The sequence below is a fragment of the Chiloscyllium plagiosum genome, unplaced genomic scaffold, assembly GCF_037043375.1.
Source record: "Chiloscyllium plagiosum isolate Xiang-an unplaced genomic scaffold, Cpla_swu_hap1 HiC_scaffold_5, whole genome shotgun sequence".
In the NCBI taxonomy this organism is placed as follows: Eukaryota; Metazoa; Chordata; class Chondrichthyes; order Orectolobiformes; family Hemiscylliidae; genus Chiloscyllium; species Chiloscyllium plagiosum.
Window position 1 is genome coordinate 57,832,461 of NW_028270143.1, and position 243,793 is coordinate 58,076,253.

The window sequence follows — 243,793 nt, forward strand, 5'->3', positions numbered from 1 at the left end:
ACAATGGCAAGGGACCTCAGACCCATAGCATGTGCCTCTTGCTTGATGTGGGAGCTCAGGAACGTGGCTGACGTCCCTGACTCTTACAATTGCAAGGGGTGTGTCCATCTGCCGCTCTTGTTTGACCGCATGACGGCTCTGGAGCTACACTTGGACTCACTGTGGAGCACGCGCAATGCTTAGGAGGTCATGGATAGTACGTTTAGTGAATTGGTCACACAGCAGATTAGAATTGCTGAGGGAGACAGTGAATGGGTGACCAAAAGGCAGAGAGAGAGTAGGTAGGCAGTGCAGGTGTCCTCTGCGCTCATCTCCCTCCAAAACAGGTATACCATTCTGTAGATGGCTCACCAGGGGAGGGCAGCAGTTGCCACGAGCTTGGCATCATGGCAGACTCTGCTGTTCAGAAGGGCAGGAAAAATACTCTTAGGGCCATAGCCATAGGGGATTCTATTGTAAGGGAGTAGACAGGCCGAAAACGAAAATCCCGGATGGTATGCTGCCTCCCAGGTGTTCAGGTCAGGGATGTCACCAATTGGCTGCAGAGCATTCTGAAAGGGAAGGGTGAACAGCCAGTTGTTGTGGTGCATATAGGCACCAATGATACAAGTAAAAAACAAGATGCGGTCCTGAAAGGAGAATTCAGGGAGTTAGGAGAGAGGTTAAAGAGGAGGACCTCAAAGATAGTGATCTCGGGATTGCTACCAGTGTCACTTGCTAGCCAGGGCAGAAATTAAAGAATAGGCAAGGTGAACACGTGGCTTGAGGGATGGTGTAGGAGGGAGGGGTTCAGATTTGTGCGACATTGAGACCTGCTCTGGGGAAGGTGGGACTATTACAAATTTGATGGTCCACACCTGAACCAGACTGGAACTAATGTCCTTGGGGGAGTCTTTGCTACTGCTGTTGGGGACGGTTTAAACTAATGTGGCAGGGGACTGGGAACCAGAAGAGAAGACAAGTATACAGTGAGGTGGAAGCTAGAGACTGTAAGGAACAGGATCATGAAGTTAGCATTATCAGTTTAGGCAGAGTGCAGATGAATGCAAAAGAACTGGTGGCCTGAAGTGCATCTACTTTAATGCAAGGAGTCTAGTGGGTAAGGCAGATGAACTGAGGGCTTGGATTGGTGCCTGTGAGTATGATGTTATTGCGACCACACAGATTTAGTTGAAGGAAGGACATGATTGGCAACTAAATGTTCCAGGATATAGGCGCTTCAGACAGGACAGGGAGGGAATAAAAGAGGGGGAGGAGTTGTATTGCTGGTCAGGGATGATATCACAGCTGTGCTAAAGGAGGAGACTATGGAGGGCTTGAGCAGTAAAGCATTATGGGTAGAGCTGAGAAATAAGAAAGGTACAATTACATTGTTGGGACTATACTATAGGCGTCCCAACATTGAGCATGAGGAAGATGAACAAATAGGCAAACAGATTATAGAAAGATGTAGAGGCAACAGGATGATGGTGATGGGAGATTTTAGTTTTCCCAACATTGACTGGGGTACACTTGGTGTCAGAGGTCTGGATGGAGCTTCCAGGAAAGTTTTCTAGAGCAGTATGTCAATAGTCCAATGAGGGAAGGGGCCATATTGGACCTAGTGTTGGGAATGAGCCAGGCTGAGGGTAGAAGTTGCAATGGGGGATTTCTTTGGGAGTAATAACCACAATTCTGTAAGTTTTAGAATACGTGTAGACAAAGATGAGAGTGGTCCAAAGGGAAGAGTACTAAACTGGGCCAAGGCCAATTATATCAAAATTCGGCAGGAGCTGGGAATTGTGGATTGGGAGCAGATTTGGAAGGAAGTCCACATCTGATATGTGGGAGGTTTTCAAAGATAGGTTGAAGATAGTGCAGGATAGCCATGACCCTTTGAAAACAAGGGATAGGAAAGGCAAGATTCATGAACTGTGGATGACAGGAGAAATTGTGCAACTAGTCAAGAGGGAAAGGGAAGCATACATAAGGTCCAGGTAGCTAAGAAAAGAACAGGCCTTGGAGGAATATCGGGAGAGAGGAATCAAGCGGGCTAAAAGGGGTCATGAAATAACTTTAGCAAGCAGAATTAAGGAGAATCCCAAGGCCGTCTATTCATACATAAAAAGCAAGAGGGTAACTAGAGAAAGGGTTGGTCAATAAAGGATAAGAAAGGAAGGTTGTGTGTCGAACTTGAGAAAATGGATGAGATTCTCAATGATTACTTTGCATCAGTGTTCACTAAGGAGAGGGACATAATGAATGTTGAGATTAGAGATAGAAGTTTATTTACTCTGGATCACATTGACATAAGGAGGGAAGATGTGTTGGGTAGGCTAAAGGATATTAAGCTGGACAAATCCCCAGGACCGAATGGGATCAATCCTAGGTTGCTAAGGATGGTGAGAGAGGAAATAGCTGGGGTCCTGACAGATATCTTTATAACATCCTTAACACAGGTGAAGTGCCGGAGGACTGGAGGGTTGCTAATGTTGTTCCCCCTGTACAAGAAGGGTAGTAAGGATATTCCAGGTAACTACAGACCAATGAGCCTGACGTCAGTGATGGGAAAGTTGATGGAGAAGGAACTGAGGGATAAAACCTATTTATGTTTGGAAAAGAATGGGCTTATCAGTGATAGGCAACATGATTTTGTGTGGGGGAAATTGTACCGTACCAACTTAATAGAGTTCTTTGAGTAAGTGACCAAGTTGATAGATGAAAGAAGGGCTGTAGATGTCATTTACGTGGACTTTAGTAAGGCTGTGATAAGGTTCATATGATATGGAGAAAGTGAAGTCACATGTGTGCAGGGTGTTCTAGCTAGGTGGATAAAGAACTGCTTGAGCAACAGGAGACAGAGAGTAGTAGCTTAAGGGAGTTTCACGAAATGGAGAAAGGTGACCAGTGGTGTTCCACAGGGGTCAGTGCTGGGGCCACTGTTGTTTGTGATATACATAAATGATCTGGAAGATGGCACTGTTGGTATGATCAGTAAGTTTGCAGATGACACAAAGATTGGCAGAGTAGCAGAAAGCATAGGGGACTGTCAAAGAATACAGGGGAATATAGATAGACTGGAGAGTTGGGTGGAGAAGTGGCAGATGGAGTTCAATCCGAGCAAATGTGAGGTGATGCATTTTAGGAAGTCTAATTCTAGAGCGAACAATTCTGAAGCACCTTGGGAAAAGTTGATGAGCAGAGTGATCTGGTACACTATACCCTGAAGATAGCTGCACTGGTGGATAGAGTGGTCAAGAACGAATATGGTATGCTTGCCTTCATCAGATGGGGTAGTGAGTATAAGAGCTGGCAGGTCATGTTAAAATTGTACAAGACTTTGGGTCGGCCGCATTTAGAATACTGTGTAGAGTTCTGGTCACCACATTAGCAAAAGGGTGTGGACGCTATGGAGAGGGTGCAGAAAAGGTTTACGAGGATGTTGTCTAGTTTGGAAAGCGCTAGCTTTGAAGAGAGGTTGAGTAGGTTAGGTTTGTTTTCATTAGAAAAAAGGAGATTGAGGGGGGACCTGATTGAGGTCTACAAAATCATGAAGGGCATAGACAGGATGGATACAGCTAAGCTTTTTCCCAGGGTGAGGGATTCAATAATGAGAGGTCATGCATTTAAGGTGAGAGGAGAAAAGTTTAAGGGGGATACACATGAAAGTACTGTGGGTGGTAGGTGCCAGGAATGCGTTGCAGTCAGAGGTAGTAGAATCAGGCATGGTAGATTAATTTAAGGTGCTCCAAAGGGCCTGTTCCTGGGCTGTAAATTTTCTTTGTTCTTGTTCTTCTTTGTCTTGCCAGAAGCAAGCAAGTAGAGTGACCAGAAAGGTTTCCAAATGCTGCATATTTCTTTAAGGGCACCATATACCAATCCAGACAAGGCTTCTACTTGCCTCAATGTGCAGCTGATATGCGACCCTTGCGGGTCAATTCAACAATCACAATGTCTACACCTGAGTCATCACGACAAACTGGACACAGATCACATGGTTGATGACTCCTGTTCACGACCTATGCATAGCGAGTGCTCAATCAAAGCCAAGCTGCCACAAGAAATGTGATAGATCAGACCACTAGCATGCTGAAACAAGACTTCCACTACTTACAGCACTCTGGATGAGCCCTGAGGTACTCAGTTATATGGGTTTCAAGATTCCTAGTCGTGTATCGAATGCTCTCTATCCACACCATCATAATGGGATGGTCCTTGTTATTACATGTGAAGAGGTGTAGCATCCTGAAGAGGAGGAGGAGCTGGAAGTGGAGGAAAAAGAAAGAGGCTGCAACCTCGACAAAATAACCATCTAAACCAAATTTATAAGCTAAATTATTTCAAATTACAAGCAAACTTAAACTGATCAGCTTTCTGCATTCTCATAGTGCCATCTTCATGTATTGTTGGCTGTGCCAGTGCTCCTATGCAGTGCTAATTCAGTGGTTGCAGCCTGGAATTTCAGTGGAGAATACAATATATGATCTTGGTGAGTAGCTTTGAGCCTGGCTGAGCTTCAGGCTTTACCATCACCAAGCAGATGGCAGCAGTTAGCTGACAGAAAGAGCTTAGGCAGAAGTTAGGAGTGAGTGTGTAAATGCCTGCAAACCTGACAAAGAAAAACACATTTACGCTTCATGGAGCCACTGCCACTCTGCTGGGATAGCACCTCAGCAATCCTAATAATTTGTTAGAGGATGTGCTGATGCTGAGTTTCATCAGCTCGCTAAGGTTGCCAGTTAAATCCTGCTGCATCTCATGTTAACCATGCTTCAACCAATCAATACCCTCTTCTTATGTTGCATAAAATAATGTTCCCTTTCAAATTTTGGTTTCTTGCATGTGATTCCTGATGAATGCTAGCAATGTTTAAAGTAAATAAAATTATAAACTACATGCTTGTAGCAACTGTCCTTGGACAGAACTCATCTGTGGGCTGTACTCCAAGTAGATGTCAATAACTGTGCTGGTGCTCAATTGTGAAATTAATCATTTCAATGTGAAATGAATCATTCTTTTGGTTTTCTGCTTTCACTGCCTAGTCAGATCAAACTTGTCTTTCTGATATAGAAGAGGCACAAGGGTGCTCTTGTGGTGAAAGGTGGTGGGAAAGCAGGAAGTTCATGGTTACCATTTGCAGCTTGCAAGTCAGAGAAAAATGGGGGAGGAGAGCTAAGTGGAATGTGAGAAGTAAGATCAGGTTTGTTAGGAGGATAAAATCATCTTTAATGGGTTTATCTGAGTCATTAGCCACAAAGTCAGCAATGGCCCTTCCAGGAATGACTAGCACTATCTCCTTTATGGGCATTACAGCATGTAATCCCAATATCAGTCCAGGGGCTTGGGCTTCTTAATTAGGTGAATATGGGACGAGAAATAGCATAAGAACACCCACTTGGCTTTACAGAGAGAAATCTTCTATTACATGCAACAAAGTCAATTCCAACTTCTGAAAGGTTTAATCCCATAGTATTAACGATACTTGTTTGTTAATGACATCAGGACTCACATGCAAGAAACCAAAATTTGAAAGGGTACACTACTTTATGCAACATAAGAAGAGGGTATTGATTGGTTGAAGCATGGTTAGCATCAGATGCAATAGGATTTGTTAACTGTCAACCTTAGCTAGCTGATAAAATTCAGCACATCCTCCAACAAGTTATTAGAATTGCTATCCAACTCAGATACCTAGATCAAGAAATTTATTAACAAATAAAATACGTACAACCAGTCCTTTAAGTACAAAAGGTTCCAGAAACATATTCCTGCACTGGGATCAGAGCAGGGTGGAATCTGATTTTTATTCCTAGTATGAGTTATACCTTAGTTTATCCAGTTCCTTACATAAGAAACTAGTGCTCCTCCTAATTAAAAAGCTGAAACAATTATTCATTTAAAATTAAAGGTTGAGCTTTTACAGATCGCCCATGATCTCATTGAAAAATGGAGCAGACTCAATGGGCCGAATAGGCTACCTTATTTCCTTTGTTTTTAGATTAGATTCCCTACAGTGTGGAAACAGGCCCTTCAGCCCAACAACTCCACACCGACCCTCCAAAGAGTAACCCACCCAGTCCCATTTCCCTCTGACTTATGTACCTAACACTATGGACAATTTAGCATGGCCAATTCACCTAACCTGCACATTTTTGGACTGTGGGAGGAAACCGGAGCACCCAGAGGAAACCCATGCAGACACAGGAAGAATGTGCAAACTCTACACAGACAGTTGCCCAAGGCTGGAATCCAACCTGGGACCCTAGTGCTGTGAGGCAGCAGTGCCAACCATTGTGCCGCCCATTCTTATGGTCAAAGCCAAAATAACCCTGGTATCTTCAAAGGTTTAAGCCAAATGTACTCCAACAGAACATTTTAATCAAGGAATTTAATGCAACCTCATTTGTTCATTTTTTTTTCCGTTTAAACCTGTTTATTCACTTGATCAATGGACGACTAGGTATTGGTGAGTGAAGTGAATCTGGGTGAGCATCAATTCAATGCAGAGTCATCCACCTTTCAAGAGAAAATCAGATGTGTTTCAGATAAAGGATTCACAGTATTTCTGATCCATATTTGTTTTGTCTCTACAATATAGCTTTGAGTTCATCCAATCTTTGAACTTTATCTCATGTACCTGAATGTGAATATTTTGTACGATTAGCTCTTTTTTACAAACAGAGCAATTATTCTAGTGGCTGTAGTTTAAAACAATTAGTCATCTTTAGTAATAGACTAATTACAAAGGGGGAGTTTTCACTATTTTTTAAGGTGGTAATTAACATGTCACTTCCACTGGTGAGATAACTCATCCAATTGCCAGTCAATCAACTTGTTAAAAACTGACAGTGAGTGAAGACAAGTAATCTTGCCCTGTTACAGTCTTTGACACTGGTATCCCAATCAGAAGGCAGCAGTTTCAAAGTCTAAATCCTACTAGGAGTGAGTCCTTTCATTTTTCTGGTTCCTTGCATGAACAGCGAGTGTTGGTCCTAAATAAAATGCTGAATCTGTTTTTCACTTATATGTAGAATTGTGGCTGCTTAGGTTCACAGGTCTAATTATAGGAGGAGTTATTATTAAAATTGTCTAATTTTATATTTCCAGAAAGGGAAAACATTGAAAGAGGAAATTGTATTATAACAACAATACTACAAATATATATTTTTAAATATCTACTTTAAAGTGCTTTAAAAAGTACTTTTATTACTAAAACATACCCAATTCTGTTTCTCTACACAAAATACATCCAGAAAATTCATGCTTAATAAGTTTGGAGCTTGTTCTAGGTGCATCTTTAAAACACAGGCTGCTCCTTTTTAAAATTACTGTCAAATATATTCATTATAAGTCAGTGAACTTGTCAGAACTAGAGAAAGGTTGTTAAAAGCAAGATAAAGCCCAGTCAACCATAACTTTTAATCCTTTCGATCATTTATGCATATAGTTTTACCAGAAAATTAAATATAAAATTAATACCAGAAAAGTAATGACATAGCAATGTAACTAACACTGAGGTAATTTTGAACCAGCATTGCCTGCCATAAAACAGGGCTGTTGGCTTTCTGTCTCCCATGACTGTACTACAGCTCAGGGAGGAACCAAATGGGAGAAACTGGAATGGTTTATTCTTCTACCAATCATCACATAACATTTTTCAAGATCAGGCTAATTAGGGGAGATAATGGTATTACTATCAGCTTATTAATTCAGGAAACCCAGGTAATGCTCTGGGGGAGCAGAGGTGGGGGAGTGGTGGGTGGGAGGGAGCAGGTTCAAATCCCACCATTCAGTTGAATTCATTAACACATCTGGAATCAACAATTTAATGATGATTGTGAAACCGTTGTTAATTTTAGGGGGAAAACCCAATTTGGTCCACTATTGGGAAAGCAAACTGCTGACTTTCCCTGGTCTGGCCTCACATTTGACCCCAGACCCACAGTCAACATGGTTGACTCCGAGCTGCCTTCTGGTCAAATAGGGGTGGGCAATATTATTGGCCTAGCCATTGATGCTCACATCATGTGAATTACTAAAAAAAAATTGCAACTGTACACATGAACATGAGAATTAGGAGCAGCACAAGATCATTCAGGCTAATAACACTCTTGATATCTAGCATTCAAAATGGTCATGACCGATCTGATTACTTCTACTATTCCTGATAACCGTTCAACCAATTGTGTATCAAGAATCTACCTACCACTGGCTTAAAAATGTACAGAGGCTTTGCTTCCACTATCTTTTGAGGAAGACTGGTCCAATGATTTGTTACCCTGCTAACTTCTGTCTTAAAAGGCAAGCCTTAATTTTTAAAAGTGACCCCCAACTGTAGATCCTCCTACAAGAGTAAATATCCTTTTCAAGTCCATCTTGCTCAGAGCCTTCAGGATCATATATGCTTCAATCAAATCAAATCAATGCATACAAACCTAGCCTGGGCAACCTTTCCTCATAAAGTAACTTGTCTTCTCCCAGTATTAGTGTAGTAAACTGAACTGCATCCAATTCATTTACATCCTTCCTTAAATAAAGACACAAGTACTGCACACAAATCAAAGTGAGCTATTCCAAATGGTCCGGAGGGAGAACCATTTCTGAAGGCTTTGGATTTGCTGTACGTAGTGGTTGTCCTAGTCATTAATTTATTTTTTTTTTAGAACAAACTGGTGAATAAGCTTGTATTGTCTAATCCTTGTAATGGAGGAGCATGGTGTTTAGTATTGAACAAATACAACCATTATTTTTAAATTAAATAGTGAGTTGGGTGAAATTTAATTATTTTACTTCCATTTCACATTTCAGTTCAAAAGCATAATCGGAAGATTGATGATCTAAACTAAATCGAGTTACCCATATCCTTGAAAGAGTTACACTGAATTACATTTTTCAGCTTTTTTTTATTTTTACTTCCTCCCAGCTGGGTACCTCTGACTTTAATTTAACCCTCGTCAAGCAACCGCTTGGTGTCTTACAAACCATGTCCATTCAGGTTCTAACTTGTGTTTAGTGCTGATTGATTTTGTAGTGTAGACTATGCCCAGTACAGTGACTCGGAGAAAGTGAAGACTGCAGATGCTGGAGATCAGAGTCAAAAGGTGTGGTGCTGGAAAATCACAGTAGGTCAGGCAGCATCCGAGGAGCAGGAGAGTCAATGTTTCAACCATGAGCTCTTTATCTGGAATTAGCAGGAGGGGGGGTCTCAAGGGGGCTGAGAGATAAATGGAAGGGGTGTGGGGCTGGAGGGAAGGTAACCAGGAATGTGATAGGTAGATGAAGGTGGGGGTGATGGTGATAGAGAGGAGGTGGAGCAGATAGGTGGGAAGGAAGATGGACAGGTGGGACAGTTCAAGAGGGTGGTGCTGAGTTGGAAGGTTGGAATCTGGGATAAGGTTAGGGGAAGTAAGATGAGGAGACTGGTGAAATCCACATTGATGCCATTTATTGGAGGATCCCAAGACGGAAGATGAGGTATTGATTCTCCAGGTGTTGGGTGGCTGGAGTTTGGCAGTGGAGGAGGCACAAGACTTGCATGTCCTTGGCAGAATGTGAGGGGAAGTTAAAGTGTTCGGCCACAAGGCAGTGGGGTTGTTTAGTGCATGTGTCCCAGAGATGATCTCTAAACAATTCCTCAAGTTGGCGTCCGGTCACCAATGTATAGGAGACCACATTGAGAGCAACGGACACAGTAGATGACATGTGTGGAAGTACAGGTAAATCTCTGTCAGATGTGGAAGGATTCTTTGGGCCTTGGACGGAGGGTGAGGAGGAAGGCATGGGTGCAGGTTTTGCACATCCTGCGGTGGCAGGGTGTGGACCGAACAAGGGAGTCGCAGAGGGAATGGTCTCAGCGGAGGGAGAACCATTTCTGGAGGCTTTGGATTTGCTGTACGTAGTGGTTGTCTTAGTCATGTCTAAATTGTGTTGGTCTGAATGTAGTCCGGAGACCATGCCGGATCAGTCGGTTCTGTACGCAGGTGGTGAGGAAGGAAGCAGAGAGACCATTCCCTCCACGATTCCCTTGTTAGGTCCACGCCCTCCACCAATCAACCCTCCACTCCTGGCACCTTGCCCTGCCACCGCAAGAAATACAAAACCTACGCCTTCACTCCTCCCTCACCTCCATCCAAATACTCCAAAGGATCCTTCCACATCCGACAGAGATTAACCTGTTTTTCCATGCATGTCATCTACTGTGTACGTTGCTCTCAATATGCTGTCCTCCACACTGGAAAGACAGAACGCCAACCTGTGGAACATTTCAGAGAACATCTCTGGAACACACACACTAAACAACCCCACTGCCCTGTGGCCAAATACCTTAACTTCCTGCCCCACTCCGTCAAGGACATGCAAGTACTGGGCCTCCTCCACTGCCAAACTCTAGCCACCTGCTGCTTCGAGGAAAAACATCTTCTGCCTTGGGAACCTCCAAACACATGGAATCAATGTCGATTTCACCATTTTCCTCATTTCCCCTTCCCCAACTTTTTCCTAGATCCAAGTCGGCACCGCCCTCTTGATCTGTCCAACCTGTCCATCTTCCATCCCAACTATCCCCTCCATCCTACTCTCCGAACTATCACCATCACTCACCACCCCCCCCCCCCCACACCTTCAGCTACCTATCACATTCCAAGCTACCTCGCCCCCAGCCCCAGCCCCCCTCCCTCCATTTATCTCTCAGCCCCCTTGGGCCACCAACCCATTCCTGATGAAGAGCTCATGCTCGAAACGAATGCTGCCTGACTGGCTGTGCTTTTCCAGCACCACACTTTTCGACCCCAGTACAGTGATTACCAGGATGGGCAATAATTCTTCAGCTTACTGCTGAATTTTAGAGACATAGAGATGCACAGCACAGCACAACTCATCCATGCAGAACAGATATCCTGAATAATTCTAGTCCCATTTGCCAGCATTTGGCCCATATCACTCTAAGCCATTCCTATTCATAGACCCATCCAGATGCCTTTTAAATATTGCAATTATACCAGTCTCCACCATTTCCTCTGGCAGCTCATTCCATAAACACACCAGCCTCTGTCTGAAAATATTGCCCCTTAGGTCCCTTTTAAATCTTTCTCCTCTCACCTTAAACCTATGCCCTCTAGTTTTGGACTCCCCCACCCTGGGGAAAAACCTTATCTATTCACCCCATCCATGCCACTAATGATTTTATAAACCTCTATAAGGTCACCCCTGAGCCTCCAATACTCCAGGGAAAATAGCCCCAACCTATACAGCCTCTCCCTAATGCTCAAACCCTCCAATCCTTATAAGCCTTTCCTGAACCCTTTCAAGTTTCACAACATGCTTCTGATAGGAAGGAGACCAGAATTGCACATAATATTCCAAAGGTGGCCTAACCATTGTCCTGCACAACTGCAACATGACCTCCCAACTCCTATACTCAATACATTGACCATTAAAAGGCAAGCATACCGAATGCCTTCTTCACCGTCCTGTCTACCTGCAACTCCACTTTCAATAGAGATCATAATCATAAGCTATGATTTTTCTAATAAATGACCTTCACCCTGAAAATAACTTATGACTCTGCACAAGGCAGATTTGATCCTCAGTTTTAACTAAAGATAGGGCAGCCAAGACCTGGATATTCATGGGCAAAGCAAAGATAAATTATTGAAAAAATTCGTATGAAATCTCAACATTCATCTGGTTATAGAAAGTGCCATCATTTCAGCGCCGCCTGTATCTTTCTTTCTCTTGTTGCAGGTTTTCCCAGATACTTCCACCTTGTTCTCTGGTAAACTCTAGATTTAAATTGATTTGTACCAGTTATTTACTGGTCTATAGCTTTGCCCTACTGGGACACGATTTATCCCATTATGTTTGTTCTTGTTCTCTGCTCATAAAAGCCATTGAGCTCATGTTTCTTATAACCATTTGGACAGAATTCTATGTACAAACCCATATGTTAGGAGCGGGAGGAGGCCAATAGCACTCATATCTGTTCCTGTATTTAACAGAAATATGGAAATTTAGCAAATAGGGGCAGGAGGAGACCTTTTTACCCTTTGAGCCCATACCACCATTAAATATGACTATGGCTAATTATCCAACTTAGTTTTTATTCCTGCTTTCTTCCTTAGTCCTAAGAATAATACTTAACTCCTTCTTGAAACCATTCAATGTTTTAGCTTCAACAGTTTTCTGTGGGAGAGACTTTTACAGACTCACCATTCTCTGAAACTTCTCCTCATATCCTAAATGACCTACTCTGTATCCTGAGACTATGATCTCTGGTTCTGTATTTCCTGGTCATCAGGAACACCCTTCCTGTATTGATCCTGTCTAGTCCTGTTAGAAGTTTATAGGTTCTATGAGATTCTCCCACCATTTTTTGAAACTCCAGCAGATATAGTTCAAACCGATCCAGTGTCTCTTCATATGTCAGTCCTCTCATCTGAGGAATCAGCCTGATAAACCATTATCATACCCCCTCCATAGCAAGAACAAGTTTCCTCAAATAAAGAGACCAAAACTGCACACAATACTCCAGATGTGTTCTCATTATGGCCCTGTACAACTGCAATAAAACATCCCTGCTCCTGCACTGTACTTCAATCCTCTGGCTATGAAGGCCAATAAACCATTTGCCTTGTTCACTCCCTCTGCACCCACATGCTTACTTTAAGCAACTGGTATGCAAGGACACCCAGGTCTCAATGCACCTTGCACTTTCCCAATCTATCACCAATGATCTTCTTTTCTGTTTTTGCAGCCAAAATGGATAACCTCACATTTATCCGCATTAAGCTTTATCTGCCATGCATGTGCCCACTCACTCAACTTGTCCAAATCACATTGAAGCATCTATGCATTCTCCTCACAGTTCATGCTCCCACCATGCTGGGGTCCAAGCACTAATCCTGTGATACTTCATAAGGCACTGTTTACCACATGGTAAAAGGCCCATTTAGTTCAATTCCTTGTTTCCATCTTAGTAGACTACCCCCAATCCCATGCGTTTTAATTTTACATGCTAATCTCTTATTAAAGGCCTTTTGAAAGTCCAAATAAACCACATCTACCAGCTCTCCCCATCAACTCTACTAATGACATCCTCAAAAAGTTTCAGTAGATTTGTCAAACATGGCTTTCCTTTATAAATCCATGACTACTCTGTCCAATCCTGTCACTGTTCTCTGAGTGCCCTGTTATTTCTTCTTTTGCAATGGGCTCTAGCATTTTTCCTACTATTGATGTCAGGCTAACCAGTCTATAATTCCTTGTTTTCTCTCTACTTCATTTTTTTCAATAATGATATTACATTAACTACCCTCCAATCCATAGGAACTGTCCCAGAGTCTATAAAATCTTGAAATATGACCCCCAATACATCTACTATTTCTAGGTGCATTTGCTTAAAAATTGTGGGAAGTTGATTATCAGGCTCTGTGGACTTATCAGCCTTTAATCCCAACAATTTCCCCAACACCATTTCCCTACTAATACTGATTTCCTTATTACTCCATCTCATTAGTTCCTGAATTCACCAGCATTTTTGGGATATTATTTGTATCCGAGTTTATGAAGACATAATTGTCTGCCAGCTCTTTGCTTCCCATTGTAATTTCCCCTGTTTCTCACTGTAAAGGACCTACATTTGCCTTTACTAACCTTTTTCACTTCAAATACTTCTAGAAGCTTTTATAATCAATCTGTTCCTGTCAGCTTATTCTTGTACTCTAAGATATGATCAGAGCTAATCGGATTCTATGTTCTCACCTCCTCTCAATTCTTTTGACTCCATTGTTGGTCAAGAATCTATCTACTCTGCCTTAAGTGTATTCAAAGACCTAGCCTCCACCACTTTGTAGAAGACTTATAAGTACTCACAACTGTCGGAAAGTAAAAAGTAATCCTCATTTCTATCATAAATGGGAGATCTCTCATTTATAAACTGTGTTGGCTAGATCTAGTTGCTCGCACAAGGGGAAGCATCCTTTTAACACATCTGCCATGTTCCCGCAGATTTTTATATCAGAATAATTGTATCTCTGTTTCTTTTCATGATAGCCAATGAATATAGCTCCATCCTGTCCAACCACTCCTTCTGAAATAATCCCACATACCACAAATCAGTCAAATGAACCATCTCTCAACAAATATTGTATTGCTTTCCATCTATATTTGGAGACTTTCCTTGTTCCCAGTGAAAGTGTGCTCATTTTCAATAAAACTGTTCAATTTTTACAGGCAGAATCAACTACTTCTCTGTGTGAACAACAAGAAACTTAATTTTAAGACTCTACTGGCTTAGTAGACCTTGCTGGAATTGATCGGTTTGTTTTTATATATTCTGATATTTTGGTTTGTAAATTCTGCAATACTAGATAGAAAATTCTGCCAAACACGCAAATGAAAGATAAAACCTTAAAATAGCTAGCCTATTGCTGTTAGGTTTATGTGAAGTGCACTGGAAGAAGAAATTTTTGGTAACGTTCAGCAGCCACACAGCATCTGTGGAGATGTGGGATGTCACTGGCTAAGACAGCATTTGTTGTCCACCCATACACTGTGGAGATAGAAAGAAAAACAGTGTCGGTGACCTGTCATCAAAAAATAAGCTATCTGTCTAAAAATCAGTTTGGTAACCCTGATCACAAAGGTTTTTTAAGACCTAAAAAAATTAATTTTCATCATTTGGAATAGCCCACTTTTAACTGAAGAAGTTTTAGATTTTGGATCATAAATCAACACATGGCAAATAAATACAGTTCATGTTCCAATTCCAGTCAGGTGGTAGAGTTAAAATACTGCTCTCAACAAAACATGGGACAAACCGTTCAACATATAATTTTGTCTGACTTTACAGCTAAACCACGTGTGAATTATTTACAGATATAGTTCATCTGATTCCTGTATAAAATGAATTTAATAATTTGTTCTCATGCTGGTTAGAGTCAAGAAACTTGTTTGATTTTTTTGTGGTTTTTATGCATTTTACATAAATCAAATCCAGAGACAGATTTGTATTGTAGGACACTGTGAAAAAACATGGAATATTTCCCAGCTTTATCTACCAATACCACACACGACAACTATGATTCAGTTCTACAATGCTGCTGTCACAAACTGGAAGTTACACATAGCAGCACCTTCCTGTCTGTTTGGGTTGCTTTGAAGGTTCTGGTTTGTGAGCAATGGAGTAAATGAATATTGGTTACAGCAGGCACTGGAACCCACGGTGGCAGCCTGAGGAAGTTGATCTGTACTAAATAGGCCAGTCGGGATGAGGCCAAGCAGATGGTCAGACTTTTCACTTGAGAAAACGGGAAGCAGATGCAGCATGGCTTCTCTCAGTGCATAACTGGAAACAACCCAGTCACTAAAAACATTTGCATAAAGTGGACAATCTAGTACCTAATTTGTCCCTTTCATGTTCTGCATGGATCCAAGCAAAATTAGTTCCTTTCACTTCTTGTTTGTTAAACATTTCTGTCCATGTTTCACTTATTAGAATTATTTTATTCATGTATGTGCAAATTAAGAATGCCTTACCACTGGAATAAACTTTTTAAACAATCATTTACAGTTTCTGGTAATGGTTTCACTTTGAATTCTTTTCTCGTGTTAGGCGGGCAACATGAGCTGAAGGCAAACTGAGGAAATACTGAAATTACAAACTGAGGGCAGGGTGTAATTTCCAGAAATGGGGAAGGACATGTTACACCCGCTTCTTGTCCTTTTGCTGGATCTCTTTTTTTTCTCTCTCTCTCAGGGGAAAAAAAGAAGAAAGGAGAAGAATGTTTTCCTTTTGCTTCTTCTTTTTGTTCCCAAAACTGCTTGCCTCATTTCCTCTGTGTTTCAAACTGTAGGCTTTAAATTTAAAATCTAGCTCATTTGCTTCCATTTCCAATTGCTCAAAATCTCGAATAATTGTTTTAGTCTGGTATATGTTGTACCAGTGCCTAAAATATTACTGGATAATAATATTTCAGCAATTCCAAAGAACTGTTCAGAAAAATTATGCAAATGTGGATAATTATTGACAAATTCTAATAACCCACATGGTTCCCTATATGCATTCTGGAGTGCGCAAGATCATGAGTAAGCTAATCATTAAATAAAGAAATTGTATGGCACTATGTATGCTGAAACAGTGCAGAGGTTGTTTTGTTCTCATGCACAAACAAAATCCTGTGGTTGTTAGAAACCTGAAATAAGGGCAGAAATTGCTCAGAAAGTCAGACGGCATCTGTAGAGGGGGAGAAAGAGAGTTACCATTTCAGGTCTATGACACTTCAACTGGGCCTTGCTTTTCCAACAGTTATTAGTTGTATTATTGTGGTATGTCTCACTATATCAGGGTACCTCAAGAGACACATTCATGATACCATCACTGTATCACTGCATGTGACCTGAGGGACTAAAGATCTGTAACTCCAATTTACCCTGGAATCGCTTCAAGCATGATACATCATTTGGACCATACTGTTCTGATGTAACCTACTAAATCAATATTACTTCATAGGAACTGAAATAAGCCATTCAGTCACTCGAGGCTATTCCACCATTCAATGGGATCATGGCTGATCCATAGCCTAACTCCGTATCCATGCCTTTGATCCATACTCCTTTGCCAAACAAAAAAAATTATCTATCTCAACTTTAAAATTGACAAATGTTCCTGCTTCCACTGCCATTGGTGGAAGAGTGTTCTAAACAGCTAGCAACGTTTGTGTAAAGAATGGTTCCTAACATCTCTCCTGAACAGTCTGACCCTAAGTATCAGACTATGCCCCTGGTTCTGGAATCCCTAACCAGTGGAAATAGTATATTTTTATCTACTCCGTCCTTTCCTGTTAATATCTTGAAGGTTTTGATCAGGTCACCCCTTAACCTTCTAAATTTTTGAGAAAACAGGCTTAATTTGTATAATCTGTCCTCATAACCTAACCCCTGAAGTCCAGGTATAATTCTGTTGAGCCTACATTGTATCCCTCCAAGGCCAATCTATTCTTCCTAAAGTGTTTTTTTTTTAGATTCCCTACAATGTGGAAACAGGCCCTTCAGCCCAACAAGTCCACACTGACCCTCCGAAGAGTAATCCACCCAAGTGTGGCCGAGATCTGCTCACAGCACTCCAAATGGTGCCTAACCAAGGTTTCATATAACTACAACATAACTTCTGAAACCTTGTACTCCAATTCCACAAATATAAAGGCCAGCATTCCATTTGCTTTCTTGATTATTTTCTGCACCTGTTTGTGACATTTTAAAGATCTATGCAACTGTACCCCGAGTCTCTTTGGACATCTATTATATTTAGCTCCATACCATTTTGTTGATCTATACTTTTTTGTTGAAAAATTGATAACCTCATTCTTGCTTACACTGAACTCCATCTACCACAGTTTCATTCAATAACTTAGTGTATCAATATCGCTTTGCAATTTTATACTTTCATCTACATTATCTATAATGCCATCTAATTTTGTATCATCAGCAAATTAGAATATATGACTTTCAACGCCACCATCTAAGTTGTTAATAAATAATGTGAATAATTGAGGGCCCGACACAGATCCTTGTGGGACTCCACTGGTCACATCCTGCCAGTTTGAATACCAATTCATTATCCCTAGTTTCTGTCACTCACCACTCAACCAGTTTCCCTACCATGTCACTAATTTAGTGGGTTTCTACTTTAATTAAGAATTTCTTTATCAAATGCCTTCTGCAAGTCCATATAAATGACAGTCCAGAGACACCCCCTGTCCATTATCTTTGTTGCCTCTTCAAAAACTTCACTGAGGCTTGTCAGTCTTCACCTACCTATCACGAATTCATGCTGGCTCTCCCTGATTAATTCAAAGTTTTCAAGGTGTTCAGTTACCTTATCCTCGATTATAATCTCCTATAATTTCCCCACCACAGATGGTTGGGTGAGTGGACTGTAATTCCCTGATTTTCCTCTTTTGCCCTGTTAAAAAGTGAAGGGACAATTTTCAAATCCAGAGGATGGCTCCTGTATCAATGGATCTCTGAAAAATGATAGTTAGGGCATCTGCAATGTATTCCCCAATTTCCTCTAACACCCTCAGGTGGAAACTGCTAGGTCCGAAGGATTTGTCACTCTATATCCATTAATTTCCTTATTGTCAATGTTGTACTTAGGTTAATTTTATTCACTCCTTGTTCCTGATCTGCTATTAATTGGCACTGCAGACACTTAAGTGCCGGTGAATATAATATTCATACATAATAGATAACTGTAATATATGTCTGTTGGATTCTTCAACACAACATATCCACACTCGGTTTCTTATATCCTAAGAGATAATATAAGCACTGCTGCATCAGATAAAGTGCCCTGCTGGAGGAAAAATGCACATCATGGTTAGCAGCAGTGATTATCTATTTTTTAAAAAACTACAGTATCAAGTATCTTTGTGGTAGGTATTTGAAGACAAATTGTACAATGGATCTGGACATAAAGAATTCAATCAATAGGTATCAATTTCTTAGATGTACAGAACTGCAGGTGGGGCATTAACCATCAAGAAAACAGGAATGATTTACTTTTGATGAGAATGCAAATTCCTTTGAGATACAAAAAAATATTGATATGTTCCTTTACTTAAAATAGAAATCTGAAATTACAATGCAAGGTAAACTGAAGGCTACAGCACACTGACCAATCTATCTCTCTGTCCCTATACCACTTCCTCCTCATGTACTTTTTAAAAAAAGGAAAGGCCCACTTAACTGATTTTTGTTTTAAAAACAGCAGTTAACAGGCATAAAAGCACTTCTCCAAAGCTCCACTAAAAGAAAATACATCTTAAAGATACTTTATTTAAAAAGTAGTTTTATGAATAAAAGCCTTACTTGGGTCCAGAGATCAGTGCCACCATTTTATTTTGCCAAATTGGCACAAAAATTAAAAAAAAGCCTGTATGATGGAGTACCAGAAGTGTTAGTCACAAACAACAGACCATGGTTTATTAGCAGAGATTTTGAGTATTTCCTAATGTCGAATGGCATTCAGCATATAAAGATTAATCCAAAGCATCCATCGTCCAATGATCTAGCTTAAAGAGCAGTCCAAACTTAAAGGAGGCTTAAAGAAAGAACCTACAGCTTCATCTGATACCAAACTGTCCTGTTCCTTTTTTGATTATCGGACCACTACAGGGATAATGACAGCAGAGTTGCTAATGGGGAGAAGACTCTGCACTTGGTTAAATCTGATCTTCCTAGACCTGGGGGGGGGATGGCAAAACACCATCAGGAATGCCAATGCCAGACTCAAGACTCTGAGCAAAAGAGATAGTTTACTTCAAGGGATGAAATTTGGTACTAAAACTATGGACATGGGCCTACTTAAGTAAGAGGCATGGTTGATGCAAGGTCAAGTCCTGTTACAAAGAAAGTTTGGATAAGTGAGGCATTCCTGAACAAGCATATGGACCACATGAAAGCTACAAATTCATATATGGGGCACAAGTAAAACATACCTGGGTGCTCAGAATAGCCAGAAAGGCTGTCAAAACCTGTGGGTTCTCCCCCTCCATCTACATCTAAGAAATCTTGAATACGGCGGATATCACAGCCTCAACGCCTTTACACCGAAGAAGAGGATAAATTTCATCTGAGCCACTCCAGTTGCAAGATGCAGTCTCCGGTCCAGTCCAGGCTGCCTGTATTGAAAGCCAAGTTGGGAGGAACTGGGCCCAGTGCAAAACACCCCAGGAAATGCTACAAGAGAAAGCCTCAGAGAGGGATGGATGTAATGATTGTAACGAGGTCAGCCGAGTGGTCTTTTTGAATGTGAGTTCCCTGATTGGGGCTGTTAACCTGGTCCAATCGGGGAGTCCTGGGTGACAGATATAAATAGGAATATCAGATGTTGTGTTCACTCTGAGAGCTGGTGTTGAGGAAGCCAGATCAGTGTCAAGTATTATACATGTGTAAATAAAGAGCGACTTGTTGACAAGATATCAGCCTCTGTGGAGTTATTTTAGATATGGGTCCAATGCAAGCAGGTGGACCTGGCTTAATTTGGGAAAATGTTTAGTGTGGATTAGTTAGACCAAAAGGTCTGGTTTCATATTAAATGACTGCATTACTCTATGATGTCATACTCATCATTTGGTATGAACTCCGCCTATAAGGCAGAAACCCACTACTACAAGCCTGCAATCTTAAAGCAAGTTTTAAATGGACCAAAGCAGCAGTCTTAAGGAACCAAGGACATAATTATTTGAAATAATTATTTTAGTTATTGGTACAGTCAGTGATACACAGGTTAAAGTTAGTGGTACAAAATTCTTAAGGCTGAATCATAGATAGCAGAAACCTCATTATGGATTGGACAGTACCTAGTAAACACTTTAACTGCATTACAATGTTTCAAACAACAGTTCTATTTTACAGATCAAGCATAGACAATCCCAAGAAAAGAGCTATAAAGGTCTAGATTTCCATCAGCAAAGAGGTGTTTCATTGAATTAACTCATCCATTTGTCTGTAGAATCCAGCAAAGATTTGGAAAGTTCTTGAAGACCAGTTAAAATAAGAATTAACTTCAGGCTTAACAGACCACAACTCATCATAGAGGGAGCAGAAAACATGGGTTTTGGATTGGGGTAATGCATTTTTTTTTTAAAAATAAGGCAGGATGTGGTCAAAATAGACTAGGAACAGTTGTTTGAGGGTAAATCAACAGCATAACAATGGGAGACATTCAAAAATGTACTGATGTGAGTACAGGCCCAACATGTTCTCTTTGAGGTGAAATATGGGAGCAACAAACCCAAAAAACTATGAGTATCTAGGAATATTCAAGAATGGATAAAAAGGAAAAGGCAGATGTATAACAGTAACCAAGGGAACAAAACAACAGAGCCCCTGCAGCAGTGCAGGAAGTGCAGGGGAGGGGGAATCTCAAGAGAACGATCAGGAGATCAAAAAGGGGGCATGAGTAAATGTTGGCAGGCAAGATTAGGGAGAATCCCAAGATATTTTACAGGTATGCAAGAGAATAACAAGAGGAAGAGTTAGGCATATTAGGAACCAAAGAGGCAATCTGTATGTGAAGCTGGAGGACACTGGGGGAAGAAGCATGCAAGTATAAAATTTGAGAAGGTGGACAATGAAGTTCTTGAGCAGATTGATCTAAGAAGTGATGAAGTATTGGAGGTTTTGGCAAACTTAAATGTGAACAACTTCCCAGGTCCAAATAAGATTTAATCCAGGCTGTTGTGGGAGGCAAGGGAGGAAATTACAGGAACGCTGACCCAAATTTTTAACTTGCCTCTGGCCACATGGGAGGTGACAGAGAACTGGAGGATGGCTAATATAGTTTCACTTTCCAAGAGGGGAAATCTAGACCAGTGAGTCTCACATCATGGTAGGGAAACTATGGAGAAAATATTGAAGGGGAAAATTAATCTCAATTAAGTGAGGCCAGGTTTGATCCGGGATAGTCAGCATGGTTTTATTGCAGGAAAGTAATGCTTAACAAGTCTGGTGGAATTTTTTGAGGAGGTGACCAAGTGTTTGGATGAGGTTAGGGAGTTTGATGCAGTTTAATGGATTTCAGCAAGGGCTTTTATAAGGTCTCACATAGGAAACTGACAAAAAAAAATGCATGGGATCCAAGGTAATGTGGCAAAAAGGATTCAAAATTGGTTTTAGTGATAGGAGACAGAGGGTGGTGATGGAAGGCTGGAGTCTGGTGTGCAGTAGCATTATACACGGATCAGTGCTAGGTCCTGTACTATTTGCGATATTGATAAATGATGTCGATGAGAATGTAGGGGGGATGTTAAGTAAGTTTGTGGAACACTTGCTGGGTTGCTTAACAGTAAAGAGAGAGGTGTTAGGTTACAGGAAGATATAAACAGATTGATCAGGTGGGCAGAACAATGGCAGATGGAATTTAACTCTGACAAATATGAGATATTGTACCTTGGAAGAAAAAACATGACAAGGGAGTACTCAATGAATGGCAAGACATCAGAAAGTTCAGAGGAACAGAGAGATCGTGGGGTGCTTGTCCACGGATCCCTGAAGATGGCAGGGCAGGTTAATAGGGCCCATGTCTTTATCAGTTGTCACATGGATTACAGTATAAGAGCGGAGAGGTTATATTGGAGCTGTACAGAACTTCGGTTACACCACAGCTGGGGTACTTGAGCGGTTCTCATCTCCATATTATATGAAGGATGTGATTGCAATACAGGGGATTTAAAGGCAGTTCACCAGGATCTTGTCTGTGATGGAGCATTTTAGTTAAGAAGAGAGATTGAAAAAGCTCAGGTTGTTTCCTTTGGACGAGCAAAGGCTAAGGGGACACTTGATAGAAATGTATAAGATTATGAGGGGCCTGGGCAGAGTGAATAGTTGATCCCTTTAGTTGAAGGTTCAGTAACAGGAGGGATAATTTTAAAGTGAAAGGCAGTAGGATTAGACAGGATTTGAGGAAAAACGTTTTGCAACCAGAGGGGTTGGGGGTCAGAAATGTAGTGCCTGGGAGGTTACTGAGCTGGGAAGCTGATGTAGGTAGTTGGTGGATCAGTGACAGCAGAACCATTACCTGGCATTTGTGTTGTTCAAATGTTACTTGCCACTTTCTCAGCCCAAGCTGGGATGTTGTCCAGATCTTGTTACATTCAAATGCTTCAGTATCTGAGCAGTTGCAAATGGTGTGGTCCTACTAGCCCATGACCTCCAGGATTGTTACGGAAATGGATGTAATGGTGTTACAGTTAAATAAAGGTAACTATGAGGGCATGAGAGAGGAACTGACGAAAATAGACTGGAAGCAGAGCCTAGCAGGGAAGACAGTAGAGCAAAAATGGCGGGAGTTTGTGGGTAAAATTGAGGACACTGTACAGAGGTTCATCCCCAAGAAGAGAAAGATTATCCGGGGAGGGCTTAGACAGCCATGGCTAACAAAGGAAGTCAGGAAATCTATCAAAGAAAAAGAGAGAGCCAATAAAGTGGCCAAGAGCACTGGGAAATCAGAAGATTGGGAAGGCTACAAAAACAAACAGAGGATAACAAAGAGAGAAATACGGAAGGAGAGGATCAAATATGAAGGTAGGCTAGCCAGTAATATTAGAAATGATAGTAAAAGTTTGTTTCAAAACATAAGAAACAAACGACAGGCAAAAGTAGACATTGGGCCACTTCAAACTGATGCTGGAAGCCTAGTGATGGGTGATAAGGAAATAGCAGGAGAACTTAATAAGTACTTTGCGTCAGTCTTCACAGTGGAAGACATAAGTAATACCCCAACAATTAAAGGGAGTCAGGGGGCTAAGTTGAGTATGGTTGCCATTACAAAAGAGAAAGTGCTAGAAAAGCTAAAAGGTCTTAAAATTGATAAATCTCCTGGCCCTGATGGGTTACATCCTAGAGTTCTGAGGGAGGTGGCTGAGGAAATAGCGGAGGCGTTGTTGAGATCTTTCAAAAGTCACTGGAGTCCGGGAAAGTCCCAGATGATTGGAAGATCGCAGTTGTAACCCCCTTGTTCAAGAAAGGATCAAGGCAAAAGATGGAAAATTATAGGCCAATTAGCCTAACCTCGGTTGTTGGTAAAATTCTAGAATCCATCATTAAGGATGAGGTTTCTAAATTCTTGGAAGAGCAGGGTCGGATTAGAACAAGTGAACATGGATTTAGGAAGGGGAGGTTGTGCCTGACAAACCTGTTGGAGTTCTTTGAAGAGGTGACAAGTAGGTTAGACCGGGGAAACCCAGTGGATGTGGTCTACCTAGACTTCCAAAAGGCCTTTGATAAGGTGCCACATGGGAGGCTGCTGAGCAAGTGAGGGCCCATGGTATTTGAGGTGAGCTACTGGTATGGATAGAGGATTGGCTGTCTGACAGGATAAAAGGTTCTTTTTCGGAATGGCAGCCGGTGACAAGCGGTGTCCCGCAGGGTTCAGTGTTGGGGCCGCAGCTGTTCACATTACATATTAATGATCTGGATGAAGGGACTGGGGGCATTCTAGCGAAGTTTGCCGACGATACAAAGTTAGGTGGACAGGCAGGTAGTACTGAGGAAGTGGGGAGGCTGCAGAAGGATCTAGACAGTTTGGAGGAGTGGTCCAGGAAATGGCTGATGGAATTCAATGTGAGCAAATGCGAGGTCTTGCACTTTGGGAAAAAGAATAGAAGCATGGATTACTTTCTAAACAGTGAGAAAATTAGTAAAGCCAAAGTACAGAAGGATCTGGGAGTGCTAGTTGAGGATTCTCTAAAGGTAAACATGGAGGTTGAGTCCGTGATTAAGAAAGCGAATGCAATGTTGTCAATTATCTCAAGAGGTTTGGAATATAAAAGCACTGTTGTGCTACTGAGACTTTATAAAGCTCTGGTTAGGCCCCATTTGGAGTACTGTGTCCAGTTTTGGTCCCCACACCTCAGGAAGGACATACTGGCACTGGAGCGTGTCCAGCGGAGATTCACACGGATGATCCCTGGAATGGTAGGTCTAACATACGAGGAACAGCTGAGGATCCTGGGATTGTATTCATTGGAGTTTAGAAGATTAAGGGGAGATCTAATAGAAACTTACAAGATAATACATGGCTTGGAAAGGGTGGACGCTAGGAAATTGTTTCCATTAGGCGAGGAGACTAGGACCCGTGGACACAGCCTTAGAATTAGAGGGGGTAAATTCAGAACAGAAATGCGGAGACATTTCTTCAGCCAGAGAGTGGTGGGCCTGTGGAATTCATTGCCACAGAGTGCAGTGGAGGCTGGGACGCTAAATGTCTTCAAGGCAGAAATTGATAAATTCTTGATGTCACAAGGTATTAAGGGCTACGGGGAGAATGCGGGTAAGTGGAGTTGAAATGCCTATCAGCCATGATTGAATGGCGGAGTGGACTCGATGGGCCGAATGGCCTTACTTATGGTCTTACGGTCTTATTTTTTTCATGAGCATGGTTAAAGACTCAAAATGCAGAAGTCAAAATTAAACCTCTCCAGACTCCGCAATTTGCAAGCTTCAGGGGTGGGATGGTACTCATGCGGCCAGGCCTTGGGCAATCAACATCCAGTCGTATCCAGAGAGGCTTGGAGCTGCCTGGCGAGGTGCTAACAGCCACACTGTTGCAGAATAAGCTGTCATTTACACCTCCAGTGAAGCTGCTTTGTTAGAAGAACGTTAGACAGATTTGGTGGCACCTCGCTCAGTAGGAGGCCAGAGGCATAGTATGACAAGGACAGCATTTGATATTTGAAGACTGAAAACCATGTTCTGCAATCTCCAAACATAGAAAGTAATCATCTCATTGGATCTTCCTGCTCCCGCCCAATGCTAGTTTTAGACGCAAGCCTCAGAATCTTCAAGAAGGGCATGAAAAAGGGGGATCAAAAAGGTAACTTGGAGCCCCAGCTCACTTCTACTGCAGGAACTCCTGCAGAGATGTCCTGGAGCTGAAATGACTGATCTCCAACAGCTACAGCCATCTTCCTGTGTATTATTGAAGGAATCACTTTCAGTCAACTTCTCTTCTTCTGGCCAAGCACAAGCAGTTCAATCAACTTCATCCTTATTTTTGTAACATATTATCAGTATTAGGTTTGAAGTTTTACACTTCGGAATTGTCAGTGTTCAAATGCATGAATGCTTTTGCCATTTGAAATAAAGGGGTAGATGTTTTCCAAAAATATGTAATTTTACCCAGCTTGATATTTCTTTTAATAAAAACCGAAAGAACTGCAGATGCTGTAAATCATAAACAAAAGCAGAAGATGTTGGAAAAGCCCCTCATCGGTAAAGAAAAAGTTAATGTTTTGGGCTCGGTGACCCTTCCTCAGAAGGGTCCCTCTGAGGAAGGGTCACTGGATCTGAAATGTTAACTTTGATTCCTCTTCACAGATGATACTAGATCTGCTGAGCTTTTCCAGCAACTCCTACTTTTGATATTTCTTTCATTTGTTTAATTTTGTCACCAAAACTGAGATGGTCTGATCAGCTGCCTATACATTTCCCTTGCTTTCCCAGCACGTTAGATCAAATTTCCTCTACTTATCCCCCCTCCTACTAGCCCTGGACTCTTATCTTTCTCTAGTTTCTCTATCTTCCCTCATGTCCTCTCTAAGCTCATCTTGTTCATGAAAGCCAGCCCTGCTATAAATTTGCTATAAATTCTGTGTCTTACAATTGTGTACTCCACAACCGCCTGATGAAGGAGCAGTGCTCCGAAAGCTAGTGCTTCCAATTAAACCTGTTGGACTATAAGATGGTGTTGTGTGATTTTTAACTTTGTACATCCCAGTCTAACACTGGCATCTCCAAATCAGTCTTAATAAAGTTGTTGTGGAAAGAGTGCATCCTCTTGTTGCCAGTCCAGAGCTAGGGGCTACTGTTTTAATACTAGGGCCATCCATCTAGGACAGAGACAGGCAGTTTATTTCTCTCTAAGAAGGTTGTGCAACTTCTGTACTCTGTGCCTCAGAAGGCAGTGGAGACAGGTTCATTGATTCCTTTTAAGACAGGCTTAATTGGATTTTTGTAAGGCATGGAAATCATAGATTATCAGGAGTGTGTGTGAATATGGAATTCACAACACAAACAGATCAGCTATGATTCTATTGATCGACGAAGTGGGCTTGAGAGGTTCTCTGGCTTACTTCTGCTCCTATTGCATACATTCATACAGAATAGAATATCCTTTATTGTCATGTGTACTCCAGTGCAGAAGTACAAGAGTACAATAAAAGATTTTTACAATGGCTGTCTCTAATGGTGCCATCTGAGGAACAAGTACCTAGTTACAAATTTTGGAAATGAAGAGGAATAAAAGTGAAAGTAGTAGCACTACGTACAGTGTCTAAAAATAAGCTAGAAATAAAATAGTTATAACATATTTAGAGGATTGACATTACAGTCTGGTAAAGAGTTTCAAATAGATATTACATTGCTGCTGCCCAGCAAGCATGGTCTGACTGGCCACATCTGACCCTATACACCACAGAGCTCCTTATTGAGGGATGATACTGACCTCCTTACAAAGCCTCCATGGCACACTGTGTCACATCACAACAATGACACTTCATTGCAATCGATGTGCGGTCTCAGCAGTACCATTTGTAAGGAGGACTTTGTAACAATCCTCTTGGATTATCTGCTAACTCGCCTGACATGGCACCATGGTGGCTAGAGTCCCTGCGATATTGCTTCAAATACGAAGACAACATCAAAGTAGACAGCAATTGCCAAGGTGCCAGCAAACCTAGCCAAAACCGTAACTTCCACCAGCTGCTGTACTGCCACCAAAGGCAGAAGCAGCAGGTGAAGATCCCGCGAGAGAGCAGAGGAGAATGGTTTAACCCTGCATTTTCTGGCCTTGTTGTAATTTTATACCTCTATCAAAAACACAGTGCAGGCACAGACACAGATCTCGAAGACCTTCATTAAGGTTTGTCATTTTCTGAAGCAGGACCTGTGCTCTAAAGGATTGGGTAGCCATCACAATCTAGTGGTCACCAAGGTTTCATTGGCCCTGAATTTTTATGCCAGTGGCTTGTTTCAAGAAGGATTTAGGAACATGTAGGGCATCTCCCAATTCTGCATGCATAAATGTCTCCAGGAAGTCATTGATGTCACTGCTTCCAGTAGTTCAAATCCTTTCCCCATGATGAGGACTATCAAGCAGCCCGGGCACTGGGACCTCCACCATAGCTAGGAACCCCTTGGTGCACTGTGCTATAGACAGCACCCACATTGCTTTGAGAGTGCCCTATCACAAATCTGCAGAGTTTGTCCACTAAAAAGCCTCACAATCCATCAATGTTAAAACTATATTGATGTTCACCATTGATGCCATATTTTGGAGGTCCTCACTAAAAACCTTGAGAGTTGTCATGATGTGTACCTACTAAAGATTCACCGACTTCTGTCTCCCTCAAGATCCTCAGACATACAGAGCTTGCTGCTAGGAGACAACAGTTACCTTCTTCAAACATTGTTCATAACTCCTTTACAGATCCTTCAAACTATGCAGAATGAAGATACAATACTGCCAACTGCAATATGCTTCATAGAATCCATAGAATCCCTACAGTGTGGAAACAGGACATTTGGCCCAACAAGTCCACAACAATCCTCCAAAGGGTAACCGATCCAAACCCATTTCCCTACCCTATTACTCTATATTTACACCTGGCTAATGCACTTAACCTATATATCCCTGAACATTATGGGCAATTTAGCATGGCCAATTCACCTAACCCGCACATCTTTGGAACGTGGGAGGAAACCGGACCACCCAGGGGAAAACCACGCAGAAACAAGGAGAATTTGAAAACTCTCCACAGATAGTTGCCTGAGACTGGAATCAAACCCGGGTCCCTGGAACTGTGAGGGAGCCGTGCTAACCACTGGGCCACCATGCCATCCCTTTTTTTCACGAACCAAGTTTTTTTACTCCAATGGGCTATAGTGGATCAGTCTATTGGCCTCCTTAAGATGCGATCTTGATACCTGAACTTTTCGAGAAGTGCCTTACAATTCAACCCGGAAAGCATGTGCCACATCGTTGTGGCATGCTGTCTCCTCCACAACCAGAACAAAGTGAAGATATCCTGGATTCAGAGGAAATGGGGAGGACATCAACAGCAATCTTTTGAGGATGAAGGTCACAATATTGATCAAGAAGGACAATCAAGACAGTGTGTTGGAGCAATGTGTCACTGAGCCCAAGAAGCTAGGCAGAATCTAATTAAAATCTGTTTCTAATTTGAATAACTGTGCTGAGCTTGTATTTCTTTTCATTGTTTAACATTGCATTGGTTATGTGGCAAGTATTTATTGTAGTATATTGCTTAGTACAAACAAAATGTGGACCTGGTCTCTTTTTTGTAGAACATGCCTTTTATTATTGCTCAGTAAATGTTTTGTTAACCATCTGATTGCATGCCTGATATCTTTGGGTAATTCCGTTTTAAGTATTTATACATTTCCTACTGGCCATGAGGGGAAAAGGCAGCAGTCAGTGACATAGTGAACTAACATTGCAAGATAATGCTAAGGCCAGGCAGCTATTAAACCTTCAGTCAAGATATGATATTTGAAGGTTGTACAGTGAAATCTTGCGTGATGGGCAGCAGGTTGAGAGGAATCCTAAGGCATCACCTTTTGACCCTCCCATCATCGGTTAGGCCTCAGCCTTTGAAAGTGAACATGGATGGTTAAATTGCTCTGAAATGTTTGGGCATTTTGTAGAGGAAGCACTGGTGCAGCTTTACCCAGTGGTTTATTACATTTTGGAGAGAATGGTGATGTCAGCTGCATATTGTATATTTCCCAGCTTTGAATAGCAATGTGCTCCATTAAAAAATTGATAGAGAATGAAGGTTTCCCTGCAGAGATGTGTGGAATCATCACTGATTTCTCACTCAGATGGTGGGTGGAAGTGTGAAAGATGTCTGCAGGCAATATCCTCGCATAATCTCAGCATATTAATCTGGAACAGCACTGCTGGTAAACACAAATTGCAATGACATGGCTGCAGTCATCAACATCACAGTTCAAGAATCTGATCTAACATCTGATGCTATCTGCACCAAAGTGTCAGTTGTTTGTGAGAGATGAGCAATGCTTGGCTATTAAAGCCTATTTCATCCTGACAATGCCTGAAGAATCTGCTTATCTCTCATACGGTTATGACCAGGTCTGACAACAGCAAATGCATGAGAGCAAACATTTGAAGAGTGCAAGTGCACATACAGAAAATAGAACACAGAACTCTACAGCATTGTACAGGCCCTTTGGCCCTCAAGATGCACCGACCTGCAAAATTAATCTGATGCCCATCGAACCTACACTGTTCCATTATTATCCATATGTATGTCCAATGTCAGTTTAAATGCCCTTAAATTTGGTGAGTCTACTACTGTTGTAGGCAGGCCGTTCTACACCCCTACCACTGTCTGAATAAAGAAACTGCATTTAATATCTGTCCTAAATCTATCACCCCTCAATTTAAAGCCACGTTCCCTCATGTAAGCCTTCACCATCCAAGGAAAAAGGACCTACACTGTCCACCCTATCTAACCTTCTGATTATCTTATACGTTTCAATTAAGTCACTTCTCAACCTTCTTCTTTCCAAAAAAAAAGCCTCAGATCCCTCAGCCTTTCCTCATAAGACCTCCCTTCCATACCAGGCAACATTCGAGTAAATCTCCTCTGAACCCTTTCCAAAGCTTCCACATCCTTCCTAGAATGCGATGACAAGAACTGTACACAATACTCCGGGTGTGGCCGCACTAGTGTCTTGTACAGCTGAAGCACGGCCGCGTGGCTCCGAAACTCAATCCCCTTACCAGTAAACGCCAACAAACCATATGCCTTCTTAACAACCCTATCAACCTCGGTGGCAACTTTCAGGGATTTATGCACCTGGACAAGGAGATCTCTCTGTTCATCTCCACTGCCAAGAATTTTACCATTAGCCCAGTACTCTGCATTCCTGTTACTTCTTCCAAAGTTAAATTCCTCACACTTTTCTGCATTAAATTCTATTTGCCACTTCTCAGCCCAGCCCTGCATCTTATTAATGTCCCTCTGTATCCCACAACATCCTTCGGCACTATCCACAACGCTGCCTACCTCAGTGTCATCTGCAAATTTATTAACACATCCTTCTACACCCACCTCCAGATGATTTATAAAAATGACAAACTGCAGTGGCCCCAAAACAGATCCTTGTAGCACTGGTAACAGAGCTCCAGATTGAACATTTCCCATCAACGACCACTTTCTGTCTTCTTTCAGCTAGCCAATTTCTGATCCAAACTGCTAAATTACCTTCAATCCCGAAACTCCTTATTTTGTGCAATAACCTACCATGTGGAACCTTATCAAACATCTTACTGAAGTCCAAATACACCACATCAACCGCCTTACCTTCATCCATCTGTTTTGTCACCTTCTTGAAGAACTCAGTAAGGTTAGTGAGGCACAACCCACCCTTCACAAAACCATGTTGACTATTCCTAATCAAATTAATCCTTTCTAGATGATTATAAATCCTATCTCTCATAATCTTTTCCAACACCTTACAACTGAAGTAAGGCTCATCAGGGTTGTCCTGACTCCCCTTCTTAAATAAGGGAACAACATTTGCTATCCTCCAGTCTTCTGGCACAACTCCTATCAACAATGATGATGTAAAGATTGAAGCCAATGGCTCTGCAATTACCACCCTGGCTTCCCAGAGAATCTGAGGTTAAATCCCATCTGGCCCCTGGGTCTTATCTATTTTCAGATCTTCCAAAATTGCTAAAACCTCTTTGTGAACTTCAATCCCATCTAATCTTGTAGCCTGTATCTGCATATTCTCACTAATATTGCCCTTTTCCAGTGTGAATTCTGACAAAAAGTATTCATTAAGTGCTTACCCTATGTCCTCAGATTCCACACACAACTTTCCACTGCTATCATTGATTGGCCCTAATTTTACTTTAGTCATTCTTTTATTCCTGATACACCTATAGAAGGCCTTAGGGTTTTCCTTGATTCTATCCGCCAACAACTTCTCATGTCCCCTCCTTGCTCTTCTTAGCCCTCTCTTTAGATCTTTTCTGGCTAACTTATAACTCTCAAGCCCCCTAACTGAGCCTTCATGCCTCATCCTCATATAAGCCTTCCTCTTCCTCTTGACAACAGCTTCAACTTCTTTAGTAAACCATAGCTCCCTATCTCAACAACCATCTCCCTGCCTGATAGGTATATACTGTACTTATCAAGAACCTGCAGTAGCTGTTCCTTGAATAAGCTCCATAGTTCAAGAATGCCCATCCCCTGCAGTTTCCTTCCCATCCTATGCATTGTAAATCTTGCCCAATCGCATCATAATTGCCTTTCCGCCAGTTATACCTCTTCCCCTGCAGTATAGACCTATCCCTGCCCATTGCTATTGTAAATATAACTGAATTATGATTACTATCGCCAAAGTGCTCACCTACCTCCAAATCTAATATCTGGCCGGGTTCATTGCCCAGTACCAAACCCGATATGCCATCGCCCCTTGTTGGTCTCTCTACATACTGTGTTAGAAAACCCTCCTGCATACATTGAACAAAAACTGACCCACCGAAACTACTTGAACTATAGTATTCCCAGTCAATAATAGGGAAGTTAAAGTCCCCCACAACAGCTACCCTGTTACTCTCACTCCTATCGAGAATCACCTTTGCTATCCTTTCCTCTACATCCCTGAAACAATTCAGAGGCCTATAGAAAACTCCCAACAGGGTGACCTCTCCTTTTCTATTTCTAATCTCAGCCCAAACTACCTCAGTAGATGAGTCCTCAAATGTTATCTTAGCAGTTGTAATACTACCCTTGATTAACAATGCCACACCCCTGCCTCTTTTACCAACTTCTCTGTTCTTGCTGATATTTATAAAAGTACAAGATTTCAATCTCTGCAACTAGGGTGGAGGCAGCCTGCTCTGTAGTTGATGCTGTCGCCTGGAAAGACTTGGGCGTTCATCCCTGAGGATGTTTGGGCCTCAAGTCCTGATTCTTGCCCAAATGCAGACCAAATCTGAAATTCTAGAGGCTTTGCCATCAAAGGCAGGGGAGGAGTGGGAGGACCAGGCACCTCCAGGGTGCGTGAAGAAGATTCTGATGGTTCTGTATACAGGTCCTCCTGTCTGCTGGTGTTTGCTAAGACCAGCCTGTCTCCCTGATAGGAAGGAGCATCTGGAGAGGTCAAGGTTCCCATAGTATCTCTCGTCTTGCCTCTGATAATGAGCACTTAAGTGTCTGCAAAGGAGTGCAGTTGTGGCTATGCAGCATTGACTGAGTGTATTGGATCTCGGTTTCCACGCTGGTTGCCAGAGCCTGTATAGTACTGATATCAATGGTGGTCTCTTCCATCCTTGGATCCAGTTCTCTGACTGCCTCTGACAAACCTGCCTCCTGTTCCTGCATTTCCACAAATCATTAATGTTCTAGACCATGGCATAATTTTCTTCTTGGGGCTGACCAGGTCTGTAGCTTTGCATGTCAAAGAACTGGGCTTTTTCTTCCTCAATCAGCTGCAGAGATGTGCAATGTTCCTGCTAATTTCCTTCTCTTCTGCACAGACATCTGAAGTCCATGCACTGTAGTGACTTTTGGAATGGGGTGTCAATGTTGTGATTAGTCTTGGAATGCCACTTGCCATGGAAGGACCCTCAGAGTAGCTACCCACAATTTAGAGGGAAGTTGGAGGCATGTCCATGATATTCTTTGAATTACACTAGCAGGTATAAGTCCCTGAGCTGGTGGAGGGTACTGTGAGTGCATTCTTGTCCATCCTCTGAGAGCTCAGTGACCTCATCTCGCTAGGTGGAGGTTGGAGCTGTGGGTAGCCAGCATTTGTCTTTTCCAGATGGAGATTCACTGCATAAGAAAGGGAGTGCCTTGGGTAAGAGGGCTGAACGCTTGTGCAGGTTAGGATTGAGTTACATTAGTGTTAATGGGACAGCAGTGTAGAACAATGAAGCTCACTGAGTCAGTTGTTAATGGAGCTCTCCCTTTGGCCAGGTGAATGCCTGTGCTCTTCTCCATCCAGCTCAAGTAGTTTCTCCTCATGACATGAGGAGATTTATGTCCATCACACCCTCTCTCCTCACCCCCGGGTCTCGATCCTCTCAGCTTTGTTGTTGGACAATATTTTCTTGCAATGAGACAATGGGAGGGATTGAGTAAGATTCAAGAGTAAGATAGAGGAGCCATTAGTGGTGATGCTAGAGCAGCAAGCTAACTTGCTTTTCTGCGCCATGTCCTTTATGACAATAATGTAGCACCACAGTGTGAAGAACAGTTCCCACTTGCAACATTTGTAGTGATGTGTTCAGTATCAGTAGCATCTGGAATGTCCTGGCAGTGCCTCTGTCCCTCCCACTGCATGTTTCCACAAAATGGGTGCAGTAGAGCCTAGATGTGTAATGAATGAATTAGGGAGAAGAATATTGTGTGAGCCATGTGGACTGGCTGCCTCGAATTTTACTCAAAAATACACTAACTCAAAATAGAAAAAACTCAACCCTGTGATTTATCAGAATAGATGAAAGCTACCTGGATATTTTGCCCAGAAGGCAGTCACACCCCTATGTCTATTTACTTCAGATTTGTTTCTTGATCAGAAACAGAAGGGAGTGATTATGAACAAGATTACATGAGGATTCAGAAGGAAGCGACTCAGCCTTTGCAATTCTCTGACCATTTCAAAGTTCTTAATCTTTTCAAATGAGAGCAGAAACTGCTGAGAGAATTAACAAATTGACTATAATACCATGGTATTGGAGTCCACTCAAATGGAGGTAACGAAACGAAACGTAGATGTAATAGGAGATAGAATAGTTAGCGAATAGATGCTGTTCCCTGCAGGCAACAGCAAGAATCCTGCAGACTATATTGCCCGCCTGGTGCCAGGACCAAGTACGTGTTATCAGGTCTAAGCTAGAATGTGTAGTGAAAATGGAAAAATCCAGTTGTTGTGGTACACATGGGGGCAAATTGCAATGGGAGGACAAGGGAAAGGTTTCTGCCTTTCTGTCACCCAAATAAAAAAAATTGTGCAAAGCAGCACTTGATGAATTGCACAACTGCTTTTTAAATAATGGCATCAAGAATCCTAGGATATCCCAGCAGGACCAGGTACTTCTGCCTGTGGCAAGAAGAAGAAAATGATGAGTGGAATGTCAATAGGGGTCTGGTGCGTAAGAACAAGTTTGAGAAGATTGCATGAGCAACCCTGCTGGGCCCTGAAGATAGAAACCTCCCCAATGAAACTTTTCAAAATTCACATTTGGCTGATTTCTGGTAAAATTGCCTTGAAGAAAGAAAGCAGTTAAAAAAATAGTAATACTTAGAAATGAATTCACTAGTCATACAGGTCCTATATTTTGAAGTATACGAGATGAGTCAGACCAGAATGTCTCACTCACCAGTTTTATCGATTTTTTCTTCTGGGTCAGCCCAATTACAGACATCACTGCTCCACCTGCACTGTCCATCCCCATCATGAGCAAGTCTTAGAGCCCAAACCCATCCATTTCATTGCATGGGTCGATTATACAACAAAGAAGATCATCAATAAATTTAAACTTCTGTCTATTGTTCTTAATTCCAATTGCTATGTTTTATTACTTGGTGATATACAGAAATGATTCAAACTTCAGGTTTTGTCTGCACAGGAGCTTTATGTACACTTTATAAAGATTTCTGCCTGCATGCTTATATCACCTAACCTCGGATAAGTCTCTTGTCTTTTTACATTAGAGGTGCTCATCCTTTTGCAGCCAAGGGCACATACATACCAGAGAATTTCATATGGCCTGATTTCTGTTTTACTGGTGCACAAATGTACAGCTCATTCACTGAGTTCTCATAATTAATCATTACATAACTTACATGAGAAAGATCACAGGTCAGGAAAAAAATGATGTAAAGTGAAAGTTTATTGTTATTTGATTTTTTTAACATGTTCCTTTATTCATATTTTATTTGATACCAAAGTTGCTCATAAATGGTCATTACCAGGAGACAGCATTAATTGGAACTAGCCACCAATATGCCATGCAGCTCCTTAATGTGTCTGGATAGGCATTTTAAACTGGAATGAACTGCCTTTCTGTAGCTTATCCGAGTACTTGGCTTCAGCTCCTTCACCAAGATGCAATTTTATGCTAAAAGTAGGATAAACCAATGTTTAAGTCAAACACTTCACATTGGTTACTTCCTTAACTATTCAGCACCTAAAGCATTTGGTGAAAATCACAGTCTCCAAGTCTTGCATTAGCGTAAGGGAAGCTTTATAAGAAGATAATTCTGGAAGGGGTTGTATAGGACAGAGCCTTCTATCTTCATCTGTATTTTACTTCCAGGCGACATCACCTGCAGAGATGGGCTCAGCTTCCATGCTGATTATACTCCGTTCTGGGTTCTTTCCCATGTTTATTGACCACTCCATTACCTCGATGTTGTGAACATCAGTTTTGGAAGAACCACAATTTCCTCCAATTAAACAGTCGGTATATCAAAATCATCATATTCAGTCCTTGTCGCAAATTCAATCATATTTTCCATCCTATGTCAGAGATTAAGCCAGTTTGTTTGCAACATCAGTGTCCAAACCGTCAGTGGAGCTCCTGACTGCCTAACCTCTCCATTATCGCTCCTGACCACACTTACTTCAATGACAACAAGCTGCTCCATCTGTACAAAGAAAATCTGCTGCCGGAACAATTTTCCTAACTCAATCGTTCTAATGCTTTCCTGCCCAGTCTGCCATCCTCTGCACTTGGTAAACTTCAATTCAGCCATAACATTGCTGTGAATGACCTATCACTTACCAAACTCGACTTGCATATCATCTCTGCACATGCAGACCTGATCGGAACAGCATTGTTAAGAGGAAGGCTCCTTGAAATGCAAAAAAAATTGAACTGATTATTATACCAAAAAGTATTAATGTTTCTAACAATGTTCATCTCCATGTTATGGAAGAAAGCAACTTAAAGATCAACATTGACATCCAAAGTAACCGATTCTGAAAATACAAAGCTTTCTAGCATATTACTCCAACAACCACCTGATGAAGGAGCAGCGCTCTGAAAGCTAGTGCTTCCAAAAAACCTTTTGGACTATAACCTAGTGTTCTGTGATTTTTAACTTTGTACACCAACAAAGTAACATTCATCATACCAGGAATATTAGAGGATAATTTTCAACTCTGATATTTCCACTCATTGTGGTAGTTGGTAGTCTATATGTTTAAACTACTTAAGGCAGAATTAATAATAGTTCAATTAATCTAATGTGAATTAATACACCAGTGGACCAAATAAATGTCAATGAATGTAGGTCTGGTTGGAGAAGGTGGTAAAATAGATGGGATACAATTACATCACACTTCATCTTCATGTTCAAAATGTCACTAGAGGTTTGAGTCACATTCAGATCTTTATTCCAATCCAGACCAATTGACTTAATTTAATTTATATTATTTAATTATTCTGATTGAATGCATTGAAAAGAATGCAAGGGAAATACTTACACAGAAGCAATAATCTATATTTCAACTGCCATAAACAATTCTCTTAATAATAGCAAAATACACGAATAAATAGATTAAAAGATTATCAAATTCAAAATAGACTGAATTTCTGAAGATTATTTTTGTTAAATGTAATATTAGCTATTAATTATTTTATTTAGTTTCCTTTTTGGCAACCTTTTCAAGTAAACTGATATATTTGTGCATTTTATAAAATACTTGCAGTTTCATATGTCATTTTGCTTTTTTAAAAACATTATATAGTGAATAATGCAGCTTATTTGTTTTGGAAGATAGCAACAGAAAGGCTATTTAGCCTTTCAATCCTGCTCAGGCATTCAATGAGATTAAAGCTAGTATGCAATCCTGCACCTGCCTTGCCCTCATATCCATAATATTTAGGGACGAGCAATAAATCCTGTCCTAGCCTTCAATACCTACATCCCATGGTCAAATAATAAAATGAAATTACTGGCAAACAGGAATCTGCAAATTGTATTTTAAAAACAATAATTGATCTAATATTAATTGCCATTTTTGAAGAATTTCAAATATCCCCAATGTCTCTAAATTGTCAGAATGTTTGACTGACATCAGGTAATGGATGAGCAGATATTTAATCTAAACTAAATATTGGGAAGACCAACATCATTGTATTTGCTTGCTTCACAAACTCCACATCTCAGACAACTTCATTCTTTTCCTGGCATTGATCTGAGGCTAAACCAGACTTTTCGCCAATGTGGGACAGTACTTAATGAAGGAATATCTCAGCAGTAAGGGCAGCAGCAGTTCACAGTAGGAGTGGGCATCTTTTTTGTTTATTGTTATGACAAAAATAAAAGTTCACCTTTGAATGAAAACATTTTAGCATTTATTTTCTGTCATATTTCTATCAACGTCCATCCCGTTCATTTGATCATGTTAACTACACCTTTTTCAACAGTACATTTGAATGGTTTTAAGCAACATTCATTTTGATGTTTTACTTTACCCTAGAGAGCTTCATAACTCGCGACTACCGGTATGCATTTAATATGTTCCAGCTATGTGGAAGGGTCTCAAGGTAACTGTTTAAAAAACATTCACTTGATTGCTCTGAGTTTATGGGACTTCATTCAGTTGTGCACAGCTCCATCTTTTGGTAAATAGACACAATGCATTTTATTCACAAAGCTTTGAAAAAAAGTTTCACGTGAAAAGTTAACTCCTTATGAAGATTTGAAGATGCCAAAACAATAGATTGCAACTCCCATCTCACCCAGAAATATATTTTTTACTGCAAAATATACTTTATTTGTAAAACAAAATTATCAACATACACAGAAAATATATTTTTAAACAAACAGCAAAAACAAACATTAGATCAAACATTTCTCTGCCAAACTATTTGCCTCTCTATTCTCTCTGCTCCTTTAAGATGCTTTGAAAACCTACCCCTCAGATCAAATGTGTGGTCATCTATTCTGATATCTAATTTCATCGTTCACTGTTAAAATGTTCTAGTTACAACATGCGTGGAATGATTTCTGCTTTAAGGACACTACATAACGCAAATTGCTATTTCTGTTATAATAATCTCCCTTGTTCAATAAGGTTCTAATACTTTTAGAACCATGGAATAGGTACTACATGGAAATAGGTCATTCAGCACATTGTATTCTGTGCCAACTCTCTGCAAGGCTTAACCTTATCGCCCTGTGATTCTTTCCTCATCCTATAATGATCCACTTACATGTGAATTTCACAATTCAATCTCGTTATGTACAGAAAAACATACAAATTAGGAGCAGGAGTAGGCTAAAAAAAAGACTTTCATCATGCCATCATTGCCACATTTGCCACTAGCTTTAATAGCTGTGGTTCTTTATCCTTGCACTGCTGTAACACCTTTGCCCTATCTACTTCTATGCAGACCCCTCAGGATTTTAAATACCTCAATCAAATTTTGTATTTTGATTTTAGTGCACAATTCAATGTCAATAGTTTATTATTTGAAAATCTGACGTGGGTACATACCTACAATTCATTTTATTCATTCATATGATGTGGATGTCGCTGGTGCATCCTACACCCAATGACAACTGAATTTTATAGTTTGTTGCATTGGAGTTTACAATTTCCCTTGCTGACAGTATTCTCAGTTAACAGCAACTCATCAAAGTAGCGTTCTCCTCTAGATACTTACATTTACTTCATCCATTAGCATTATTCTCCAAATTAACATATTCTAAACATGAACAACAATCTTAAATAAAGCCAATTACATAAATACGAGCACAGAACTAAGGTTGATTATGTAAATAGACTGAAAAGTTTACACTGTAAATATTTCAATGGGAAGCATTTAAAAACAGTTCAAATGTTCAACAAAAAAAAATCCACTGAAAAGCAACAACTCAGAAAAAAAATGAAACACTGAGGAGGAGAAGACTATTAAGCCTGCTCTGCCAAGACCTACCTGTGGCTTAGAAGGTTAAGGATTGTATTAAATTAAAAGAATGTTGCAAAGAACAATAGCAAGTCTGAGGAGAGAGAAACCTGCAAAGGGTCAATAATAACTAATAAAAAGGAAAAACATAGATTAATATTCAACTAACTAGGAATGTAAAAACAGATTATAAAAATTTAATACACTCTGACATTTTAACGACATTTACATTAGATACACAAACATTTTCACAATGATCATATTCTACAGAAATTTGGTTTGTTCACAAGTTTTCCTCAATATTTGCTCTTAAAAAAGCATCAACTATAACATTGTCTTTACCTGCGACACTAATGATTTTCAAATGATATGGTTTATAGTATTAATCTCCAACAAAAACAGACTCAAGTCATTGCCGTTGAATCATTCCTGAAAAATGAGGGAATTGTGATACATAATAGACTCTGCAAAATATTGTTGAGCCAACACCAGGCTCAGACATTCCTTTTTCCTCATGAATATTTTTGTTGGCATGAATTCAAATTTCTAGAAGCATAACTAACTAGTAGTTTGACTCCATCTTGTTTTCCTGTAACAAGACTGCAAAAAAATCGAATCCCTCAATTTTGTTTCTCTAGATGCATAGAACATGGATCTTCTGCCCTTGATGTTGCTCCGACCTGTGGAACCAATCTGAAGCCTATCTATCCTACACTATTCCATTTTCATCCATATGTCTTTCCAATGACCATTTAAATGCCCTTAAAGTCGGTGAGTCTACTACTGTTGCAGGCAGTGCATTTCACACCCCTGTATTCTCTGAGTAAAGAAACTATCTCTGACATCTGTCTTAGGTCTATCACGCCTCAATTTAAAGCTATGTCCCCACATGCTAGCCATCACCATCCAAGGGAAAAGGCTCTCACTGTCCACCCTACCTAACCCTCTGATTATCTCATATGTCTTTGGCCTTGTATCACAATATAGTCAAATAAGACATATTTACATTGGCAAATTCACTTTTCATCAAATTTATGACCAAATTAGCTCTTTATAAATGATCAAACTATTAATTATACTGGTGTAAATCTCCTTTTCAGATTTAGATAAACACAACCTAGTGATCTGTGTGTGAATCCAGATGCATTATCATTTGATAATCTAGTTGTTTAACTAGAGCTATAGAATCATAAAGATATACAGCAAGGAAATAGACCCTTCAGTCCAACTCGTCTATACCAACCAGATATCTAAATTAATCTAGTCCCATTTTACAGCATTTGGCCCATATCCCTCTAAACCCTTCCCTTTCATATACTTATCCAGGTGCCTTTCAAATGTTGCAATTATACCAGCCTCCATTACTTTCTCTGGCAGCTCATTCCAAACATGCACCACTCTCTGTATGAAGAAGTTGGCCCTTAGTTCCCTTTTATATATTTCCCCTCTCACCCTAAACCCTCTAGTTTTAGACTCCCCTACCCTGAGGAAAAGACCCTCTCTATTTATCCTATCCAAGCCCCTGATTTTATAAACCACTATAAGGTCATCTCTCAGCCTTCGATGCTCCAGGGAAAATAGCCCCAGTCTATTCAGCCTCTCCCTATAGCTCAAACCCCAGGCAACATCCTTGTAAGTCTTTTCTGAAAATTTCAAGTTTCACAACATCCTTGTTACAGCAGGGAGACCAGGATTGCATGCAGTATTCTAATATTGGCCTAACCAACGTCCTATACAACTGCAACATGACGGTCCAACTCCTATACTCAATACACTGACCAATAAAGGCAAGCATGCCAAAAGCTTTATATCCTATCCTAGCTACCTGCAACTCCACTTTCAAGGAACTATGAACCTCCACTCAAAGATTTTTTTGTTTAGCAACACTCCCCAGGACCTTACCATTAAGTGTATAAGCCCTGCCCTGACCTGTCTCACCAAAATGCAGCACCTCACATTTATCTAAACTAAACTCCATCTGCCACTCCTCAGTCCATTGGACCATGTGATCAAGATCCCATTGTAATCTGAGATAACTTTTTTTGCTGTCCGCTAAACCTCCAATTTTGGTTCATCAGCAAACTTACTAACTATACCTCCTATGTTCACATCCAAAACATTTGCTGAAAGGTTGTTAGTATATTTTTCTTTGCAAACTTTTTTGATAAAGTTCATCCAGCCAAAGAAAGGTTGATACTTCTCTGGCTGTGACAATGGAGCTTGTCAATGTCCTTTTAAGTGGTCAATTTTTGTAACAAACCATGCTATTCCAATCCTCTCAATACAATAGTCCAATCCTGGAATTGGCTATGAATTTACCTTGGCATTGTATCCACTTTGCAATCATCTATATGCAGTCGATATAATCCATCTTGTTCCAGCATTATCACAATAGGTCAGCTTCAGCTATGAATCAGTTTAGTAATGGACCTTGGAAGTGGGCATGGCAGAAAAAAAAAAGTGGGAACACTGTTAAGAATATTTTTGGAGTAATGTATCACCTACCTTAACATTGTGCTGAGCTAAAGACATTTTCTGGATTTTTCTGGATATTTACACAAATTGACTGTAATAGCTTTTCTATGAGTCTTTCATAATTTTTGGGGAGATGCATAATATTCTATCATACATATAAAGTATCTCCATTTTGTCCAACTCAATTATTTAAGGGTCAATTTTTGAATTTTCAATTTCTGATTCATCCTCCAATCATTCTGATTTTTTACTTCACTCCATATTTTTTTCATCCATTGCATATACATGTCTGTTCTGACTATCTCTCTTTTGATCTTGTTATTTTAACATACCAACATGACACAATTACTGATATAAAAACCAAAAGAACTACAGATGCTGGAAATCAGAAATAAAAACAAAAATTGCTAGAAAAACTCAACAGATCTGGCAGCATCTTTGAAAAGAAATCAAAGTTAATGTTTTGGGTCGAGTGACCCTTCCTCAGAACAATTACTGATGTTTCTATCTATCTAAAGGATCCACAAACATAATTTATATTGAGTTTCTTTTTGATTTGATAAAATCCAGTGAACGTTTGCTTCTAACTCAGAGACAAATTACAGTCTAACACTTTGATTCCATTGACAAAATTGATTTTATCTGCATTTGTTTTATTCTTGATTGAGCAGTTTTCAAAATTTTTGACCAACTCACACACTTCAGTTAGTTTTTCCTCAGAGAGGAAAAGTGTGGTCTCTAATCTTTAATTTATAAAAATTTGTTAATTAATTTAAATAGTAATCTCGCCTCAAGGCATGACTAATAGAAAACTATAACAATGGAATTCCTCATCTCATTCATTCCAATATTCTTGGCAATGATTTCCAATCATGGTCATTAAAATTCTGTGCCATCTTTCCAATTCTCATTGAGATTGTAGATATTTTATGTATGTGAGTTGCTTTATTTCCAAATTATTAATTATTTATTTGAATATATGTGACACGACATTTGAATACAAATCTCATTGTATTTCCTTGGGCAAATTATGCTTTGCAAAAGAAAGTACAAACTTTTGCACAACAATATTTGCTGTAATTTTCCCCCAATGCATTGATTCAGGAAATCTGACTGAAACATCTCTATATGTCAAAATCCACTCCTGGATTCATGTGGGGCCCTTCACAGTCTTTGTAACCTTGTCAGTTAAGTAAGATACTAAAGACTGAAGACAGGAGATATACTTCACTGAGATTGCAAGCAATGTCCTTTCAGTAAATTTCGGCACATTTGCTGCACATGGCTTTCTTTATTTCTCGCAAAGACACATATAAATATGCTAACTCAATGACTTTTCTTACAGTACTCTGAGAATACCTCAGGGCCTTTTTTCGGACCAGTCTACTTGGATTGCTAAAACAACTTACATAACTTTTCCTGCTCTGATGGCCTAGAAACTGTCAAAACTAAACTTTTCATCTGATGGTTGGATCTTTTCTTCTGAATAGAACCTGCCTCTAGCGTTTGATTTCTTTTTTTGGTTGGTCATAAAAATACAACTCAGTAAACACTGGAGCAATCATCTCAGCAGATAATATGCCTAGTCATTTAGCATATGTCTTTATGATATCTTGGAAACACGGTTTTGACACATTGCTAAAACAAATTGACCTTAATCAAAAAAAAATCACCTTCATGGAACTAGAATCAAAAAACCAATTTACATCTACTTTAGAATCCAAGATCCCAATTAATAATGATCATAAATCTTAACCATGAAAGAGTCACCAGAATCCTCTTTTTTGGTTTTGTATTCTATGGCTCAATCTATTCATGTATTTTATTTATTCATTAAATGTGAACATTACTAGCTAGGTCAGCATTTATTGCCCATTACTAATTGCCCTGGAGAAGCTAGTAGTGAGGTGCCTCCTTGAACCACTGCAGTTCCTGGGGTTTAAGGTTACCCATAGTGTGTTAGAAAAGGAATTATAGGATTTTGACAGTGACATAGAAAGAACAGCAAATATCTGTCTAAATCAGGATGGAGTATGTCTTGGAGGGTAACTTGCAGGAGGCAATGTTTCCAAACGTCTACTGCTCTTGTTCTTCTGTTAGTCAAAGTTGAGGATTTGGAAGTGCTGGAGAAGGTTCCTTGGTGAGTTACTGCAGTGCATCTTATAAATTGTCCATACTGCTGCCATTGCGCATCAGTGATGAAGGGAGCAAATGTTGTCCATGATGGAAGGGATGCCAATCAAGTGGGCTGCTATGTTCTGGATGGTGTCAAGGTTCTTGAATATTATTGAAGTTGCACTCGTTAGTCACGTGGGGAGTATTCCATCACAATTCTGACTTGTGTCTTGAAATAGTCAACAGACAATGTGGTGTTGAAGGTGAGTTATTGGCTGCAGGATTCCTGCTCCAACCTGCTGCTAAAACATTTTAAGTTGAAATGTATTGTACTGGAAAAGCACAGCAGGTTAGGCAACATCTGAGGAGCAGGAAAGTCGACTTTTCGGGCATAAGCCCTTTACCAGGAATGTGGAGGGGGAAGGGGACTGAAAGATAAATAGAGGGGTGGGGTTGGGCTGTGGGGAAGGTAGCTGAGAAGGGGATAAGTGGATGCAGGTGGTGGATAATTGTGATAGGTCGGTGGGGAGAGTGGAGGGGATGGGTGGGAAGGAAGATGGATAGTTAGGACAGGTCAAGATGGCTGTGTGAAGTTGGACGGTTGGATCTAGGATGAAGTGGAGGGAAGGGAGATTTGGAATCTAATGAAGTCGGGTTGATGCTGTGTGGTTGAAGGGTCCCAAGGTGAAAGGTAAGGCATTCTTCCTCCAGTTATCAGGTGGCTTTGATTTGGCAGTGGAGGCCCAGGACTTGCACATATTTGGTGGAGTGAGAGGAGTTGATATGATTGGCCACAGGGTGGTGGGGTTGTTTGGTGTGTGTGTCCCAGAAATGTTCCCTGAAATGCTCCACGAGTTGGTGTGCTGTCTCTCCGATGTAGAGGAGACCACATCGAGAACAATGGACACGCTAGATGATTTGGGTGGATGTGCAGGAAAATCTCTGCTGGATGTGAAAACATCCCTTGGGACCTTGGATAGACGTGGGGGGGGGGGGGGGGGGGGTGTATGGACATGGGTTTTACACCTCGCAAGGGAAGGTGCCAGCTATGGAAGGTGGGTTGGTGGGGGGTGTGAACCTAACAAGGGAGTCATGGAGAGAATGGTCTCTGCAGAATGCAGATAGGGATGTTGAAGGAAATATATCTTTGGTGGTGGGGTCTGATTGTAGTTGGTGGAAATGGCAAGTGATAATGTGCTGGAGACTAGTGGGTTGGAAGATGAGGGCCGGGGGGGGGGGGGGGGGGGGTTATCCTTGTTGCAGTTGGAAGGGTGGGGTTCAAGGGTGGAGGTGTGGGATATGGAGGAGATGTGCTGGAGGGAACATGGGAGGGGAAATTGTGATTGAAATAGGAGGCCATCTGGGATGTCCAGGAGTGGAATTGACCTTATAGAGGTTTACAAAATTATGAGGGGCATGGATAGGGTAAATAGACAATGTCTTTTCCCTGGGGTCAGGGAGTCCAGAACTAGAGGGCATAAGTTTAGGTTGAGAGGGGAAAGATATAAAAGAGACCTAAGGGGCAACTTTTTCACAGAGGGTGGTACGTGAATGGAATGAGTTGCCAGAGAAAGTGGTGGAGGCTGGTACAATTGCAACATTTAAGATGCATTTGGATGAGTATATGAATAGGAAGGGTTTGGAGGGATATGGGCCGGGTGCTGGCAGGTGGGACTAGATTGGGTTGGGAAATCTGGTCAGCATGAACAGGTTGGATCGAAGGGTCTGTTTCCATGCTGTACATCTCTATGACTCTATATGGTGGAGGTGGAGGAATTGGGAGTAATGGATCGCGTTTTTACAGGGCGGGGGGGTTGTTTGAGGAGGTGTAGTCAAGGTAGCTGTGGTAATCGATGGGTTTGAAATAGATGTCTGTGTTGAGTTGGTCACCAGAGATAGAGACAGAGCTGTCCAGGAAGAGGAGGGAGGTGTCAGAGATGGTCTATGTGAACTTAAGGTCAGGGTAGAATGTGTTTGTGAAGTTGATGAACTGTTCAACCTCCTCATGGGAGCACAAGGTGGCGCCGATACAGTCATCAATGAAGTGGAAAAGTCTGGTCCATTGAAGCCCCAGGATTGTTGATGATGAGGAACTCAGTGACATTAATGCCATTGAACAACAATAGTGCTAGTTAATTTCTTTCTCGTTGGAGAGGGTCATTATTTAGTATTTGTGGAGTGTCAATATTACTTGCCATTTATCAGCCCAAGCTTGGATGTTGTCCTGATCTTACTGTGTATGTACACCATCTGTTTCCGTAGCTGAGCTATTATGTTGAATATTTACAGTCATTGGTGAACTTATTTACAGTCACTTCTGACCTAATGATGGGCAGGTCATTGAGGAAGCAGCTGAAGATGTTAGGGCCTAGAAAACTATCATGAGGAACTTCTACAGTGATGTCCTGTTACTGAGAACATTGATCCCCAGCAATCTTCTTCTATTCTAGTAGTGGCTCCAACCGTCTGAGAGATATTCCCGATTCTCATAAACTCCAGTTTTGCTAGTGCTCCTTAATGCCACTATTGGTCAAATGCTGCATTGATGTCATGGGCAGTCACTCTTATCTCAATGCTGTTTATTAGCTCTTTTGTCGATGTTTCGACCAAGCCTGCAATGAGGTCAGGAGCCAGGTGGGCCTGATGGAGCTCTGGGCATCAATGAGCAGGTTATTCCTTTGTAAGTGCTGCTTGATAGCAAGGTAAGCAACCCCTTCCATCCCCTGATAAGACTGTAACTAGCCAGATTGGATTTGGCCTATTCTTTGTGCCCAGGTCTTACCATGGTGATAGGTAGATGCCAGTATTGTGGCTGTACTGGAACAGCTTTGCTTGGGCTATTGTTCGTTCTGGAGCATGTCTTCAGTCCAGTGCTGGAATGCTATCTAGACCCATAGTCTTTGCAGTGTAGAGGGCATTTAGCTGTTATTTAACATTATGTAGAGTGAATCTGGAAGGTTGATGATTGTCACCTGTGTTGCTGGAGATCTCTGGAAGAGACTGACATATATCATTCACTCATCACTTTTGATTGAAGATGGATGCAAATATTTCAGTCGATATTTTTTTGCTTTGTTGTCTGGGCTTCCCCATTATTTGGGATGGGCATATCTATGCAGCCTCCACCTCCTGTTACTTGTTCATTTGTCCAACACAATTCATGACTGGATGTGACAGCAGTGCAGTGCTTATGTCTGATGTGGTGTTTCTGAACTCTCTCTATTGTATGCTGTTTCAGCCATTTGGCATCAAATAGTTCTGTTTTTGCATCAGCCGGTTTTCACCTTATTTTCAGGTATACCTGTTGCTGCTTCTGGTATGCGCTCCTTTTCATTGAATCAGTGTTGATCTCTCAGTTTGATAATAATGGTAGAGTGGAGGATATGCTACAGAATGAGTTTACAAATCATAATTGAAAACAATGTTGCTCCACCTGATGGCCCACATCATGTCCAGTTTGTGTTGCTAGATCTATTCAAGTTCTATCAATATTAGTAATGTCACACAAAACAATGGAGTGTATCATTTCAAGGACTGTACAGTGATTGTCCCTGCCAATACTGTCACAGATGGACACATCTGCAACAAGTAGATTTGTGAGGATGAAGGCAATTAGGTTTTTCCCTTTGTTGTTTCCTTCAGCATTTGTCACAGACCCATCCGCAGCTATGTCCTAAAGGTGGGTGCTGAGCTACTCCTAGTGATAGAAAATTGAAGTCACAAGTTTATAAGTCACAAATCACCTTCACATACTTAGAACCACAGTGTCACAAACCCATATCAATCTGTTTATATTGTTATTGAATGACAACTACTCTATACAAACAGTATTCCCTAACTCATACAGGACATTATGTATAGCAGTGTTAGTAGTATCTAAATGGTGGGCAGGAGGCATAGCTTCAACTCCATTTCCTAGTGGAAGAGACAGTGGTCGCCATCATTAAAATAACTGTGGTCGAGCACATAGCCATCAGTGCGATTTACACGGTTAAAAATGACAGTATCCCTCTACCTAGTCCACCTTCTCATATCTTACTTGCCATCATCCTACAATCTCTTCTGATTTAAAAGCTACTTATGATGTAAGCATTCACTTCTTGGTTTCCTCCTTCATTGCACAAACCTACTTTTGTGGCACTTGATTTCCACATACTCAAATACAGCAACATGGCCAAGAAGTGGTGGAAACGCCAGAGATAGAAAAGCAGGAAAACAGTGATGCAGAAATATTGTGACTTGCTTGGAAACTTACACCCAGCAGCTCATATACAGGTAGCATAGCGTAGGTCATGGTACACAAGTCAACGTGGCTGCAGCAAGGGTAGGAACAATTATGATACGAGGGGATGTTGTGCATACGTTTTGCTGTAGATTTCGATTAGATTTTGTTGAAGAAGCTTATGGAAAATTGGTGGATGATCTTGCACAGTTAAATACCTGGTGTATTGAAATGCTTGGCAGAAAGCTGATTAGCTATGTCAAGCAGTATGAAGTTTGGTACCAACTTGGTACGCTCTTGGCTTCACCTCATCTAATGTGCAACTTGTCGTCAAATCAATTAGCAGATTTTTAATTTCTTTTTGGCTTGGCACTACAAACAAGGCCAGCATTATTGCTCATTGTGTAATTGGGAGACAGTAATGTTGAACCACCTGCTTGAATTGTTGCAGTCCCCTATGGTGTAGGTAAAGATTTGGTAATGTCAGAAAAGGAATTTGATGATTTTTACAGAGGAACAGCAAATGAACAATCCATTTTTAAGCCATGGAGCTGTGAAATTTGAAAAGCAACTAACTTCTACAAATATGATCCAGTTCTGAAATGGCATTTAGTGAAAGATGTCTTTACTTCTGATGCAGCACGAGCAAAAGCCACCTATCAATGCTAAATGGAAGCTCCGTAAGATTTGGGGTTCACTTTAGTTTTAATTGTAAGACAAGGACAAGCACAAATCACAAAAATGTTAGGTTAACAGGTTCAGCAGATAGTTGGGAAGGTAAAGAATGTCGGCCTTTATTTCAAATAGAATAAGGCATAAAATAGGAAAGTGCTGCTATATATAAAGCACTAGTTATACCATACATAACACAGTGAATAGTTTTGGTCCCTTTATTTAAGGAATTATATAGTGGCACTGGAGACAATTGAGAGACATTTCACTAGGTTTATCCTGGGCATGGGGGAATTTTCTTAAGAGGACATATTGAGTAGTTTGGGCTTGTAGCCATTAGAGTCTAGATGAATGGCAGGTGACCTTATTGAAACATAAGGTTTTTTAGAGGCCTGACAGAATAGATTGTTTTCTCTTGTGGGAGAATACAGGACCGGAAGCCATAATATTAGAGTAAGATAGCTGGTTTGGAAACATCTATGGAGAAACAAACAGTTAACATTGAGTCCAATGTCTTTTCTTCAGAACTTTTAACTGTTATCACAGTGGTGAATACTGAAAGATCTATTCATACTATGAGATCAGATCCCTTATTCTATCCCAGAATTTATCTATTTTTATTGTGTTTAGCACTAACAACATATTATATCAATGGCAGCCAAGCATCAGCTACTAGAATATAGATGGACGCAAAGTAACCAGTTAAAATCACGGGCTTTTTTTGGGAATCCACCAATTTACTCCATAGTGTCCTTTTATAATTCTATCTTCTCATTATCTTTTTAACAACCAACATAGCTTGTAAAGCTGTCAGTAACAATTATCCAAAATCTTCTTCCAATTAATCCTCCAGCTGCTTTAATGCATGTTTGGATGGCACAAGGGAAACTTAAGAGATCTATCCCTATTTTCCTAGCATTTATTTTCATTTAATCCATAAAGCATTTTAGTTCAAATCCTATTGGTTCTTACACATCACCAGCATATCAATTATTTTTGTTTTACGTTCTTCTTTTGATACCAGGGATTAGTGTTTTCATTTAGCTTTAGAATAATTTTAAAAGTTTCAATTGGTTATTGGCATTTGTGCTATCCCTGCTAAAGAGGTCTACCTAATGTATATATTTCATATTCTCCTTCATTTTTGTAAATGTAGCTGTCCTGTAATCCAAAAATAGAAAGAAATTATCAGTCACATTTGTCTGGATGGCCATCATGAATTTGTGTACATTGTATGGTAATTTCACGTGTTCAACTAAACATTAGTGAACAAAGGTCAAAACAGTGTGTAGCAGATGAACAATTGTCTCTATGCCAGTGTTCAGGAGAAAAAAAATCACAAACTAGGAAATCCAGTCATAAAGTTCAAGCTTAAACATAAAAAGGGGGCTGGTTTGAATGACATTGTCTGACAGAGGTAAAGATTCCCGCAGCCTGAATTTTGACAATGTGCTGTCAATATAGAACAAAGCGATTTAAACTGAATTAAATATAATTACATTCCTGAAAACATTTCTGCAAGATATCTTTACTACACTTGCTTGAAAGAACAAACATCCAACATCATAAAGGTAACTTTGTAAAATTCTGATAGATGTTAACCTTTATGTTCTTAAATTTCTATGCAAATTTTCCATAGTCATCTGCCACAACCAAACGTTTTATTCCATTCCTCATACAGTTCAAGGTCTTTCAGAGACACACTTGGTCGCACATTTACCAATGCGTTTTTAAAGTCAATGAATGCAATAGGCCGTACTTGGTCAGGTGTGATAGTGGAAATGTCTGCTATCTGAATGCTGCGGATTGGCCCCAAAGCTGCCTCACGACAAAGCTGAGTCATGTCAGCTCCTGAATATCCTTCAGATTGTTCAATTATCAACTCTAATTCCTCTGGATTTAGTGAACAGTTTTCATGAGACATTAACTTCATTACTATCTGCCTCCTTGCTGACATTTCTGGTAAAGGGATGTACAGTCTTTTGACCAGACGTCGACGAGCTGCTTCATCTATTTCTTGGGGCCGGTTTGTGGCTCCCACCACAAGAATGCGATCATCTGCTGAAGTAGCCGCACCATCTAACTGCACCAAGAACTCAGTTTTTATTCTTCTCGAAGAATCATGTTCACCATCAACTCTTTGAGATAACAGAGAATCAATTTCATCAATGAAGATGACTGCAGGCTGGTGGCAGCGTGCTACAGCAAACATCGCACGTACCATTTTTTCACCTTCTCCAACCCACTTGGAAGTTAGTGATGAAGCACTGATGCTGAAAAATGTTGCCCCTGACTGGCATGCAATGCATTTACCAATTAGAGTTTTACCTGTTCCAGGCGGGCCAAATAAAAGAATTCCTTTGGGTGGACCACGGAGACCAGTAAAAATATCAGGTCTAAGCATTGGCCAAACCACTATCTCCTTAATTGTTGTTTTAGCAAACTCCAGCCCAGCTATATCATCCCAGTTCACTGGGGGGCCATGGTCCATGATCTCACTCATAATAAGTTGAATCATTTTTGGCTCAAGGTTCTTCAAACGCTCATCCACAAGTAGGGAGGCTTCAGAAGAATTGTTCTCTTGAGGCACTGCACACAGTCCAGCATTTTCATCTCCATTATCCTGTTTTGATACTGGAGAAACGAATTTGCCAAATAAGCCACGTGACCTGACTGTGCCTAAAGACTTCTTTGAACTATTGTACAATGTTGTTACTGGTAGTCGCTGAGATTGAGACCGATTTCCAAACTTTTTCTGTTGAACAACATGTAGTTGCTCCTTTGCCGTTTTAAAACAAGTTATGAAACCTTCATCAACAGCAGCAGTACTACAATCTTCAGATTTTGTATTTCTGGTCATATTATCAAAATTCTTTTGCTTATAATTAGTCCAGTTTCGATTTTGAAAATGGCCATACATCATGTCAGTATGCGAATCACCATCTCTAGATATCTGGGAAGACTTTCTCTTAGATGTGCTACCTGGTGCATCCGGGGCCAAATTGCCATTAAGAGGCGTACACTGTCCAGATACCGTTCCTATCTGAGGTATAGTACAATATGCCTCTGTGCCCAATCCAAATAAAGGGTCACCATTGAGATTTTTTAAAATTGTTGATGAAACTGTACCTGTAGACTTTAAAGCACTAGTGTCATCAGTCACTGACAGAGCAGCCGAGAGACCTTGCACCATTTTCGGACATGTAAAGGCACTTGCGGAGTACTTGTCTGAAGGATAATTTTCATTAACATTTCTTGAAGGTACATCAGAGCACAAGATTACATTTTTAATTTTAGGAACTGAGTCTTTTGTATCAGTGGGTGAAGTTTCTATTTTATGACAGTCTAAATTTGCCACACTATTGGTTTTACCGACTACTATTGAAGCATCAGATGCGGGTACCAGCAAATCCCGAGCTACTTTACTAGATTTAAACATCTCCTGCACACTTTTTAACTTGAAAATATTGTTTTCGGTTAACGACGACTGCCACTGATTGCTTTCATTCTTTTGGCATCTTGACAAACTGAGAATACTGCCAGCATAATTATTCAGCCCAATCTTTGCATTATCCGAGTCAATAATGGCTGCATATTTTTCAGTGCATCTCCTGAACGAGTTGGCAGTGCAGTCCCAACTGATATCAGAGTTTGCCCATGCATACTGCAACTGTAAAATTTGTCCACGGTAAGCATCAGCCTTCTGTCCGGGTGTGCAATCATTGGAAGTTATATTAAAATAATGTTTCTGCCATTCGCTGAGGTGTACCTCATCAGCAGGCTGCATTCTATTGAACCTAAGTAAAAGAGAAGACAGAAGTAAAAATGGCTTTGATTTGGCACTAATTAATTGCACTGTATTTTTCTTCAACAAACTTTCTTGAACAAAAGCTCTGTTAACCACGGGCAAACACTTTGGCTTAAACTGCTCAGCCTATGCCATTGGCGCACGAAATGACTTAATCCAAACCAGCAACAAGATTATCTTTACAATGTTTCCTAAGGTTTACTGATTTTGTTCACCGACTTAAGTTTTTTTTTCCCCCCTTGAGCCAGTTTGTGTGTGTTTAACCCCCGTGGCAAGCAGAGAGAGTGAGAAAGAAGAGGCTTTTACCTCAGTCCGCACTACGGGGGAAGGGAGTCATGTACGGCGGCTGGCCATCAATCCCCCATCACCATAACCTTGGAGCCATTGCGGGAGCCCTCTTCTACCAAAGCTGACCAAATGCCTACTGTGACCTTTGACCCAGCCCTCTCGAGCCGTCACCCTGACCCAGGCGCGAGATGCCCTCTCGAGCCGTCACGCTGACCCCTGACCTATTTCTCCGGCTCAGATCCGGACGCTCCCAACGGCTCGAATCCCGCGCTGCTGCTAAGGATGATTGAGTGAGAGGAAAGATGGGAGCCGCCAGCCGCCAGCGCACTCAGCGCCCCCTCGAGGCTCAAACCCGAGTGAACGCTGGAGCTCAGACTTGGCGCACTCCAGGTTGGTAGGTGATACAAATAAAATTGACAACACCTAAAAGAGCAGCCCCAGAGAACACACAAGGTCGAAAACAAAACACAACAAATGCTGAAAAGCAAAAAAAAAACAGAAGTTGCTGGGAAAGTTCAGCAGGTCTGGCAGCTTCTGTAGAGAAAACATTTCAGGTCCAGTGACCCTTCCTTAGAACTGATGGTAACTGAGCATTTCCAGCAATTTCTGCTTTTGTTTCTGATTTCCAACATCCACAGTTCTTTCGGTTTTTATGTAGTTTTTAAACTCACTGCCACATCTCTTCCAGTCATGTCTAACTTGAAGAAAGTTAAAAAAAATCACCCACCAGTCCAACACCAGCACCTCCAAATCATGACTACCTTAAAGAAGTTATGCTTCTTTCTCCGATAGGATCTCCGTTCCAATCTTTTCTCTTGTCCACGTTCATTAATTTCACTGTCTTCTCTCTCATTGGGCTCTATTCCCACCTATCATTTACTCCTTAACTGTGAGGAACAAAGCTCATGTATTAATAAATTTCACTCTGAGTCAAATTCTGAAGCAGCGAACTTTATTGAAACGTTCTTGCAAGACGGGTGGCTAACAAGTAGGCACACCAATCCAAAAATTACTTCACAATTTATACAATTTAATTGAGTCTCTCTCGGTACTTCCCCGTTTACTTCATTGGCCTTGCATATTATGTGTCAAACCTATCAGTATTCCTTATTGTATTCTGCCCCTGCCTAGTTGTGCTCCGCCCTTGTTTACTTCTCCCACTACTCTAAGCCTGGCGCCCCTTATTCTTTTTTGTTTTATCCCTTAATTGCAACTAACTTGGCTCATCCTGGTGCCTACGTGAAGGCAATGTGCTGAGCTTGCATGGCTCAGTGTTCTTTTCCTCCTTATCGACCTGTCCATTAAATATTCCATTGTTGTTGTTCCTAATCTTAACTTTTGCATGCAAGTTTAGCTAACTCAGCTCTTTGCTGAAACAACTATACAATTGTGTAAGTTAGTTCATCACCTTGCAGAAGCAATTATAGCTGCAGAAGCAACACTGCTTTACCTATATTCCACAATTTTCCCCTTTTTTTTAAATAACATTTGTTGTCTTCTGCATTTTCCTTAAATGTCGCCTCCAAGTTGGCGAGCATCATCCCTGAGATTTCATTTATTTTGGAAACCTCTCCGAGGTCACTTATTCCCTCGTTGTTCAACAGGTAGAGCCCCTCTCCCCGATCGCTCTTTAGGGGCATTTGTGAGGCCAAAGCTGTTTCAATCAGCCTTTGGGTTAGCCCTCGTGCGCAAGGTAGGATACAGTATCCTATTGCGATCAGTACTCCTGCCACCACGATCAAAGAGGTAAGGACTGAAATCACCACACTCTTCCACTTTCCAAACTCCAACTCCACCCACCCGGTGAGTGATGTGTTGACTCCTGAGTTTTTGGCTAGTTCTTCTGCCAGTGTTGTTAGGCCTTGCAGGGCCCGAGTAATAGACCCATCTAGGGCTGTGTTATTTGGAATAAAGGTACAACAGCTCCCTCCTAACATCACACACACACCCTTTTTCCACTAGGATCATGTCTAGGGCCATTCTATTCTCCCAGGCCATTCTGCTGGTTGCATCAAGTTGTTCGGCTATGCCTTTAATTGCGTCTCTAGTGTAATTAATGAACCTTTGCTGATTATAGAAAATATAATTTATCCAGTCCACATTTTTGTTGACTGTTACCCACCAGAAGAGAGCCGATTCAAAACCTGCTGTGATCTGGTTACGAGTCTTGAACTCATCGGGTACCCCTCTTGGAATTCCTATAGAGTCCAGATAGATCCGATCATCAAACAAAGTATCCAATAGTGATCTCTTACTCCGTCCCCCTTTCTTTACTATCTCTTTCTTTTCAAATGCCAGGGTGAACGGGATTGCCAATTGCACAATCGCACACATGCCCCTCCAATCTGGAGGTAGGGTGGGTCTCAATATTTTCCCTCTGCAGTACCACCACAGATCCGCTCGGGGAATCCTTAATGCTGAGTAGTTCTCTCCCTTGTCTGTTTCCGTCACATACTCAATTTTGGTACATGATTTCAGCTCCCCAAGTATCTGGACCAATTTGTTCCTCGTCTGTTTACACACGATGTGTGATTTCTGACCACGACAGAAAACATGGGGGGTATTTTTAAATCTTCCTTCTTTAAGGGAGGGAACATTAATAGAAGGGGTTACAATTTTCATTACTTCATGTGGTGTCATCCTGATACAGGGCTATCATGCATGTCATGCCCCTCCTGTCTCGCTTCCACCTGAGCAGAAAGGGGACTACTTGGGCCATTGGTCTCCCAGAGGCACATGCATAACAATTGCTTTTATTCAGACTTTTCACAATGAATTCTACCCATTCAACCCAGGCATTTGTATCCCCATATCCTGTTTCTACTTCAATGGTCTGTTTTAAATCTTTTACCTTTACAATTTTATCACCTTAGGGTCAGAGTAAGGGACTTTATTATTCCTTTCTACTTGGGTTCCGTCTTGCACCTGTATATTGAAACAACATCCCAAAAAATCCTTCCCATCTGCTTTCATCTCTGTCCCAAATATTTTGTTTAATTGGACCTGATAGGTTCCTCCCCCCAAAACTGCTTCATGCCATGAGGTTTTATTTATTGTTAAATATATAGGGTTACACTTTTAATCGGGACAGTCAAGAGCTGGCCGGAAGGGGCTCCGGTGTACTGTGACAAGTGGATTAATCAAGAGATCACCTTTATGGTCTTCCTGCCTCCGCCATCCTTTACATCCTCCACCCCAAAGATATCCCTTACACTTCTCTCTCTGAGACACTTTCTTCCCGTCAACCCTACCCCATGCCCCCCCCCTTCGGGGCCTTCTTCATAGAACCTAAGATGTATCTCTGAGTTACTGTATTGCCTCTGACTTCTTACATCTCCGTAATCCACTAGGCTGCAGGCATCTGTTTCTATGACTTGTGGATTTGTACTTTCTGGAACCGTTATCTCTAAGTAAGATGACCACACCGGGGTCTGACAGAATCCTAGGACTAGAAGAGCTAATATCGTGTACCTAAACATCCCCCCCATTCTACAATGGTACTGAAGCACCAAGAGACTTAGCATACAATACTATAGAAACTAACCTGCGCTCGCACTGCCACTGTATAATCAGTTATTTAAAGTCTTTTTAGCTTGAGTTTAAGTGGTTCTTTTGTTGATTTGGTTGTTCAGACTTCTCTCTCAACTGTAGATTCCACAGGCCCCTTAATCCGGGTGTAGTGAGTCCAGCCTTTCTCTGCCGTTCTTATCGCCGTTTCAGTAGTTAAAAGAGCCTGGTACAGCCCCTCCCAGTCTGGTTGCAATTTGGCCTCAGTCCATGATTTGACTAGGACCCAATCTCCCAGTTGGATCGGATGGACAGTGAATTCAAGGGGTGGAATCTGTGCCAATAAACTCTGTTTCCTGAGGAAAAACAAAGAGGAGGACAAGCCCAGTATATACTTCTTTAAGAACAGATCTTTAGACTCCAGGGTCAGCAGTTCCCCTTTCGTTTCCAGATAGGGCAGGCCAAATAATATCTCATAAGGGGATAGCCCCATATCTTTCCTTGGGGCCGTTCAGACTCGCAAAAAGGCTACAGGTAAACACTTAGTCCAAGGGAGTCTGGTTTCTATTACTAGTTTAGATAACTGCCTCTTGAGTATCTGATTCATTCTCTCAATCTTCCCTGATGAAGGTGGGTGCCAAGGGGTGTGGAACTCCCAGGAGATTCCTAACCCCTTCATCATTCCTTGGATACCCTGGAAGTAAAATGAGTTCCCTGATCCGAATCTATACACGCCAGTATCCTGTATCTGGGGATTATGTGTTCAAGTATTATCTTGGACACCCCACTTGCGGAGGCAGTGGCTAAAGGATACGCCTCCACCCATCCAGATAGGTGATCAACTATTACCAGCATATACCTCAGTCTTCCCACTCGGGGTAATTCGGTATAATCTAACTGGATGCTCTGAAATGGTCTTAGTCCAGGTTCTCTCCCTCCTGGGACTTGTTTCCTTAACACCTTTTTGTTTACTTTTTTGCATGTTATACATCCCTCACATATCTGTTTGGCTATTGTATATATCCCTTTGCATCCATATTTCCTTAAGACTAAATCACACATTGTTTGCGCTCCCCAGTGACTCCCCGATGTAAGACAACCATAATTTCTCGCATCATCATTTTATTCAACATTTCCCTCCCATCGGGTAACATCCAGTGCCCATCTGCTGTCTTTGCAGCCCCTAAATCTTTTAGTTCCTTTTCCTCCTATGCAGCAAACAACGGGGCACCCTGAAGATCTGGAGTTGTAGGTATTAGGGAGTATATCACTGATCCTTGTGGATTTAGGGCTGCTTCTTTAGCTACCTCATCGGCCAGTTTATTTCCTCTTATTTCCGGTTCATTCCCCTTCTGATATCCATTTATATGAACTATTGCTATTTCTCTTGGGAGTAACAGCTCTTGTTTTATCAATTCCTCATGCGCTAGTTCTTTTCCTCTGCTATTTATTAGTCCTCTTTCTTGCCAAATTTTTCCGAAGGTGTGTACCACTCCAAAAGCGTATTTGGAGTCTGTGTACATCGTTCTTTCCTTGTCTCCTAAGGCTCTGAGAGCTCTTTCTAGGGCATACAGTTCACAAGTTTGGGCTGACCAGCTGTTAGGCAGTCTTTCAGCCTCGATAACGCTTCCCTCTATCCCGTCTACTACAGCATATCCATTGTGTCTTTTACCCTCAATCATCAGGGAGGACCGGTCGATAAACAACTGAGCTCCCGCATGCAGTGGGATGTCCCTTAAGTCCATCCGCACTTTCGTCTGATATTCAATAATATCAAGGCAGTCGTGTTCTGGATTGCTGAGGGCCTCCCCCTCTCCCCGCCATAGGAATGCAGCTGGATTTAAGCAACTGTCTGTGACTAACACAAGGTCATTCTGCTCTATTAAGATTGCCTCATATTTCAAGATCCTAGAGTCTGTGAGCCATCATCCTGCTTTCTGTTTTAATATGGTCTGCACCTGGTGAGGGGTGCTGACTATTAAGGCTCCCCCAAAAGTAGGTTTCTGACTTTCCTCTACCAATAAGGCTGTTGCTGCCACTGCCTGCACACACTCTGGCCAGTAATGTAGCTTCCCATTCTTTACTTAACAATGAATTAATGCAGTCATGTTTTAAATTAGCCATGAATTAATATGACAGTTCACTGAGAATGTGTGAAGGAATCCTGCCAATTAATATTGATTCAGGCTAATACAATTGATTTATTATAAATATTAATAATATAAATAATAATATATATAATTAATAATAAATATTTATAATAATAAATAAAATAATCATTATCTGTTATTCAGGGTGGAAACCCAACAAGTGACTAAAACATTTTAAAAACTGTACTCTGCTGCTTTATCCTTCTTATTGATTTATTCTCTTCCCTTCTGTAGTTGATCTCCTGGCCTTTATTTTCATTTTAACCTCATTTAACCAATTTATAAATCCACTATAATTACCTGGTTTTAGTCCCTTAATTTAAATCCAAAATTAGTTTTCTTCAGTAGTCCTGACCAGTCATTGCTCAATTACAATGCTATAGGTCGTGAAATAACCGGAGCTGCCTTAAAAGAATTTGTCTAATCAAGTTAAAAAAAAACTTCTAATGCATGAATAATGGCCGAATCCAAGGTCACGGATATTAACCATAGGATTTTTTTTTGATGATTTATTACAATCTAATGTTGAACTGAAACTTCAACTGTCATTGAGGGAGGGGACTTTCTAAATAAAGCTATGGCTGGCACATCATAATCACCAATGAAACACATCAATCTTAAAATTAAGTGAAAACAAATGAGTCTGAAACACACAAAAAAAAGGTTATAATGTTGTTTTCCTCTGTATTAAGCTGATTTGAAATCGAATAAGGTTGGCTTTTATGTAAGGATAAAAGAGATTAGTTAGAAACTGATAGTAAGGCAGTCATGACCTGTAAAAAAAACAGGAGTTAACATTTTATTTCATAATCACTGTAAAATCCTTAACCTTAAAATAAATCATGTTAAATTTCCATAATAGAAATCAGATTCAAAACAGTCCCGGATCTCAAGCTCCAGGAAACAAAGCACAAACATTCAATCACCAACAAACAAAGGTGCATTCAAATCGAATCACAAAGGGTTAAACTTTCTATTAGCTGTAGAGCTCTTTTTCTCTCTCTCACACACACACACACACACACACACACACACCCCCCATATCTCACAAACACTTTCTGAGCTTTCCACATCAACTCCTCTAGAAGCTTCTCGCTCCACCCCTCTATCTTTTGAATCTTTTTCTGGATGTCTGGCCATAACTTGGTTATGAAGTGTACCCTCACTAGCCCTTCAGCTACGAGCCCTTCCAGGTCCATCCCAAATACTTTCTCATAGGATCTCTTAACAAGTACTATGTTTCCAATTCCTCAACATCCTCCCCAATGGACTTTCTGGAGGTATGTTGTCGGGGGCCCCGCCTCCATTTTCATCTCCCTTTTCCCCGGAGGCTCTTTCTTTACTCCCAGCACAACCCATACTGAGTTCCTTCGTCAGTCCCCTATTAACTACTAGAACTCAATCCCAGCCACCAAGACAGTACTTAAAAGTCAATTTTATTACCTTGGTCCATGCATAGAGTTGCCTGGCTTGATGTCTCCCTGTGCCTACTTAAATTTCTCACTTCACAACCCTTTCACCTGGTTCAGGTAGACTCTCATTGGATCTTGATCAGTCAACCAGAACGGCGAACCCACCGCCGAGGATCACGGGACCGTTCTAAAAGGAATGGGATGTGTCTTCCCAGCCGTCGACGGTGCCTACCCTACTGGTGATGATGGACATCCCGGACGAGCCCCCAGTTGTAAGGATCAAAGCTCACGTATCAATAAATTTCACTCTGAGTCAAATTCTGAAGCAGCGAATTTTATTGAAACATTCTTGCAAGACGGGTGGCTAACAAGTAGGCACACCAATCCAAAAATTACTTCACAATTTATACAATTTAATTGAGTCTCTCTCGGTACTTCCCCTTTTTACTTCATTGGCCTTGCATATTACGTGTCAAACCTATCACTATTCCTTATTGTATTCTGCCCCTGCCTAGTTGTGCTCCGCCCTTGTTTATTTCTCCCACTACTCTAAGCCTGGCGCGCCTTACTCTTGTTTGTTTTATCCCTTAATTGCAACTACGTGCCTACGTGAAGGCAATGTGCTGAGCTTGCATGGCTCAGTGTTCTTTTCCTCCTTATTTACTTGTCCATAACATATTCCATTGTTGCTCATCCTAATCTTAACTTTTGCATGCAAGTTTTAGCTAACTCAGCTCTTTGCTGAAACAATTATACAATTGTGTAAGTTAGTTCATCATCTTGCAGAAGCAATTATGTATTCCCTTCATATAGTTTCATCTTTGCATGCAAGTTTTAGCTAACTCAGCTCTTTGCTGAAACAATTATACAATTGTGTAAGTTGGTTCATCATCTTGCAGAAGCAATTATAGCTGCAGAAGCAACACTGCTTTACCTATATTCCACAAGTTTCCCCTTTTTTAAATTAACATTTGTTGTCTTCTGCATTTTCCTTATATGTCGCCTCCAAGTTGGCGAGCATCATTCCCGAGATTTCATTTATTTTAGAAATCTCCCTGAGGTCACTTATTCCCTCATTGTTCAACAGGTAGAGCCCCTCTCACCAATTAGCCATTCCCCCTACTCTACCTTCTGCATTTTCCGAGCAACCATAGTACTGTTTCCCTTTTACTGCAGGAAACATCCTTTCCACCTTTACCATGTCAAGATCTTATATATCCAGGATCTTTTAAATTCCAATCAAGTCACTCTTTACTCCTCCAAACTCCAATGACACTCCTGCATTTTGGGACAGCAAATCTTAGCAGGACTTATACTCTTAATGGTAAGGTCCTGGGGAGTGTTGCTGAACAAAGAGATCTTGGGGTGCAGGTTCATATCTCCTTGACCATAGAATCACAAGTAGAGAGGATAGTGAAGAAGGCATTTGGTATGCTTGCCTTTATTGATCAGTGCATTGAGTATAGGAGTTGGGAGCTCATGTTCCAGCTGTACAGGATTTTGGTTAGGCCATTTTTGGAATACTATGTTCACTTCTGGTCTCCTTCCTTTCGGAAAGATGTTTTGAAATTTGAAAGGGTTCAGAAAAGATTTACGGAGATGTTGCCAGAGTTTGGAGGTGCCGGTGTTGGACTGGGGTGAACAAAGTTAAAAATCAATACTGCTCTGAAAGCTATTGCTTCCAAATAAACGTGTTGGACTATAACCTGGTGTTGTGTGATTTTTAATGTTGCCAAGGTTGGAGGGTTTAAGGTACAGGGAGAGGCTGAAAAGACTGGGCTATTTTCCCTGGATGTTGGAGGCTGTGGGGTGATGGATATAAAATCATGAGGTACACAGATTGAATGAATAGACAAGGTCTTTTCTCCAGGGTACGGAAGTCCAAAACTAGAGGGTATAGGTTTAAGTTGAAAGGGGAAAGATATAAAAGGGACCTAAGGCACAATGTTTTCATGCAGAGGGTGCTGCATGTATGGAATGAGCTGCAGAGGAGGTGATGGAGGTTGGTACAAGCACAAGATTTAAAAGGCATTTTATATAAAGGTATATAAAAAGGAAGGCTCTCGAGAGATATAGCCAAATGCTGGCAAATGGGACCAGATTAATTTAGGATATCTGGTCGGCATGGGAGAGTTAGACTGAAAGATGTGTTTCTGTGCTATACAGCTCTATGATTCTAATTAATAACCTCACCGTAAAGGATCCTCTAGGGAAGTGTGATTATAGTGTACTAGAATTTCAAATTCACTTTGAGTTCCATGTTAGTGTTCTGGTATTAAATAAAGGTAATTTATTTCGGTAATATAGGTCTGAAGACAGATTTGGTCCTACTGAACTGGGCAGAAATACTATAAGTGGGACAGTTGATGTATGGTGGCAGATATTAAAGGAGATATTCAATTCCTTTCAACTAAAATATATTCCAGAGATGAAGGAAGATTCTAGGAGGGGTATAAGGATTCAAGGCTAAGCAAGGAATTCAAAGATGGGGCGGCACAGTGGTTCAGTGGTTAGCACTGCTGTCTCACAGTGCCAGGTACCCAGGTTCGATTCCAGCCTCGGGCAACTCTCTGTGTGGTGTTTGCACATTCTCCCTGTATCTGTGTGGGTTTCCTCCCACAATCCAAAGATATGCAGGTTAGATGAATTGGCCAGGCTAAATTGCCCATTGTGTTCAGGGATATGTAGGTTAGGTGCATTAGTCAGGGATAAATATAAGGTAATAGCATAGAGGAATCAGTCTAGGGTGGGTTACTGTTCAGAATGTCAGTGTGGACCTGTTGGGCCGAAGGACCTGTTTTCACACTGTAGAGATTATATGATATCATAAAGGCAAAACCTAAGGTATGTCATATTGAAAAGATTTGCGGCAGGATGGAGAATTGAAAAACGTTTAAAGACCAACAAAGTAGTGATTAAAACAAAATGAAAAGAGCAAATATTAATTATAAGAAAAATAGTGGAAAATATAAGAATGGATCGCCAAAGCTTCCATAAGTATATATAAAGGAAGAGATTAGCTTAAGTAATGTTGGTCCCTTAGAGAACAAAACTAGGGAATTAATCATGGGAAACACAGAAATGGCAGAGATACTAAATCAATATTTTACTTCAGTTTTCATGACGAAAGACACTAAAACCATCCAAGTAGTAACAGGTAATGCAAAGACTGTAGAAAAGCAGGAGCTTAAAGCAGTCACCATCACAAGCAAACGATTGGGATTAAAAGCTGACAAGTCTCTGGAGCCTGATGAGGAAGTGGCGGTGGGTAGAGTGGATTTAATATTCCAAAATTCCTTGGATTGGGAAAGGCTCAAGTAGATTGGAATAATGCTAATTTAACACCCTTATTCAAAAAGGGAGGGAAGCAAAAGGTAGAAAACTATTGAACATTAGCTTAACATCAGTCATTGGGAAATTAGTGGAACTCATTATTAAGAAAGGAGTAACAGGACATTTGGAAATTGAAACCGCAATCCATCAGAGTCGGCATGGTTTTATGAAGGGTAAATTATGCCTGAAAGGTTTGGCAGTGTTTTTATAAGATATAACAAACAAAGTTGGTAATGGGGATATTGTAAATGTAATATATTTTCTATTCGATAAGGTGCTGCACAAAAGTTTAATACACAAGCTACGATCACATAGGGAGCGAGGTAATATATTAGCTTGGATTTAGGATTGGCTAAACAACAGAAAGCAGAGGATTGGGATAAATGGGTCCTTTTCTGGTCATCTATGTGTACCTAGTGGAAGGCAGTAAGGTTCAGTCATAGAGTCATCTTTGAGGCTCTGCTACTTACAATCTTTTTAAAGACTTGGATATGGGAATAGAAAGTACTGTAGCCAAGTTTGCAAATGACACTAAAGTAGGGGATTAAGCAAAATGCAATGAAGAAATTTATAAATAGACATGGATTAGTTTGGTGAATAGGTGAAAGTTTACCAGATGGAATTTAACAAGATGAAGTGGAAGAGTTTGATCAAAATAAAAAAACAGCTTATTATTAAAATAGAGAGAAACCTCAAAATGCGACAATACAAAGAGATTTGGGAAGAGGGGGATGAGAGCAGAAGTGTGGGAGATGGGTTGGATGTGGGTGAGGGCCCTGTTGATAACGGTGCTGAGGAATCCCCAATTGAGGAAGAAGGTGGACATTTCAGAGGCTCTCTTGTCGAAGTTGACCTCATCGGAACATAGGTGACAGAGATGGAGAAACTGGGAGAATGGAGTCTTTACAGGAAGTAGGATGTGAGGCTATATAGTCCAGGTAGCTGTGGGAGTCAGTGGGTTTACAGTGGATATTAGTGGCCAGTTTGTCTCCAGAAACAGAAACGGAGATATTGAGGAAAGAACGGGAAGAGTCAGAGATAGACCAGGTGAAAGTGAGGTCAGGGAGGAAATTGGTAGCGAAATCGATGGAACTTTTCCAATTCCAGATGAGAGAGGGAAGCAGTACCAATGATATCATTGATATATCAGAGAAAGAGTTGTGAGTGGTGGCCGGAATAGGACTGGAACAAGGAATGTTCCACATACCTCACAAAGAGACAGGCAAAACTGGGGCCCACACAATGGCCACCCCTCTGACCTGAAGAAAATGAGAGGAGTTAAAAGAGATGTTGAGGGTGAGGATTAGGTCGGTGAAGTGGAGGAGTGCGGTGGTGAGTGGGGATGATTCAGGCCTTTGCTGCAGGAAGAGATGGAGAGCCCTGAGACTATCCTGGTGGGGAATGAATGTGTAAAGGATTGCACCTCCATGGCAAAGGGGAGCCTGCTGGAGCCTACAAACTGGAAATTCTGAAACTGGCGTAAGGCATCAGAGGAACCCTGGATGTATGTGGGCAGAGATTGGACCAGGGGAGAAAAGACTGAGTCAGGGTAGGAAGAGATGAATTCTGTGGGGCAGGAGCAACCTGAAACAATGGGTCTGGCTGGGCAGTTCTATTTATGGATTTTCGGAAGGAAGTAGAAGCGAGTTGTGTGGGGCTCAGGGGCTAACAACTTGGAGATAGTTAGGGGGATATCACTAGATGTAATGAGGTCAGTGACTGTTGTTAATACAATTGCTTGATGTGCCAGGATGGGGTCATGGTCCAGGGAGAGATAGGTGGAGGTATCTGACACCTGGCTCTCAGTCTCTGCAATGTAGAGGTCAGTGTGCCAGACTATAACAGCACCACCCTTATCTGTAGGCTTAATAATAAAGTGAGGTCGGATCTGGTATTTGGAATTGATCATTTGCAGCCAGGGATTGGTTATTCAAAGGTCTGGTTAGGAACCTTTGAGGTCAATTTTGAGGGTCTTTGAAGATTTTGGTTTTATTGTGTTGTGAATACAGAGGTAAAGCGGCTGATTTGGTTTGGATATCTGTCTCCATGGTGTAACACTGTATCACCATAACCATTAAACCCTTCCTCTCCCATGCAAGTTCTTGTCCAAGGCAGATATCCCAAATTCTGGCACTGGTTGGGCAGGGAACAATTTTAATCCCTCCCATTGTACTATCCCCTCCTACCATTACATTTCCTTTTACTCACCCCCACTTGAATGGCTTCCTTTGCCATCGTAACATGGCTAGTCTGTTCATCTAAACATCTATTCTCACCCAAACTGGCAGAAAAATCTCTCAAACCTACTGATCATTTGTGAGGACTGCACCTTGTGTGCTCCAGTCTTCTTGCTCCCTGATGTGCCTCAGTCACACTCATGCCTCTCCCCCCACCCCCATCCCTGACCACATCAGATGACTCTATTCTAAGGGAATGTGACCACCTCTTGAAATAAAATATTCAGGTAACTTTACCCCTCCCTAGTGAAGATCAGCTTTCAGCTTGAGATATTTCCTAATCATTCTGCTCAGAGAGTGTGTTCTGGAGCAGGAGGGTCTTGAATCCAGGTCTTCAGGCTCACTGGTGGGAACACTAACTACTGGACCACACAAGAGCCCTCTAACAGATTAATACCCAAAAGAAGTGCAAATGCTAGAAATCAGAAAAACAAAAATAAAAACTGAAATTGCTGGAAAAACTCTGCAGTATGGTAGCATCTGTGGAGAGTAATCATAGAATCATAATATTGATAAGCTAGTCCAGTTCATGCTGGTGCTGAGGAACTAAGAGATAGTAAGTTTTCTCTTACAATTCTTTGCACATATAAATCTTGAAATTGCAAGGCTTTGCAACCAGTGGAAAATGTAATGGGCTGGCTTTTAAGTGCCACTAGCCCCCTACAAAATCACCAGGTTTATTTTCGGTGGGGACCATGTAAAATTTTGCAGGCAACCAAACAATTGGCTTCCTGCTGACTCATGATGACTTCCTGATATGGCAGTGGATATGTAAGGGAGCAACCTGTTTTTAATGTCAATCCATTCGGACAGACGTCCCACCAGGGTATGCCATCCCTACCCTGGAAAATCTAAGCCTCATCTATCTTTAAGATTGTTTTTGATAGAACCACCAATGTACCTTATGGAATGAAGCAATATGACCAACAGTACCATCAAATGTAAAAAGCATTTGTCTTAAAATAGCTTACAGAAATCTTCAACATGAGAATGACTAATACTAACCAAACATGAACTTTGCTTGAATATCTGAGCAAACAAAGCAAGAATGATTTGTGAAACAAAACATTTTTACGCAGCGAGTATTAGGGTATGCAAAAGCGCTGAAGGCAAGCATAATTTTGTCATTTAAGAAACACTTGGACAGGTACATGGTAAGGATGGATAGGGATGGGTATGGACTCAAATGGGGCTAGATTAATTGTGAAAACTGGGCAGCATGGACAAGCTGAGCCAAAGGGTCAGGTTCCATGCTGTAAACCTCTATGACTCTATGACACTGCCTGGAAATGCAATGGAAGCAGATTCAATTAAAGCAGTCAGAAGGACAATGGCTGATTATTTGGATAGGGATATGTGCAATGATATGGGGAAAAGGCAGGAGATTAGCACTGGTACGAGAACAAATGACAGCAAAATGGGCCAAATGGCCTCCTCCTGAGCCTTATCAATTCTATGAATCTGTGTTACTTGATAAAATTGTAGAAAATATTGAATCATATTGTACAGTTCTTACTGGTTTCATTTAACATTGTTCTGCATGTTATTGGTCTTAGTCCAAGAAAACAAATGACGTTGCTCCCAATGACTGTGTTGCCAGTCAGAACCTATGAAAAAATTATAATAATTGACAAGGCACTTTAATCCATCAGTACAATTATAGCCCAGATCTTGACAGCTGTATGCAGCTGCTATTAATTACTATTTCAGCAATGTGAGATGCATTCATCAGGGGTGGTGATGGTACTGAAGTACTATCGTTAGACTTTTTAATCCAGTGACCCAGGTAATCTTCTGGGGACCTGACTTCAAATCCCTCAATGGCAGATGGTCGAATTTGAATTAGACAAAAATATGTGAGATACATTCAACACAAAGGAATAACAAGAAGCTCCATATACTTCAATAATGTAACAAACAATGATCTGAATAATTCCAGTGTTCTCATGATCACACTTAAAATGGTTTAATGCCAAATATAGCAGGAATTCTAATCTTTTCTTCACCATGAAAGTAACAGAATTTTCCTGAATTGATTTACCTACTTGCATTTCAGGTAGGATAATATTACAAAGGACAAATGTTTCCATTGAACCAGAGTTCCCAGGTGTTGCAGGGAGATAAAATGATTGGAGAGATCCATTAGATTGGGTTTCTATCTCCATGACACTATCTGAAATGGGCAGACCTTGTCTGCACTGTAATAGGTGCACATCCAGCATTACCAGCGTAAAGAGAAAGGAAGGACATCTTGGTCTTTTCAGGACTGGTTTTTGATGCTTGTAGAGATCAAGCTGAAAGGAATATTACCTCATGCAGGTTATCTGTTTTCCTTCCCTCAATTTAATCCTCATGCTTTGCAATTGCTGATCTTTCCTCGAAGCAGCAAGAAAGCCCAAAGACCAGCATTTTGAAAAAAAAAATCATTCCTGGCACGTAGACATTGCTGGTTAGGCCAGCATTTATTGTTTATCTCCAATGGCCTGGCAAAGGTGGTAGTGAGCTGCCTTTGTGAACCACAGCAGTCCTTGTGGGGTCAGGATACTTTGTTAGGAATGCAGTTCCCGAACTTTGACACTGCAACAATGAAAGAACATCAATACAGTTCCAAGCCAGGATGGTGTGTGGCTTTGAGGTGATCACAAAATGTTACCATGTCCTTCTGTGCTGTAAAGATCACAAGTTTGGAAAATGCAGCTGAGAAAGGCACCTCTTACGGGAGGTACCGACTGCTATCATTGTAGGGAGTGAATGTTGGAGATGATGAATAAAGTGCCAAACAAGCAGCCTGCTTTATCCTAGATTGTGTAAAACAACTTGAATGTTGTTGGAGCTGCACCCATCCAGGCTAGTAGAGAATATTCTGTCACACTCCTGACTTCCGCCTTATAGTAATATCTATATTATTGGAGTTGAGTAACTCAACACAGAAATCTAACCTACAATTGTTGTCGCACTATTATTTCAGCTGCTTTAATTCAGTTTCTGATCAATGGATATAGACCCCCCAATAGTCAGAGGGAAATTGAGAAACAAACTTGTAAGGAGATCTCAGCTATCTGTAAGAATAATACGGTAGTTATGGTAGGGGATTTTAACTTTCCAAACATCGACTGGGACTGCCATTGTGTTAAAGGTTTAGATGGAGAGGAATTTATTAAGTGTGTACAAGACAATTTTCTGATTCAGTATGTGGATGTACCTACTAGAGAAGGTGCAAAACTTGACATACCCTTGGGAAATAAGGCAGGGCAGGTGACTGAGGTGTCACTTTGGGGCCAGTGACCATAATTCAATTCGTTTTAAAATAGTGATGGAAAAGGATAGACCAGATTTAAAAGGTGAAGTTCTAAATTGGAGAAAGGTCAGTTTTGACGGTATTAGGCAAGAACTTTCGAAAGCTGATTGGAGGCAGATGTTCGCAGGTAAAGGGATGGCTGGAAAATGGGAGGCCTTCAGAAATGAGATAACAAGAATCCAGAGAAAGTATATACCTGACAGGGTGAAAGGGAAGGCTGGTAGGTATAGGGAATGCTGGATGACTAAAGAAATTGAGGGTTTGGTTAAGAAAAAGGAAGCATATGTCAGGTATAGACAGGATAGATCGAGTGAATCCTTAGAAGAGTATAAAGAAAGTAGGAGTATACTTAACAGGGAAATCACGAGGGCAAAACGAGGACCTGAGATAGCTTTGGCAAATAGAATTAAGGAGAATCCAAAGGGTTTTTGCAAATATATTAAGGACAAAAGGATATCTAGGGAGAGAATAGGGCCCCTCAGAGATCAGCAAGACGGCCTTTGTGTGGAGCCACAGAAAATGGGAGAGATACTGAATGAATATTTTGCATAGTATTTACTGTGGAAAAGGATATGGAAGATATAGACTGTAGGGAAATAGATGGTGACATCTTACAAAATGTCCAGACTACAGAGGAGGAAGTGCTGGATGTCTTGAAATAGCTAAAAGTGGATAAATCCGCAGGACCTGATCAGGTGTACCCGAGAACTCTGTGGGAAGCTAGAGAAGTGATTGCTGGGCCTCTTGCTGAGATATTTGTATCATTGATAGTCACAGGTGAGGTGCTGGAAGACTGGAGGTTGGCCAAACGTGATGCCACTGTTTAAGAAGGGCAGTAAAGACAAGCCAGGAAACTATAGACCGGTGAGCCTAACTCGGTGGTTGGAGGGAATCCTGAGGGACAGGATGTACGTGTATTGGAAAGGCAAGAACTGATTCGGGATAGTCAACATGTGCATGTGAAATCATGTCTCACAAACTTGATTGAGTTTTTTGAAGAAGTAACAAAGAAGATTGATGAGGGCAGAGCAGTAGATGTGATCTATATGGACTTCAGTAAGGCATTCGACAAGGTTCCCCATGGGAGACTGATTAGCAAGGTTAGATCTCATGGAATACAGGGAGAACTAGCCATTTGGATACAGAACTGGCTCAAAGGTAGAAGACAGAGGGTGGTAGTGGAAGGTTGTTTTTCAGACTGGAGGCCTGTGACCAGTGGAGTGCCACAAGGATTACTTTTTGTCATCTACATAAATGATTTGGATGCGAGCATAAGAGGTACAGTTAGTAAGTTTGCAGATTACACCAAAATTGGAGGTGTAGTGGACAGCGAAGAGGGTTACTTCCGATTACAACAGGATCTGGACCAGATGGGCCAATGGGCTGAGAAGTGGCAGATGGAGTTTAATTCAGATAAATGCGAGGTGCTGCATTTTGGGAAAGCAAATCTTAGCAGGACTTATACACTTAATGGTAAGGTCCTAGGGAGTGTTGCTGAACACCTTAGAGTGCAGGTTCATAGCTCCTTGAAAGTGGAGTCGCAGGCAGAGAGGATAGTGAAGAAGGCATTTGGTATGCTTTCCTTTATTGGTCAGAGTATTGAGTACAGGAGTTGAGAGGTCATGTTGCAGCTGTACAGGACATTGGTTCAGCCACTGTTGGAATATTGTGTGCAATTCTGGTCTCCTTCCTATCGGAAAGATGTTGTGAAACTTGAAAGGGTTCAGAAAAGATTTACAAGGATGTTGCCAGGGTTGGAGGATCTGAGCTACAGGGAGAGGCTGAACAGGCTGGGGCTGTTTTCCCTGGAGCATCGGAGGCTGAGGGGTGACCTTATAGAGGTTTACAAAATTATGTTAAATAGACAAAGTCTTTTCCCTGGGGTCGGGGAGTCCAGAACTAGAGGGCATAGGTTCACAGTGAGAGGGGAAAGATATAAAAGAGATCTAAGGGGCAACCTTTTCATGCAGAGGGTGATACGTGTATGGAATGAGCTGCCAGAGGATGTGGTGGAGGCTGGTACAATTGCAGCATTTAATGGGTATATGAATAGGAGAGGTTTGGAGGGATATGGGCCGGGTTCTGGCAGGTAGCACTAGATTGGGTTGGGATATCTGGTCAGCATGGACGGGTTGGACCGAAGGGTCTGTTTCCATGCTGTACATCTCTATGACTCTAACGGTAACCCCTTAGTATGTTGATGGTAAGAGACTCAGTCATGTTAATGCCATTGAATGTTGAATTGCCATGGTGAGATTTTCTCTTGTTCGAGGTGATCATCGATTTACACTTGTGTGATATCAGCGATACTTACTACTTATTAGTCCAAGCCTCGATAATGTCCAAGTCTGCCTGCAAATTAACATGGACTGCTTCAGTATCTCAAGAGTCAAGAATAGTACTGAAGACTGTACAATCATCAGAAAACATTCTCACTTCTGGCTTCTTGAAGAGGAGGGAAGGTCATTGATGGTGCAGCTGAAGATGATTGGGCCTAGGACGCAATCCTGAGGAACTCTTGTAATGATACTCTTGGACTGAGATGATTAATCTCCAACAATCACAATCATCTTCCTTTGTGTTAGATGTTCCAACCAACAGAAAGTTTACCCCATGATTCCCATTGACTCCAGTTTTGCAAGGGTTCTTTAATGCCACACTTGGTCACAAGTTGTCTTGATGTCAAAATATATCACTCTTACCTCACCGCTAGTATTTACCTCTTTTGTCTGTGTTTGTACCAAGGATGCAGTGAGCTCAAGAGCTCAGTGGCCCTGGTGGAACCCAGACCAATTATCAGTGAGCAGGTTAATCCTTTACAATTGCCTGTTGATAGCGCTGTTCTTAACACCTTCCATCAACTTGTTGATGTTCAAATTGACCAGGTTGAAATTGATCTGCTCTTTGTAAGTAAGACACACCCGGGTAAGTTTCCACTTTGTCAGGTAGATGTCAACATTGCAACTGTAATGGAACAGCTTGGCTAGACGAACAGCAATTTCTAAAGTACAAATCTTCAGTCCTGTTGCTGGAATATTGTCAGGACCTATGCCCTTTACATAATTTCTTGATATCATGTGAAGCAAATTGAATTTATTAAAGACTGGCACCGATGATACAGAAGACTTCTGAAGGAAGCTGAGGTAGATCATCCGCTTAGCTAGATCATCCATCTAAAGGTGGATGCAAGTACATCAGCCTTCTCTTTTGTATTGATGGGCTAGGCTCCCCCATCCTTCAGGATGAAGTTATTTGTGGAGTCTCCTCTTGCTGTTAGTTGTTTAATAGTCCATTGCCATTCACAACCTGACATGCTAGAAATCTTAAGCCTAAATCTAATCCATTGGTTGAGGAATTGCTTAGCCCTGTCTACTGCATGCTGCTTCTGTTACTTGACAAACAGCGAATTCTTGGGTATAACTGGTGCTGCTCCTGGCATTCCCTCATATACTGGTTCATTGAACCAGAGTTACATCACAGCTTGATAATAATAGTTGCATGGGGCATATGCTAGGCCATGGAGTTGCATACAATTCTGCTGCTGCTGATGGCTGAAAGGACCTCATGATAATTGATTTTGAGTTGCTAGATCTTTTCAAAATATATTGTATTTAACACTGTAGTAGCACAACACATGTTTTGTTATGGACCAGGCCAAACCCCCCCCTTAAAAACATCTCAAGAAAATATACCAGTACCTAAATTTTCTAGTTATTTTAAACAGGTGTAATTTTTATGTACCAGTAGTGATGCAGCTGGCCCAACCATTCAGTATTAAACAAAACAGAATTTATTTGTACACAAACAAAAGAGAACCGAATATAGAATAACATTTCTTATCTGAAAAGCCAAGTGACTTGAAATTGCAACTTAATGATACTATTCCAAATACTTGCAACATCCCCATAAATACTGCCTTGGCAATAAATGGTAAAATCGAACATAGTTGTTACAGGAGAGATGCCAGAGGGAGAGAGAGGATCAGCATGGAGTTCTTTCTTTGACCAGCAGTCTCAAAAGCAAACCAGAGGAAAAACAGAAAAGGGAGAACTGGCTACTCCCCTTTCATTGCACAAGTGTTTTGTTTTTAAACTTAAAAGCTTTTTCAAGTAGATATACCTGGACATATTGGAACCTCTTTACGACCCTTCTGAGAAAAACCAAGGACAACATAATCTTGTTAAAGGAGCACCCCTTAAAAAAAACCCATCAATATCCAAAGATGGCTTCATTTTAAAACCCCTTACTCTTACACAGCAACACACATACATTACGTTGACTATAGTCATGCATGCACACTAAATTCTATTACAGTCTGTTTTACTCCTGCTGCCAATGCCTCCGTTTCTCATCCAAGTTTTGACAATGTGTCGGCAATCACATTTTCTCATTCTGCCACATGCACAATTTTCAAATTGAATGGCTGTAACAACAAGCTCCATCTCTGTAATTTTTGTGCTTAAATTTCTCCACAAACTTCAATGGGTTGTGATCAGTGTACATGATTGTCTCAGATACATTACTGGCAGTATAAAGATTAAAATGTTGTAACGCCAACGCCAAGCTCAAAGTTTCCTTCTCAACTGTCGAATATTTATGCTGATGAATGTTCAGTTTTCAGGAGAAATACCTGGTAGGTCTTTCTATCTTTTTGATGTCTTCCTGTAAGAGCACAGCACTGACACACAAATCGCTCACATCGATAGCCACCTTGAATGGCTTTGCATAATTAGGTGTGGCTAACACTACGGCAGTGGTTAACCCAGCTTTCAGGCTATAAAATGGCTTCTGACAATCCACTGTTCACTGAAACTTTCTTTAGTAATTCAGTGAGTGGAGCAGCCACGCTGCTAAAATTTCCAATTAAATCAACACAATTCGAGGAATGGTTGTACTGCTCTTTCTGTCAACGGTATGGGAATCTCCCCAATTACCTTTGTTTTTGCATTCTGTAGGGTCTTGCCCAATAACATGGCCCTGGAAGGTGACTTGGGCTTTGGCAAATTCACTTTTAGCCAGGTTTGTCACCAAGCCTACCTCCCGAAGTCGATTGAACAATTCTGATAAATGTTGCAAATGTTCCTGCTATGTGTGAGTAAAAATCACCAGGTCATCAATAAAAACTACACAATTGGGCAATCCAGAAATGACCTTATTGGTTAGTCTTTGAAATGTGGCTGGTGCATCTTTCATATCAAATGGCATAACTTTAAATTGATATAATCCAATCGGCATTACAAAAGCCAAAATTGACTTCGCTCTTTTGGACAAAGGTAACTGCCAGTATCCTCTGTTCAAGTCCAACTATAAGTTGTTGTCCCACCTTTTCAACACAGTCTTCCAAACATGGAATCAGATATGTATCTGTCTTTGTAACTGTATTAACTTCATGATAGTACACCATAACCGTTGGGTCCATCTGGTTTTGGCACCATTACTACGGGTGAGCTCCAGTCACTGTAACTCACTTCATCTTGGAACATGCGCTCAATCTCCTTTTGAACCTGTGCCAACTTTAGAGGTTTATGCCTATAAGGATGTTGGTTAATCGGAACAGCATTTCCCATATCTACATCATGCATAATTTTGTTAGTAATTCCCAGCCTATTTCCACCTATCTCCCCATGCGATAGAAATAATTCTTTCAAGTCATTTTGATTTTCTTCTGGAAGGTAACTCAATAATTGATCCCAATTTTTGACAACTTCCTCATTGTCGAATTTAATTTGAGGAATGTCCAGTTCAGAATCCTGTGTTGTAACCAATAACACAGTCTCCTTTTGCTTTCCTGCGTATCAAATTACCTTTTGAACATATTCACATGATACGCTGTGTGAGATTTCTTTTTTTCTGGAGTCCTTATCAAATAGTTCACCTCACTCAATCTCTTTTTGTCTTGATAAGATTCACTAAACCTTGCCTTTAAAGGTTCACTTATCACTGGAAGTAATACTAACACTTTATCTACGATAGCAGAACTGCGAGTTTTTGATTTCTTGTCTGCTTCCCGTTTCACTATATGCTGGGATACTTTTAAATGCTGTCTAGCCAACTCCCCTGCTCTATTTAATTGTTCCCGAAAATCTGACACATAGTCTAAACAAGGGGTCTCTGAATTATGACTGACCAATTTCTCCTTAATCAATTTTAGCTTTCCTTTCACTTCATGCCCAAAAGCTAATTCAAATGGACTGAATTTGGTCGATTCATTTGGTGCATCTCTGATGGCAAAAAGTACAACCCAAATTCCTTTATCCCAATCATCTGGATAGTTTGACTATAAGCACACAACATGGTCTTTAATGTCTGATGCATCTTTCTAGCACTTCCTGCGATTCTGGATTGTATGCAGTTGATTTGAACTATTTTATTCCTAAGCTATCCATAACTTATTTTAATAATTTTGATATAAAATTTGACCCTTGATCTGATTGTATCTCTATGGGTAGTCTGTATCTAGTGAAAATTTTGAGTCACTCCTCTGCAATCCTTTTAGTTGTGATATTGCATAATGGGACAGCCTCTGGAAATCTAGTGGACACATCCATCATTGTTAACAAATACTGATTCTCATTAAGCCTCTTGTAAAAGGTTCCTCAAATGCTGGAATAAGTATTAAAAGTGCTTGTGGTTTTCCAATTACTTGACATGTATGACATGTCTGGCAAATTCAACTACATCCTTGTGCAGTTCAGGCCACTAAAAATGTTTTTGTATTTTAGCTTAAGTTTTTCTTACCTCTAAATGATCTCCTACTGGTAATTCATGTGCTACCCGTAATATCTCCTTTCTATAACCCACTGGCAACATGACTTAATAAATGCTTTAATAAATGCCTGCCCATTTCTCATTTGCCTGAATATGTGATGGTCTTCATTTCCTCATTAAGACGTCGTTTTTAAGATATTAGCACACAGGATGCATCTAGATTCTTTTTCCGTGTATGCATTTTGACATAATTGCTTCAGATTAGATTCACTACTGTGTGGAACAGACCCTTTGGCCCAACCAGTCCACACTGACCCTCCGAACACTGACACTATGGGCAATTTAGCCTGGCCAATTCACCTAACCTGCACATCTTCGGACTGTGGGAGGAAACCCACACAGACACGGGGAGGATGTGCAAACTCCACACAGACAGGCGCCCGAGGCCGGAATTGACATTTGCGTGTGAGAGGAGTGTGTGTGGGTGAGGGGTGTGTGTGTGAGGGGTGTCTATGTAAGGTGTGTATGTGTCGTGGAAATTAAATCGACTTGACTCAATTATTAGCAAGAGCAAAGAAAGGAGCTTTATTTAAATTCTGCAGAATTGACCCCAGTACATTCAGCCAGACACCTCAATGTAAAGGAGTATCTGAGTATTGTTCAGCCTTATACTGTTTCTTATCACGTTCTCAAGGGCAAAGACTGGGAGAACTCAAGTTGCTATTCTCTTATCCCCTGGTCTTAGACATAACAGTTCTTCAGCTTTCGTTGAATTCGACTGTCGCAAGGTTGAGTTGAATGTTTACGGAATTCAAACAGAGATAATCTGACTGCAGACCTCATTAAAGTATTGTTTACAAAGCTCAGCACAGCAGTAAATTTTAGAAAAGCATTCTCTTTCAAATTTCACAGTAAATGGATAATTTGTTAATATTCCATTACAGTATGTGAGGGATATGTGTGTGTGTGTGTGTGTGTGTGTGGGTGGGTGGGGGGGGTTTGTGAGGGGTGTGTGTGTGGGGGAGGCAACCTGTTGAAATTCACACCTTACATTATTAGGGAAGCACACCAAACCACAATGTTACTTCCTAATACCAATCCAGCATTTCCCTGGTTATGGATTTTTACCAGGGCCCTCACTATTCCCTGTCAACCTACCCACTCTTCCTGATCTGGTTCAGATTCCAAGAATGGACTGACATCCTGACAACTGTGAGGGAAAGTGCAGAAATATGGTGGATTTTTGTAGTGACTTCCACCACCTCAGCCCTCCACAACCAGATTTGAAGTTCAGCCACTGCTGCAATGTGTGGGAATGCCAGCAAGATTCACATGCAGCAATATGATAAGTGATTTAAAGGTGACAACCCGGGGTGACTGCTTCTCAAGCGTGGCCCTGAGCTGCTGGCCATGCGCCACTTTACTCCACCGCTTGCCCATGGGACTGCTCTGTCTGTCCACGGACTGCTCCAGCCTCCCATTGAAGCCTAATGGAAGCTGGAGGAACCTCACTTTCCAGTCGCTCACTTCCTTGTCTCCATTTCAGTTTCAGCAACTTCAGTTCCTCCGTTTTCAGTCTCTTTTGTTTTTTTTCCATATGAGCCCGTTTGAATCTGGTTTTTCGAGTTCTTCTTTTTGGAAAGAGACGTTCATTACTCAACTGCTCACACTCACGCTGGACAAATGTTTCGTTCCTTTCGTACAATTATTACCACTCCCTTTGCCTTTTGTTGTCATTTAATCTACAGTAGATGGTGTGTGTATGGAATGAGCTGCCAGAGTAAGTAGTGGAGGCAGGTACAAATACAACATTTAATAGGCATCTGATGTATGTGAATAGGAAGGGTTTGGAGGGATATGGGCCAACTGGTGGCAAATGGGACTAGATTAGGTTAGGATATCTGGTCAGCATGGACAAGTTGGACCGAAGGGTCTGTTTCTGTGACTATGACTCTCCCGTCTACTACTCTAACCCAGCGTTGCCCTTTTGTTCTATCTCCCCCTGCTCCCTGCCCCCACCCCTAAAGGCCATCACATTTACAACGGAGGGTCACTGGACTCGAAACGCTAATTCTGTTTGTCAATCTCTCTCTCTTTCTCTCTACAGATACTGCCAGACCTGCTGAGTTTCTCCAGTGCCTTTTTTTGAATTATATTTTGCTGTTATGTGTACTCAAGCACAGGAATACATGAGTACAGTGGAAAAGGGTACAAAGTCAGCATTGTCTGACACCATCTCAGTGCTTTCTGTTTTTGTTTAAAGCTTTCAGCAGCCACAGCCTTTAGCTTTCAAGGAAGTGCTTGGCTGAGTCCTAAACTCCCCTACCCTTCCAACACCACCAGCAAAGAGGACCTCTCACATTCACCGGAGGGGAGCATTAATTCATCGATAAGGTTCCACACGGCAGGGTTCCCCTGGGATTGCACCTTCAAGCGTCAGTCTGGATGAAGAACTCGAATCTCTGAATTTGGATTATGAGCCTGTGAGTAGGCCGTTCTGTCCCTCAAACCTGTGCCAGCATTCAACGAGACCATGGATAATTGGTAGCCTCACATCACACACCTTCCTTTGGCCCACATAGAATCCCTACAGTCTGGAAGTAGGCTATTCGGCCCATTAGGTCCACACTAACTTTTCAAAGATCATCTCACCTAAACCCGCACCCCACCCACCCATTAACCCTACATTTCCCCATGGCTAACCCACTCAAGTCTGCACATCCCTGGACACTATGGGGCAATTTAGCATGGCCAACCCACCTAACTGTTGGACCAGAGCACCCAGAGGAAACACACGCAGGCACGGGGAGAATTTGCAAACTCCACACAGACCAGTCACCCGAGGGTGGGATCGAACCTGGATTCTGGATTCGTGGTGCTGGAAGAGCACAGCAGTTCAGGCAGCATCCGCAGTGGTAGTCTGGCGCACTGACCTCTACACCGCTGAAGCCAAACGCCAACTCGAGGACACCTCTTCCTACTGCCCCCTCGACCATGACCCCACCCCCCATCACCAAACCATCATCTCCCAGACCATACAGAACCTCATCATCTCAGGAGATCTCCCACTCACAGCTTCCAACCACATAGTCTGGGAATCCCGCACTGCCCGGTTCTACCTCCTTCCCAAGATCCACAAGCCTGACCATCCTGGCCGACCCATTGTCTCAGCATGCTCCTGCCCCACTGAACTCATCTCTACCTACCTCGACACTGTCCTATCCCCCCTAATCCAGGAACTCCCCACATACATTCGAGACACCACCCACGCCCTCCACCTCCTCCAAGACTTCCGTTTCCCCGGCCCCAACGCCTCATCTTCACCATGGATATCCAATTCCTCTACACCTCCATCCGCCATGATCAGGGCATCCAAGCCCTCATTTTTTTCCTCTCCCGACGTCCCCAACAGTACCCTTCCACCGACACTCTCATTCGTTTGGCCGAACTCGTCCTCACCCTTAACAATTTCTCCCACTCCCCACCTCTTCCTCTGCTACATTGATGACTGCATTGGCGTCACCTCGTGCTCCCGCGAGGAGATTGAGCAATTCATCAACTTCACCAACACATTCCACTCTGACCTTAAATTTACCTGGACCATCTCTGACACCTCCCTCCCCTTCCTGGACTTCTCCATCTCCATTAATGATGACCGACTTGACACTGACATTTTTTACAAACTCACTGACTCCCACAGCTAGCTGGATTACACCTCTTCCCACCCTACCTCTTGCAAAAATGCCATCCCGAATTCCCAATTCCTCCGCCTCTGCCGTATCTGATCCTGGAGGACTAGTTCCACCACAGAACACACCAGATGGCCTCCTTCTTTAGAGACCGCAATTTCCCTTTAAAGATGCCCTCCAACGCATCTCGTCCACATCCCGCACTTCCGCCCTCAGACCCCACCCCTCCAACCGTAACAAGGACAGAACGCTCCTGGTGCTCACCTTCCACCCTACCAACCTTCGCATAAACCAAATCATCCGCCGACATTTCTGCCACCTCCAAAAAGACCCCACCACCAGGGATATATTTCCCTCCCCACCCCTTTCCGCCTTCCGCAAAGACCGTTCCCTCCATGACTACCTGGTCAGGTCCACGCCCCCCTACTACCCACCCTCCCATCCTAGCACCTTCCGCGGCCACCACAGGAACTGCAAAACCTGCGCCCACACCCCCTCCCTCACCTCCATCCAAGGCCCTAAAGGAGCCTTCCCCATCCATCAAAGTTTTACCTGCATATCCACTAATATCATTTATTGTAGCCGTTGTTCCCGATGTGGTCTCCTCTACACTGGGGAGACTGGATGCCTCCAAGCAGAGCGCTTTAGGGAACATCTCCGGGATTGGTTTCAGTTCCTCTGCCCCCCTCCCCCCTGACATACACACAGTTTATAATGTTGAAGTCTACATTTAAAATAGCCATAGCGCTGAACCACACCACATCTCTATTTTCCCCTTCATTCCAGTTTCTTTATTACTTTATCCTGCAAAACTATTTTTTCAAAAGAAGTTGAGAGTCGCTGCAAATTGTTGAGCGTTTAAAAATTAAAATTAAAAGCGCATGACGGTGGGCTGCTCACCCATGCTTTATGAAAAATCAGCGTCAGGCTGATTCCCTCGGAATGAGAAGGTAAGAGAAAAGATAGCTTTAGTGATACGAGTTAGCCTGCTGTTCTGTGTAGGTTTTTAAAAACAAAACACTCCTCTGCTCTAAGGGGGGGAATGGCGAGGAGAAAACTAATATAAATTCATTTTCTGAAAAAGTCTTTTTGTCTGCGGAGTCATGTAAAAGCAGAGGGGAATAAAAGTGAAACTTTCTTTGAAGGGAAGGGGGAAGAAGAAACTTTTTCTTAAAAAAAGGAATAAAAGATTAACTTTTTTTAAAATGAGAGGGAATAAAAGAGAAACATTTCCAAAGGGGAGGAATACGAGGGAAACATCTTTTTTAAAACAGAGAATAAGAGAAACGTGCTTTCTAGAAATGATAGTTTCTAATCATTCTGCTGTAACTCAGTTAACTTCTCTGAACTAAAGATGTCTGCTTTATCATCTGTCTGCTCCTGTTTTGCATCAACTATTTGATCAAACAGGGTCTCTGATAATTCCAGTTCATCTTTCTTATCTATAATCTTTTATCTCTCCTGTTTCAACAGGTGACTTTGTGACCTCATTACCACACAGTTAGGAAAGGATACATTTCCTGCAATAGTTCAGTTGTCGGAGTTTCCACTGGCTTAACAACCAGTAGGCAGCACTCCTACCTGTAAACCAGCTATATCGTTAGCAAGGAGAAATTGTATTCCTGGAATTGAGTGTTTGTCCAGCACTCCTAGCACAACTTCTCCACTCCTCACTGGACACTCTAACCTCACTCTACATAATTGAGTGCCTCTAGTCTCACTGTGAATTTCCATTACTAGCACTTTTTCTGGCAATAGTCCTTCAGAGGTACATATCTCCTCATCTTGCAACATCACAGATTGAGAGGATTCTGTGTCTCTTAATATCGTAATCTCTTTACCTGCTACTTCTGGCCGATGTGAGTAAATTTTACCTTCATAAGTATTAGGTTTAAGAAGATCTGGCACTTCCTCCTTAACCAATCTCCGACCAAAGTTGTACATTCTGGTGCAGCTTTCTAGCCTCTGCTACGCTTTCCATTCCCACTCCACCGAAATTCACTGGCTTATCCTGTTTTCCCACATATGGCTTCCCAGTGCTTTTTCTAACCCACCAAATCTGATTTCATGTGGTCAACTTTATTGCGGTGAAAACTCTGGAGCTTTTACATTTCTTTTTCCCCTTCAAGGGTTTCTTTTTTATCTGGTGGTAAGTTATCCTTATGGCCTTCACCAAGATCTACCTTTCCCTTACTACGTGAGGGTTTCTCTGTTCCCCAATTTCTATCCCTCATGGATTGAAATTGACATTGGAAGCCAAACTTTGATTTATGAATCAACTCATAATCATCAGCCATTTCAGCTGCTAATCTTGCTGTTTTAACTCTCTGCTCTTCCACATGAACTCTCACTACTTCAGGAAATGAATTTATGAACCCCTCCAAAATAATCATCTCTCTCTAAAAGTGTCATAGGTTTGCTCTATTTTTAATGCCTTTATCTACCTATCAAAATTACTTTGTTTGATCCTTTCAAACTCAGTCAAGGTTTGACCAGGGTCCCTCCTAAGATTCCAAAAAGGCAATAAGCTCATATGCACTTAAGATGGCTTTCTTCACCTCCTCATATGCCCCGATACTTCCTCTGATAGTGGTGCAAATACCTCACTTGCTCTACCTATGAGTTTTGTTTGGATCAATAAAACCCACATGGTCACTGGCCACCGCATTTATTTAGCTGCCTTTTCAAATGAGATGGAAAAGGCTTCTACATTCTTCTCATTAAATTTAAGCAATGCTTGAATATATTTAAAATGATTCTCATGAGGCCTTTGGCTACCATGGGTTTGCTCATCCTCATTCTCTTGCTCACTAAGCTTACCTTCAGGGGTATCCTCCATCAGTACTATTTATCATTTACTACATGATGAAGTATCTGGAGATATGGAAAATTTGCTTCAAACATGGCATCAGGATTTGGGACTAGAAATTTCTATAGAAACATGAAATGACATTTGGGAAAACGCCAGAAGAATCACCATCTGTAACAGAACTCAGGCTATCCAGCTGAAGATACTTCATAGGGCCCATATAGCACCGGTTCGATTGGCAAAATTTAAGGCAGGAGCATCTCCGATGTGTCCAAAATGTAAAATAGAGGTGGGCAGTCTTGTACATTGCCTATGGACCTGTCATAAGATCCGTAGATACTGGACTAAAGTAGCAAGTACCCTGACAGAAATTTTAGGAACGGAAATTAAAGTGGACCCTGTATCTCTCCTTTTGGGCTTTTCGAACTTTCCCTCCCCAGACACGTACGGGAAGAGACTATTTTCTATTCTCTCTTTCTGTGCAAGGAAAAATATTTTGGTAAACTGGGTGGCTGAGGGCCCCCCTGGACTTTCAAATTGGCACAGATTAATTATGGAATGTATTCCCCTTGACTTCCTTACAAATATGGTGCACCGAAAGACCGAATTATTTTATAAAATATGGCAGCCCTTCTTGAATTACATAAATACAGATATTTCGGCTATCCTAACAAGGGCTTTTATTTAATTGAGATTATGAACCTGGCTGGTCCGGGGCCCCTTAGGAGAGGAATCCCGCACGAATACGGGTTTTGTTACATTTGACGTTAACACATTCCGAGCACGTATCTCACTACCCAATTTCTATGTTATCCGTTTTTTTGTTTTTTTTTCTCTCTCTCTTATTTGAATAATGTAAGAGACTTAAATATACACTCTGGTTAGTTGTAGGTTAGATTAGTAGTTAGTTGAGTTTTGCTTTTTTTCTTTCTCGGTATTTTTCTTTTGTTAAATTTTGGCTATTGTATATTTAAGATTTAATTGTATATCAATGTTTGTACTTGAGAGTTTTGTTTATTTTTGTAAACTTGTAAAAATGTTAAATTTCTAATAAAAATATATATATAAAAAAAGCTTACCTTCAGCCTTCATCTTTATCCTTTTAAGCTGACTTTTCTATCTAAGTGCCAATTTCTGCAGTTCAAACTCTCTCTCTTTCTTCCTTTCCTCTCTCTCCTTTTCTCTCTCTTCTCTCTTTTTTATTTTTATTCGGCCAAAGCAATTCATTCTTTTTCTTTTCCTCTGCTTTTAATTGGAATTCAAACAGTTTCATTTCTTTTGATTGTTCCTCTTCTTTTGCCTCTAACTCAAACTGCTTCATTTCAACTGAATTTTAGCCATCTCCAAAGATTCTGATGGCATTTCCAGCAGGTTTAAATGGTGAGCTATTGTTGTAATTATCTCTCCTTTCACCACAGAAGGAGGCAGCTCCAACTCTGGCTTGACTGCCAATTTCAGCAGCTTTTCCATTTTCATTTTTTGTATAGCCCCCAAAGTCACTTCTTCCATCCCCAGAAGACTCTTGGTCATTGAAAGAGCCATGATTACACCATGCACTGTTTAAACCAACCAAATCCAACTCAGAACAGAAGACATTAACCACTTGATGCCTATAAGTCCAGCAACCCTAATCCCAAAGCGGAACGATGGAACAAATCCTGCGAAGAGCCCCCAGTCTGTTATGGATCAGGCCAGACCCTCTCAAAACATTTCAAGAAGGTAGTCCAGACACTAACTTTTCAAGTTGTTTTAAGCAGGTGTACTGTTTGTGTACCAGGGATGATACAGCTGGCCCAAGCAATTGGTTTTAAACAAACTAGAATTTATTTATACATGATTAAAAGAGAACCGAATATAGAATAACATTACTTATCTGAAAATCCAATTGACACGAAAACGCAACTTAATGATGCTGTTCCAAATACTTGCAACATCCCCATAAATACCCCCTTGGCAAAAAATATAAAATCAAACATAGGTTGTTCCAGGAGAGATATCACAGAGAGAGGGTGGAGCAGCATGGAACTGTTTCTTTGACCAGCGGCCTCAAAAACAAACCAGAGAAAAAACTGAGCTGGGAGAACTGACCACCCCCCTTTCATTGTGCAAGTCACAGTCATAGAGTCATAGAGATGTACAGCATGGAAACAGACCCTCTGGTCCAATTCATCCATGCCAACCAGATATCCCAACCCAATCTAGTCCCACCTGCCAGCACCTAGCCCATATCCGTCCAAACCCTTCATATTCATATACCCATTCAGATGCCTTAGGTCTCTTTTATATCTTTCCCCTCTCACCCTAAACCTATGCCCTCTAGTTCTGGAACTACCCCCCCACCCCCACCTCTGGGAAAAGACCTTGCCTATTTATCCTATCCATGCCCCTCATGATTTTATAAACCTCTATAAGGTAACCCCTCAGCTTCCGACGCTCCAGGGAAACACATTGTTCTATCCCAGCCAATGGAATTTACTGATAAATAACTCCCAAATGTTAAACAACCACATTTGATGCTCCAGGTATGATAATATGGTTTCAGTCTGCCTAGTTGACTGCCATGACACCTGCCTTATTTGGTCAACACAGGAGACTGCAGGTCACGACATATCTTGACTACAGTTTTAATCAAAGCCAGAGTTTAAACTAGCTTGAACAAAATTCCCAGTATGTGTGATTATAGCTCTTAAACAGTCGTGTAAGCATTTCTCGTGCTGGCCATCTGACTACAGTCTCTCTTTCTGATCCTGAAGCTCCAAGCAAAATGGATCACAAACCATAAATACTGGCTAATGGATAAGTATTTGAATCTCGTCGAGCTAGCTATTAGTGTATGACTAACATCACACTCTCACAATTAATTAAATTCTCATCTATGTAACATGTTTAATTATTGTGTTATTTCTCTTTTCTATTTAACAAATTGAATTGTAAAAAAACTTTAAAAATATTGAAGTACACAATATTATTAACACTGCAACATATGACATTAGACAAACTCAAGAATGAATCTGTACATTTGTACAAAATATAATAATTACCCTTCTCGTGGTGATCTTCCACAATTATCCCTGTCTTCACCCTTATAAAGAATATCTCAAATTACTTGTTTAAAACCACTGTTCCCATCTTGAGGTAAATATGTCTTACACAAAATCCCATAAATACACAAACTGAAACCAGTAATTTTGAACAACTCTTATCTAGGTTTGACTGAACTTCAACCGTATCACAATAGGATCTATGATACTACCTAACAAGAGAATCTCCCACAAATCACACCTGATTATTATTGATCATCAAATTCAACCCATAAATGTCCATCTTCACAAAGTGCTGAACTTTGTGAAGTAAACCATAGACCTCCCATCTGATCTTCCATATGTTTATCTCAAAGCACTATTTCCAATGATTGTATGCAGATCTCCAAACAAAGAGAAATTTCCACAACAAACTCCATATTCAATCGCCCTATAATAGAATCAAGGTAATCAGTTAATTATTTAAACTGGTGAATTATCCAAAAATGTTGGACCAATAGCCTTTATTATGTGGAGATAGTAATGTGATTTTTCCTGAAATTTATCATTTATGAGAATGATGATGAATAAAACAAAAGCATCCCTAATGATACTAGATTATTTTCTGAAGAAACACCAGTTGCATGTATGTATGGGCATCCATCAGAAACAATTACTCTGGTGTTCTTTGTTTAATAGGAAATGTCTCATCAAGGATTTACATGTATTTGGATAGGCAAGGACTGATTCGGGATAGTCAACATGGCTTTGTATATGTGAAATCATATCTCACAAATTTGATTGGTTTTTTTGAGCGAGTGATGAAGAGGATTAATGGGGCTGAGCAGTGGACTTGGTCTATATGGACTTCAGTAAGGTGTTCGACAAGGTTCCGTGTGGTAGACTGGTTAACAAGGTGAGATCACATGGAATAAGTGGATACCAAATTGGCTTGAACATATGAGACAGAAGGTCATGGTGGCGAGTTGCTTTTCAGAGTGGAGTCCTATGACCAGTGATGTGTCGCAATGATTGGTGCTGAGTCTGCTTCTTTTTGTCACTTATCGAAATGATTTGGATTTGAATATAGGAGGTATGGTTAATAATATTGCAGATGACACCAAAATTGGTGGTGTAGTGAATAGTGAAGAAGGTTACCTCAGAACACATCGGCACCTTGATCCGCAGATGGAATGAGAAGTGGCTGATGGGACTTTATCTAGATAAATGTGAGGTGCTGCATTTTGGCAGGGCAAATAAGAACAAAACTTAATGGTAAGGTCCTGAGGAAAGTGTTGCCAAACAAAAAGACATTGGGGTACAGGTTCACAGTTCCTTGAAAGTGGAGTTGCAGGTGGACAGGGTAGTGACAAAGACATTTGGTACATTTGCTTTTATTGGTCAGTTCATTGAGTACAGGAGTAGGGATGTCATGTTGCGGCTGTATAGGACATTTGTTAGGCACTTTTGGAATACTGCATGCATTCCTCATCTCCCTGCTATCAGAAAGATGTTGTTAAACCTGAAAGGGTTCAGAAAAGATTTACAAGGATATTGCCAGTGTTGGAGGGTTTGAGCTACAGGAAAAGGCCGAAGAGGCTGGGGTATTTTCCCTGGAGTGTTGGAGGCTGAGGAATGACCTTATGGAAGTTTATAAAATCATGAGGATCATAGATGGGGTGAATAGGCAAGGTCTTTTCCCCAGCGTAAGGAGTCCAAAACTAGAGTGCATAGGTTTAAGGTGAGAGAGGAAAGATTTAAAAGGGACCTAAGGGGCAACTTTTTCAGACAAAAAGTGGTGCATATATGGAATGAGCTGTCAGAGGAAGTGGTAGAGGTTGGTACAACTACAAATTTTAGAAGGCGCCTGGATTTGTATATGGATATGAAGAGAATATGGGCCAAATGCTGGCAAATGGGACTAGATTAATTTAGGATATCTGGTCAGCATGGACAAGTTGGACTGAAGGGTCTGTTTCTGTGCTATATGTCTCTATGACTCTGTAGAATTGCTCAACAACATCTCCAGGAAGTGGTGTAACCATATCATTTTTCACCAAATTTTGCCCTTTTCCAGCCAGAAGACCGATCAACTAATCACCTGTTCCCACATTCACTCATGCAAATGTAAGCAAACGATTTTGATTATCTCGTAACCAAAATGCTTTCCAGATTCTCATGACTGATTTGACAGTGTCAAATGAACTGTTTGACTGACCATTTCTGGAATCTTCTGATTCGCTGTCCATTTGACTTTCTCTTTGTAAGGTCAGTGACGAAGAACCAGACAAAGAAGAGTCAAGTTGGGAATTAGAAGTACGACTATAGGGATTACACGATTCTAACATAACATGATACTCATGATTACACTGAACTACATATGCTTTCATTTGATTTGCATGAAACCATTCAGTTTTCCCTGAATCCCATAACAGCTCATACACTGGGATTTACTTTATCTAAAGTATAACGGGATCCATAATATCTAGGTGACAAATGTATCTGGTTGATAGACTCGAAACATAATATGTTCTCCCATCTCACACTCTATAGAATTCACTTTGCCATTGAAATAAACCTTGCTCTGTTTCCTTTTATTTCCCATTTTTGTAGCTGCTAACATCTGAGCTGTTTGAATATTATCCAGCAATTGCTGTGTAGTTCTAGTGTGTAACGACAATTTCAGGATCAGAAAAGCTCAACCCTAAAAGAGATTCAATTTCTCCCCAGAGGACATCTTGTCATCAAAACTACTTTCCACAAAGAATTGTTTTGCTGTACGGTCTTCTGAATTTTTAAAACTTTGTTTAAAGTATGATGCATCCCCTCTGCCATCACATTTGATTGAGGATGATAGGCAATGTGGAACCTTTGATTAATCCCAAATAAAGTCCTAATACCTTGTATTACTTGAGCAGTAAAATAAATGAGTGCCTTGATCTGATTCAATACCAAATTGGAGTTCCCATCTAGTAAACATTTGTACTAGAATATTAGCTGTTGCATTAGCTGCATTGCTTTTGGTAGGGAACGCCACAATCCATTTACTGAAAGTATCAATTATCACTAGAATATAGCTAACTTCCCTGACATGGTGGCAAAGGACCAATATAATCTGTCTGCAAATTAGTTTGTGGGTCTTCAACTGGTGCTGTATGCCTTAATTCCCCTTTACTCAAGGTTGGATTAAACACATGTTAAACAATTGTCCGCATTATACTTCACATCTTTATCTAAATTAGCCCACCAACATAGCCCTTTAATTTGACTAACAGGTGTTTCTGCTCCCTGATGATCCTGAATATCATTACATTGGCAGATGATTTGATTATGGTTTTGAGTTGGCATCACATACTGTTCATTATTAAGAACAAGTCCATACTGGAGTTGTAACTTATCTGTCCACCTGTCACAGGAAGCAGGATATAAGTCATCATCACTACGCTGAGCCTGTTTGACATCTTCCATTTTTACGTGACTAATGGTAACAACATATATCTTTTTACCCACTAGGGGCTGCCATAGTTCTCCCTTGAGCATCCTGTTTTGCCAATTCATCTGCTCAAGAAGTCCTAATTGAAGAGGATCTATGATGTGACTTAATTTTAATAATCCCATACTCCCTTCTTTGGACAGTTTAAAAAAAATTTCAGCAAGGGCACAGATGGTAGAGATTTTCCAACTGCTGAAATAAAACCTCTCCCTTCCCACAATGGCAGGAAGTCAGTAAAAATACTGCACACATGCATCCTCTTAGAATACATACCTGCTGGTTTTGGAACCTATCAGCGTGACTAACTACCTAAACCACAGCTGCCAATTCAGCTGCTTGGCCACTCACCCCACTACGTAATTTAAGAGCTAAGTCAACAAGAAGTGTACCTTGGTGATCCTCTACATATTCCTCATCATGCCTTTCTAATGCCATTCTCCGCCATAAAGGATCCAGCAACAAGAATGTTTAAAAGCATTTTTTGTGGCTTCTCTCTGTACAGGTATACAGATCTTGCAGACTTCATGAATCTTCCTCCATTTTTGAGTTGGAACAAATGATCACTCAGTATCACTTTTTGCCACCATTTGACAGTCATGCTGTTCACCACCATCGCCAAACTCTATTGGGTCCATTTCAAATCCTCCTTGTAAATATTTGGTAAATCCACTCAAAATAATTGTCACTTTCTGTTGTTAAGATAAATAAATATCTCTGGATGTGTTAAGGGTGGTGCAGGAACCTCCTATGTCCCATGGGAATTCAACAGGGTGGCCTCCTACCTCGCCTTCTACAAAGGGTCTCCTTATACTATCCCACCTAGCATCAGACATCCTCACTGGAGAGGCTTGGCACTGTCATGTCCTTGGATTTGCAACCAGTAATGGTAGATAAAGTGAAACAGTCTCCTCAATTTCACTTACTGGACCTCTGCTAATTGCAGAGCTCTGTATCCTTGTCCTGATTCTTGTACTTGTCAACAATCCCAAGCAAAGTGACCCAGTCAATCAAAATTATAACACTGCACCAGAAGTCTGGTATCCCCTTTCATGGCATCTACCTTTACCCACAGGCACTGTAATGGGACAGAAAACCTTGAGGATTAACACAACCACCTCTTTCTCTACCTTTTTCATTTCTCCACACCAGACCAGTATTAGGACCTTTTACAGGAACCATTTTTCCATTCTTACTCCTTTTGCCCTCAGCTATCTCTGGAATTTCCTTTTCCACACTCAAACCATTTGCCTTACAATCCATACCTCATTATGTGCATCACCTTGGGGTCAAATGTCTCATATGTCTTCTTTCCCCATTCTGGAGCATGTGCTGCTAGGTTTCTTAAACAATTAGAAAGATTGCTTCCAGTTAACCTAAAACGATCCTTATCTCCAAAAACCTGAGTAAAATGAATCCATAAGTGACTTGCATTCACAAAAGGATGTTCTCCTTTTGCTTGTCCAGACCTATTTAAGCTATCGACTGCATCCCCTCTGTTATTGCCTATTGCGATTAATATAGCTTCCATGATGTGGAGGAGCCGATGTTGGACTGGAGTGGACAAAATTAAAAATCACACAACACCAGGTTCAACCTGTTGGACTATAACTTGGTGCGGGTATGATTTTTAAATATAGTTTCCTTCACATCTTCCAATTCTCCTCTCCCTGCACACTAAGGAGTGGGTAAAGCAGATTGAATCACCGAGCTAAACATTTGCATTAATTTTACTTCCATATTATGAAGCTATGTAAAAGTCTTTGCTGCAGAGTTAAGCTTAGAAGCAGTTTTTCCCTGTTCTCGACATGCTCCTTCCCAACATTTCTGGCCTGTGGATCCCACATCTGGTATTAATTTACTGCAATGTTCAAGTCACTTAGGCAACTTATTTCAATGCTTTCTTTGGATCTCTTCCCATTATTGACAATCTGCCATTCCTTACTCCTCACTCTTTAGGTATCTTCTATGGTGTATGAGAAGCAATCAGATTCACTTCACAATTTCTGCCATTAGTTTGTCACATTCAACAAGCACCCAGTTTATTTCCAGTTACTGGTCAATCCACCTCCATCATACAGGGTTGTTGTATTCTACTCCAGAGCAACTTGAAGTCACCTCCTGTTGAGAACCTACCAAAAACTGTTGCCCGAAAAGGAGTACACGAACTTTTTATCCAGGTATTCTTCCCTTATGTAATAGACAAAAGGCAGGGATGCTATTCAGAATTTAATTAAATAAACCCTTCTTTATTTTAACTTTTTATGTACAAATACTTTATATAAAACATACATTCAATGGGGCCTTCTTGTAGCAGTGATAGTGTCCCCACCCATGGACAAAGAGGCTTGGATTGAAATCCTACTGGCTTCAGAATTATGTAATAACATCTCTGAACAGGCTGATTAGAAAATAGTTTAATTTAAAAAGTAAAATATACATTCATTGCAAATTTACTTCTTACTCTATCTTAACTTCAACTTTAACTCACTTCATTTAGCTTCTCTTTACCCTTCTTTATTTAATTTATATCTAACCCAAACTCTAGCATTAATTCTGAGTTTGAAAACAAATACTACCCCAATTCAAATGAAGTGGCCAACTTTGTACTCGGTGTAGTTGTCGACTTGTGTTTTTTTTTGTCTTCTCTGACGATACTTTCAGGGCACATACTTCTCAAAGACTTCTTCACCAAATCTCTTTGTTCTGCTAACTTGTATCTCAAAACTGTGCTTGGTTTTCAGAAAATTCTCTGGCACTCGGTAATTGAATCGATCAAAGCCCAAGCGCATTGTTCACTCCCAATGAATGGAGTTTACTGGTAAACAACTCCCAAATGTTAAACAGTCACATTCTACAAAAGGTAATATAGTGCCAGTCTGCCTAGCCGACTGGCATGACACTTGCCTTATTTGGCCAACACAGGAAACTGCAGGTCACAACATGGTTTTAACTGAGGTCAAAGTTTAATATGACCAAAATTGCCAGCATGCTTGATTGTAGCTCTTAACCAGCCTTGAAAGCATTTCTGCTGCTAGCTACCTGGCAACAGCAGATAAATATATAATGGGTAGATTAATGAGGATTAAGTCAAGTAGATTTTTCCCTCTTCTTGGTTCCCTCACTATTTGCATTAAACCCAGTGCAGCAGTGATGATCTGTAGTACTCAATCAGCTACTCAGCCACTCCTTGTGATGGATATTGAAGTCTCCCACTTAGACTATGCTCTGTCCATTACCAACCTCAGAGTTTCCTCAAAGTGTTCAATGTACTGATTCAGCAGTTGACAGAGAATGGTAGGTGGTAATCAGCAGCAGATTTCCTTGTCCATGTTTGACTATTGTCATGAGATTTCATGGGCATCAGAGTTAATGTTGAGAATTCGCAGAGCAACTCTGTGGCATTATGAAATGTCACAATTAGGTTATGATACTGCCATGAGAGGCAGATTTGATTTCATGTTTCATGTTTTATATATTCAAAAAACTTTGGGCTGATCTTTTTCGTCTAAGTGCAAATTGCATCGAGTTTTTCAGAGAGATATCTCACCATACCAAATGTGCCAAATTAACTACCTTGCCCATTGGTATGGTGACCCTCACATTTAATTCTAGACAAATCTGACCACATGCCATTCCCAGAAAATTGAAGTGATTCCCCACAACAGACAGATTTCTACTGACAAACGAACTGTCTATGTGTGAGTGCAAAAGAGTATATCATTGCGGCAGTACTGATAGCCTTTGTCTCTGGTTGAAACATCAAATTGCTATAACAGCCAAGGCATGGCAGGGCAAGGCAAGTATGGATGATGTGAGCATGCAGGTAGGTGCTAAGTGAGCAAGCGCAAAGAGAGCAAGCAATGTGCCCTCAAATACAACCTGGTCCAATTTGTGAGCTGGATGCCTTGTGTGCAAAGTGGCCCTGCTGCAGTATTTCAATTTTTGTTGCCGGCCAGCACTTCACACATGCATAAGGCAGGAAGCTGAATATTAATGATTGAGTTGTGCCATCAACAAGGCCTTGAATAAGGAACAGTCACCCTTAATTTGCAACATTCCACTGCCTGGAGAGAACCTCACCTTGCCAGTCAACAAAAACATAAAAGATTTAATGAGATAGTCCTGACATCAAAAGAGGCTTTGCTGGACATCTCATCCAATTTTGGACCAAAACTTGCCATTGTCTATGTTGCTAAGATCTGTAAAACATTCAACCTGGTGTGTCTTTTGCCAGACAAGATTTTACCAGCAAGAAGCTTTTCTCAAGCCAGAATCCATAAGAAACATAGTCATCACTGAATTGACCTGCCCCGACACACACTTCAGAATAGCACCCTTTATTTTATACTGTCTGTCCATGATCTTTGTATCAAAGCATATTGCCTCACATTTTTCCACATTAAACCTCATCTTTCACCTATTTGCACTCTCCACCACAATTGTCTACATCCTTTTGGAGTTCAAAACTGTCCTCCTCACAGTTTATAATGTTCTCAAGTTTTCAGTCATCAGCAAATTTTAAAATTGTCCCCTCACACAAAGATCTAGATTATATCTCAGCAATTTTTGGAGAAGTAACAAAGAAGATTGATGAGGGCAGAGCAGTAGATGTGATCTATATGGACTTCAGTAAGGCATACGACAAGGTTCCCCATGGGAGACTGTTTAGCAAGGTTAGATCTCATGGAATACAGGGAGAACTAGCCATTTAGATACAGAACTGGCTCAAAGGTAGAAGACAGAGGGTGGTGGTGGAGGGTTGTTTTTCAGACTGGAGGCCTGTGACCAGTGGAGTGCCACAAGGATCGGTGCTGGGACCTCTACTTTTTGTCATTTACATAAATGATTTAGATGCGAGCATAAGAGGTACAGTTAGTAGGTTTGCAGATGACACCAACATTGGAGGTGTAGTGGACAGCAAAGAGGGTTACCTCAGATTAGCACAGGATCTGGACCAGATGGGCCAATGGGCTGAGAAGTGGCAGATGGAGTTTAATTCAGATAAATGCGAGCTGCTGCATTTTGGGAAAGCAAATCTTAGCAGGACTTATACACTTAATGGTAAGGTCCTAGGGAGTGTTGCTGAACAAAGAGACCTTGGAGTACAGGTTCATAGCTCCTTGAAAGTGGAGTCACAGGTAGAGAGGATAGTGAAGAAGGCATTTGGTATGCTTTCTTTTATTGGTCAGAGTACTGAGTACAGGAGTTGGGAGGTCATGTTGTGGCTGTACAGGACATTGATTAGGCTACTGTTGGAATATTGCGTGCAATTCTGGTCTCCTTCCTATCGGAAAGATGTTGTGAAACTTGAAAGGGTTCAGAAAAAATTTACAAGGATGTTGCCAGGTTTGGAGGATCTGAGCTACAGGAAGAGGCTGAACAGGCTGGGGCTGTTTTCCCTGGAGCGTCGGAGGCTGAGGGGTGACCTTATAGAGGTTTACAAAATTGAGGGGATAGGCTAAATAGACAAAGTCTTTTCCCTGGGGTCGGGGAGTCCAGAACTAGAAGGCATAGGTTTAGGGTGAGAGGGGAAAGATATAAAAGGGACCTAATGGGCAACTTTTTCACGCAGAGGGTGGTACGTGTATGGAATGAGCTGCCACAGGATGTGGTGGAGGCTGATACAATTGCAACATTTGAGAGGCATTTGGATGGGTATATGAATAGGAAGGGTTTGGAGGGATATGGGTCGGGTGCTGGCAGGTGGGACTAGATTGGGTTGGGATGTCTGGTTGGCATGGATGGGTTGGATCGAAGGGTCTGTTTCCATGCTGTACATCTCTATGACTCTAAAAGCTCAGTGGCTCAGTGGTTAGCACTGCTGCCTCAATGTCAAGGATCTGGGTTTGATTCTACCCTCAAGTGACTGTGTGGAATTTACACATTATCCTAATATCTGCGTGGGTTTCCTCCGGGTGCTCCAGTTTTCTCTCTCAGCCCTTAGTGTTGCAGATTAGGTGGATTGACCATGCAAAATTGCCCATAGTGTCCAGAGATGTACAGGCTAGGTTGGTTAGCCATGGTAAATGCAGCTTTACAGAGTGGGGGTTTTCTGGGTGGTATGCTCTTCAGAGGGCCAGTGGGGGCTTGATGTGCTGATTGGCTTGCTTTCCTCTCTCACTTTCTTCAACATCTTTGAATGCATATCATCCAGTTCTAGTGCCTGATCAACTATAAATACCAATACCTTATCTAATCCCTCTTCCCTATTAATTTCAAAGCATTCTTGTCACAAAGTTTCCTCTTCTCTCACCATTTGCCTCACTGGTAAAGGTAGATGCAAAGTGCTCATTTCACATCTCATCCATGTATCTTCCCTCCATGTGCAAATCCTCCTTTTGGTCCCTATTTCGCCTTACTTCTCCTTTTACCATTCTTTATTCTGTATGAGCCAATGGAAGATGTTAGTATTTCCCTTTATATTAGCTGCCATTCTTCTCTCATTGTACTTCTTAGCTTTTCTTATTAGCTTTCTTATCTCTATTATAAACCTCTGTATTCAACTTAGTTCTCAATTGTGCTTACCACTGATCATGAGCACATGCTTTAGAACATAGAACATTACAGCACAGTACAGGCCCTTTGGCCCTCAATGTTATGCCAACCTGTGGAACCAATCTGAAGCCCGTCTATCCTACAGTATTCCATTTTCGTCCATATGTTTATTCAATGACCATTTAAATGCCCTTAAAGTTCGTGAGTCTATTACTGTTGCAGGTAGTGCATTCCACACCCCTGCTACTGTCTGAGTAAAGAAACTACCTCTGGCATCTATCCTATATTTATCATCCCTCAATTTAAAGCTATATCCCTCATGCTAGCCATCACCATCTGAGGAAAAAGACTGTCACTGTGCACCCTATCTAACCCTCTGATTATCTTATACGTCTGAACTAAGTCACCTCTCAACCTTCTTCTCTCTATTGAAAATAGCTGCAATTCCCTCAGCCTTTCCTCATAAGACCTTCCCTCCATACCAAGCAACATCCTCGTAAACCTCCTCTAAACCCTCTCCAAAGCTTCCACATCCTTCCTATAATGCAGTGACGAGAACTGTACACAATACTCCAAGTGTGGCCGCACCAGAGTTTTGTACAGCTGCAGCATGACCTTGTGGGTCCGAAACTCAATCCCTCTACCGATAAAAGCTAACACACCATATGCCTTCTTAACAACCCTAACAACCTGGGTGGCAACTTTCAGGGATCTATGTACATGGACACCGAGATCTGTCTGCTCAGCTACACTATCGAGAATCTTACTATTGGTCCATGACTCTTTATTCCTGTAACTACTTCCAAAGTGAATTACCTCACACTTTTCTGCATTAAACTCCATTTGCCACCTCTCAGCCCAGCTCTGCAGCTTATCTATGTCCCTCTATAACCTGCAACATCCTTCAGCACTATCCACAACTCCACTGACCTTCGAGTCATCCGCAAATTTACTAACCCATCTTTTTATGCCCTCATCTAGGTCATTTATGGAAATGACAAACAGCAGTGGCCCCAAAACAGATCCTTGCGATACACCACTAGTAACTGAGCTGCAGGATGAACATTTCCAATCGATTACCACCTCTGTCTTCTTTCAGCTGGCCAACATATGACCCAAACCACTAAATCACCCTCAATCCCATGCCTCCGTATTTTATGCAAGAGCCTACCATGCGGAACCTTATCCAACACCTTACTGAAATCCACATACATCACATCAACCACTTTACCCTCATCCACCTGTTTAGTCACCATCTCAAAGAACTCAGTAAGATTTGTGAGGCACAAGCTACCCTTCACCAAACTGTGTTGACTGTCCCTAATCAACTTATTCCTCTCGAGATAATTATAAATCCTATCCCTTATAATCTTTTCCAACACTTTACCCACAGCCAAAGTAAGGCTCAATGGTCTATAATTACCAGGGTTGTCTCTACTCCTCTCCTTGAACAAGGGGCCAATATTTGCTATCCTCTGGTCTTCTGGCACTATTCCTGCAGACAATGACGACATAAAGATCATGCCAAAGGCTCTGCAATCTCCTTCCTGTCTTCCCAGAGAATCCTAGGAATAAATCGCTAAGGGGACTTATCTATTTTCTCACTTTCCACAATTGCTAACACTTCTCTTTGTAAACCTCAATCCCATCTAGCCTAGTAGCCTGTATCTCAGTACTCTCCTTGACAACATTGCCTTTTTCCAGTGTGAGTACTGACGAAAAATATTCATTTAGCACTTCTCCTATTTCCTTGGACTCCACACACAACTTCTCACTACTATCCTTGATTGGCCCGAAGCTTTCTCTAGTCATTCTTTTATTCCTGAGGGTTTAAGGGTCTTCCTTGATCCTACCTATTAATGACTTCTCATGTCCCCACTTGGTTCTTCTTAGCTCTCTCTTTAGGTCTTTCCTTGCTAACTTGTAACTCTCAACCGCCCTAATTGAGCCTTCACGTCTCATCCTAACATAAGCCTTCTTCTTCCTCTTGAGGAGAGATTCAACTTCTTTAGTAAATCACGGCTCCCTCGCTCAACAACTTCCTCCCTGCCTGACAGGCACATACTTATCAAGAACCCGCAGTAGCTGTTCCTTGAACAAGCTCCACATTTCAATTGTGCCCATCCCCTGCAGTTTCCTTCCCCAACCTCTGCATCCTAAATCTTGCCTCATCACATCGTAATTGTCTTTCCCCCAGCAATAACTCTTGCCCTGCAGTATATGCCTATCCCTTTCCATCGCTAAAGTAAACATAACCAAATTATGGTCACTATCATCAAAGTGCTCACCTACCTACCTGGCCAGGTTCATTACCCAGTATCAAATCCAAGGTGGCCTCGCCCCTTGTTGGCTTGTCTACATACTGTGTCAGGAAAACATCCTGCACTCGTTGGACAAAAACTGACCCATCTAAAGTACTCGAACAATAGTATTTCCAGTCAATATTTGGAAAGTTAACATCCCCCATAACAAATACCCTGTTACTCTCGCTCCTATCCAGAATTATCTTTGCCATCCTTTCCCCTACATCTCTGGAACTATTCAGCGGCCTATAGAAAACTCCCAACAGGGTGACCTCTCCTGTCCTTTTTCTAACTTTAGCCCATACTACCTCAGGAGACGAGTCCTCAAATGCCATTTCTGCTACTGTAGTACTGTCCTTGACTAACAATGTCACACCTTCCCTTCTTTTACTATCTTCTCTGTTCTTACTGGAACATCGAAATCCTGGAATCTGCAACAACCATTCCTGTTTCTGCTCTACCCATGTCTTTGAAATGGCCATAACATTGAAGTCCCACGTACCAACCCATGCTGCAAGTTCACCCACCTTATTCCAGATGTTCCTGATGTTGAAGTAGGCACACTTCAAACCACCTTCCTGCTTGCCGGTGAACTCATCTAACCTTGAAACCATATTTCTAACCTCACTACTCTCAACCTCCTGAGCACTGGAACTACAATTTAGGTTCCCATCCCCCTGCTGAATTAGGTTAAACCCTCCCGAATAACATTAGCAAATCCCCCCCTCCCCCCAGGATATTGATACCTCTCTGGTTCAGGTGTAGACTATCCTGTTTGTAGAGGTCCCACCTACCTCAGAATGAGCCCCAATTATACAGGTATCCAAAACCCTCCCTCCTGCACCATCCCTGTAGCCGTGCGTTCAACTCCTCTCTCTCCCTATTCCTCTCCTCGTTAGCATGTGGCACAGGCAACAAACCAGAGATAATAACTCTTTGTTCTAGCTCTAAGCTTCCACCCTAGCTCCCTGAATTCCTGCCTTAAATCCCCATCCCTTTTCCTGCCAATGTCGTTAGTATCTATGTGGACCATGACTTGGGGCTGCTCCCCCTCCCTCTCAAGGATCCCAAAAACACGATCCAAGAATCATGAACCCTGGCATGTGGGAGGCAACACACGAATCGTGAGTCTCTCTCATTCCCAAAGAACCTCCTATCTGTCCCTCTAACTATCATCTCTGCCCTTCCCTTCTGAGCAACAGGGACAAACTCAATGCCAGAGACCTGCACCCCAAGTCGCCCCCCCCCCCACCCCACCAACAGTATTGGAAACGGTATACTTGGTATTGAGGGGAACAGCCACAGAGGTTCCCTGCACTGCCTGCTGGTTCCCTTTCCAACGCCTGACAGTAATCCATTTGCCTTTTTCTTGAACCTGAGATGTGACTATCTCCCTGTAACTTCTCTCTATAACCCCCTCTGCCTCCCGAATGATCCGAAGTTCATCCATAGCTCCAGTTCCGAAAGGGGTTTTCAAGGAGCTGGAGCCGATTGCACTTCCCTCAGATGAAGTCAGCAGGGACACTTGTGGTGACCCTTCCCACATTCTGCAGGAGGAACATTCAACTACTCTAACCACTATCCCCAATGTTCTAAATTCCCAAAGTTCTAAATTCCCAAAGCTACTATAGAAAAATAAAGAATATTAAAATAACCTAGTTACCTTACCAATCCAGCGCACAGAACCCTTTTTTTTGGCTAGAGGAGGAGGATGGGCAGGAGACACTACCTATGTAGTGTTTCAGGTAACCCAGTAATTACCTAAATATATTACTTCACTTACTCAGCAGTCCCATGTCAGCTCCTGCTCAGCGTACGTTCTGCCTATTCATGAGGTAAGTTTATATAATTTTAAATTTACTTTCCTGGCAGGCCCCTAGTCCTCGCTGTCGCTCCTCTCAGTGCTGCTGCTACTGGCAAAATGGAGACTGCTGAACAAACGAGGTAAGTTTATATAATTTTACATATACCTTCCCTGGCAGGCCCCTGGTGCTTGTTGTCACTCCTCCCACTGCTGCTGTTGCTACTGGCAAAATGGACAGGTTAAAAAATTTTCTTTTTGAACTTGTCCTGTATCTCTATTGTCATTCATGGAGCACTGGATTTGTTGTCCTACCTTTCCTTTTTGAGAAACTATACCTTGACCATACTCAAATCCTCTCTTCTTTGAGAATAGACCACTGTACAGATTTTGTCTGCCAACCTTTGGTTCCAGTCTATCTGGTACAGTTCTGGTCTCATTCCAATTTAACACTGAATTAATCAGTGTCATTTTCAGTCATTCCCAAAAGCTAGGTCTGGCAGTGCCTCATTTTTACTTGAACTGAATGCCTACTGCATATAAGAAATGCATATTAAAATTTCTCCTGAACACAATCTAAGAAAGCTTTCCCGCTCTGCCAGTAAGACTCCTAGTACTATACTTGTGTAATTAAGGCCTCTCATAATAACTACATTGTGGTATTTACACCTCTCATCAATTTCCTTGCCGATTTGTTCTCTTACATCCTTCTCTCTAGTTAGTGATCTATAGATTTTACCAAGCAATGTCCTCTTTGCAATGTTCTCCTTAACCAAAGCCACACTCTTCCTCCGTTTATTCATACCCTGTCTTTTCTGAGCATCTTGCAAATAAGAATATCTAACACCCTGCCCTGCCCTTCCTTGAACTAGGTCCCTGTTACTCCAAAAACATCATAATCCCACATGACAGTCTGCACTCAAGATTGAGATACAGAGACTCTAACCTCACACCTTTAATGCATTGTCTGAGCTGAGATGTCACCTTTTTTTATAAAACCTTACATTATCTCAAGAATATGATTTGAAAGATGTTCTGGGACTTACGTATTAATAAACCCAAACTTGCAACCCATTCTAAAAGATGAAAGACTTAACAGACTTAAATTTGTTCAATATATCATATCAGTTGCATGTATGACACTGTCATCTTTTGCTATAAATTCTGTGTCTTATGACCATGCTCCATGGCTACTTGATGATAGAGCAGCGCTCCGAAAGCTAGTACTTGCTTTAACTCCCCAACCTTATTCGCTATATTCCACACATTTACATAGACACAGTATAACCCTGATTTCATTACTCTCTCCCTTCCTCTGACTTCACCCAATTACTTCCTATTCTGTGTACTAGTGCAATCCATCTTTAAAACTAACTTGTGCACCCTGGTATTCCTCAAAACGTTCTCTTTTGGATTTCACACTCCAGCTGAACAATTTTAAAGTCCTCCCAGCAGCAGTATGCACGTACTCCTTCATGCACTACAAAACGTTCAATCCTGGCTCATACAAGTGCCATCTTCCCCAGAACAGATTACGAGTAAAAGTCTAAAATCCTCCTTCCTGCACCCTTTCCAGTCACATGTTCATCTGCCTTATTCTTCTATTTCTGTATTCAGTTGTACATGGTACTGTGTGTGATCAGAGATTACTACTTTTGAGTCCCGCTTTCTAATTTTCTCCTAATCTTAATTCTGATTGCTTGGTTGTAACTTCCCCAGCAGAATGTCCTGACAAGTATGAGCTAATAGCAAAAAAACTAAGTAACGTATGAGGACCTTGAAAAGTCTAGTCTGTTACATTTGTGTTCGACCCAATAGAGTCTGCTATGTGGTATAAATGGTTTTCACAATATGAAAGATTCAAATCCTTGAACTGATCCTGAAATATGAATGGACTATAATAGTTTGTGGTATTTTGTTCAAAGGCTTGGTTTGCAATGTGCATAAATAGATAATCTCATAATTAGATTCATAACAGAAAGGAGAAAATCAGGCTGACTGATTATTAAATCAGGAAAAGTACTCCATGAAGGAGTACGTGTAAATGTGAGTGACTGCTTATTGTTATTTCTATCACAATAGAGCAAGAAATTCTCATTAAGACTGATGGATTTTGTTTATTAGCACCCATTTGCATGATATCTCTCTCAAACTGAAGAGAAAGCCATTGCACAGTAAATAGTAAATAGTTTTCCAGTTCATGAGCTGCATTTGCCTGGGTTTACCACAGGGTGGCGAGCTCACAATTTTTCCTTTGAATAAAGTTAAAAATCACACAACACCAGGTTATAGTCCAACGGGTTTATTTGCAAGTACTAGCTTTCGGAGCGCTGCTCTATCATCAAGTAGCCATGGAGCATGGTCATAAGACACAGAATTTATAGCAAATGATGACAGTGTCATACATGCAACTGATATGATATATTGAACAAATTTAAGTCTGTTAAGTCTTTCATCTTTTAGAATGGGTTGCAAGTTTGGGTTTATTAGTACGTAAATCCCAGAACATCTTTCAAATCACATTCTTGAGATAATGTAAGGTTTTATAAAAAAAGGTGACATCTCAGCTCAGACGATGCATTAAAGGTGTGAGGTTAGAGTCTCTGTATCTCAATCTTGAGTCAGACTGGTTCCATTTCCAAAATAGGAATTTATAAAATGTTACATGGATTGATTGCCTGCATTGCACACATGCAAACACACACTCTCACATGCTCTCTCTCTCACGCACACACTCTTTCTCTCTTACATGCACACACAAATATAAGTTGATGGGGTGAATTTGCATTTGTTTGAATTGTAATTGCAGATACATTCTACTTTGTTCAAAAAAATCACACAATCTGCAGGCAGTCAATCCATGTAATATTTTATATATTCCTATTTTGGAGACAGAACCTGTCTGACTCAAGATTGGGATACAGACAGACTCTAACCTCGCACCTTTAATGCATTATCTGAGGTGTCACCTTTTTTATAAAATCTTAAATTATCTCAAGAATGTGATTTGAAAGATGTTCTGGGATTTACATATTAATGAACCAAAACCTGCAACCCATTCTAAAAGATGAAAGACTTAACAGCAATCTAAGTTGGTTCAATATATCATATTAGTTGCATGTGTGACACTGTGATCTTTTGCTATAAATTGTGTGTCTTATGATCATGCTCCACAGCTACCTGATGAAGGAGCAGCACTTCCAATTCACCTGTTGGACTATAATCTGGTGTTGTGTGATTTTTAACTTTGTCCACTCAGTGCAACACCAGCACCTCCACCTCATCGAATAAGGGATGGAAAAGTCAGCTAGATCACTCATTTCTGAACAATATTGACAGATCTTTGCCATAAATAAAGCATTTTGGTGAAATATGATCAGGCGCAGATATTAGCCAAATTGTAGTCATTGGGCAAGGTATTGGAAGGCTTTGTCATTTCAATGGAAAAACATCCCAGCTATAGAAGAGAGATAAATGAGGATGGAAAATATACTCCATTTCTGTAGTAATTCATTAATGCTGCTAACTCTAGATATGGAACAATAATATATGACCATAAGACATATTCAGCCAATTTTTTCTGCTCCATCATTCAATAGCTGATCTGATAATCTGATAATCTTCAATTCTACTTCTCTATTTTTCCTCCATAATCCTGATGCCTTTACAGATTAAAAATCTGGCTATCTCAGCCTTGAATATGCTTAATGATCCAGTCTCTGTGGTAAAGAATTCCACAGATTCACAATCCCCTGAGAGAAAAAATTCCTCAGTTGTCTTAAATGGGTGACCCTTTATCCTGGGAATATGCCCTCTGGTCCCAGAATTTCTCAAGGGTAAACAACCTTTCTGCATCTCCTCTTTCAAGTCGTCTAAGATTTTTTTTGCCCTATTCATTCACAGGATGTGGGCATAACTGGCTTGGCCAGCATATATTGTCCATCCCTAATTACTCAGTGGGCAATTAAGGCTCAACCACATTGCTGTGGATCTGGAGTCACATGTAGACCAGACCAGGTAAGGATGGCAGTTTTCTTCCCTAAAGGATACTAGTGAACCAAAAATTTGCAATGGATTCATGGTCATCAGTAGACTCTTAATTACTGATTTTTTGTTTTAAATTGAATTCAAGTTTCACCATCTGCTATGGTGGGATGTGAACACAGTTCTCCAGAACATTACCTGGGTTTCTTGGTTAATGGGCCAGTGGTAATACCACTAGGTCATCATCTCCCCATTCTTATATGTTTCAATCAGGTTGCCTGCCATTCTTCTGTTTTCCAATGAGTACAAGCCCAATCTACTAAACATGAACTAAGACAGATTGTCTACATCTGGTATCAGCCTAGCAAAACTTCTCTCGACTGCTTCCAATGCCAATATATCTTTTCTTAGATAAGCGACCCAAAACTGTTCACAGTACTCCTACTGTTAATTGGTGATTACTGATTAGTGCCATATACAGTTTTGGCAAAACCTTCCTCCTTTTATACGTTTGAAATAAAGACCATCAATCCATTTGCTTTCCCAACTACCCTCTGAAGTTGAATGCTAGCTTTTTGTGATTCATGGATGAGAATTCCCAAATCTTTCTGTTCTGTAGCTTTCTGCGCTCTTAATACTCATCTCCTCTTTTCTTCCTGTCATTCCAACATTCATAAAATACATATAAAGGGATCAAATATCAACAGAGCCAAACGTTCTACTCCCCCTTTATTGAGTGCAATTGGAGGTCTTCCTCCTGTTGGTGTTTAAATGTCCTTATCATTTTTAGCCTGAATATGGCAGGAGTGTTTTATTTAAACTACCATTCAGGCCTGGATGTGGCAGGACTGCAGAGCTTAGATCTGACTTGTTTGTTGTGTGATTGCTTAGCTCTGTCTATTGAATGCTGTTTCCACTGTGTGGCATGCAAAGCAGTTTTAGTGTAGTGCCTTCATCAGAATCATGAAGCAGTCTCCCACCTATCTCCTCTAACCAAAACAACGTTCTGTGCATCGGTTGGTAAGGTGACAAGTGTTTTCTTTGGTGTTTCATTTCTATTTTGGAATTTAGAATAGTGGGAATGGAGGCTAGGGCAGTTGAATGTTCCTCCTGCAGTATGTGGGAGGTAAGGGTCAGCTATAGTGTCCCTGCTGACTTCATTTGTGGGAAGTGCACCCAACTCCAGCCCCTCGAGAACTGTTAGGGAACTGAAGCTGGAATTTTGGGTCATTCAGGAGGCGAAGGGGGTTATTGAGAGGAATTACAGGGAGGTAGTTACTCCACAGCAACGTGAAGAAGGTAGATAGGTTACCGTCAGGGGTAGGAAAGGGAACTGGCAGGCAGTGCAGAGATCTCCTGTGGTTGTTCCCCTCAACAACATGTTTACCATTTTGGATACCATTGGGGGGGAACGACCTACCACGGGTAAGCAATGGGGCACAGGTCTCTGGCGCAGAGTCTGTCCCCGTTGCTCTTAGGGAAAGGGGGAAGAGGAGCAGAGCTTTAGTCATTCGGGTCTCCATAATTAAGGGAACAGATAGGAGGTTTTGTGGGAATGAGAGAGACTCACGATTGGTGTGTTGCCTCACAGGTATCAGGGTCCGTAATGTCTCTGATTGTGTTTTTGGGATCTTTGAGGGGGAGGGGGAGCAGCCCTAAGTCATGGTCCACATAGGCTCCAATGACATACGTAGGAATAAAGGTGGGGATCTAAGGCAGAAATTCAGGGAGCTGGGTTGGAAGCTTAGAACGAGAACAAACAGAGTTGTTATCTCTGGTTTGTTGCCCGTGCCACTTGCTAGTGAAACAAGGAACAGGGAGAGAGTTGAGCTGAACACGTGGCTACAGGGATGGTGCAGGAGGGAGGGTTTTGGATTCTTGGATAATTGGAGCTCTATCTGAGAAAGGTGGGACCTCTACAAACAGGGTGGTCTTCACCTGAACCAGAGGGGTCCCAGTATCCTGGTGGGGAGGTTTGCTAATGCTCTTCAGAGGGGTTTAAACTAATGCAGCAGGGGTCTAAGAACCTGAATTGTAGTTTGTGTACAAGAGGTTAGGGTAGTGAGGTTCGGGATAAGTTAAGTAGGTCACGAGAGTGCACAGGCAATCAGGATATTAGTTTGAAATGTCTGTTCTTCACTGCAAGAAGCATCCAGATTTAGGTGGGTAAACTTACAGCGTGCCTTGGTACCTGGCATTTCGATGATGTGGCCATTTCAGAGAGATGGCGAGAGGAGGGACAGGAACTGTTGTTGCAGATTCTGGGATTTTGATCTTTCAGTAAGAACAGAGAAGATGGTAAAAGAGGCAGGTGTGTGGCATTGTTAATCAAGGGTAGTATTACAGCAGCTAAGAAAATATTTGAGGACTCATCCACTGAGGTAGTTTGGGCTGAGGTTAGAAACAGGAAAGGAGAGGTCACCCTGTTGGGAGTTTTCTATAGGCCTCCGAATTGTTCTAAGGATGTAGATGAAAGGGTAGCAAAGATGATTCTCGATAGGAGTGAGAGTAACAGGGTAGTTGTTATGGGGGACTTTAACTTCCCCATTATTGACTGGGAATACTATAGTTCAAGTAGTTGAGATGGGTCAGTTTTTGTTCAATGTATGCAGGAGGTCCTTTCTGACACAGTATGTAGAGTTACCAACAAGGGGCAATGCCATATCGGATTTGGTACTGGGGAATGAACCCAGACAGGTATTAGATTTGGAGGTAGGTGAGCACTTTGGCAATTGTAAACATAACCAAATTATGGTTACTATCACAATGGGCAGGGATAGGTATATACTGTAGGGAAAGAGGTATAATTGGGGGAAAGGCAATTATGATGTGATTGGGCAAGATTTAGGACGCATAGGGTGGGTAAGGAAACTGCAGGGGATGGACATTCTTGAAATGTGGAGCTTATTCAAGGAACAGCTACTATGAGTCCTTGATAAGTATATATCTACCAGGCAGGGAGGTATTGGCAAGAGAGAGAATTATGGTTTACTAAAGAAGTTGAAGCTCTTGTCAAGAGGAAGGTTCATGTGAGGATGAGGCGCAAAGGCTCAGTTAGGGGGCTTGAGAGTTATAAGTTAGCCAGAAAAGATCTAAAGAGAGGGCTAAGAAGAGCCAGGAGGGGACATGAGAAGTTGTTGGCAGATAGGATCAAGGAAAACCCTAAAGCCTTCTACAGGTATATCAGGAATAAAAGAATGACTTGAGTAAGATTAAGATAGTAGTGGAAAGTTGTGTGTGGAATCTGAAGACATAGGGTAAGCGCTTAGTGAATACTTTTCGTCAGTATTCACAATGGAAAAGGGCAATGTTAGTGAAAATACGGAGATACAGTCTACAAGATTAGATGCGATTGAGGTTGACAAAGAGGAGGTTTTAGCAATTTTGTAAAATCTGAAAATAGATAAGACCCTGGGGCCTGATGGGATTTATGCTCAAATTCTCTGGGAAGCCAGGGAGGAAATTGCAGAGCCTTTGGCTTCTATCTTTGTCATTGCTGACAGGAGTTATGCCAGAAAATTGGAGGATAGCAAATGTTGTTCCCTCCCTGGTAATTATAGACCAGTGAGCCTTACTTTGGTTGTGGGTAACGTGTTGCAAAATGCTAATAGAGAAAGGATTTATAATCATCTGGAAAGGAATAATTTGATTAGGATAATCAACATGGTTTTGTGAAGGGTAGGTCGTGCCCCACTAACCTTAGTGAGTTTTTCAAGAAGGTAACAAAACAGATGGATGAAGGTAAGGTGGTTGATGTGGTGTATTTGGACTTCAGTAAGATGTTTAATAAAGTTCCACACAGTAGACTATTGCACAAAATAAGGAGTTTCGGGATTGAGGGTGATTTAGCGTTTTGGATTAGAAATTGGCGAGCTGAAAGAAGACAGAGGGTGGTGGTTGATGGGAAATATTTATCCTGGAGCTCAGTAACCAGTGTTGTGCCACAAAGGTGTTTTAGGGCCACTGCTGCTTGTCATTTTCATAAATGACCTGGATGAGGGCATAGAAGGATGTGTTAGTAAATTTGCAGATGACACTGAGGTAGGCAGAGTTGTGGATAGTGCCATATGAGTTACAGAGGGGCATGGATAAGATGCAGAGCTGGGCTGAGAAGTAGTAAATGGAATTTAATCTGGAAAAGTGTGAGGTAGTTCACTTCGGAAGAAGTAACAGAAATGCAGAGTATTGGACTAATGGTAAAATTCTTGGCAGTGGAGATGAACAGAGAGATCTCCGTGTCCAGGTGCATAAATCCCTGAAAGTTGCCACCCAGATTGATAGGGTTGTTAAGAAGGCATATGGTGTGTTGACATTTATTGGAAGGGGGTTTGAGTTTTATGAGCCACGAGGTCATGCTTCAGCTGTACAAGACACTGCTAAGGCCACACCCCAGGTATTGCATACAGTCCTCGTCACCGCATTATAGGAATGATGTGAAAGCTTTGGAGAAGCTGTTTGTGTTGGAGAGAAGAAGGTTGAGAGGTGACTTAATTGAAACATATAAGATAATCAGAGGGTTAGATAGGGTGGACAGTGAGTGTGTTTTTCCTCAGATGGTGCAGGCTTACACAAGGGGACATAGCTTTAAATTGAGGGGTGATAGATTTAGGACAGATATTAAGGGTAGTTTTTTTATTCAGAGTTGCAGGGGCATGGAACGGCCTGCCTGTAACAGTAGTAGACTCGCCTACATTAAGGGCATTTAAATGAACATAGGACATATATATGGATAATAATGGAATAGTGTAGGTTAGATGGGCATCAGATTAATTTCACAGGTCGGCGGCAACATCAAGGGACGAAGGGCTTGTACTGCGCTGCAGAGTGCTATGTTCTATATGTTTGACATCAAAAAGCATTCTACTTGCTTGGAACACTATCCACCAAATTCAGCTTTTGCTCCCTAAAATCTCTGTAACCTAGGAGAGGACAGCAAATGCATGGAAAAACCACATGTACTTTCCCCTGCAAGTCACACACCAACCTGACTTGGAACTATATTTACATTCCTTTGTAATTTTTTTTATCAAAATGCAGGAATTCCCTTCCTAACAGCATTGTATGTTTGCCAAGGACTGTAGCTGTTCAAGGTGCATCTTGCCACCATCTTCTGAAGAGCATTTATGGATATGGTTGTTAAATGCTGGCCAATACAGCAATGTCCACATGCCATGATCAAGTATCACACCTTGAGTCACCACGTCAGAATGCTGAGGCAGACAAGTGGCAGAAGAGCAAAGAGAAGCGGCAAATGCTGAACTCTGGAGATCACTACTTGATGGAAGATTCTACTCAAGGTGCTCAAGGATTTGTTGTAAAGTCAGAGATGACCAGCATGGAAACAAACCCTTCAATCCGACTCGTCCATGCCAACCAGATATCCTAAATTAATCTAGTCCCATTTGGCTCATATCCCTTTAACCCCTGCCTATTCATATAGCCATCCAGAACCTTTTAAATTTTGTAATTGTACCAGCCTTAACCACTTTCTCTGGCAGCTCATTCCATACACGACTATCCTCTGCGTGAGAAGATTGTGCCTTAGAACACTTTTAAATCTTTTCCATCTCATCTTAATCTTAAACCTATGCCCTCTAGTTTTGGAGGCTCCGAACCTGGGGAAAAGACTTTGACTATTTATCCTATTCTTGCCCCTCATGATTCTATAAACCTCTAAAAGGTCACCCTTCAGTCTCTGATGCTCCAGAGAAAATAGCCCCAGCCTATTCAGCCTTTCCCTATTGTTCAAACCCTCCAAACCTGGCAACATCCTTGCAAATCTTATCTCAAGAGGGTTGGAATATAAAAGCAGAGATGTACTACTAAGACTTTATAAAGCTCTGGTTAGGCCCCATTTGGAGTACTGTGTCCAGTTTTGGTCCCCACACCTCAGGAAGGACATACTGGCACTGGAACGTGTCCAGCGGAGATTCACGCGGATGATCCCTGGAATGACAGGTCTAACATATGAGGAACGGCTGAGGATACTGGGATTGTATTCGTTGGAGTTTAGAAGATTAAGGGGAGACTTAATAGAGACGTACAAAATAATACATGGCTTGGAAAAGGTGGATGCTAGGAAATTGTTTCAGTTAAACGAGGAGACTAGGACCCGTGGACACAGCCTTAGAATTAGAGGGGGTCATTTCAGAACAGAAATGCGGAGGCATTTCTTCAGCCAGAGAGTGGTGGGCCTGTGGAATTCATTGCCACGGAGTGCAGTGGAAGCCGGGACGCTAAATGTCTTCAAGGCCGAGATTGATAGATTCTTGTTGTCTCGAGGAATTAAGGGCTACGGGGAGAACGCTGGTAAGTGGAGCTGAAATGCGCATCAGCCATGATTGAATGGCGGAGTGGACTTGATGGGCCGAATGGCCTTACTTCCACTCCTATGTCTTATGGTCTTATGGTCTTATGCTATTAATAACACCAATAATTTGCTAGTTGTTGTGTGAACAGTAAGTAGGTTTGTCTTTTTCCTTTCGAAGAAGGTAATCTATCCAATTTTCAGATGTATTTAATCTGGTGTAATAGTTATTTACCAAAAAAAACTATTTCCCAATTGTTGGAGGTTTTATATTTAATGCAAATCATTTAATTCAAATTATTTGAAATATGACAAATGCACCGATATACTGCAGGCATATAGACAAAAAAGTCCTATTAAACTGGGCATTAAACTAATTTTTACAAAGGCCATATACTTTTTCAGATTGAAAAATGAGTGGAAAAACCCATCATTGATGTGCTTTATATTCCATAAGCTATAGGCTCATGGTTTGTAACCCATTGTTTATAATGTAGTTTTCTAAATGCAATTTCAATATATCATCTAGCAGCTTGTATTTATTTAGTACCTTTAATGTCAGAAAACATCCTAAGAGACTTCCCAGCAGCTTAAAACAAATTTAACACTAAGCCACATAAGGGTACATTGAACAACCAAAGCTTGATCTAAGATGTAAGTCTTAAGTGTTGTAATTGGGGAAAAGATGTGCAGAGCTGGAATTTCAGAGCTTAAAGCCTTAGCAACTGAAGCCACAGCCATCAATGTTGAAACAACTAAAATCAGATATACTCAAGAGGCCAGAATTTGAAAACTCCACATATCTCGAAGAGTTTTGGTGCTAAATGAGTTTAGAAACTGTTGGAATATTGCGTGCAATTCTGGTCTCCTTCCTATCGGAAAGATGTTGTGAAACCTGTAAGGGTTCAGAAAAGATTTACAAGGATTGGAAGATTTGAGCTACAGGGAGAGGCTGAACAGGCTGGGGTTGTTTTCCCTGGAGCGTCGGAGGCTGAGGGGTGACCTTATAGAGGTTTACAAAATTATGAGGGGCATGGATAGGATAAATAGACAAAGTCTTTTCCCTGGGATCGGGGAGTCCAGAACTAGAGGGCATAGGTTTAGGGTAAGAGAGGAAAGATATAAAAGAGACCTAAGGGGCAACTTTTTCACGCAGAGGGTGGTATGTGTATGGAATGAGCTGCCAGAGGATGTGGTGGAGGCTGGTACAATTGCAACATTTAAGAGACATTTGGATGGGTACATGAATAGGAAAGGTTTGGAGGGATATGGGCCTGGTGCTGGCAGATGGGACTAGATTGGGTTGGGATATCTGGTTGGCATGGACAGGTTGGTCCGAAGGGTCTGTTTCCATGCTGTACATCTCTATGACTCTAAATGTAGGGAGGTATAAGACCATTGAGGGATTTCAAAACTAGGGTGAGAATTTTAAGGTTGCTGAACTGGAGATAATACAGGTGAGTGAGATCAGGAGTGAGTGAGACTAGGTTCTTTTAAGCTCAGGGAACACAGAATATTGGATGACCTCAAGACTGCATAATATAAATATGGAAGGCAAGCCAGGAGTGCACATTTGAAAGTGTTTTTCTAATTTTTGAAAAATTTTCAGTCAGGAAATAATCTAGTCATTTCTCATTGCTATACCTGGGAATGGAATCTGCAGTATTTCAGTGGTCCTGGCACCCCTCGAGGTAACTGGGTCAGAGCAGTACGTAATTATGGTAGAAGCAGAAATCTAAAAATGCACCACCATGTACATGATGTCGATAATTATGGATAAGAAGCAAAATCATTTGATCTTGGATGTAAATATAACAAGGGAGTAAATATTTTAAAAATCCAGCATTATTTTAATATGTAAGCACTTGAAAAGAATCATTTCAGATATAACTGCATATTTACGCAAGATTTATGGAGGAGATGGAAATGCATGCCTGCAGCATTAAACGCCTTTTAACTTGACATGCACTGAGTACTGAGTCAAGCTTCCTGTATTTCATCTTCCACATCAGAATCTAATTTTTGGTCTGAGTAAATATCAGTTTAATAAATCAGCATACACAGAATTGGTACAAAGGTAGGTACTAAATGAGTTGAAAATTTATAAGAAAAACAAATATGGCACATTTGATGTTGAAAAATCTCTTAAAATTGTTCATCAGCACAAAGAAAAATAATATCTGGTAACCTGAAGTGCTCTATATGATAATCAGAGGCCCTATATGATTGTCTTTTACACCCTAGCATGTATTTATTTTGATTATCTCAAATTCAAATTTGAGATTCTATGTTTTCATTACCGTAATATGTAAATTTGTCAATATGTTTAAATTATAATGCAATAATTGGCTAAATTTTAAAACCATAAGATATACAAGCAGAAATTAGGCCATTCAGCTCAGCGGGTCTGCTCCACCATTCAATCATGGCTGATAGGTTTCTCAACCCCATTCTCCTGCTTGCTCCCTGTAACCCTTGATCCCCTTGATACTCAAGAACCTCTCTATATCTATCTATCTTAAATATACTCAATGACCTGGCTACCACTGCCTTCAGTGCCCATAGATTCACTACTCTCTGGCTGAAGAAGTTTCTCCTTATCTCCATTCTAAAAGGTCTTCTCTTTACTCTCATGCATGCCCTCGGGTCCTAGTCTTTCCTACATTTTCCCAACATCTACTCTATCCAGGCCATTCAGTATTCTGTATGTTTCAATTAGATTCCCCCTCATCCTTCTAAACTCTATCAAGAATAAACCCAGAGTCCTCAAACGTATCTCTTATGTTAAACTTTTCATTCCTGGGACCAATCTGTGAAACTTCTCTGAACACGCTCCAGGCCAGTACATCATTCCTGAGATATAGGGTCCAAAACCGCGCACAATACTCTAAATGGGTGGTCTGACCAGAGCCTTATCCAGGCTCAGAAGTACATCCCTGATTTTATATTTAAGTCCTCTCAAAATAAATGCCATCATTTTTTTGCCTTCCTAACTACTGACAAATCTGCTAATCTGCAATCTGCAACATGGCATGGTGGCTCAGTGGTTAGCACTCCTGCTTCACGGCACCGGGGACCTGGGTTTGATTCCAGCCTTGGGTGACTGTCTGTGTGGAGTTTGCATGTTCTCCCTGTGTCTGTGTGGGTTTTCTCTGGATGCTCTGATTTCCTCCCACAATCCAAACATGTAAGTCAGGTGAGTTATTCATACTGAATTGCCCATTGTGTTAGATGCATTAGTCAGAGGGAAGTGGGTCTGGGTGGGTTACTCTTCAGAGGGTTGTTCGGCCAAATGGTCTGTTTCCACACTGTAGGGAATCAGATCTTACCTTGATAGAATCTGGACTCCCAAGTCTCTTTGCACTTCAGACTTCTGAATTTTTTCCCCATTTAGAAAATAGTCCATGCCTATATTCTTCCTACCAAAGTGCATGACCTCACACTTTCCCATGTTGTACTCCATCTGTCACTTCTTTGCCCACTCTCCTAACATGCAGCTTCCCTGCCTCCTCAGTGCTACCTGTAACTCTACCTATCTTTGTATCATCTGCAAGCTTAGCCAGAATGCCTTCAGTTCTTTAATCTAGATGGTTAATGTATAAAAATGAAAAGTTGTGGTCCCAACACTGGGTCTTGCGGAACACCACTTATCACCAGCTGCCATCCCGAGAAGGACCCTTTTATACCCACTCTCTGCTTGCTGCCAGACAGCCAAGCTTCTATCCATGCTAGCACTTTGTCTCTGATACCATGGACCCTTATCTTACTCAGTTGCCTCCTGTGCGGCACCTTGTCAAAGGCTGCCTTGAAGTCCAGGCAGATAATCATTGGCTCTCCTTAGTCTAATCTGCTTGTTACTGCCTCAAAAAATTCTAGCAGATTTGTCAGGCATGACCTCCCCTTGATGAAACCATGCTGACTTTGCCCTATTTTACCATACACTTCAAAGTATTCAGAAATCTTATCCTTCACAATGGATTCCAAGATCTTACTCATGACTGAGGTTAAGCTATTTGGTCTGTAACTTTACATCTTTTGCCTTACTCCCTTTTTAAAAAGGGATGTCATGTTAGCAATTTTCCAGTCCTCTGGGACCCTCCCTTATTCTAGCGATTCCTGAAAGATCACCATTAATACCTCCATATTTCCTTCAGCTATCCCCCTTTAAAACTCTGGGGTGTAGTCCACCTGGTCCAGATACTTATCCACCTTCAGACCATTCATTTTTCTAGCAACTTCACCTTGATGATGGCCACCATACTCAGCTCTGCCCCCTCACTCTTGAAGTTTTGGGGTATTACTTGTGTCTTCCACTGTGAAGACTGGCACAAAGTACTTATTCAGTTCCTCAGCCAGTTCCTTATCCCCACCATTGTTTCTCCAGGAGAAAGTGAGGACTGCAGATGCTGGAGATCAGAGCTGAAAATGTGTTGCTGGAAAAGCGCAGCAGGTCAGGTAGCATCCAAGGAGCAGGAGAATCGGCATTTCGGGCATAAGCCCTTCTCCAGTGTCATTTTCCAGCAGCCCAATGTCCACTTTTACCTCTCTTTTGCCCTTTATAAATCTAAAGAAACTCTTACAGTCTTCCTTTATATTACCAGCTAGCTTACCCAAATATTTAATCTTATTCTTCCTTATTTCTTTTGTTATTGCCCTCTTTGGTCTTCCCAATCCTCTGGTATCCTACTGCACTTCACCACATTATATGCTTTATCTTTTGTTTTTATGATATCCCTGACTTCCCTACTCAGCCATGATTGCATCATCCTCCTTGTAGTCGAAAAGTGTAGCGCTGGAAGCGCACAGCAGATCAGGCAGAATCCAAGCAACAGAAGAGTTGACGTTTCGGGCATAAGCTCTTCACCAAGAATAATGAAGGGCTTATCCCCAAAATGTCGACTCTCCTGCTCCTCGGATGCTGCCCAGCCTGTTGTGCTTTTCCAGCGCCACACTTTTCCACTCTAATCACCAGCATTTGCAGTCCTCATTTTCTCCCCATCTTCCCTATACCATGCTTCTTTTTCTTCAAGATGAATCTCTGCCGTGTTTCCTGAACTACTCCCATAAATGCCTGTCTTTGCAGTTCCACTGTCTTTCCTCCTTAGCTCCTCTCCCAGTCAATTCTACCCAGCTCGTCCCTCCTGTCTCTGCAGTTGCCTTAATTCAACTGTAATATCCTTAACTCCGACTCTATCCTCTCCCTGTCAAATTGCAGAGTAAGTTCAATCATACTGTGATCACTGCCTACTAAGGGTTCCTTTACCTTAAGCTTCCTTATCATGTCTGCCTCGTTGCACCACACTAAATTCAGTGTTGCCTGCTCCAAAAAGCCATCTTGTAGATATTCTTCAAATTCCTTTTCTTGCAATCCACTACAAACCTGGTTTTTCCAGTCCACCTGCATATTGAAATTCCCCATGATCACTGTAACTTTACCTTTCTTGCATATCTTTTCCATCTCCTGATCTATTTTGCATCCCAACTCCTGATTATTATTTGGAGGTCTGTACAAAACTCCAACTATGTTTGTATTTACCTTTGCAGTTCCTCAATTGTACCAACATGGATTCTATGCCATCAGACCCTACTTCATTTCTTACAATTGATTTAATTTCATTTCTTACTAGTACTGCAACCCCGCCTCCCCTCTACCCACCTGCCTGTCTTTTCAATAGGATGTCTATCCTTGAATATTCAGCTCCCAATCCTGATCCCCTTGCAGCCACGTCTCCATGACGCCCACCACGTCATACCTGCCAATTTTGATCTGCGCTACAAGCTCATTTACCCTATTCCTTATACTGCGTGCATTCAGATATAACACCTTCAGTCCTGTATAATCATCCCTGTTGTCATTACCATTGTTTGTCTAGTGTGCTTTAAGTTTGATTGTTAACACTCTGTCTTACTTGTGTCTGTGCTGGAGATTTTATTAATGTCTACTGAGTTCTGCACTCTTACCTCCCCCTTTAATTCGGGTTTTCTAACTTGCCATATAACTGAGCCCTTGCCATTCCCCCGATTTAGTTTAAAGCCTTGTCTACATCCCTAATTATGCAATTTGCAAGGACTCTGGTCCCAGCACAGTTCAGATGAAGACCATCCCATCAAAACAGGCCCCTTCTTCCCCAGTAGTGTTGCCAATGTCCTATGAATTTGAACCCATTTCTCCCACAGCAATCTTTCAGCCACACATTTACCTGCTTAATCTTATTGACCCTGTGCCAGTTAACTGTTGGCTCAGGTAGTAATCCAGAGATTATTACCTCTTTAGTTCTGCTTTTTAATTTCGCCCCTAGTTGTTCATACTCCCTTTGCAGTTGCCTTAATTCAACTGTAATATCCTTAACTCTGCCCTAGTTTTATCTATGTCATTAGCATCCACGTGGACCATGACCACTGGATCTTTACACTTCCACTCCAGATTTCTCAGCAGCCCAGATGAGATATCCGAACACGAGCACCAGGCCTCAATCCTGGTCACAGAGAACAGTGTCTATATCTCTTATTATATTATTCCCAATTCCAACAATATTTCTCTTCTCTTCCCCCCACTTGAATGACTCCCTGCACCATGGTGTTGTGGTCAGTCGGCTCATCCTCCCTACAGTTCCCATTCCCGTTCACAGAGGGAGCAAAACTCTTGAACCTGTTGGTCAAGGACAGGGACTAAGTCTCCTGCATCTCTACCGCCTGGATCCCTCTACCTGCCTCACTCACAGTCACATCCTCCTAACCATGTTTATCAACATAATGAACAAGGGTTGAGCCATTCAGCCCCTCGAGCCTGCTCCAATACTCAATAAGATCATGGCTAATCTGTGGTCTAACTCCATATACCTGCCTTGGGCCCATATCCCTTGATAATACTAATAAAACTTTGTCTATCTCAGATTTAAATTTAACCATTGGACTAACATGACCATCATTTGAGAAAGAGAGTTCTAAACTTCCACTACTCTTGAATATAGAAGGACTTTCTAACATCTCTCCTGATTAGCTCGGGCCTAATTCTCAGACTATGCCCCCTGATTTTAGAATGTTAAACCAGTGGAAATAGTTTATCTTTATCTACTTAGTCTTCAGGATATTAGTAAAGAAAGACATTGTTTAGATCACCCTTTAATCTTCTAAATTCTGGAGAATTAATTTCTAACTTGTCTAATCTCTCCTCATAACAACCTTTGAAGTTCAGGTGTGATCCTTATCAACCTACATTGAGCTCCATCAGGGCCAGAATATCCTTCTAAGGTGTGGTGCCCAGATCTGCTCACAATATTCTAAATGGGTTCAGAAAAGGGTTTTGTGTAACTGCAGCATATCATCTATATCCCTCTATTCCAGACCTTTAGGTATGAAGGCAAGCATTCTATTAGCCTTCTTTACTATTTTCTGTACCTGTTTGTGGCATTATGAACAGCTGTGAATCTAAGCACCCAAATCTTGTTAAATATCTACTGTTTTTAACTTTGCATCTTCTGCAAAATATCCAAATCTATCCTTATTCAGTCTGAGATTGATAACCTCACACCTGTTTATATTAAAATCCATCTGCCACAATTTTATACATTCACCTAATCTATGTTTCCTGTTGTAATTTTATGTCGTCAACACTGTCTACTGTGTTGACAATTTTGCGTCAGCGGAAAATTTTAATGTTTGACTTTTTATGTCACTATCCAAGTTGTTAATGAATATTGTAGGCTCTAATGCAGATCCCTGCAAGGTACCACTAATTTGCCTGGTCCTGCCAATTTGAGTACTTGCTCATTCTTGCAACTTTTATTCCTGCCACTCAACCATTTTCTCATCCATTTCAACTGTCTGTCCTTAATTCAGTTGGCGTCTACCTTAGCTTGTGTGAAACTTTATCAAAAGCTTTCTGTAAATCCACATAACCAACATCCGTTGACATACCTCTGTCCACCACCTTTGTCACCTCGTCAAAAAACTCTATAAGATTTGTTAGCCATCACCTATCTTTCACAAATCTATGCTGACTTTCCCTGATAAACTGAAATTTTTCAAGGTGATCAGTTCCCCTATCCTTGATTATAGACTCCAACAATTCCCCATCGTTGATGTTAGGCTAATTGGTCTGTAATATCCTGTTCTTCTGCCATGCTTCTTAAAAAGCAGAGTGATATAAGCATATTTCCAAGCCAGAGGTATATATCCTGCATCCAGGGAACTCTTTAAGATCTTGGTTACGGTATCAGCAATGTGCTGTCCTACCTTCTTTAACACATGTGGATGGAAACCGTCAGATCCTGGGATTTGTCACTCCAGTTCCATTCATTTCCCCTTATTATTGATTTATACTCCTTATACTCAGGATTCTAAATAAAGGTCACTGCACCCAAAACGTTAGCTCTGTTTTCTCTCCATTCATGCTATCAGACCTGAGTTTTTTCTAGCAATTTCTGCTTTTGCTTCTGATTTCCAGCATCTGTAGTTCTCTGTTTTGTTTTTAAAATAGCATCTGCAATTCACACCTAAAATACAAATGAAATGCTGGCATAATGGCCAACATTCCAGTCCACATTTGACTGCTACATTGAGCTCTCATCCACTGGGATCAGGTTTCAATCAGTTTGTAGTACCCAATACTATACTGCCATGCACTTGAGAGGTTCCTCTTTTTCAATGTCCTTTCCTTCGTCCTTGGAAGATTGCTCCCATTCCCTGAGCTCTTTAGCATCCATCACATCACACTTGCCTGCTTCAGTTTTTCAAAGGACAACATGCTTGGGTGATGTGAGACATTCTGCTAGGACTATACTGAGACTGGCCTTCCCAAGACTGGCCTTGGCAGATGACTGGAAATGGCCAAGCCTCAAGTTGGTTGCTGACTGACTGGAATTCTGACACATACAACAAGTGTTAGATTGATGTTTTGATGCACCGCACAGAAAGATATCCATCCAGGCCAAACTGATGTCCACTGGTATACATGACAGTGTGTCCGCACAAAAGACCAAGTCAGTACAGCAATACTGAGAGCCTTTAGGCTCTGTGTGAGCATCAACATGCTAACCAGAATGGCACAGCAAGGCAAGCAATGATGCTGTAAATATTCAAGTAGATGTCAAGTGAGGAGCATTATAAGAGAGTACATAAGCAGCCTTTGAGATGCAACCTAGTCCAAACTGTGAGCTGGGCCCCTGCCCCTATATGAAAAATGTCCCCTACAGCAGCACTTAAATGTAGGTTTGAGCAAAAATCCTCATTTTCTAAAATACTGGACCCAAATCCTGGACTTTTCAGATAAATTAGAAAAGAAGGGCAGCTGTGCTACGCTCTGGGAAAATTATAAAGGCACAGAGATAGCTGCTTGGAACCATTGTTGAGTCTGAAAATCCAATGCACACAGTTAATTAACCAGGCCTAATCCCCACCCAACCCAGTGTGAATGGGGTGTCTACAGATACCAGACATTCAACTTCGATCAATATTCATGATCAGAGATACCAAACATTGCACTTAGTCAAAATACATTCATAGCTACTCGTAACCATCAGGAAGCCAATTGCCTCTAAGGGAACATCAGTAACACAATGACAAGTGTGAGTTTGGCGCAAGGATAACAGGCCCGCAATTAGTATAATTACAGGCCCTGATCTTACCTGAGTGTGTGATTTTTCCTAAGAAATATCTACACAGCTACCTCCAGAAGAGGGATCCCAAAGAGTTGTCTCCCCGAGAACTATCTGCACAGCTATTTCAAGACGACAGATCCTGATGAAACCTGAAAGGGGCAGCATGGTGGCTCAGTGGTTAGCACTGCTGCCTCACAGGCCAGGGAGCCAGGTTCAATTCCCATCTTGAATGACTGTGCGGAGTTTGCACATTCTCCCTGTGTCTGCATGGGTTTCCTCAGAGTGCTGGGGGGGGAGGGGGGGGTGGGGAATGTAGCTGAGAGTGCAATGATGGATGGAGGTATTCTCCTCATTTCCCCTCCTCCCACCTTACCCCAGTTCCAACCTTCCAGCTCAGCACCATCCTCATGACCTGTCCCACCTGTCAATCTTCCTTCCCACCTATCCACTCCACCCTTCGCTCTGACCTATCACCTTCATCCCCACCTTCATCCACCTATTGCACTCTCAGCTACCTTCCCCCACCCACCGACCCCAGCCCCTCCCATTTATCTCTCCATCTCCGAGGCTCCCAGTCTCATTCCTGATGAAAGGCTTTTGCCTGAAACGTCGATTTTTTTCCTGCTACTCGGATGCTGCCTGACCTGCTGTGCTTTTCCAGCACCACTCTAATCTGCACTCACTAGGCAATTTAGCATGACCAATTCACATAATATGCACAACCTTGGGCTATGGGAGGCAACCCACGTAGAAATGGGGAGAATGTGCAAACCTCACACAGACAGTCACCCGAGGGTGGAATCAAACCCAGGTCCCTGGCGCTGTGAGCTAGCAGTGCTAATCACTGAGCCACCATGCCAACCTGCATCAACCTTCTCTGCTCTAAAAAAAGCAACTCACCCTATATAGTTGCTTTTCATAGCTGAATTCTCCAGCCAAGGTAAAATTCTGGTAGATGTTTGCATCATTTCTTGTGTAATCACACCCTTCCTCTTTTTTGGTGATGAGAAATGCACATAGTACTGCAGCCGGTACTGGTAACAACTGATATAGCTCCATCCGAACCTCCCTGCTCTTGTATTTAATGCTTCTACTAATAAAGGCAAGTATCCCAAATTCTTTCTTAAACACCTTATTCGTATGACCTGTTTTCTTCAAGAATCTGTAGAACTGCACACCATGGTCCCTCTGATTGTCTGTTCTTACTCAAGTCCGACCATTCAATGTGTATTCCCTTGCCTTGTATTTCTGGCTGTAAGAGCTGCTCCTTTTTTGAAGTATTTTAGGTGTTGGGAGGAGATTTCCTCGAAATCCAGGAGCAGCAATTACTCTTTTGTATGCTGTTGCATTGTTTTGGAACTTTGGGAAAAAAAGTCAAACAACAGCAGTTTTAAAAGGGAGAAGAACAGACAAAGGAAGCACATGGTGAGGTCAGTGCAGGAGAGAGAGAGAGAGAGAGCCTGCATAGTTACTGCCTTTGCTGTTTTTGAATTCATGTATCGCTGGACATCGGAGTGCGTCTGGGAAAATTAACAAACAGTGAATTTTACAACTTATCTTGGAGGAATCGATTTGGGCGAAGTTCAGAACACAGAATCACTTAAGTTAATTGTTGTTTTGAGTCTGTCCAAGAGAAAGGCTGTATTAGTGAGTACAGTGGGTTCTTTCTTGATGATATGATTTTGGAGATAAGTCTCTTGATTAAACTTAAAATATAAGCCATAGCTACTAATTTAACCTGGTGCAGTGTTTTGTAGAGGAATAAGACGGTGTTATTTTCTGGGTCTGTAGATTGTGAAGGAGCAAAAATGGCCTTTGGTGGAGTGATATGTACTTCTTGTAAGATGTGGGAGTTAAAAGAAAGTTTAAGGGTTACTGCGGATTATATCTGCCATAAATGCTGTTGGATGCGAATCTTATCAGATCGAGTGGATCGGTTGGAGAGACAGTTAGAAGCAATGAGGAATTTGCAACAGCAACAGTATGTGATGGATGGCAGTTATACGAAAGGGGGAAAGTCTCAGATACAGTCACATAGATGGGTTAACTCCAGGAAGGGTAAGAGAGGTAGGCAGCTAGTGCAGGAGTCTTTTGTGGATATACCCATTTCAAATAGGTATGCTGTTTTGGAAAATGTAGGGGATGATGGATTCTCAGGGGAACTTAGCACGAACAGCCAAGTTTCTGGTATTGAGACTGGCTCTAATGCAACGAGGGGTACGTCGGCTTCCAAGAGATCAATTGTGTTAGGGGATTCTGTAATCCGAGGTACAGACAGACGTTTCTGTGGCCAGCAGAGAAAAAGCAGAATGGTGTGTTGTTTCCCTGGTGCCAGGAACAAGGATGTCTCAGAGAGGTTGCAGAATGTTCTCACGGGAGAGGGGCCAGCAAGAGGTCATGGTCCACATTGGAACCAACGACATTGGAAGGGAAAAGGTTGAGATTCTGAAGGGAGATTACAGAGAGTTAGGCAGAAATTTAAAAAAGAGGTCCTCAAGGGTAGTAATATCTGGATTACTCCCAGTGCTACGAGCTAGTGACGGCAGGAATAGGAGGATAGAGCAGATGAATGCATTGCTGAGGAGCTGGTGTATGGGAGAAGGATTCACATTTTTGGATCATTGGAATCTCTTTTGGGGTACAAGTGACCTGTACAAGAAGGATGGATTGCACCTAAATTGGAAGGGGACTAATACACTGACAGGGAAATTTGCTAGAACTGCTTGGGAGGATTTAAACTAGTAAGGTGGGGGGGGGGGGGGGGGGGGACCCAGGGAGATAGTGAGGAAAGAAATCAATTTGAGACTGATACAGTTGAGAAGAGACGTGAGTCAAACAGTCAGGGCAGGTAGGGACAAGGTAGGACTAATAAATTAAACTGCATTTATTTCAATGCAAGGGGTCCAACAGGGAAGGCAGATGAAGTCAGGGCATGGTTAGGAACATGGGACTGGGATATCATAGCAATTACAGAAACATGGCTCAGGGATGGGCAGGACTGGCAGCTTAATGTTCCAGGATACAAATGCGACAGGAAGGATAGAAAGGGAGGCAAGAGAGGAAGGGGAGTGGCATTTTTGATAAGGGATAGCATTACAGCTGTGCTGAGGGAGGATATTCCTGGAAATACATTCAGGGAAGTTATTTGGGTGGAACTGAGAAATAAGGAAGGGATGGTCACCTTATTGGAGTTGTATTATAGACCCCCTAATAGTCAGAGGGAAATTGAGAAACAAACTTGTAAGGAGATCTCAGCTATCTGTAAGAATAATAGGGTAGTTCTGGTAGGAAATTTTAACTTTCCAAACATCGACTGGGACCGTCATTGTGTTAAAGGTTTAGATGGAGAGGAATTTCTTAAGTGCGTAAAAGACAATTTTCTGATTCAGTATGTGGATGTATCTACTAGAGAAGGTGCAAAACTTGACCTACTCTTGGGAAATGAGGCAGGGCAGGTGACTGAGGTGTCAGTGGGGGAGCACTTTGGGGCTAGTGACCATAATTCAATTCGTTTTAAAATAGTGATGGAAAAAGATAGACCAGATCAAAAAGTTTAAGTTCTAAATTGGAGAAAGGCCAATTTTGACAGTATTAGGCAAGAACTTTTGAAAGCTGATTGGAGGCAGATGTTCGCAGTTAAAGAGACGGCTGGAAAATGGGAAGCCTTCAGAAATGAAATAACAAGAATCCAGAGAAAGTATATTCCTGTCAGGGTGAATGGGAAGGCTGGTAGGTAAATGGAATGCTGGATGAATAAAGAAATTGAGGGCTTGGTTAAGAAAAAGAAGGAAGCATATGTCAGGTATAGACAGGATAGATCAAGTGAATCCTTAGAAGAGTATAAAGGAAGTAGGAGTATACTTAAGAGGGAAATCAGGAGGGCTAAAGGGGACATGAGATAGCTTTGGCAAATAGAATTAAGGAGAATCCAAAGGGTTTTTACAAATATATTAAGGACAAAAGGGTAACTAGGGAGAGAATAGGGCCCCTCAAAGATCAGCAAGGCGGCCTTTATGTGGAGCCACAGAAAATGGGAGAGATACTAAATGAATATTTTGCATAGTATTTACTGTGGGAAAGGATATGAAAGATATAGACTGTAGAGAAATAGATGGTGACATCTTGCCAAATGTTCAGTTTACAGAGGAGGAAGCGCTGGATGTCTTGAAGCGGTTAAAAGTGGATAAATCCCCAGGACCTGATCAGGTGTACCCGAGAACTCTGTGGGAAGCTAGAGAAGTGATTGCTGGGCCTCTTGCTGAGATATTTGTATCATCGATAGTCACAGGTGAGGTGCCGGAAGACTGGAGGTTGGCAAACGTGGTGCCGCTGTTTAAGAAGGGCAGTAAAGACAAGCCAGGGAACTATAGACCGGTGAATTTGACCTCAGTGGTGGCCAAGTTGTTGGAGGGAATCCTGAGGGATAGGATGTACGTGTATTTGGAAAGGCAAGGACTGATTCAGGATAGTCAACATGGCTTTGTGCGTGGGAAATCATGTCTCACAAACTCGATTGAGTATTTTGAAGAAGTAACAAAGAAGATTGATGAGGGCAGAGATGTGATCTATATGGACTTCAGTAAGGCATACGACAAGGTTCCCCATGGGAGACTGATTAGCAAGGTTAGATCTCATGGAATACAGGGAGAACTAGCCATTTGGATACAGAACTGGCTCAAAGGTAGAAGACAGAGGGTGGTGGTGGTGATGGAGGGTTGTTTTTCAGACTGGAGGCCTGTGACCAGTGGAGTGCCACAAGGATTGGTGCTGGGCCCTCTACTTTTTGTCATCTACATAAATGATTTGGATGCGAGCATAAGAGGTACAGTTAGTAAGTTTACAGATGACACCAAAATTGGAGGTGTAGTGGACTGCGAAGAGGGTTACCTCAGATTACAACAGGATCTGGACCAGATGGGCTGAGAAGTGGCAGATGGAGTTTAATTCAGATAAATGCGAGGTGCTGCATTTTGGGAAAGCAAATCTCAGCAGGACTTATACACTTAATGGTAAGGTCTTAGAGAGTGTTGCTGAACAAAGAGACCTTGGAGTGCAGGTTCATAGCTTCTTGAAAGTGGAGTCACAGGTAGACAGGATAGTGAAGAAGGCGTTTGGTATGCTTTCCATTATTGGTCAGAGTATTGAGTACAGGAGTTGGGAGGTCATGTTGCAGCTGTACAGGACATTGGTTAGGCCACTGTTGGAATATTGCATGCAATTCTGGTCTCCTTCCTATCAGAAAGATGTTGTGAAACTTGAAAGGGTTCAGAAAAGATTGACAAGGAAGTTGCCAGTGTTGGAGGATTTGAGCTATAGGGAGAGGCTGAACAGGCTGGGGCTGTTTTCCCTGGAGTGTCGAAGGCTGAGGGGTGACCTTATAGAGGTTTACAAAATTATGAGGGGCATGGATAGGATAAATAGGCAAAGTCTTTTCCCTGGGGTCGGGGAGTCCAGAACTAGAGGGCATAGGTTTAGGGTGAGAGGGGAAAGATATAAAAGAGACCTAAGGGACAACCTGTTCATGCAGTGGGTGGTACGTGTATGGAATATGCTGCCAGAGGATGTGGTGAATGCTGGTACAATTGCAACATTTAAGAGGCATTTGGATGGGTATATAAATAGGAAGGGTTTGGAGGGATAAGGGCCAGGTGCTAGCAGGTGGGACTAGATTGTGTTGGGATATCTGGTCGGCATGGACGAGTTGGACCGAAGGGTCTGTTTCCATGCTGTACATCTCTATGACTAGTTCCAAAACAAATCACCACACAGTTTTGAGGATTAAACTCCATTTGCCTCTTGCCTGAAGTCTAAAGCTTTTCTCTTCACTATTTTCCACACCACCAATTTTCATGTCATTTGCAAATTTACTAAGCAAGCCTCCTGAATTCATTTCCTCATTTCCCCTCCCCCCCACCTTGTCTCAGTCTTCCTCATTTCCCCTCCCCCCACCTTGTCTCAGTCTTCCTCATTTCCCCTCCCCCCACCTTGTCTCAGTCTTCCTCATTTCCCCTCCCCCCACCTTGTCTCAGTCGTTGCATCCTCTGCACCCGATGTGGCCTCCTCTATATTGGGGAGACAGGCCGGCTACTTGCGGAGCATTTCAGAGAACACCTCTGGGACACCCGGACCGACCAACCCAACCACCCAGTGGCTCAACACTTCAACTCCCCCTCCCACTCCACCAAGGATATGCAGGTCTTTGGACTCCTCCATCGCCAGACCACAACAACACGACGGTTGGAGGAAGAGCGCCTCATCTTCCGCCTCGGAACCCTCCAACCACAAGGGATGAACTTGGATTTCACCAGTTTCCTCATTTCCCCTCCCCCCACCTTGTCTCAGTCAAATCCATCAAATTCAGCACCGCCTTCCTAACCTGCAACCTTCTTCCTGACCTCTCCGCCCCCACCCCAGTCTGACTTATCACCCTCACCTTGACCTCTTTCCACCTATCACATTTCCGACGCCCCTCCCCAAGTCCCTCCTCCCTACCTTTTATCTTAGCCTGCTGGACAAACTTTCCTCATTCCTGAAGAAGGGTTTATGCCCGAAACGTCGATTCTCCTGTTCCCTGGATGCTGCCTGACCTGCTGCGCTTTTCCAGCAACACATTTTCAGCTCTGATCTCCAGCATCTGCAGTCCTCACTTTCTCCTCCTGAATTCATGTCTAGCTCATTAATGTAGACTATACCAAGAAAACATCAAAACTTGGACACAGGCTTTCATAAAACCATAAGACAGCAGCAGAATTAGGCCATTCAATAGACATAGTCTGCTCCACCATTCAATTTGGCTCATATGTATGACAATCCATTCTCCTAACTTCTTTACATAATGCTTCATCCCCTTCCCAATCAATAATCTATCTATCTCTGTCTTAATTGCATTCAATACCTTGGCCTCCACAGCCTTCTGCAGCAAATAATTCCACAGACTAACTACTCTCTGGTGGAAGAAGTTCCTCCTGATCTCAGTTCTAAAGGTGCATCCCTTCACCCTAGTCTCTCCTACTATTGAAAACATCTTCTCCATGTCCTCTCTATCCAGGCCTCTTAGTATTCTGTAAGTTTCAATAAGGTGTTCCCTCATCCTTCTAAACACCATTGAGTACTGACTCAGACTCCTCAACTGCTCCACTTCTGACAATTCCTTCATCCTCAGGAGTCATTCTTGGAAAAGGCCTGTGGACTCCTCTTAATGCTAGCACATCCTTCCTTAAATATGGTGCCCAAAATTGCCCACAATATACCAAATGTAGTCGGACTTTGTGCAGCCTCAGCAGAACATCTGTACTCTTGTTTTCTAGCCCTCTTGAAATGAATTCTAACTTTGCTTTTGCCTTCCTAATTACCAACTCAGCCTGCATGTTAACCTTAAGAGAATCTGAACTAGGACTTCCAAGTCTATTTCTGTTTTCAATTTCCAAAGCCTTTCCATACTTATAAAATAGCATCCACCTATATTCTTCCTAACAATGTAGATATCTTGCACTTTTCCATATTGTATTCCTTCTGCCACTTCTTAGTGCATTCAATTCCTTCTGCAGCCTCTCCACTTCACCTGCACTATCTGTCCTTCCACGTATCTTTGTGACATCTGCAAACTTAGCAACAATGTCCAGATCATTAGTGTACAATATGAATAGTTATGGTCCCATCTCTGACCCATCCTGAAAAAGATTCCTTTATCCTTACTTTCTGCCTTCTGCCAATCAGCCAATCGTCTTTCCACTCACCCACTCACAATCTCCACTCAGCCAATCGTCTATCCAGTCACTCACTCACCGCCCTCCCCCCACTGCCCCCCACCCCTCCAACTTATCTCTCCACCCTGGAGGCTCCCTGCCTCCATTCCTGATGGAGGGCTTTTGCCTGAAACGTTGATTTTCCTACTCCTCGGATGCTGCCTGACCTGCTGTGCTTTTCCAGCACCACTCTAATCTAAATCTGATTCGGCATCTGCAATCCTCACTTTTGCCTACCCACTCACCATCCACCTAACAGATTACGTGACCTTCCTGCCCCTGAAAACTTGCCACAGGAGGATGACATTAAATTCTGACCTTTGAGCTATGATTCCAGGATGAGCTGGAAAGTGGACTCAGGCTGAATAGCTATTTTTCCAAACACTGACACCATGGGTCTCATGACCTCGTTATTCTGCTGTGTTTTCTATGTTAAAAGTTCCATTATTCATACACACAGAAGGAAAAATTATCAACAGTGGGCTTGCACGACCAGGACATTAATTTTCGAGTATTACGACTTTATTTTCCCCCTTCCGCACATGTTGAGGTTGTCCTGACAGGTTTATGAAACGCAGGTGGCAAGCCTAGAGCAAAGGAGGAGCTTGATCCTGACTGTGATTGGTGGTTGCAGTTGCGGGGACAATTGCTTGCCCTCGAGTGGCTGAGACTGTGATATATATTTCCAGTTTTACTTGAAACTGGAAAGAACAAAGTGCAACTCAGCGGCATAGTCGTCACACGTGAGTACAGTTCATTCCAATCATGCAGGAGTACAATATTTCAGCAATAGACGGATTACCATTTAGTAAATGCAATAATCCGGCTGGTAACTACACAGGGTCAAACTGTACTTAACTACATTCGGATTACTTTGCGTTAGAAAGGATTTATTACAAGGGTCACCGGGTTAAGTGTAGCCACGCTAACGCATACTACAATAAATAGAAAACACGTTTTCGAAATACATTGCAATTGGTGAAGAAAGGTCGGGGCACAGAGAGTATACAAATCGAATTTGACCCGTAGTTCGAATCGATTTACCCTTGACGAGACATCAAAGGTGGCTCATGTTGTTTACATAGTGGGTTTACATTGTATACATTTCTCCAGAATTCTAAGAAAAACGCGTGGATTTTATGTTTTAGGCTGTGCACCAGTTTTCAATTGTTTTTTTTAAACTGCTGTTTTCTTTAGTTGGAATCAGACAAACAGTATGGATTTCGAGGAATTCCGAAAAAGGGGTAAAGAGATGGTGGATTATATCACAGATTACCTAAAATTAATTGAGCAGCGAGCTGTTTACCCAGCGGTGCAACCCGGGTACCTGCGATCGCTAATTCCAGACAGCGCGCCCCAGGAACCAGACAGCTTCGAGGATCTGATGTGGGACGTCGAAAGAGTCATTATGCCCGGGGTGAGTGAATTCAACCTACAAATTATATCCCTGATGCTAAACCTTTGCACCTTGTACGTCCGCGCAGCATTAAGAAAAACTTCAATTATAAATCTGAAACTACCTGTTGCGTTGTATTTGAAAAGCTGACCAACAAGATGAAGTGCTGAAATAAAAACAGAAAACACTGCAGAAACTCGGCAGCTCTGGCAGCATCTGTGGAGACAAGGTAGAGTTAATGTTTCGGTTCTGGTAGCCCTTCTTCCGTTCTGAGGAAGGGTCACCATAGCAGAAATGTCGCGTCTGATTTTACTCCATCAGTTGCAGCCAGATCTGCTAAGTTTCTGCAGCAATTTATGTTTTGTCTCTGTTTTACAGCATCCGCAATTCTTTCGATTTTTACCCTTCATCAGAATCCTCAATTTTTTTAAATTCAGAAGTGCACAACTAAGTGACTTTCCCACCACCAAAATCACCGTTACATCTTATTTTAGCTTTTTTTTTTTGGCTTTTTTTAACTACTAACCACCACCAGTAATCATCTTGCAGCCAATTCAGTATTTACATGCAAAGCCCATTGTGGTCAATGCAAACCATCAAAAGTGAGGTGGAGGTAGGGAGAGCAGGAAGGGGCTAAATCAGAATGGAGTTGGAGGAGAAAATAAAGCATTGTGCAGGGCGACCCCGTAACTATGGAATTGTATTCCGTGGTTTCACTTACCTGTGGTTTGCTGCGGCTGGAACATATTATAGGGAATATCCCAGCAGCAGGAATCTTGATCAGGTGGGCCAGTGGGCTGAGGAGTGGCAAATGGAATTTAATTTAGATAAACGCGAGGCGTTGCATTGGGGGAAGGCAAATTTCAGCAGGAAATAGTTAATGGTAAGATCCTTGGGAGTGTTGCTGAACAAAGAGACCTTGGAGTGCAGCTCCTCGAACGTAGAGTCGCAGATAGATTGGATAGTGAAGAAGGTGTTTGGTATGCTTTTCTTTATTGGTCAGAGTATTGAATACAGGAGGTCATGTTGCGGCTATACAGGATGTTGGTTAGGCCACTTTTGGAAAATTGCATGCAGTTCTGGTCTCCTTCCTATTGGGTTCAGAAAAGATTTAGAAGGATGTTGCCAGGGTTGAAGGATTTGAGCTAGGAGAGGCTGAATAGTTTTGGGCTGTTTTCCCTGGAGCGTCGAAGGCGGAGGGGTGACCTTACAGAGGTTTACAAAATCATGAAGGGCATGGATAGAGTAAATAGACAAAGTCTTTTCCCTGGCGTGGGGAGTCCAGAACTAGAGGGCATAGGTTAGGGTGAGAGGAGACAGATATAAAAGAGACCTAAGGGGCAACGTTTTCATGCAGAGGGTGGAGCGTGTATGGAATGAGATGCCAGAGGATGTAGTGGAGGATGTGCTGGTACAATTGCAACATTTAAGAGGCATTTGGATGGGTATATGAATAGAAAGGGTTTGGAGGGATATGGGCCGGGTGCTGGCAGATGGCACTAGATTGTTTGGGATATCTGGTCAGCATGGACAGGTTGGACCAAAGGGTCTGTTTCTATGCTGTACATCTCTATGACTCTAGGTGAGAGAGGAAAGATACAAAAGAGGCCTAAGAGGCAACCTTTTCATACAGAGGGTGGTGCGTGCATGGAATGAGCTCCCAGAGGAAATAGTGGAGACTAGTACAATTGTAACATTTAAAAAGGCATCTGGATGGGTTTATGAATAGGAAAGGTTTGGAGGGGTATGGGCTGGGTGCTAGCAAATGGGATTTGACCTAAAAGGTCTGTGTCTGTGCTTTACGTCTCTATGACCAGGGACCAGGAGGCTGTCAGGAAGGTAAATTTCCTATTTAAATGAATGGGTTCGCTCCTATTCATGGTTTTGGTCTTCCAAAGTATCTCCTGGAACGTAATATCCATGGGTACCGTGGGACTATTGTATTCCCCTTAATATCTTAACCAAATGGTCAATTGCTAGAACAGTAAATTTGGAGTGAGAACTGTAAGTTCGTCACATTAGCAATGATTACAAATGTACTAACATCCCCTTTATTTTGGAAATAATACTGACTGTGACAATTTACCTTCCTTTTCAGGTAACCCACTGGCAAAGTCCTCATTTCCATGCCTATTTCCCCGCTGCCTGTTCCTTTCCTGGCCTTCTGGGTGATATGTTATCTGGTGCTATTGGCTGTATTGGGTTTTCCTGGGTAGGAATCTTTCATTGTTTTCTGCTTTAAAATTAAGGACAAGTAATTATGTGAAGGTTGCAGAGACATTGAATTTAGGGAGAACAAATGCATGTAATTAAATCTGTCAGGCTGTGCAGCACTGTGGGGCAGCAAAATAATCCAGTAGTTCTGAATTAAATTTTTTTTCACTTTATATTTTCATCTTTTAAATTTAGAAAAAAATGTTGAGAATTTGATATTCACTGTGCAAGTTAAAATACAAAAATGTTTGCAGATAAGGGAGCATTGTAAATTAATAACATCAATTTCACTATGTTATTTAACTAACATATGGAATATTCTAAAACACCTGTGTGAATATATACCAGACGTATCGGGTTGATGATTTTGAATGTGACTTCAAGTTTTGCAGATATATCAAAGCATTGAGATTTCAGTAAATCTTTAATCCTTCTATACTGTTGCACTTTAAAATTGTGTTTTTTTGGGTATTTATGTATTAATGAGATGGGGTGGAACTTGCTGTATTATGTGATTAAAAGCCAAAAGATGTGAATTGTGATCGGTTTACATTGTCAAGCAAAGTTTTGTTGAATGCAATTGTTCAAAAGATATTTTTCTTTGCAAGTAAGCAACACTAGTTGATGTCCCTTCGAGTGGCATAAGGCAAATCAAACCCAAGTATAGTTTTTCGGTCCAGTGGACCTAGAGCATGCAGATGTAATTCAATTTTCAATTTAAAGCCATTCTTCCTGTCAGTTTTAATTATTTGAACAATAGAATAGTAAAATGGTTGCAGCAAGGAAGGAGGATATTTGAATCATTGTATCCATGCCACCTTTTCACAGGAACAACTCAGCCAGCCCCTCCTCCCTGCACTTCTGTAGTCCAGCAAATGTCTCTCTTCGAAAAGAATTCAATTCTAGTTTAAAAGCTGCTGTCTCTCAGAGTATAGATAAAACAATTTTCCTCATTTCTCCATTTTGTCATTCACCTTATTTTGGTGCCCTTTGGTTCTCAACCCCTCTGCCAATGTGGAACAGTTTCGATCAATCTGCTCTGCCCAGCATATTGAACACATCTACCAAATCTCATCTATACCTTCTCTACAGATTATTATCCCAGCTTCTCCAATTGCACAAACTGGCAATTGCTCATCCTGAAAACCGTGTCTGTTAAACATTTCTGTACCCTCTTTAAAGTCTTTATTTCTGAAATATTGGAGCTCAGTATAAAGTCCAATATACCATATGAGTTTAAACTAGTGTTTGAAAAGATGTATAATTAACTTTTGTACTCTTTGCCTCTCTTTAGAAGGCCTAGGATTCTATATGGCCTTTTAATTACTTTCTTAAAGTACCATTGCATCTTAAGCATTTGTGCACAAATACCACAAAGTCCCACTGCTCCTGCAGTCCCTTTTGGAATTGTACCCTTATGTTTTTCTTGTCTCCCCTCATTCTGTTGACCAAAATATGTCAAATGTCTGCCCAGCCACAAGCCAATCACTGTGTCCTCTGGGAGTCTTTCAATATCCTCCTTGCAGCTTACAATGATTCCAAATGTGGAATCATGTACCAATTTTGAAAAAAAGTGCAGTGTACAATATAAATTTTTAGCATTTATCTGGAAAAACAGTGTCGTAGAGCTGACTACACACTGACTAAACATCTCTGAAAAGCTTTCTTTATATTCATTCATGAGATGTAACTGTCACTGGTCAGGCCAGCATTTATTACCCGTCACTAATTGCCCAGAAGGCGGTGAAGTGTCAACCACATTGCTGTGGGTCTAGATTTATGTGTAGGTCAGACCAAGTAAGGACAGCAGTTTCTTTCCCTAAAGGTCCTGAGTGAACCAAATGGGTTGTTCCTGACAATTGGCAATGGTTTTATGGTCATCATTAGACTCCTAATTCCAGTTATTTATTGAATTCAAATTCCACCATCTGCCTTGAGAGAACTTGAACTCAGGTCCACAGAACATGACCAGGCTCTCTGGATTAATAGTCAAGTAATAATGGCACTAGGCTATCACCTTATCTGTCACCAATAAAAGGATTCCACTAATCCAATAAAAACTTCCCACCTCTTTGTTTGCAGTCATTCAGCCAAACTCATTGCAACTATGTATTTGTTTACATGGGCTTCAGCCTTGCAAGTTCTATTATTTGATGTTTCATCAATGACAAACATACAGACATGTGAAATAGGAGCAGAAGCCGACTGTTCGGCCACTTGAGCCTCTCTTCTATTCAATAAGATCATGGCCGATCTGTTTTATTTCGAATTCCACATTCCCATTTATGGCCAATGACCTTCAAATCCTGTGCCTAACAAGAACCTATCTATCTCTGGCTTCTAGATATTCAATGTCTTCACCTTTTCTAAGGTACAGAGTTCCAATATTGTACATACCTCTGAAAGAAACAAATCTTCTTATCTCTGCCCTGAAAGAGCAAAATCCTAATAGTAAAACAGTGCCATAAGTTCTGGATTGTCTCTGGAAACATCTGCCTGCAGATTGTGTGCTTTTTGAGCAAAATAGAATAGAACATAGAACATTACAGCGCAGTACAGGCCCTTTGGCCCTTGATGTTGCGCTGACCTGTGAAACCAATCTGAAGCCCATCTAACCTACACTATTCCATTCTTGTCCATATGCCTATTCAATGATTATTTAAATGCCCTTAAAGTTGGCAAGTCTACTACTGTTGCAGACAGGCTGTTCCACATCCTTACTACTGCCTGAGTTAAAGAAACTACCTCTGACATCTGCCCTATATCCTATCATCTCTCAATTTAAAGCTATATCCCCTCATGCTAGCCATCAATGTCAGGAAAAAGGCTGTCACTGTCCATCCTATCAAATCCTCTGATTATCTTAGATGTCTCAATTAAGTCACCTCTCAACCTTCTTCTCTCTAACGAAAATAATCTCAAGTCCCTCAGCCTTTCCTCATAAGACCTTCCCTTCATACCAGGCAACATCCTAGTAAATCTCCTCTGAACCCTTTCCAAAGCTTCCATGTCCCTCATATAATGCAGTGACCAGAAGTTTACGCAATACTCCAAGTGCAGCCACAGCAGAGTTTTGTACAGCTACAGCATGACATCACCTATATCTGGAAGTACAATTCTCCAAATGCAATTTCACCCCGAAGACGTGTGTGTGAGTGTGTGTATAAGCCTGTGAGGGGATGGGGGTGTATGTGTGTGCATGTGAGATGGGGATAGAGAGAGAGAGAGGGAGTGTGTGCATGTGTGTGTGTGACAGTGTATAAGCCTGTGAGGGGATGGGAGTGTATGTCCGAGAGAGTATGTCTGAGAGAGAGTGCGTGTATGACAGAGGGTCTGTGTGAGTGTGTAAGAATGAGTGTGTCTGTGAGCTTGTCCAAATGCAAATTTACCACGTGCAAATAGATACATTCTGTTTTGCTTAAAAAGCAGACAACATACAAGCAATCAAGAGAAAATGCTAGAAAATCTCAGCAGGTCTAGCAGCATCTGAAAGGAGAGAAAAGAGCTGACGTTTTGAGTCTAACTGATCCTTTGTCAAAGCTTGACAAACTTGAAACTTGAACTCTTGAAACTTGAAACGTCCAAATAAACCTATTGGACTATAGCCTGGCATTATATAATTTTTAACTTTGTCCATCCCAATCCAACACTGGCACCTCCTCACCATGAAGACCATGCATGATCTGATATGCTTCAATCAAGTCATCACTCAATCTTATAAACTCCATTGGAAACAAACCGAGCTTGTCCAGTGTTTTCTCATAAGACGACTTGCTCATTTAAGGTATCATTTTACGAAACTTCCTCTGATCTTGTCTCCAATATGTTGACATCCTTCTTTAAAAAAGGGGACTGAAACTGCACATGATATTCAAGATGTGATCTCACTCACCAACCTCCTGCAAAATTAAAGCAGAAGTCCTTAGTTTTATAAAAAAACAGCAAATGCTGGAGAAATCCATCAGATCTAGTAGCATCTCTGGGGACAGAAAGAGTTAATATTTCATGTGCAATGACTCTTCTTCAGAAATGAATGGGCTGGAATACTGTATTTTTATGCTGTTGCCAAAGAAAGAGGAGAAGAAAGTGGAAGAGATGGTCAGAGTACAAAGGCCTTTGACAGGGTGAAACACAGAAAGATACTGAGCTTATGGTGTTAGGGGCAAGGTACTGGCATGGGCGAAAGATTGGCTGGCTGGCTGGCAGAAGGCAGATAATAGGAATAAAGAGGTTTTTATAGAATGGCAGCTAGTGAAGATCCACAGAGGTCAATGTTGGGACCACAACTATTCACATTATACATTAACGATCTGGATGAAGGAACTGCAGGCATTGTTGCTAAGTTAGACCTAAGTAGTGTTGAGAAAACAGGGAAACTGCAAAAAAGAATTGAAACATGCTAGGCGAGTGGACAATGAAGTGGCGGATGGAATACAATGTGGGAAAGTGTGAGGTTATGTACTTTGGTAGGAAGAATAGAGGCATAGACTATTTTCTGAATGGGGAGCAGCTTTGGAAATTTAAAGCACAAAGGACTGAGGAGTCCTATTTCAGGATTCTCTTCAGGTTAACATGCAGGTTAAGTTGGCAGTTAGGAAGGCAAATGCAATGTTCGCACTCATTTCAAGAGGGCTAGAATACAAGACCAGAGATGTACTGCTGAAGCTGTATAAAGCTCTGATTAGACCATGTTTGTAATATTGTGAGCAATTTTGGGCTCTGTATCTAAGGAAGGATGTGCTGGCATTGGAAGGGGTTGAGAGCAAGTTTACAAGAATGAGCCTGGGGATGAAGGCTTGTCATATAAGGAGCAGTTGAGGACTATGGGTTTGTACTGGATGGAGTTGAGAAGGATGAAGGAGATCTCATTGTAACTTACAAAATAAAGTGGACACAGAGAAGATCTTTCGACAAGCAGGAGAGCCTAGAACCTAAAGACACAGAATGAAAGGACAACCCTTTAGAACTGAGATGTGAAGAAATTTCTTCAGCCAGAGGATAATCTGTGGAACTCATTGCCACAGAGAGCTATGGAAGCCAAATCATTAAGTGTACATTTGACAGTGAAAGATAAGTTCTGGATTGGTAAGGGGATCAATGGTTATGGGGAGAAGGCAGGAGAATAGGTTTCTCAACCCTATCAGTCATGACTGAATGGCAGAGCAAACTCAATGGGCTGAATGGCCTAATTCTGTTCCTATATCTTATGGTGCCTACGGTCAAAGAGTTTGAGCACTAATGATAGTAAAGAAGAGAGTTCAGTGCAAAAAACATGCATGTAATAGGTATGAATAGTCAAAAACAGATTAGCTCTGCAGTGAGCAAACCCATGGCACTTGTACATATAAAGTGCCGAGTTAGAAAATGAAGTACTGCGCCTCTTACTGGGATGGTTTATTGAAAAGGCAGGCAGCCATTAGGTTGGGCAGCTCTTGTGGACAGAGTGGAGATATTCCTCAAAGTAGTCAGCCAGAATGTGTTTAGTCTCACCAATGTAGAAGAGTGGTCTGTATTTGCAATGAATACAGTACATTATATTGAAGGAAGTAATGTAAATCACTGCTTCATCTGTAAGGTGTGTCTGGGGCTCTTGACAGTGAGGAAGGAAGAGGGCAAGTGCAGCACCTTCTGCAATTGCAATGGAAGGTCCCATGGAGGCCTGAGGAAGTGTTAGAAGTGACAGAGGCATAGGTCAAGGTATCACAAAGGAACTGACCTTGGGGAATGATGACAAGGAGAGGGGAAGAAGTGGTGACATCCTGATAGAGGTAGTGGAAATGATGGAGGATGATCCTTTGAATGCGGAGGCTGTTGGGTGGAAAGTGAACACATGGGACATGTTATCATTGAGCTGGGGATGAGTGAAAGTGGTGAGTACAGAATAAAGCAAATTTAAGAAACTAAATAATAATACCTCCTACCTCATTATCCTACTAGCTCATATACCTTACTATCTTGTAAGATCCAGGGATAAAGTCCATCAGGACTGATGGACCCATCAATTTGCCGTCAATTTGCTCAATACTACTACCTGAATGATTACCATTTCACCATATTCTTCTCTCCCTTCCACCTTCTATTTACAGCTATTGCTGGAGTTTATTTTGTATCCTCTAAAGTAAAGGCAGAAGTAAAATATTTGTTCATTTCATACATAATTTCCTTATTATCCATTTTAACTCTCTATTCTCCCTCTTTGAAGGCAAATCCTTACTCTTTTCCTTCATAAATACCTGTAGAATCTTGCCATCAATTTTTACATTTCTAAATAGTTTCTTCTCAAGCTCTCTTTCATCCGTTTAATCTCCCAGTCATTTTGAGCTGTTCTTTATGATCAGTTCAGTCATCTCACCTGCCAATCAACTTCCCACAATTATATGTTGTTTTCTTTTAATTTTGATGATTTTCTTAATTTCTTTAAGTAACTGTAGAAACTCAGTCGTCCCTTTGTATTTTTTCTTTATAGTCACAACATACTTATGAGTGTTTTGAAATATTCCCTTAAATATCTGTCACTGCTTCTGTATTGATCTACCCCTTTCCGATTATCCCGGTTTGATTTAGCTGGCTCAGATTTCATGCCAGTATGTTGCCCTTATTTAGGTCATATTGTGGTTACTGCTGCATTTATTCTGAGGCTAGTAATTAATCCTGGCACATTTCACAATTCAAAGTCAATTATAACCTGCAGTGTGGGCAGCTCCAGAACGTTCTGCTCTAAGAAACTGTTTCTTTCTGAGAAACCACCTCATCCAAGCTACCATTTGTAATTTGATTTTTCCCGTAAATATGTAAATTAAAACCACTCAAGATTATTGCTGTCCCTTTATTATAAACACTCTATTTCTTCTTGTATACTTTGTCCTACATTGTGATTAATTTTTGGGATCTGTAGGTTGCTTCCACTTGTGACTTATTTCCTCTAATAATCCTCATCTCCAGTCAACTTGGTTCTACAGCCTGATCTCCTGAACCATGTTGATCCCTAACTTTTGCATTAAAGCTATCCTTGATTAACAATGAATGCCTTCATTATATCTAAATTCTTATTCTTCTTGAATATCTGCATTGAGGATCCAATTCTTGTCATCATGCATCAATATCTCCAAAATTACTATCAGGTAATATTTATGCACTTGCACGGCATGGTGGTTAGCACTCACAGTGCCAGGCACCCAGGTTCAATTCCAATCTCGGGTGATTGTGTGATTTGCATATTGTCCTTGTGTCTTTGTGGGTTCTCTCTGGGTGCTTCAGTTCCCTCCAACAGTCCCAAAGGTGTGCAGGTTAGATGGATTAGCCATGGGAAATGCAGTATTACAGGAATATTCTGGATTAGTGGTGCTGGAAGAGCACAGCAGTTCAGGCAGCATCCAAGGAGCTTCGAAATCAACGTTTCGGGCAAAAGCCCTTCATTGATGAAGGGCTTTTGCCCGAAACGTCGTTTTCGAAGCTCCTTGGATGCTGCCTGAACTGCTGTGCTATTCCAGCACCACTAATCCAGAATCTGGTTTCCAGCATCTACAGTCATTGTTTTTACCACGTATTACAGGAATAGGCTAAGGGGATGGGTCTGGGTGGAATGCTATTTGGAGGGACGGTGTGGACTCGATGGGCTGAATGGCCTGCTTCCACACTGTAGGCATTCCATGAGTCTACTTCAATGTGCACTATTAATATTCAGATACAGAACCTTTAGGTTTACCTTTTTGTTAACTTTGTAAAATCTTGTCTTGACTGTTGGCATTTTACAAGGTTTATTCCCTCTGTCCCTTCCTTCCATTCATTGACCTTCATTTCACTTATTATTATTTTGCTTTTTTTGCCTTGACTCTACCCTTGATTTCATCTAGACAAGATTAATTCCTCACACCCAGTGTTTATTCCAAAGTCTCTTCTATTTCCTCAGTTATAGATTTTTCCAGAACACCGTTCTTACCAATAATTCATTCCCACTTTCCCCAGTACTGATGCCAATACCCTATGAACCAAAGCCCACTTCTCCCATGCCAATGTTTGAACCATGTATCTATCTCATCAATCTTATGCACCTCTGCCATTCCAAATGTGGCTTTTACACATGAGATTCTGCTCTTCAAATTTAGTGTCTATCCCCACCTATGACATTGGTGAACAACAGCAAGTGAATCTTACCCTCTCACTCCAAGTTCCAATCTAGACCCAAGTGGATATCTTGAATCCTGGCCATGGTTAGGCAACATTGCCTTCTGAACTCTTTTGTTTTGTTTTCTCTTTGCACAGAAAAGTATCACTACCGTCTTGCTATATTATCCCTACTATCATTACATTTCTATGTACTCCCTCCATTTAAAATACTTTAATTGTGGTCTCACCTTCCTGTCCCTTGCTACAAATGGAATTGAGCAACCGCCTTCAGATAAAAAAAATCAGTTAGCTCTCCCCTTCTTGATACATTGCAAAGTCATCAACTCAGTCTCCAATTCATTAACACTGAATTTGAGATCTTATAGCTATAGACGTTTGTGACAGATGTGTTTGCCCTGGAATACTTTCAGTTCCTAAACTTCCCATGTTCTGCAGCCATGACACTGAATTAATTAGAATACAGGCATGGAGAGACAATATGTCTCTCCATTGTCTATTTTCTAACTAATTCAGTGTATTCTTTTATTTTAATCTGGCATGTAAAATTGTGGAAAAGAGAAACATTTTTTACTGTATCTACAAAATGCTGGTACCCTTTCTAACTATAACCTATATATTAGCACCTACTGGCTGATCAGCTTACCCATCAGAATCCTGTGATGACACTTCTTTCACTCTGTTTTTCAAAATGAACAGTTTTTTTTAGCAGCTGAAGTAGCATACTCCAAAACGGTAAAGAAAGGAAGAACAATGGTACAACTCCTTCTCCTACTTTGAGCGCTCACATTGCCAAACTTCAAAGCCTTCCACTCTGTGCCAAATGCACTCAATGATCTTTTTCCAGTTCCTGATAGTGTGATACAACCTCAACTATATCTGCTTTCTCAACTCTTGGTTTCATTTCTACCTCCAATTTTTATGGTAATGCTATTAATTGGTTAATTCTTGCAAATCAGTCAAGGATAAATCTTACTTCCCTAGAAAGGTCACAACAACTGACAAAATTATTTTAATTTTCAATATGTAGAGTACAATTCACCTTAAAATTCTACTAGCCGTAAGTCCAGCAAGTCCTAATTTCAAATCCCGCAAAAGCCCCCAAAGTTCAGTTATAACCTGGTTAAGGACTTAATACCATGGACTTCTCCTGAGTCATAACTTGGTGTAGCTGCCCCTCTTGATGGAATAGCTTCGCGTGCGGCTAAATGCCTGACTGACAAGCAACCGGCAGGGAACAATTTTCTCCTCTGAATGCCTCTATCCAAATGCTTAAAATTGGCTATTCAGTAACCTATTCACTTTTCTGAGTAATCGATAGAAAACTTTGCAACAAGCCCAGTCCATATTGCTAGATGGAATCAAATATAACTAACACTTTGGAACAGTCAAATGCAGCAAACCCTTGAAAGAAACTGATCCATGAATACTGCAGTTTTCAGGACTTGCTAGCTTACACTTAATTGAATAGATACATAGTAAAAATGGATTTCATCACACATCTCAAAATAATTCCTTTCAGTCTTGTGGAGATGCTCGATTCTGATACTTCTGTTGCTTGAATAATTCAAATAATTTAAACATTAAAACAACTTTTGATGAATTTCATTTAAGGTATTCCCACATCAGCATTATTATTTGGCAGATAGCCCAATTACTAATGATATGGTGAGCAAAGGATCTGAGTAAATTCCCACTCTGTGGTAGACTGGTTAGAATGTTATTTGGTCCTGGAATAGGAAAGTAGATATCGGCAACAAATGCTGGCCTTGCCAATGACATTCACATCCCACCAAGAAAAAAAAATCTTATTGTGTTTGCTAACTTAATGTTGCTCATTAGGCAGTATTTTATTTTAAACAGTGTTAATTCAAACAATTAAAATACACCTTACATCATTTATGTTTAAGCTCATGAAGTGTAAATAAATGACTGTTGTTGCCTTTAGGCTGCAAGCCCTGCATGTTCAGAGTTGGAAACTGTGATGCTTGACTGGTTGGGGAAGATGCTGAATCTGCCTGAAGAATTTCTGGCTGTGACTGGTAATGGAGGTGGTGGAGTGATACAGGTAAAAGAAAAGGCTCAGGAAAATATTAAAAAATTAGTAAAGCACTATAATTGTCTAAAAATTGCAGGAATAATAATGGCAAATTTATGATATAGGAGCAAAATACTGCAGATGCTGAAATCTGTACTGGAAATAAAAAATGCTGGAAATCGCAGCAGGTCAAGCAGCATCCGTGGAGAGAAAGCAAGCTAACGTTTTGAATCTGCATGACTCTTCAACTGAGCTGACGTGAAATGTGGAGCGTGGGAGACATCTATGCAATACGTGGTTGGGGGGGAAGGGATAGAGTGCTTGGGCAGAAAGGATGTTGATAGTTCAGATTAAGTGATTGGAATGTGAGAAAGGCAGATCGATGATGCAGCTAACTGACTGCACCATGTCCTCTCTCCCGTCCCTCAACTCCGTTGGGCCTGTCTTCTTTGCAATCTATCAGTTAGACACACAATAACAGCAAAAAGAATGATTAAACCCATTTCCCAGCAAAATCATTCATAGATTCTCAACCCTAGTGAAGTATCACACCTATCTTCACACAAACACAGAATATCTCATTACTTTTTTACTGATCACTAAAAAAAGGAAATTTTTTTCAGTTACTTTGACACTTTATATTGATAACTGGCACCATTGAGTTTCTATCCAGTGGGTGGGAGAACAGGAAATTGCATATCAATCAAGTGAGATGATGTAATAGTGAGGAAGATGGTGGATGTGGAAATCTGCAAATTGGCCAGTTACTAGAAATAATTTTACCTTGCAGTTCAACAGCTTTTGAAAGGTGGATTTTTTTGCTCTTGATGTCGGGAATCTTCAATTTCCTTGTGAATGCATACGTCATTCAATAGCTGGCAGGATATGGCCAAAAGTCATCAATATTATTGCCAGAATGTTGTAAGAATATTGTAGCCTTTGCAACACAGTTAATTTTTGATTTCAGATCGGAGTAAATTAACTTGGCTGAACATTGGCATTTGAGAATCTCAGGAAGAGCCCAAAATGAATAATCCATTCCTGTCTGAAGATATAGGTGTCTAGATTAGAGTGGTGCTGGAAAAGCATAGCAGGTCCCCTTGCCCCATCTCACCACAGCTCCAGCTTTCCAGCTCAGCATCGTCCCCATGACCTGTCCTACCTGCCTCATCTTCCGCCTAGGAACCCTCCAACCACACGGGATGAATGCAGATTTCTCCAGCTTCCTCATTTCCCCTTCCCCCACCTTATCTCAGTCCCAACCCTCGGATTCAGTACCGCCCTCTTGACATGCAATCTTCTCCGCCCGCACCCCCTCTCCGGCCTATCACCCTCACCCTCACCTCCTTCCACCTATCGTATTCCCAGCGCCCCTCCCCCAAATCCCCTCCCCCCTACCTTTTATCTCAGCCTGCTTGGCACACCTGCCTCATTCCTGAAGACGGGCTTATGCCCGAAACGTCGATTCTCCTGCTCCTCGGATGCTGCCTGACCTGCTGGTCAATGCAAGTCAAATAGTCAAGGCAGGCAAAACCAAAGTAGAGAATGAGGTAAGACTGATAAATTAAACTACATTAATTTCAAAGCAACAGGTAAAGCAGATGAACTCGGGTCATGGTGGGAACATAGGATTGCAATATCATAGCTATTGAAGATATGTGACTCAGGGAAGGGCAAGACTGGCAGCTTAATCTTCCACAGTGTTGCAGGATGTTGCAAGGGTTGGAGGGTTTGAGCTACAAGGATAGGCTGAATAGGCCGGGGTGTTTTTTCCTGAAACGTCGGAGGCTACAGGGTGACCTTATAGATATTTATAAAATCATGAGGGGCATGGATGGGGTGAATAGCCAAGGTCTTTTTCCTAGGGTGGGGGAGTCCAAAACTAAAGGACATAGGTTTAAGGTGAGAGGGGAACTCCTGCAGAGATGTCCTGGGGCTGAGATGACCAACCTCCAAGAATCATAACCATCTTCCTATATGTCAGATATGATTGGCGGGTTTTCCCCATGATACCCATTAATTCCAGTTTTGCTAGGGCTCCTTGATTATACGTTCAGTCTAATGCAGCCTTGATGCCACGGGTTGTCACTCTCACCTCTCTTCTAGAATTCAGCTCTTTTTTCCATATTTGAACCAAGGCTGTAATAAGGTAAGGAGCTGAGTGGCTCTGTTGCAGTCCAAACTGGGCATCACTGAGCAGGGTATTGCTGAGTAGGTGCTGCTTGATAGCATTATTGATGACACCTTGCATCACTTTGCTGATGATTGACAGTAGACCGATGGGGAGGTAATTGGCCAGGTCATACTTGGGCAATTTTCCACATTGTTGGTAGTGTTGTAACTATATTGGAACAGCTTGGCTAGGGGAGTGGCAAGTTCTGGAGCACAAGCCTTCAGTAAAATTGCCGGACTATTGTCAGCGCCCATGGCCTTTGCAGTTTCCAGTCTCTCTAAACATTTCTTGATATCATGTGGAGTGAATCAAATTGACTGAAGCCTAGTATCTGTAATGCTGGTGACCACTGGCGGAGGCCTGGATGGATCATCTACTCAGCATTTCTGGCTAAAGGTTGTTGCAAAAGCTTCAGCCTCATCTTTTGCACTCAAGTGCAGGGTTCTTCCATCATCAAGGATGGGGATATTTGATGAGCCTCCTCCTCTAATGAATTATTTAATTGTCCACCACCATTCACAACTGGTTTTAGCAGGACTGCAGAGCTTCAGTCTGATTGTAGGGTCGCTTAACTCTTTCCATCATTTGCTGCTTATGCTGTTTTGCATGCAAGTGATCTGTTTGGTGGCTTCACCAGGTTGACAACGCATCTTCAGGTATATCTAGTGCTGCTCTTGCTCACGGTTGATCCCCTGACTTGATGGTAATGGTTAAGTGGGGGGTTATGCCAGGTCATGAGGTTACAGATGGTGCGAGGTACAATTCTGCTGTTGTTGATAGATGCCGGAGTCTGATTGGACTCTGTCCCATTTGCCATAGTGGTAGTGCCATACAACACGATGGAGGTTATGCTCAATGTGAATAAGGACTTCATCTTTACCATGATTGTGTGGTAATCATTCTTATGATATTGTCAAAGACAGATGCATCTGCAGCTGGCAGATTGGTAAGGATGAGGTCAAGTATGTTTTTCCCTTCTGTTGGTTCTGTTACGATCTGCCACAGACTCTCTCTAGCAGCTATGTCCTTTTGGACCCAACCAGCTTGATCAGTAGTGCTGCTGCCAAACCAATCTTGGTAGTGGACATTGAAATACCCCCAGGCAGAGTATATTTTGTGCCCTTGCCAACCTCAGTGTTTCCTCTCAGTTAAAAGTGGAGGAGAACCGATTCATCAGCTGAGGGAGCATGGTACATCGTATTTGGCAGGAGGTTTCCTTGCCCATGTTTAGCCTGAAGCCATAAGACTTCCTGGGGTCTAAAGTCAATGTTGAGGACTCTGAGGCAACTCCTTCATGAGTATATAACAGTGTGCAGCCACCTCTGCTATATCTGTCTTGCTGGTGGAACAGGACATTTTCAGGGATCGTGATGGTGGTGTCTGGGACATTGTCTGTAATGTATGATTCGGGTGAGTATGATTGTGTCAGGCTGTAGCATGGTTAGTCTGTGAGACAGCTGTCCCAGTTTTTGGCATTAGCTCCCAGATGTTAGTGAGGAGGACTTTTTGCAGGGTCACCAGGGCTATTTCTGCTATTGTCTTTTTTGGTACCAAGGTCGATGTCAGGTGATCCATCAATTTTCATTTCTTTGAGACTTTGTAGCAATTGTTACAACTGAATGGCTTGCTAGACCATTTCAGAGCATAGTTGAGAGTTACCCAAATTGCTTTCGGTGTGGAGTAACATGTAAGCCAGACCAGATGAGAATGGCAGATTTCCTTCCTTGAAGGACTTTAGTAAACCAGATCGTTTTTTCCAACAATCAGCAATGGTTTTGAGTAGATTCTTAATTCTAGATTTTTAAAAATTGAATTCGAATTCCACCGTCTGCCATGGTGGGATTCAAACCTAGGTCCCTGGATTAATTGTCTAGCAATAATACCAGTAAGCAATCACCTTTGGTAACTTCAAATTAGACACCTTTGTTTATTTGCATAGGTCTCAGGAAGTTTCTTTCAATCTGTGGTTAGATGACCACTGCAACCATTTTAGGTTCATGTTTCTTCCTTTCTAAAAACAGTTTTAGTCCACAAGACAACTCCGCTATAACAATAGAAGTAATATTTGACTCTCTATATTTACTGCTATCGTAGCAGTACCCTGTTTAAATTTCAGGCCCTTTTTTCCTTAAGCTGGGGCATTATTTAGTGAGAGTTGCCTTGTGAATCACACATGGCTAAAGCAAACCTCATACTGTGATGATAATGAAGCTGATTTTGTACCAAAGATGTACATTTCATTCAAGTACAGAAAGCAATAACATTTCAAGAGCAGTGATCTTTATTTTGATTAAAAAGCCTCAAATATCACAGCTTATGAACCATCCATCCCATTATTTGATTTTTATCTTCTGAAATGTCAGTTTCTTTGTTGGTGGTGTATGATTGCTTGCAATTTCAGCTGTGTAATATTGTTAAATGGTTATTATAGCAAAGTTCTTTCCAACTTAATTGGAATCTGTAAAGCTGCTACCAATATTGATTTCCTGCATCCTACAATAATAGCAGACAGGTGGCATAAATCCATTTTTGTTTTGATATATAATTTTGCTGTCAGGAAAGCATGTGTTTGAATATTATTTGGTCATCTTTTATGCCTTTTATCTGGTAGTGGACTGACTGCAAATATATTTCAGCTAGCACTTGAAAAAGGCAGCAGATGAAAGGAAATTGCAGCTATAGATTTCTGACGAGTGAAAGAGTATGCGTCAGCGTTGAACAGTTTTTCTTTTCCTCTTTTGCATGGCTCACCATAGCAACAATTGTCTGCATTTTCAGCCGTGGAGTAAAATGTATCTTAGCAACTTAAGCTTCCCCCACTATAAGAGCTGACTCAGATACATAAAGTGCTCTGTGATGTGCAATATCTACAGATCATCTGGTAAGAAATCCAGCAATTATAGGGCAGAAACTGCGAGGCTTCACTGCCAGTGAGGATGTTGCTAAGCACCACTGTGTGCTATGTAATGCTGGGAGCCTTAACATTTCTAGTCCTTTGCATAAACTATTAGAATTGTAAATCAGCCATCATCGTCAAAGGGTGTGGTGCTGGAAAAGCACAGCTGGTCAGGCAGCATCCGAGGAACAGGAGAATCGACATTTCAGGCATAAGCCCTTCAACCAAGTTGAGGAAGTTTGAATGTTACAGTCCCCAGCAGCTCTATCATGTGACCATTCAAGAACACCATTTTCTGAGTCAGTCAATAATCTGATTGATTATTGAAATACAGGTCAGAATTTTGTGAGATATGGTAACACAACTGTCAGTCCATCCCATCTTCCAGGTTGAAAAACCAGGACTGATCTTGTCAGACAGCTAACTGGTTCAGGCTGAGACTTCCATCTGGTCAGGGAGCAAGTTTTGTATTCAAAGGCTGCCAACTAATGAATTAACTGGGAGACAACAGAACTACTGGGAGAAGTGTCAGCTCCTGAGCCCACAGGCTGTCTCCAACCTCATGGAACTGTGGATCTGAAAAACTAGGTTATTTCAGGGTTTCACTGGGACCAGGCTGATGAGCCCTGGGAAGCTGGTGTCAGCTTTGAGACAGGGGGGAGAGGGCAACATGTGAGATGCGGAGTATCCACATAGAGTGTTAACCTCCATTGAGTACAGAAATTGTACCCCCAGCTCACATAGTTTGACACTATCCATTATTAACAAAAATCCAGGGAATGTTATGAATCCTTTAAATAGCCACATATTTGCCATTGAGGTCCCCAATTGGCCCTAGGGTAGATAGACCACCACTGTCTGCTCCCACTGCTCATAGGCAGATGGTTGGATAATTAGTTGATTGAAAAATTACCATGAGTGCAAGTGTCAAATTATAATGCCAATAAAAATAAAATGGGTAATCATAATTCGAGACATACTGACAGACAACCATTAAAACTGCTTAAAATAACAAGATTACATATTGTGATAAATGCATCATACAAATAATTAGGTACACTGCAAAATGTAAATCTCCTTAATTTACAGAATAGAAATGAAATGTTTGCTACTTTGTTTTGTCCTTAAGTTCATTGGTAATACATTGCCAGGAAGAGTGCGTTAAATTTTCATTTGGGGAGACTAGTAAAATACCAGTACAGATGTTTAGGTGGCAGGCATGACATCAAAACCTTGATATCTGATTCCGTGGTTCCCCACCACATGCCAGCCACTCCTGGAGTGGAATGGGAGCATTAAATTTCACCCGGACTATAGAAACAGAACACATTGCAGCAGCTTCTGCAAATAGTTATTTCATTCATTCAGGGAATGTGAGCATCACTGGCAAGACCAGCACTTATTGTCTCTCTTAAATTGCCTTGGTGGTGTGCCAACTTCTTGAACTACTCACATCTCAAGGCTATATGTACACCTACAGTGGTGTTTAGAAGGGAATTTTAGGACTTTAACCTATTGACCAATAAATTTCCAAGTGAAATGGTATGTCACTTGGAAAGCACCTTGCAAATGGGGTTGCTCCAAAAACAACAATAATGACTCATATTTATATACATGTATTGTAATAAAACATTTAAAGACACTGCACAGGTGCATTATAAACTAAGTTCCACTGAGCCACATGAGAAATTGTTCAATAATTAGATTTTATGGAGTATCATTTCAGAGGAAAGGAAGGTAAAGAAGCAGTAAGATGTGAGGAGAGAATTCCAGAACTAGGGACCTGGCCAACTGAAGGCACAGCTACCAGTAGAGGAACAATTATAATTGGGAATGTTCAAGAGGCCAGAATTAGAGGAACTCAGATATCTCACAGGACTCTGGAGCTGAATGAGACTGTACAAATAAGGAGGCAAAGGCCATTGAGGAATTTGAAAACAAAGATAGGCTTTTAAAGTCAAACGCTACTTGAACGGAAGCCACTGTAAGTCAGACTACACATGGCTGATAGGCAAATGGGTCTTATTGTGCATTAAGACATGGACAGATGTGTTTTGGATCACTTCAAATTTATGGAGAGTAGAAGGTGGGAAACCAGCATTGGAATGATCAGATTTGAAAGGTACTGAAGGAATTGTCGAAGGCTTCGGTAGCAGGTAAGATGAGTCAGAGTGAATGGGGGAATGTTACAGAGGTGGAAATTGGCAGTTTTAATAGATAACTTAAATGTGAGATTTAAAGTTCAGTTCAGGATCAAATCTGACACTAAGTTTGTAGAGAGAGTGGCATAAACTCAGACTGTTGCCAGGAGAAGTCTGGAGTCAGTAGCTGGGGAATGCAGTTTGAAATGGGGATGTAAAATAATGGTTTTGCTATTCCTAATTTTATCAATGCAATTCTGCACTTGCTAATCTTGGTAATCAAAGTTGCAGGTTTGATAGGTTCCGAGGAAGGAGCCAAGGTGAGCTGCCGCTGCACATTTTGTAGATGGTACGCACTGCTACCACTGTGTGTCAGTGGTGGAATGAATGAATGTGGAAGGAGGTGTATAGATTGCCAGTCAAGTGGGGTGTTTTACATTGGATGTTAAGGAGCTTCCTGTGTGTTGGATCTGCACTATTCCAGGCATGTGAAGAGTTTTCAATCACATGCCTAAGTTGCGCATTGTAGATGGTAGCAAGCTTTGATGAATCAAGAGGTATGTGAGCAAAATTCTTAGCCTGTTTCTTAAATTAGTACTTTTCTGGCAACTCCAGATATGTTTCTGGTCAATGGTCGCCACGAGGGATGTTGATCATTGGTGATTCAGTGATGAGATTCGTCCTCAATGTCAGTGCTGCATATCCACTTTGCAGCTCAAGACTGAATGGTGTCCAAGTCTTGCTGCATGCCAACACAGATTAAATTAAAAATGGTAATGAAATTGTGAAAACATTGGCAAATGTCTCTAGTTCTGGCCTTATATTGGCAAAAAGATCATTGATGAATTAACTAAGGATGGCTAGACATTGAACAGAACCCTGATGAACTCCTGCATGTATGTGCTAAGATAAATATAAATAAAGTAAGTTTGCTTATTAATTTATATGTTCTGTACCAAATGAAAATTAGGTAATTCAAATATAAAACTAATTGTGCCGAATTAGTGTCAGCTTTGTTTCCTCATATTTACAATTCCCTGCTTTCCTTGGGCATATGTCCAGATCAAATATATTAGTAGATATGATTTTTAGTTGATAAAAATTTATGCCAAATACTTGAGATGAAACTCATCATTAAGGCAGCAAATTCATAAAATTATTCCGCAAATAAGATTGGTCTCAGTAGATAGTTTTCAGACTTCCTTATCAAGCTCCTCCCTGCTACACCAATAAAACATGCATTTGGAGTGGCTTTTTTTTAAATTTAGTGAAATAGCAACTTAAATTAAGCTAGCAAATCATAATTTATATTTAAAATAAAACAGTGTGCAAAGTTAGAGGAATATGCTATGTTCTGCCTCAACAGTATTATTGCAGTTATCTAATAAGATCACATTTCCTGCCTGTCATCACATCTTCAAATATTTTACTTGGGAATACATAATTTCCTTTACAATATTGTGGTTGACTCAGCTTCAATAAGGTGATAATTCAATCTGCATTCTAAAGATTCTTCACTTAATAAGTTTCTTCTAAGCTTCATTTATGCCACCTGTTTTCAGGTGCTTTAATGGAGGGGCATCTAGTCCATTTAATCTACTAATCTGTAACTGATCTCAGAAAGCATGCAGCCTGTTTTAAAAGAAGCCCAAATGAGCACATACTGTAGAATGTCTGACACATTATGCAACACCATTAACACATGAATAAACTCTGTCACTTTTCCAGTTTTCATAAATAGTGCAATATAATTTAAAAAGGCTCAAATACTAATGTTTCTACAATGCAAGCAACATTAAAATCTTGAATAATTCTTCCTTCAGTCTGGAAGGAACCATGTAACAATTTATGCCTAAAGACACATTCTTAGCTACTGAAAATGCTGTCTTTGTTCTGCTCTTTGGCACCTCTGTTTATTTTCTTTATCTATGCTATAGCCCACAACCACTATGTTCATGTTTGGTACCGAGTGATGTACTTGGAATCCTTAAAATCAGGAAAATGTTCTTCAGCATGTATCATGCTACTTTCTGTAGATTTGAGCAAGTTTAAACAATTCCAAATGGTAATGAAATTGTGGAAATATCAGCAAAGATCCCTACTTCGAAAGGGTCTTTGTTGAAATAATTAAGGATGGCTAGACATCCTTAAGCATAAGGCGAAGCAGGTAGTGCAGGAGTTCTCTAGCCAATTAGTATTAGGTGCTGAGTTTTGGCAACAGTAATAATGCCTCAGGGAATTGCAGCCAAAGCAAAACCTGCAGCACCACAGAGAATCAAGAAAATAAATTAAAAGCAAGAAGCAGCTGAGCAGTGTACTCCTAAAATGTGGTAGTGACAGAAAAAGTGAGAATGTTTTCAAACAACGGTTCTTCTGGTAGAGGTGTTAGGATTCAAAAAGAAGATATAAAAATTAGCATAAGGGTACTTACCCGAGTGCTCGCAGCATTTGAAACAAGATAAATGAGTTGACAGCACAAATCATCGCGAATAGATACGATTTAATGGGCATTGCAGAGACATGGTTGCAGGGTGGTCACAACTGGGAGTTAAATATCTAGGGATATCAAACTATTCAGAAGGACAGACAGGAAGGAAAGGGAGGAGGTGTAGCTCTGGTATTTAAAGACGACATCAGGATGGTAGTGAGAGATGATATAGGATTAATGGAGAAAAAGGTTGGATCTGTGTGGATGGAAATAGTAAGGGGAAAAAGGGGCATAGTGTATAGGTGATCAAATGACAGCATTACAGTAGGCTGGGCAATAAACAAAATAATAACTGATGCATGTAGAAATGGTATGGCAATTGTCATGGGGGATTTAAATCTACATATACATTGGTCAAACCAAGTTGATCAAGGCAGCCTTGAGGAGATGTTCATAGAATATATCAGCGATGGTTTCCTCAAACAGTATGTAATGGAACTCATGAGGGAGCAAACTATCCTAGATCTGGTCCCGTGTAATCAGGTAGGTATAATTGATTATCTCAAAGTTAGGGTCCTCTTGGAAGGAGCAATCACAGTATGGTTGAATTTAAAATACAGTTGTAGGGTGAGAAGGTAAAATCCAAGACCAGTGCTTTGTTTAAAGTTTGTGAAAAGATTTGTAGCTCGGGTGCTCGTTGTTGTGGTTCTGTTCGCCGAGCTGGGAATTTGTGTTGCAGACGTTTCGCCCCCTGTCTAGGTGACATCCTCAGTGCTTGGGAGCCTCCTGTGAAGCGCTTCTGTGATGTTTCCTCCGGCAGTTGTAGTGGTTTGAATCTGCCACTTACGGTTGTCAGTTCCAGTTATCCTTTGCAGTGACCGGTATATTGGGTCCAGGTCGATGTGCTTATTGATTGAATCTGTGGATGAGTGCCATGCCTCCAGGAATTCCCTGGCTGTTCTCTGTTTGGCTTGTCCTATTATAGTAGTGTTGTCCCGGTCGAATTCATGTTGCTTGTCATCTGCGTGTGTGGCTACTAAGGACCAGCTATCCTTAGTAGCCACACACGCAGATGACAAGCAACATGAATTCGACTGGGACAACGCTACTATTATAGGACAAGCCAAACAGAGAACAGCCAGGGAATTCCTAGAGGCATGGCACTCATCCACAGATTCAATCAATAAGCACATCGATCTGGACCCAATATACCGACCACTGCAACAGACAGCTGGAACTGACAACCGGAAGCGGCAGATTCAAACCACTACAAATGCCGGAGGAAACATCACAGAAGCACTTCACAGGAGGCTCCCAAGTACTGAGGATGTCACCTAGACAGGGGACGAAAAGTCTGCAACACAAATTCCCAGCTCGGCGAACAGAACCACAACAGTGCTTTGTTATTAAACAAAGGAAATGACAATGGGATGAAGGAGGAGTTGGGAGCAAAGACTATTTGGTGAGACAGTTAAAAAACAGTAGAGGACTTTCAAAGCAATTTTTCACAGTGCTCAGCAAAAGTCAGAAGGGAGGACTGTAGGAAAAGGGAAAATCCGCCATGAATAACTAAGGAAATAAAGGAGGGCATCAATTTGAAAGCTAATGCATAAAAATTGAATAAAAAATTAGTGGGAAACTAGGGGATTAGAAAATCTTTAAAGGTCAACAGAAAGCCATGAGAAAAACTGCAAAGAAAAGTAAGATGGATTCTGAGAGTAAACAAGCTCAGAATATAGAAACAGATAGCAAAAATGTCTACAAATATAGAAAACAAAAAACTGTGGCTCAGGTAAACATTTTTCCATTAGAGGATGAGAAGGGGGATTTATTAATGGGAATGATGAAATGGATGAGACATTGAACAGGTATTTTGTGTCGGTCTTCACAGTGGAGACATACATAACATGTCAATAATTGATGACAAGGGGACCTAGAAGGGCAAGTGAGGACCTAGAAACTATCATTGTCACTAAACAAGTAGTATTGGGCAAGCTAATGCGGCTAAAGAAAGGCAAGTCTATAAGCCCTGATAGAATACATCCCAGGGTACTATAAGAGATGGCGGAGGAAACAGCAGATGCACTCGTGGTAATTCACCAACATTCGGTGGACTCAGGCAGTTCCGGCAGATTAGAAAACAGCAAATATGATATAACTGTTTAAGAAAGAAGCTAGAAAAAAGGAAGGCTACTATACGCCCATTAGCTTAACTTCAGTCACGAGGAAAATGCTTAAATCTATAACCAAGGAAGAAATAGCGAGACGTCTGGATAGAAATTGTCCCATCGGGCAGACACAACATGGGTTCATGAAAAGTGGATCATGTTTAACTAATTTACTTGAATTCCTTTTGAGGGCATTATGAGCATAATGGACAATGGGGAACTGGTGGATATGGTATAGCTGGATTTCCAGAAAGCATTTGACAAGCTGCTTCATAAAATAAAGGTGTGCGGTGTTACGGGCAATGTATTAGCATGGATAGAAGGTTGGTTATCTCACAGAAAGCAGAGAGTTGGCTAAATAGGTGTTTTTCTGGTTGGCGATCAGTGGCTAGTGGGAGTGTCTCAGGGATCAATGTCAGGACCACAATTGTTTACAATTTACATTGATGATCTAGAGTTGGGGACCAGGTCTGGTGTGTCAACGTTCTCAGAAGACATTAAGATGAATGGTAGAGCAAACTGAAAGCCTGCAGAAGGATATAGGTGGGTTAGGTGAGTGGACAAGGGTCTGGCAGATGGAGTACAATGTTGGTTATTGTGAACTCATTTATTTTCTTAGAAATAACAGCAAAATTGACTATTATTTAAATGGTGGAAAATTGTAGCATGCTGCTGTGTAGGGTGACCTGGATGTCTTTTTGTATGAATCACAAAAAGTTGGTTAGCAGGTGCAGCAGGTAATTAAGAAGGCAAATGGAATATTGTCCTTCATTGCTAGAGGGATGGTGTTTAAAAATAGAAAGGTTATGCTGCATCTGTATAGGGTGCTGGTGAGGCCACACCTGGAATACTGTGTACAGTTTTGGTCTCCTTACTTGAGAAAGGATGTACTGGCACTGGAGGGGACACAGAGGAGGTTCACTAGGTTGATTCCGGGATTGAGAAGGTTGTTTTATGCAAAGAAATTGAGTACAGTGGGATTGTACTCATTGGAATTTAGAACAATGGGTGGGGGTGGGGAGGGAGGTCTTATAGAAACATATAAAATCATGAAAGAGAATAGATAGGATAGAAGCAGAGACATTGTTTCCTCTGGCAGGTGAAACTAAAACTAGGGGGCAGAGCCTCAAAATACCAGAAAGCAGATTTAGGATTGAGCTGAGGAGAAAATTCTTCACCCAAAGAGTTGTGAATCTGTGGAATTCTGTCATTGTAGCAGTTGAGGCTACCTCGTTGAATGTTTTTAAGGGAAAGATTGATAGATTTTTGAACAGTAAAGGAATTAAGAGTTCTGGTGAGTGGGTGTGTAAGTGGAGCTGAGTCCACGAAAAGATCAACCATGCTCTTATTGAATGGCAGAGCAGCCTCGGTGGGCCAGATGGCCTACTCCTATTTCTTATGTTCTTATTGGACACAATCCTGCATGTATGTGCTAAGTCAAATATAAATAATGTAAGTTTGTTTAATAATTTATATGTTTTGCACAAAGTGAAAATTCATTTTCCATTTCTTTAATCTGTAATGACATATTAGGTAATTCAAATATAAGTTAGTTTAAACATGGAGTGATCAGTTTGGAATCCTTGAAGTCAGGGAGATGTCCTTCAGTATGTATCTTGCCATTTCCTGTAGACTTAGGCAAGTTTAAACAATTTCAGAAACCACTAATCATTTCCACAACATCAGTAACAGCCAATAGAAAACAATCAGCCACTTCGGACGGCATGGTGGCTCAATGATTAACACTGCTGCCCCACAGCTCCAGGGACCTGAGTTCAATTCCAGCCTGAAGCAACTGTCTGTGTGGAGTTTATACATTCTCCCTTTGTCTGCATGAGTCTCCTCTGGGTGCTCCGGTTCCACCCACAGTCTAAGGATGTGCAGGTCATGCAGCTTAGTCATGCAAAATTGCCCACAATGTCCAGGGATGTGTAGGTTAGTTGGATTAGCCATAGGAAATGCATGGTGACAGGGATAGGATGGGGTATGGTCTGGGTGGGATGCTCTTTGGACGGTTGGTGTGGACTCGATGGGCTTGCATAACATTCCTTTCACCTGTATGTAATTGACAGTCTGTTTAAATAATACTGGATTGGAATAGGTTTGAAAAAAAACAGGATTATAGACCTTCTTGCTGCCTAGTATCATAGAGTCATAGAGATATACAGCATGGAAACAAACTCTTCGGTCCAACCCGTCCATGCCAACCAGATATCCCAACCCAATCTAGTCCCACCTGCCAGCAACTGGCCCATATCCCTCCAAACCCTTCCTATTCATATACCCATCCAAATGTTATAATTGTACCGGCCTCCATCATTTCCTCTGACAGCTCATTCGATACACGTACCACCCTCTGTGTGAAAAAGTTGCCCCTTAGGTCTCTTTTATATCTTTCCCCTCTCACCCTAAACCTATGCCCTCTAGTTCTGGACTCCCCGACCCCATCCATGCCCCTCATAATTTTGTAAACCTCTATAAGGTCACCCCTCAGCCTCCAACGCTCCAGAGAAAACAGCCCCAGCCTGTTCAGCCTTTCCCTGTAGCTCAAATCTACCAACCCTGGCAACATCCTTGTAAATCTTTTCTAAACCCTTTCAAGTTTCACACTTTTATGAAAGTAAGAAAGAGTGTTAACAGGAGCATTGAGTTCCAAGAGGGCAGTGCTAGCATCAAATCATGTGATAAATTGATGCACATTACAATCTTCTAGCTCTGTATAATTCATATGGAAGTTCCATGCATATCCATGAACGGCATTAACAAATTGATGTCTAATACAGCTTATACCAGAAGCATGCACATTGTCTTTGATTTGTGGGATGAATCTATAGTTGGCAAAGTATATAAGTAATGTCATTTGGTGCTGAAATGGTATTTCTTGCATGGCTACCATGATCTTAGGAGCTAAACTATGAAATGTCCAACTGTTTAACTGCTACTAATTCATGATCCTTTTTTTTATTTAGGGCACAGCCAGTGAAAGTACACTTGTGGCGCTTCTTGCTGCAAGAAAGAAGATGATTACACAAATGCAAGAAAAGTATCCTGATCTTGAAGAAGTCACGATCATTTCAAAGCTTGTGGCTTACACATCAGAGCAGGTGAATGTTGCTACTATTGCTCTGTTCTTTTCTTTGACCTGACCTTATTAAATATTGAAAGTCACTATTAAGAGTGTCTTTGACAAGGTGCCACACAGGATGCTTCTGAATAAGATAAGAGTCTGTGGTGTTATGTGCAAGGGACTGGCATGGATAGAGGACTGGCAGAGGCACAGAGTAGGCATTAAGGGGTCTTTTACAGGATGGCAGCCAGTGATGAATAGAATTCCACAAAGGTCCACATTGGGATCACAACTACTCACGTTATACATTAATGATCTGGATGAAAGAACTGAGAGTATTTTTAGCAAACTTTGCAGATAGAACATAGAACAATACAGCACAGAACAGGCCCTTCGGCCCACGATGTTGTGCCGAACATTTGTCCTAGATGAAATAAAGATATGTGAAAGGAAAGGAAGGGTTGAGGAACTGGGGAGGCTGCAGAAGGGCTTGGACAAGTTAGAGTGAACAAAGAAGTGACAGAATACAGTGTGGAAGTGTGAGATTATATATTTTGGTAATAACAGTAGAGGCATACTCTATTTACTTAATGGGGAAAGGCTTTGGGAATCTGAAGCACAAATGGATTTGGGGATCCTGTTTCAGGATTCTCTTAAGGTCAACATACAGGTTCAGGTGGCAACCCAGAAGGAAAATGCTAGAAAGTGGCTAGAATACAAGAGCAAGGATGTACTGCTGAGGATGCATAAGGCTCTGGTCAGACTGCATTTGGAATATTGTGGGCAGCTTTGGACCCCATATCTAAGGAGTTCTGAGCAAGGATTAACAGATCTGAAGTACAGCTCTGATTTTTCTTTACAGATGCTGCTAGACCTACTGAGTTTTTCCAGCATTTTCTGTATTTTTTTCTAAGAAAGGTTGTGTTTGCCTTGGAAGGGGTCCAGAGGAGGTACACAAGAATAATCCTGCGAATGAAGCATTTAATATCCAAGAAGCGATTGAGAACTCTGGATCTGTACTTGGTAGAATTTAGTAGGTTGAGGTGGGTGCTCATTGAAACTTACATAATACTGAGAGGCCTGGATAGAGTGCACACGGAGGAGATCTTTCTATTAATTGGAGAGACTAGACCAAGGTGACAGCCTCAGAATGAAGGGACAATCCTTCAGAACTGAGATGAGGCATTTCTTCACCCAAAGTGGGTGAATATATGGAACTCATTATTAAAGTAAGGTTTTGAAGGGCAAATCATTGGATGTACTTAAGACAGAACTAGATAGATTCTTGATTGATAAGGGGATCACACATTAAGGGGAGAGGCAGGGCAATGGGGTTGAGAAACATACCAGCCATGATTCAGTGTCAGCGTATACTCGATGTACCGAATAGTTTAATTCTGCTCCCAGATCTTACGGTCTTATTCGGTATGTCGAATGTTATAATAGCTGAGAGCAGTTGATTGTGAATGTGACCAAAGTCATTAATATTGCAAAATAATATTAAAATCTCATTGCTTTCATCAGTTGTTTTCTTCCTAATGTTCAGGGAAAAATAATGTGCTATAGATCAAGTTGAGAGACAAACCATCAAATGTGGCAAAGATTAGTGGTAAGCCAAAGGATTGGGAAAGATTTAGAAACCAACAAAGGACGACCAAAAATGGAGACAACCAAAAAAAAGGGAGTATAAACTTTGACGGTAAAGCTGCAAGCAAGATCAAGATGGACAGCAAGAGCTTCTTAAGTATATGAAAAGGACAAGAAAGGCCAGAGTTAACCTTGGCCCTTCAGGAATGAGTTTGGGAAATAACAGTGGGGAACCAAGAAATGGTAGAGGAGTTGACAAAATATTTTGCATTAATCTTCACAATAGATGACATAAATATCATTCCAAAAATAGTAAATAATCAAGGGGCAAAAAGAGAAGAGGAAATAAATATAATAACTTACACGAGAGAAAAATTGCTAAAGAAACAAATGGCGGTAAAGTCTGATACATCCCTTATACCTGATGGGATGCATCCTAGAATAATAAAGCTACAGAGCTAATGGATGCACTGATAGTAATATTCTAGCAATCCTTGGATGCTGAAAATATCCCAGAAGGTTGGATAACTGCCAGTGTCATACCTCTCTTTATAAGGGGAAGGAGATAGCAAAGAAACAGTTAGCATTGAGCCAGTTAGCTTAATATCTGTTATTAAGAAAATATTAGATTCTATTATGAAGAATGTATTAGCAGAGCATTTCAAAATACATAATATGATCAAGCTAAGTTAGCATGACTTCATGAAAGGGAAATCATGCGACAAATTTATTAGATTTCTTTGAAGAGGTAACGAGCAGGATAGATAAAGAGGAAGCAGTGGATATGATATATATGGATTTTCAGACGGCACATCTTAAGGTACCACATGATAATTTACCTAATAGGGAATATAATGTGGGAAAGTGTGAAGTTATGTAGTTTGTCAGGAAGAATGGGGGCGCAGATATTATTTAAATAGAGAAAATCTGTAAAAAGCTTAACGCTGAGGGATTTGTGAGTCATTGAGCATAAATTTCAAAAAGCTGGCATGCATGTTCAGCAGGTGACAGGGAAGGCAAATGAGATGTTAGCACTTATTTCAAAAGAAATGGAATATAAAATAGGGAAGCCTTGCTAAAACTATACATAGCTATAATACTGAGTGCAGTTTTAATCCCCTTATCTAAGGAATGATCAAAGGAGGCTATCTGGAGAAGGTTCATGAGGTTGATCCACTTTATGAAGGGACTGTTATGAAGAGAGGTTAAGTAGGTTGGCCTGTACTCATTGGAATTTAGAATAATGAGAGATGACCTTATTAAACCATAAAAGATTCTGAGGGGACTTGATAAGGTAGATGCAGAAAAGTTTTTTTTGGCTCCTTTGTGGGAGGACCATACTGCATAATTGCAAAATAAGGGTCAACGCTTTGAAACAGAGATGACAAAGAATTTCTTCTCTTTCAGTGTCATGAATTTATGGAATTCTTTAGAGGTTGGATCAATAAGTATTTTCAAAGCTGAGATAGATTGATTTTTAATCAGTAAAAGAGTCACGAGTTATGGGGAAAAGGCAGGAGAGTGGATTTGAGGATTATCAGATCAGCCGTGTGATGGCAGAGCAGACCCAGTGGACTGATTGGCCTGCTTCTGCTTCTGTGTCTTATGGTTTCATTGTTCGACATTTAACAGGTTTGTGTTTTGAAGGATTGACAACCTAGAACATTAGCAAGACAAGCAAATGAAAGATGATATAAAACGATTTCATACAGCAAGTTGTTCAGGTCTCAAATAAGAAAATAAATAAAAATAAGAACATAAAAGTAGGATCAATACCACTTGGCCCCTCAAAACTACCGAATCATTCAGCAGAGCATGGCTAATGTGCCTTAGGCTTCAACCACTGTTTTGGGTCAGCTCAAGGCAATCAACTCCTTGATATTTCCAAATTACATCTCCCTGCATTTTAAATACTTTCAATGATCCAACATCCACAGTTCTCTCTGATAGAGAATTCAAGACATTTGCTACCCTCTGGGAGAAGAAATTCCTTTGTATCTCAATTTAAAATGGCTGTCATAGTCAACATGGTTTTGTGAATGGGAAATCGTGTCTCACAAACTAGATTGAGTTTTTTGAAGAAGTAACAAAGAGAATTGAGGGCAGAGCAGTAGATGTGATCATTCTAGACTTCAGTAAGATGTTTGACAAGGTTCCCCATAGGAGACTGATTAGCGAGGTTAGATCTCATGGAATACAGGGAGAACTAGCCATGTGGATACAGAACTGGCACAAAGGTAGAAGACAGAGGGTGGTGGTGGAGGGTTGTTTTTCAGATTGGAGGCCTGTGACCTTTGGAGTGCCACAAGGATTGTTGCTGGGTCCACTACCTTCCATCATTTATATAAATGATTTGGATGTGAGCAAAAGAGGTATGGTTAGTAAGTTCGCAGATGACACCAAAATTGGAGGTGCAGTGGACAGCAAAGAAGGTTACCTCAGATTACAAAGGGATCTTGATCAAATGGGCCAATGGGTTGAGAAGTGGCAAATAGAGTTTAATTTCGAAACATGTGAGGTGTTGCATTTTGTGAAACCAAATCTTAGCAGGATTTATAAACTTAATGGTAAGGTCCTAGGGAGTGTTGCTGAACAAAGAGGCCTTGGAGTACAGGTTCATAGCTCCTTGAAAGTGGAGTCACAGGTAGACAGGATAGTGAAGAAGTCATTTGATATGCTTTCTTTTATTGGTCAGAGTATTGAGTACAGGAGTTGGGAGGTCATGTTGCGGCTGTACAGGACATTGGTTAGGCCACTGTTGGAACATTGCGTGCAGTTCTGGTCTCCTTCCTATCGGAAAGATGTTGTGAAACTTGAAAGGGTTCAGAAAAGATTTACAAGGATGTTGACAGGGTTGGAGGATTTGAGCTATGGGGAAAGGCTGAATTGGCGGGGCCTGTTTTCCCTGGAGCGTCGGAGGCAGAGGGGTGACATTATAGAGGTTTACAAAATTATGAGGGGCGTGGATAGGATAAATAGACAAAGTCTTTTCCCTGGGGTGGGGGAGTCCAGAACTAGAGGACATAGGTGTAGGGTGAGAGGGGAAAGATATAAAAGAGACCTGAGGGGCAATCTTTTCACTCAGATGGTGGTACATGTATGGAATGAGCTGCCAGAGGAAGTGGTGGAGGCTGATACAATTGCAACATTTAAAAAGCATCTGGATGGGTGTATAACTAGGAAGGGTTTGGAAGGATATGGGCCAGGTGCTGGTGAGGATCAAAAATTTGAATTTAGGCTATTGTCAGAAGCAACAAGTATATGTAGATTTTTATTAACCACAAAATGGCTTTTCAATTTAAAATAACACAACAAAATGGCTGAAAGTAATGATTTGACTCTGTGAACTTGTACTGTTGCTTTGCTGAGTTAAGCTAAATAGAGGATAAGAGAATGCAATGTATTTTTCATAATATGAATTATAAGACAGTGATTTGGTATTTGAACTAACTTTGAACTAGCAAACATGAGGTGATTTTGTGCGTATAACAATCTATTTCCATTGAAATATCACTGGATTAGCCTGTTGTCAATCATGTCACCTTATTACAGTTGATTGGACTTTTCTTGTAAGTAAGATCCCTTTCCCAGGAAATATCATTGGATTAACCTGCTGTAAATCATGTCACCTTACTATATGTGATTGGTCTTTTCTTGTAATGAAAGCTGTACTATTTCTTAAATTACACATTATTTATATATTTTTTCGAATGTAATTGCGCCATTTCTCCATGGAAAACAGAAGCTTTCATCCTCTGAGTTGCTGGTCAAATGTGCGCCAGGCTGCCTTAATTTATTAAACTGGTAACCTTGCTTTAAACAGTCCTTACTCCTAGTGATTCTTTTGACTGATCCTGAGACTGAGAAGTCCTGCAAGAGGGTCTAGATCTTCACTGGCAGGTGGGACTAAATTGGGTTGGAGTTTCTGGTCAGCATGGACAAGTTGGACCGAAGGGTCTGTTTCCTTGCTGTACATCTCTATGACTCTGTATCCATTAGTTCAAGATCTTCTTACTCATAGTAACATCTTCTCAATATCTATCCTGTCAATCTCCCGCAGAATCTGCTACGTTTCATTCTTCTAAACTCTCAGAAATAAAGACCAAACAATCTTCATACGTTAACCCCTCTAACCAATGAATCAACTTAGCAAATGTCATTTGTACTGCCTCCAATGCCAGCACATTTCTTCTTAAATATGAGGACTAGAATCATACACAGTACTTGAGGTGTAGCCTCATCAATACACTGCACAGTTGTAACAAGGTTTTCCTACTTTTATACCCCAACTCCTTACCAACAAAGACCAAAATTCTTTTTGCCTTCTTAATTACTTACTGTACCTGTACACTTCTGTGTTTCATGTACAAGAACAACCAGATCCCTTTGCTGTACTATTTTTGTAATCTCTTTCATTTAAATACTATTTTGCTTCTTAATTTTTCCTACCAAAGTGCATAAATTCAACCACATTCCTGAATTAAATTCCATCTGCCAAGTTTTGGTAGACAGGCAGGGGGCTGGAAGAACATAGAAAGCCAGGCAGCATCAGGAGGTGGAGAAGTCGATGTTTCGGGTGGAGGCAGTTTCAACTGAAGCATTCAGTTGAAGATATTGGATGATTATTCAAATAGGAACAATATGCATGAGTATGGAGGAGGCATTAAATCAATACGCTCAGATGGCAAGTGAGGACACGATGGTCCGAAACAATTGCGTAATTTTTTTACGTTATCCTAATTTAGAAAACTATTAGAATATAGAGGCCAAGCTGAATATTGTGCAACCCAAATATGCCTCCAATCCAACTGTGATCATCAGAAAATCTCAAAGAAATCTGTCTCTGTTAGGTTTCTACCTGGTTGCAATGCCACCTCAAGCTACAAACTGAAAGTGAGGTGAGGGTGTGTACACTTGGACCCAAATAGTTGAATCGTCCTTTCCACCCTGTTATGTTGACAGTAGTGGGAAGGCATTTCAGAAATGTTCATAAACTAACCCTGGGAACACCACTTGATAGGCTTTAAACTGGCTTATTCCCGAACTCAACTGAAAGATAATAAGAAAATAAGAAATATGAGCAGGAGCTATGAATTGTTATTGTTAGCCAGCCTTTGTTACTGTTGGCCAGCCTTTGTTACCTATCCCTCATTGCCCACCTTCTTGATCCACTGTAGCCTATGTAGTATAGTTGCACCCACAGTACTGTTGGGGAGGGAAATCAAGAATTCTGATCTAATGAGAGTTAAGGAATGGTGATATAGTTCCAGGCTAGAATGTAACCTTGCAGGTGGTGGTGTTCCCATGCATCTGCTACCTGCACCCCTGGTCACCCCCTCCCCGAACCCCTCCACTCACCCTCCTTCTGTCCTTCTGGGTGATATAAGTCATGAGTGTGACAGGCCTGAAGAGTGTCTATATGATTATTGCAGAATTCTTCCAGTAGTTGTAGATGTAGTTATTTGGATAGTAATAAATGATTCTCTTTGCATAAGGTAGTTTGTTAATTTATAATACATATTTAATGTATCTATTTTCTAATCGCTGATAGTGACCAGTCAATTAAACATGAAGTTTTGCAGATTGTGTTCAAGGAGTCATAGAGTCATAGAGATATATAGCACAGAAACAGACCTTTTGGTCCAACTTGACCATGCCGACCAGATATCTAATTAATCTAGTCCCATTTGCCCAGCATTTGGCCCAGAGCCCTCTAAACCCTTCCTAATCATGTACCCATTCAGATGCCTTTTAAATGTTGTAATTTTGCCAGCCTCCACCACTTCCTCTGGCAGCTCATTCCATACACGTACCAACCTCAATGTGGAAAGGTTGCCCCATAGATTCCTTTTAAACCTTTTCCCTCTTACCCTAAACCTATGCCCTCTTGTTCTGGACTCCCCCACCCCAGGGAAAAGACCTTGTCTATTTATCCTATCCACGCCCCTCATGATTTTATAAACCTCTATAATTTCACCCTTCAGCCTGCAACATTCAAGGGAAAACAACCCCAGCCTATTCAGCCTCTCCCTACAGTTCAAACCTTCCAACCCTGGCAACATCCTTGTAAATCTTTTCTGAACCCTTTCAAGTTTCACAATAACCTTCCTGTAGGAGGGAGACCAGAAAGGCACAAAATATTCCAAAAGTGGTCTAACCAATTTTCTGTACAGCTGCAACATGACCTCCCAGCTTCTGTACTCAATGCTCTGACCAATAAAGAAAGCATACCAAACATTGTCTTCACTAACCCATCTACCTGAGCCTCCACTTTCAAAGAACTATGAATCTACACTCCAAGGTCTCTTTGTTAAGCAACACTCCCCAGGGCCTAACCATTAAGTGTATAAGTCCTGCTCTGATTTGCCTTTCCAAAATGCAGCACCTCACATTTATGTAAATTAAACTTAACTTGCCACTCTTCAGCCCATTGTCCCATCTGATCAAGATCCCATTGTACTCTGAGATAACCTTCTTTGCTGTCCACTACACCTCCAATTTTGGTGTCACCTGCAAACTTATTAGCTATACCTCTTCTGTTCACATCCAAATCATTTATATAAATGATGAAAAACAGTGGACTCAGCACTGACCCAGCACACCACTGATCACAGGCCTCCAGTTTGAAGAGCAACTCTCTACCACTTCCTTCTACATTCGAGCCAGTTCTGTTTCCAAGTGGCTAATTCTCCCTGTATTCCATGTGGTCTAACCAGTCTCCCAGTGTCAGTGCTGCATTTCTGCTTTCCTGCCTGCTTGTTCCACACTCCACTTGTTTCACCCATCAGCAGAAATAGGATCTTGTGCAACTGGAATTTCCACAGCAAAGTCACACCCTTCTCTTTTAGAACATTCCTCAGGAATTATACAAAGTCCCAGCTCCTAATATCTGTTCATGTGACTCAATGAGACAGATTTGCCAAGGCGTGGCAATCTTGTGAAAATTGTCACACTGGCCCCTTTTTTTTAACCAGAGATGTGAGCTCTGAATTTCTGAGAGAAAGTTCTGCTCAGGCTTCCATCAGAAATGTGGAGGCATACTTCCATTCTGACAGTTGCATGGCAGAGCTGTTAGAAGAAAGCAAACTGTGGCCCCTTTTCAGCTGGAACTTAGTCTTTCCACACACTTTAACAGTTGCTGTCTGGGTCAGAATCCAAGAGGCTTAGGTTCATCAGGAGGGGTATGAGAGTGGGGCTGGGAGCAGAGGTTTTCAGATCAGGTATGACAGGGATTATTGTCAGGTTGGGTCCAATGCAGTCAGTTCAGGCCTAGCAGCAGAAGAAGAGGTTTAGGATGGGACTGATGGAGGAAATCAATCAAGTCTGAGGGGTTGCTTCTGGTGGGAAGTGGGGTTTGATCAGGTCAAGTGCAGCGAGGGAGGGCAGACTTGAGTCAGGTCTAGCAGAAGGGGGGGTCTCAGGTCCTGGGAGGGTGGGGAAAAGTCAGTTCAGGTTGGTAGTGTAAGGTAAGAATGGAGTTAGTTGAATAGTTGCTGAAGAGTTAGACTATATATTTCATATTTTACTTCATTTCATTGCACCCTCTGAATTCTTTGATTTAAATGGAGACTGTCAGAGGGTTTCAGGCATAGGAGCGATGACATAGTGGTATTATCCCTTGACTATTTTCCTGGAACCCGAGTTCAAATCCAGCTTTAGTAGATGACAGAATTAAGAATCTAATGATGACCATGGAATTGTGGTGGGCAAAGTCCAATGTAATTCACTGATATCCTTCAGGGAAAGAAATCTGACTTACATGTGACTCCAGTCCCATAGCAATGTGGTTGACTCTTAACTGACCAATAGGGATAAATAACAAATACTGGTCTATTCAGCAATGCCCACATCCCATGAATGAATATTTTAAAAATTTGTCATGCAGAAAACTAAATGACCCAGACAGTTCCTCTTCCCAGTTACGTTCCCCCCAGCCCAATCCCCACCTCCCTATTTAACTCTCACCCCCCCTTCCCCCTCCACGTTCCTGCTGAAGGACTTATGCCCGAAATGTTGTGTCTCCTGCTGTTCGGATGCTGCCTCACCTGCTGTGCTTTTCCAGCCCCACACTTTTCAACACCAGTTTAACAACTGTCTGATCTGTGTCATACTTTGTTCACAATGTTCCCGTGCAGCGTCTGTGTGTTTTACTATGTCAGAGTTGCTATATAAATAGAAACTGTTGCTTGTCATAGCCCTGTCTACTGACGAAAACATACATACAAACTTCAACCTCTATTTGCAATAAAGAACAATAATCTTAGTCATCTACTGAGGTTTTTAGTGCTCATTGTTTATCATTATTTAACCTCTCACTGTCTTTCTCTGCGATTTCCTTTCTTTTCATTCATGATTTTCTATATCTTTTCAGGTTTTTTTAATATATATTCATTATCCACTTCTCATCTGTTTATTGCTCTCATTTTTCTCCTAATTTATACACAGTATGTGTCTTAATGATATATGTTCATACTTCAGGACCATCAGCAGATTTAGAAGGGACTCATTATCTCATCCAAATATCTTTTAGTCATTTGACATCAACCCTTGGCTATTTTATACACTCACAATAGCCAGTGTTCATGACTTTTGAACAGGCAGATAGATATATTTACAGTACACGTCACAAAAGCAACAGATGGATATCTTGATTGATGCACCTGGTAGTTTTAAACAAACATAACAGTGATGCACATGTTTCCAGAATGCTAGTTTTAATAAAAGGATGTTTTACATTCCTGTGTCCAGTGCTGAAAAGTCAGGAAGATAGGAAGAAATATGAAGAATCATATTTGATTCAAAACATTAATCCAGTTTTTCCAAGACTTTCTGTTTTTATACCATGTAAATGATTTCATTTTGTGCACTGCTGGGTATCTCAGTATGGGAGCAGGCAGGGGAAATGATGTGATCTGCCTCTAAAGTTCACTGAGGATCTGGGATTTCAGGGAGGCCAACTCCAGAAGTTCCATTCTACCCAGGATTTTGTCATTGGACTATCCCCTGATTGCCAGACTTCAGGAAGGGACTTAATATGTTTCCTACGTGTTAACAAATTGTAACAGTTCAACAAATACTTACTTGGCTGTCAAGTGCTTTGGGCTGTCCAATAGTCATGAAAGGATTTTTAAAATTAATGTCTTGTTTTTTCAAAAGAGGGCAGTATGGCATCCCTCGACTAAGATGTTGGAGACAATGAAGAGAAGATCACAGAGACCATTGTATCATTGACACTCTTGGAAACAACGGCTTGGTGTTTGGTAGTGAAGTCATTCTCCAGGGAGAGGTGGAATTAAATGTCAGAAATTTGGCATTCAGCCTTTGCCAGGTGGAGTTTAGTTCACCAGATAATGACCAAACACAACTGGGATTTCTTTGTCTCAGTGTTTATTGTACATTCATGGGAAGTGCGCAACTAGCAACAAAATATAACCTTCTTCCTTTAAAAACGCTACACATTTGCACAATTTTTTTTCTAGGCAACAGTGTTTGTTCTACTCTATTCCAAACAATTGCATTCATATTAATAGATTTTTTTTCCCAGGGTAGGGAGTCCAAACTAGAGGGTATTGGTTTAAGGTGAGAAGGGAAAGATTTAAAAGGGATCTGTGGGGCACCTTTTTCATACAGACAGTGATGCAAGTATAGAATAAGCTGTCGGAGGAGGTGGTAGAGGCTGGTACAATTACAATATTGGAAAGGCATCACAGTGGGTACATGAATAGGGAGGGTTTAGAGGGATATGAACCAATTCCTGGAAAATGACACTAGATTAGTTTAAGATATCTGATCGGCATGGACAAGTTATACTAAAGTGTCTGTTTTTGTGCTGTACAGCTCTATGACTCTACGTCACTACTAAGTTATACAATTAAATCATTATATGTTCATGTGTGTCTTTTGTCCAATCAAATCATTACATGTTCACATCTACTACTAAGTACATACTGTTGCCCGCTTTCACAGTTGCAGTTTTACCATTTGCAGAGCACTAGGAAAACCAACAGACACATGGGTAGCAAGGAGAGATTGTTTCCTTTGTGAAATGTTGCATAGAAAATAAATGGATTACCTGGCTTTATTAGATTTTATTAAAAGTTTAGATTTACTATGGCTGTATGTATGTATGCATATGTATGCATGGCTACAATTACAGAACAATATGAAATCTTTTCTGATGAAAGTATAAATTGACCAGTTCGTCTTCTGATGGGATTGAAGTACTTTGACCCAATAAATCCTTGGTATACTAATTGTATTATATTGAACTGTGGCATGTATAGAACTGACAAGAAATTGAAAGTGACAGCAGTTCAACAAGTGACACACAGAAAGTTATTTTTCTGTGGGAGGATTTGCCTGAAGATACAAATGACCTTTCAGTTTCTATTCATAAATATGTTCAACAACTGGAATAACAGCAATGCACTGCAGTGTCATTGCTGGCAAGATATGAGGATAAAAAAGCGGCTTACAGAACTCATGCTTACTTTCCAAATATATTCGTTTCCAGACATTTTGAATTCACGGTCACTTGAAATGTAAAATTTTGTGAAAATGAGGCAAATCCCTTACAAAGCACATGTTTCAACCTTTGAATTACAGTATACCCATAGTCAACATTGTGTCAAAATTTATAGGACAGCGTATTACGCAGGTGTATGTAGAAACAATGCTGTTCAGAACAAGGATGGGGAAAGGGATTGAATAGCTATTGTAGGCGTTTCAGATGTCAACATATGGTGAGTCTTGTCTGCATGAAAAGCAAGGGTGAAGTTGCAGCTAACACAAACAACCTGCATTGGAAGCCAACATCTTAGCAGAAACTTAACTAGCCAGTTTAATATATTGTGACCATATTTGGCTCTTTGGTCTTTGTCTCTAACTGAAGCTCTAATGCACTAACAGTGCATTACTGATACACCCTCCATCAAGCCAGGAGAACGACCCTGATACAATGAAGAGTGCAAGAAGACATGCCAGGAGCAGCACCAGGCTTAGCTGTCAACCCGGTGAAGCCCACAAACAGGATGACTTGCATGCCAAACAGTAAAAGCAGCAATGATAGACAGAGCTAAGAGATCCCATAACCAACAGATCAGATCTAAGCTCTGCAGTCCAGCCAAAATCAGTAATGAATGGTGGTGGACAATTAAACAACTCACTGATGGAGGAGGCTCCTCAAATATCTCCATTCTCAATCATGGAAGAACCCAGCACATCAGTGCAAAAGATAAGGCTGAAGCTTTTGCAGCAATCTTTAGCCAGAAGTGCCAAGTAATACAGATATTAGTCTTCAGACAACTCGATTCACTCCACGTGATATCCAGAAAGAGTGGAGACAATGGATTCTGCAAAGGCTACAGGGCCTGACTACATTCTGGCAATATTACTAATGATGTGCTCCAGAACCTGCCACTCACCTAGTCAAGCTGTTCCAGTACAGTTACAACACTGGCATCTACCCAGTAATGTGGAAAATTGTCCAAGTATGTCCTATACAGTACAACCTCGAATATCCGAACATTGAATATCTGAATTTCAGATTATCCAAATAAGATCTCAAGGTCCTGATGCTTAAATAAACTGTGTTATCTGAACATTCAATCATCCAAACATTTGATTATCTGAACAAAATACTTCCCGCCCATGTCGTTCAGATAATCGAGGTTGCCCTGTGCATAAAAAGCAGGACAAATCTAACCCAGCCAATTACCGTCCCATCAGTCTACTCTCGATCATCAGTAAAGTGATGGAAGTTGTCATCAACAGTGCTATCAAGCAGCACCTGCTCAGTAATAAACTGCTCAGTGATGCCCAGTTTGGGTTCCACCAGGGCCATTCAGTTTCTGACCTCATTACAGCCAACCATGGACAAAGGAGCTGAATTCTAGAGGTGAATTGAGAGCAACAGCTCTTGACATCAAGGCTCCATTGGATTGAGTGTGGTATCAAGGAGCCTTTGGAAAACTGGAATCAATGGGTATCATGGGGAAAACTCTCCAGTGGTTAGAGTCATACCTGGCCCATAGACATATGGTCATGGTTGTTGGAGGTCAGTCATCTCAGCTCCAGGACATCTCTGCAGAAGTTCGTCAGGGTAGTGTCCTAGGCTCAGCCATCTTCAGCTGCTTCATGAATGACCATCCCTTCATCGTATGGTCAGATGTTTGGATGTTCACTGATGATTGCACAATGTTCAGCACCATTCATGATTCTTCAGATACTTAAGCAGCCATGTTCAAAAGCAACAATATCTGGATAATATCCAGGCTTGGGCTAACATGTGGCAATTAACATTCATGTCACACAAATGCCAGGCTATGATTATCACTAATAAGAGACAATGTAATCACCCATCCCATGACATTCAATGATATTACCATCACTGAATATCCTACTATCACCATCCTGGGAGAACCTCAACTGGACTCACCACATAAACATAGTGGCTACAAGAACATGTCAGAGGCTAGGAATACTGCGACGGGTAACTCACTTCCTGACTCCCCAAAGCATGTCCACCATCTTCAAGGCACAAGGCAGGAGTGTGATGGAATATTCCCCACTTGCCTGGATGAGTACAACTCCAACAACACTCAAGAAGCTCGACAACATCCTTGAAAAAGCAGCCTGCTTGATTGGCACTAAATCCTCAAGTATCCCCTCGCTCCTCCACCGAGGTCTGTAGCAGCTGTATGTAATATCTACAAGATACCCTGCAGAAATTCAGCAAAGATCCTCAGACATCACCTTTTAAACCCTCGACCACTTCCATCTAGAAGGACAAGGGCAGCACCTGTATGGGTACACCACCGCCTTTAAGTTCCTCTCCAAGCCACTCACCATCCTGACTTGGAAATGTGTCAGCGTTCCTTCACATCACTGGGTCAAAATCCTGGAATTCCCTGCCTAATGGCATTATGGATCAATCCACAGTAGGTGGACTGCAGTGGTTCAAGTTGGCATCTCACCACCACCTTCTCTTGGGCCATTAGGGACAGGCAAAAAACGCTGGCCAACCAGCATTGTCCACATCCCACAAAATGAATTTTTAAAAAAACAGGTGTTACTTGGCAAAGCAAGGATGCAGTGATCATATAGGTAGGTACTAAGTGAGTGAGCACTAGGAAAAGAAGCAAGCTGCTTGGAGATATACTAGTTATAAGTGTATCTGGTGATCCAGATCTCGACTTCTTGAATGTCCTGCATATGGATCCTGCATATGGATCAGATTGGCATGAGGATCATGTAGTATTTGTAATTATCGGGTACCCGTGGCTGAGGGGTGAATGTAGCTGGTGCACATGAATCATTCCGAGACTCTATTGTTTTCCAAACAATGTGAAGTCTCTCCACAGCCAGTAGTGAGCTGAAATTGCCTGGTATCTGCTCTGGCTTCCATGTTGATGTTCTCATGGTCAGATTTGCTCACAGTGGATGGTCAGATAGGAACTGAAATTTAATGAGATGAGATGTGCAGTTCATAAGGTTGTTAATAAGCAATAATCCCTCAACTCACCTTTGCTTGGTGAGAACATCACTTCAGTGTCCAGATAGATAAAAGATGCAGTGAGTTGTAGGTAGGTCTCACTGGACATCTCAGGATTGTGCCACATTTTTCACCATAGCCCGCATCATTTAAGTCCCTTTGCCAAGAGTTAAAATTGTGGCCATAAAATTCTGAGTAAGTGCTGTCAATAAGAAATAAACTTTAAAAAGAAATAACAAAAATATATATTTTAATGGTGTTTGACTGATTCATAATGGTGGCTTAACTGTGCAATTAATGTAAATTTGACAATTATGCCTAACGTGGAAATCTTTATTTCTGTGCCAGTCCCACAGTTCTGTTGAACGAGCAGGGTTGATTGCTAGTGTCAAAATGAGAAAATTACCTACCGATGAGAAATTCGTTCTCCGTGGGGAGGCACTAAAACAAGCTTTGGAAGAAGATAAAGCCTTAGGTTTCGTCCCTTTCTTTGTAAGTAAACATTTTCTTTATCTTCTGTCTGAATTAAGTTATAGTATTTGCAAAAGATTTTTTATAAGGTAAGGCAGGGCTGTGGAGTGTAATTTAGTGCTTTGTGGAATGTGCACAAAGTTTACTGAACCAGATTCATGGCATTCCTGTTTTCCTGGTAAATGGTTGTGCCCATTAAATTAACCTTAAATAATGAAATCCTGACAAATTGAGCCACTGGCCATGATCTTATTAATTTGTTGAGTATGTTAGGTGCATTAATAACGGTAGTTTATTGCAAATGCAACATTTTAGGACAGGATTGTACACACCCGTTATGCTCTACAAACTGACAAAATTAGCATTTTGGGTGCAACAGTTCAATAGAACCTGAATTCTTCCAAACTTCCAAAAATGGACAGAATATATGTTGTTGAGAAAGATGCAATTTTGTTTGAGGTTTGAATAAACGCAACTGCATCACATGTGATGACATTGAACAACACAATTCCTTGTTTCTTTAACACAGTCATATAATTATTTCTGTATTATCATGTTCATTGTCTTTTTAATACTAATAATGGTTTGAAAGAGATGACTTACGGATGTTTAGTGCAGTAAAGCCATAGGCTATGAAATTAATGCAGAAAAGAGTGAATCGCATACTGTTTCAAAATAGAGTGAATGTATAAATAGGTTTTTTACAATTACAAATACTCTTGCTAATGTAACGTAAATCTGTGGCTTAAATAATAGGCAGATGGCTCATGTTCTGAATCAAATTTTTCTTCAACATTTTGTCTACAAATTAAGCATAACTGGAGCATTCGCTGCTATTTGTTAAAGTTAAATGGTCCTGCAGAGATTCCTGTCCTGTTTGTATAGCTAACACATGGCTACAAAGATTAAACTAAACCTCATTATCTTTTAGCTTCCCCAAGCCTAAGGGTGTAATACATTTCTGTCAATTGTAAGCAATAAATCCAATAATGCATTGGTAAATATATGCAGTTAAAATGGAACAAGAGATCTGTTTTAGATGTAATCAGTTCTTCAAACAGAAAACTGCAGGCAATGTCATCAATTTTTAATATCATACGCAAACAGTTTAATACGTCAGTCATCTGTCTTTGTTATTCTCATGAGATACATGAGCATTTATTTGCAGCGAGAAACAAATGAAAATTGAATTTGAATTCGCAGAGAGTTAATAAAATTAGATTGAGCTTTTATACCTGATTTCTAAATGATGCTAATATAGGAAAATAATCCAAGAATAAGGCATGTACATCAGCATGGATCTCAGGTTTGTATCCTAAATTTCCTACATGGTGAGCATTCATTTCAGTGCCAAAAATTGCACCAAGTAAAAGCCAAGGATTTTTCTGTCATTCCAAGGATGGGAAATTAGAGAAGAAAGCATACAGCTGTTGTCATACACTTCGACAGCTGATTATAGTGCCATGTCTCTTTGTCCCCCATCTGTAAATAAAACTGTTTCAGCTTTCATTATTACTGAAATAATGGAGGTATTGTATAGGTGATTAACCTTGTCAGATTGAACCAGATCATTGATCCTGACATGAGCCTGTGACTACATATCTACTCCATCAACAAAAACCTCTACTTCTGCCTTGCTGGCATTGCCTATTACTGCAGGTCATTCTGCTATAACGCGACAATTCTGTGCCTTTGCAATTTCGTGCTATAGAAAATCACGCTGTTGAAAAGCGCTAACAGAAAATCGCTTTTTCCATTCAGTAGAAAGTTTGCATTATCCAAACAAAGTCCAAAAATCGTCAATCGTGTTATAGTTAATTCATGCTGACAAAACGCTCATTATAGCAGAACAACCTGTGTTTTCACTCACCTGCTGCTGAACCAGTCTTTACAGACCTGAGATTAAATGATTTGTCAGTCTTGTGAGGTGTCATAATATGTAAACTCGCTTCAAGCTATAAGCCTTTGCCAAAGTTACTCATTTGACTGCTTGTGACCAGTTTTACAGCTGTTGCAGCTATATTCTCTCGGTAAATATTATTAGATTCTTCAAATCATAAAGTTGTACAGCACAAGAACAGACCGTTAGGTCCAACTCGTTCATACTGACCAGATGTCCCAAATTAATTTAGTCCCATTTGTCAGCATTTAGCCCATGTCACTCGAAATCCTTCTTATTATGCACCCATTCAGATGCCTTTTAAATGTTGTATTTGTACTTGCCTCCACAACTTCCTTTAGCAGCTCATTCCAGACATGCAAAACCCTCTGCATGAAAAGGTTTACTATTAGGTTCCTTTTAAATCTTTCCCCTCTCACCTTAAACCTTCTAGTTTTAGACTCCCCTAACCTTGGAAAAAGACGTTAGCTATTCACTCTATCTGTCCGTTTGGAGGTGACGGAAATGACGGCGGATGATGCGCTGTACATGGAGATTGGTGGGGTGGTAGGTGAGGACCAGTGGGGTTCTGTCCTGTTGGCGGTTGGAGGGGCGGGGCTCAAGGGCGGAGGAGCGGGAAGTGGAAGAGATGCGGTGGAGGGCATCGTCGACCACGTCGGGGGGGAAATTGCGGTCCTGGAAGAAGGAGGCCATCTGGGTTGTATGTTTTTGGAACTGGTCCTCCTGGGAGCAGATGCGGCAGAGACGAAGGAATTGGGAGAATGGGATGGCATTTTTACAGGGGGCAGGGTGGGAGGAGGTGTAGTCCAGGTAGCTGTGGGAGTCGGTCGGTTTGTAGTAAATGTCCGTGTTGATTCGGTCGCCTGAGATAGAAATAGAAAGGTCGAGGAAGGGGAGGGAGGAATCTGAGACTGTCCAGGTGAATTTGAGGTCGGGGTGGAAGGTGTTGATGAAGTGGATGAACTGTTCAACCTCCTCGTGGGACACGAGGCAGCGCCGATACAGTCATCGATGTAGCGGAGGAAAAGGTGGGGGTTGGGGCCAGTGTAGTTGCGGAAGATGGACTGTTCCACATATCCTACGAAGAGGCAGGCATAGCTGGGGCCCATGCGGGTGCCCATGGCTACTCCTTTGGTTTGGAGGAAGTGGGAGGATTGGAAAGAGAAGTTGTTCATGGTGAGGACCAGTTCAGTCAGTCGAAGGAGGGTGTCAGTGGAAGGGTACTGGTTGGTACGGCGGGAAAGGAAGAAGCGGAGGAAGAAGCCGTACCAACCAGTATCCTTCCACTGACACCTCCGTTTCTTCCTTTCCCGCAGTACCAACCAGTACCCTTCCACTGACACTCTCCTTCGACTGACTGAACTGGTCCTCACCCTGAACAACTTCTCTTTCCAATCCTCCCACTTCCTCCAAACGAAAGGAGTAGCCATGGGCACCCGCATGGGCCCCAGCTATGCCTGTCTCTTTGTAGGGTATGTGGAACAGTCCATCTTCTGCAACTACACTGGCCCCAACCCCCACCTTTTCCTCCGCTACATCGATGACTGTATCGGCGCCGCCTCGTGCTCCCACGAGGAGGTTGAACAGATCATCCACTTCACCAACACCTTCCACCCCGACCTCAAATTCACCTGGACAGTCTCAGATTCCTCCCTCCCCTTCCTCGACCTTTCTATTTCTATCTCAGGCGACCGAATCAACACGGACATCTACTACAAACCGACCGACTCCCACAGCTACCTGGACTACACCTCCTCCCACCCTGCCCCCTGTAAAAACGCCATCCCATTCTCCCAATTCCTTCGTCTCTGCCGCATCTGCTCCCAGGAGGACCAGTTCCAAAAGCGTACAACCCAGATGGCCTCCTTCTTCAAGGACCGCAATTTCCCCCCCCCCCCCCCCCCCCGACGTGGTCGACGATGCCCTCCACCGCATCTCTTCCACTTCCCGCTCCTCCGCCCTTGAGCCCCACCCCTCCAACCGCCACCAGGACAGAACCCCACTGGTCCTCACCTACCACCCCACTAATCTCCATGTACAGCGCATCATCCGCCGTCATTTCCGTCACCTCCAAACGGACCCCACCACCAAGGATATATTTCCCTCCCCTCCCCTATCAGCATTCCGTAAAGACCACTCCCTCCGTGACTCCCTCGTCAGAGCCACACCCCCCCACCAACCCAACCTCCACTCCCGGCACCTTCCCCTGCAACCGCAGGAGGTGCAAGACTTGCGCCCACACCTCCCCTCTCACCTCCCTCCAAGGCCCCAAAGGAAACTTCCATATCCGCCACAGATTCACCTGCACCTCCACACACATCATCTATTACATCCTCTGCACCCGATGTGGCCTCCTCTATATTGGGGAGACAGGCCGCCTACTTGCGGAGCGTTTCAGAGAACACCTCTGGGACACCCAGACCAACCAACCCAACCACCCTGTGGCTCAACATTTCAACTCCCCCTCCCACTCCACCAAGGATATGCAGATCTTTGGACTCCTCCATCGCCAGACCACAACAACACGACGGTTGGAGGAAGACCGCCTCATCTTCTGCCTAGGAACCCTCCAACCACAAGGGATAAACTCGGATTTCACCAGTTTCCTCATTTCCCCTCCCCCCATCTTGTCTCAGTCAAATCCATCGAACTCAGCACCGCCTTCCTAAACTGCAATCTTCTTCCTGACCTCTCCGCACCCACCCCAGTCTGACCTATCACCCTCACCTTGACCTCTTTCCACCTATCGCTTTCCGACGCCCCTCCCCCAAGTCCCTCCTCCCTACCTTTTATCTTAGTCTACTGGAAAAACTTTCCTCATTCTTGAAGAAGGGCTTATGCACGAAACGTCGATTCTCCTGTTCCCTGGATGCTGCCTGACCTGCTGCGCTTTTCCAGCAACACATTTTCAGCTCTGATCTCCAGCATCTGCAGACCTCACTTTCTCCTATAACCTGATGTCGTTTGATTTTTAACCTTTGAAACTCCAGATTGCAGACCCAGAGACCTCAATTGCTCCTCATGTGACAAGTTCTTCATCCCCAGGATTACACTTGTGAACCTCCTCTGGACCCTTTCTAAGGCCAGCACCTCCTTCGTTAGATACGACCAAAACTACTCACAATCTTTGGACATTGGGACATAAAACCTGAACCATGAAACCACTACTGAAAATCTTCACTTTTAAAAAAATTTTCAAATCAACTCTTACACACAATTGAACTTTTTTTACCATCGCCAAATCACCCATGGTATTTTTCCACTCAGTCTGTTGCATTTGAACCTAATCTTGGAATTTGTCCCATGAAACCAATTAGGAACAATATTTTCTTATTTTATAGTGTGAAATTTCAAAGTTTGAACTCAGCAGGTGACAACTCTCATACAAAGTTGACTTTAGTAAGATGAGACAGAGACTGTTATTGGTAAAACAATTGAAGAAAAGTGGAAGATGTTTAAGGAAATATTTAACACAATACAAAATGAATTTATTCACCTGAGAGGGTAAACTCCTCTTCACAGAAAAAAAAAGCCTTGGACAATTAAAGAGATAAGAGACAGTATAAAACTAAAAGAAAGGGCTTACAAAAATGCAAACAAAAAAACAGCACGCATTCTGCTGAATGGAAAAGATACAAAGACCAGCAAAGCAACTTAAATGAGTGACAAAAAAGGATTGTGAAAGGAAATTTGCCAGGGACAACAAAATCAAAGAAGGAATTTTATAATTACGTTAAGGAAAGCAAATGGCTACAGACAATTTTAGCCGACAAAAGCCTGAAAGTAGGGATATTGTCAATGACTATGGGGAATTGGCAGACATGTTGAATATTTACTTTTTCTCAGGTGTAGAAAATAATCAAGAAATGGAATGCTGTTCTTTATGTCTACAGGGACAGAGTACAAGGATGCAGAAGTTATTTTGCAGATATACAAAACCATGGTTAGACCCCACTTGGAGTACTGTGAGCAGATCTATGCACCACACCTTGGGAAGGATAGATTGACCTTGGAGGGAGTACAATGTGGGTTTATAAGAATGGCACCTGGACTTCAGGGCCTATGTTATGAGGAAAGATTGTGCAAATTAGGCCTGTTTTTGCTGGAATTTAGAAAGTTAAGGGGTAATCTGATGCAAATGCCTTCAAGATATTAATAGGAAAAGACAGGGTAAATAAAAATGAACTATTTCCACTGGCTGGGAATCCTAGGACAAGGGGTCATAGTCTGAGAATTAGGGCCAAACCATTCAGGAGAGATATTGAGAAGCACTTTACACACAAAGGTGTTTGGAGCTGTGTTCAATAAATGACAATAGATGCAGGATCAGTTGTTAATTTGAAATCTGAGATAGATAAATGTTTATAAGTAGAAGGTGTTAAGGGTTATGGGCCAAAGTCAGGTGTATGAAATTAGGCCACACATCAGCCATTAAATGATGGAATCGGCTTGAGGGGCTGAATGGCCTACTCCTGGTCCTATGTTCCTGACTTTCTCAGAAGCGCAACATTGGAAAATAATCAACCCAAATTTCATAGAACATTAGAAGCATGAAATCTTAAATACTACCAAACGGTAGTCAGCTGAAAGTGATAGGCTTTGCTCCTAATTGACTAAACTGAAAGTGAATGAATGCTGAAGTCAGCTCACCTTTTGTAATGTTTGCTCTTTATGTACACCAGCTTTGTGCAACACTTGGCACCACTCCCTCCTGTGCATTTGATAACATTGTGGAACTTGGACCGCTATGTAAGTATATTTTAAATTTATTTACTCTATATTTATTGTGTTAACCCCAATAAAGGATAAAGTCTTTGAATTAATTTTCTTTTCGACTCTCTGACCTGTTATACTTCATTACTCCTACCTTGACAAGAAGGACAAATGTATAACTGCTGCTCAAGGTTTAAGATACCTGGTTAATATTTGACTCCCAGTTATCATTGTGCATCAACTAAGTATGTATTTCAGAGCTATCAAACCAATTTTACATCTCATGTAGTTTAACTAAATTATATATTATGGCAGCCCCAATACTGAGCAAAGAATGCTGGTTTGATCAGGATTGTGTTGGCACCAGCTTTTCAGTTGATAAAAGTTAAAGAAGTGAGGGTAAAGTCCCTTCATCCAGTCTTCAGATCTGGAAGAGGACAGAACTATCCTTGAATTGAGAACAGTGAAAAAGCCAACATGCATGGAAGCATGGTGGTGACAGTGCATCAACAGAGTTACTCCAATGGCCTAAACTGGGAACAGAGAAGGAAGGGTGACAATGCTAAGTTAAATATACATACAGGGGGCACCTTTCTAGCTGAACTTGCAGCAAGATGTCATCGCTTTTCACTATGAACTTGATGTGCAGTTTAAGTTGGAGAATAAAGTTGATAACACCAAATTATGATCTTTATAAACACAATAACAAGCTTATTTTCTTTGATGGTACTGTGTCATATGCCAATCTTCAAGTGCTAGAGGTGTCATCTTTTATCTGTGGCAAGAATAAGGCACTAACAGATGTTCTCACATAAGCCCTATACACATAGATGATGCATTTCTTTTCATCTATGATTTTCTAATACATGATATTTTCAAATCTGTTCTTAGGAAATGACTATGGGCCAATCTTTACTCAGCCCAGTGGTAATAGGCTTAGATTAGGGAGGTCTATTAAAATGGCAAGGGAAGATGTTGGGAGTGGGCATTTTGCTACCATGGGATTTTGCTGTCAGCAAGACCACCCAGTTCAATCACTCAAATATTCTAATAAGGGCGATCACTGACTTCTTCATATGCATTTTGACTGAATAGGGAGAGCTTACCACCATGAGGAAAATGTCAAGGCCAGGTGGCATGAAGAAATATTCCAAAGAAAACTGTCTTCCCTTCTATAGTTCCATGTTTAATTTTTGTCTTATTTACAAATATGGATAATCTTGATGGACTCAAAAAGTGGCGAAGAATAATCACATGGTCATACTTCCAGAAGCTTCTGGACCCCTTTGATTGTATAAGCATTTAAAATCTGACACAAAGGGCTTAGAGGCAAATTATCTGCCTTTACCCTGTTCTGGACAAAGGAAAATCTAGAAACTTATCATGTTAAAGTAGACACCAACCTTTTAACAGTTAACTCTTCACCTCACAATGGATACACAAATGGGAAAGGTAAAGCTACTCTATTAGTTTACTGACCTTCAATTTAGTTCATCACATGGGTTCTCAGCACCTGAAATTCCTGTCTTTGACACATTATTATAGTTTGAAATTGTTGGATCCCTTAAATACACAATTGTGGGGTTCTAAGTAAGGCCATTTCATCTCCAAAGAGAGAGCAGAAATGAGTTGGCAGCCTGCATCAGACTCTGTCTGTCGTGAAGTTGCTGGCTGGAAAGAAGCTTGCACATTGCCTGCAAGATGTCCAGAGTTGAATCATCATCTTACATTGACATCAGTAATGCTAAAGTTCCTTGGTGCTGTTACGACACGGGGTAAACTCTCCTGCTTAATTTAAATCAGCAGCACAGAAAAGATTTATCCTGTACAATAATCTGTGAAAATTTGAGAGGCCAAGAACTATTTAAAGGAAAAATTAACAACTTTATTTATTAAAGTATAAAGATTCTTACATATGTCCTTATGCTGCAGTAACAATTCTTTCATCAGCACTCTATGCTCTTGAGACAGATAGCTTACTAACCTATCCCACTCCTCAAGGACTTCTTTATTTTTTAATCTATTTTGAGGCACATCAAATTCATATCATCTGGATTTGATTCCTCAGTCTGCAGGGTAGTAACTAACACCTGTTTCTCCAGTTCTTTCTCTCTAGTATAATACAGTTTCAATATGTTCACATGACATACCTGATACCTTTCTTTTCTATCTGGCATCTTTACTAGATAGTTCACCTGACTCAACTTTTTCTCAATTTGATAGGGAAAAACATCCGAGTCTCAGAACTTTTATCTGTCACCTACTTCATTCTACACAGGGCCCTCTTTAAATGCTGTTTAGCTAACTCACCTACTCGATTTAGTCTCTCCCTCACCTCCGATACATAATGTGAGATCTCCGACTTTGGTTCTGTCAGTTTTTCTTCAATTCATTTCAAAGGGCCTCTCACTTCATGACGGAATATTAACTTGAAGGAAGTGAACTGAGTAGATTCATTTGAGGCATCTCTAATGGCAAACAATACGAATGGGATACCTTTATCCCCAACATTCGGGTAATCCTGACAGTATGGTCTCAACATGGTCTTCAAAGTCTGATGCCACCTTTCTAAAGCTCCCTGGGATTCAGGATGATACACACTGGATTTAGAGTGCTGTACACCTAAGTTATCTGTGACCTCCTCAAACAGCCTAGCAGTAAGATTTGACTCTTGGTCCACCTGAATCTCTCTGAGTAGCTCATACCTTGTGAAGAATGCTACTAACTCCTCTACCACCTTTTTTGCCTTGATACTTCACGATGGAATTGCCTCCAGAAATCTGGTAGATGCATCCATTATGGTTAACAAGTACTGGTTCCTACTTTTAGTTCTCAGGAGGGGACCTACACAATCAATTATAACCTGCGTGAAAGGTTCTTCAAATGTGGGAATTGGCAGCAAAGGTGCTGGTTTTACTACCACCTGTGGCTTACCTACCATTTGGCATGTATGACAATCACATTGTTGTGCATTCCAGGCCAATAAAAATTTTTTTGTACCTTTACCTGAGTCTTTCGTACCCCTAGATGACCTACTGGTAGTTCATGTGCTACCCGTAACACTTCCTGTCTGTATGCTACCGGCAACGTAATCTGGTGCACGTTGGCCCATTTCTTCTCTGCACTAACCTGTGGTTCTCTATTTCCATCTCAGGATTCTATCTTTCAGATAATAATATGCTCTCACTCCTTTTTGGAGTACACGCTCCCATATATCTTGTCTTGCTGTTGCAAGTCCCTTAGCTTTTCAGGACTAAACACTTCTGTCTGACCCTCTGCCTATTCAGGTTTTTCCTGCACCATTACGTCAAACAGGGTATCCACTAACTGAACCTCAACTGCTTCATTTTTCTCTTGTTGCTTTGTGGAGTGACTTATGATAGTGAGATCTGGTCACCACACAGTCTGGGAAAATACCAGGATATTTCTGTTTTAACTCCTCAGTTTCTTGGTCTTCCATGGGCTTTCTCCACAACAAGGGGTGTCACTCCCACCTTGGATCCTGCCAAATCATTCCCAAGAATAAAATGAATTCCTGGAACTGGCACACTATCAATCACTCCCATTGTAACTTCCCCAGTCTTGAGTAAGATCAGATTGGAGGGCCAATTTCTGACCATCTATCTCACAGATTACCACACTCTGAGGTAACAGATCAGAAAGAGTGCATATTCACTCATCCCTTACTATTAGTGACTGGTTAGATTCAGTATCTGTCAAAATTATAACTTCTTGTCCTTCCCCCCCCCTGTTCTTTCTGAGTAAACTTTACCCACAGAGGCAAAGTCTTTGTAGAGATCAGGTACTAACTCCATACCCAGCCCCTCCCTAGCCTCTGCACTCTCCTGCAGCCCCTCACCTTTAATGATACACTTTATTTTAAATTGTTCCTCCAGGTTCTTTATAGCAAAATGGATCATTAACATGTATCTGTATTAAATTACATTTTTCACTGACTGCCCAGCCTGCCTATGAGCTTTGAAGATCTGTACTACTATTCTCACAGTTCACAATACCTGTAAGTTTTGTATCATTTGAAAGTTTTGAAATTGTGCCACATACACCAATGTCTTTGTCATTAATATATATCAGGAAAATTAGGGGTCCAAACACACACTATTTGGATACTCTTATAAACCTTTCTTTGATCCAAAAAAACCCATAACCACTCTATTCCCTATCTCCCAAGCTGTTTAAAAAGAGCTACTGCAGTGTCAACTCTTTTGATCCAATAGCTGCACCAAATGCTTTGCCAATATTTCAACATTTTGCTGTGATAATTTACAGGAGTTAAATGTTAACTTGGTCCCATTCTAATGCTCTCATACTCAGGCAGATGTTGACAAGTTCACACCCTATATCAGAAATGTAAGCATAATAATCTAAGCTGATAATTCAGTGCAGCACTGAAATGGTACAACGTTCTTGAAAATGCCATCTTTATGTATAATGCTAAACCATGGCCCTCTATCCTATTTTGATCCCACTGAACAAAAATAAGAGGAAGTTCTCGATCTCAGTGACAATAGTTATCCAGTGATGTAAGCAAGCGATGACAGATTATTTGGTCAGTTATTTCTGTTTGTGGAACCTAGTTCTTTGTACATTGACTGCCATATTTGCTTTCAAAAGGACATTACTGAACTTGAGAACATTATATGTTTATCAAGACTGAGCTACTTCTCCTAAGAAATTGAAAAATCTTTCTTCCCCATGTGACAACAACTGCACTGACTGATAACATTAAGAACAACTGGCAACAGCAAATCTTTCCAAGATATCCCAGATATGTCATACAACATGTCTGCTGAATATCAGTGCAAATTTCGATCAGACGGTGCTAGCCTAAAGAAATCTTGCTCTGCAAAAGCCACAGCCGCCCAAGGAGAAGAAGGAAGGGAAAAATAATCTAGTTACTGTTCCAACTGGATCTTTAAATATTCAGCAGTTTAAAAGCTCACAGAACCTGTCAATCTCTGTGAAAGCAGCAGCCAACATTAAGAAAGCTGTCAAAGCCAATGTAGCACTAAGCTAGCCTTTAAATGGTCAAATTAGTAGGAAACAGGGAAAAATATTGAAGAGTTAGAATATTGAAATAAAATAAACTGTAATGTAGATCATGAAGACTCTTAACCAGAGATACAAGAGGAAAAATCAAAATCATAAAATCAGAATACAGTGGGTACACTTGTTTCATGATTATCAATATCCAATTACAACCACTAGTTCTGGTTACTTAATTTGTTTCACATTATTGTATTCAACCAATTATAATATTTATACACTTGACCAATTACAATATCCGTTCACTAATGAAGCATGTTTATGTAATTACATTTTCAAAGAACAATCTGATCTTAGCTTGAGCACTGACATTAACCTCCTTGTGGTTATCAAAGTTTCTTTTCATCCTTACAGTATCAAGATTTGTCTTTTTCCATTGTATTGTTGGATTCTTTTTAGTCATCATAAGATTCATATTCGGCCAATGTCAACATTTTCCCTTAGAATGTTTACTCTCCTTCAGTTCCTTTGTTTTCCTTGCTTCTGTTGATCACTTAATGAAGCATAAAATGTGATTGATTTTATGTGTAATATTTCAGGCACTTCTGAAAATATATGGATGCACATTGACGCTGCCTACGCAGGAAGTGCTTTTATCTGTCCAGAGTTCAGACCTCTTTTAAATGGAGTGGAGGTAAAGTTGACAATTTTAATGCAGTATTCTAACTCGACGCAACTCACTTGGAGCGTATTTTTGGAAAAGGTAGTATTTGCTGATGTTACTTGCATTTCTGCGAGGGAAATTCATAAATTGGCTAAGGTGGATTGAATATATTATATATCCAAATTAAAATGATTGACTAATTGATTGATTTATCGTTGAAACATGTATCGAGACACAGTTGATGTGTACCTCAGGCCAGCAGAGGAATCCTGGCCGGTGAACTGGCAGGAGCTGGAGGCCAAAGTCTCAGCTCGCCTAAGCCAGTGGACAGGACTGCTTCAAGTGCAGTTTTACAGGAGTTGAGTGCTGGTCATAAACTAACTCATGGCTGCCATGCTGTGGTACCGGCTGGTCCCTTTGATCCCTCCTCCTGGTTTTGTTGCTGACATCCAGAGAACGTTGGTTCACTTCTTCTGGGATAAAAAGATGCACTGGTCGTGGCACAGGTTCTAAGACTTCCTATTGAGGAGGGCGGTCAGTTGCTGGTGTGTCTTCGCACCAAGGTGGTGACTTTCCCCTTTCAGTCCTGGCAGCGATACCTTTACATTGAGCCTCCTCCTAGGTGGTGGGCCCTGGCGACGTATTTTTTCCGCCAGGTATGAAACCTCAACTACGACACGCAGCTCCTGTTCATTGACTGTGATGGGTTTGGAGGTCACTTTCAGGCAACTGCCTGTCTTTTACCAGGACCTGATCACTGTCTGCAACATGGTTGAATTGCATCGCGCCTTCCCTCCGGCAGAAGTAGCAGATGTCATTGGGCAGCCATTGCTCAGGAATCCGCATTTCCGTACTCGCGGGTTCAAGTGGCTGTCGGAGGGGAGGGCCGTGGCGGCGAGGGTGACCAGGGGTGGGGACGTGCTGGGTGGTGGGGGCCTGGGCTGGACATTGCCACAGGGCGGCAGTAGAAGTCCAGTTCGTGGCCACTGCCATTCAACACCTTAAAACGGCAGTGCTCGGATCGACATAGTGCATCAGTTGGAGGATGCTCAGGTATGCTGTGGAATCCCATCTGCGTGAACCCCTGCCCGGATGGAATTTCACAGGAACCTGTGCCCCACAATTTGAGCCACCTTTGGAGTTTGTGTTTTGCCCCCTTTTAGGGACATAAAACGGCAGATCGTGTACAGACTGCTACTGCATACCATCCACCTCCTTTCCCTCATCCACCACAGATTACATTGGTTCATGGACTCCCAGCCCAACTGCTTGTTCTGTGGTGCTGTGGCTTCAGTGGGCCTTCTGTGTACATATTGTGTGGGCCTTTGCTCTCCTTTTTTGATTTTCTTACAAACCTTCATCTCTGTTTTTGGTTGCACATCAGCCACACGCTCCTAACCTTTGGGTACCCAGTTTGAAGGGGGAAGGTGTGGGGGTAGGTTAGAGGATCTCCTCGCGGGTCTGCTCCTGGGCCTGGCCAAACTGGCCATAAACAGGTCCAGTCAGCGGGCAGTGTAGGAGGTCATTAGGGCCGATTGCCTGCCCCTCTTCTGTAGTTATATTTGAGCCCTGTGTCCCTGGAGAAAGAGCACGCAGTGTCCACCAACACCCTTGAGCTGTTCAGAGAGAGGTGGCACTGAGGGGAGTGAAGTGTTTTATTTCCCCCTCCAACTCTATTTTGATTTAATCCCCTTCATTTTTTTGATCATACAGCATTGCCCTTTGAGAAGGGCATTGCTTGTCACTGGCCATTAGGGTGTTTCTTTCTTCCTGGTGGTGGAATATAAATAAAGATTTACACACTTATTGTTCTTCACTGTGTCCTACACCTGCACACACATGACATGGGTGCTGGGGAAAAATAAGCACTGCCGCTGTTAGGCAGATAGTACCATACAAAGTGCAATGGAATAGCAGAACAGAGTGCAGAATACAATGTTACAGCTGCAGAGAAGGTGCAGAGAGAGAGATCAAATTTAACATTTGATGCAGGTTGAAGCCAGAAATACAAATCATATGCAGACAATGGACATTATTCCATCAGTAAAAATGGGAGAGGAAAAGGTCTAAAAGTAACTAAGTAACACAAAGCTATTATTCACAAGTCTTTAATTATAGTTTAAATATTACTGTTGGAGATGTTAAAGAAAATACTGAAATGATTCATGTGTTGTTTCTCTATCAACTGGTTTAACAGAGGTGGTCCATGGAGAAGTGAATGATTCTGGAAGTTTAATTCATTTGTTTGTAAAAATTTCTAACACCTGAGCAGACATGGGGAAGGATTGAAATAAAACTCATAGGATACATTAGAAGTTAATATGTAAGCTGGTGATCAAGCTTAAATAGCTTCCTACTTTTGAGTTCATGAACAATTACTTTCATAGATTGCTGTAGAAAATGATAACGTATACAATCAGGAAAAGATCCCTTGATTCACATGTAGCTGGCCATCATTCATGTTACAAGGGACATATCTAAGATACCCACTCACCTATTAACCCATAAATTGGAGTTGGTACCTACCAGGCTCGAGAATTTCTCCCACTTTGTATTTTTTCTAAGTTCTTCTTTTTCATCAGAAGGTAAGAGCTCATGGGATCCAAGGAAATTTGTCAAATGGATACAGGTTCAGCTGAGTGGCGAGAATCGGGGGATGATGGTTGAGGGGTTGTTTTGTGACTGGAAACCACTGGGGCTCTGCATAGATCAGTGTTGGCACTGGCTGTTTGTGGTATATAAATGATTTAGACTTGAATGTATAAGGGTTGATCAGTAAGTTTGTGGATGATACATAAACTGATGAGGATGTAAACAAGGAGGAGGATAGCCTTATATTACAGGACAGTATCGACAGACTGGTCAGATTGGCTGATCAGTGTCAAATGGAATGCAAGTCTGGATTTGTGAGTTGATGCACATTAGCAAGATAAACAAGGCAAGGGAATACAATGAAGAATAGTAGGACCCTGCGAAGCCTGAGAATCAGAAAGACCTTTATGTTCACGTCCTTCAGCCTTTCAAGGTAGCAGGACAGATAGATAAAGTTGTTAAGAAGCCATATGGGGTACTTGCCTTTATTAAGCAAGGCACAAAGTTTAAAAACTGAGAGCTGATGCTGGAACTGTATGAAACAGTGGTTAAGCTGAAGCTGGAGTATTGTGTACAGTTCTGGAATATACATTATTGGAGGAATGTGATAACACTGGAAAGGGTGCAGATGAAATTTACCAGGCTGTTTCCTGGACTAGAGAGTTTTAGTTAGGAAGAGAGATTGGATAGACTTGGGTTCTTTTCCTTAGAGCAGAGAAAATGTAACAGGGCTGACATTGAGATGTACAAAATTATTAGAGGCATCGGTAGGGTAGACAGGAAGAAACTGTTCCCTTGATGGTGTGGTCATTGATCCGGGGCAGAGATTGAAGATAACAGGCAAGAAATTTAGAGCAGATGGGAGGAAAAAAATGTTCACCCAGAAGATGGTGCGAATTTGGAACTCACTCAGTAGATGCAGATACCCTCATAATATTTAAAAAGTATTTAGATGTGCACCTATGATGTCAAAGCATAGAAGGCTGTGGGCCAAGCATTGGAAAATGGGACTAGAATAGAAAGGTGATTGTTTTCACCTGGTGCCGAAAGGCCTTTTCTTTGTGCTCTAGGTCTCTATGACAATATATACTAGAACCCTAAGTTGTTTTATTTAGCCTGGTGTCTGTGATATAATGGCAATCATTTAAATAATCATGATGCAGTTGACCACATGACTCTGATATCAGTCTAAAATGAGAATGTGAATACAGAGATCTTAGACATTACATCTAGCGAGCTGTATTTGAGAACTTGCTACGTACATATGTAAATAAAGAAGTGTTACAGTACATAGGGAATGGAAGATCTTTACTTAGGGATATGGAGCAAGTAGTCTCAAAGACAATGTATGTGCACATACCGAAATCCTGAGATATTCCAGACTGTTATCTGGGCGTGCATGCAAAATGTTGGCTTAAAGCATAACATAAAGCAAATGAATATTAAATGCACAAATTAGAGGCAGGAGTAGATCATTTATCACTCAATCCTGCTCCACCTTTCAAATTGTTCCTGGCTGATCTGATTACTCCATATTCCTGCCAACCATGATAATCTTCTGCATCCCTACCTCCACCCTTCACTATCAAGAATTTATCTACATTTGCCTTAAAAAATATTCAAGGCTCTGCTACCACCACATTTTGAGGGAGAGGATTCCAAACACTTACAGACCTCTGTGAGAGAAGAAAATCCTCCTCATCTATGTCTTAAATGGATGACACTTTATTTTTAAACAGTGACCCCTAGTTCTAGAATCTCGCAAAAGAGGAAACATTTTTTCCACATTGACCCTGTCAAGATTTCTCAGGATCTGCTACATTGTAAGCAAGTCACCTCTTACACTTCTAAACAAGCTTAGCCTGTATGACCTTTATTCATAAGACAACCCACCCATTCCAGGTATTACTCTGGTAAATAATCCCTGAACTGTTTCAAGTGTATTTCTACCCTTCTTCAAATAAGGAGACTAGTACTGTACACAGTACTTTGGATGTGGTCTCACCAATATCCTGTATACCTGAAGTGTAAACCTCTATCTATGTATTCAAAGGCCTTGCAACAAATAATAACATTTGATTAGCTTTCCTAATTACTTTTTGTACCTGCAACTTCACCTTTGCAATTCATGCACAAGGGCATCCAGATCCTTTTGCATCTCAGAGCTCTGTAATCTCTCTCCATTTAGATAATATACAACTTTTTTATTCGTCCTACCAAAATTCCAACCTACTGTGTACAGAAATAAATGAAGGAGTAATATATTATGCAAAGTGTTGAAAGGTCTTACTTAGACATAGGGAACAAGCAACAGGTTTTTATTCAGTCAGGGGATGTAAGCTGCACTGGCTGATCATCAGATGTTGTCCATCAGCAGCGGGAGTCGAGTGAGTGCGAGCCAGGGGGCAGTCGGGAAGGAAGCCAGGGAGCAGAGGGGATGGAAGCTAGGCCAGCTGCGTGCTCCTCTTGCAGGATGTGTCCCTGCTGACTTCACCTGCGAAAAGTGCACCCAATTCCAGCTCCTCACAGACCACGTTAGGGAACTGGAGCTGGAGCTGGATGAACTTCAGATCATTCAGGAGGCTGAGGGGGTGGTACAGAGGAGTTATAGGGAGGTAGTCACAACTAAGTTACAGGATAAAGGTAGCTGGGTGACCATCAGGAGAGGGAAAATGATTAGACAGACAGTATAGAATCCCCCTGTGGCTGTTTCCCTCAATAATGAGTATACTGCTTAGGATACTGTTCAGGGGCACAACCTACCACAGGAAAGCCACAGCGGCTAGGTCTCTGGCACTGAGCCTGGCTCTGTGGCTCAGAAAGGAAGGGGGGAGAATAGGACAGTGATAGTGATAGGAGATTAAATGGTTAGTGGAACAGACAGGAGATTCTGTAGTCGCAAACAAGACCCCTGAATGATACATTGCCTCCCCGGTGCCAGGGTCGGAGATGTCTCGGATTGACTCTCCAGGATTCTTTAGGGGGAGGGAGAACCGCCAGAAGTCATGGTATACATTGGTACCAATGACAAAGCTAGAAAAAGGGATGAGGACTTGAAAAGTGAATATACAGAGTTAGGTTGGAAGCTAAAAGGCAGGACAAGCAGGGTAGTAATCTCAGGATTGCTACTGGTGCCGTGGGTTAGTGGGGTTAGGAACAGAGAGTGAGTGCAGCCGTAAACAAGGCTGCAGAGCTGGTGTAGGAGGAGGGGCTTCAGTTATGTGGATCATTGGGACATCTGGGGAAGATGGGACCTGTTCAATGAGACCAAGTTGCACCTGAATTGGAGGGGTACCAATATGCTGAGCAGGAGGTTTGCTAGAGCTCTTTGGGAGGGTTTAAACTAGTTTGGCAGAGGGATGGTAACCGGATCTATGGATCAGAGGATGGGGTAGCTGGTGAACAGGCATATACAGCGTGCAGAGAGTGTGAGGAAGGATAGACAGTTGATAGGGCAAAGTTGCAGTCAGTGTGATCAGTTGAAGTGTGTCTATTTTAATACAAGGAGTGTCAGGAATAAGGGTGATGAACTTAGAGCATGGGTCAGTACTTGAAGCTACGATGTGGCCATTATGGAGATTTGGATATCACGGGGCAGGAATGGTTATTGGATGTTCTGAGGTTTAGGTGTTTCAAAAGGAATAGGGAGGCAGGTAAAAGAGGTGGGGGAGTGGCATTGCTAATCAGGGATAGTATCACAGCTGCAGAAAGGGAGGTCATCGAGGACAGTTTGAGTCTTTATAGGTGGAAGTCAGAAACAGGAAAGGAGCAGTCACTTTATTGTGAGATTTCTAGAAACACTCTCCAGGACCTCACCATTAAGTGCAGCACCTCACTTATTAAATTAAACACCAACTGTCACTCCTCAGCCTTTTGGCCCATCTGATTGTGGAGGAGCAGATTGGGAGACAGTTTTTGGAAGGGTGTAGAAGTAACAGGGTTATTGTCATTGGAAGACTTCAACTTCCCTAATATTCATTGGAACCTCCTTAGTGCAAATAGTTTGGTTGGAGCAGACTTTGTCCGCTATGTCCAGGAAGGATTCCTGACTCAGTTTGGAGATAGGCCGACTAGAGGGCAGGCTGTATTGGATTTGATGCTTGGCAATGACTCAAGTCAGGTGTCAGATCTCTCGGTGGGAGAGCATTTTGGTGATCATAACTTTACTGTCATCATGGAGAATGATCGGAGCAGATGTGGGACGGGGAATTACAATGCTATTAGGCTGGAACTGTGGAGCATACATTGAGAACAAATATTCTCAGGGAAATGCAGGACTAAAATGTGGAGGTTGTTTAGGGACCACTTGCTGTGAGTGCAAGATAGATTTGTCCCACTGAGGCAAGGAAGGGATGGTAGGGTGAAGGAAACCTTGATGACAAGAAATGTGGAATGTCTAGTCAAGAGGAAGAAGGAGCCTTAAGGTTGAGGAAGCAAAGATCAGACGGGGCTCTAGAAGGTTGCAAGGTAGCCAGGTAGGAACTGTCAAAAGGACTGCGGAGAACTTAGAAGGGGGCATGAAAAAGCCTAGGCAGGTAGGGTTAAAGAAAACCCTAAGGCATTCTACACTTATCTGCATCACAGGAGGATGGCCAGAGTGAGGGTAGGACTGATTGGGGAACTTGTGCCTGGAGGCAGAGGAGATAGGGGATGTTCCTGAATGAATACTTTGCTTCAGTATTCATTAGTGAGAGAGATATTGTCGTTTGTGAGGACAGCATTAAACAGATTGATACGCTCAACAGGTTGATGCTAAGAAGGAAGATGTGCTGGCAATTTTGAAAATCATAGTAGAGATAAATACCCAGAGCCAGACAGGATATACTCAAGGTTACTATGGGAAGTGAGGGAAGAGATTGTTGTACCTTTGCTGATGATCTTTGTATCCTCACTGTCTACTGGAGTAGTACCAGATGACTGGAGGGTGGCAAATGTTATTCCCTTGTTCAAGAAAGAGAATAGGGAAAACCCTGGGAATCATAGACCAGTCAGTCTTACGTCAGAGATGGGCAAATTATTAGAGAAGATTCTGAGTGACAGAATTTATGATTATTTGGAAAAGCATAGCTTTGCGAGTGGCAGATCATGCGTCACAGGCCTTATTGAATTATTTGAGGATGTGACAGACACATTGATGAACGTAGAGCAGTGGATTTGATATACATGGATTTTAGCAAAGCATTTCCCCTTGGTAGGTTCGTTCAGAAGGTAAGGAGGCGTGGGATACTGAGAAAATGGCTGTTTGGATACAGAATTGGCTGGCCCATAGAAGACAGAGGTGGTAGTAGATGGAAATTATTCAGCCTGGAGCTCATGACCAGTGGTGTTACACAGGGATCTGTTCTGGGACCTCTGCTCTTTGTGATTTTTATAAATGACTTGGATGAGGAAGTGGAAGGGTGGGTTAGTATGTTTGCCGATGACACAAAGGTTGATGGAGTTGTGGATAGTGTGGCAGGCTGTTGTAGGTTGCGATGGGACATTGACAGAATGCAGAGCTGGGCTGAGAAGTGACAGGTGGAGCTCAACCTGGAAAAGTATGAAGTGATTCATTGTGGAAGGTTGAATTTGATTGCAGACTATAGGGTTAAAAGCAGGATTCTTGGCAGTATAGAGGAACAGAGGGATCTTGGGGTCCATGTCCATAGATCCCTCAAAATTGCCACCCAAGTTGATAGAGTTGTTAAGAAGGCATATGGTGTGTTGGCTTTCATTAGCAGAGGGGCTGAATTTAAGGGGCATGAGGTTATGCTACAGCTCTATAAAGCCCTGGTTAGACCACACTTGGAATATTGTGTCCAATTCTGGTCACCTCATTATAAGAAGGATGTGGAAACTCTAGAGAGGAGATTTACCAGAATGCTGTCTGGTGTCACTGCAGGTCAGGTTCCTTGTGCAATCTCTGCTGACCACATGTCAGATGTTGGGCAGCCAAGCCTTTTTGTTGTCCTCACCCAGGCTCATTCACTCTATCCATACTCTCCTGTGTAATTCACCAAGGTTCATTTCTGGACTATCAATGTTGGGCAGCTATATTCTGTTCCTCAGTTTTCAGGAATGAAAAGACAAAACGACAATAGGTAAAATACACTGCTGAATTACATTCAGTCTTCAAATTGTAACAGCACAGAAGGAGACTATTCAACACATTACATCCATGTCAGCTCTCTGTAGAGCACTCCAGTAGGTGTCAGCACCAGATTCTATACCTGTAACATTGCAAGCTATTTCCGCTGTGTTCCTATCCAATTTCATTTTGAAATATCTCATCACCTTTGCTTCGATCACTCTTCTAGATAGTGAGTTCCAGTTCATTACTGCTTGATGTATAAAAACAATGTTGTCACATCTTTCCTATATTTTACCTGAAACCACAAATTTGTCTGCTTTCGACCTGAGACAATTCGTTAATGGCATAAGGTATTTGTTACTTACCTACCCTTATACATTTCTATCTGATCTCCCTTCAACTTCCTTTGGAACATAGGAGAATAACTCCAGCTTTTCCTGTAGCTAAGATCCCTTATACCTGAAGCCATTCTGCATCCTCTCAATCAATCTATTAGTCAAGAAAACAGCATATTCTAAGGTACCATCTGTATAACAAATATTGTTTATATTGCATTAATATCCTTTCAGTAAGTCTGTAATATGACTAATGCATTATGATTATATCCACTGGATAGTAAACAGTATTCAATATTGCCAAACAGCCAAGAGGTCAAACAATTACCAGACAACAAGGAAGCAATGAAAAATAATTTAACAGTAGGTAGATTAAATAGAAAGTCCTATGATGTTTTTTAGTTACTGCAGTAAAGAATAAGCATTGTGTCTTGCATCTGACCATGGAGCAACTATCCATTGGACTTATAATCGCAAGGACTTTAATTCTATTGTGCCTTTGTACATACATATTATAAAGCACATTTTTTGGTCTAGCATCAAATAACATATTGAGGCCAATCACAAATGTCTGTAGGCTCGTGGGATTTTCTGGCCATTAATTTTAAAAATCAATCCTAGCATATGAAATACAAATCATTGTTTTTGCATGGTAACTAAAAACTAAGGGTAATTATCTTTGTAAGTTCCCAAAAATTAGGCATGTTTTAAAAGCAATGTACATAAAGTGATGTTTATACAACATTGCATTTTATGATTGATTAGGAATAAAAATACAGTTTCAATTAAGATTAAATCAAAGCAAACAACATTTTTAAGGAAGGAATCTGAATTGGAAACAACTATGCTAAGCTTAAATAAGAAACTTTACAAAGGGATGAGGATAGAGCCGGCTGGAGTGGGCTGAGGAAGAGGTTTAGCAACAAAGACGATTAAGGAACAGTGGCAGATGTTTTAAGAAAGTATTTCATATCTCACAGCAAGGATGTTTCAAGGGAGTAAAAGGGATTCTTGGAAGGGGATAAGCCAATTCTAGTTAACCAAGCAAGTTAAGAAGAGCAGAAATTGTTGGAGAAACTCTAATCTAGGATCTATGAAGAGAAAGCAGAGTCAATGTTTTGAGTTCAGATGAAGAGTCACCGGATTCAAAACATTAACTCGGCTTTCTCCTAACAGATGATGCCAGTGTCTCTCCAGAATTCTCTTTTTGGGTTTCAGATTTCTATCATCCACAATTCTTTGTTTATTTAAACCATAAGACTGTAAGGTATAGGAGGAGAATTAGGCCATTCAGCCCAACGCGTCTACTCCACCATTTGATCAAAGCTGATATGTTTCACAACCTCATTCTCTTGCCTTTTCCCTGTAACCTTTGATCCCATTACCAATCAAGAATCAATCAATAGGAGAAAAAGAATCAAAATTGGAAGAATTCAGTTTCAATCATCCAAAAGCTGTGAAAATGAGGAGCTGCATACTGTCACAGGCTCTGAATTTACCTGTAAATATTCCTAATAATATCATTGAATGGTGACTGCCCCTTAGCTCCAAACAGATTTTATTCTGAATCTTTTGTAATTAGATCCTTAGGTCCTTCTCCAACCCACCTTAATATATTTTCAACAACCAAAGCAAACCTTTTTTTTTAACTTTGCAGTTTTTTTCAACTGTGTGCAGCAGCCAGTTAAGGGTTGTGATTTCATTGCATATTATGTTCACTTAACCAGAATATCAATAATTGCATCATTATTAAAACAAGTTAGCTGTCTCTACCACCTCCAATCCATCATGAGCCTTTTCTCTGTTACCACAGTGAAACTGCATAATTGGACATTATATCTATGAATAATGTTTTGCAATTCTATTTGTTTTATCAGTTTGCAGATTCTTTCAACTTTAATCCTCATAAGTGGCTTTTGGTGAACTTTGATTGCTCTGCCATGTGGTAAGTTGCATATGAGTTCTACAGACTACTTTTGAATTCACCATGTATTTTTACATGGTTCCCAGACTATGTATTTTTTAAAATAGTTAAATGCCATCACAAAATGTGACATTCTATTATTAAATGTGCCCATCTCCTATTCAATAATCAGCACCCTTATTATTGTTGTTATTGAGTCAATGCACATTTGTTCAATAAGTATAGGACTCAGATTATGTGTAAATCTGAGATTTTATGATGGAGTAAATAGTGTCGTTCATAAACTTCAAGATATCTGTCTCAGTAAGAAACCACTTTGTAGTGTATTTAACATTTAAGGAAACAAATCAACAAGACCATTCTAGGATACATCTAGTCAGGTTCTGGGGATTTATCCACCTTTATGCATTTTATTGTTATATGGACATTTTACAAGATATCACTATTTATTTCTCCAAGTTCCCTAGCTTCCATATGCTTCTGCACAGTAAATATTGATGCAAAATACTCATTTACTACCTCAGCCATCTCCTGTGGTTCCACACATAGATGGCCATGTTGATCTTTAAAGGGCTCTATTTTCTCCCTAGTTACTATGTTGCTCTCAATGTATTTGTAAAATCTCTTTGGTTTCTCCTTAACCTTATTTGCCAAAGATATCATGTCCCCTTTTCGTCCTCCTGATTTCCCTCTTAAGCATATTCCTACTGTCCTTACACTCCTGTAGGGATTCACTCATTCCCAGGTATCTATATGTGCCATATGCCTCCTTTTTCTTGACCAGAGCCTCATTTCACCCGTCATTCAGCATTCCATACTCCTACCAGCCTTCATTCTAACAGGAATATACTGCCTCTGGATTCTTATTATCTCATTTTGAAGGCTTCCTACTTTCCAACCATCCCTTTTCCTGCAAATAGCTGCACCAATCAACTTTTGAAAGTTCCTGTCTCATTCTGGCAAAATAGCCTTACTCCAATTCAGAACTTTAACTTCTATGTCAGATCTATCCTTTTTCATAACTATTTTAAAACTAAAAGAATTATGATCACTTGCCCCAAAGTGCTCCCCCGCTGACACCTCAGGCTGTTGCCCTGTGTTATTACTCAAAAGTTGGCTAAAGTGAGGACTGGAGATTAAAGTTGGGAGTGTGGTGCTGGAAAAGCACGGCAGATCAGGCAGCATCTGAGGAGCAGGAGAATCGACAATTCGGGCAAAGGCCCTTCATTAGAAATGAGGCTGGAAGGTGGTGAGATAAATGGGAGGGGTGTGGGGCTGGGGGGAAGGTAGCTGAGAGTGCAATAGGTGGATGGAGGTGGGGGTAATGGTAATCGGTCAGAGAGGAGCGTGGAGAAGATAGGTGGGAAGGAAGATGGACAGGTAGGACAGGTCATGAGGGCGATGCCAAGTTGAAGGTTTGAAACTGGGATAAAGTGGGGATGGGGGAATGAGGAAACTGATGAAATCCATTTTGATGCCGTGGAGTTGGAGGGTCCCGAGGTGGAAGATAAGGCGTTCTTCCTCCAGGTTAGGGAGAGATGATGGAAGAGGCCCAGGACCTCCATATCCTTGGTGGAATGGGAGGGGGAGTTGAAGTGTTCGGCCATGGGGCAGTGGGGTTGATTAGTGCGGGTGTCCCAGAGATGTTCTCTGAAATGCTCTGCAAGTAGGCGTCCTGTCTCCCCAATGTAGGGGAGACCGCATAGGAAGCAACGGATACAGTAAATGACATGGGTGGAAGTGCAGGTGAAACTTTGATGGATATGGAAGGCTCCTTTGGGTCTTGGACGGACGTGGAGAGTGGGGGGGAGGAGCAGTAGATGTGGGCTCAGGATTTGCAATTCCTGTGGTGGCAGGGGAAGGTACCAGGAGGGAAGGATGGGTTGGTGGGGTGTGTGGAGCTGACAAGGAAGTCGCAGATGGTCTTTATGGAAGGTGAATAGGAGCGGAAAGGGAATTACATCTCTGGTGGTGGGGTCAATTCGTAGGTGGCGGAAATGGTGGAGGATAATGCAATGTATACAAAGGTTGATGGGGTGGAAGGTGAGAACCAGGAGAGTTCTGTCCTTGTTTGGTATTAAGGTGGGGTTTGAGGGCGGAGGTGCTGGAAGTGGATGAGATGAGCTAGAGGGCATCATCAACCATGTGGGAGGGGAAATTGTGGTGTTCAAAGAAGGAGGCCATCTGGTGTGTTCTGTGGTGGAATTGGTCCTCCTTGGAGCAGATCTGGTGGAGGCAGAGGAATTGGGAATAAGGAATAACGTTTTTACAGGACAAAGTGTGGGAGGAGTTGTAGTCTAGGTAGCTGTGGGAGTAAGTGGGTTTGTAGAAGATGTCAGTGTTAGTCAGTCATCGTTGATGGAGATGGAGAGATCCAGGAAGTAGAGGGCATTGTCTGAGATGATCCAGGTGAACTTAAGGTTGGTGAATTTGATGAACTGTTCAACCTCCTCATGGGAGCATGAGGTGGCGCCGATATAGTCACCAATGTATCGGGAAAAGGTGGGGATTGGTGCTGGTGTAACTGCGGAGGATGGACTGTTTCACGTAACCGACAAAGAGACAGGCATAGCTGGGGCCCATGAGGGTGTCCATGGCTACCTCTTTTACCTGGAGGAAGTGGAAGGATTCAAAAGAGAAATTGTTGAGGGTGAGGACCAGTTCAGCCAAACAAATGAGAGTGTCAGTGGAAGGGTACTGGTGGGGACTTCGGGAGAAGTAAGGAATGCTTGGAAGCCCTCGTCATAGCAGATGGAGGTGTAGAGGGATTGGATGTCCATGGTGAAGATGAGGCATTGGGGGCCAGAGAAACAAAAGCCTTGGAGGAGATTGAGGGCATAGGTGGTGTCCCGAACGTCACGTCTTGCAGCTTCTCCAGTAGGTCCATCCACATACTGAGTAAGAAAATTTTCTTGCACACTTATAACAAATTCCTGTCTATCCAAGCCCTTAACACAATGGCAGTCCCAGTCTATGTTTGGCAAGTTAAAATGGCCTTACCACTACAATCCTATAATTCTTACAGATGTCTGAAATTTCCTTACATATTTGCATCTCAATTTCCTGCTGACTGTTAGTGTGCCTGTAGTACAATCACAATAAGATAGTTATCCCTTTCTTATTTCTCAGTTCCACCCAAATAACTTCACTGGATAAACTCCCAGGAATATTCTCCCCAAGTACAGCTGTAATGTTATTCCTAACCAAAAATGTCTCTCCCCCTCCACTTTTGCCCCCCCCCCCACTTTCTATTCTCCCTTTGACAACTATACCCTGAAACATTAAGCTGCCAGTTCTGTCCTTCCCTGAGCCATGTTTCTGTAATAGCTGTGATATCCCAGTCCCATGTTCCCACCTGCTCTGAGTTCATCTGCCTTTTCTGTTCGGCCTCTTGCACTGAAATAAGTTCAATTTGATTTATCAGTCTTACCTTGTTCTCTTAACTATTTGACTTACTCCTCTTCTCCACTGTACCAGCCTCAGACTTATCCCTTTGCTCACGATCTCTCTGGGTCCCATCCTCAATGCCCCAGCCCCCCCACCCCCCACCCCATCCTTACTCGTTTAAAGCCTTCCAAGTAACACTAGCAAATCTCCCTGCTAGGATATTGGTCCCTTTCCAGTTTAGGTGGTTAGAGGTTATTGTGAGTTCAGAAGAAGGCATGAGGTGAAAGGAATGTGAAGGGGAAGAAAAATCTGATGGGGCACTGCTGCCCTTGAATGTTGAAGCCTTTAAGTTTGTTTTATTTGCTGTTCATTTCAATACTCTTGAAAAATGACTCGTTAGATTTTTTAACTACAGGGGGTATTGTTTTCATAAATATGGGCATAACTGGCTAAGCCACCATTTTTGCTCATCCATAATTGCCCAGAGGGCAGCTAAGATTCAAACATATTGCTATGGGTCTGGACCAGGAAAGGATGGCAGATTTCCTTCCCTAAATGTTATTAATGAACTAAATGTTTTTTACAACAATCGACATAATCGCCATGTGGCTATCTTTTTCAGTGCGCATAAATGCAGGTCTAATTCTTTGCATCTTAGGTAGACATCGTCATGATTCTAGGTTTTGGCACTGGAATTTTTCAGTTTCAATGTCGCTGGACATTCCATAAACAGATCCTGTGTCCCCGGCAGACAATAGAATGTTATTATTTGAGATGCAAATAATAGCCAGAAAGGAATTCATATTCCCTATGGAATGCAGAAACAGTTTCTAATAATCAATCAATCAGCGGCAATAAAGTTTCATTTTTGTGACAGGCCTGCCATTGTTATGAATTTGTGCTCCAAGACCTACTTTCACCTGATATCATCCAGTGATGATGATTGTTGTAATTTCCTAAATGCCTTTCATCTCTTGACTGTAAAGTGCCTTTGAAAAGCCTTCCAAAATTTCATTTATAATGATAAACATATTAATCAATGTGTTTATCAATTCAGTCAATGTCTGCATAGCTTGGTTATCCATTAACAATCCTTCAGCCTTACTGCTGAAGATTGAAAGTAGGCTTAGTTACTCTCCTCCTATGCAAATACGTGCAGAACCACTCACTGTTCATTTGTATATTACTAGCTAGCTTTAACTTGAACCCAAATTTTATCTGTGGCCTCCATGATCTTTTGCAAAATTATACAGTGTATGATCTGGATAATTATAGGATTTTCACCTGAAAGACAATTATAAGATGTAGATATTACAATAGTGTGTTAAAAGTTTTTAAAAGCTTTTTTAAAAGTTTTATCTTGTCTATCCTGGTATTGACTTTTTTTTTAACCGGCTTGAGATCGTTATTCCTCAGCTGTTAGTCTTTTTCATCCGTTTTGTTAATTTAATTCCTTCCTATACATAAGGAATTTTACATTTCTTCAAATATATATAGATATATATAGATAAAAACAAACTGCATGATTTAGAATACAGTAATTGTTTCTGAATATTGTCTGCATTTGAAGTTTCATGTGCATCACATTTGGTAAAATACACAGCTAAGTCAAAGAATTCATTAAAAATATGTCACTTTTAGGGTGAAGAAAAGATCAGAACTTATTGGAGCTTTTAAAATGGATCCCCTTTACCTAAAGCACGATCATCAGGACTCTGGTATTTTTTGGATTACTGTTGGCTAAATTCTTTTGGAATTGTACAGTTAATGGAGCTGATTGTTAATCTTTGTCTGAAAGAACCTCACATTATTATAATATTGAATCAATTGGAATTGTGCATAACTGTCAAGTTTCAAGGTGTAGTTATATAGATTATTTGTTAAACTAAGAATAAGTACCTTGTCCATAACAGCAATATTTTGAGAAAATAGTGTCATTAAGTTTTTTTTTCTTCTAAATAATAAGAGCCATAACAATTTGCATTTATTTAAGGAGGGAACAATTAAAAATGTGGCAACCTTGTGGTGATCATAATGGCTTTGACCTTCACAGTGTTTAATATGATTAATTTACTGCTCATCCAGGACTTTTTTATTCACTTGGGGAAATATGGGCATTGTTGGCTGGGCAAACATTTATTGCCCATCCCTAGTTACACTTAGGAAGGTTGTGCTGAACTGCCTCCTTGACCCACTGCTGTCCTTGTGTTGTAGGTAGACTCCCAACATTGTTAGGGAGGGAATTCCAGGATTCTGATCCAGGAATACTGAAGGAAATGGCAATATTTTTCTTGAGTCAGAATGGTTAGTAGCTTGGAGGGGAACTTGCAAGTTGTGTTGTTCTGATTTAACTACTACCTTTGATCTTCCAGTTGGAATTGGTTGTGGGTTTGGAAGGTGCTATCTGAGGGTTTTTGGGGAATTTCTGCAGTGCATCTGATAAATGGTACACACTGCTGCACTAAATGTTGGTGGTGGAATGACTGAATATTTGTGGATTACCTCAGACATGTAGTTAAAATAATTAGAAGGTAATTGAGAGATGAAAGTAAGTAATGGTGAGGTAAAACTCGGTATTATTAACATAATTTTGAATCTCATGTCATCTCTTTGGTTACCTGATGTGCAACATGTGAATGAGAAATAGAGAACCTTCAGATATAACATTATGGAAGTGGGAAAAAAAAACCCAGTGCAGGAGACTTCCAGGAGATGATCACATGGGTTGAGGAGATGCTGGCTGAGTGGTAGAATTATTTGAGTTACAATCTAATCAAGTACAGACTAGTGCTTTGTGAACACAGGTTCAGATCCCACCATGGAGTCACACATAGTACAAAAGAAGATGACTGTAACGAAAACAGAAGTTGCTGGAAAAGCTTAGCAAGTCTGGCAGCATCTGTGCAGAGAAATCAGAGTTAACGTTTCAGGTGCAGTGATCCTTCCTCAGAACCAGAAGTTAGTTGTAGTTGTTAAAAGTCAGTCATCTCAGCTCCAGAGTTACAGTCTCCATTTAGTCATGCAGGCCTAGGAACGCAACTCCCCTGCGCAGGTTTGGGGCAACAAGCTCACTCCCCCTTACCCAGTGTTTGGCTACAATACCACTTTCCCCGATCCTAAGAGTATAATCTTACACCCTATGATCTGTTACTGAAATATCATCACCATCCCCTCCTTTCCCACCCCAACTAGAACTTTCAATCTTCCCTCAACCTGTTTAGCATAACTTCCGATACTTGCTGGTACTGTACCTGAGAGCCAACGGAAAGGGTGGAGGGATGGAATAGGAAGGGAAAAGCAGAAGGAGAGGGGATATAAAAGGGAAGGCCAGAAGTAACTTCACAGAGGTTGGTATCCTGTCACCAATTCACCCTTAATTTACACGTGTAGAGTCCTTGACACTGATACAGCTTTCTCAGAGCCAGCTGTCAGAGAGAACAGAACCTCTGACATTTCTGCTTACATCTGTCAAGCCAGGCTCCTCGATCGGACCAAATTAACAGCCCCAAGCAGGGAACTCAGATTCTCTGGGTCCATCTGGCTGACTTTATTACAATCACTACAGGAGGGAAGAAGAGCAAGAAAAGAGGAGAAGAAGCTTTGAAGAGAGAATGGGAGATGAGGAAAGGCAGGAAGGTAGAGGAGAAAGGTAGAGGGGGTGAGTACGCAGAATGTCAGTGCAAATGGGTAGTGAGAAGGACAGGGGTCTGGAGGGAAGACCAGAGGGTCCAGGACAGAGGTAGAAAAGGGAGGAATCAGAGTGTGTGGAGAAAGGGGAAGCAGTGCAGTGGGTAGGCTGAAGTGTAGTAGAGGGGAAGACAGGGGAAAGCTAGAGGAAATGGGAGAACCGAAGAGAGGAAATGGAATGGGAATTATGACCATAGTATATAACAATGAAAGTGTTATATTGTATTATAGAAACTAATGATATTAATTATAGTATCAATATAACTAATAATGATAATACTATAATGATAACTATAGTGATTTATTAAACAAGTACACTTGTAACTGGGAATTAAACATTTGAAGTTCCAACAATATTTAAAGCTTTGTCAGGTTCCCTAGACCTGAAAGAGATCATAAATTGTTTTTTTAAGTAATATTTTCTTGTCAAATTTTAAAATAGACTTTGCTAGATAAAAATTTAGCTACTGTCAATCTCATGACACTTGTTGACAGCATTTTCTGGTAAGCTCCAGCACTGATTTACAAAGGACAAAAGCTAAAATCATCATCATCCTGAAATGTGACACCCTTGCATTGTGTGGATTTTGCAGTTCACAAACACAAGGACCAGCTGACATGATGTTGCCCGAGCAGTGTCTTACAACATAGGGAGTGCAATCAATATATTATGCCTGAAGAGGTCCTAATGCCCCAAAATTCTATACATAGAACAATGTCCCTGGTCAAAATTATAAAAACTCACTTGTTAAGTAGAAATTGATTCATCTAGAAACCGTGTCACAGACAAATTAACCCATGCTTGAGTGTGGAATCAGCAGTTACTGTTAACATCAGTCATCTAATAATCTAAGGTCAGCTGGACTCCAGGTTGATCTAAGCCTGCCTCATGTCTCAGGTTTTTCAAAGCACGGTTTTCAGTATATATCCACCTGAAAAGTCTACCAACCTCATTGATAAATCTTCAACGAGTATGAAAAGGTGAATTCTGGCACAAAATACTGCCTTCAGTCAATTGCATCCGACTGTATCTCTATTCCTACAGAAAATAACCTCCAACACTGATTTTATGGACTCAGACAAAATTAAATGAATTGATGTCCATCCTGTTGAATATCAAATTATACTTAATTGAAACCCCTTTTCTTACTTGCCTGTCCTGTGTTTGTGTCTCTCTCTCTCTCTGAAAGTTTGTTGTGAATAATTTTATTTGAAGTGAACTTCACAAGTAGATAATTTCAAAAAGGGAAAGAAATAAGCAAAATCATAAAACACCTGTGTTATGGCAATAAGAAGAGAAAAGTAAAAATATTCAATATTTTCCTCACCTGTTCTAGAACAGCATTATGTAAATAATATTTCCAAATTCAGTTTAAACCTGATGTAATCACTTTTATGATCCCTGTGGGATCTATAAACCCTCCAAAAAAACAAATTTACCAAACAAAATCTAATAGAAGACTACTTTATGTGACTTTTATTTTAGCATGTATTAAAATCCACGTAACTTGAAAATAAATTAGGCAGTTGAGGTCATTTCAAACAATGGGTTACATCTGGAATAACATACAGCAAAGATAAATTTTATCGATCTTATAGCCTGCCCAATTTTCTACCCTTGAATCTTCTTCAGGCAGAAGTCCAATTATTTTCCTTCAAACGTTTATCCATTTCTCCCAGGCAACACTTTCCATGTAAAGAGAGTTCTACCTGTACAAAGCTGCACACAATAGCATACTTCTTTCTGGAACTGTCTTAACTTCTGGGTTCCATTGGTTTCATGCATGAGAACTGCCTTTGCAGTTTCCTCTTACAGTCTGCAACTTGGTCTCCATACTTTAATTTTTGGTTGATATTGTTTTCAGGCCAACATGGCTCACCAGGTCACAGGGACCAATATTTCTTAGAATTTGAAAATTATAATGGATTCCTTACAACTGATACATTACTTGAAAGTTCTCAGTAATAATTACAGAATCCCAAAACATTTTGATGTAGTTACACATTTTACTAAATGGTACTGTTTCTAGGTCAAAGGCTGTCACATGTTAATGCGCATTTTACTTCATATACTTTGTTTGAACCTCTGATGTATTTGCATCCAATCATTTGAGGCTGCATTGTAGTATTACAGCAAATGAGTCACATTTTACAGTAACTATTCTCTTTGTTCTGTGCTTTCAGTACTCATCACTGATTATAGGGTGAGTATCATTAAAGCATTTCTAAACCATAGTAATGTGAAATAGCCTCATAATTGGGGATATAATTTTCAGAGCTGAAAATGTGTTGCTGGAACAGCGCAGCAGGTCAGGCAGCATCCAAGGAACAGGAGAATCGACGTTTCAGGCATAAGCCCTTCTTCAGGAATGAGGAAAGTGTGTCCAGCAGGCTAAGATAAAAGGTAGGGAGGAGGGACTTGGGGGAGGGACGTTGGAAATGCGATAGGTGGAGGGAGGTCAAGGTGAGGGTGATAGGCCGGAGTGGGGTGGGGGCGGAGAGGTCAGGAAGAAGATTGCAGGTTAGGAAGGCGGTGCTGAGTTCGAGGGATTTGACTGAGACAAGGTGGGGGGAGGGGAAATGAGGAAACTGGAGAAATCTGAGTTCATCCCTTGTGGTTGGTGGGTTCCCAGGCGGAAGATGAGGCGCTCTTCCTCCAACCGCCGTGTTGCCATGGTCTGGCGATGGAGGAGTCCAAGGACCTGCATGTCCTTGGTGGAATGGGAGGGGAGTTGAAGTGTTGAGCCACGGGGTGGTTGGGTTGGTTGGTCCGGGTGGCCCAGAGGTGTTCTCTGAAATGCTCCGCAAGTAGGTGGCCTGTCTCCCCAATATAGAGGAGGCCACATCGGGTGCAGCGGATGCAATAGATGATGTGTGTGGATGTGCAGGTGAATTTGTGGCGGATATGTAAGTATCCCTTGGGGCCTTGGAGGGAAGTAAGGGGGGAGGTGTGGGCGCAAGTTTTGCATTTCTTGCGGTTGCAGGGGAAGGTGCCGGGAGTGGAGGTTGGGTTGATGGGGGGTGTGGACCTGACGAGGGAGTCACGGAGGGAGTGGTCTTTTCGGGACGCTGATAGGGGAGGGGAGGGGAATATATCCCTGGTGGTGGGGTCCGTTTGGAGGTGGCGGAAATGACTGCGGATGATACGCTGTACATGGAGGTTGGTGGGGTGGTAGGTGAGGACCAGTGGGGTTCTGTCCTGGTGGCGGTTGGAGGGGCGGGGCTCAAGGGTGGAGGAGCGGGAAGTGGAAGCGATGCGGTGGAGGGCATTGTCGACCACGTCTGGGGGGAAATTGCGGTCGTTGAAGAAGGAGGTCATCTGGGTTGTACAGTTTTGGAAAATATAATTTTCAGTTCTAGTCAGGTTCAATGTTCACCTAAATGTATGTTATTGTTTTTCAACACCTCCAGCTTTGACTTTAGTCTAAATGAAGATTTATTGAACTAAGTTTTGGTTTTCCCATAAATTTATTCCTTTCCTAACTTCTGCTAGCATCATTATTTTGTGGTTCTTCACTGTACTAGTCTTTCCTTGTGGGAACCTAAACAGTGAGTTTTATCAGTGTGTTCAATATATAGGATTTTTCACTGTCAAATCCAATCTCCCCAGTGTCCACAAATACATTCCTCAAGGGTTACTGGTCTTTTATTGTTGCTGTTAATGCACTTCTCCTCAGAATCGAAATGCAGGTTTTTCTCTTTTATGAACCGAGTTGCTGAAGTCATTTGTAGCTCCTCTACTGCCACCTGGCAGACGTAAGTGAAAACAACATGAAAAGAGAAAAAAGGAGGGAAATGTTTATGGCTTAGTGTGATTAAGACATTTTTTTTGCATGAGTCATTGGGGACCTGATTAAAATTATATAGCTTACGACTTGCAAACTGTCCCCAGTTAAAATGAAAGTTTGTAGAAATCAGAAACCATTTTGCAGAGCGGCGAGGAGAGAAGGAGTGGTGAAGCGAGGACTGCCAGGAAGGGTGAGTTTTCCCGCATTAAAAGGGACTTACCTCGCGAGTCGGGCCTCCATTTGCCGAGAGGTGCGAGGGAGGAGCGATGGACTTCTGGGAAGTCATATATTTATGTGGTTGCGTTACTCAAAACACTACTCAGGTAGTGTCTCCCACCCATCCTCCTCTCACCAAAAAAAAGGACCTGTGCGCCAGATTGGTAAGGTAACCTTTTTTTTTATTCCTTATTTTTTCAACAGTCTCTTTGGGAATTTAGAATAGTGGGAATGGAATGTTCCTCCTGCAGAATGTGGGAGGTAAGGGTCACCACTAGTGTCCCTGCTGACTACATCTGCGGGAAGTGCACCCAACTCCAGCTCTTTGAAAACCCCGTTAGGGAACTGGAGCTGGAGCTGGATGAACTTCGGATCATTCGGGAGGCAGGTGGGGTTATTGAGCAAAGTTACAGGGAAGTAGTCTCTTCTAAGGTACAAGAAAAAGGCAAATGGGTTACAGTCAGGGGACAGAAAGGGAACTGGCAGGCATTGCAGGGAACCCCTGTGGCCATTCCCCTCAACAATAAGTATACTGTTTTGGATACTGTTGGGGGAGACGACTTACCAGGGGAAAGCAGTGGGGCACAGGGCTCTGGCACAGAGTCTGTCCCTGCTGCTCAGAAGGGAAAGGGGAAGAGGAGCAGAGCAGTAGTCATTGGGGACTCCATTGTTAGGGGGACAGATAGGAGGTTCTGTGGGGACGAGAGAGAATCATGGTTGGAGTGTAGCCTCCCAGGTGCCAAGGTTCGTGATGTCTCTGATCGTCTTTTTGGGATCCTTAAGGAGGAGGGGGAGCAGCCCCAAGTCGTGGTCCACATAGGTACCAACGACATAGGTAGGAAGAGTGATGGGGATTTAAGGCAGAAATTCAAGGAGCTAGGATGGAAGCTTAGAGCAAGGATGAACAGAGTTGTCTCTGGTTTGTTGCCCGTGCCATGTGCTGATGAGGCGAGGAATAGGGAGAGAGAGGAGTTGAACACGTGGGTACAGGGATGGTGCAGGAGGGAGGGTTTTGGATTCTTGGATAATTGGGGCTTTTTCTGGGGTAGGTGGTACCTCTACAAGCAGGATGGTCTTCATCTGAACCAGAGGGGTACCAATATCCTGGGGGGGAAATTCGCTAAGGTTATCGGGGTGGGTTTAAACTAATCCAACAGGGGGATGGGAACCAAAAGTGTAGTTCGAGCATAGAAAAGGTTGAGAGTAGGGAAGTACGAAATCAAGTTTCAGGGACGCAAGATCGCATCAGCAAGCAAGAAGTTGGTTTGAAGTGTGTCTACTTCAACGCCAGGAGCATCTGGAATAAGGTGGGTGAACTTGCAGCATGGGTTGGTACCTGGGACTTCGATGTTGTGGCCATTTCGGAGACGTGGTTAGAGCAGGAAGAGGAATGATTGTTGCAGGTTCCAGGATTTAGATGTTTCAGTAAGAACAGAGAAGATGGTAAAAGAGGAGGAGGTGTGGCATTGTTGGTCAAGGACAGTATTACAGTTGCAGAAAGGATGTTTGGGGATTGAAGTTAGAAACAGAAAAGAGAGTTCAACCTGTTGGGAGTTTTCTATAGGCCTCCGAATAGTTCCAGAGATGCAGAGGAAAGGATAGCAAAGTTGATTCTAGATAGGAGTGAGAGAGAGACAGGGTAGTTGTCATGGGGGGCTTCAACTTTCCAAATATTGCCTGGGAACTCTACAGTACGAGTTCTATAGATGGGTCAGTTTTTGTCCAGTGTGTGCAGGAGGGCTTCCTGACACAGTATGTAGACAGGCCAACAAGGGGCGAAGCCACATTAGATTTGGTACTGGGTAATGAGCCCTGCCAGGTGTTAGACTTGGAAGTAGGTGAGCACTTTGGTGATAGCGATCATAATTCTGTTATGTTTACTTTAGTGATGGAAAGGGATAGGTGTATACCATTGGGCAAGAGTTATAACTGGGGGAAAGGCAATTACGATGAGATAAGGCAAGATTTAGGAAACTGCAGGGGATAGGCACATTAGAAATGTGGAGCTTATTCAAGCAAAAGCTCCTGTGTGTCCTAGGTAAGTATGTACCTGTCAGGCAGGGAGGAAGCTGTAGAGCGCGGGAGCCGTGGTTTATGAAGGAAGTGGAATCTCTGGTCAAGAGGAAGAAGAAGGCTTATGTTATGATGAGATGTGAAGGCTCAGTTAGGGCGCTTGAGGGTTACAAGGTAGCCAGGAAAGACCGAAAGAGAGAGCTCAGGAGAGCCAGGAGGAGACGTGAGAAGTTGTTGGCGGGTAGGATCAGAGTAAACCCTAAGGCTTTCTATAGGTATTTAAGGAATAAAAGAATGACAAGAGTAAGATTAGGGCCAATCAAAGATAGTCGTGGGAAGGTGTATGTGGAGTCAGAGGAGATAGGGGAAGCACTAAATGAATATTTTTCGACAGTATTCACTCTAGAAAATGACGATGTTGTCGAGAATACTGAGATACAGGCTACTAGACTAGGTGGGATTGAGGTTCACAAGGAAGAGGTATTAGAAATCCTGCAGAGTGTGAAAATATATAAGCCCCCTGGGCCGGATGGGATTTATCCTAGGATACTCTGGGAAGCCAGGAAGGAGATTGCCGAGCCTTTGGCATTGATCTTTAAATCGTCATTGTCTACAGAAATAGTGCCAGAAGACTGGAGGATAGCAAATGTAGTTTCCCTGTTCAAGAAGAGGAGTAGAGACAATCCTGGTAATTATAGACCAGTGAGCCTTACTTCAGTTGTTGGTAAAGTGTTGGAAAAATCATCTAGAAAAGAATAATTTGATTAGCGATAGTCAGCACAGTTTTGTGATGGGTAGGTCGTGCCTCACAAACCTTATTGAGTTCTTTGAGAAGGTGACCAAAGAGGTAGATGAGAGTAAACCGGTTGATGTGGTATATATAGATTTCAGCAAGGCGTTCGATAAGGTTCCCCACAGTAGGCTATTGTACAAAATGCGGAGGAATGGGATTGTGGGAGATATAGCAGTTTGGATCAGTAATTGGCTTGCTGAAAGAAGACGGAGGGTGGTGGTTGATGGGAAATGTTCACTCTGGAGTCCAGTTACCAGTGGTGTACCGCAAGGGTCGGTGTTGGGTCCACTGCTGTTCGTCATTTTTATAAACGACCTGGATGAGGGCATAGAAGGGTGGGTTAGTAAATTTGCAAACGACACTAAAGTAGGTGGAGTTGTGACGAAGGATGTTGTAGGTTGCAGACAGACATAGATAAGCTGCAGAGCTGGGCTGAGAAGTAGCGAATGGAGTTTAATGCGGACAAGTGTGAGGTGATTCACATTGGTCGAAGTAACCGGAATGCAAAGTACTGGGCTAATGGTAAGATTCTTGGTAGTGTAGATGAGCAGAGAGATCTCGGTGTCCAGGTACACAGATCCTTGAAAGTTGCAACCCAGGTTGACAGGGTTGTTAAGAAGGCATACAGTGTTTTAGCTTTTATTAATAGAGGGATCGAGTTCCGGAAACATGAGGTTATGCTACAGCTGTACAAAACTCTGGTGCGGCCGCAGTTGGTGTATTGTGAACAGTTCTGGTCACCGCATTATAAGAAGGATGTGGAAGCTTTGGAAAAGGTGCAGAGGAGATTTACTAGGATGTTGCCTGGTATGGAGGGAAGGTCTTACGAAGAAAGGCTGAGGGACTTGAGGCTGTTTTCGTTAGAAGAAGGTTGAGAGGTGACTTAATAGAGACATATAAGATAATCAGAGGGTTAGATAGGGTGGACAGGAGAACCTTTTTCCAAGTATGGTGACGGCAAGCACGAGGGCACATAGCTTCAAATTGAGGGGTGATAGATATAGGACAGATGTCAGAGGTAGTTTCTTTACTCAGAGTAGTAAGGGTATGGAATGCTTTGCCTGCAACAGTAGTAGATTCGCCAACAATAAGTACATTTATGTCGTCATTGGACATGCATATGGACGTACATGGAGTAGTGTAGGTTAGATGGGCTTCAGATTGGTATGACAGGTCGGTGCAATATCGAGGGCCGAAGGGCCTGTACTGCGCTGTAATGTTCTATTTTCTATTTTGAATTGATAGTGCTTTCGAAGCCACCAAAATTAACTGTTGATAATGAATGCCTTTTTTCCATTTTATTGTTAAATTTAATAATGTCATTTAAGAAACTCTTCCATTGAAATGATTGGATTTTTAATGCATGACTTTATACAAAAGTTTGAAGCTGTAAGGTAAGTTTACCAATCATCATTTTTCAGCATGTAGCTACAATGAAGGGAGAACAGAGGTCAGAATTCAAGCATATACATTGTTCACTAACTCCTGGTTTCCTTGTACATGCTTCTCCTTTTGGATTGTTAGTTTTCCACATCTTTCTCCTTGTTTGTTAATTTCATTAAAAGGTTGATGGTCAAGAGTAGATCAATAGGAGAGTAATTGTCTCCAGCGAAACACATAAGCTTGCAAGAATACTTCTGTCTGCCTGAACATCCTGCTTTGATTGTCCATTGCAACTTTTTCGAATTACTTGGTGAATATTCACTTGCACCTCAAACTGCTTGCTGTCAAGCCGTCACCGCATCTGGACTTACTTATGTAGCAGAAGCCTGGCCCTCTGAGGAGCAAACCAGAGTCAGCCGTATCAGCAGTAGTAGCAGCTGCAATAAAAGCAACAACAACAACTGGAGCTGCTACCTTCTCAGCTCGACACCATTCCGCAGGACTGAGACTGGGACAAGGTTCCCAGCCTAAAGGAGGTAACATGACCCGGAATGTCCTGAAAGAGAGAACACGCTTCCTCAACAATCACAGCTTACATCTGTACAGCACATTGAATGGAATGAATGATATGTCCCACTGTGCTTCTGAAAGTATTAGTAAATGAGGAATGACACTGAGCCAAATAAAGAAATAGTAGGTCAAGGAAACTAAAGCTTGATTGTACACATAGGGCTTCAAGAAGTGTTTAAAGGAGGCAAGCATTTGGAAATGGGGAAAAATTGTTTGGAGTTTGTGTCGAGGCAACTAAAGCTATGGCTACCAATGATGGAGCAACTTTGCTTAGGAATTTACAAGTGCTAGAATTAGCAACTCAAGATCTCAGAAGGTTGTAGGATTAGTGAAGATTACAGAGCTAGGGAACAGCAAGGCCCTGGAGAAATTTGAAGGCACATAGTGGGCGGCACGGTGGCACAGTGGTTAGTACTGCTGCCTCACAGCGCCAGAGTCCGGGGTTCAATTCCCGCCTCAGGCGACGGACTGTGTGGAGTTTGCACGTTCTTCCCGTGTCTGCGTGGGTTTCCTCCGGGTGCTCCGGTTTCCTCCCACAGTCACAAAGATGTGCAGGTCAGGTGAATTGGCCATACTAAATTGCCCGTAGTGTTAGGTTAGGGGTGTGTGTGGGTTGCGCTTCGGTGGGTCGGTGTGGACTTGTTGGGCCGAAGGGCCTGTTTCCACACTGTAATGTAATCTAATCTAAAAAATATTAGAATGTTATTGACTAGGAGCCAACAGGACCATCAAGCACATGGATTGTATGAGAACAGGACTCACTGCACATTAAGACATGGTAGCAGAACTTTGGATGATCTCATGTTTACATAGAGTAGAACATGGGAGACGAGCCAGGAGTGCAGGAATAATCAAGTCAAGAGTTAACTGAGGCATGAATAGGGATTTCAGCTGCAGATGAACTTTGACAGGCCAAAGTGAAGAGATTTTAGAGGTGGAGAAAGGCGTTCTTTGAGACGACATCAATGTGATGTCAGAAACTAATCTCATGAACTAAAATGTCAACCCAGCCATTCATGCCACAGGGGGCTCAGTTGCAAAGCAATGCCCATTATCTGCTTTGCCACACTGCTGCAGTCTGGGAAGTCAGGTCTTTGCATGTCTTAGAGAAAAATATATGAGTGCACCCTTCACTTTACAAATTTCATCCGCCATTTGCTTTCCAATTCACTGATTCAGATTGAAAGTAGATGTTCAAAAGCTTTGAAAATCCCCAAACTCTGCTTGCAGATTTTTGGTAAAAGTGACTACTGCATCAAAACCTTATTACTACGTCAATTCAAGATGCTAAATTGTATCTGTGCATCATTACCAGAAATACGTGTTCCACCTTTTCTAAGAGATTTGTAAATCTGCCTAAAACTCAAAATCGTTTTGGCAAAATGCTGCAATATGGTGCCTCAGTGACACTATGTCCTGTGTCTGCTGATAGCTTTGGCAAGGGTCACATCTGATAAGGGTGCAAGATTACCCAGTGGAGAAAACGCAAAGGTGAAGAAATCAGTGCAGTTTCTCCTTGCTGCCCCCTACTGACCTAATGGATGTTTTTGCAGAAGTTGCATCTCTTTTGCACTGCAATATTCTGGGGCCTGGTCTGCTGACTGCACTTCAAAATATAATTACATCAGAATCTAAACCACTTCACATTAAAATTAATTCCCAAAAAATGTTAACTGCTGATGAACAGGGCAATCCAATCTAACAGCTATGTAATGAATCGTGGAAACTTGGGATTATATGTGGAGTTTCAAGAGTCTAAATTAATTCTGTCCATTCAAATAATTTTTATATTGACCTTTAGCTCCAATTACTCATTCCAACATTAGGGTCTAATTGAAAATAGGTATTTGCACCACAGATTTACTCAATTTGATTCAGACAATGAAACAGAAACCACAATGGTCTTGGTTAATGGATAATATTTTAACTAACACTGTTTATGTATAGCATTGGCAGATTCCCCTTGGACGCAGATTCCGTTCTTTGAAAATGTGGTTTGTGTTCAGATTATATGGAGTAAAAGGACTTCAAGAACATATACGTAAGGTAGGTGACCAAAAATAACTCATGCAGATATAGTGTAGAATATTTTGGCAAAATATACTGTAAATCTGGACTGCATAATATCTGTAATATTTAATCAGAACTACAGTAATCCTTCCAGTCTCACATAGCTACAAATTAATTGTGTGCGTGCGCATGTGTGTGCGTGCGTGCGTGCGCGTGTGTGTGTGAACTAAAAATGATTGATGCCTAACATCCTGTGGAGTCCACAATAAAAATTTGTTGAATTTCTTAACAATCAGTGGGAGAAATCTCCAGGCTTTCTCTTTCTAAATTCAAAGAGGAAAAATTATACAAATTTTCAGAAAGGTTTAATGAGTACCATTGAGTAAAATGAATTAAGCATTTACTGTAAGTATAGCTACTGAGCATGTACAAATGAAGCAATGTCATACTGATGTTACATCACGTGAAGCTGGAGCCTGGTTCTGCAGGGCTCCAGCCAACATGACCTATCCTACCATACACTTTAAATAGTTAAGCAAAGCCTGTTACTGTGAATTTCCAAGAATGTAAATCTCATCCCTAGTACAGATGTCATTGTCTCCAAGCAGCCTTTGTCAAACCTAATATTGCAGGTAAATAGAATTGTACCTTTGCTATGTAAAATGCTGTTTATGGTAATAATATGATTTCTTACGTCTATCATTTTGTGAAAACTGAATGGAAGGATGCAGGAACTTTAATTGGTGGAGTATATTTGTTGTTTACTATATATAGTTATCCATCTTATCATGCTCTACTCACTGACTGCAGTGCGCTGAAATTTCACAGCTGAGGGAGGGAGGGAGTGAAATATGGATTTCCTCCACTTCAGCCAGGATGTTGTTAGAGATTGCAACCTTTACTCTGTCCAGAGCTGTTTCTTAATGTTACTTGGAATGTATACGTTGGCTGGAAAATAACATGTATGATTTGGTGGACCTGGGGAAGAGAAGAATTATAATTATCTACTGGGCACTTTTGGGTGAAGCAGCCTGGTGGCTCAGTGGTTAGCACTGTTACCTCACAGCGCCAGGGACCCGGGTTCAATTCCAGCCTTGGGTAACTGTGTAGAGTTTGTACATTCTCCTCGTGTCTGCAGGGTTTCCTCTGGGTGCTCCAGTTTCCTCCTACAATCCAAGGATGCGTAGGTTAGGTGAATTGGCTGTGCTAGATTGCCCATAGTGTTCAGGGATGTGTTGGTTAGGTGCATTAGTCAGGAGTAAATATAAAACAATAGGATAGGGTGGTGGGTTTGGGTGAGTTGCTCTTCGGATGGTCGGTGTGGACTTAATGGGCTGAAAGGTCTGTTTCCATACTAATTCTAAAAAGCCATTTACAAACACTACAATGTTCTCTTTTTCACTCACGTTAGCTGTTTCCATTATTGAAGATAGGCATGGAACATTTTCTCATGATGTGTATCACCATACTTCACTGGAAATGGTGGAGACCTAGAGCTTTACAATCATTAATTGCACATTGAGCTACTTAGCTCTGACTCTAATCTGCTGGTTTTGTTGTCTGCATGCAGGTGGTGACATATTGTAACTTCACTAACTTGCTACCTCCTTCTGAGTTGTAGCTGATGCTGCTTCAGCTGCACCTTTCCAGAATATTCATTGAACGTCCTGACTTAATACTAGTGGAGAAATGAGGGACGTGCCAAGCCTACAGTTACAGAGACCTATGCTATTGCTGTCCACAACACCTCATGGATGACCAATTGCAGGCTGAGAGATTTGGCTTCAAATGATGGTGCTACATGTTATGGACCAGGCCAGACACCCTTCACCCATTTCAAGGAAGTAGCCCCGACCCTAACCTTGCTCGTTGTTTAAGCAGGTATAAAGTGGATATTCCAGGAGTGATGCCACTGGTCAAACCACTTAGTTTTAAACAAAACAGAATTTATTTATAAGATTACCAAATGAAACAAAAGCAAAAGAGAACAGAATAAGTTAACCTATCCGAAAACCTACCAGATTACTGCAACTTAATGATGCTGTTCCAAATACTTGCAACAATCCACGTAAACAACCCTTGTCACAAAAGGTTAAATCAAACACAAAGTCTTACAGGAGAGAGGTCAGAGAGAGAGAGGGAGAGAAGATCTGCATGGACCTGCTTCTTTGGGTCCAGCAGCTTCAAAACTGATTGACTGCTTTCAGTGAACAGCCAGACTGCTAAAAAAAAACCAAACCAAACCAAAGAAAAGCTGAGCTGGGAGAACTGGCCACTCCTCTTTCATTGTACAGTTATTTTTAAAACTCTAAAGCCTTTTGCCTGAGGCAGTCACTGTTAGCAATAATCAAATTGGCCCTAAAACCCTTCAAACCTAAACCTTTTGGAATTGCTGCTTTTACAACCTCTCTGAAAAAAAACACAAGGACAGCATAACCTTGTTAAAGGAGCAGCATCATCACACATTCCCCCTTAAAAAAAATGCATCATCAATATCCAAAGATGGCTTCATTTTAAAACCCCTTAATCTTAATTTGTTAATACACTGCAACACACATGTGCATTACATTGACAATAATCATGCAAATATGTACTGCTATATTTTGTTTCAGTCTGTTTTACTCCAGCCACTGAATGCCTCCATTTCTCATTCATCTCGACAATGTGTCGGCAATCATGTTTTCTCATTCTGCCACATGCACAATTTTCAAATTGAATGGCTGTAACAACAAGCTTCATCTAAATAGTCTGGAATTTTGTTCTTAAATTTCTCTACAAACTTCAGTGGGTTATGATCAGTGCATATGATTGTCTTAGATGCATAGGTAAAAACAAGTGCTGCAGATGCTGGAAACCAGATTCTAGATTAGAGTGGTGCTGGAAAAGCACAGCAGTTCAGGCAGCATCCGAGGAGCAGGAAAATCAACGTTTCGGGCAAATGCCCTTCATCAGGAATAGAGGCAGGGTGCCTGCAGGGTGGAGAGATAAATGAGAGGAGGGTGGGGGTGGGGAGAAAGTAGCATAGAGTACAATAGTTGAATGAGGGTGGGGATGGAGGTGATAGATCAGGGAGGAGGGTGGGGGAAGGTAGCAAAGAGTACAATGGGTGAATGGGGGTGGGGATAAAGGTGATCAGTCAGAGAGGAGGGTGGAGTGGATAGATGGAAAGGAAGATAGGCAGGTAAGACAAGTCATGGGGACAGTGCTGAGCTGGAGGTTTGGGACTGGGGTGAGGTGGGGAAAGGGGAAATGAGGAAACTGGTGAAGTCCACATTGATGCCCTGGAGTTGAAGTATTCCGAGGCGGAAGATGAGGCGTTCCTACTCCAGCCGTCGGGTTTTGCGGGAGCGGCAGTGAAGGAGGCCCAGGACCTCAATGTCCTCGGCTGAGTGGGAGGGGGAGTTGAAATGTTGGGCCACAGGGTGGTGTGGTTGATTGGTGCGGGTGTCCCAGAGAAGTTCCCTAAAGGGCTCTGCTAGGAGGTGTTCAGTCTCCCCAATATAGAGGAGACCACATCAGGAGCAATGGATACAATAAATGATATTGGTGGATGTGCAGATAAAACCTTGATGGACGTGGAAGGCTCCTTTGGGGCCTTGGATGGAGGTGAGGGAGGAGGTGTGGGTGCAGGTTTTGCAATTCTGCGGTGGCAGGGGAAGGTGCCAGGATGGGAGGGTGGGTTGTTGGGGGGCGTGGACCTGACCAGGTAGTCATGGAGGGAATGGTCTTTGCGGAAGGTGGAAAGGGATGGAGAGGGAAATATATCCCTAGTGGTGGGGTCCATTTGGAGGTGGTGGAAATGTTGGCGAATGATGTGGTTTATGCTAAGGTTGGTAGGGTGGAAGGCGAGCCCCAGGGGGTTCTGTCCTTGTTACGGTTGGAGGGGTGGAGTCTGAGGGCAGAGTTGCAGGATGTGGACGAGATGCGTTGGAGGGCATCTTTGACCAGGTGGGAAGGGAAATTGCGGTCTCTAAAGAAGGAGGCCACCTGGTGTGTTCTGTGGTGGAACTGGTTCTCCTGGGAGCAGATGCGGTGGAGGCGGAGGAATTGGGAATACAGGATGGCATTCTTGCAGGAGGTAGGGTGGGAAGAGGTGTAATCCAGGTAGCCATGGAAGTCAGTGGGTTTGTAAAAAATGTCGGTGTCAAGTCGGTTATCATTAATGGAGATGGAGAGGTCCAGGAAGGGGAGGGAGGTGTCAGAGATGGCCCAGGTAAATTTAAGGTCAGGGTGGAATGTGTTGGTGAAATTGATGAATTGCTCAACCTCCTCGCGGGAGCATGAGGTGATGCCAATGCAGTCATCAGTGTAGCGGAGGAAGAGGTGGGGAGTGTTGCTGGTGTAACTACGGAAGATGGACTGTTCTACATAGCCAACAAAGAGACAGGCATAGCTGGAGATGGCTACCCCTTTGGTCTGGAAGAACTGGGAGGATTCGAAGGAGAAATTGTTGAGGGTGAGGACCAGTTCAGCCAAACGAATGAGAGTATCAGTGGAAGGGTACTATTGGGGACGTTGGGAGAGGAAGAAACGGAGGGCTTGGATGCATTACTGGCAACATAAATATTGAAATCAAAATCTCCTTCTCGGTTGTTGAATATTTCTGCTGTTGAATGTCCAGTTTCCTGGAGAAATACCCAATAGGTCTTTCTATCTTCTCATTGTCTTCTTCTAAGAGCACAGTGCCGATACCCACATCACTTGCATCGATAGCCACCTGAATGGTTTTGCGTAATTAGGTATGGCTAATACTGGGGCAGTAGTTAACACAGTTTTCAAGCTGTCAAATGTGTTCTATTCCTGATGAAGAGCTTTTGCCCAAAACGTCGATTTTCCTGCTCCTCGGATGCTGCCTGAACTGCTGTGCTTTTCCAGCACCACTCTAACCTAGAATCTGGTTTCCACCATCTGCAGCCCTTGTTTTCACCTAAATGTCTTCTGACAGTACGCTGTCCACTGAAGCCTCTTGCCTTTCTTTAGCAATTCAGTGAGTGGACTGGCCATACTGCGAAAATTTGATACAAATTTTTGATAAAAGCAACTCAATCCCAGGAATCATAGTATTGCTCTTTTTGTCAATGGTATGGGAATCTCCTAAGTTACCTTTGTTCTTGCACTTCTTGGACCATTTGTCCATCTCCAATAACATGGATCAGGAAGGTGACTTGGGCTTTGGCAAACACACTTTTAGCCATGTTTATCATCAAGCCTACCTCCTGAAATTGATTGGACAATTATGATAAATATTGCAAATGTTCCTTCTATTTGTGACTAAAAATCACCAGGTCATCTATATATACAACACAATTGGGCAATCCGGCAATCACCTTACTGGTTAGTGTGATTTTGGAGAAGACTTGTATTGGTTAGTCTCTGAAATGCGGCTGGCACATTTTTCACACCAAACACACCAGACTTTAAACTGATATAGTCCATTCAGTATTACGAAAGCTGAAATTGACCTTGCTCGTTTGGGTGAAGATACATGCCAGTATCCTGTGAGCAAGTCCAACTTAGAAATATATATTGATTGTCCCACGTTTTCAACAGTCTTCCAAATGCAGAATTGGATATGCTTCAGTCTTTATAATGGCATTAGTTTTGCGATAGTTTACACATAACCGTTGGGTACTATCTGGTTTTATCACCGTCACAATGGGTGAGCTCCAGTCACTGTAACTGACTTCGATTATGTCGTCTCGGAGCATGTATTCAATCTCCTTTTGAACCTGTGCCAACTTTAGAGGGTTATCCCTAGAAAGATGTTGCTTAATTGGAACAGCATCTCCTATATCTATGTCATGCATAATTAGGTTATACTTCCCAGTTTATTTACACCTATCTCCCCATGCAATAGTAATAACTCTTTCAAGTAATTTCAATTTCTTCCAGAATGTAACTCAATAACTTATCCCAGTTTTTGACAACGTCTTCATTATGAATTTAATTTGAGGAATGTCCAATTCAGAATCCTCTGAACTTGGTTCTTCCCTCTCTGTTGTAACCAATAACACAGTCTCCTTTGGCTTTCCTTCCCTGTCAAAATACCTTTTGAGCATATTCACATGACACACACTGTGAGATTCCTTTCTGTCTGGAATCTTCATCAAGTAGTTCACCTCACGCAGTTTCCTTTCGACTTGATAAAATCCACTAAACCTTGATTTTAAAGTTAAAAATCACACAACACGAGGTTATAGTCCAACAGGTTTATTTGGAATCACTAGCTTTCAAAGCACTGATTCTTCATCAGGTAGTTGTGAAATGGAAGTAACACTAACACCTTATCCCCGATAGCAAAATTGGGAGATTTTGATTTCCCGTCAGCTTCCTGTTTCGTTGTTTGCTGTGATACTTTTAAATGCTGTCTAGCCAACTCCCCTGCTCTATTTAATCATTCCTGAAAATTTGACATATGGTCCATGTATGTGGTCTTTGAATTATGACTTACCAATTTCTCCTTCATCTATTCTAGTGGTCCTCTCACTTCATGCCCAAAACCTAATTCAAGTCGACTAAATTTGGTCAATTCATTTGGTGCATTTCTGATTGCAAAAAGTACAAATGGAATTCCTTTATCCCAATCATCTGGATAGTCTTGACTATAAGCACACATGACCTTTGATGTCTGATGTCACCTTTCTCACCCTGTCTGCAACTCTGGATGGTGTGCAGTAGATTTGAATGATACTCCTGGAGTTGAAAGTTGGTCCAGTCCTCCTACCACGACCTTTCCACTCTTCACTGGACACTCTAACCTCACTTTATCTAATTAATGCTTCTAGTCTCACCGTGAATTCCCATAAAAAGCACCTGGCAGTAGTCCTTCAGAGGTTCATAACTCCTCATCTTTCAAATTCACTGATTGAGAGAATCCTGTATCTCTTAATGTTGCAACCTCTTCACCTGCTGCTCCTGACCTATATGAGTAAACTTTACTTTCGCAGGTATATGCTTTAAGAAGATCTGGCACTTACTCTGACCAGGTTGTACGTTCTGGTGCAGCTTCCACCGTGCTTTCCATTACCACTCCAACCAATTTCACTGGCTTTTCCTGTTTTCTCACATCTGGCTTTCCAGTGCTTTTCTAACCCACCAACACTGTGATTTCATGTGGCCTACTTTATTACAAAGAAAAACTGCAGCTTTTTAATTTCTCTTTCCCCTTTCCTTTTTACCCTGTGGTAAGTTATCCTTATGATCTTCACCAAGATTTATTTTTTTCCTTTCCACTTGAGGATTTCGCTTTTCCCCAATTTCTATCCCTCATGCTTGAAATTGATTCTGGAAGCCAAACTTTGATTTATGGACCAACTCATAATTATCAGCCATTTCAGCTGTTAACCTTGCCATTTTCACTCTCTGCTCTTCCTCATGAGTTCTCAACACTTCAGGAAGTGAATTTTTGAACTTCTTCAAAAAATCATCTCTCTGAGAGAGTCATAGATTTGCTCTACTTTTAATGCCTTTTTCCACTTACCAAAATTACTTTGTTTGCTCCTTTCAATGTAGGTTTGACAGAAGTCCCTTCTTAGATTCCTGAAACATTGTCTGTAGGCTTCTGGCCCAAGCTGATATGCACTTAAAATGGCTTTCATCAACTCCTCATACACCCCAGATACCTCCTCTGATAGTGATATGAATACCTCACGAACTCTACCTATAAGTTTTGTTTGGATCAACAAAACTCACATGGTCACTGGCCACCGCATTTGTTTAGCTGCCTTTTCAAATGAGATGATAAAGGTTTCCACATTCTTCTCATCAAATTTAAGCAATACTGGAATATATTTAAACAGTTTCTCACCAGGCCTTTGACTACCATGGATTTGCTCATCCTCACTCTCTTCCTCACTAAGCTTATCTTCAGCCTACATCTCCATCCTTTTAAGCTGACTTTCCTGTCTAAACACCAATTTCTGAAATTCAAACACCCTCTCTCTCTTCTTTTCTTCTGTCTCCTTTTCACTCTCTCCTCTCTCTCTCTTTCCTCTCTGCTTTTGATTATAATTCAAACTGTTTCATTTCTGTTGCCCTTTCCTTGTCCTTTGCCTCCAACTCAAGCTGCTTCATTTTCAATTGAATTTTAGCCATCTCTAAAGATTCTGATGGTGTTTCCAGCAAATTTAAACCTTAAGCTGAGCTGTAATTATCTCTATTTTCCTCATAGAAGGAGGCAGCTCCAACCCCAGTGTGTCTGCTAATTCCAGCAGCTTGGCCTTAATCACCTTTTATAAAACCCCAAAGCCACCTCCAGAAAACTCTTGGTGACCGAAAGAGCCGTTGCTATCCCAAGCACTGATTAAACCAATCAAACTTAACATCTGGAACAAAAAACACTAACACCTACCACTTTCTGCCTTCAAGTCCAGGAACCCTAATCCCAAATCGGAACTATAGAACAAATCCCACAAAGAGCTCCAAATCTATTATGGACCAGGGCAGACCCCCTCAAACCATTTCTAGAAAGTAGCACAGATTCTAACTTTACTGGTGTTTTAAGCAGGTGTAAAGTGAATATTCCAGGAGTGATGCTGCTGACCAAACCACCTAGTTTTAAACAAAACAGAATTTATTTATAAGATTACCGAATGTAACACACACAAAGGAGAACAGAATGCAGAATAACTTAACCTATCCAAAAACCCAGCAGATTACCCCAACTTAATGATGCTGTTTCAAATACTTGCAACAATCCACAGAAATACCCCTTGTCACAAAGGTAAAATCAAACACAAAGTCTTACAGGAGAGAGGTCAGAGAGAGACAGAGGATCAGCATGGACATGCTTCTTTGGGTCCAGCAGCTTCACAACTGACTGACTGTTTTCAGTGAACAGTCAGACTGCTAGAAAAAACAAACCAAACCAGAGTAAAGCTGAGCTGGGAGAACTGACCACTCCCCGGTGCCAGGGTCAGGGATGTCTCGGATTGACTCTACAGGATTCTTAAGGAAGCCAGAAGTCATGATACATAATCAGCACCAATGACATAGCTAGGAAAAGGGATGAGGACCTGAAAAGTGAATATAAGGAGTTAGGTTAGAAACTAAGAGGCAGGAGTAGTAATCTTAGGATTGCTACCAAAGACCAGTGAGGCTAGGAACAGAGAATGAGTGCAGCTGAACATGTGACTGCAGAGATGGTGCAGGAGGGATTGCACCAGATATGTGGATCATTGGGATAACGTCTGGGCAAGATGGGGCTTGTATAGGGAAGATGGATTGCACCTAAACTGGAGGGGTACCAATATCCTGAGTGGGAGGTTTGCTAATATTCTTCGAAAGGGTTTAAACTAGTTTGGTGGGGAGATGGGAACTGGGCCTATGGATCAGAGAATGAGGTAGCTGGTGAGCAGGTAGATACAGCATGCAGAGAGTCTGTGAAGAAGGATAGACAGTTAGTAGGGCAAAGTTGCGGTCAGTGTGATAAGTTGGAGTGTGTCTATTTTTAGCGCAAGGAGAATCAGGAATAAGGGTGATGAATATAGAGCTACAATGTTGTGGACATTACAGATATTTGGATATCACAGGGGCAAGAACGGTTGTTGGATGTTCCAGGGTTTAGATATTTCAAAAGGAATAGGGAGGGAGGTAAAAGAGGTGGGGGAATGGCTTTGTTAATCAGGGATAATATAACAGCAGGAAAGGAGATCATCGAAGAGGGTTTGTCAACTGAATCGTTATGAGTGGAAGTCATTAACAGGAAAGCAGCAGTCACTTTATTGGGAGTTTTCTATAGACCCCCTCAATAGCAACAGAGACACAGAGGAGCAGTTTGGGAGGCAGATTTTGGGAAGGTGCAGAAGTAACAGGTTTGTTGTCATGGGTGACTTCAACTTCCCTAAAATTGATTGGAACATCCTTAGTACAAATAGTTTGCATGGAGCAGACTTTGTCAGGTGTGTCCAGGAATGATTCCTGACTCAATCTGTAAATAGATCAACTACAGGGGAGGTCATATTGAATTTAGTGCTTGGCAACGATCCATGTCAGGTGTCAGATCTCTCGGTGGGAGAGCATTTCGGTGATAGCAATCACAACTCCCTGATCATGACTAGTGGGAGAAGAGCAGACAGTATGGGAAAGTATTTAATTGGTGGAGAGGGAATTACAATGCTATTAGGCAGGAACTGTTGAGCATAAATTGGGAACAGATATTCTCAGGCAAATGCATGACAGAAATGTGGAGGTTGTTTAGGGGCCACTTGCTGTGAGTGCTGAATAGGTTTATCTCACTGAGGCAAGGTAGGGATGGTAGGGTGAAGGACCCTTGGATGAATAGAGATGTCGAACATCTAGTCAAGAGGAAGAAGGAAGCTTACTTAAGGTTGAGGAAGCAAGGATCAGACAGGGCTCTAGAGGGTTACAAGGTAGCCAGGAAGGCACTGAAGAATGGACTTAGAAGAGTGAGAATGGGACATGAAAAAGCCTTGGTGGGTACGATTAGGGAAAAGTTCAAGAGTTCCTCACATATGTAAAGAACAAGAGGATGGCCAGAACGAAGGTCAGGCCGATCAGGGATAGTGGAGGGAATTTGTGCCTGAAGTCAGAAGAGGTAGGGTAGGTCCTTAATAAATACCTTGCTTCAGTATTCACTATTGAGAGGGACCTTGTCATTTGTGAGGACAGCGTGAAATAGACTGATACAGTCAAACTGGTCGATATTAAGAAGGAGGATGTGCTGGAAATTTTGAAAAACATGAGGATGGATAAGTCCCCTGGATGGATAAGTCTCCAATTCCTGAAGAAGGACTTATGCCCGAAACGTCGATTCTCTGGCTCCTTGGATGCTGCCTGACCTGCTGCGCTTTTCCAGCAACACATTTTTCAGCTCTGATCTCCAGCATCTGCAGTCCTCACTTTCTCCTAAGTCCCCTGTGCCAGATCGAATATACCCAAGGTTATTACAGGAAGGGAGGGAAGAAATTGCTGTGCCTTTGGTGATGATCTTTGCATCCTCACCGTCCACTGGAGTAATACCAGATGACTGGAGGATGGCAAATGTTATTCCCTTGTTCAAGAAAGGGAATAGGGATAACCCTGAGAATTACAGACCAGTCAGTCTTACGTCAGAGGTGGGCAAATTATTAGAGAGGATTCTGAGAGACAGGATTTATGATTATTTGGAAAAGCATAGCTTGATTAGAGATAGTCAGCATGGCTTTGTGAGTAGCAGATCATGTGTCACAAGCCTTATTGAATTCTTTGAGGATGTGACAAAACATATTAGATTACTTACAGTGTGGAACAGGCCCTTCAGCCCAACAAGTCCACACTGAAGCGCAACCCACCCAGACCCATTCCCCTACTACGGGCAATTTAGCATGGCCAATTCACCTGACCTGCACTTTTTTGGACTGTGGGAGGAAACTGGAGCACCCGGAGGAAACCCACGCAGACACGGAGAGAATGTGCAAACTCCACACAGTCAGTCACCTGAGGTGGGAATTGAACTCAGGTCTCTGGTGCTGTGAGGCAGCAGTGCTAACCACTGTGCCACCATATTGATGAAGGTAGAGCAGTGGATGTGGTATACATGGATTTTAGCAAAGCGTTTGATAAGGTTCCCCATGGTAGGCTCCTTCAGAAGGTAGCTGGAAATGTGTTGCTGGAAAAGCGCAGCAGGTCAGGCAGCATCCAGGGAACAGGAGAATCGACGTTTCGGGCATAAGCCCTTCTTCAGGCTTATGCCCGAAACGTCGATTCTCCTGTTCCCTGGATGCTGCCTGACCTGCTGCGCTTTTCCAGCAACACATTTCCAGCTCTGATCTCCAGCATCTGCAGACCTCACTTTCTCCTTCAGAAGGTAGGTAAGCATGGGATACAGAGAAAATAGTTGTCTGGATACAGAGTTGGCTGGCACAGAGAAGACAGAGGGTGGTAGTAGATGGAAATTATTCAGCCTGGAGCTCAGTGACCAATGGTGTTACGCAGGGATCTGTTCTGGGACCTCTGCTCTTTGTGAGTTTTGTAAATGACTTGGATGAGGAAGTGGAAGGGTGGGTTGGTAAGTTTACCGATGACACAAAGGTTGGTGGAGTTGTGGATAGTGTGGAGAGCTGTTGTAGGTTGCGATGGGACATTGACAGAATGCAGAGCTGGGCTGAGAAGTGGCAAGTGGAGTTAACCACCAAAAATATAAAGTGATTCATTGTGGAAGGTTGAACTTGAATGCAGATTACAGGGTTTAAAGCAGGATTCTTGGCAGTGTTAAGGAACAGAGAGATCTTAGGGTTCACGTCCGTAGTTCCCTCGAAGTTGCTACCCAAGTTGATAGGGATGTTAAGAAGGCATATGGTGTCTTGGCTTTCATTAGCAGGGGGATTGTGTTAAAGAGCCATGAGGTTATTCTGCAGCTCTATAAAGCCCTGGTTAGACCACACTTGGAATATTGTGTCCAGTTCTGGTCGCCTCATTATAGGAAGGATGTGGAAGCTTTAGTAGAGAGGAGATTTACCTGTTATTCCCTTGTTCAAGAAAGGGAATAGGGATAACCCTGGGAATTACAGACCAGTCAATGGTGCGTAAATTATTGGAGAAGATTCTGAAATTCAGAATTTACAATTATTTGGAAAAGCATTGCTTGATTAGATAGCATGGCTTTGTGAGGGGCAGGTCCTGCCTCACAAGCCTTATTGAATTCTTTGAGGGTATGACAAAATACATTCATGAAAATAAAGCAGTGGATGTGGTGTACATGGATTTTAGCAAGGCGTTTGAGAAGGATCCCCATTGTAGGCTCATTCAGAAGGTAGGGAGGCATGGGTTACAGGGAGTTTCGCTGTCTAGATACAGAATTGGCTGGCCCATAAAAGAGAGAGGGTGATAGTTGATAGAAAATATTCACCCTGGAGCTTGGTCGCCAGTGGTGTACAACAGGGATCTGTTCTTTGTGATTTTTATAAGTGACTTGGATAAGGAAGTGGAAGGTTGGGTTAGTAAGTTTGCCATAGACACGAAGATTGGTGGAGTTGTGGATAGTGTGGATGGCCATTGTAGGTTGCAATGGGACAGTGACAGAATTCAGAGCTGAGCTGAGAAGTGGCAGATGGAGTTCAATCTGCAAAAGTATGATGTGATTCATTTTGGAAAGTTGAATTTAAAAGCAGGTTACAAAGTTAAATGCAGGATTCTTGGTAGTGTTGAGAAACAGAAGGATAATGGGATCCACGTCCACAGATCCCTCAAAATTGCCACCCAAGTTGATGGGGCATATGGTGTGTTGGCTTTCATTAGCAGAAGGATTGAGTTTAAAAGTTGTGTGATTATGCTGTAGCTCTATAAAGCTCTTTCATTGTACAAGTGTTTTTTAATATACTTAAAAGCCTTTTGCCTGAGGCAGGATCTGTTAACTATAATCAAATTGGCCCTAAGACACTTCAAACCTAGACCTTTCGGAATCACCGCTTTTACGATGTTACTGAAAAAAAAAGCCAAAGACAGCATAACCTTGTTAAAGGAGCAGCATCATCATGCACGTCAATGAACATAGGAAGATGGAATGGCTGCTGCTCAAAAAGAAGCTGTTCACTCCGTGCCAGCGCTTTGCAATAGAAACTCACTTAGTCTCACATTCCTGCATTTTCTCATCCATTCCTGTATATTTTACCCAAAGACAAGACCTTTGGTAATTCTTCATCCTGAGCCATTTTCTTGACAGCTTTTGTTTCGTAGTTTGCCATTGCCTTTCACTTATGAAGCAGCATGATGGAGCAGGTTCCAAGTCTACCGTAATAAGAACAGGAAATGGACATGTACTGTGGTGTTATTCTGAATCACGTGCTCACCATCCAGCCAACAGAACTAACTAACCCCCTTTATACTACAATCCTTGCAATTATTTTCTGCAAGTAATTACCTAATTCTCTAAAGTGCCTGATTGAATCTGCCACACTATCAGGCATAACATTGCCATTAGTCCTTTTGTCAATTGCCTTCAATCAAAATTCTCTGGTTCAGTAACCTTGTTGTTTTATGCTAGGAGTTACTATGGCTCAGGTGATAACACTCTTCTCCAGGTCAGACACTGTGGGTGCAAGTTTCATTGTTGGACTGGGTGACACGGTGGCTCAGTAGTTAGCACTGCTGCCTCACAGCGTCAGGGACCCGTGTTTGATTCCAGCCTTGGGCGACTATCTGTGTAGAGTTTGCATATTCCCCCTGTGTCTGTGTGGGTGTGCTCTGGTTTCCTCCCACAATCCAAAGATGTGCAGGTTAGGTGAATTGGCCATGCTAAATTGCCCATTGTGTTCAGGGCTATGTAGGTTAGGTGCATTTGTCTTGGGTAAATGTAGAGTAATAGCATAGGGGAATGGGTCTGGGTGGGTCCAACTCTTTGGAGGGTAGGTGTGGACTTGTTGGGCCAAATGGCCTGTTTCCACACTGTAGGGATTCTATGACTTTGGGTAAGTTTAGAGTTTTGTACTAAAGAGCTTGGCTGGGCCTGCTGAATGGACATTACACCACCTATACTCTTAAGCGGATGCATAAGATTCAATGACATTATATTTGTGCAAAGCAGAGGAGTTATTCCCAGTATCCTGACCAATATTTATCCTTCAGTCAGCATCACAAATAAACAGATTATCTGTTATTTATCAACTTACTGTTTATGAGAGCTTGCTCGGTGCAAGTTGTCTGCCCTATTTACTACCTGTAACAGTGATGACACTTCAAAAGTGTTTCATTGGCTGTCATATCCAGTGGTTCAGAAAGATGCTATATAAATTTAAGTTCTTCATTAAGAGAAAGGTACTAAGTTATGCAGAATGCCATCAAAACAGATTTCTAGTGACAAGTACTTATGACACTTGTTGCTTCCTAACACGCAGGAAATTTTGGATCAACTTTGTCTTTACATTTTCTGATCAGTCAGTAATCTATGTGGACAACATGAAATGCACTATCTTCATCCTCTCTGCTACCTTCTCAAAATTTTAATCAAGATAGTCAGGCTAAGCATTCCTTTAACAAATCCATGATAATTCACTGATTAATCTTAGCCTCTTGAACATTACATTACATTACTTTGCAGTGTGGAAACAGGCCCTTCGGCCCAACAAGTCCACACCGACCCGCTGAAGCGAAACCCACCCATACCCTTACATTTACCCCTTACCTAACACTACAGGCAATTTAGTATGGCCAATTCACCTGACCCTGCACATCTTTGGACTGTGGGAGGAAACCGGAGCACCCGGAGGAAACCCACGCAGACACAGGGAGAACGTGCAAACTCCACACAGTCAGTCGCCTGAGGCGGGAATTGAACCCGGGTCTCTGGCGCTGTGAGGCAGCAGTGCTAACCACTGTGCCACCATGCCGCCCACAACATGTTTCATACCAACTACAGAAATGGTTCCAGTAATATGGTCACCACCAAGGTTAGATCAGTTGGCCTGTGCTTACTGTGACTATTTCTAAACAATGGTGCATCATCTACAGCCTTTCTGTTCTTTGACACTATGCCCACAGTAAGAGAGAGGTGTGGAAAACGATCATCTTCCCTTACATCTTCTAATTTTCTTAATACGGATATATTTGATCAAGCATGGAGACTTCCAACTTTCAAGGATGATAAACAATTTTATATTTCTTCCCTCTGTGTGTATATATATATATATATATCCTATCCAATATTTTACCTTACTCCTTAAATATAAGTCTCCCTCATTTCCCTCTTAATAGACACAAAGTATTCATTAAGAAATATGCACACATTTACTGCCTTCATGTAAAGTTACCTTTTTGGTCTTTAATCATCTCTACACTTTCCTGAGTTATCTTCTTTCTCTTCATGTATTCACAAAGACTGTACAGTGTTCATGCCTCCCAAAGCAATTGTGGACAGATGTATCAATGATAGAAGTGATTTTGAGGGTGCAGTCAAATGAATTACACCTTCAAGTTGATTTCTTCATCATCTGATTCAGATCAGTGTTGACAGTTAATTCATTTGGGACTCTATTAGCTCGCTCCCACATTCTATGTGTTTGCATGTTTCTCAGTGCTTCTTCTGAGTGGAGTTTGAACTGAAGGAGCATTGATCCATAAATTGGAAGGTTTTGTATTTAATAATTAGCAGACTTCCGTTACTTTGTTCTTGTAAAATCATGACATTTTATATGGTATGATCTGACTTTTTTTTAACGTTTCCTTTTTCTTCCTTTCTTGCAGCTTCTGTAACTCATTTCTAGCTTCTCCCTCTGACTGGTCCTACACTCATTTCTCCTACATTATCTTAATGCACTGATATATATCATTAATAACATCTTTTGGCTCAGAGCTTTTTGAAGCTTAATAGCACCATGTTCTCCTTCAGATCCTTGCCCTCACCAAACTCGTTCGTTAGATCTTCCTGCGCCCTCGACCTTATTCTCACCTAATAACAGATGAAACAATCTAGCGTCTTGGTCGTATGTGCACTGGCTATGTAAGAAATATTGCCATCTCTCCTCTAGTAATCTTCATTCCCACCCACTACTGTTAAAATTCATCTCCCGAAGAAAAAAACCTCTAACTACTGGATATCTTCACTTTCATTTTGCTTCCACCATGTCAGCATTGTTGAAGTGCCACAGATCAATAATTATCTGTTCTGCAACTCATCTTGAATTTATCCTATCAGAGTTCTGCTCAGGCAACAGCACTTAAGTGAGCCTGACAAATGAATATTGTCTATGTCCATGTTGCATTAGTACTCCTCAAAGTTCTATCTGCAAAATTCAAAACCTAATACTGCTTCTTTGTTGTCCACCTTGATTTAACGGCCCTTGCTTGGATCCACTGTAACATCTCTAGCACTGACTTCTCTCCCGTGCTGCCTTACCTACCTTAATCTAAGGCAGGTATTGATGCAGGGATCAACATTGCATCCAATCTGTCAGTGCTGCCTTCATATGCCTAAGAATGAGAGTCCGTGCTGAAACCAAGATCCTTATGCATAAGGCAGTCATTCTTCTGACACTTTCATATGACTCTGAAACTTGGACCACAAATAAATGCCACCTCAAGTCACTTGAGAGGTACCATCAGTGCTGTTTAAGATTCTCCGTGTCAGCTGAGAGAACAAGTATACTAACATCAGCCTCCTTGAAGCAGCTAATAGCATCAGCATCAAGGCCATGAACATCCAAAACCAGCCATGTGCTTAGGATGCCTGAGTTCTGACTACAAAAGCAAATCTTCTTCACCCAGCTTAAGGAAGGTACTCCGTAGGCTTCTTTCAAGAAATGCAACATGGATGTCAATGTCAATGCATGGGAATGTCTCGTTCAGAACAATCAACTTAGAGTCAGTCATACAGCACAGAAACAAACACTTCAGTCCAACTCGTCCATACCGACTGAGTTTCCCAAACTAAACTCATCCCACTTACCTTCATTTAGTCCATTTTCTGTAAATCTTAGAATCATGTACCTGTCCAAATGTCATTTAAATGTTGTAACTGTACCTGTTTCTACCACTTCCTTTGACAGTTCATCCCACATATAGCCCAACCTCTGAAATAAAGCTATCCCCTCGCTCCCTTTTAAATCTTTCTCCTCTTACCTTAACCCTTGGGAAAAGATCTGTTATTCACCTAATTTATGCCCCTCATGGTTTTACAAACCTCTTATGCTCCAGTGAGAAAACTCCTAGCCTATTTAGCTTCTCCCTATAAGTCAAACCCTCCAGTCCCAGCAACATCCTAGTAAATCATTTCTGATCCCTCTCCAGTTTGATAATATTCTCTTAGCAGGGTGACAAGAACTGTACATAGCATTCTAAAGGGGCCTCACCAACATCCTGTACAGCCTGAACATGATATCCTAACTCCTACACTCAATGGTTAAGCAATGAAGGCTAAACGTCTTTTAACCACCCTGTCTACCTGTGATGCAACTTTGAAAGAACTATGTACCTGAACTCTCTGTTTGACCACAATCCCCAGGGCCCTACTATTACTTTGATAAGTCCTACCCTTGTTCACTTTGCCAAAATACAGTACCTTCCATTTATTCAAATTAACTCCACCCACCACTTCTCAGCCCATTGTCCCAGTTGGTGGAATTTGAATTCAATAAAATTCTGGAATTAAGGGTGATGACCATGAAGACATCGCTGATTGTCTGAAAAACCTATTTGGTTCACTAATGATGTTAAGGAAGGAAACTGCCATCCTTACCTTGTTTAGCTGATATGTAAGTCCAGACCCCTAGCAAGGGACACAATTCTTTGAGAACACTCGATGACAAGAGGAAACATGGAAAATAAATTGGAGAAAGGAATGCCAATGATCTCAAGGCCAAGCACCAATTCCACTTCCTGGAAATACCAGCCAAATGTTTGATCAGAGATGTGGCTCTGGGATTGGACTCATCAGTCACGCAAGGACCCATGAGAATCCATGACCAGTGACATAGAATTTCCTACATAGACAATCATACTCATTAATTAGTGATTGCCGATGACACGCTAAATTGATTAATTCAGGAATTTGCAAGGATCCATCCCTGGTCCCCTCCTCACATTTATTTACATGCTACTCCTTGGTGGTATCAATTGTAGAAACAGAGCTTGCTTTGCATAAATGTGGACAAAATTCAGCTTTGCATCTCCATGACCACTCTTGAGACTTGAAATGCTCCTGCATTGCCAGACTCCTGCAGAGCATTCACTCGAGATGGACTATGATTGGTTGCAAGAATGCAAGAAACACTGAAATCAGTTTTCAGAACTGGCCCCTGTCTTAGGCTGAGCTCTTGACTTGAAATCCTCTCCACTTTCATCCTGGAAATTTTGTGGAAATGGTTTTTAAAAACCAATGAATGAATCTGTTTCATTGGTCCTTTAAGACATGGTTGTAATCCTTAATGCTATTGTCAATCGTTATCACTTGCGAACAGTGTTAATTTTGCATAAAAGGCAAAACATAAAAACATGGGATACAATGGCTTGGACTTTCCAAAGGCCTCGCAATCATTATTCCAGCATAGATAGGAGTTGCATTTTGGACCAGCGCAGTCACTATTCTGCTCTGAAAGAATACCCAGGAAAGTAAAGATTCCACTGAGCAATTTGTCTTTGTTTGGAACCCTTCAAAAGGTTCCATCTAAATCAGAGAATCTGACTCCTGAATCTAACTCCTGATTATCTATTCAACAGACCCCATACGTAACTCTCATACTCCCAACTAGACCTCCCTCATCCAAACTATTTACACTCCAGGACCCAACAAGCCTGTCCCACTCTGGACCTGACATCCCTATCCTCCTGTCCCAAGTCGATACCCTCTTCCCCTACTCCGGACCCTATCCTCTCCACTCGCTCTCGATCTGACCACCTCCCTATCCACTTCAGAACCAAGCCCCAGCTCCCATTCTGGACCTGACACCCCACCCCACATCTGCTGTGGACCCGACACCTGCTCCAGGCTTAATTCCCCCTTTACCCACTTTGACCCTGACGATTCCATTCACCTGTTTTTGTACTTTGTACAAACCCCTTTGTCTATTCTAGGTCCAAATCTCTTTATCCCCTGCTCCATCCCCACCCTGGAGGTTAACCGCTCCCTGACCAGTGCCTGATCCCCAGCCTTGTTCCACTGTCTGAACTACACCAACATTGCACCACCCCAATGGATAGCAGTGAGTTGTGGGCTGCGTTGGTTAAGTTACTATATTTTACGTTAGGATTAAGTCTTGGCACAACATCGTGGGCCTAAGGGCCTGTTCTGTGCTGTACTTTTCTATATTCTAAGTCCTGTTGCCACCTTGCATGTTGATACTCTCCCACCTGGCACACTACCAGCTGGCCTGCCCTCCTCCTACCTCCCTTGTCTCATACTATGTCTGTTTTGACAGCAGCTGTGATTCTAGATCTTCAACAGTTAGGTTACAACAAATGACTGCTGTGAAAAGATCGTGTGGTTTGCCTTTTCCTGACAGTTCTGCACTATCAGAGAACAATCAAAATGGAAATATGGTTCCAGGTTTGTGAATGACCTCTGATTGCAATCTCCTGTCAGAAATCTGGAGCTCACTCCCTTCATAAAAGAAGGTGGGAAAGGTGGGAGAATCTGGATCATTATTACATCAATTCACATTATTTGATTATCACAAGGAAACACTTAACATTGTTAGCAAATTGAGTTATGTTTTGTGGGCCTCTAACCCTTTTCCTTTGTTGTGCAGTATCAAGAATCAAAGCATACAGAGCATTGAAAAGAAAAAAAAATGAATTAATAATGACATAAAATTTCTTTTTTATACTTGTCTTCCTAAAAAATAAATCAATATAAAATACTAAAACCGAAATTTAAGTTGATTTGATGACTTTTCCTGTACTTGCCTCTTGTATATTAATGTTCTTGTGTTTAGTTTACACAGACAATGACAAAATTAGACATTTTAAAATCTAATTTTAATCCTTTGGCAAAATGGCAAAGTGCCATTTATTTTTCTTGAGAACTTGTTTGTCAAAAGCTTAGATTTCAACATGTTTTTGTTTGTGTTTGCTTTAGCAAGTGAACCTGGCACATGAGTTTGAGAGCTTAGTACGTCAAGATGACCAGTTTGAGATTGTGAATGATGTCATATTGGGGCTGGTGTGCTTTAGATTGAAGGTATGTAAAAATATTAATATTAAACATTCTTCATGGATCCCCTGATACATTTTCCTCTTTAGCACTGAGACCTAACTTTCTATTTTACATTCTGGTTTCCATAATTGCAATAATTACAAATGCAGACAAAGAATGGAGTAGTGATCTTCTTTATTTAGCATGATCTGAACTAGTTTGTGTGAAATATAATCTTCTAGTCAGACTTCAAGTACTCTGCTATGAAGGGTGAAATATCATAAGACCACAAGACAATGAAGCAAAAATGATCATAATTAATGGAAATTATGTAAATGTACAGAACATAACTGAGAACAAAATTTAATGTTTTACGTATATCACAGAGTCATAGAGACATACAGCACAGAAACAGAGCTTTCGGTCCAACTCGTCCATGCCGACCAGATATCCCAACCCAATATAGTCCCACCTGCCAGCACCCGGCCCATATCCCTCCAAACCCTTCCCATTCATATACCCATCCAGATGCCTTTCAAATGTTGTAATTGTTCTGGCCTCCACCACTTCCTCTGGCAGCTCATTCCACACATGCACCACCCTCTGCATGAAAACGCTGCCCCTTAGGTCTTTTTTTATATCTTTCCACTCTCACCCCAAACCTATGCCCTCTATTTCTGGACTCCCCAACCCCAGGGAAAAGGCTTTGTCTATCTGCCCTATCTATGCCCCTCATGATTTTATAAACCTCTTTAAGGTCACCCCTCAGCCTCCGACGCTCCAGTGAAAAAAACCCTAGCCTATTCAACCTGTCCCTATAGCTCAAATCCTCCAATCCTGGCAACATCCATGTACATCTTTTCTGAACCCTTTCAAGTTTCACAACATCCTTCCGATAGGAAGGAGACTAGAATTGCACACAGTATTCCAAAAGTGGCCTAACCAATGTCCTGTACAGCCGCAACATGACCTCTCAACTCCTGTACTCAATACTCTGACCAATAAGGAAAGCATAACAAACGCCTTCTTCATTATCCTATCTATCTGCGACTCTACTTGCAAGGTGCTATGAACCTGCACTCCAAGGTCTCTTTGTTCAGCAATACTCCCTAGGACCTTACCATTAAATGTATAAGTCCTGCTAAGATTTGCTTTCCCAAAATACAGCACCTTGCATTTATTGAAATTAAACTCCATCTGCCACTCCTCAGCCCATCTGATTAAGATTCAGTGGTAATCTGGAGTAACCTTCTTCGCTGTCCACTGCAACTCCAATTTTGGTGTCATCTGCAAACTTACTAACTGTACCTCTTATGCTCACATTCAAATCATTTATATAAATAATGAAAAGTAGTGGACCAAGCACCGATCCTTGTGGCACTGCACTGGCCACATGCCTCCAATCTGAAAAACAACCCTCCACCACCACCCTCTGTCTTCTACCTTTGAGCCAGTTCTGTATCTAAATGGCTAGTTCTCCCTGTATTCCATGAGATCTAATCTTGCTAACCAGTCTCCCATGGGGAATCTTGTTGAATGCCTTACTGAAGTCCATATAGATCATGTCTACCATTCTGCTCTCATCAATTTTCTTTGTTACTTCTTCAAAAACCTTAATCAAGTTTGTGAGACATGATTTCCCACACACAAAGCCATGTTGATTTTCCCTAATCAGTCCTTGCCTTTCCAAATACATGTACAGCATGTCCCTCAGATTCCCTCCAACAACTTGCCCACCACCGACATCAGGCTCACCGGTCTTTCGTTCCCTGGCTTATCCTTACCACCCTTCTTAAATAGTGGCATCACGTTAGCCAACCTCCAGTCTTCCGCACCTCACCTGTGACTATCGATGATACAAATATCTCAGCAAGAGGCCCAGGAATCACTTCCCTAGCTTCCCACAGAGTTCAAGGGTACACCTGATCAGGTTCTGGGGATTTATCCACCTTTATGCCTTTTAAGACACCAGCACTTCCTCCTCTGTAATATGGATATTTTTCACAACGTCACCATGTATTTCCCTACATTCTGTACCTTCCATGTCCTTTTCCACAGTAAACACTGATGCAAAATACTCGGTTAGTATCTCTCAAATCTCCTGCAGCTCCACACACAAAGACTGCCCAGCTGATCTTTGAGGGGCCCTATTCGTTCCCTAGTTACCCTTTTGTCCTTAATGTATTTGTAAATACCCTTTGGATTCTCTTTAACTCTATTTGCCAAAGCTATCTCATGTCCCCTCTTTGCCCTCCTGATTTCCTTCTTACTGCCTTCATACTCTTCTAAGGACCTAACTTATAGAAACGTGCTATAGTGGCAAGTCACAATTAAGTCTTTGAGAGGTTCACAGTTAAAAGTTCTTCCCTCTGTTTAAAGCTGTGTTCTGATGTAATATTTTCACTACATATGGGAAAGCATGGTTTATAAATTCTTCCAGTCGAAAGGAGTTTTGCTACATGGGTAACCTATCCCAACAGTGCCAACCAAAAAAGCCTGTCGAAATTCTTAATTTAATCTAATTTTTTTCCTGCAACAAGTATTCACTGTGTAACATAGCTGTCTCAGTTGTATGAAGTAAGATCCTTGTGTCTCGGGTAGTAGCCTCAATGTTCAAGCTCCGAGTTCCACTCTAGGACTTGTTGATCAGGAAGAAGTTCAGCGATTGATGCAGGCGAACCAGCATATAGTCAGCCTGGTTGTTTAATTGAGGGGGCAGGGAGGCTGCAGAAGGATTTGGACAGGTTAAGAGAGTGGGCAAAGAAGCGGCAGATGGGGTACAACGTGGGAAAGTGTGAGGTCATGCATGTTGGTAGGAAAAGTAGAGGCATGGACTGTTTTCTAAATGGGGAGAAAATTCAGTGGTCGGAAGTGCAGAGATTTGGGAGTTTTAGTCCAGGATTGACTCAAAATAAACTTGCAGGTTGAGTCAGTAGCTTGGAAGGCAAATGCAATGATGAGATTTATTTTGAGAAGACTTGAATATAAAAGCAGGGATGTACTTCTGAGGTTGTATAAGGCTCCTGTCACACCACATTTGGAGTATTGTGCTCAGTTTTGGGCTCCATATCTCAGGAAGGATGTACGGGCCCTGGAACATGTTTAGAGGAGAATCACGAGAATAGTCCCAGGAATGAAAAGCTTAACGTATGAGGAATGTTTAACATCTCTGAGTTTATATTTGACGGAGTTTAGAAAGATGAATGGGGATCTAATTGAAACATACAGAATACTGAATGGCCTGGACAGAGTAGATGATGGAAAGATGTTTCCATTGGTAGGAGAGACTAGGACCTGAGAGCACGGCCTTAGAGTAAAGGGAAGATCTTTTAGAACTGAGATAAGGAGAAACTTCTTCAGTCAGAGAGTGGTGAATCTATTGAATCCATTGCCACAGAAGGCTGTGGAGGCCAGGTAATTGAATATATTGAAGACTGAGATAGAGAGGTTCTTGAGCGTCAAGGGGATTAAGGGTTACGGGGAGCAAGCGGGAGAATGGAGTTGAGAAACCTATCAGCCATGATTGAATGGCCTAATTTCTGCTCCTATGTCTTATGGTCTTAATAACAATACCAACTTAAGCCTTCTTTCAACTTCCCAGCCCAGACTTTTACCACAAGTTTAAATATTTTCACCTTTTTTCAAAAGCACTGAACTAGAGCTCGATAGTGGTCATTTATTTTCCTGGATTGTTAATCTGATTTTGACCCTTAAAGCTTCAGTGACATTCTTTCTCGATCTTACAAGCTTGTAAGTTTTGTTCCCAATTCTGGTTGATGTAAGTTTCGAAAGACATATACTGCACTAAAGCTTCTGTCGTTCAGAGTTGCTCTCTGTCATTTTCTGCTGCTATTGCATCAGCAACTAGCTGCATTTATCCCTTTTTAAAAGCTGCTAAATTCTTAAAGAGACGATCACATCTTTTCTGTTTAGATGCTGTGGATTCTTGCACTGTCCTTGAGTTCTTCAATCTTGAAACAGCTCACGTAGCCTGCTGCTATGTTATAAGAGATACCCACAGCTAGCACCTATTCTGCTAGGAACTTCTTTGGGTAGATTTGCTGCCACCAACTCTTCTTGTAACACTATTTCACAGGATTTACCCATATTACGTGGTGAAGTATTAGCCAATAATAAGTCTTCAGCAGAAGATGTATATATTTGAATAATAAGAAATATTTTATCACATGACAATATATTATCTTAGCTAAAAACTGGTTAGCTACAGTAACACTGGGTAAGACACACTATTTTCTTCTATCAGATAGTCACTAGTCACTGCTACATTACATGGTGGCCATGATGTGGAGGTGCCAGTATTGGACTGGGGTGGACAAAGTTAAAAATTGCACGACACCAGATTATAGTCCAACCAAATAAACCTGTTAGACTATAAACTGGTGTCATGTTATTTTTAACATTATATGGTGGTCGACTGTAGAATTAACTGATGACTAACAACAAATTAGAACAAACCAACTCCTCCAAGAGATAGTCATTTGTATCTTTGTGGACTGAGAAATTCCAAAGCTTCTAAGTCAAAATGCTCAGGCCAATTGCCTTAAACAACAGTTATCTCAAACTTAATAAAGTAGTAGAAAGTTATAAGCATAGTTAAACACCTCAGAACTGCATAGAGAGGATGGTGAAACGGCAGGTACAGGACAGGTGGAGCTCAATGCAAAGAAATATAAAAGCAACAGCCTTTCAAAAGACTAATGTGGAAAGATGGTATACTATAAATGGCATAATTTTGAAAAGGGTAGATGAGGCAATCGTCTCCACTTAAACAAATCTTTAAGATGGAAGGACAAATTGATAAGGGGCTTTAAAAGTTTGCAGCTTACTACTTAGGTTTAGAAACAAAGGGGTAGAATATAAAAGACCATTAGAACATTATCCACAATTATTGGAGGAGTTAGTTTGTTCTAATTTGTTGTTAGTCATCAGTTAATTCTATAGTCGACCACCATCTAATGTTAAAAATAACATGACACCAGTTTATAGTCTATACCTGGGCACCATGTATCAGGAAGTGTGAAAATATCTTAGAAAGGAACCAGAGGCTGTTGACTGCATGGTACCAGAGAACAGTGAAAGTTAGGACTCTTCTCCTTGCAACACAAAAAATATGGAATGATCTCAGAGATCTTTTTAAGATGCTGATAGATTGTGATTGAGTAGATAGAGAAAGGCTGATGTTTCAGGTGAGAGGTCAGTAACTAAATGTTGTAAATTTATACATTGGTAAAGTATCTACAGAGGTTATGAGGAGAATTATTTCACTCACAGTTAACAGGATCTGGAACGCTTGAAGAAATTGTGGAAGCTAATTCCATAATTCATTTTAAAAGGAGACAGCCATGTACTTGAGGTTGAAGAACTTATAAGGGTAATGAACAAAAATGCAGAAATGTAGGACTAAACATGACTGTTCTTTGAAAGACCAAGCAAGTGCCCTCCTTCAATGCTATGACTTTTTTGATTCTACTTTGGAAAGTTTGCCATGCATTTTCAAGTAAAAAACTTTTCCGAGATCCTTCCTGATGGGTTTTTCATTTTGTTTAGGGCTCAAATGATCTTAATAAAAATCTCATCAAAAGAATAAATGAAATGAGAAAGATTCACATTGTACCTTGCCAACTTCAAGACAAGTTTGTCCTCCGTTTTGCTGTATGTGCACCTACAACTGAAAGTAAACACATCCAGTATGCCTGGCAGCAAATAAAGGAGATTGTAACACAACTTCAACAAGGCCATCAGTAATATGAATCTTCTGTATCGAGGTATACTTCACTGTACTGGATACATGTGCTCAATTAATATATTTTTATTTTTGCGATTTTTGGTGCTGGTTTTCCTGATCACAGAATAATGTAGACAATAATACCCAAGCTGTTCTTATATACCTTGTGTGTATGCTTTATTTGGACTTGATTTTAAGCGTATTCAGCAAATTGTTTTGTGGGGTTGGTAACATGTTTCTGAATGATGTATTTTCTGTCATTATTATGCTATATATATAATACAATGTACCAGTCCATACATCTTCAAGAGTGTTTACACTCAACTCAATAGTTGGACTTTTTGTAGTTCAATTACTTATATTAAAAACATTTCCTGACTGCTTAAACAATGATCCACCTTTGTTCAAAAACTGTGCAACCAAAAATTATAATAGGTGTTTGATTCTGCAAAATAAATTATCTGCAAACTCTAAACTGAACTATACTTGGGAATTCATTTCTATTCTAATGTATTCTGAAAAATTGTTATCTAATTCTTATCATTGGATCGAATATCGTACTTTGTTTTCAAGTCAGACTTTTGAAAGCCTTTGAGCTCATATCCTTGAAAATGTTAGTTGGAATTTGAATAATTATCTAAATATTTAAAATATATTTATTATTTGCACAACACATTTGTGACTGAATGTCTTAGAACATAGACTGTGGTGCAGGCCCTTCGGCCCTTGATGTTGCGCTGACCTGAGAAACCAATCTGAAGTCCATCTAACCTACACTATTCCATTTTCATCCATTTATCTATCCAATGACCATTTAAATGTCCTTAAAGTTGGCGAGTCTACTACTGTTGCAGGCAGCCTTTCCATGCCCCTACTACTCTCTGACTAAAGAGACTACTTCTGACATCTGTCTTATATCTATCACCCCTCAATTTAAAGCTATGCTAGCCATCATCATCCAAGGAAAAAGGCTTTCAAAGGTGTGAGGTAATTCACTTTGGAAGGAGCAACAGGAGTAAAGAGTATTGGGCTAATGGTAAGATTCTTGGTAGTGTAGATGAAGAGAGTGGTCTTGGTGTCCATATACACAGATTAGAAAGTTGCCAGCCAGGTTGATAGGTCGTTAAGAAGGCATATGGTGTGTGAGCTTTTATTAGTAGAGGGATTGAGTTTCAGAACTATCAGGTCATGCTGCAGCTGAACAAAACTCTGCTGTGGCCGCACTTGGAGTATTGCGTACAGTTCTGGTCACCGCATTATGGGAAGGGTGTGGAAGCTTTGGAGAGGGTTTAGAGGAGATTTACTACGATGTAGCCTGGTATGGAGTGAAGGTCTTACAAAGAAAGGCTGAGGGACTTAAGACTGTTTTTCATTAGAGAGAAGAAGGTTGAGAGATGACTTAATTGAGACATATAAAATAATCAGGGGGTGGAATGTTCAGTATCTCTGCGTATGAGCAAATAATTAAAAGTCAAATGATTTTGTATTTTTGTAGGTTCCTGGCAGGTGCTTACTCTGCAGGCAGGTGTTTGCTCTGCAGGCTGGAGTTCATTGTCTTTTCACTGAGGCATTTGTAGCTTCCTTTCGCTAACCCCCTGTTCCAGCCAGCTTCCCCTAGACTTGCATATTGCCTGGATTGTCTCAGCCAGAGAGCTCAGTGACTCTTAGTTCAAACGCGAATTCCACAAACTCTTGTCCCAAATTCAGAGAGCTTTAGTCCAAGGTATCTGATGGGAATTTTTGCCTCACCTTAAAAAAGTTGGCTAAGGCACCTTCTATCCTTACATTCAAGTTGTTCATATAGATTGTAAATAGGTGCTCAGAGTCAAAATGCGTGGTGCTAGAAAAGCACAGCCTGTCAGGCAGCATACAAGGAGCAGGAGAGTTGATGTTTTGATCATAAGCTCTTCATCATGAATGTGTGGAGGCTCAAAGAGGCTGAGAGATAAATGGGAGGGGTGGTTAGGCTTGGGAGAAAGGTAGCTGGGAATGCGATAGGTAGATGAAGGTGGGGTTGAAGGTGATAGGTCAGAGGGTGGAGCAGTTAGGTAGGAAGGAAGATGGAAAGATGGGACAGTTCAAGAGGGCAGTGCCGAGTCATAGAGATGTACAGCACGGAAACTGACCCTTCATTCCAACTTGCCTATGCTGACTAGATATCCCAACCCAACCTAGTCCCACCTGCCAGCACCTGGCCCATATCCCTCCAAACCCCTCCAAGTCGGAGAGTTGGATCTGGGATAAAGTGGGGGGAGGGGAAATAAGGAAACTGGTGAAATCCACATTGTTCCCGTGTGGTTAGAGGGTCCCAATGCGGAAGATGAGGTGTTCTTCCTCCAGGCGTCAGGTGGCTAGAATTTGGCGGTGGAGGAGACCCAGGATTTGCATGACCTTGGCAGAGTGGGAGGGGGAGTTGAAGTATTCGGCCACAGGGTAGTGGGGTTGGAACCTTCCACGTCCGGCAGAGATTTTCCTGCACTTCCACACACATAATCTGCTGTGTCCGTTGCTCTCAATGTGGTCTCCTCTGCATTGGGGAGACAGAACGCTAACTTACAGAATATCTCAGAGAACAACTTTGGGACACATGCACTAAACCCCACCGCCCCATGGCTGAACACTTCAACTCCTCCTCTCACTCCGCCAAGGTCATGGAAGTCCTGGGCCTCCTCCATTGCCAAATTCTAGCCACTGAATGCTTGGAGGAAGAACGCCTCATCTTCTGCCTAGTACCCTCAACCTCACAGGATCAATATCGATCTCCCCTCCCCTTATCCCAGATCCAACCCTCCAACTCGGCACTGCCCTCTTGAACTGTCCCACCTGTCCTCCCTTCAACCTATCTGCTCCATCCTTCACTCTGACCTATCACCATCAGCCCCCACCTTCATCTACCTATCGCATTCCCAGCCATCTTCCCCCCAGCCCCACCGCCATCCTATTTATCTTTCAGCCCCCTAGGGCACCCCCCCCCCCCCCGCATTCCTGATGAAGCTTGAAACATCGACTATCCTGCTCATTGGATGCTGACTTACTGGCTGCGCTTTTCCAGCATAACACTTTTTCACTCTGATCTCCAGCATCTGCAGTCCTCACTTTCTTCCTGTAAATAGTTGCTGCCCCAGGACCATATCCTGTGGCATCTCACTAGTTACAGCTTTTCAACCAAAAAAGTATTCATTTATCCTAACTCTCTGCTTTCTGTTGGTTAGCCAATCCACTATACAAGCAAACAAATTACCCCTAAACCCACATAATCTTATACATTGTGTTCTAATATTTTGTGTGTCATCTTATCAAAAATCTTCTGGAAGCCCAAATAAATGACAGCTACAGATCCCCATTATCCACTTTGCTGGTTATATCTTTGCAGAAGTCTAGCAAATTAATGAAAAATGATTTACTCCTCATAAAACAATGCTGACTCTGATGAATTTGCATTTCCACTGTCCTGTTATTACTTCCTTCATAATGGATTCTAACAATTTCGCAATGACTGATGTTAAACTAATGGGTCTATAGTTTCCTACTTTCTGTCCCCCTCCCTTTTTGAAAAAGGTTGTTCCATGAGCATTTTTTTTAATCCACTGGAACCTTTCCTGCATCCAGCGAGTTATGGAATACTATTAACAATGGTTCTGTATCTCTGCAGCCACAACCTTTCAGACCCTAGGATGTAGGCCATCAGGCCCTTGGGACCTGTCTACCTTCAATCTAACAGGTTGCTCAGTAATTTTTCCTTAGTGACAATGATTGTTCAATGTTCCTCCCTTTCTATAACCTTTGCATTTCCTGTTACCATTGGGAAGATACTAGTGTTCTCCACCATAAAAACTAATATTTAGTGTCTTCGCTGAATTACTGAAAAAGTTGTTGACATATAGTTTGATCAAGGATCAAATTTTACTTCCATTGATAAACCATATAAGTGAGAAACTATGTGAGCTTTTCCATGACCACTTTAGTTTTTATTTTTCTTAAGGGAACAGCCTCTGGAAATCATATAGACATATCCATAACAATGAGGATATATTCATTTCTGACTTTCCTTTAGTTAATGACCCTACACAATTCAGTAGCTCATGACTGATTGGTTCCTCAAATCGTGGAATTAGGAAGCTGGTTTAATCACATTTTTGAGGTTTACTTTCAATTTGACAAGAATGGCATGTTTTACAAAACAGCACCATATCTTTGCACAATTTTTGCTAAGTAAAATACCTGCTGATGGATGCCAGAGTTTTTCGAATTCCCACTGTCCTGCTATGAGAATTTCATATGCTACTCACAACATCTCTCGATAATGACTGAGCGATACCACTTTCTGATATACGACTGATCATTCTTCAATTGTTTTGAATTGGGGCAGCATGGTGGCTCAATGGTTAGCACTGCTGCCTCACAGCGCCAGGGTCCCAGGTTTGATTCCAGCCTTGGGTGACTGTCTGTGTGGAGCTTGCACATGCTCCCCGTGTCTACATGAGTTTCCTCTGGTTACTCCGGTCTCCTCCCACAGTCCAAAGGTGTGCAGGCCAGGTGAATTGGCCATGCTCAGTTGTCCAGAGTGATAGGTGCATTAGTCAGAGGGAAATGGGTCTGGGTGGGTTACTCTTCGGAGGGTCAATGTGGACTGATTGGGCCAAAGGGCCTGTTTCCATACTGTAGGGAATCTAATCAATGAATGAATTAATTGTCTAGTTATTTGTCTTTGATCCTGAGAATACTCCGCGTGTTTGTCACTATCACTTTAAACTTTTAGATTGTTATGAACATCCACTATTTTCTTTCTGTGTCTGACAGCTCTTGGAGTACAACAGGCTGCAATTTGTGTAAACATTTTCTTCACAGTATTGTGCATTGAGGAAAACTGTATGTGGGTGTTGTCCATGGCTATCTCACAGCCCCAATTCTCACTGCCTGAGAAGCTCAGGAAGAGGACAAAGATTTCCATCCTGAAATGTGTGGATGTTCCCAGGATCCACCTTTTCTCCTGTGAAGTGTACAAGCATGTGAATGAACTAGAGGTCCCAGGTCTCGGCTGCTCCACTACACGTTAGCCTCAGTGTCCTCAAAAGCCATGTTTATTTCCTCAGCTGCAATCCCCAAATGACTGCTGCATGGTTTACTGAAGAATGAGGCTATCTGCAAGCACCTACCTAGTTGCTAATCAGAGAGGAACCAGTGCTGGTGTTTGCAATGCAATACACCTTTGAACTGTTTCAACACGTTCTGTATCTTTCACATAGAGTCATAGAGATGTACAGCATGGAAACAGATCCTTCGGTCCAACCAGTCCATGCCGAC

At 41.5% G+C, this 243,793-nt stretch overlaps 2 protein-coding genes across 5 annotated transcripts; one reads left to right on the forward strand and one right to left on the reverse strand.

Moving 5' to 3' along the window:
• Nucleotides 1–49,554: 49,554 nt before the first annotated feature.
• Nucleotides 49,555–53,916, reverse strand: fignl1 (fidgetin-like 1). 2 transcript variants are annotated; one of them, XM_087987200.1, is made up of 2 exons: nucleotides 53,811–53,916; nucleotides 49,555–52,750 (listed from the first exon to the last, which is right to left on the reverse strand). In XM_087987200.1, the coding sequence occupies exons 1-2, from the start codon at nucleotides 53,900–53,902 to the stop codon at nucleotides 50,593–50,595; spliced, it is 2,250 nt and encodes a 749-aa protein (XP_087843326.1). In that variant the 5' UTR covers nucleotides 53,903–53,916; the 3' UTR covers nucleotides 49,555–50,592. The 2 variants fall into 2 exon arrangements, with proteins under 2 accessions (XP_087843326.1, XP_043546043.1); XM_043690108.2 differs by lacking the exon at nucleotides 53,811–53,916 and adding an exon at nucleotides 53,068–53,287.
• A 73,646-nt stretch (nucleotides 53,917–127,562) lies between these two features.
• On the forward strand, nucleotides 127,563–238,964 carry ddc (dopa decarboxylase). Of its 3 annotated transcripts, none has more exons than XM_043690111.2 (14): nucleotides 127,563–127,682; nucleotides 128,137–128,356; nucleotides 130,434–130,547; nucleotides 140,622–140,741; nucleotides 155,487–155,621; nucleotides 171,012–171,155; nucleotides 177,717–177,783; nucleotides 183,351–183,445; nucleotides 194,290–194,357; nucleotides 199,365–199,441; nucleotides 203,595–203,614; nucleotides 212,121–212,219; nucleotides 232,687–232,788; nucleotides 238,312–238,964. In XM_043690111.2, exons 2-14 carry the CDS (start codon nucleotides 128,156–128,158, stop codon nucleotides 238,507–238,509), a joined length of 1,440 nt encoding a protein of 479 aa, XP_043546046.2. In that variant the 5' UTR covers nucleotides 127,563–127,682; nucleotides 128,137–128,155; the 3' UTR covers nucleotides 238,510–238,964. The 3 variants fall into 3 exon arrangements, with proteins under 3 accessions (XP_043546046.2, XP_043546045.2, XP_043546048.2); XM_043690110.2 differs by lacking the exon at nucleotides 127,563–127,682 and adding an exon at nucleotides 127,779–128,023; XM_043690113.2 differs by lacking the exon at nucleotides 127,563–127,682 and adding an exon at nucleotides 127,779–128,002.
• The last annotated feature ends 4,829 nt before the right edge of the window (nucleotides 238,965–243,793 follow it).

Bases quoted from the DNA above. Each gene is read 5' to 3' on its own strand.
- fignl1 (XM_087987200.1), bottom strand. From the start codon at position 53,902: ATGAGAGAGAAGACAGTGAAATTAATGAACGTGGACAAGAGAAAAGAT. The intron at 52,751-53,810 runs GTAGTCATGATT...TCTTTTACTTAG, and splicing joins AGAAGCATAACTTCTTTAAG to GTTCAATAGAATGCAGCCTG.
- ddc (XM_043690110.2), top strand. The intron at 140,742-155,486 runs GTAAAAGAAAAG...TTTTTTATTTAG, and splicing joins GAGGTGGTGGAGTGATACAG to GGCACAGCCAGTGAAAGTAC. The intron at 199,442-203,594 runs GTATTTTTTGGA...CTGTGCTTTCAG, and splicing joins GCACGATCATCAGGACTCTG to TACTCATCACTGATTATAGG.